At 41.7% G+C, this 272,729-nt stretch overlaps 3 protein-coding genes across 6 annotated transcripts; all 3 read right to left on the bottom strand.

Annotated features, from left to right (window-relative positions):
* Positions 1-28,778: 28,778 nt before the first annotated feature.
* On the bottom strand, positions 28,779-35,737 carry tent5c (terminal nucleotidyltransferase 5C). 2 transcript variants are annotated; one of them, XM_030429411.1, is made up of 2 exons: positions 35,622-35,737; positions 28,779-34,464 (listed from the first exon to the last, which is right to left on the bottom strand). In XM_030429411.1, exon 2 carries the CDS (start codon positions 34,440-34,442, stop codon positions 33,291-33,293), a length of 1,152 nt encoding a protein of 383 aa, XP_030285271.1. In that variant the 5' UTR covers positions 34,443-34,464; positions 35,622-35,737; the 3' UTR covers positions 28,779-33,290. The 2 variants fall into 2 exon arrangements, with proteins under 2 accessions (XP_030285271.1, XP_030285272.1); XM_030429412.1 differs by lacking the exon at positions 35,622-35,737 and adding an exon at positions 35,318-35,601.
* Positions 35,738-65,612: 29,875 nt separating this feature from the next.
* Positions 65,613-202,115, bottom strand: man1a2 (mannosidase, alpha, class 1A, member 2). Of its 3 annotated transcripts, none has more exons than XM_030427976.1 (14): positions 201,741-202,098; positions 199,692-200,217; positions 176,746-177,007; positions 155,342-155,438; positions 129,800-129,918; positions 118,264-118,344; positions 98,520-98,614; positions 95,111-95,234; positions 94,522-94,615; positions 84,307-84,422; positions 82,719-82,938; positions 81,232-81,404; positions 73,643-73,758; positions 65,613-71,023 (listed from the first exon to the last, which is right to left on the bottom strand). In XM_030427976.1, the coding sequence occupies exons 2-14, from the start codon at positions 200,003-200,005 to the stop codon at positions 70,888-70,890; spliced, it is 1,947 nt and encodes a 648-aa protein (XP_030283836.1). In that variant the 5' UTR covers positions 200,006-200,217; positions 201,741-202,098; the 3' UTR covers positions 65,613-70,887. The 3 variants fall into 3 exon arrangements, with proteins under 3 accessions (XP_030283836.1, XP_030283837.1, XP_030283838.1); XM_030427977.1 differs by lacking the exon at positions 201,741-202,098 and adding an exon at positions 201,580-201,720; XM_030427978.1 differs by lacking the exons at positions 65,613-71,023; positions 73,643-73,758; positions 81,232-81,404 and adding an exon at positions 81,424-82,272 and having other exon boundaries at positions 201,741-202,115.
* A 16,188-nt stretch (positions 202,116-218,303) lies between these two features.
* On the bottom strand, positions 218,304-233,148 carry trim45 (tripartite motif containing 45). Its single transcript, XM_030427263.1, has 8 exons — positions 232,341-233,148; positions 230,026-230,314; positions 229,619-229,764; positions 228,352-228,668; positions 224,802-224,931; positions 222,912-223,026; positions 222,433-222,559; positions 218,304-220,898 (listed from the first exon to the last, which is right to left on the bottom strand). The coding sequence occupies exons 1-8, from the start codon at positions 232,823-232,825 to the stop codon at positions 220,744-220,746; spliced, it is 1,764 nt and encodes a 587-aa protein (XP_030283123.1). The 5' UTR covers positions 232,826-233,148; the 3' UTR covers positions 218,304-220,743.
* Between the last annotated feature and the right edge of the window lie 39,581 nt (positions 233,149-272,729).

Raw genomic sequence — 272,729 nt, 5'->3', positions numbered from 1 at the left:
TGGCAACCCTTGAATTCTCAGCACGGATAATATTATCAAGAGAAATGAAAAGTCATATGTGACAGATTTTAGAAATATGTAGTGTTGGTGCGTCCAGTTCTTGGAGCACTGTTCTCAGTAACTACTGAATTTAGGCCATCCACATGACAATCAACCTGAAGACTCCCAAGTTTAAGACAGGCAGACATCACTTGTTGGAGAGCTCAAGCCTGTACTGCAGGCAGACTTCCGTGAAGTGAACATATTTCCTTTTAAACAAAGTTTACTTGTAAGACATTCAGTGGGTAAATTCAAAGAACCTCCTCTGCTTTGAATTCAAGCATTTAACATGTCTGGACAGGTGAGAAGATAAGGAAGTAAGGAAGTAACAGGTCAGGAGGAGGGGAGATGGGACTAATGCTCGGGGTTGTACTTTGACTTATCTTCATTGACCAAAATGGAGTAGATAAAATCCCAAACTTGTTTTCATGAATCAAGATTTGATAGAGCATGTTAAACAAACAAGGGCTTTTCTTTAATTCACTTTCAAAAGAAAGTAAAGAAACATCAGTTTTTTGCATCCTGTTTCAGTGATCCTATCCGTTTAAAATCCAGGAGTCCACCAGGATGAAGACTCCAATGTCGAATCAACATTATGATGGTCGACAGGGGCAGTGTGATGTGGGTGTTCCTCACTGAACAAAGCCATAAACATTTTAATCTAATATGACGACAGACTTTTTCCAGTGGCAGAAGTGTTAAGATCATTCTTTGAGGGACAAGTAATGCAGAGTGAAAGTGCGGCAGTACAAGAAAATGCAGCATTCCAGAGTTTACTTCAGCAACTTTCAGCAAAATGTCCCTAAAGTAGAAGTAGTCATACAGGAGGATTACCTCAGACAGTTTTATATTATGTTACATACTGTTACTGCCACGTGTAATCATCATTTAATGTTGTAACTGGTCAAAAAGGAACAAATTGCACAATATTATAAATATTTACTATATTTCCTCCTGAAATGCAGCTATTAGTTCATCATGGTACCTCATTAAATGTCCATTAATCTTTTGACTGGTGCTAGTCTTGTTGCACACTACTTCAATAAATGAGGACAAGAAAGCATCAGGTGTAGGACAGAGAATACAGTAAAGATTTGTGAATGTGAGCCTGAATGGCTGTTTGTCCCTATATGAAAGTCATGTGGTGAACTGCAGACTCATCCAGGGTGTACCCCACCACTCACCCAGTGTCAGCTGGGATCGGCTCCAGCTCAACCAGCTCCCCCCTGAACCTAGAGATGGATAAGTGTTTACAGACGATGGATGGATGGTGATGTTCACATTGTATACTTATTAAGTCTACTTCTTTATCATAACGAAATCCCCCAAAAGGTGTCAGTCTCTCAAGCCCATTCTGTCGTATTGAAGACATATATCTTTTTTTTTTTTAATACTGACAAATATATGCTTTCTATTTCTTTTTTTTAATAAAGCAAAGAAATTTTGTGAAACACCCATTAGCAAAGGTTACTCAAACACAACAGTTTGTGTGTTGTCAAAAGTACCCAAAAGTCATACTTGAATAAAAGTAAAGTTGTTGGGTTAAGGTTATTACTTTGGTAAAATTGAAAGTCACCCATAGAAATAGTACTTTAACTGTTAAGTTAACTTAAGTATTGAAAGTCATTTTTCAGGCAAGAGATGTACTTTATCCATGTAATATCTGCATCTAAATGACTGAATAGGTTGATTGCCAGTGACTCCCAAAACGACATGTACCACCATTCCCACGTCATCAGCGAACTGGACCTTTATACACTTGCAGTTTGGTTGGGTTTAGGCAAGAAAACTACTTGGCAGGAAAAAAGTGGTTTGGGTCCATATTGCCTCTGTAACTTCAGTTGCAAATGTACCCAACACAATTATATTAAAGCGGACACAGACAGCTTTTCAACCGCCCTGCTAGTCAAACCCCTGAAAACTGTTCATTTACCATCATAAATGAAAAGAACAGTAGCAAAAAAATATATATATATACACTCAAATGTTTGACATTTTAGCTTGAATAATGACAGATGTCCTTGTACTGCTGCATCTAGTGATGTTACAAAATCCACCAGTCTGCTAAAAAAGTCCACATCTTCTAGGCGTACACTTTCATCACAGCTACGCAGGGCTAGTTCAAACACACCACAGAACTTTACAGTCTATTATTTTAGACATGATGTGCATGTTTCTGTATACCTCCTGCTTATCTTCTGATCCTTATCAGGTAGCCTTCTTCAAGGTGAGCTACAATATCTACCAAACATGCATAGCATTTTCCATGTGGCTCTTGTTCATGCCTTTTCACTTTTTCTGCAGTGTGCTTTTAATCGGTCACACCTGACTGGTTCCATGCTGGTTCAGTTCTTGCTATTTGAGAAAGGAGGCAGGGAAAGCAAAATAAAGTGCTGAACTCACTACATGCAGTTAGCCATGATTTCTTAGCAAACCAGCCTGATGAACAAGACGGGGTGTGCTGTCTTCCTCTGTCATGTGCTTGTTGTTTTATCACGTTTTTTTGGGACATGAGGGATGACCCCCACTGCCTGATTGTTTTAATAAGTAGCCAGGTTTTGTTTCTTACTGGTCTAGTTGAAAATCGCCAGTTTTGAACCGTTTCAAGGCTCGGTGGTAAGAGCAAAACACAAATCAGTGCTTGAACAGACTTTGATACACAACTAGCAAGCTATGTTCACACAGCTGATGGTATAGTTGGTAGAGAAGTAACATTGGCTAATAATATCCATGACTTGGGTTAACAGAGAGCAGCACTGTCTGGTTAAGGACATGACGCAGGTAATACCGGTTTTGATACTGTACTATTCTCAATTAGTGTATAATCACTTAAGCCACAGTATAATTAGCCAGCAAAGATGTTAACGCCCGCTCCTGCTAACGTGCGCACTAGCGTGTTGGCGCGCTAATCGCTATTAGTGCATTAGCATGCTAATGGCATTAGTGTAACTCTCAGTATGGTAGCACTCTGTTGGCAGTGTATTTTGGTGAAGTTAGCCAACACCTGAAGCTAAAATGACCTCGGTGTGATATAGTTTGAGGTTTTGGTTGATAACAGCTCTGCAGGAGACAACAGTAGCTGGTACTATTAGCAGATACCTGTTGGAAAACCCAGCGTAGACCATGTGAGAGTAAGATCAACTAGTGCAAGGTTATTTTCAAAATGTTGTATTTAGGGCAATTATTGGGAAATTGTGTGATTTTTTTTTGTGTTTAAAATATTTATTAAGGAAAAAAAAAAAGAACAAAAAAATTAGAACAGTACACTGTTTTCAATGTCCTATCCTACAGATAAAGACGTCGTCCTACCTGTTGAATCTACATGTAATTCACACCTAAATGGCTGCAGACCAAACTCAAAGGAGAAGTGACCAACATAGCAGGAGACAATTCAGATGAGGCAACAGCATGAGGCTAACTGGATCTTACTTAAACTTTTTAATTTGTTTTTTGTTTTACGAATAAGGTTTGTTTTTTGTTTTTTTGTGAAGGGATTTCAAACAAAACTTGCCCCTTAATGAGATCTACTGGTGCAATGTTCTCTTTTGTACCCTCCCTGTAGCTAACATAAGATATAAATGTGTGCGAAAAGAAAATTCAGCCCAAACAGCAACCTTTTTCACCCAACAGCAGTGACGACAGCAGCATCACTGACCTGGCCCAAGGCTGTCCAGTCCAGGGCTATTGACTGGCTGTGTCCCCACCAATGTCAAAATCAAACCTACACCCTTGGTTCAGAGGAACAGGAAAATGCAGATTAACGTGACAACAGGTTAACACCTAATACATGTGCTGGAGTACTTCAGCTGGGTACAGTTTGGAGGTAAAAGTACCTCAGTTTGAAGTTACGGACAAAGAGATGAAAGTAATCAGATATGAGCCTCAGATATGTGGTCTACTGAATGAAAGTCCTGTGCGTTTGACCTGGCCCTCCATCCCCGACCTCCTCCTTGTGTGAAATGTTCGCCCTTTATGCTACTTTTCCTCACTTACTCCTATGCAGCAGAATACTGCTGCAATACTGGAGTGCTATGACAGATGAGTAAGACATATCAGGCTTTGATTACACAGACAAAACTCATTAGTATGATGAATGTGTTGTTGGTGTTGGTCTATTTATGCGCTTTTTGGGCAGAATGAAAGTATTGAATATCACCAGCATCATCCTTTCAATGATAAACACATTTCTACTATTTGAGGAATCAAACAGGATATCAAACTAACATGGTCATGCCATGAGTGATTTATTACACAAATTATAAAGACTGAGAATTTGTTACAGCTGTCGTGCTTATTTGATTAAAAAAAAAAAAAATCGCCATGTTGTTGTATTCTTTCACTCATTATGAATCTTTGTCTTCATGCCAAACACAAAACACATCCAGTATGGTTAAATACTTTTTACAGACAGAATCACAAGTATTCTGAATTAATGTGTTTAAACTAGTTTGAGCAACTTCCGTGCGGAGATAAGGCGGATATCAAATCTAGAGCCCTCGTGTGTGTTTTCCCTTTAAGAACAGAGGATAGATGGAAACACATAAGTGGCTCAATAAGAAGGATAAACAGCAGGTGTTGCACTCAGAGTGTTTTCCCTCCACAGAATACAGCATCATGTTCCAGGAAGTGAAGAAGTGGCCGTGTGCTGATTAAAAAGCCTCTAACCTGCACATCTGCCCTCTGCTGTCCTCTGCACCTGCCCATATCCTGCGGCCCGCTGTGACCCGCTTTCATCAGATCTCATCTTCAGTTTTTTAATCTCTCTATTCGTTCCGGCTGGATTAAAGAGCCGAGCAGGGGATGAGCATGGAGGGATGCTGCTGTAAATGAAAAGCTGTGGTGAGTGGAGGAGCAAATCCATCTTTTATGGACCTCCCTCCACGGCAGGTAGGGATTAGCAGGTCACACAACACGGAGACGAGAACATCGGTCGCCTTTGGCCAGCGTTCAAGTTACACTCTGAGAGGTAACATCTGTTATTTTGATCTGCACTGCAATATACAGATTGCAGATACAACATAACTTTTTCTGTCTCCGAAGAAGACAAACGAGTAAAGTGCTACACCTCCGTGAGGTTGTTGCAGCCTACAGCTGCCCGACATGCAACATGCAAAGGTCGATACGCTGGCTGCAAATTGCTATGAGGGATTTCCCCCTCTCTGCTTTTGGTATACCCGCCGTAGTCATTCTTTTTTTATCCCGAGTGGGATAACTCGTTCGATAGTTTCACGTGTCTGAATTAAATGCAGACCAACTTGAAAGCACATAGCGAATACCCTGGTTTCTAAGCAGCCTATCATATTGCTTGATAATGGAGCGAACAGCCAATCATTGATCAGGTTGATTTTCATGTGACTGAGATCAGCCGTGCCCCGCCTTTTAAATATATTAGTAGTAATGTCAGCTTTTCTTGCAGTCTGACCACACCGTTGACCACAAACTGAGCCTCTGTCCAGGTCTTCTGCTGCTCCTCTCGGTGTCACTCATCTGCAAGAGCCGATCGCAGCCGCCGGCTGTACACTTTACATAAAGTGTTTCCAAAGAGGCAATTTGTAGGATATGAACAGAATTTTAGTTTGACACATAAAAAATCTGAACTGACAAATAAACTTAACCAAAATGATCAACAGTTGTTTGTTTTAATGTTTAAAATAGCTACCGAAGTCAACAAGCCCCTGCCATCCTGTCTCATAATTAACAAAAAAGAGGTTTGTTACTTAGTGTACTCACAACAGTACACCTTCTGAATTCAAGGTGCCCTATTTTCATCATAAAACACACATTCAAACTGGATGCAGTCTGACTGTATTTTATAATATTTTTAATTCTCTGCCCTCACCTGGGCTAACTGAACCGATAAGGTAAAACCAAACCCCACCACACATTCTTGGTGCCTGTGCGGAGCCTCATGGCTCATCTCAGCTTCTGGGCTGGCTGTTACTTGGGCTGGTGTGCAGCTGTTTTACATGATAATGCTTTCCATAATCCACTCTTAAGTTAACACCAGCATGGGCAGTATGACAGAAAGAGAAAGGCTGTGAATCAGAATGGTTCACCTGCAGAAGGTTTGGATTTTCAGCCCCTATGTGAAGTACAGATGAACAAGCGAATGACAAATTACCTAAGATGCAACATCAAGTGAAATGCAGAATTCCAGAGTGCAATGAATGTGAAAATTATTCAGACGGTGACCACACAATCAGCGCCCATGTGTGGATGCAACTGGGAGTTTTATGACTAACACAGTTCGTAGTTTTTAGGTCTCAGTGTCTCCTTTGAAGCTCACTTTTTGGCTGTACTGACCATTTGATAAACAAAACCTGCTCCGACCTCCGGATGATAGATAATTAAAAAAACGATCCATATAAGTAATTACGAGCAGAACACACAGCAAAATGGGGAACAGTGAAGAGCATATGGAGGCTGTGTGACAATGTGACCTGTTTGTGTTCGGTCAAGATCGGGGTGACACCTATAAAAAAGGTGTGTGGCCGCACTAACAAACCTCCTGGGGAATGCTGGGCAGCTGAATAGTTTCCAGTGTCACTACCTCTTGTCCTGCTGATATTTTTCCCTCATTTATACTAAGACTTGAACAGCAATACAACTGTTGAGAATGAGTCACTTTCTTTGGTCGTGTTTTTTTTTTATTATTCACTGTCGCCCATCCAATGTTGTGGTTTGTCCCTATAAACCACTGGTAACCACACTCCAAACATTTGTGACCCCAAGTAAAGTCTGGATCAGTCTGCACTTCAATATAATGAAAGGGAAGAAGACAGACAGAGGTAGAGAAAAACTTGAATGTCTACAGAGGAAAAAAGCATAAAAACCAGCGGAAAATATGATGAATGGTACACTGATGTGACACTGTAGTCCAACAACTACCAAACCACACTGTTGGCTCTGTGAGGCTGCACTTCGGCACAGCATTGATTTAAGATAAATGTTCATCAGCACGCTCACAATGCTCTCAATGACAATTTTGCATGGAAGTCTATCCATAAAAAGGATATTTCACTTGGAAACCCACAAATGTCAGCCTCAACCCGGGTGAAAGTCAGGGGATCACCAAAGTCAGCAGGAGTCATCAGCAGGGGTCCTGAATGGCTACACCAAATTTGATCATAATCCGTCCAGTAGCTTGCAAAATATTTCAGTCCGGACCAAAGTGGTGGTCTCATATAAGCTGCACTCCCAAGAGAGGAGAAAGGTAGGGTAGCAAAAAATATCCCTTCAGTTCACCCTTACAGTACACCCCAGGTCAACATCGAAGTCTACAATCCAAACTCAACACTCCATAAAACACGAGCTAAGCGAGAACAGATGTGTTGGAGATGTGAAGGCATTTTATTTTAACAGATAATTATTTCATGGAACACATGAGTCGAGAGTACAACTGGCTCTGCACCATTAGCTCTGTATGTAAATACGTCTTGGTAAACTGAATTGTCCAGTCTGTAATATATCACAGCTCAGACATGTGGCCCGGTTTCAAACTGAGCGTGTGCTGACTTGATTAAAACTAAATGGTGACCTGGGTCTGCCTGTCTGAATTCTGTTAGATGCTGAGGTGGGGAGTACGGGATCTGAATACCATTAAGAAATGTGGCCACAAGCTGGTCTATAGAGTGGAATGGTTTCTATCCGTCAAAATCAAACACAGAAATAGTTCACTTTAAAGGAAACACGGATGTTCATTGTGCCTGTTTTATGTGTTATTTTGTATTTTACTCTCATTTTTGCATTTTCTTGGTTTTATTTCTTTGGTAAGGCACTACGTAGCTTGTGATTGTGCCACGTAAAAGTGCTTTTATCGCATTCAAAGATGTGATAGCCTGTGAAACAATTAGGATACCAGGATACCCAAGCATGTTGTATCTGAATACAGCACATACAGTAACAGTGTCAACAGTGCAGATAAGCTGTTGTTCTGACCATCAGAAGCTCCAGTGCATCTTTGGTTTGTAGATACCAGCTGAGACACTGAGGCATGTAAAGACATGATCACTGTTTGTCTGTTTACAAGGAACGTGACGAGGCTTCAATTATATTTGGTCAATTGAAATGATGTATTTGTTTGCAAACCTACATATTGTACGCAGGGTCATGAGCTTTTTTTCAAAATAACAAACACAGAATCGGATACAATCAAGTACAATACTGGTTACAGTCTATGGTCTTCTGCTTCTCAGTGCCCCCATGTTCATCAACATCCACCGGCTGCATTTTGAGTGCAGCACAGCACACAGCCGAACTAGAAGACTGGTATATCTGCCGCTGCAGGGTCCGGACTGTAGGAGCTGCAGCCGAGTAGATACGCAACGCAGCAGAGACAGTGGAAGTACACACAGAGGCTAGAGTGCAGCCCCACTGCTGTGGCAGATAGGAGATGGACTGAACACGGAGCTGGTGGAATTTGGGGGTTTCTTATTTTGACGTATTCCAGTGTTGCAATCACTCCCTTTGATGGGACTTACAAAATGTAAGTCAAAAGTCCAGCAGTGAAGCAGCCGCACTTGGTACTGCTCCTCTAACACCAGGACAGACTAGCAGGGACAGTCTGGATTATCACAATTGTTGTCCACAGCTGGCACTTGTTTCTTGGGCTGGATGGTGGACAAGAACTCCAGAGGAATCAGAAACACTTTCTCCTGCAGAAGAAACATCAGCAGATGGCTGATACTGGCTTTCTATTGACACCTGCATGCTGAGAAATATAATGCATCCCTGTTCTCCACCTGGGAATTTAACCAGCTGCTGAAATGTTCTTAATATTGGTATTGACATTGGGTTCAAACACAGGCGAAGTGCTGCTTCAGACTGAGGCTTAGTCAAGAGATCGGGTTTTAAATATTTCTGACTGTTACTAACCTAAAAGACCAGAAAAAATGAACATAAAGAAGTTGTTACAGGTCAAGAATTCCAACTGAGTTTAGCCAAGCTGAAACACTTGTACTCTTGAATATTTATAGCACGTGGGCCAAAAAGTTGAATATGTTTATGGTAAAAATGTGAATGATTTAAGATGAAATGAGCCAGGAAAAACTTTTATTTATGATTAGAAGAAGAATCTTAGTTTTGTCAGTTATATTTTACATGCAACATGCAAACACACCTGAAATTAGTCCTCTGCATTTAACCCATCGCTAGCTGCGCATTGTAAGTATAAACATACACACACACACACACACACACACACACACACACACACACACTGCAAGCTAGGAGCTGCCAAGTCAGCCCCCGGGGAGCATGGTGCCTTGCTCAAGGGCACCTCGGCAGTAACCCAGGAAGTGAACTGGCACCTCTTCAGCTACCAGTCCACTTTCCATATTGTGGTCTGTAGCTGGACTTGAAACTGCCTCCGGTCCCCAAGCCAAGTCTCTACCGACTGAGCTACTGCTGCCCACAGTAGCTGTGATGGTCCTGGACAGGCACAGGTTAAACCTGGGCATATACTGCTAGATATACATAAATAACTGTTTAGTTTTAAAACATAATTCCACACCCATTGGCCAGCTATATAAATTCACAGTAGTTATTTTCATTCTCTGAAGTAATCCACAACAGCAATGTCGGATTCCTGGATGTTGTGATGGCGACAGGTCTCTAAAAAGATGTCAGCTCAGCAATGTGTGATTCCCTGTTGCAGGGTTGGCTCGATTTTATTTCATCTGGCTAGGTAGAGTAATGGCCTTATGGCCAAGTCTGGTTAGCTTAACACTTACCCCGTCTTTCTTTCCACCTCATCTTGGGGCGGTTGTGCCTCTGTGCTTTCTTTTCCAATGTTGATGAATGTATATCATATGTCATAAATAAGGTGTGCTTCAGTAATTCAGTGCCTGCTTTAAAATGTGGACTGCAGCTCTACAGTCTTTTGGCCTTGCATGTTTTCTTTTGATGTGTACTAACAAGTTCCTTTTGTAGAGAACAACAGCTGTCATACATAAAGATGGCAATTGGCTGGGCACACTGAACGCACAAGTACTGCACGATAGCAGCGAGTTACACGAAAGAGCTACAAAACCAGACGGGGAAGAGAGGGAGCGAGGGAAAGGAAGTGAGAGACAGAATGCACAGGAAAGAAACTGCCTCTCACCTGTTCTATTCTCTTCATATTCTACAGGTACAGACATTAAAACTATAGTGAAACATATATGATATGACATTCTTGTGACTGTCTACAGGTTGATTGCTGCTAAGAGGCAGCAGCCTCTCTTGACTGGCTTGTCTCAGGCATCCAGTGTGAACTGTCTAACCTGTCGACGTGAACCCCAAAATGAGACATGAGAGGTAACTCCTTGCTGCAGCACTGCACACACATCCCCTGTGTCCAGCCTGTGAAGTTTGCAGCTACACTGACTGCTACCTCAGCCGAAAAAGGCTGGTTTCTTAATGTTATGGAGACATGGGGAGAGAAAAAGGATAAGTCTTTGGCATTCTCGCACAAAATGTTTAACCACCACCAAGTAGGTAGTGTCCTGTGTTGGTTGGTTTGTCAGCAGGACTACATAAAAACTACTGAATGCATCTCCACGAAACTTGGATGGAGTATTATTCCTCTGTTTTTGTTCCCCTGATCCCCTTTTAGTGCAGATTTCACATGGAGGTGTTAGCAGTCCTTCTGTGAGCTCCACAGGGCATGGGTGCATGCCTGAGCATCGCTTAAGCTCTGAAGCCGAAGAGAGTCTTGCTGCAGAATTTAATTAGTGAAAGGAGAATTTATTGAAAGATTAACTTGATCTCTAATGACTGGAGGAAATACAGATCTAATCAGTGGATCTCTTCCAACTATTGACAGAAAAGTAAATTGAGCCGGCTACTTGCACTGAGTGTGTGGCTCTCTAATGCCTGCGAAGACTCTCCAGGCCTGTGAGCTCTCAGGTTGACCTCTGCACTACACACAAGTCCATGAGGACACAAACTACAAAAGAGAGAAGTAGTGCAACCTTGTTTGTCATTCATTTAATCATTTCAATCATCTTGAAATTCTCAACTCACTGAGACTCTCCAAAAGGTCTGATTCACTTGTCTTACAGCAGCCTGCACTTCAGCTCATACCGTAGCTGGTTATTAAAGTCCATATTTAGGATTTGCACATTTTCCTGATATTGGACACTATGTGACACATATGATCTAAGTTGGGCATCAGGGACTGAATTAATATCACCATGATCAAAGATGCAATGATACAGTCAGCGCAGTATCTTTCTTTATTTGATTTTAGATGTTTTTATGATCACGGTTTCAGTTCGGTTCAGTACCAAGAGACAAGAGCTACAATATTACTATCCAAAATTCTCTCTTTATTTTGCTTATTAACATTGATAAAAAGCTTTTGACATGTCTGGTGTATTGTATAATGTCAAATGAATACACTTATATAGAAATAGAAAAAACACTTTCAAATGCCTCTTGAGCTTGACTACTGGTGTCATAAAAGGAAAAACAATGATCAACTGTCTGTGGTGAGTGCACAGCTGTGTTTTAGCCAAATGGTCTTCTCCAACTTTGCATTGTGTTTTCATAGCGGTCGGGAATAACTTGTCTCAAAACAGTCTTGTACAGCTCCTGTAGCGACAACTTAACTATAAAAACTCCCCATCTGGGAAACATTGTCCATCCACGCTGACTTTGTTGAGCACCAGTTGCACTTATTGTAAATGCCAGAGCTTTTTGGCAACGTATGTGTTGAAGGAAACACTGAACTCTCTTGGGAAGCACAGAGAACAATGACGTGGAAGGCCAAGATGGGCGATTTCAGCTCAAGGCGACACTGACGAGGGCAGTTTCAGAACAATATAGAGGTAGACATAATAACCTGTGTCCCGGTGTAACAAGCTGCATCTGCAGATGATTTTGACTGCAAGGGAAGAGGAATTTATCCTCAAAAACATTTGACATAATGGGCACAAAACATGCATTATACAATGTACAAACGCAAATGTGCACAAGTCATTACCATGTTACCATGTGTCATTACCTTACCAATGACAAAAAAGTAATTGAACGTTGAAATTAATATTTGCTTTCTTCCCAAAAAGATCTACTGACCCTAAATATCAGACAATGTCATTTAAGTCTGTAGTCAATGCAACAGGAAAGGGTGGCACTTCTAAAGGTTCATGAATTCCAAACTTTTTGGAAATTATGATAATTTTATTGGCAGATGCTTCCCAACAACTTACCTTAGAAATGCATTGCATTATTGATGTTAACATTCAGGTGGATAGGAAACAAAGATGTTTGCGTTCTCTGGCAAAAGTTTGACAGTTTCCCCCGTTTTTTTCCTCTGCCAAGTAGGTAACGTTTTCACTAGTGTCCGTCGGTTGGTTGTTTGGTTTGTCAGCAGGATTGCACAAAAACAGCCGGATATATTTCCAAGAAACTTTGATGGAGGATGGGTGTCGGTCAGGAATAAACCACAGATCTCACTTCTCAGGGGTTCGTTTTCTTCCATGAGATGGACTTGGCTCTATAGGGTTAAAACATATGCTGCAGCCATTTCGGCCGTCCTAAAGTCAAAGGACAGATCTGTCTGCTGGTTAAGGGCTTCTCATGCACAACACAGTGGGATTTACCCCTGGTTTTACGCACATTGGGGAACACAGTTTCAGGTCACTCTCACTGCTCTCATTCGTGTCACGAATGAGTAAAAAAAAAAAAAGAAGCTCTGATAAAACCAATTTACTCAACCTCATTTGCACAACCTACTCAGCACCAAGCAGCAGAGAAAACAGTGAACGCAGTGGAACATGAAAAAACAAAAATAGAGATAAAGTGAGTAATGAGCTTATCAGGGGGGCACAAACACGACCGCAAATAATGAAAATGTTGCTGGATGTGTAACCAAGCAACATTGTCATATGAAATTAAGTAAAGGTCAGTATGTCAGTGTTATGTTTATACAGGTGGCTGTGATTCATTCATTGTCTAAATGATTTGACATCCACGACAAATGTAAAATAAAAGCAACAATATGTAGAAATTGGCATCTGTGCGATTTGGTGCCACCTGCAGTTTCTGAGTGCTGTCTTAAATACAAATCCTAGGTCAATAACAAGCGGCAGCCTCTGGCTGCAGTTCCTGAAATGGGGACAAAAGTGAGTCAATCAGCACAAGAGTTACGTTACAAACTGTACACAGTGTTGCTTTAAGCTGCTGAGAAAGCAGCTTAATTGAGATAAAAACTTGAAGTAAAAATTTGAACATGAACCCTTTAAAGCCATTTGTTGAGTGTTGCATTCTATGGCAGTGAATGGTAGCTGGAATTATGGTTAAGGGCTGGCATTATTTTGGTTTTACATGTTTTATTAGAAATTCCCATGCTATCTGTGTTTGTACAGCTGCAGTCTGATAACGAGAGCATGCTGAACTATCCATTGGTGCAAACTCGGTCCCCGCTTGTTCAGGTTTTGTTTTCTGTTATGTAAATTCGTTGAGAGTTTTTTGGGGCTCAGGGGACGACAGCCGAGACTGAGAGCAGCGACAATGGTGTGCTGTCATTACCAGTCATGGCTGATCCAATAGACTTTCATTTTACCAGCTGTAGAACAGAGAGTCCCACAGTGAACTGATCAGCCAGCTCCAGAATGCTGCAGCGGTAAATGTCAGTGTAATTATTTCTGTCACTAATGGAGCTCTTCTCCTTTCAAGACCAACACACGGCCTGAGTGGTTGCTGAGACAGAGACCTTCACTCAGTCTTCAAACACATCTCCTACAGATAAACAAAGTACATTTACCATCACATCTTCATATCACAACTACAAGGACTTTTTTCACTGTTCCCAAAACAACATGGCAGTTGCAGTGAACCAGCGCTAGGCATACTGAGCCATCGCCGTACAATTGCAGTTTGATTACGTTGAGGTAGACATTGTGGTTAGGGTTAAAATCACTACATTCCTTCTGTAACTTCCAGAACGGTGCGTTCAGACCAAATGCGAATTATTCACACGTCTGGATTACACGCAAAGTCAATTAAAAGAACAAAGCCTGTCAGCGTTGGCATTCACACTGACGACGTGACATTAACGTCGCTGATGTCCGGACATTTCATGAACAGCAGTGGAGGGGAGGATAAAAATGAGTAATTGCGGCAGTTTGCGGACACCCAGAGCTGTACGATAACACATCCAGCTTGCCTGGACGAAAGTGAGCGAAGAAGTCAGACTTCCTGGTAAGTTATGGTAATATGTGTCAGCACAGCATAGACATAAAAGTTGTTTTCTTGTCATAAGGCATATATTCAGGCTTTTTACAAGGTGTTGTTATTTAGGCGTTCTTTTGATCCATTTCTTGTGTGGTAAAACAGATTTATTCAGTCTACGTCCACCTGCTGGTCTCAGGTTATTTATTTATTTTTAATTTTAACATACATTTTAAGGAACTGCCACTCACCGGAGACAGATGGACAGGTGTTCCCCAGAACTGGGCACCGGTCAGCCTCAGGTAGGCAGTGATCCAGATGCAACTCCAGATGATGAAATTCCCAGAGCTGGGCGCCATGTCAGTAATGCAAATAAAAATGAACAATGCAAAGCGCACATTTTCCTCGCAACATACCTATGTTTATAGTACGTTATGCATGTGACACATTTACATAAGGAATCATTTAAAAGGACTCGCAGTACACTTCTTGTACACAACAATCTCCTAGGTAAAAGTCCTGCATTACCCACAACGCAATTCAGTCACTGAGTGACATCACTTGAGGACATTTGTCAGATTACATGTAGCTTTCCTCTGGAACCATAAAAGGCTTTATAAACTTTTTTTCGCATATGCAGTAGACCTAAGACCAGTAAACACACTTCAATGTGTAAATTGGTGGAGTTACCCTATAAGTAAAGGATTATAGTACATTTCTTTATCACGCTGTCTCAACTGATGTCTCAGGAAGAGAAAAAACAAAAGTCTTCTTCAACGCGATCCCACCGAATTTTACAAGAAGACACACTTGTTACACTGACAGGTCAAACACAATGTTAGACTTTTGTTTACAATAGTTTGATCTCCGTATCTGCCCTCTGTTCCTCACTCCAGTCCAGGCTGGATGCGAAGAAATGGAAAAAGGCCTATTTTCTGACTTGTCTGGACGGAGATCGGACGCCCTGAGAGAGGAGGAATCTATATGAAAGGAACATAATGTGAACAGCATGTCGGAGCACACTGAAAAGCAAATTCTCAGCACAACTCTCTGCCAACAACCACTCTTAATGTTGAGCACACAAATGCAGTCAGACTCATGCTGCTGAGGTCCCTCAGCCTTTAAAGGCCAAACACGCTCTGAGCTGTCCTCACTGTGCTGGATATATGCCCGATGCAGTGCACACATATATTATATCACATGAATCTGCTGGTTAGCTACAGAAATCCTCAAGACACAGACACGCAGGCTCTCCCAGCCTGTGGGTGCTTCTTGCACATACATTGATGGGTAGAAGGTGTGCGTTGTTCGTGTGTATGTGTGTGTGTGTGTGTGCACTGATGGGGTTAATTGCAAATCTTTCTGGGAAACAAACCACCGGTGCTCGGAAAGGTGCATGAGGACATGCTGTTTTCGCTCTCTCTCTCTTTTTCTTTTCTCTGTTTCAGCCACATGTCGGCCGCCCCTCGCTCACCCTCCACACACCGCCCATCACCTGTTTCTCGGGACCATGATGTCCTCCTATATATGGCGCTCCTCTGGGGCTCTGCACGGTGGGGCAAGCGGCTGTTGCTGTTTGCTCAGCTTGCTCGGTTCCTGAGGAGAGTGGACAGTTTACACGAGCTGCTCAACTTCTCACACTTTTTCCGTTTTTTTTATGTTCATTTGTTTCCTCCGCAGGCTGAAGTCCAGGCAGCTCTTGTTGAGGAGGTTTAATGGGTCTAATGGACCTTCAGGCTGAGATGGATAGATCTTAGAAGCTGTTGCTTTAATGCACACAGACTGTCAGGTACTATCTGATCAGACTTTACAGGAGTTGGACACCCCTGTCCACATACCTTTGGTCTAAGGCTGTTTTTATTGTCCAGATAGGGCCCTTAGTTCCACATAATGGAAATCTTACAATAATGTGCTTTCAGCTTTGTTGCGACAGTGTGGTGGAAGATTTCCACCCAGTCACGTGGAGGCTGTAACTCCAGCATGGCCCAGGTTTGAGAATGAGGCACATTTGTGATTCCCAAATTGTTGTAATGTTTGGCTGTCCACATACTTTTAGGCATAGTGTAACAGTGAGTGTGGTAAATTGAGCTAAGTAGCTGTGTAAAGAACATCATACCTTCAGTTAAGACAAAGTTTAGATTGTTTTATCTAAAAGATTGATTATTTTTCCAATAAAATCAACATTAAGTGACTTTACAGGCAGGCGGAAACAGACAATAGATTCATCAACTGTCAACTTGAGTAATAGCTGGGGTCTTCTGATGTGGTGTTGTATAGGGGACTTATCTCCAGTCAGTGTATTATCTGCAGTAGATGACCGTCAGCTCTCCATCTGTGTGAAGCAGCACGTAGCACCGACAGGGAAGCAGAGCAATGTACTGCTGAACAGCACAGACAGCAAGACGTGTTTTCTAGCCACCTAAAAGAAAATATCTGTTTAAGTGTACACTATATTTTGCGTAACTGGATATATATGTATTTTTTAGTTGTGTCTTCTTAAATACATCTTGCTGTTGGTGCCCTTTAGCAGTTCATTTTCTGCTTCCCTGTCGGTGCTGTCTACTGCAGGTAATACACTGACTGGAGATAAATAACCTCATACAACACCACATCAGAAGACCCCAGCTATTACTCTGACACTTAGATGTCCTATTATGGCAGCAAACTGTACACTCATCTGTGCCCCACAGAAAAATTCAGTTTGTATCAACATTAATTTGTCGTGTCCTTTAACACCATAACTATATTTGGGCACACGCAGGGAATGAGTGACTGAGTAGTCATTTCAAGATGATCGCTGCTTTATTTGAAAAAGAAAAAAATCCATGAAACAAATCTAACGTAATTTGAAAGGCCATAAAAATGTTAATGATAATCGAAGTGTGTGTGTGGGTGGTGGGGATGATTGTGAAAGTAACACCGAGTAAATCAGTTTGTAGTTAACGAGCCGCAGTCACCAGCAGGGTCCTTTAAAGGATTTCTGCTCCTAACAGTGAAACAACATGAGATGATGTAGAGGTGATTAGGGGTGAAGTTGAGCCAACACTACAGTTGTTTTTTTTTTTTTTTTTTAAATATGTGACCAGCTGGAGCGGAGCCAAAGAGAAGAAAAAAAAAAAAAACTGTAATTAAATCCAGAAGCCTAATCAGCAGCGCAATGTTTCTCCCACTGACATCGCCACACGTTAACATTTCATGCATGAATGATCAGTGAATATATTCATGAATAAGCCAACTGCTCATGCTGCACTACAGCCTGACATATCACCATTTTTTGCGCTTCACCGTCTATAACACTCTCATATGTAAAGAAATACAATGAACCAAACGGCTGACAAGTGAAAGGAATAACTTGAATACAGTGCAGGAACAGAGCCAGTGCAGAACATGCACCGACTGCTTTGTTGAGAGTGAAAGTGATTTAAATGATTTACTGTGTCTGTGATCCCTCCAGTCAGCAGATCTCAGTCCAACCATTAAGACATCTGTCAGACTGTGCTCTCCTCTGCCAACATCTAAACACCAAATGAAAGCATAATTCTTGGAAGAACGGCGTCCATTCCTCCAAAGTCTCACAGATTTATTGGGAACGTGTGTCAGTACTGTGTATTGTAGTAGAGTACTGTAGCTGTTCTGGAGGTTCATGACGGCCGACTACTGGACTAACTCTTCTTTATGTGTGTTTTATCTTTCATTCGTCACCTAATTCAGATAATGATCATAACCAGGGCACTCATTTATCAACATTGTGTAGAAAAACGCCTAAATTCCGTCTTACAAATCAAATTTACAATGTGCTTACCGACAGAAAATGTGCATTTATCAAACATGCACATAGATGAGAGCAGCCCATCTGGGCACGTCGCCTTTGTTGACATGCCCCGTGGCCTTATGGGTGAAAACAGACCCTTCTTATTTACATGCAAATTCTTAATTCTGAGTGTTATAGCATAAAACAATCTGGCTCCGGCACTTTCACAGCTTTTGTTTTCAGCCAAAGAGGGGCGTGGCCGCTCTGGTGACGGGAAAAGTGACATTTGGCTGATCTCATCTGTGCCAGTCAAACGTCTACTATTATGTAATCAGTGTTGATACATCTCACATGTTCTAAACCACCATGTTTTTGAAAGTTCTAGATCATTTGCATTCAGAAACTACCCCCAGTTAACCATAAAGGGAATCAAAACATCCCTTTCCTGATCTGTTTCTAACTTAATGCTGTGCGTGCCGGTGGCCAAAAACCTCAGGGTGGACAGGACTGTGATGTGCACAGGTGCGGCTTGCGTGCATTTAGTTTCTCGCTCTAACATAAGTCTCAGATCATAGCATCATAGGTGCAGCAATATCTGCGTACTAAATCTTCCAGTAATGCAAGATGAGCCATGGTACATTTGAAATACCCGTCACAGATGATTTTTACAGATTGTGACAGGCTTCATGTCTGTTTCTCAAGAGACAACGTTACTAATTGAGTTATTATTAATCAGAGAAAATGCAGACCGTGTGTGTATGTTGGGGAGATGTTGAATCGTATCCGTGACACTGATAATGCTTTCTATTTGCAGTTTCCCTGGTCTAACACAGGATGTTGTGTATAAGCATGGTCACAGCTGTGCTTATACAGTATATACCAGAGGTGGGAGGTGACCAATGAAGTAGAAAAGTAGATTTTTCTGGTATCTTCAGGTGCGTTATTGAGATATTTCAAATTTCAAAACAGGCTTGTTACTTTAGTATGAGGGGAAATCGGGATTATTATTGTTATTTGGCGTCGTTGCACGGCACTTTCCCACCATCACAAGACTGATTTCAACCTATAACAGCACATCATGCACAACAGACTCAGCGAGATGAAACAAAGATGTAAAAGACGTATGAAGACGGAAACCAGCAGAGAGGGAGTTTTTAACTGGGAGAAAAGATGTGTTAATCCTACTCATTCTACCTTTAAGTTTAACAGTCTTTGAGTTATATTAATGTGACTTGTGCTTCAGTTAGCTTTGACTATAAATGTCACTCTTAAATTTGAGTACATTTCAGAGCCTGTACTTTATTACTTTCACTTGAGTAAAGAATCAGGATTTTTTTTATAAGAATCTTGCCAACTGTGATATTTACACAATTTTATGAATTCCACATTTTGCATAGTAATGACTGTACACTTCCATGATGCACACATCTGTGTGGAGGCACTGTCGATAACAGAGGGTACAGGATCTAAAATGACTGACTGATGGACAACTTGCTGATGGCAGGACCTGGAGTAGAAGTGTCATACTCCAACAATGCTTGTCTAATCACATTCACATTACATTTGCATAAGCTGACTTTTATGACAGGAGGAGTGATGGTGTGACAGCAAGCTGAGATGGCTGCCTTCAACATTTCATCAAACAAAACCGGATATTTTCAACGAGATGTCAGGACGATGTGCGGCCAAGTTTGTGACAACAGCAGCAGGTGAGCCAAAGCTTAAACCTCTTTTCCAAATCCTGACCTGAAATGTCTTTTGTCCCTCCACTTTACCAGATCACAAGCACGAATTGTCAGAACATGGGATTGAAAATGAAACATAAAGAAATGTGAAGTTTCAACATATCTGCGGTTTGCAGAAACAAACACGAGGCCAAAATGTGTTCTGGCGATTGGGTTGAAGTGAAGGATAGAATAAAATCAAACTAAGATATCGTGATTTTTTTTCAACTATGACCAAACCAAAGCCTTCAGGAGCACCAGTGGATGTCTGACTCAGGGCATCAGAACAGAGACAGCCTTGGTTCTGCGTCCATCAGCTCAGCACACCCGGCGGCAGAGCAGTTTCTCCTCTGCCGGGAGAATCAGACACGAGTTAGTCAACATGCCTCCCGTCTGCACTGCAATTTACTCACTCACTCACATGAACTAACAAACTCCACACAACACATAATCAGCAAAATCATCATCCCAGAAAACAGATGCTATCAGTGCCACAGCTCATTACTCTTGGATCGTTCGCATGGATGCTGATGAGGTTTCTCAGGCTTCATCAGCCTTAATCGAGCCAAGTCCTAATTAATCTGCCCTGACCCCTGAGGACCCCGCACAGTGGTTCTGCAGGCAGGAAGGAACTGAGAGGATATGAAAGCATTTTTTTCAACATTAATTACCACACAAATGAGCTCCATTAAACTGGTGGCAACGAAACTCCTCAGCTGCGAGGCCGGTGTGGCTGAGCAGCCGCTGTACACGCCTGTTTGAGTGTTTCTAAACACAACACCAGCTTAAATAGTTTATATGTTACGGTACACCGGCTCACAGTAGTATCACAGTGTGATGGTTCCTGGAACACAGTCGGTTCTGGTAATGACTAATCATGCTAATTTATTCTATCCCACACAGTCAGACAGCAGCGGGCGTTGTGAGGCTGAATAATCACCTCCCCTGTAAACATTGCCGGTACACAGTCAGATAGCTACGCCCTCAGTCGTGGGCTTCAGTGGCGTGCACCGATATCTATTGTTATACTACAGCTGGAGTCAAACATCCTACTGCATAACCTGGCTTAATCATCAGTTAAGCAGAAATCAATCTGACTGTGATGATAAATTAAAATGTCAATGTACCTCAATTGCCCCCCCAAAAAATATTATTCCCAATAGTTTTAGCAACACGCATTATACCACCCTGTCTCCTAGAAGTGCTGACGTACAACCAGTTTGTTTTTGCCGAATAGCTTTTGAGGGAAGATGGATTGATGAGTGTTGTTCTCTGGAAACGCTGCAGCAGGGCTGGTGGAGGTGGATGGTGAAAAGTGCAGACCTTGACTCCCGAGAGCGAAGGCTTACATCCGCCTCCTCAGGTTGAGGCGACACATTCTGTGTGGTTAGAGTGAGTAAAAAGGTTGTGGTTTTGTCGAAATAAGTAATGACTCTTTCAGTGTTTAGCCAAGATTTCGTAGATTGTTGGACAATCAAGAGGCGCAGCCAACAGTCCTGCAGTAGAACAGTCATCATGACAACTTCAAGAATGATGATCATGGGCATGAGACGACTCTGCCAGCTCATGGTTTCATCTGCTAATGGAAAATGGGAATCGGTCTTGTGTTAAGAATTTTACATGCTAACTTTTACCAAAGATGTATTTCAGCGGATATTTTGACTTTTGAACCCTCTGATGTAAGACGCATGAACTGTTCTCACACATACAGTGCCATCCCACTTCTCATTGTTTACCGCTGATATTGTGTAAGTTCAGCATGACTGTTGAGATAACCTGTTTCATTGTGAGCAAACAGGAAGTAAGTCATGCTCATCTGAATCAGTCTGTGCTCAGCCTGAGAACGGCAGAGCAAATGTCCAGTACTGATTAATAGCTACATCATGTTATGTAAGTCAGTGAGATTCTCCTCTGTGTAAAAAACTGTACGCAAAGGTGTGAGTCAAGATGCTGTGGGTCTGGGTCCTTCCTCACCTATTCTTAAAACTGGAACAGTTTTTTTTGGGGGGGGAAACCTGTACCTGTAGCTGCACCGTCTCACAATCTGTCCATGAGAATATAGCAATATAAGGTGTAGAGAGCAGCTTAAGTTGCAGCGAGCACAACGCAGCAGTCAGATACTGTGGTGCAGGATAGATAGTGCTGGTGTGAGTCAGTTGGTGGGGTGTGGCGGTCATTTGCTTTAATGCACGTTGAGAATTGATGAAGGCGACACTGTACATCACAAAACTACGGAAGCCCTGAAAGGTCATGGTCTGATGAATTTCTTCCTCTGCTGTCCTGTAATTACAAGTTCAATTTAGTTTTCTCGATATTGTAACTTATTTATGTCATTATGACAGAATAACATGATAATGGGCTCATGTTCTTCTTGAGAGCTTGAGAAAATGAGTTATAATGAGATATATTAACCAGCGATCGTGAGAATATAATGTTTGTTCCCTCTTATTACTTAGAGCTGAATGTTCATTTGATCAGCGGTGCCGTGCCAGCATGCCTCCATGGCGTCTTGACACAACATGCCATCAAAGGGTACTCATTATTGATCAAAGCACGACTGTCCTTCAATCTTACCCATTCTTAAACACACTTCTTCAGCCTAGAACACCCACCAATGGGTGGGCTTCTCTTCCCTCAACCGGCAGGTAGTGGCCCACTTGACAGACCCATGTGCTTTGTGTTGATCACTGTATGTAAGCCTGTTGTTACACTGATGATTTCACACTGTTATTAAAACAATAACAGACTTACATACATAGTAAAACAAACACTCGGGCCCGCTACTCCTCGTGTGTCTCACTCCAAAAAGTCAGTGTGGAAACAAGCACTACATAATGATAGTACAGTTACACCTATCACTCACAGCAGGCACAATGTAAATACCCTCATATCAAATGAATAGGTAAAACATTCAAATGGCAAACGCTCATATAAAGTTCATACGGTGCAGCAGTGTGTGTACGCCGCGGTCCACTCTCATGACTCTTACTAAGAGGGTTTCTCATTATATATCTTGATGTTCTTGGGAAAACAGCAGCCGTAGACTCATGCTAATGACATGAATAACCTGTGGTCTCAGGAAAACAAATACAAAACTGCGTTGGAGTCTTTTTGCGACATGTGTTTTAAAAAGTGTTGATGATGAGTTCTCACAGCCTCTGTAGTCTGGAGGTACGTCGGCAGGTACTTCTGTATCTGTTGTCAGATGGCAGCAGGGTGAACACACTGTGGCTGGGTAGGTGTTTCTGTGTACACATCTCACTCCCCTGATGTCACTGATGCTCTATAAATGGTACCGGTGATGTTCTGGGTGATGTTAATCACCCTCTGTAGACCTAAAAAGAACACAATGTGTTAACCACGAGTGGTTAGGGCTCGATACAAAACGTTATTTCTGGCTTGATGTAAAAAAATAAAAAATTGTGGACCTCTCTCCTCAACATTTACTATCAACTGATTTCATGTGCACTACCTCTTTAATGGAAAATGATGATGAGTCTGAGCGAGAAAATACTGAAATGGCTTCTACATAACTGAAAACATCTTGTTTTATTGTGGGTAGGAGGAACATTTTGTCCTTGAACACACTTACAGAGAGTGGTATTCTCATGTTTCTGTTAGCTTCAGTTCCATCCTCTGCCATCCTGTCCAGTTCTTCCTGACGTCTTCCCCTCTGTCCTGCGAGCATCCCCACCGTGGCTTTAACCGGAGATGTTTTCCGTCTCCATCACCGGGGAAGCGGTTTGTGGGGAGATCCGTCAGCTCAGCATTCAGAAACTTTTAATCCCGTTGTTGCTGATCTGAGTGCAGTGGAAAGCACTGCCCTCCTGCCAGAGGTTTTATTGTGTAATAAAAGCCTGGACATTGCTTCTGTGAACATGGTGCTTTAGGAGCACTTCAAAGCATTTAAGCCTGTCGCCCCTCAGCCTCACCACACACCAACATCTCCACACTCTGCAGGGCTGGCTACTGAGCAAGAAAAAAGGACGTTTTAGTTGAAAATGTACATGTCGTGTGTGTTTTTGTTAATTATTAATGTCTTCTGTGTGTGTGTGCGTGGTTGTCTGCTTTGTAATTTTCCACTTAGACAGGACGCCCCCCTCCAGCCCTGAGCCACATGCTGCCATTCATAAAACACACTGGCTTATCTGCAGCGGATGACTCACTGTGTAGATTTATGTGACGCAGCCATCTGCCCTCACCAACCATGTTTTTTCCATTCCCGCCCGTCCTCATGCTGAGGCTGCTTCTCAGACCGTATTAACCTTTAATTTCTTCATCCAGCCCTCACTTCCTCTACCTCCTCTGTGGTTTGTGGTTTCATGTGAATGAAGCTGCAATTTCATATTATCTTCCATCCGGCTGAGTTCCCTTTTTGTTGTGAAATGCAGTGAATTACGGCTTTGTTGTGAATTTTGAATTTCATCCTTGAACTGTGGTGCACTGAGCCAGTGCTGCAGCTGGTCCGTACACCTGAAAACAATCTTTTCCCAACCAGAAGCTATTTTCATAACTTGCAAAGCAGCACCTGCCCGCTCAGCACTTCTAACTGGAGGCTAAAGCTGCAGCCGTTCAAGCAGACCGACCAGCCATCAAAGTGTTTTTTAAAAAAATTTGCCACAACCTGGAACTTTGTTCTTTGTCACAAATCAGTTTTTCCTGTTCACGCTCCACGTGAGGGGGGGCCTCTTGGGAGCCAAAACGCACGCTAAAGTGCCCTCTTCAGTGGCAAGAACGCGCTGTATGTGCCCTTTTTTTTACTTTTCGCCCCTGCCCTTCAAATAGTCTGTGCACGCCACTGTTCTGGTGAGCTCTGGAATAATGTCTGTCTTCTTGTTCCCAGATGTGTCGACTGTCTGGTAACATTCAACAGAAGAAGAAGAGGCAGATGATCGGATATTTCAGGATGAATCCGGATGGCTTTGTATGCTTCTAGAGAGCCTTTATAAGAGAAGATTTAGCAGGATTTTCGTGTATAGAAGTAGTTCAGTGAAAGTTTACCACTGTGAATTGTAGTTTTCTGTATACTGAGGGTTATAAATGACGCAAAGAGCCAACTTTAACACTTCAAAGTAACAATCTTGAAGATTTTCATTTAAATAAATATCTCTTAAGTCACTGTCTATTGCTGAATGAGGTCACACAATGATGAATGAGCCCATGGCCCACTGATGAAAACCTTTGCATTAGCTGTAACACCAAACATGTACACTGGGTGTTGATTTTCACGGGAAACATCACAAGCGCTGCACACAACAAACAAAACAAGAACACTTCTAAACTGTGTCACTGGTGAGTGTGTCAGAGTTTAAATCTAGGTAACAAAGCACAGGGGTCGCTTTTACCTTGAAGCTTTTTGGACCTGGTGTCCAAATGTGTCCTCAGTGAGCCAATCACAAGTGGGCAGCTCCAAGTACAGGTGTCAGGGCAGCCACGCTGTGAGGATGCATTTGAGATCGGATCAGTCAGACCACATTCAGAGGTGGTCTGGGCCTCACATCGTTGAACACATTGTTTAAGCCGTTTGTAAAAAGTTCTCAGAGTGTCAGTTTGCGGCAGCGTCACTGTACCAGCCTGTCTGCTTCTGTGTCGGAAGTGTGTTTTACCTGCCAGCATTTAGCAGCTGTTTAAACACACTGTTTACACTGATTTCACCAGTGACACTAAATCTATGAAATATAACATTTTATGGACGTAAACATGTCACATAGTAAATCTTCAAATACAGTAAACAGTTACCAATATAGGCTACTTCTTTGATGCCTGTGGAGAAAGTCCCCATACATAAAAAAATTGCTCAATTTTGTGTTCGGAGGAACTTTATAAATGTTGCAGAATGCTGCCTCTGAGGAATTCTTCCTGTGAATTAAGACACATTAAGTTCTTTGTGTCTCTGTGTAAAAAACTTGCGAGCTGTTTGTTCCGGTCATGTGTCTTTTTGCATTTCAACCAGGAGAGACTCGTACTGTAATTGTTTGAGTGGACATGAAGATGTATTGCCTTGTGTATAAAAGAGAATGAGAGTCTTTTGGCAGTTAGACTCAGTCGTGACGAAGTAATATTTGAGGAGGTGATAAGGCTGTGTGAAGAATAGGGACACCCCCCGATTGGAATCTAGACACTAGTGGTGGTGATGGAGGACGAGGGATCCTGGAGATCTGACAACAGGAGAGTTGATTCTGGTGAGTAGAACCTAGCCACTGGTCAAAGAGCTGAAGGATCACAAGGTTGCCATTTTTTTTATCATACTATTTGTGATTAGTTAGATTTAGTATTCAGTGTAGTATCACTCTAAGCATTTCTGGAATTTTTCTCTCCACACTGTGTAAATATTTATGTGGAATGTTCAGTTTCTATAAGATGGCTGCAGGCTTGTGCATAATTATGTTATGGATCAAGGTGCAATATGTAAGGACTGGCCACCTTCATGTCATTCATACTCTAAAAAAATACTCAAAAAAACACGGGGGCAGCATATCACCAGAGTAAGCACTAGCTAGTTAGTTCAGTTAGCAGTGCAGCTAGTGATCCTATTTGCTGCCTCGAGTCTGGGAGCTCAGAGCACTGGGGCACGGTTGGCGTTGTACCCCTGACGCAGGAGCTTTGGACGACTGGAAGGAGCTGGTTAGCATCTGTACTTCAAAGACTTCTTTGAAATACCATCAACCTTCACCAGGCTTTTAGATAATCTGTTTCAATGTTCCAGCATTTTGTCCTAACTGACCCAGTACTGACTGGGAAGGGCTCTCTGCTTGGTCGATCCACAGCATGTGATGTTTAGCATTTCATTTGTTAGGATTTGTATGAGATTCAAATATAAAACACACGACCTCAGACTGAAGCTGTCAGAGCGAACTTTAAATCTTTCTCATGTTTGGAAGGTCATGTTCTTGGGATCCATAGTCTTGATGACATGGCATACTGAGCGGTCCAAAGACCTACAGATTGCCTGGCTCAGACCCCCTTCTCTTTTTTGCTAAATCCTCTCCTTCCTTTACGTCTTTCCTCTGTCCCTTCTTCAACTGATCATAAAGCTTTGGTCTGCCAAATGATATAAAAGCCACGCAGATACATTTGGTTTAACTGGCCCAGGTTTTGAGAATTCTGCCACGTCACAACGATGGAGTTTTTATTGTGATGCTAACAGCTTTGTCCTGGTCACTCTGGAATAACCCACAAAACACACTTTCAACAGTTTTCGTTGGACGAACGTTTTATGGAAGGAGAAGAGGAAGTGGAGGGAATCACCCCCTCGCCTGCTGCACATGGCAGTTTGCAAATTGGCAGACACATCCCATCACCGTACATCTCCTTTAAACAATGTGGTCGTGTTGCCTCATGAACATATTTTAACCATCAGTCCAAGTTTGGTAAGCGTGATTTGCAAAAAATTCTTACTCTGCCTCTGAACCTGTAGGACTACTGAAACCAATCAACCTGCCGTAATTGTTAAAGCTTTCCTGTGTGTTTGAACATTCACAGTGACAGACGGATGAACCCTTTCATTCATTTGCTCAAATATCAGTCCTGATATTACAGTATTTACTGTATGCACATTTTTACGCAACTCGTTTCCTGTTGTTTCTGTTGAGCTGTCATCTTCTCTCAGGCACAGCTGATGATCTCGTTTCCTGAGTTTCAGAGACACGAACACAGAGCGAGGTGACAACTGGTCTCCATGAGGGAGTTTCAGAGCTTCAACAAAACCACACCACCCCCTCCTCCGTACGTGGAAACACAACTACGCTTGCCCCCCCCCCACACACACACACGCACACATAGGCACAAAAACCCCTCCGGCAGTGTTTGACCTGGTCAAACAATGCATGATTTCTGGAAAAATACTCATACAAGTACACAGAGGAGAGAGAGACAATAGGCAGTGAACACAGGTTAGAGAGTGTGTGGGGGTGGAGGTGGAGGTGGAGGTGGGTCCCCATCCTCTCTGTGATACCAGCATCTGAATGTATTCTTATTTTCTCAGTGTATACTGTTTGTTTGACTGTGGTCATTTCACTATCAGTACTTGCTTCATGTCTTCTGTGTCTATTCTTGAACATGAATGACTTTGACTAATGACACGACAACTGAGTGGCTCTTTGTCGAGTACCTTGTAAACCTTTTTTAAAAACTGTTTTTGACGATGGACGCCAGAATTCCAGATTGATCCAGAGATGTAGAGTGCGACTACACGTCAAAATGTCAACGTGTCCTCGGGCAAGATACTGTAAAGGTAAATGTGTAAATCTGAACTTGAATGGCTGTTCCATCAGTGTGTGAGTGTGTGTGGATAGCTAAATGTAGAAATACAGTGGGGCGCCATTGCTCCTGGTGAGCAGCCTCTGCTATCTGTTAATGAATGTGTGTGTAGATGAGTGAATGTGACACGTAAATACTCAGAGTACTTACATGACACATTCGCCCATTCCACAATAAAGTCCATTTACCATACCAACATACTGAGGAAATGTTTTTTTAATGAACTTATCTGCAGTTTCAAAATGTTCTGAATGGATCTGTGGACTCACAAACGGTTTCATTTGTTTTCCAGACAATACCTGCACACAGCAAGAGCAGTCAGCTTATGCAAACTGTGGTTCCACATTCAGGATATCCTGCTGCTCTGTGTTCAACTGGGTCTGTATCGTACTAGCCATTCCTTCATCAGCTGCTTTACTGCATCATATTGTATTGTTTTGCATTATTGCATGGCATATTGGCGTTTCATACTTGTTTCTAACTGATGTAGCGCTCCTCATTGTTGTTGCACTGTGGTCCTACACGGACAGCAAAAAAATGGGTTCCGATTAAAATCAAATTGACTTAAATACACAATATTTCCTCGTCCGTCTTTCAAATCCTGCTTTAAAAAAGAAAGAATCTGCAGGCCAGTGCAGACTCACTTTAAAAACATGGTGGCCACATAAGCAGGACTGCCTCTGCAGTTGTGCAAGTTTAAGGTGAAATGCAGTACGAAAATTTAATGCAGTATTACCTGATGGACAAGAATATTACACACAAATGTCTTGACATGCTAGTTTATAATAAATCTAAGACACAGCCTGTGAGATATGTCAGATTTCGGTCAAGAGAAACAGCAGAAACAGATGTTTGCATTTAATACTCTTTATTCATTATTTCCTCTTCAAACACATTTTCCTGATGTACATCAACATTTCCATTCAAAGGGAAAACTCAAGTGAGGTAAAAGTGCTGAAAAATGAAATAGTATAATGGATGTAACCATCTTACTCATCGTCACAATCACAAAGCTGACAAAAAAGCTCTTTTGCATTAACTATTTCAAAAAAAAATATATAGTGCGACAAATTTCATGTTTTTCCCCACTTTTTTTTAACTTGTGTAGCCACAGGCGTCCCTTCATACACACATGCAAACAAGCACACACACCTCCACGCGTTAACGTAAACACAAATCTGCTGCAAAAGAAAATTCACAACTCTTCATATAGAAACTTTAGGAGAGCTTCCACAGGGCCTCCATCACATCCCTATGGTGTAAGACTTGTACTTCAGACAAGCGTAACCACTAAATATCTGATCCACAGCTTGCTCTGCCCCACCTCCAGCAAAGAATACATCTACAGGTGTCAAAAAAAAAAAAAAAAAAAAAAAAAAAAAAAAAGAAAAAAACCAAAAAACACGCTGTACTAAGAAACAAAGGCCCAAACATGTTGGACAACCAAAGGCGAGGTGAGTGAGAGAAGCAACAGGATCAATAACACTGACAAGTTTACAGCAGAAAAAACAAAGCGTGGCCAGAAAATAACAAAGGCAAAGTACACTTCATCCTCTTTTTTTTGTTTTTGTTTCCACATCGACATACATATAGATACAGACATCAACCCTGACAAAGAAAGATTTGAGCCCTGCTGCACCCCACTCTCAGCTACTGGGGAGGCTAAAGCTTTCATTAAACGGGCACATATTTTCAGCTGTCAGGAAAAAAAAAAAAGAAAAAAAAAGAAAAAATAACCGTACACACACAGGAAAGTGGAGCGGACTCAAACATGCAGAGGATTCACATTCCAGGCTGCATTCACCATCGACCATCTAGAAAATACTTTTTGTTGCATTTTCTTTGACCTCGCTCACAGCCATTTTTTTTGTGAGCAACGTCAACAAGAAGCCCAAGAAGAGACTAGTCCTCTCCCCACTCACCAGACTTCAACCTGCAGCTGTGAGCAGCAGCATAGCTGAGTGGCATGTTTAGAATGTGGCTCTCATTAAACCAAATCATCATCACTCAGAGGACATGAATACACCGGGGAATGATTGAAAGGGATTTTAGCATGAGATCAATGTTTTGTCTCCTGGCTTTCACACAAGGCAGAGATCATCTTAGTGTTAACAGTGTGGTGATACATCTGCTTGTTAACACTACAGTAGGAGAGGACCATCCACCGAGTGATGGTAAGGTTTCAGAGCAAATGGATGCACAGATAAAACACAATGCTGCTGTCAGACTGCAGCAGGCTGAAGTCTGCAGGCTACCTCCACCTTCAACTGATCTACTCTACAGAGAACATGCAGTTTGGGTAAGAAGAGGAGAGTCAGAGTTACAATTAATACAGATGGAAGAAAAAAAACACAGAATGAAGGAGAGTATCAGAGGGGGGCGTCTCAATGTCAAGGGCAGATTAAACCAGTTTGTCCTCCAAAAAATAATAATTTAAGAAGAAAAAAAAAAAAGGGACGAAACAAAAAGGTCTCAAAAACACATCATGTCCCTGAGAACCAGCTCAACTCCCTCCAGCAATTGACCACATTAGCTTATTTACATTCCTGTCAGGTGGCTGGGTTCGGAGTAAAACAAGGCCTCTTTAAAGTGCTTGTTAGTATGGGGTCTCTGCTGGGTGACCTCCAGCTACTGTGCCACAGCATGGCCTGTCAGGGCACTTAAGGTATTGCTTTGGTTTGGCTGGGGACAAAGCTGTCAGCAAAACATTATAGCCATGTTGCTCTGGAGCAGGTGGAGCTACAATACCACGCAGCTTTAGACTATCAGAAGTTGGATTTCAAAAAGGGCAGAAATCAACATGGCTGCCAGTGACAAGGCTGAAACTCGGAGGGAAAGACAAAGAAGTGAATAACATCAAATGGCTGAGAAGACTGAGACAGGAATGACTAGACATGGGTTTTAAAGATCAGTTGAGCCCACAATGATGATTCTGTCATTATCTACTCACCCGTCATTCCAATAGAAAGCTGGGTCAAGCTTTGTTGCCCTCTAAACATTTCTGGAGCATCACAGTAAAACAGAGTTGCAGCATCCTTAACAACTGGAGTAGCTGGAGACTTGTTAGTGGTGTTGTTTAAGGATTTCATGTGAAATCCTGAAAAAAGTCCTTGTGTGCTTCAGTTGTCAAGGAGAATGTAGAAACGCCGTTTTGCTGTGAAGCTCCAGAAATGTTTAGTGGACAATGAAACTTTCCATCTGCATGGGGGTTGAACAGATAATAACTCAATTTCATTTGTGAAAGAACATCTTCTTTTTAAGAGAAGTACAGTCTGAGACAGAAACTAAAAAAGAAACAAAAGAAAAGAAAAAAAAACACGGTAAAAGAAAAATAAAATACCAAAAACTCAAATTCAAACCAAAGTTATTATCCTCCCCAATCAAAGATGTATGTATTCCCCCATTAACTGGTATTTAATACAGAGATGACAGTATTGTATTGTTTCACAGGGTTTAAAGGGGATGATTTTCTCTCTCTGTCTAACCCTTCCCCTCCACATCACCATTAAAAAAAACCTTTAAAAAGTTCAATCACTCTCCAAAAAGTCAAAAGGCACTTGAATGCTTCAGATGCTGGTTGAAAAGTACTTTGGTCCAGAGCGAGACAGTGTATGGCACCTCTATTGTTGTTAAAAAAACTATGGCAGTTCCCATACCAAAGTTCAGCAGCAGAGCCAGCAGAGCATGCCCTGTGGGTGTGACCTGCAGCTTAGACCAAGTGCTAGTAATGCCACGCTGCAAGTGTTCAAAATTAACAGCTAATAATAGGATTACTGTGAATAGAAATTCATAAATAGCGGGGGCAACTCCGTCACAACTGGTGGCGGGTTGGTTGTAGTTTCCAGGATAAATCAAAATCCAAGTCTGAAAGGGGAGAGGTATCTCACCGACAGGCTGACATACCAGGCGCACTCCACGGTGTCTGTCTGCCCATGACCACAAAAGGGGTTCAAACACTGCGTGGTCCCAGCAGGCACCGGATAGAAGAGGACAGGAAGTGACTCAGCTCCCACACATGTAAGGTGGCAGGCCTGCCGCTGCTGCTCGCACACCCATCCCCAGATCCCTGCTCTGGAGGTACCTCCCCCGGGGAAAAAAAAGAAAAAGAGGATAATTATAGATGGCCTGCAGTTTGAGAGCCAGTCGCCGAGCTGCATCAGAGGAGGATCCCATTTCAGGGCTGCCGTCGAGCCTGCAATGGTTGTGAGGGACGACCCTGGAGGCCCACCATGTGCTGCTCCTTTTAAGGGAAGGGACAGCCAGTCGTCCTGTCACTCCGAGACTCCCCAGCCAGCTCTCGCTCCAGGCAAAGAGGCTGGCTGCATTCTCTCAACGTGCCCGTGTCCACTCCGTCCTGCAAGTCAGCCTCCCACAATAACCAGAGGACTGTGACATCTGGAGGTCACTGCTGAGGCTTTGGAAGGGACTTCAAAAACAGGGGAAAACAAAATCCTCGGACACGCAGGAGCCCGTCTATCTGAGGCCAAAGCCGTCTCACTGCATGTGTCTACTCATGGCTGGTCGTGACTGAAAAATACTGGGCTGAGTGTAACGGATAACGGGGGAGAAGGGTCCTACACCGAAATTCACAGTGGAAAATAAACATAATTGTCTTGCATTGTATACAAATCACAGGCACTGCTGGCATATGACGGGGAGCACCAATGTCTGCGAGAAATATTCAACTGTCAAAATAAATTAAAACAAAATTGGCGCTTCCCCTTCATTTTTGATGTGAACAAAGTTATTAGTGTACCACATTTTTCCCTCCACAGTGAACTAAACTTTCAACACTGGTGCTCAGCTTTTTTTGGGGGGTCATCACCTATTATATTACCCTTCCCCAATAATACTATTTTTCCAAATATTTTGTTTTTTTTCAGCCTTTTCTCATTATTATTATTTTTTTTACATCACAGGAGAAAACCTAATTGAAGGCCATTGCATTTTCTACTTCCTTTACTTCAAAGAATAGCCCATACTTTAGTTATTGGGGGGGTAAACCTGGAGGTTAAGGCACAAAACACAACTCCATTAAGAATAAGGTTGATAAACAGGGAAACAACCAAACATCAGAAAAAAAAACAAAAAACATCTAAACACTTAAAAATATCACTTTCTATTCAATAACCTTGACAACTCTATAGATAAGGAATGAGAAAGGATTCCAAAAAAACAAAGCAAAACACTTGTCCACTTAAACATAACTGTGCCTTGGGAGGAACATAGCATTTATTGCCTCGAAAATACATTTTTTGGGAGTTTTCTTTTCTTTTTTTTTTTTAATTCCTCCTCTCTTCTCCACTTAAGCAGCAGCAGCAGCAGCAGTGCCCTCTTGTACACCCTTCCCCTGACTTCTTTTGTCAGTTACATGGCAGCCATGTTGGAATGTTCTGGTTAGCCACATAGTAGTTGCTGAAGTTGTGGTCTCGAACATAGGGTGCTGGCTGGTAGTAGCAGGTGACGCAGGACGCGTCTGGGATAGCATTCTGCTCCGCCAGCACTCGGAAGGCCATCAGCGAGATGAGGTGGAGGGTCTGCCGCCGCTCGTGGCCCATGAGGCACACCGTGCTCTCGTTGACCACTCGCCGCAGGATCATGAGGTAGTCGTACTTGCTCTTCTCCTCACCTATGAAGTGGCTCTGGAGGTAGGACTCCACCTTGCGCTGCTGCTCACCGATGTCGGGGAAGTCAATAAAGAACCGTGAACACATGTACCGCTCCAGGCCCTTGAACTCCTCCTCACTAGCAGGCCGGAAGTCCCGCACCAGCAGATTGCAGTATTTCAGCAGGCCGCCACCTCGGATCTCCTCTGGCCGCTTGGTGGCGATGAGCTTGTTCCGCAGGTGGCTCAGTGCCATGCTGAAGTCCCCATACACGCTCTCCCCGCTCACCGTCGGGTGAAAGGCCTGTGACATGGGCGTCTGTGCCAGCTCGTAGTAGGCAAGCATGGAGTCCAGCACAATCTGAAAGGAGTCCACACTGAACTCAAACTGCCGGCGTATGGAGTCCACAAACTTCAGCTCCACATTGCGGCCGTTATTGTTGGAGAGAGAGATGAGGCTCCAGCGGTCCTGCTCTGTGTTGACCTTCACCAGCTTCTGGACGTAAGCCTCTTTGAGAGTCATGGGTGTAATTTTCTCTTTGTTCACACCCTCAGGCAGAAAGTCCAGCAGGGTACCCAGCACCACGTCCTTGCTGAGACGGAAGTCAGCCTCGTGCGGCAGGTCCACCCGGAAGATGACATCCAGGTCCTTGTAGCTCCAGCCGATGTCCTGCACCAGTACATGGCTGGCCGTGGAGCCATTGAGCCGGATGTCCTTCACTCTGATGCCGCTCAGCTCCAGGCGGGAGCGGACCCGCGCCATAATGTCTTTCAGACGCACCTCCAAGGTTGGGAAGTTCCCACGTCCATGTACAGGCACAACCTCGGTCAGGACTTCATTCAGGCGGCTCACCTGCTCCCAGTTCAGGACGCTGACGGAACAACTCTTTGATTCCTCCTTGTTCTCCATCGTCTCACAATGTTCAGATTAACTAAGATGGCAGGAGAGGGAAAAGGAGGTCAGTAAACCAAGGGGAAAAAAAAAAAAAAAAAAAAAAACAGTATTAAAATACTACACAGGAAGTTTTGAAAAGTTGTATCTGTGAATATTAAACAATTCCATTATCAACAAAACCGAGGATAAATCTGATAAACTGATGAAACAGGAGCAGCAGCATCACCATTCAGCACGAGCACAGCAGAATGCGAGCACGAGACAACCTGCTCGCTCTCCGATACACACACACACACACACACACTAGGTGTAAGGACAGAGCTCGTGAGGCTTCTAGAACCGCTCACCACGAGCCTGCCATTGATTCCAGAACCGCAGGGACAAAAACATGAGGCTAGCTTCAGTCCCCACAGTGACCGTCACAACATCGCCACTGATTAATGTTGAGCTCATTAACACATCAGCTCCCCGTGACGATGATGTGCGGCTAACGTTAACCGCTAACTTGACCCGGCACTAACAAGCGTTACTTACCTTAGATAACCTTTTCAAACGTGGACCACACTGGGCTTTAAAGCGAATGCTAACCTGCGTTGATAGATAATGTTAGCTTAAAATAAGTCTGACTCGATATTATTCCATATGGCGACGGACCACTCGGGAAATTCAGCAAAGTCACGTCCAGTAAGTTTGGAACGATCGACAAAAAAACCCAATCATCGTCCTTTGTTGTAATCTCCTCACTGATATCACGTTTCTGAAACGTTGCTACGGCGGAGTGAACTCCGCTCCAGCCTGTCTAACTTCACCCTGCATTACTGTGCGTAGTGCCGAGTTAAAACACAGCTTTAGCCCGACAGAGGTGAATGAGAGATGAGAGCAGTACATACGTTTCCAGAAAGCGTGTTCGGGAGCATTCAAAGTCAGATACAGATGATGTTAACTTCGTGCAGACACCTCCACATAGTCCACAGCATGAGACACACATGTAACGTTACCGCTGATAAGTTGATATTTGAACCATTCCCCTCGCCGAAGACACGCCTGTTTTATATAGCCCAAGTACAACCCACTGAAACAGATGCACAGCCGTGCCACGACACAGTCCCTCTGCCGAATCCAGCGTGGCGTTTACGATTTAAAACTACGAGAAGACTAATACATGACAGTGTGAGGTCAAAGAGAAGCACTAACTTTATATTGAGCCCAGAGTCAGACTTGCATCAGCGGCAGCTTACAGACAGAAGATCGTTGCGTTTGATTGTACCAATGCGCCGAGCGACGCCTCTGATTGGTCAACGAGGTTTTTGTGTTGCCAAGTAACCAGGACGGTCTCCAGGCAGGCTGCTGTGTCACGGCTCAGGTCAGCAGCTGCCTGTGGAGCGCTGGGAGGTCTGTGTGCTGTAACACTAATGATGACATCAAAACTGAGCGGGGGGATGTCAGCAATCAACTGGCACTGACTCTTTTACTAACTTATGAATTATGTATGGTCAATGTCATACACACAAATGTTAATCTAACCAAATTTCCTCCAGCTTCATAGATTTCCTGTGAGAATTTAAAGAATATATTAAAACTCTGGCACTTGACACCAAATGTAAAATATCAATACTGTTAAGCTGTACAAATATCTTTTCAAAGAGAAATGATGTGCTGTTTTGTACCTTTAAATTATTTCCTTGCATTATATGTAGTACATGTCTGATATATTTGTACATTTTTGATTGTTTTTCAGTAAAGTTCATCAAAGAAAAGTTCAGTTCAAAAGCAGCAGCTATCTGTTGAATGATTATCAAAGCCCATTGAAGACTCTATTTTAAAATGCAAATAAACCTTAATAATCTTAATAATTTTGCTGCCCCAAAATTGAGTAAATGTTGATAAATGCACCATTGTATTGTAGATAGCAATTCTAATTATAAATATACATACATATATAGTTGTCACATTTGATGAGCATTTTAGTTATTTTAAATTTTACCATTTGTATATATTTTTTTTAATTGTACTTACTCCCATACTCAGTAGGCCTTCTAAGACACTTAACATTAATTTGTTAAAAAAATTATCAGCCAAAACTGAACATTCTAACCTGTATAGACAGCCTTAATTTTTTGCTAGGTATACCAAATATACTGGCGACTGATAAAAGATACAGTATTCATGTACCCTCCATCTGTAAGACACTACAAAAAAACATCCAAGCTGTGAAAAAGTGGATTAACAGTGGAGTTCATGTCTTCAGTTACATCTTGTGTTGATGTTTCTATAAGTATTGTTCAAGTTATAGGCATAATAGACCAACTTATTCAACATATTTCATGAGCATACAATGTTGTCACATGATATCTCCAAATGTCTCCCTGAGACAGTTCAAATGAAAGCCATGAGTGTTGTCTCAGTCATGCACTGTACGCTGGTCACAACATATCTGAGCCTGCTGTTTATGTTATCACCAGACAACAGTGAGCATATGTCCATAGGCAGTCAGTTGTTCAGTGTTCAGACATGGTGCTGTTGTTTAATAGTAGAAGTGGGAGACTCGGCTCTGATTTCAACTTTGATTTCCCTCAAATTTCTATGGAAGCAAGCTTATTTCATGAGAACACATTAAAACATTCCTCTGTAGATATCCTTCTGTTGTACACACACATACGCTACATAAATTGCACAGCACGGCTGCAGTGTAGAACTCCCCTGAGACACTCTGTGGAAGTTACTGAGCCAGAAATGGGGTGTTGTGAATGATGTGAGGAAACCACAGAACGAATGTGAGTAAATGATTCCTTGGAAAGTTAAACACAGAAGAAAAGCACATGAGTGTGGAACATTTAGCCCAATGAAAACTGTCCAGAACTGAGCCTAAAGTAATATCATTATAAATAATATTGGCTATTCAGTGATGATTTAATAATATTTTTTGGTCAAACCTTAGAAAATGTTAATCTTATGCATAGGAACATCTCACTGAAAGCTGTAGAAATGAGAAACGAACCCTCTGCTGCAGCCTCTCACTGAGTTTGTTAATTTTACTGTACATCTATCAGTCACAATGTCCTTTATGTCGATATAAATGGAAAATAAATATTTATCATATCATTTCATATCAGAATAGAACTTTTTTTTGACATAGCACTTAAATCTCTTGTTTTTCTGTGTCTAAAGCAAAAGATAAGAAACTGTAAACTTTATGTGTCATCGGTGGAATTCACAATGAAAGAGGTCTGTGTCAACTGGTCCTTCCCTGCAGTGATAAGATACATGTGACATACTAGACATGCATGTCAAATATAACTAACAGCGTCACCACAGACAAGATATATTGAGTTAGAGTTGGATTGTCAGTATTGTTTTTTTAATCTGTGTAACTGCCTTCAGATGTTGAAGCGTGCTCAACTGGAAAACGTGATGAGATGTGCTTAGATAGCTGCAGGAACACACACACACACACACACACACACACACACACACACACACACACACACACACACACACACACACACACACACACACACACACGCATCAATGAAGAGGAGAGCCTGGACTTGAGATGCAGTTTCTTGCAAAAAAGCTTTTTTCCTTTCTCTGCAGCATCGGTGATGGGAGAAAGAGTGGGTGAGGTGAAACCGCTGATGGAATGGACAGTGTGGAATTTGAACGATGTCAGCTGTGCAGTGGTGTGCATGTGTGTGTTGCAGGGGATCCCCTGAGAGATTGGGTTGTACATCACCTCAGTGGCTTTGAGTCAGCAGCCGCACTGATAGGAAACTAGTAAACCACAGAGGGGCTTTCCTCCCCGTGTGTGCGGGAGTGCATCATACTTTCATTCAAAATGAACAATGAAGAGATGTGCAGCATTTATTCTGTCATCCTAGCAAAGTGACGTAGAAATACCTGTGGAGGATGTGAGTAAGATTCTTCTTGAACTTTTACGTTTAAGTTTTCATTTCAGCAAACAGGAGGAAGTTGAGGTGTGGGGAGCACATATGTGTGAAGAAGGCTGATGAGACAGCAAGATTTGTAAATATACACCTCTCTCATATTAGCTGGCATGATCTTAGAGCTGTACCATCATTATCAAACTCTTCAAACTATATAAAGGTTGGCATCAGCTTCACAGTATGGAGTATGGAGCAGGCTCCAGTTTTAGGAGAGTAAAACAGACTCAAAGGATAAGATTAAGTAGGACTGCACAACGTTTGTGGTGATAGTACAGGTTTATGATCATTTTCTGGCCAGCAGACAGAACATTGCTAAGATCAGACTTTTTGTTAGACTGATGTTAGCCGTCAGCTCATGGTTTATATGATATCGCCATATTGGTTTACCTACAACTGATTAATATTTATCCATGACTGTCATTCCAACTGACCGACAAACTGCAACGTCCACAGTACTTGACCCATTCATCCATCAACATTTGGTGGATGAATGGGTCAAGTACAGAACTTTGACCCAGGAGAGCTGTCCATGTCCTGACTGGGACTTATTTTTGACTATTATCATTCAAGGTATAGTTTTTTATACCAGTTTGGTTAGGTTAAGGCAAAAAACCCCATTGGTTTGTGTTTAGGCCACAAAAATACTTAGTTAGCTTCAGGAAAAGGTCATGGTTTGGGTTCAAAAAGATACTTTCAGAACCATAACTATGTGTGAGAAAGGATACCCCGTCCCACAAATTTTTCCAAGCTTCCTCCTGAATCGCAAAGCATCACAAAAACTAGATTGGTCGGTTGCAATGATGGTCCTGACATTAATTATGAAGAAACAACTCCAACATGGGGCTATTAGATTGTGCACCACTGCAGGGCCTTAGGGTGTTTGGCAAACTGTCTGGATTAAATGTGTTTTTGATAACATTCATGTCTTCCATACCACTGCATTCACATCACAACACCGCTGTTGTTTGAACCATCTGCCAGTCATTGCCAGTTTTGTGTCAGCTAATGTTGCCAATGTTAACGTCGCTAACATTAGGACATTGCATTATGCTGGGCACATCACATACGGGAGAAATGAGTTTTGACCTCTGACCCACCGAGGAGTTTTTCTTTATTCAAATAGAGGGTCCAAGGACTAAGAGTGAGGTACATCATACAGATTGTAAAGCCCACTGAGGCAATGTGATCTATGATTTCGTGCTGTATAAATAAAATTGACTTGAAGCCTGGCTGACTTGAGTGAGATGACAAACACGGAAAGCAGAACCAATATTCTGTTGGTTCTTCTGATTTGCATAGTTACCACATGTGAATGGCCCAGTGTGAGTGACCCCCCCATCAAATATACTACACCCATGACACTTGGCCTCTGCTTAATTCCTCTTACAAAACAACACATATTACCCAATCTGCGTGACTTTTTTGCCATCAAAGGAAAACGGCTTATTTTCACAAATTTTGAACCATGGGTTCAATTGAGGAAGCTGGGTGGTTTTAGTACCGTCTTACCTGTGGGACTGAGGAACTCAGTGTGGATGCAGAAAACATATGGATCTAGAGTCCAAGCATTATAAATAAGGAACTGCATGACTTTAATATACATTGCCTGATGCGCAACAGCTGCGGTTGAGGTCGGGTCTCTGTGCAGGCCAGCCAAGTTCTTCCACACCAAACCACTTCTTTATGGCTTTGTGTGCGGGGACATTGTCATGATGGAACAGGAAACGTGTTCATCAAACTGTAACCACAGAGCTGGAAGCACACACTTGTCCAAAATATCATTGCATGTAGTAGCAATAGGATTTCCCTTTAGGGAGCGGGGCGCAAACCTAAAACAGACCCTGACTGAAATCAGACAGAAGTACGTGGACAGTAGCAGCACTGAGGGCATGATGTAAATTTGTTTTTTTACATCAAATCATACTTGGGAGAAAAAAACAACATTTGAAACAGAAACTAGAAATAAAACTTTCTTCTTCTTCTTTGCAAGCAGAATGTATCGCAGTCTCTGCAGATGATACTGTAAATGTACAGCGACAGTTAAAAGACCCAAAGGTAGGGTTGTTACTTTAATGGCTAAAGTGCACTGAGCAGGTAGATATGGGCAGCTCAACAGCACTAAAACTAGGGGATCCCCCAGTAATAATAATAGGCCACAACTGCCCTGGCCATGAAATATGGAGGAAGCACTTTCCCTACATAAAAGGATGAGATGAAGTAAGCACAAGAGGATGCAGACAGATGATCTGACTCAGAGTCAGTGTGGCAGAACATTGTGGTCATTGTTATCAACAGCAACTCAGCTTGCTTTACAACTCTTACCGAAATTTCAAGTGTTTTTTGTGCCTAAACCTACCCAGAGCACAAGTACAGTGTTCAATTTATCCATTCAAGTATCTGGAGCCAAACCCAGCTGACATTTGGCGATGGACTGGCCAAGTGGCGAGTTCATCACAGGGCTGACAACCATTCACTCCTATAGCCAAGTTAGAGTAACCAAGTAACCCATCCTGCATGTCTCTGGACTGTGGGAATATGCCCGAGTACATGGAAGAAACAGGAATCAGACCAAAGACCTTCTTGCTGTGAGGCAACAGAGCACAGTGTTGTCCCAACATTACATTGAAAATGACACCTACAGCAAACTACATTTGCAAGAATGAAGAAACATTAAGTTTCAACATATCTGTGTTTTCCAGGAATGTATACTGCCATCACTGACTCCGGTGATTGGGTTGGTTGGTTCTGTTAGTCCAGGAGGAGAGGGGATTTTGTTGGTGCTGTTCAAAGTGACATCTAAAAAATTCAAGAGCAGAGTGTCTGTCAGCGGGTAATCAAGAGAACATGGTGCAGTTTTCACAGGGACTATTTCTCCTGTAGAAAGATGTTCTATTCACAGAGTGATCTGCTGTATATCTACACAAACACAGAACTGGAAAAAAAAAACTATCGATCCATTATCTAAAACTGCTTATCCTGTGCAGAGTTGTGGGGGGTTGGAGCCAATCCCTGCTGCGATCATCGAGGTGCACCCTGGACAGGTTGCCAGGCCAACAAAAGGCTGACATATAGAGACAACCAATCATTCACATTCACCCTTCAATGGGCAACTTAGAGTCAACCTATCCTATCCTGATCTCAAACCTCATTAGAAGAAAATGCAAATACCTGCATGGCTATATGCCACTGGAGTTTTAGTCAGGACATGTGTCTTTTTTTTTGTCATTTGGGTGAACTGATCCTTTAATGGTCTGGCGACTGTATAGTGAGGGGCAGTGCAGTAGCAGAGCGGGGATGGATGGGTCTGAGGACACAAAGATAGAGATTGCAGCTGAGGACGTGGCGGGTTGTGTAGTTTGTTACTGCTGACAGGAAAACACCTACACAGAAATTACAGTGCGGCGACAGTTCATTATGTGTTTGTGAGGAGCCACTCCTCTGCCACTGGGAGAGACCTGCTATCTGGGAAATGGGCTCCACTCTGAGTTATTACGTGCTCACTGTACTCGGCGAAAGACGGCATCCAGGCGGGAGCTCCAGTAAAACTGCAGCACTTCCTCTCTCCACGGGGAATTTTCCTTGGGAAAGAAACCGGCTGGACTGCAATAATCACTGGAATTTTACTTAGTTAACTGTTTTTTCTCTGCTTGCGAGGAATGTTTTTTTTTTTTTTTGCAGTTATTCCTAAGAGGGTCTGAAATGCATCCTGCAAGAAGCTGTAAACACATTATTATCACCTAATAGAGTTGATATTGCCAATGTGTTCGCAAACAATTGTTTATGTACACAAGACGAGTCACAGAGCAACATACGCATTCGTTTGGAGCCGTGTTCTGCCCACCTGGTTATGTCGTTAAAGCCCCCCTCCTGTCAGAACTGTGCTTTTCTTCTTGTTCCGCCGGTTGGATGTTTGAGCTTCACTTTGAAGAATGATGTACGTGCACAGTTTGACTTTAGGAGGATGGTTTCCTATTCACTGCTTAAAGTGTAAATTTTCACTGAGTCCGAGCGGGGCAAGCAGAGAGACAGGAAGTCAGCCAAATAAGGGGAACTTGGGAAGCTAGTGCTAAGGAATCCTTGAGAGTCAAGTGTAAAGAACAAACCTCTCTCGCCTGTTTTCAAGTCTTCAATACGGGAGAGAAAACACTTCAGATTAAACTTAGGAAATTGATCACCAGAAATAGTTTTCCTCATTTGCCTCCCAAAGCTTCCAAGTATAGTAGTTACCATTTTGCATCTTAAAACAAAAACAATACAATGCGTGCTGAGTTTTGGCCTGTGGTCCAACATTATATTTTAGTTTTGGCCCTCAGAAGGAAAAGTTGGGGCACCTATAGCTGGTTCAAAATGCAGCTACGACACTTCTACCTGGTTCCAGAATAAGAGACCGTGTCCTCCCTGCAGTGGCCTTCACTGGCTATCAGCGAAGTTCGGGGATGATTTTAGGATTCTTGTTTGTGTTCTTAAAGGCACTGCATGGCACTGGGTCACATTTCAGAACTGCTCATCACCTACCCCACTCCCCGACCCCACAGATCTGCTGAGAAAATTCCACTCACCTAGCTATAAACCAGGGCAATATTCCAGGGTGGAATAATTAAATCATGCCCCTCCACTGATACTTTCAAAACCTGGATTAAAAACCCATCTCATTTCCTTAGCCTATGAACTTTCATCATCAAGATGCCTCACCACTCGTAGTTTTTTTGGCTTGTTTTTTTCGTTGTTTGTGTAATAATTTTACATATTTGTCTTACTTTGATTCTGTTTTTTGTTTTTTTTTAATTCCCTCTTTGATTCCTGCCTATTCTGCAGTTAGCAATCCCCTCTCTCCTCTGTACGTCATCACATGAACCTGCAGCTGTTCCCTGGAGACAGAGCTGCAGACAGGGCGATCCTGCGCTCTGGACCTCCCCAAGCAGACAGGACCGGGCACATAGAACTAACTGACATATATTTTAACAAAACAACATTACTCACAACTTTATTTGTATGTATCTTACACAAAACAGGTATCTCAGGTCTCTGGGCTGGCCACAGGCTGGTGAGCACAACAAAAACAGTTCATCACTGGACCTGGAACAAGGTGTGTTTTCTGGTAGATTCTCCTTTTCAAAGGCAAGGCGTGTGTTTACAGAACAAAATATCCCTGTGTCTGTGCATTAGTTGTTGTTTTTTTAGTTGTTTGTGCCAGGCCATCTGCCTCCTGGCTGTGGAAATATACAGTATGTATGCCACTACACCCTCTGGCACATAGAGACACCCTGAATTATCTCTCAGGTGACGCCAGAGTGTTATCATGATGCTGTTGTCTAAGGATGAACGGAAGCAGGTTTAAGAGGTGTGCTGTTACTGTGGTTGGGTACATGGCTCAGTCTATCTGAATCATGTGTGTGTGTGTGTGTGTGTGTGTGTGTGTTTATCCCGTTGTACAGCTGGAGCTCCGCCACCTGCTTCTCCTCAACACCGTGCCACCTGAGAAGTGACTCAGTGTGTCCAGGCCACGGGTGGGTAAGCAGCCCTGGCCAATAACACATTAAACACACACTGAGATATACACACCCACACACACAATTGATTTGCATGTTCCTGAATGCACATATTGTACCCATGTGAGCAAACACACGCACGAGTGCCATTAAAGGTTCCACTACGTCTGCTGATGAGAACATGTGCTAATCATTTCAGAATGACTCAGTTGGAGGGTTAAAAGCCCTGTGCTTCCTCTGACATCATTCAATTATTGTTGGATAACAGGCACATCAAGTCGTCCCCCCCCCCCCCCCACACACACACACACATTATTACATGATTGAGGCTCATCTAAAGGTCAAATTCTGTATCTAGCTGGTGGATTTTCCTAATGCTTTAGTTAGCAGTCAAAAGGAAAAAGTTTCCCCTTCTTCCTCTCCTCAACTTTGATTTATGTCACCCTTCAGAGTCCCTTCCAATATAATTTATAATGTGCATAAATGAATATAAAAAATGTTTTATACTGTGAGCAGACAGATCTTAACGGTCTGGAAGGAAACCCCGTCTGGCTGCTGAGAGCGGTCATTGACAAAGAGATTGTTTTCTGCTGAAACTAAAGTAAGCTGGAGAGAGACAGAGAGATTTAATGGCTTGGGATACAATTGGCAAAGACAGCGTGCATGACAGAGAGAGGAGCATTTGCAGCGGATGAAATTTGTGGAGTGACAGACTGAAAGTCTGAGAAAAAGTGACACACAAGAGAGATGACATAGCTTTTAATAGTCTTGGTGCAATGTTACCAGCGTCCAGAGGAATCTGCATGTGTCTTGGCAGACTTGCTGTATTTACTTCGGTGACCCCCAAACAATCTGTTTCTCCAATAGACTCCCTCTGTCTGCTTGGCAGAGGGATAGAACTCCCTCAGTAACTCCAGTTTCTCTCTTCTGTTTTTAAAGGTCGTACTGATAATAACATTGTAATGTGGGAAAATCATTAAAAAAAAATAATCTACAGAGCTTATAGAAAGGCGCAGAATAATGGTATCTCGTTATTACGATTTTAGAATAAGAATAAGAAATGTTGTTGGGGTCCAAAATGATGGCATCAGGATTCTGACAGTTGGTTCCTGCTTCTTACAAGGTTTGTGAGCCAGTAGTATAACACTGTTGGCATCAAGGTTATTATAGTTTTGAAATTTTCATTAGTTTTTATTTTTATTTAGTTTTTCAGTTTGCTTTTTTATTTCAGTTTAGTTTTAGTTAGATCAACAAATGATTTAGTAGTTTTAGTTTACTTTTTATTTTGAGGAAATGACTAGTTTCAGTTTAGTTTTTATTTAGTTTTAGTCTTAGTCTTAGTTTTTCAGGTATTAAGAGAAAGCCTTGAAATGTAGATGCTGAAAAGGATGGAAGAATGTGTGACACCAAATATAGATGATCAAATCCTTTAATTTAATTCCTGAACCACTATTAGTCCAATGATTTCTGAATGTAAATCAAACTTTTGTTTCAACTTTTATTTAACAGGCCCTCATCCAAAGGCAAACTATATAATCAGCCCACATACCGCTCTCACCACATATCTTTAGTGCAATAACTTCTTGTTAATCTTGAGGAACACTCGTTGTTCAAGAGAAGTCATAGTCCGATTTCTCAGACCCGACGATAGAAGTCCACACATAGAGAAAATGAGCTCCACAAATGCTTGGGAGGCAGGGGCACTGACTAAATCTAAAGCCACTGGGGCAAGTCTTGAATAAATGGCTTCCCTTGGCCTCCAGAAATCCAGTGGGTTGTCACAGACAATCCCTTGCTTGATCTCATCCATGTACTTTGTCATCTCACTTGATGTAGAGTTCATGACATTAGTGGCTGACCTGCTCCCTTCCAGGCTGGATGCCAGATAGGAGTATCTCTTGAGGGCTTTGGCCACTGGTGAGGCATTTTCCGTGGTCCTTGAGGCATTGTCATCTGTGGTCAAATGAGACTGTCCTGCCAGGGCCTGCACAAAGGACTCTGCTGCCTTCTGCAAGGATTTCAGGTCTGGTGACTGCAGAACAAATGAAGCACTGGGGTCCAGGAGGCAGGCTCCTGCTGCAGTGGCATCAAAGGTGCCATCTCTCAGAGACTTCAACAACAGTTGAGCAACAGCCTTCAGATTAACAGTGCTGGAAAGTAGGTGTGCCTCCAGGTTTAAAAGGCATGGCACAACATGAGACATGGACTGGCTTTCATTCTGGAGTTGGTCAGTGTGCACAGAAAAAAGCTCAAACAGTTTGAGTAACTTTTAAAGCTTTGCCCAGTCTCTTGTGAGGAGAGCGTCCATATCCAAGTCCTCAAGCACCTGATTGAGTTCTCCTTTCGTCTCCAGCAGTCGTTTGATCATGTCTAGGGTGCTATTCCAGCGTGTGCTGCAGTCCTGTATGAGAGTTTTGCCAGATCTTCTCACCATTTGTTCGTTTGCAACGGATGACTTCCATACAGCATGAACCAGCTTTCTTGCCTTCATTATGGTGGAGTAGACACCCGAGTGCTTCATTGCATCTTTTAATGCGAGCTGTTAGGTGTGGGCCAGGCAGGGCATCCTCTGGAATTTGTTGTTGTCCCCATTGTCCAAAAGGTTGACCAGTTCTATAAAAATCACAAAAAATAAAATAAATCCAAAAACACTGACTTATGGAATCAATCAAATATGTAGATGTCTTAAATACAAAGCCTTTAACCATTAAACAAGCAGGAATGAAAATAAAGAGTTGTGAAAAATAATTTGATGCTACTACTTATTGAATGTTTAGGATTTTATGACTTGTATCTCCCAGGATACATTGCCCTACAGGATGCAGTTACCGGCCACTTCATTAGGAACAACTCTGCAATCTACTTCAATCCAGTACAACAGGTCTTTAAATTCTACTTTTTTAAATTAATACATTTACTGTTTTGTAAAAATTGCCAAAAAAATGGATCATTCCAGTTATGTTAATTACTGAGGTTGTACTAAGTTAGTGCAACCTCAGTAAAACATTAACTGGAATTATGAATTCATAATTTTTACTGGTGTTCCTATTATTTTGCCTACCTCATGTATGTTAATGTTATGTTGATTAAGAACACCATTCAATATATAATGCACACCAGCACACCACCATCACCCACTGTGACCTTAATAATACTGAACTTTTATTTACAGTTAAAACACGTGGTGTGCGTTTCAGCTTCTGTCAAACTAACAGAGCTGTGGCAGCTTCCACTTTAAGCTTTCAAATTAAAACCTTTGTTATTGTGCGCTTCTCATTATTATTAATAAACAAATTGGGGGGTGGTAAAATTACGGGAGATTCCCGAGAGACAAGACAAAACGGGAGGGCTTTTTTTTTTTTTTTTTAATAACAACTTGAGGAAAACATTCAATCATGCCACTAACAGGTATTAAGGAGTGTCTATCTCCGGATGAACTTTGCCTGTTTAAGGTTAACTAAATACATATGCTTACCAGATTCATTTTCCTCGATCTCTGTATCTGGTGTCTCGGTGTCTGTGTCCATTGAATGGTCTGTGCCATGAGGATCTTCCACCTGTCCTCCTCGCTCTCTTAGCTCTCGGTTATGACTAGAAGCACTTTGTCTTCACTTATGCCCCATGTTTCCAATGTCAGGTCTATGCAGCAGGCAATCGACTCACCAGTGTGTGGATGATCTAAATGATGTAAATTTAATAACACATGCTGTGCCTTGCAGGTTGGAGGGTGATAAAAGCAAGCAGAAATCCCAAGAAATGCCGCTGTCAGTCCTTGTTTGCGCCATCCATCGACACACAAAGTCAATCTTCTAACCTCTCTGACAATGTCTTTAAGTTTTTCAGTGGCTGTTTTCATTTTTGCACCGATTAAGCTGTTAACTCGGGCAGACCCCGGAGCTTTGAATCTGTGCTCCAGCATCCTGCAGAATTCTTTGAATGAACTGTTGTCGCACAGTCTTGTGGAAAGCCCGGTGACAATAAACATTTCAACCATTGCCTGCTCACGTTTATGGTGCTCTTGTGTGGTAGCACACCATGTGCTTTCTTGTGCAAGGCACTGAGGTAAGGTTTGCTGGGTTTGTGGAGCTCTTGATACGTGGCAGCTGTCTGACTGTGGGCTAGCCGCCTTCTTCTCCCCCGCCGTGAACTTTTCATGAGCGTCTCTGTGAGAGCTTCGAAGAAGAACTTTCAAATTTGTGGGATTTTTCCCTTTTAGTTGCATCCCACAGATGTTCCCATCAGTCCTCATCACGATACACTTACTCTTATCTATCAGTGGGTCGTACTCAAAATAGTCCCATATTGGGCTGTGGCGTTTTCGTCCTGCTGCAACTTTAGCCATTTCTAGCTAATCATAAATTGCCCGCTAAGCACCTTCTTCTTCAGGTATGCCGCAGATGACAGCCGCTATACTGCCACCCTCTGGAGGAAGAGTGGCAGCACAGCAGCTGCCGCAGGACAGGCATCTCGTGTCTAATCAAGGGAGAAAACGAAACAACAATGAAAACGAAGCTGAATTTATCTACAATTCAGTTTAGTTTTAGTTAGTTTTGCATTGTTCATTGTAGTTTTTATTTCGTTTTCGTTTTTTTTTTAATTGTCGTTTTTATTTTTATTTCAGTTAGCTAAATTATTTTTTCACTGCTAGTTGTAGTTTTAGTCTCAGTTTTCGTTAACTATAATAACCCTGGCTGGCATCACATGGTACTGTGTCTGTGTTTGTCATTGATTTAAAAATGTTAATCTGGTGCAGCTTCGGGGACCAAGCACCACTCATTCAGTCCACTGTGACAATCCAAAAATGTATCCGCTGTTTTATAGCAACTTCTTTCATAATGTAAGAGTACGGTTAAAAGTCTTCTTGGGCCACAGTGTGCAATGTGATATTGCAGTAACACAGTTTGGCCACCGAAAGTGATCAAGAGTCCTGGTAGTTGCCAGTTTGTGGAAAAGAATGAAAATTTGTTATACAATATGCACCCAGCATATCAGCTAGCTAGTGTTAGCAAATCTAATGATGGCTAGTGTTAGCAAAGTAAACATTAGCTAGCATTAGCAACGTGTGAAATACGTGCAACAAGCTGACAACCACTTGGATGTGCAGATGATTCAAACTACACTGGTGATTGAATGGTGCGTTGAATGCTACCAATAACACCTTTAAGTTGTGTTATTACAGTGTGTTTCTAATCATCACTTAAACCTCCCAGCTGGAGTGCAGAGCCAGCATGCATGGCAGTTTTTGTCTACTGCAGTAGGTAAGTGTGATCAGGTGTTGCTGTCTGTGAAGCGCGTCTGCTACATCTTGTGAGTGGTGATGTGTACTGTGTGGTTCCATTTTAGAGATTTGATTTGCAAGAATCCACCGCTCCCGGTTCAATGCAACCAATCAGAGCCAAGGCGAGTCTCTAGGAAGTGTCAATCACTCTCGTGCATAGGCTGCTAGAACACCCCTCCCTCACGCAGCAGGTACTGGGCAGTGCCCCTCCCCCGCGCATGAGCAGTGTCTGCTCTCACCTGGTCAGATATGTTCAAGCTCAAACTGTAAACAATGGCGGAGAACAGACAACAACAACAGAGCTGAAGAATGCCCCACCACTGCTTTTCTGCAAGTAACGACCACTGCCTGATGTATGTTTCATTCTATGTTTTAACCACAAGCCTAAGGTGGCGGTGGTTACAGTAATACTTACAATAGCGCATATGGCCGTACTATGTTGCAGACGAGCTGCATAACTTGTTGCTAAATCTAGCTTGTTAGCTGTCTTTATCACTACTGGTTAGCAAAAGTGTCTTCCAAGTGACCGAGCAGATATAACGTCAGTTTGTGTTCAGGACACTCTAAAATGGTTGAGTTGGTTTAGAGAAATAACATTACTTATGCATGGGGTTGCACCAGGTAATAATTACGTGGTAACTCTGTCTACCGCGATGTGAGGAATATTGTTTGTAACTTGGGATATCTACAGTGTTCTGCATGAGACACTCATCATTGAAATTTAGTTGTATTGGCCAGAAATAGAACAATCAGGGCGTATGTTGTTATTTTGAATGCGCCGTCTGGGTTATCTGGCGTTCCCTGTTACTGTGGTTACAAGCCTGTCTCCTCTGTGGGAGGGGCTTTGAAGGCAGGGCTGCAGGCAGCAGAGACCTGGGAGCTGTATCATTCAAATATTCTTTCTAAGTCCACTTTTTTCTCAAAAGTCCAGACTGCAGCTTTAAATGCCTGAAATAAGGTGTGTGCCACAGGCTGAGGATATTTACACATTTTGATCTATGACATAAAATACATCATTAGATGTCCAACAGTTTAATGACAAAGAGCTTACATGTGTTAAAAAAAGTGTCTAAATAAGAACTACAGAGGTTGTTGGAACATTAAATGTCATTACAGCGAACACGAAGACTCATCTACTCACAAGTCCGTCTTTACAGGCCCACTTTAGTTACAAACTATTCTAACTCTAACCTCACAACTTGTACATTGATCAATTTATTGAAAACCTGTATAGTAATTGTGTGTAGTAAGACACTTAGTGGGGGTGACATTTAAGTCATGTGACCGTGATGTAGTCTGATTATAGTCTAAGATAAGATTTATGGAAATGATCAGAGATTTATTGGTAAGACAGAGTTGAAGTTGTGAAAGTTAGAGTCAGTTTGAGCAGAGGGGTAAGATATAGTGTATGTTGAAGTAGGTCAAAGTTCATGAGAGAGCTTCCAGGAAAAGATGCCCCAGCTGGTTGCTCCTCTCTGTTTCAAAGTAATGAAGCTGAAGGGTTCCTTATTGATTTTAAACATTGGGTCGAGCCAGATAAGTAGTGGAATAAGTTTAAGGTTAAATATGTTGTTTGCTTTCCACCTAGCCGTGACAGCAGTGTTTACAGTGTTAAATTTGAAGCAGCTCAAGTTTTGACATATTTATCAATAAATTCCATACGGTGGAAGGGAACATCCTTAGGGTCCATGTGAATAAGAAGCTTGGCTGAATTTGAGTTGTTAGTTAAGTGTCGGGTGATCTGAAGACATGGAAAAAAGTTGTTGCATCAAGCTGACCATGCTGTTTTCTGTGTAGTGTAGTCATTTTGGTCCTTTGAACTTTCACTTATCTCAACTACACACCTGTTGAGTTTCATGATTGTATCATGCCTGGTTGTGACATCATTGTGTTGACAAAACCTGTCCACCAACAGACAGAAAGACAGACAGACAGACATATAAACACCTGGAAAAATTCAGTTAATTCCTTTTTCACATTCCACATTTTCCCATGACCACACACGCACACAAAGCAACACACTGAAAACATTACCAGCTGACACTATATTGGCTGGTAGTAACAAAGTGCAGATGAGTTTTGTATAACACAACACAATAGAGACACAGTGCATCAGAGGCGACGCTGATGCTACGAGCCATAGTTGCCCCGGTAAACACACCACCTCGACTAGCTGTTGCAGCAGAAGTGTCTCTGGGCTCTTTAAGTAGGGCCAACAGGCTGGGTGGTTCAGCTGATGAGCCTAGAGACAGTCTTGCCTGTAAGAGCGGCACCGGAGGATGATTGACCCCGACATATAAACCACAGAAAAGACACAGTACCAGAGCCCCTGCATTTGTTAACAGTACGATTCAAGCATAAAAAAGGGAACTAAAAAAGCCAACAAATCAGAGGGAGAGTAGGATGGGTCAATTGCAACATGTATCTTCAGTTACCTCTATATATGAGTGGCCTGCACCTCAAAGCTATTAGACCATAAATTAGTCATCTGATACGTTTCTGTACTTTTAGATTTTTAAGATCTTGTTGACATGTTATCTCGATAAAATTACAAATGTACCCATCATTTTTCTGATGCTAGTTTATCCAGACAACTGTCACGGTTCGGTGTCTTGTTTTATCGTATGTTTTGATTTCCATGCCCACTTGCGTCCTTTCAGTGTCTCCTGTGTTCTTCCCTCTGGTTGCATGTTTGTCTCCCTCTGTCTGTCAGTGTGCTGCTCATCAGACACACTCCAATCTCACCTGCTGCTCCACCTCACCTGTCCTTCTTCTTGTCTTTAGTGTCTGTGTATATAGTCTCTGTCTTCCCTCTTGTGTTTGTCAGTTTGTTGTGTATGTGTTGGTGTGATGTCCCTCGGGAAGTTCCCGGTGTTTCCTCTCACATCTCTAGTCTACCGTTTTGATTTCTTTGTTGCATTTTAATTTGAACTTTGCTTTTGGTTGTGCTTTGTCTTACCACTATTATCTTCCGGTTTTAGTCCTGGTGACTCCATTTTGAACGAAAATGGATGAACGAACTGACCATAATTATGGAGACAGAGGACCTGATAGTTTTATTTAATTAATCATGCAAGATCATCATTCAACCTAACAAAGACCAAAAAGAGGCCTTATATAGTTTGCTTAGTTAGTTAGTTAGTTGACAAAAGCACACAAGGGGGCAGCTTCATCCAATTCAAAGTCAATAAAGAGCAATCCAATGTTTATGTGTTCCCCTTTAGTGTGGGCGGGACTTAATCGCCCTGTTGGCATGTTCCAAATCCCACTGTTTTCACTCTGACTGGATGTTGGATGTCAATCAAACTGCAATTTGGTAATGAATCAGAAAATGGTCAAACAGATCATTTTTGTCAGCCTCGTTTTCAAAGAATATTTTCCTGCCAACAGGGCATCAGATGAGAAAAACACTCACGTGTTAATAGTGAAGATCATAAGGAGCTATCTATTTTGTTTCAGCTTAGATGACTTGTTGGCATCAAGGCGAGGCAGTGCAGAATCACCACAGCTAAATAAAACCCCAAACATCCCAATTTAATCCAGACTTTTGGGAGGCTTCTCTGACTCACCACCACATCGCTGAGCCGCTGATTGTTCTCTCCCTGCTCTCCTCCTTCATGTAAACGGTTCAACTAATCCAGGATTACGACCAACCGCTGTCTTCCCCCAGTCTCCTCTATTCTCTCTTTGTCCAAACATACTGAGGCCATTCACCATTAGCTGCTGCGGGGCCAAATAAAACAAGGCAATGAGTGATTTAATAAACACAGCAGCTCTGCTTCAGCTGGTTTAAATCTCTGGAAATCAGCCACGTGATACTTTAACAAAGTGAACATGTGTTGAAAGGACACACAAGGAACGGAGAGGATTACTGATGATACTGATCACAAAAATGCCCTGCTAGCATCACCACGACACAGCTCTCATTTGTGGTATAAATAAAGAGAAGCTAACCATCATGGAGTGAATTACTAATTGTGATTTGTTGACATTTAGCAAATTGTGGTTAGTTTAAGACATTTCCCGTGAGTGATGGAAACGGTGCAGTGTTTTTTGTGATGTAAGTGCGAACATGTCATACAGTGACGCTACACTACCTTTGCTGTGGCAGTACACTGCACGCCTTGTCACAATGTAGTGCAAGAGGTGTTTCCCTAAAAAGAATAGGAAGCTGTACAGAAACTAACTTTGAAAGCTGAAAGCTGTCTGCTGACAGAAATACATTAGAACCTATGATGCACATGTTTCCTTTTTCACATTAATGTAAATAGAACACCGCAATGAGATGAAGCAGCTGTTTCCTGGTTTACTTTTGGAATATATGCAGCATTTCAACATCTTGAATGTGTGATGTAATAATCATACGGTGTGACTAAACAAAACTGTTGAAATGATTACAGTGTAATGTACAGTAAAGAGTGCACAGTCCTCTGAGCCACAGTAGTGGGAAACACTGTATCCACACCTGTATGAGCCCTGAATGAGAAGCAAACTTGCAATTGAAGTGCAAGTATTATATGTATTATATGTGAGTATATAATAAAAAGTTATAATCCCAATAATCTTTTCATGCACAGATTCTACAATATTTCTGTCTTGTTGGTCACTTAAAGAACTGAAAGTGTCACATCAGCACCCAGGCCGATCTCCTCAGGTTACAGCAGCAGCAGCAGAAAAGGTTCAAAGAACAGTTCTTCCTTAAAATTAAAATGTATATATTATCCACTCACTCCCATGATGTGGTGAAGTCTGGTGAAGTTTCCCAGCCTAAAACATAAAACATTTCTGGAGCTTCAAAGCGAAACAGCGTTGCAGCATTCTCCTGAACCGCTGGGGACTTGTTTGAAAATGATATAAAACAACCGAAAAACACCAATAAAATACAAAAATGGCTCCATACAGCTTGTCCGGTGTAATCCGAGTCTCTGGAAACCCCGAGATCCCAAACTGATTTGAAAAGATGTTATTTACATCCTCGACGCAGGGGTGAGCTTGTGCATGGGATATACGCTAATTTGGCAGCTACAGTGAAGATTTTTTCTTAAAAAGCGCATAAGTAACATATTTTCAAATCAGTTTAGGATCTCAGTGCCTCTGCAGGCTCATATTAAGCTCTACGGAGTCATCTTACATTTTTTTTTTTTTTTTAAATCAAGTCTTCCAGCTACATCAGTTTTGGAGGAGAATGCTGCAACGCTGTTTTGCTGTGAAGCTCCAGAGATGTTTTGCAGACTACGAAACATCACCTAAGCTTCCATCAGCACGGTGGTGAGGAGATAATGACTGCATTTAAATTTTTGGGTGAACTTTTTTCGTTTCGTTTTCTTCCGCTTTATCCATGCGGGTCGCAGGTGATGTTACCGCTTTTATACCACCTTTTTTCAAGGTGGAGCGGGGGTACTGGGGCCAAATCCAGTGACTCTATGGGCGAAGGCCAGGGTACTCCCTGGGTGAGTCGCCAGCTCATCCCAGGGCCCTTACTGATGGCAGTGGCTGCCACGAAGGTGCCAACTGCACATCAGGAGCAGTGTTGGGGTTGGGGTTCAGCATCTTGCTCAAGGATGCTTCTCGAGATGCTTTTTGGGTGAACTGTTCCGTTAAATTCAGCAGAGAATAGATAAAGTAAAAAGTAAACATGGGAAGCAGTAAAATAATTTGATGTAATATGCACAATAAAACAAAATGAGGCGATCGGAGATAATGTCAACACACTGTAATGTGGCTGTTTAAACGTGTGCTGGTGACAGCTGCACACAGGTTGTGATAGTGGGCAGTGAACAAGCGCGACACAGAGATTACTACCAGTTTTAATTTCTCACTCAGTTGTGGATGTGCTGCAAATATGCACATGCTCCTAACATTGTCATGATGTCATGAAAATATCAATGAAAACAGTGGAACATGTGTAAAATGTTACATCAGGCTGAATATAAACTATGAGAGAGGCAGGTGGGAAATACCTCTGCAAAGACTTACATGGATAGAATACTTGAGCTTGTAGGTTTCTTCTGTTTCATCAACATTCATGATGTGTGAAGTGTTCAGATGGAACTATCCTTACCTCAGAGTGAGACATCATGAAATATTGTTTGGGGGCAGAAAAGCTTAAATTGGAACAAGTATAGAAATATTTCATACATCACACAGCTCTACTTAAAACTGCAAGTTTAGTTCTAAAGCAACATACTACTCCCCGTCTGAACTGTAAGCTCCATCACAGTACTGGTGGAACTGGCTCAACTGGTGGCCTGCGGGTGGAAATCACACCAAACCCACCGATCAGTTCTGTCGACAAATACATACAATTTAAAAGCTGAAATAAAACGTTTTGAATGGCTGTCATTTTTGCCACAGTAAGTCCATCAAACTCATGAGGCTCTCTTGACATATAGAAGACCTGTGGGTCCTGTGCTGTAAGCAGCAGCCTGTCAAGAATGAGCATTGTTGATGACAAAAGACCGCCTTTGTGCGTGGCGCTATTGTTGCAGACTTGTAGCTAGCTTGCTAGCAAGACTCTCCAGAAAACTGATAGGTCACAATGGCCCTCATTTATCAATCTTGCGTGAAAATGGGTGCAGATCTGAGCGCAGAATTGGTCTTACGACAGGACACACGTGTGATTTATGAAACATTCGTATCTGACGAATTCCAGCGTACGAATGATCGGGTCTTGATAAATGCGGCGGCTGAATTCGATCGACATTAACATGTTACGCCCTTAAATATTCCTGGTTCGGAGGCCTCGCCCACTGAGGTCGAACATGGAGAAAAGAAACATTGGCAAGAAAATAAACTTTTCCGAGATGGAGATTGGCATCCTGGCAGCGCCGGCACACCAAAGGCTCCATTCACTAATGCAATGTTGTGCAAAACTGAACAGGCCACAATAATATCGCACACTTTCTCTGGGGTATACAGCAGCGTTCCGCCTGCTGGTCCAAGACGGAGCCACCTGCCCTTCAGTAAACCGAATAGAAGCAACCTCCACTGTGACCCGTGTGCGCGTGTGCACACTATTGAATCTGCGTTCCTGCTCTGTAGCAGGTTTTGCCAGCGGGGTTATTAGCTATTCCGGTAATTAGTTGTCATATTTTATTTTACAAAAAAGTGGTATCAGTAAAAACGTGGGCTTTTTTTAAAAATTAAAATGTTTTTATTTTGTTATATTCGTTTTAAGAATCCGTTTTGATCTGTTCTAAATATGTGACTGCTTATGCTTAATGACAGCTGAGGTTTGTTAAATAATTATTTTCAGACTCAGACAGATTTTGCTGTGCTGCATCACAAATCCACAGACTCAGATTTGCGTACACGAGCTCAGACCTGACGTGAGATCTGATCGTAGCTTCTGCTCAACGTCCAAATTGATAAATGCCGAAGTTTGCGTGGAAATTGTCGAACGCGCGGTTTTCTGTACGTTCGTTTGATAAGTGAGGGCCAATGTCACTGTCACTGCAGAGTGACATCGCTACTGAGAAATGTGTACATCGAAACTGCAGAGGGCGAGCTAATGTGTTGTCTCTGCACTTAGTGCGTCTCTGTTGCAAAGGATTACACCCTGTGGAGGCACTTCAACACCCAAGCTTTGATGAAATTAAGCTGGCGGGTTCATAAGTGCGCCTGCAGAAAATCTCTATCCTCTCTATTGATCCAAACTCTTATCTGAAAATGTGCCCTCATGAACAATAAAGCTGAACAGCCCAGGTGTACAGCATTGATCTGGAGATAAACGTGTGGCAAATTGATTGATCTAAGTCACATATAATGATATTTTAATCGTCTAACCTTTCAACAGCCCTACGATGTGTAATCATGTTCACACAAGGCTACAGGCAGCCATGTAGATGTATTACTCATGTTTGCTAGCATCCTGACACTCCCATTAACTCCTGTTTATCTGTGTAATACTCATATAACCTGCAAAAACACAGTGAGCGTTAGTCTCTGCTGTCTGTGACTGCAGAGTGTCTAACCGGCAACAAGCAACACAAAGAGCCTCATACACTGATATAACGATCAGGATGGCGTCAGTCTTTCCTCCAATTTACTCTGATGTTCTCAACTCCACGGGGGAACACAATGAATACTGGATCCCAGAGGGCTGATGTGGATGAGAACTTCAGGCAAGCTGCACGAGGACAGGACTGACTGACATATCTGTGGCTAAGTATACAGGCAAGTCTGTACAGTAAACATGTGTAGTATCAGGCCTGTGGTGCACTGGGATCACAGCTTTCCAGTCACAGCCATCTCTGTAACAGGAAGCACCTGTTCACTTTCCCTCTGACTATCTCAGACAAACACACACACACACACACACACACACACACACACACACACACACACACACACACACAATGTTCCACGTGCCAGCAAAGATTTCTATGGCAAATAATCCAACGGTGTCCTTGACTTTGGAACATCTAAACTTTTTTGTTCCACAGGTTGGTGAGTTTCTAACACACACACACACACACACACAGACACACACACAGTCACACACACACACACACTCACACAGACACAGACACAGACACACACACACTCCCACAGACACAGACACACACGCCTCTAGTGTGCACTGAAAGTATGAAACTTAACGACACTGGCAGGTGTTTAAACTGAAGATTTGGACGCTGAACCAGCCCTGTTAGGCTTCATGCATGCACAGATGAGCACAGATGGTCATTTACTGTGCATGACGCTGTACTTGGACTTTTGTTTAACTCTGAATCTTTTTTCAGGCAGCATGTTGACTTTTAAGTTCAAGTTTTTATTAAAGACTTTCAGCCACTGAATGTGTCATTTCTTCTTCCACTACCACTGCATTCACACTACAACAGCACTGTTGTTTGAATCATCTGCCCCCTCAAGTGTTCCCTGTCTGTTGCACTAGCTTAAATTGCTAACATGAGCTAAAGCTGCTAATGGGACTCCCTGATAACATGCCCTGTATTTTGCCTGGAGGCGGTGTCTTACGTCCTGCCTCGGGTGTTATGCGCCTGATGCGCACTCTGGACGACCTCCAGGGTCAAATAATTGATTTGGTGAACACTTATCACCCAGAATGGTAACACAGTGAATGTGCTGCCTGGACACAGCAATGTTGCACAGTGAGCGACAGGTAAAGGTGGTTCTTGACATCACTCGCACCTTTAAAAACCTAGCGGGGCTGCAGTGTGAAGGGCAGGTGGACGGTGTTCAAAGTGCAGCAGTGCGTGCGTTACTGTTGGCAGAGGTCAACATCACATCAAGCTCTCTCAGTGCTCTGTTAGTGTGCTGCTGATCTGTGTTTGTATGTCTGACAGGACCAACAGACACTAACAAGCTTCTCTACGGTGAGGTTAGTCCACTAGGATGGAAAAAGGGACTGACAGGACACATACAAGTTTTCAACAAACATTGGGCCTCATTCATGAACCGTTCTTACGAACAAATTTGTTCTTAAGTCCCACTTACGAAGATTTTATGAAGATTGTGGCATTCATGAATTTTTTCTTATCTAGGATTTTTTCTTAGGCAAGAACAAATCCTACGAACACTCAGGAGTACTCTTACGCACATTTCAGTGCCGAAATGTTGGCATGGTTGTGTTTTCTTCTCTTGTGTAGATCAATAAAATGCAATATTACTAGTGATAATCTGTCATATTTATTCATTATTATTATTAATATTTTTGGTAATTTACAAATAATTCAAATTCTAAAATAAATTAAATGTGCCAATGATTTAAGATAAATCAAGTAAATTGGAAACATGCCATCAATTAGTGTCCCCCCCACCCTATTTATACGTGGCATTTCTCTATCCAAGGCCCGCAAAACAATGGCATATATATTGCTCCTGCGGCTTTCATCAATGTAAGAACACAGCTGCGAACAATTCTGAGGCTTAAGAAGGAGTTGGTGAATCTGACGTAGGGTTTTCTTAAGGAACCTCTTAAGAACAACTTAAGAAAGAATCTAAGAAGATTCTTAAGAAGATATTGGTGAATGAGGCCCATTGTTATGATGTAATGAGTTTTGTTTGTATTTAGCACCTACATTATGTCTGACAAATTGCATTTACCACAATGGTGTTGCACTCAGAGACTGCGGGGGGCGCCGAATCGCAAAACAACCATAAAAGCCAAAAGAAAGCAGCTTATTACGAACATGTATTTATGTTTCATGCAAGGTGACGACCTCTAGTGGCTGTAGTCATTATTATAGCTGTAAAGTGAGGACGTCAACATTTACATTTAGGGTATTTAGCAGATGCTTTTGTCCAAAGTGATTTACAGTAATTCATACATACATTCATACACTGATGGCGGTGGCTGCCATGCGAGGTGCCGACCAGCACATCAGGAGCAGTTTGGGGTTCAGTATCTTGCCCGAGGACACTTCAACATGCAGACCAAGGGAATCGAACCGGTGACCTTCTGATAACAAGACGCTGGCTCTACCCCTGCCGCTCCAACAAGGCAGGAAGCATAGGGAGGAGGCTGACGATGGACCTGTTCAGTCGTTCAGCCATGAAGACGTGTTGCTTCAACACCTCATTTTGTACGAAGGCCAACAACAGCTGTAGGTGCAGTTCTTTTATCATGCTGTTATCTTCAGACCACAGCATGTATTACAGTAAGAAACCCTAATGTAAATACCCTCACACCAAACTACGTGCTTAAATGTATAGAAAATGCCGAAAGTTCATAACAAGTTCATATCACATCCTTTTGTTTTGAATCTCCATAATTTGTCATCTCCAGAAATTGTCCATCCTCTGGAGATAATGAAATAGATTAACCCGAAAGCAGGTGTGTGAGTGTGGTATTTGCGGGGGGAACTAACAGTCACAAACACACGTCACTTTGGTTTCAGTTATGGTCGTGTTTTTGAGAAGAAAAAAATCCCCGCGGTGCATTTACACTCATTCATCGTCTCATGAATACGAAATTACACACTCAGCAGAACAAACACTCATTCACACCGACTTACAGGATGTAGGCTCACAGCAGTAATACGTGACAGAACTACCTGTCTAGCCAAATATTTCCCTTCATTAATGAAGAAACTCAGAGTGTTTCCAGGCATCAGACAGGGATTCATTTATTTCCCTCAGTCAGTCTGTGCTCGGTGGAGTGAAACGCACCGCCGGCCTGTCACACTGCTGTGGAGGTTCAGTATGTACACAGTGATAAACTCAACATGCAGACTACAATGATTCTCTCTGGATTAGTGTCAGCTTTAGGTGATAAGAGAGTTGAGCTGTTCTTTCCTGAGCATATCAGTTAGTTTTCTTTTTTATTTCAGAAAACTGATGTCATTGATAATCTGTTGCTGGGGTCTTCCAGCACTCTGTGGGGTGGGAGAGACAGCACACTGTGTCAGATTTCCCCTGATGTCCTTAAGTTGACCTGCATGCTAATTATTATCAGATTCCACCTCCAGGCCCCCACATTTACATAAAACTCCAAAATTCAAAGGAGGTGACATATGGAGCCAGCACAAAAGGGAAAACAAAACAAGAAGCAGAACACATGTGTGTGTAGTATTACACCCTTCATTTTCCAAATTAATTTCAATTTGAACTTTTCAATTTCCACTGAAGCTCCTCAACTCCCATTTAATATTGCTCAGCTTCACTTAATATTTAATATGCAATTTCTTGATACCAATTAATCATTTCAGTACCAAATTTAATTGAAAGTAATCAGAATAAGGTGTGAATTAGGGTGATTTTATGTTTAGAGCTGTTTTTTCCCGCTAAATTGTGTTACAGGATTACATCTGTAGTCGATGTATAATTTGGGAATGAGAATCCTTCAGGTGTTACTAACTCTATAATGGCTGGAGCCGCGTGTAATGGTCATGCCACATGACACAACACTGCCAATGTGCAATTTAAGCTAGAGCGAGTTTTTTAAAGGATCGTGCTGATGTTCTGGCCCACGATATAACCGCTCATCAAGCGGAGGGAGCACGGGGATTCCCTCTCCTCTTCCAGGAGCAAACACACTCTCACTGTGAGCAGAGATGAATCTCAAGCCTCTCACTTGAAATCAGACCACTTTCAACTCGTCCAATATCTGTGGCTCTGAAGTTGCGGCGTTCACCGCTTTGGTCACTTTCCGCTGTTTCACCTGCTTCATCTCATTGCTGAAGCCAGAACTGAAGCACCCAAATAATACTCTTTTTCCTCTGTAGGTTTGATCAATCACTGAATCAAGTTCGTGGTCCGCAAAATTACGCTTCCTGTTCTTCAACTGCTTCTGTGCTTCTAACATTTCTCCTCATCACTACACTAAATTCTTGCCCTATATACGCAAACCAGGTAATTGGGGGCATGTAAAGAGCCAAATATAGTAAACTGTGGCGATGGTCGGACAGCTCGCGGTCGGGCTTGTGCGTAAAATATCAGGATGATTGAGATGTATGAGAAAAGACAAGTAAGCATAGACCTCCAGGCAGGGAGTTCCACAGCAGAGGGGACGGAGCAGCCAAGGCCCGGTATTTAATGACAAGTTGAGACATTTCGGAACCATTAGTAAAGCCCTGCTGCAAGATCTCAGGCAGCCATTAGGGTCGTGGGGAGTTAGCACATCATAGATATAGGCAGGAGTCTGACCATTCAACGCTTTAAAATCAATTCTAAAACTCACAGGTGGTTAAAAGCCTGGCAACAGGGTTTCGGATCAACTGCTGTGTTTGGATGAATACAAGAATTAAGTGCATTACAACAGTCCAGGCTGGAGGAGATACAAACATAGAAGACCTTTTCTAAGTCTGCAGAGGAAAGGAAGGAACTGATTGTTTAATGTCTCTGTCGGGCAGAGCTGGACTGTCACACTTTGATTAGCAATTAGGGCTGGGTGATATGGCTGAAAAATGTATCACGATACAAGTGTTTCATATCAGTCGATATCGATAATTATTGATTTTTTTTTACCCATTTGAAATAACAAAAAAAAAATTTAAATGTGACTACAGGTGAGATTTAAAAAAAAAAAAATAAAAAATCATTTTCAAGATTTCAAAATCAGAATCAAGGACATGAGACAAAATAGTGTAGAAGCTGACATTGCTGCTTGACAATATGCTAATGGGATAGTTTGTGTTTTTTGAAGTGGGGTCATATAAAGTACATATCTATAATCGATCTGTTTCCTACCGTAATCACCAATCAGCGCAGCCTCAGTTTGGAGAAGCAGAGAGCCGCTCCAGCCCAGACGCTCAGCTTTGTCCAGATGTAAAGTGAATTTTAACCACCTAAAACAAGGCCCACCTAAAAAAATCTATATTATTGCAAGTGTACGTTGTATAGAGAAAATTCACACCGCTTTACATCGCCGTCAGACTTCCCTTTCTTTTGGCACTACATTTTCTCAACCGTAGAACCTCCTGCATTAGGGCAACTGGGCCGTTGCTCTAATGCGTAGGGATACGGAGGTTCTACGTACTGTGTCTGTCTGAAATTGTCAAGTTTCGTTTTGATCGAAAGTAAACAGTTGTGTGCATAAACCTCTCGTCCAGCAACTGGGCCTCGCACTGTATTTCGCCGCCCGCAGATCACCTGTTTCTAACGGAGTTCAGTGAAATTATCGAACATTCTATCAAACGTATTTTCTATTGATATTGATCATGTGTCTATCGCGATAGATATCGTTATTGTTTTATTGCCCAGCCCTATTAACAATGCATTAAAAGACAGCTCAGAGTCAAAGATCACACCTTTGTTGCGGGCCTCTTTGCCAATATTATTTGACAATTCACCCAGGGTAGACCTCTCAGCAGGGCAGGACATAATGCATGAAACAACAGTGATACCAGGCTTAATGGGACATACAGTTGGGTGTCATCTGCGTAGCAGTGGTAGTCAATGTCATATCTTTGCGGGGTTTGCCCCAGGAGAACAATTCGTACAGTGGGTTACAATTCGTGCAAGATGAAAAGTTCAGGGGCCACCACAGTAATTAGAAATGAATCATATGGATTTATGGTTTATGAACGTCTGAAACAAAGTTAATGGCAATCTGTCCAGCAGTTGAGATATTTAGGTCTGCACTAAAGTGGCGGACTGCCCACCTGACATTACTAATCCGAACATTCTGTTAGCAAAACTAAAATTACCTCATTCACCCTCAGTCTTCAGGTGTGTAATCATCCTCCACAGATGCAAATCCAGTGCAACTTATTGGACAGCACGGAAGACACATTTGAGACTTTATGCAACAATCAGGTAACCATATGGAACACACTTTGATCCTGAGGTGCTGGTGTCAACATGGTTGCACTCTGAGCAACAACAAAAAGAGGTACTGTTTTTTTATTTATAGACTCTGATCCTCATGTAATCGTTCATTTTAAAATCGACCATGAAGCAAATTTTGATAAACTTCCTGTGAAGGCGGATTCCTTTGTGTATCTAATGTTTATAGTATCTAAGCACAATTAATTGTCAAGTACTGACCTAATGCCAGTTGATTTATAGCCCATCAGGTGTAGGGAATTACTTATCACAAATTCAATGTAATGAGTATTTTTTACATCAGTGATATAAACAGTTTAAAAAGCAACCATAGTCTCTCAACAGTGACAGTGACCACGTACTGTTTGTCTCTCTCTCTGGGGTGTGCGCTGTCATACCTTTTCTTACTCAGATTAGTTAAACTGTTTACTGTGATCTACATGATTGTTACAAGAGGTGGGCTGCTGTGTGTGTTCGTGTGTATGCATGTAAGACATTGACATGGACTAAGAAATTAAATTCTTACTTGTGACTTTTGTTTTACAAAGTCACGAGTAACTTTGTAAAACAGATTTCAGCAAAATTTTTACATTGGTGCCTTCTTGTAAAATCACCATTAAATACAAGACATTAAGGTGTTTCTTCCCTTGTAAAAAGTGTCAGTTGCTGCATCAGAGTAAAAGCCTTTTTGCTTCTCTATCTTAAGTGTATCTTACCTCCCAGCAGCTGTTTGAACACACTGCTCTTACATTAGTCAGGGTTTGTTATTCAGAGGCCCCCACGAAGCTCAGATTATGACCCGAGCCCTGATAAAAAGGCTAAATGTGGAGGAAATCTCTACGTGGTGACTCACATTTTCCTAAGATAACAGCACTGGTCTGGAGACAAAACCAATGTATCAAACAAATTCTACATGTGATGTTAATTCCAAAATGCATGCTTGAACAGTAATATGATACCTCGTGCTGACTCAGCATCAAGACATCGGGAGTTCAGGGGGAACTGTGATGAACATGAGCGGATGCAGTCTCAGCATAGAAGCGTATCCTGTGAATAAACAAAAGCTGCCACAATGAAAGGTGCTTATTAGTACATGAGCTGCCAACTTGGAAGAAGCTGCTGTGCGTTTGTCCAAATTGTTGGGCGGCTCTCTGCCAGCATCCTGGAGGGATGTGACAGCAGGCCGAGCAGCAGAAACCAGAACATGTTTGTACTTTCAAACACGTCTGAGCGGCGCTGACAGAGGAAGGCTTTCATTTCAAATGCCGTAAATCAATATCTTCATTCACAGGTCAGTGTTTATTCAAAATTTTCAGAGTAGCCTTCAGTGTTGCTTCATTTGTTACTTGTTAATCCACTGTTTGAACTGAGCAGTTTCAGTCGGACCTCAGTGACGGCACTGTGGCTCTCACTGACGACTCACTGATAACTGTCAAATCAGGCCAATTTTACGACTGACCTGAAAAAGTTCTATTCAGTAAGTTGACCTCATTTAACTGATGAGCTGCTGCTGTCCGCCAATCAGCACTTCAATTTTCACATTTGAAATCAAAACATATGATACTATAACAGGAATTCAGTAAGTTGACCTCATTTAACTGATGAGCTGCTGCTGTCCGCCAATCAGCACTTCAATTTTCACATTTGAAATCAAAACATATGATACTATAACAGGAATTCAGACATGCGAGCAGCTAGGTGAGGCTGCACTTCAGTGCAGTTGCATTGTTAGCTAAACGCTAATGTTGGCATGCTAACATGATTCCATTTACAGCGCTTACAGTGTCCTGGCATTATGCCTCACCCAAGCTACATGCAAAACAAGCCATTCGCTCCCTCGTAGTATCGCATCCTGGCGGTCATGACCCAAAGTTCATGGCCATCCTGGTGCGCGCTGGAAAATTGTCGGATCCTCTTCATCCAGATGGGAAGCAGTTGTGTTACGTATATTAGTTTAAACTTCAATTTACCTAAATCTGCAGCAAAAACAAGATATGTAGGCCCTATATTAAGCTAATTTTCAGGTTCATACTAGAAAATGTTTACAGGCTTTAATGCTCAAAACACTTTCTACAATATGAGAACTTCAAAGCAAACCTCTTTTTTTTTTTACATAAACCAGATTTATGCTCAACATTTTGAGTTTTGACACAGCAACAAATATGTCCACTGTCAAAGCAGCCACGACACAAAGCATTACACGACGAAGTTAAAAACCGACAAAACAGAACACACTCTTCATATCTGACCACTTTTCATAACATCTTTATTGAATTTGTGTCTCAGTTTTAAACATATTTACAGATACTTTAATTGTATTTTTTAGTTCAGTAAAAATACAAATACAGAACACTCAATTTTTCAAAATCAGCGTTGCTCCCAGCGACTCGATGGCCGCCCAGGTTTCGCCTGGGCTTCCTCCCTATCAGAAATAGGTGGCGATGATGACAGAGTGAAGTCAGAAGGGTTAGGGGTTGGGCGGGGTGCAGTTTGCTTCGATGACAGACAGAGGTGGAGATGGAGCGGGTTAATGACGCAGGGATTAAAAAGTGCTGACTGGGCAGACAATCTCCTGTACGTACCACCAATCTGATCGGTGCTGAGGAGGATCGTTGTGGGACGTTGTTGGTGAAAAGATTTTATATGAACTAAACATCAAAGTAATTTCACCTCCTTCAATCCAATTAACACTTTGATATTAGGACATCTTTCTGCAATGTCCCTATGCTGGTTTGTGAAATCCAGATCTACATATTCTAAAAGAAGAAGGCAGATTTTATTAAGTATGTTATTCTATATAATTGTCGTCCAATTCCATCAAAAGACCAAAGCCAACTTGTGACTTCCCTCCCGTCTGTGGCTCTCAGCTCCAAGCTCATTCACTGAAGAGGAAAACATTTAAAAACAGCTCTCAAATATGTAGTTACTTTTTTAAAGTAATTCATTTGGCTAGTAGTGGAGTATCTCTGGAAGCAACACGGTGTTTGGACTGACTCAAAATAAACTACAATGTGTGTGCCCATGAAAAACAAGGCGCCAGAATAAATAGTTGGCAGTTAATGATAAATTTGTTGTTTTATATGATAGATGTCGGATCATGTTCACGTTACACATATGTACATACGGTGACTGTCGTATCAAGAGGATGGTGTTGGAGCTACAGGAAGGCGAGGCGGCTGCCGTGTCAATATTTGTCAGCGTGAAACTACCAGATGTTTTCAAGGAGCACCGGGATCTTCTCCTGCTGTGTGTTTCTATCCAGACTTCAGGGAATCTTTGACTGTGTTTATGGCGACCAAAACAGGCAAGTGTTTTTGTGCCTAAACCTAACCAGAGCATTTGCACAACGTTGTCAACTGGACACTGAGCTGAAGATACATAAAATTGCAACATGAAGAAAGTTAAGGTAACATATCTGTGGTTTGCTGAAATGTGCACTGCCAACACCTATTCTCGTGGTTCATGGATGTTGTTTTGAACAGGAGCTCTGAGGCCCAGAGGAAGAGGAGATATATCAGGCTTAGTCTGAACACACAATACTTTCCAGTAGGATCGATTCCTTGTTTGGTCTTTTAATGAAATATGTGACAATTAGAAAAGAATTCCTTCAGCCTTGTTCTTGAAATCTGAACTTTCTGTAGATCTTTCTTTTAGAACCTCACTCGAGGTGAACAGCATGCGGAGCCAAACGGCTGCAGCTTCAAACTTCTCAATTACTCGATTTGATCCCTGTTGCCTTTTTCCACTTCTACAGTCAGTCGTGTTAATAATCACCTGCAGATGAGAATATGACCTATTGCCGGACAGGGACAACTTTTTTTTTTTTGTGCCGATATAGGAAGCTGTTAGTAAGTCAGCATAGTGATACATTTCAACAACTTTTAGTCACGTGGCAGCAAACAAAACAGCCATGCCTTTTTCTGTCATCCGACGATCCGAGCAGTTCAACGTTAGCCATCGTGGCCCGGTCACAAGTCTGCTGTCAACTTCCCGTCACAGTTTCAACCTATCTGCACGTCAGACAGAAAGGAAAACGACGGACGATGTTTGTGCAAACAAAAGAAACAAATCAAGAGGGATTCATCTCATAATGATGTATTACAAAACACAAAGCAAAGAGAGTGAGAAAAGCACAGTCATGGCCAAGGCGTCACATCTGACAATAAGGCTTGAAAAGAATCTCACACACACACACACACACACTCTCACTCTCACACACACACACTCTCTCACATACACACACACACTACTTCGTTCAACTCCCGCTCTTCAGTCAGGTGATATACGGAGTTGGTCGCATTGTAGCATAAACTGGTAACCCAACAACATTTTGAAACTCTCTTACACACAAACACACACATTATACAGGTCTAATGAGCCCATCATTTATCCTGCTTTCTGCTTGGAGACTTTCTTCTTCAGAACAGATAATCATGGTTGAATCCCTACAAACATGGATGGTGAGTCAGACAGGTGGAGGATGGCGTGTTTGACACTGGTGTTAGCAGTGGTGCGTAAATCTTCATTGTAGTGTCGGAATATCAAACCAGCAGGTGTCAGTCATTAAAGCAGGACAGTACGGCGAGCAGTTTCATTAATGGTTTTGCCTTCACTTAACATCCCGACGCCTCTCGGCTGCCATTTTGTCTCCCTGCTGGTGAACATTTCTTGCGGTTAAGCTACAAACGTCACGTCACAATTCTTTGGGCCCCTCGTGATTTGATTCAGAGGGCTATGATGTGATTATAAAGAGATTAAAGACGGATCAAAATGGTGGATTTTTATACAAGATGCATCTTTTCTCCCTGTGTGACTACTTCCTACTTGTAATGATTTATAATGAAAAGACGGATGAATATACTTCTGTTATCTTTGCTCACCGTTACACATCCACGTTTTGACCACTTATGTTTCACCATCTGATTGGTTCAGCCGTACAAATTTGCTACAGGTGATCATGTCTCGATACATGTTGAATTTTTTTTCTGCATCAAAGCATGATCTCTGAGAGGATCATGGCGCATCGGTAGAGCGATTGAAAATGGCTGTCGCGTGTGATGCTGCGGTCAGATTTGATTTCTCCAATGACAAATTTCACTTCGAATTTATTAACGTCAAACAGAAATAGGAGCAAGTGTTGGTCACTGGAGAAACAGTTGCAGTAAAATTATATTCAATGAATGCGTTGAGTTTTGTGTTTGAGTTGGACTGAACCCGCAGCATCTAATTCACATGAATGACGGCAGCTGCTCTCTTATTGGCCGCGAGTCAGTTTGGATTGGAGCATAAAAGTCTCGATGGGGCAGGTCGGGCACATTGAGATGCGTGAATCCCGTCTGTCACCAAGGAGGATAGTTTCAGAATTGAGTTGTTTTGGTCGTTTGCTAAGAAAATGTTTTTTTAACAGACTGCAATTGATATAACGTGAGCGGTACATCCCTCGCATCGCGCTGCTTTGGATGTAACAGAGAGTGTTGTCACAGGAGCGATAAGTGGAGGCAGAAACATGCTGGCGAGTGAGCAGACAGCACGTCGTGCCGGCCCCGACTTCTCTCAACAGGGCCAAGCTCTCGATAAACGGCACCAAGCGGAGTGAATAAAATATTCTGACTGTCAAACTCTTACAGCGAGGAGGAAATATAACAACTCAGCAAAGGTTACGTCATTCAAATTGTATAAACCAGCCAACATTTTTTCTTGATTTGTGCCGTTTCTGACTTTGCCCAGACCTCAATTTCATCAGATAATAAGATTTCAATGATTGACTGATGATATGATATGATGAGGACATTAGGCAGTTTTGAAAAAAAAAACAAAAAAAACCTAACAGGGTCAAATCAATGTACAGTAGCTGGTTATGATTGGTCACTGAACAACACAACACCAAGGGAACCAGTTGCAGCTTTCTGAATCTGAAACTGAAAAAACACATTTCTATCCAAAATAGCTTTGTGATTTCCAAGCAAAACTTTTATGAGACTATCCAACGGGTGGACATAAAAGTTAAGGTTTCATAAATGAGCAGATATGTCAGAGTCATGTGGGAACACTGACATTTCACTGCGGACAGGAGAGGTAGAGGCAAACATGGAGGAGAGAGGAGACGGTAACATAATTCAAGATAAAAAGCCGGTAATGAAAGAGTAATCGTAGAAAATGATGGTGAATTTCAACACCAGGAAGAGTTCTGGTCATGTGGGGTCAAACAGAGAGCATGTGGCATCGGAGCTCAGCAGGGACACACAGCAGACTCTTCATTTATTCAGCTCTCTCAGTGCTACACCTCCACTGTCTTCTTCTTCATAGTCTTTCCATACAAAGTGCACAAATGAATGATTTACAGCAGAGGTTATTTTAACAACACACGCACGCGCGCACACACACTCACATGCACACATACATTAGCGCAGTTGGGTTCTTGCCTCATCTCACATTGTACGAGCTGAAATGGTTTTGGAGTGATTTATGAAAAGGTGGCAAATGAGAGAACAGAGGAGATGAGAGGAGGGCGGAGAAGCTGGGGATGAGAGTCTGCGACGGTGCGGACAGAGAGGAAGGAGCGGGAGAGAGAACTTGTAGCAGCGGGATGTTTCGGGGAGAGTTTTGTGACCCGACGACCGACTGGGGGAAGAAAACTTAAAAAAGGTGTGGGTGAGGGGAGGAGTGGAGATGGGGAGGCCTGCTGCTGTCCCTGTGTCATTACTGTTCCACTTACAATGGTCCACTTTTCTGAAAGAGGAGGATTAGAGGAGGAGGTGGAGACTGCTGACACAACCCACCCTCGCACTGATGATGTGACGAGCTGCTAACAGTTCCAGGGCAAAGTTCATCTGATGAAGATTAAACAGGAAGTGGACTGGGGAGGGGTTGGATCAGGGAGAAGCGGAGGGCTCTGATTCAACCCTGTGTCCCCATTAAACGATTTGTCCAAACAACAAAAAAAAAAAAAACACCTCATCAACAGACCCTGTAGAGTCCTCAAAGTCTGTCTGCCTGGAAAGAAAAGACACTTCCGTCAGTGCAGTGTCAAACTGACTGATCCTTCACAGAAGCCCATACGCACTCTCAGTGCCTCAGCTCGAGTCAGTATGGGAGCAAAGTTTGGTCAAATCTCAAATAACCACTAAAAATAATAACAAAAAAACTAAGTTAGGCTTCCGGTTTTGGAGCTCGGTCCTTCAGAGAAAAGAGTCGATTCAAGCCAATCGTGAGGCTGAGCAGCAAACCCACCGTCTGTCTGATATAAGCAGAGAAGACAGAGAGATCCACAGAGAGTCGTAGAGTAAAACGCAGAAGAAAGAGAGGGAGACTCAGCGACCCCTCCACGCTGCAGTGGTCTGTGCCCGAGGCTCTCTCTCCATCTCCTCTGGTTGACGCCTGCAGTCCAAAAGCAGTTGAGTTTGTAGAGCTGAATATAAGTTTGTCCAGTGTTCAGGTGGGTGGGTTTTTGGGTGGAGCCCCCTGGTGCTGTGGAGGAGGAGGAAGAGGAGGAGGAGGAGGAGGAGGTGGTCCTGTCCCGTCTACCGCTGAGCCGGCTCGCTGCCGGGCAGGGTGATGTTGCCCAGGTGGAGGACAGGAAGCGGGTGAGCCTCCGTGTTGAAGACCCAACTCTCAAACGGCATCAGGTCGTCGCTGGAGAACAACAGGTACAGATACCTGAGGGGGGGGCGGGTGGTGGGAGGGATGGATGTGGGGAAGAGGGGGGTTCATGGGGGGAGGAAGGTGGTGAGAATGAGAGGGGTGGGGTAAGGAAGGTGAAGAAGAAGAGAGAAGTGAATGACATCACTGCCACCAAAAACTCAAATACTTTCTGCAGATTTGTTAAAGAGCAGAGTGTCAGCTTCAAAGGTCCCTCAGTTAAAACACTCAAGACAAAAGATGCAGTTTGATGACATCATGAAGTAGCTAGGGATCATGGGAGTTGTTGTCTTCATTGTTAAATAACCGCTACTGCTGTTGAAAATCAGGCAAGTATTCACGTAGGAGGAAATGTTTGAAAGTGTTATTCACGTTTATGTTTAGTCCCATTTGTCGACGTCTTTCCTTCCTCACTCTCTGACGGATCATCTGATGTTTCTCCTGAGCTTATAATGTCAGGCGACCAAATTAAATGCAAAGTTCGGTCTAATATTAGTGGACAGTGCACGACTATTATAGGTGAAACAGTTACTTTAGGCTGATTTTCTGTCCGCAGAGCTCATCCCAGGATACAGAAAAAGGAGATTTGTGTGCAGCACGAATTTCAGATACAAGTGTAAATAAAACTGTGTGATTTTGTGAACAGTTTGCTGTGAAGGGCGGCTCAGTCTTCTGCTCACTGAGGGATCGTCACGGTCAAACATACAGTTTATGAATGTGGGAGTCCTATCATCTTTACACTGGTTGCTATGTTCCTGTGTTGCCATAACAACCTAAACCACAATTGTTCATATTCATTTCATTTTCTTTCACGTTTCTAGTTTTCTAAAAAAGAACTGATTTTCACATCAGATATCAAGAGTGTCTCATGTATCCACACACAAACTGTAAATATGGAATAAAGGTAATTCTAACTCAAGTTAATAAACCTTTCATCTTTACTGGCTACAACTACAGACAACAATCTGCCGGTGTGATGCATTTTTGTGCGCAGACTGCAAAGAAAGGAAGGGTTAATTAAGGATTCAGAGCTTTGATTTACAACCTGCTCACTCGGTCTGTAATTCCTCATAAATCTCAGTAACATTAAAATAAATCTAACAACCGCATGGCTGTAATTACATTTCCCATTTTAACAAATATCATTAAACGATAAAAGTCGAACAGCAGTTCAACAGGAGTTTGGACACTACACCGTCATGCTGGTTAGTGTGACTGGCAGCCAATCAGCAGCCTGTTTTGCACAGAGTTGCTGCATTGCTTTGATGTGACTGGCTGGCAGCCAGCAGGGATAAAGGCTGACAACAGATACACACCAAAGGCTGCAGAACACTGAGGCTTTCAAATGTCATCGTCTCACAAAAGTTAGCAGCCAGTGTGGCGGCTGACCTTTCACAACTTTTACAGCAGAGACTCATTTTACTGCTGTTTGATGCTTTGTGAGTCTTCATTTGAAACACGGCGAAGATAAAGATGGAGGCCTCCCACTCACACAGAGCAGCTAATAAAACCCAGTTTTCTCTGGTTTATGGTCTCCGTCGTCCTCATCTCTCACACAGTTTGACTGACAGTAACAGCTGTGCATACTGAATCACATCAGCTCAGTTCACATGTGCAGTACTGTCAGGACGGGATAACATGCAAAGAGCTGCCAGCAGGGGGAATCAGAGAGCCGCATTAGGCTTCATTTGGGTCAAAGTGTGCATTCAGAGCCTCCCCTCTTCCTCCATCAGTGATGATGATGATGATGACATCAGAGCTGCCTTTTACATTATCGCCTCATAAATTCTCTGAGACAAGAATTTCATTATCTTGCAAGTATAAGACGGTTGTTAACATGCAGCTCTTGTTCAAAAAGTAAGGTTCTGTGGTCATGTGACCGGCTCTGTAACAACCACAAAGTTAACAAAAGATGGAGATTAATTTGCCGGTAATATGAATCATTAAGCTTCTTTTCAAAGGCCCTAAATCTCAGTAATTTAAGAAGTCGTCAGTCTATGTTGGACCTTTTGTCCCAATACAAAGGTTCCATTTATGTCACTACGTAGTTCTGCTACGGTAAAATGAAAGGGAGTATGGAGGAGTCAGGAGCACACAGCGAGCGCTTCGATGAAGAGCTGCAGGTGACGGGGCTGCTCAGCAACACAACCAGCTCCTCTCACCGCAGGCTGGAAAACTGAAAGCACATCGCAGCTCATCATGTCATGATGGAAAAAGAATCACTATTGACTGACTTCTCTGTTTAAAAACATCACACTACAACTGTTTTTCCTCTCAAACCGTGTTTGTTTGTATGAACCCCTCACAGTAATCAGAGTATTTCAATTCTAACTTCAATCTGATTTTTAGTTATTTGTTTAAATAAACTTAAAGGATCCCTGTCGAAGGTCTCTGACTGACATAATGCTGCTTTTATGTTCGGAAAGATATCTATTTTTTGCTCATTCATTCTAAACTAAATCTGAACAACATATGAGAGTAATTGTTGCAATCACTTTTCACTGACAAGTCCTTCAATCAGCCACTCCCCCACCCACCCACCAAATCATTATAGTAATCACAAAAGTGATTAATTCATCAACAAAAGTACTGATGATTGATAAATCAAGGCAGCTGATTAACGTATTAGCGACTTACTTGAGCGTCTCAGCCAGAAAGAAGCTCTGTTGCACGTCATCGTAGGTCGGGTTGGAGGAGTAGACGTCCTTCACCCCGGAGAAACCTCCGCTCACCCTGCAGTACTTATCAATGGCCTGGAGGAGAGGAGAGAGGGAAGGAAAGAACAGAGGGAGCGGAATGAATTGGAGAAGACGAAAGTAAGGGGGAACAGAAGACGATTTAAGAAAATGGGAAAGGGGTGAAAGGAAAAGGGAGTTAAAGAGAAAAGAAAGAGGGTGGGAGGAAAAGTGAAAGGGGTGGGGTAGAAAGGGGCAGAAATAGAAAAGGAAGGATGGTAAAAGCATGGTTGAAAAAAGGTAAAAGAATGATGAAGTGATCACACGAAGAAAGACAACAACAAGGGGAAAGCCAAAGAAAAAGGGCAAAGAGAAAAGGTGGGGGGATGGAGAGCACAGTTTTAATAAGCTTTCAAAAGCATGCTCTAATTAATTTCTTTGCTCGTGACAGATTAGTGCGAGTCCTGGGGAGACGCATACAGGAAACAGCGGCTGTAGAGAATGGGGAGGAAAAGAAGATTACCACAAATGCCTCGCCCTGCCTCGCCTGCATTTACATTTTATTCTACAACATTTCCTCTTCGCCCCTCATCAACCAGAAGCAGCTTCATGATGCATGTGAGGGAGCTGCTGAGTAATGGTCAAGTTCAAGTTTTTATTTGAGCGAGGCAGAGTCTGCAGCGCTCCCTCAGGGGTCATTTTTACAATCTCATCAGGCTGCCTTTCAGCCTTCGTCTGCAGCTTCACAATGACTGGCAAAATGAGGGCTGATTGGAGACTGTTATATGTTTCTTTCTGAAAAAGGTGTTTTGACCTCTGTGTTTAGGATGTTCTCGCTCCTTTTTTAATTATTATTATTTTTTTTACATTTACTAGCGGTTGTGTTATTTGGGTGGATATTGTTTGCATTTTTTGGAGTCACACCAAAAGACACATGACGTTTGGTCTTTTCACCACAAGTTTAAGAACATTTTGTAGGTGGTTTGAACTGTGATGTCTGGATTTCTGGGGTCTTATCTCCCATCCTCCAAACACAACAAATTTAATGTCAATGACAACAAAACCAACAAGCAGCCAGATAGATAACGGCAGAGCCTTGACCACTTATATGGCTGATGTCTGCAGTTTCTTCACTGTGACTCATAAGAACATCCAGAATAAACAACCCTTAAACAAACACAAATCAAGTAATAAACGCTCACCTCTGTGTTCCTATGACAACAAATTCTGTGGGTAAAAATATAGATAATAAATCCAGTATGTGTATACACCCACCAGCCGAACATTAAATCCACTGACAGGTGAAGTGGATGTTATTGATCATTTTGTTACAGTAAATTGATCTGGAGCGGAACATTTGGTTCCACACATCACCAACACAGTCACTGTTGCTGGTGTACACGTACGCCCCCTCATGGCAGCAGCGCTCCCTGACGGCAGTATGCACCCAGCAGGACACTGTGACCCGCCACACCACAACAACTGAGAATGTTTGAGGATTTGGCACTCGGCTTCACGGCGAAGCACAGCGGTGTTATAAGAGGGGGGGACAAACTGCTTAAGACCTTTTGAATATAACGTTTGATGGAAGTATAACCTGTGGGGAAAAAAAAATGTTTTAAACCTTATTTTGGGGCAAAGTCCCCAAACTTTTAAGCAGTTTTATCAGATTCGACTGCTGATTCTACACACGTTTTAATCCCAGTGATGGTTAAAGGTGAAGTTGTGGCGATCCCTCCTCAATCATTTAAATGGGGTCATGTTAGCCTGAAATAACTGCCAAGGGGTGTTGCCGGGATGACTTCTGGGTGGCAAGGCTTGCATAAAAGAAATTTGACTGTGGTAATCATGCTCCCAGGTATTCCTGTCAGCCCAAATGAGAAATCAGTGAGCCAAAGAAACCCAGAAAAGGTCTTTAGATTTAGAGTTATGGCTATCCCCCCCCTCCCCACAGAGCACATCTCAACGATGCCCTGCTGTAAATGTCAGGTGCAACAAACAACACAAGTCCAATTTTTGAGCAGGCACTTTCCTTGTCTACACACACACACAAACATACACACACAAGTAAGCAATGCCTCATCAAAAATGCAGCAAAGGTCCAGCTGGTGATACTGACAGTGTGCAATTACCTGTGTGCTCTATTGATTTACAATGAAGACTGGCCACAGTGAAATTGGTGGCGCCATAAAAATTCGGGCTGCATAACACTCCTGCTCATACCTTATCGGCTTTCACTATTAACGCATGTAATTGAAAGCATTATCTCTGTCCTTGTCTTTCAGTTTCTCAAACACACACAAGCACACACACGTACACAAGCGCACACGCACACTTCTTCTCCCTCCATCCTGTCCTCAAGCGTCCATTTTGCTGTCAGCACATTTCAGTCTTGAAGAGTTGGGGCCGTAATTTCTGTTATTAATGGGCTGCTGCGCCCAACACGTGTTTGCCCTTCTGGATCGGCTCTGCAGTATCCCACAACAGCCTGTTCCGCACACACACACAGACCTCACGCACGCTCACACACCAATACCTAGCAGCATATTGGTGATTTTGTGTGGGTGCTTAAATGACATGAGTCTCTTCTCACTCAACCAAACAATCAACAGTCTGGGATCTTCTTACTGGGTAACAAAATACGCAGTATATCTGTAACTGTCCTATAAATGCAGAGCTAACACACACACAGACACACTCGCCGACCATCTGTGGTCTGATATAAAGTCTACCTGTAGGAGGAGGAGGAGGAGGAGGAGGAGGAGGAGGAGCGGTGTGTCTGCAGCTACTAAGTGAGGACACATTTCACATTACAGGAGCTGGCTTCACCTTCACACACTCTGACACACATGAGTAATCCTGCATACACAAACAAAAACACACATGACAGGGGGATAATACAAAAACAATTTTATGGCCCATCTGTCATTGCTTTCTTCTGCAACTTCATGCTGAAGTGTAGAAGCACAGTGAACCTCAGACAAACTGGCTTGCAGCGGCACCTTTCAAAAGAAATCGTGGCTGAAACAAAATGCGAGTACGTGGCGGTGAGCACCGCTCCCCAAAGTTTCTGTGCCTGGCCCCTGGGGTGGAAACACACCTTCTTGAAAGGCTCCTAGTCCCTGGGGAAAGTTCCTGCCGTGGAAACGCGGATATACAGAGACGATCACAGGTGTTTGTGAGTATTGGGTGTATGTGTGTTTGTGAGCCCAACAGAAGTGAGAGAAGGATGCTGAGCTTCGTGTGGACACGGAGAGAGCCTCAGGTGGTGCATGAGAAAGTTACTGTATATGTACTGTAACACAGATGACAGGAAATAAAATGGTACAGAAAGGACAAAGAAAAAGAATTAAAAGAGAGAAGAGAAAAGGCAGGAAGGTTAAAGAGAGTGGAGCGTCCAAAATGCCCCCAAATCTATAATAAAGACTGATTCTAGGCAGGTCTCAAGAGGTTAAGTCTGTTAGGATAAGGTCAATGTGTTTACAATAAACACTTTCATTTTGAGCGCTGATATACACTGTCCATTGGAAAATGGAAATAGACAAGCTACTTACAGCTGGAAAATGGTACAAATGGTGTGAAAGCTCCAGAAAACAAAAAAAACAAACACACATCTATCTTTTTAATTGCATTGCACTATTAAATTTACAGCGACGTTCTTCAGCCACAGTATTATCGATGTGAGGCAGAGCCATAGTGTCTTCCCGTCAGTATAAAATGTTAAAGTTTCTTACACAAACTTTACTCGACAAAAAGAGAAACGCAGAGAGAAACTTCTTTACAAGTCGTAGTTGAATATTTGAGACTTTTCAGATGATTCAGGGTTACAGCTTCCAGAATCTTTTTTCAAAAATGTGTAATTAAAGCAAAGAAGTTCATGCTCGGAAGGTAGTCAGCACATCTACAGCATGTTCTGTACAAAACAGTTTAAAAGCGGTAATTTTGAACCTGGAAATACATGGCAAGGTGAAGTATTTTTTTTTTCTTTTTGCCTTTTCACAAAAAAAGAAGAAAAAGAAAATCCTAAATCTGCAGAAAGTAAAGGGAGTTTTACTGCCTGACATTATTTTTTGTTTCTCTAACTAAAATAAAATTAAAAAAAACATCATTAAATGGAAACAATTCACAGTCAGACAAGTTAGACGTCATCTTTGTCTTCAATTCAAATAATGTCTTCAAAACTCAGACTTTGTGTTTTCTGAATATCCATATGCCAGAAATACGGAAATAAAACTAAGCAGCTAACCTGAATAAGATCAGTACATCATACAGGACCCATCAGCTGCATTAGTATGTATGTATGTTGCATATGCCGAACTGAATAATGCAAGAGAGGCAAAGATGAGCCCTTCAGCAACAGCTCTCTTTAGTGTCACTCAAACACGGTACAATCACACATCATAAACACACTTGCCAAGCGTTTGTTTGGCACATTAGCGGGTATGCACTTACTCCCACTCTGAAAAACAAAGGCGAGTAGTTTCACTGCTTAAAAATGGAGGAAAAAGGTGACAAGAAGATTGGCAGGAGAAAGGGAAAAAGAGTGTGAAAAGAGTCGGAGAAGGGAAAAAAAGAAAAAAAGAAAAGAGGATGACGAGCGGGCCGGCTGAGATGCAGACAGAGAAAACACATCAACTGCTGCATAGAAGACAAGCTCTTTAATCCTCTGTCAGAAGGAGTGGAGCAGGGGAGAGAAAGGGATAGAGAGGGCTTTCATTTCTGTTCTACTTTCATAAAGCTTTTCATATCCAAACACAAAAGGAGGAATAAATAACTAATAACACCTGAAAGGTTCGCTGGAGTTCTCACATCCACCTACAGGCGCAGGTTTCTAACCCATGGAAACACGCACACACGTAGCAGAGTCATTCTCCACATGAAGTGCGAGTATTATGAAGGAAATCCATATGTGCCGTATGTACTCCAAGATCAAAACCTGAAGAAGAACCTGGGAGATACATACAGCACCACTTTGAGTCTATTCATTCTGCAGTCTGGAGCTGGCGCTACTGCTCTCGCCTACTCTGGTGGTTTCACAAACTCAAATAAAGCCGTAAAACAACTCCCTGTCATAGGTTGTCATAGGCACGGGAGGAATATCATGAAAACAGCTCTTCTCTTCTCCTTCACATACTTTCAGCAGAGAGACAAATGAAGACAACACTGCACAGTCTGACCTTCTCAATCTAAAAACTCTTCTAGAGACTCAAAAGTCAATATTAAATCAGTTTCACCAGCTCAGCTCACTGTTTAACTACTTAAATCTGACACGGAGCAGTGAATATAATATACAGTATATTGAGGAGTTTTGACATTTGCCGATCAGCACCCAAACCAAATAAAGAAGGGCATGTTTAATGTTTCAATCGTCATTCGTGCTAGAGGGAACGTTTGCAGGAATACGAACCTGCCGATCATCTCTGATCACATGACTGTGATGCATCAGGTCGTGCCACAAAGGAAGCTGAATGTTCTCATATATCTAAGTGCCTTCAAGATCAGTGCCAAATTCACCCACAGCTCTTCTTGGCTGCCTGTACTTTCCTACCCCATTTATCAAGGTAGTCACCCATAATGTATGTTCTGCTGTGGACCTCCAAAAACTAGACCAAAACTGTATCTTCCTACTTTGGAAAATGTATTTTGGATAGGGATGCACCGATCCGACTTTTTCAGTCCCGATACCGTTACCGTTGCCTGGGCTTCTTGTATCTGTCGATACCCGATACCAATCCGATACCGATCCAATACCATTGTTGAATTAATAATACACTGTATACCGGTATCGTAAAAAATACTTGCGTGATGGAAGAGAGTACCTTGGCATTCCAGTAGGCGACAGAAGCCCTCATCTTCAACAACTGACATTGGTTGAGCATCTAAAACTATGAATTCTAAAACTTTATTGCCGATGCTTTCAAGCTTTCCGTCGGAAACTTTTCGCGTCGTTGAAGTGCATCTGCCAAAGTTAGTTGCCGGGCTGTATTGTCTCCTGCTCTTTTGGTTTTGTTGAGCTGTGGGAATTCGGCGTGCTCCTTAGCATGGTGCTTTTGGATGTGCTTGATTAAATTGGTAGTATTGTACTTTGTAGTACTACCACCACCCCTTGAAACATTTAATTTGCAGACATTGCAAACAGCCGTCGAACTAGTTGGCGTGGCAAGTGTGAAATATCTCCACGTCCTCGAATCTTTGGCTCGCTCCATGTTGCTTAAAGGTTAACTCAACTCTTCCAGCATGCGACACACGTGACGAATGACGTTGGTGCACCCCTAACTTTGGATAGGTAGAATGGCTCTGAAGAAGTCTGGGCTTAGTGATCTTCAAATGTTTCTTTGAACAAATGTTTATAGATGAAGAAAATACATGCTTTTAAACTGCTCAGCATCTTACCTCCAGACTTTTATTCTTTCTTATAAGTGGGACTAAGTAAAACTCCTGTTTACCTGACTAAGATTTCTAACTCAATATCAGGTTGATTTCTTATATGTATTAGATAACACTTCCCATAAACCCCACTGAGTTGAGCTATGTGTGACCCAATGTCCTGACCTGTCTGCAACTTTTGTCAAGAGTAAGAGTCCATGATTGACGGAGTGAAGTTTTCCATCAATCTTTCCCTGCCTTATATGGCTGCCCTCCATGTAACAATGAATTAATTTAAATGCACACTAACATTCATCTATCATTTCCAATTTGGTAAAATGACGAATGTTATATGGGTCACGTAAACAGCATATTCAGTTTGGATATTCTGAGTTTAGTATTTTCCATTAAAGTATGTATGACATGCCTATATTATTTTTTAGAAGTGTTCTTTGGTCATGTACAGCACATTCAGAATATGCATCTCAATTAGGATTTTTAGGGAAGTTTCTGACACACACCCTCTTGCCATTTTAAGGTCAGCTCTGTGAGTTACATGGATGCATTGTATACAGCACATACAAATTAGCCTAGAGTTAGTAAGGCTGGGGTAGAGATGGATGCCCCAAAGAAAAGCCCAGATTTCTGGTGAGAAGGAGGAACTCGCATAGCTTCATAAATTATGAAAGACTTGATATCACCCAGATTTGCAGTGCTGACCTTCAAGAAACTAGAAACGAGTGCATCAACACGGTCGAAAAAGTTAAACTGATGGCTCCAGCCATTCCAATTATATTCTCACCTGATAGACAACATGTTAATGCACGTTAGCCGGAGCGTGCATGGCTGAATGTTAACAGAGGCTTTAGTGGAATATTGATTTCATTGGTTCAATTTGAGCTGCTGAGTAGGAATACTGTTTTTTTCAGAATAAACGGCAGAAAACGAAATATTTTGTCCATGTAAACATATGCAATGAGAGTTTGAGCTTCTTTTTGTTTGGGAGAACGGGCTCTCATACTGTACTTGCTCAGTGCTGCAAAGCAAATCCAACAGATGTCTTATCACATCCTCCCTGGTGGTTCACAATATGCACAGAAATGCAGACGTCCGTACAAACTGCTCAAGTCATTCAAATCAAAATGAACATGGGGCACAATGCAGTCGTTTATACACGTTATTTACCTGTGCTGCCTCCCAGCCCCACTGCCGATATTTAGGATCGTGGGTGAACCTCCACATGTACCAGTACGTCTCGATCACCTCAGGCCGCAGTATGTAGTACTTCTCATTCTGACGTACAGCCACTGCCTCCAGGCCGCTGTCGAACTTAAAGGCCTCCGGGCCGAGCTTCAACACTTGAGGGAGAAGAGAAAGGTGGAGGTGGAGAATAGTGCAGGAGGAAAGATTAAAACGGAGGGGAGAAGAGGCAACAAGAAAGACAAGAGGGATAGAGGGAGGGGGGAGAACAGAAAAAAATAAATGTGATTAGGAGAGATAAAGAAAGAAAGTAAGGAAGGTAGAAAGGCAGAACATGATTAAGAGAAGAGAACAGGAGAGACAAGATAAACATTATCTTTTGCTCTTTGTTTGTCTTTATGGTTCAGTTAATACTGATTACAGGTCAGAGCTGATAAGAATTAGGGCCTGTGTGCGTGTGTGCGTGTGTGTAAGACAAAGCAATAGAAAGCCTCAGACAGCACTGAGTTTATTCAGTGTTCGTGTTCTTACAAAAACTGTTTTTTGCCAATCAAATGTGATAAGCATTAAGAGTCTTACTGTCAGAGATTACTGAAAATCTGAAGAAGCACTAACATGACTGTATGAGGGATTTACACACACTCACACTCTCTCACACATACGCACACACACTCAACGGTTGGTGTGAATGAGCGCTCATTAAGAACTAAGAGGCCAACTTCAGACAGTCTGACCGTTGCTATCAAACTCTCGACCAACTAACCAGAAAGTTCTCTCTCCTCTCCCTCTTTCTCCGGCTTCTCTGCACTATCTCCATCTTCATTTGTTGCCACAGCAACCTCTCGTCTTTCTCAGAGCAACCTCACACAGCGATGCACATGCAATCATGATGCAGGATCACACAATGCTGTTTCCTTGCTTCCAAATATCGATTCTCCTCTGAAAACATCCCAGGCAGGTATTTTGAAAGGTCTCCTTCGAATAGCAGTGATGCATTTAAGCTTCCAGCAACTGAAAGTGTAATACCTGCAAAGAAAATGTGACCAATCGATCTACCAGCCTCTAAAAAATACCACCGCTCCCAAGTGAGATTCAGTGAATTTATTGTCCTTTAGGTTATTAACAGTGTTTTATAGCTTGTGATCCAACAAATCACCGTGCTGCTTCACAGATCGTGTTCAGGGTATAAAATAAAATCAAATTAAAATGAAAGTCTGGTTTGACATTGAAGCACTAGTTAATTTTGAGGTCAAAGGAGTGCAATTACTGAGCATGATAGCAATGAGTGGCTTTCATGGCTTAAACAAAAGAAACACTGTTGTAGTCAAATTACGCTTAATACTTATTTCAAACGTATTACTTCTGAACTCTGATATCATACCAACTTTAATCACGCTATAAGTATGTGTATGTGTGTGTGTGTGTGTGTGTGTGTGTGTGTGTGTGTACACAGCCCCCCTCGCCCTCCTCACCCGTTCGGTCGTAGGACTCGTGGCAGGTGTGTGCGATCTCGGCTCCCAGCTGCAGGTAGTGTCCTGCCTTGTCGTCGGGCGAGCCGTCAGCACCCAACGCGAACATGCCGCCGGCGAAGCAGGCCAGGTGGCCCATCTTCCTCTCCAGGTGGCCATTCTTCCACTCACCAATGAATGTCAGACCGCCGTTGGATTTGCGTATCAGGTGGCGCTCAATGGCCTGGAGAAAGGGAGTGTGTGTGAAGAAGTGGAAAAAAGCAGTTTGTTTTAGGTGAGAATGTGTATTGAGGTTGCACATGGAATACAAAGTGCAAAAATGAATGTGTGAGTGAATTTGTATGCAGGTGGTGATTGAAACGGTACAGGAGGATGTGTGAAATGGGTGTGTCCGGGTGAGAATGTGCACATTTGAAGATACAGGGTCAGAAAAGGGCGACCGGCAGAATTTATTATTGCAGGGATGATGATGGAGGTTACGAATGCATTATTAAGTGCGTGTGTGTGTGTGTGTGTGTGTGTGTGTGTGTGTATGTGTGTGTGAGAATATATTAACAGGGTTAAGTTGTGTGACATTGAGTGCATGTGTATAAGGGGGGGCAGGGTCGAACATTAGAAAACAATACAAAGTGGTGAGAGCAGAATTTTAAATCCAGCCACATCCCTCAGCCTTCGCTCTGTAGCATCTGTTCTGCTCCCTCTCTGACACTTTAATGACATCTTCATCAGCTGTACACCACTGACATCTGCTTCCTGCTAAATCCAACTTGAAGAAACTAAACAAAAAACCAAATCTGTCTTTTATAAAGCTGGGTGTCGAAAACAGGGAGAGTGGTTAATGTTTGTCTTTGGGACCTAGAAAAGGATAACTGGTAACAATTACAATGGGAGCTGTTACTCTTCTTGTGGATAAGTGGTGCATGTTGGACTGGGACTACAGATGTGTGGCTATGCAGTTCAAAGATAGTAGCAGGGCCTGGTAATATGTCTTTATCTAATTTGAAAAAATCGCTAAAAACAACAAACTAAATGTTTGAAGTGGGATTCAACCTCGACCAACCTGAGTAAAAAGCTGTTAATAAAAGGCTGGTGATGGTTTATTTCTCTCTGCAGCAGTCTTTTAAATTCAGCGCAAGAATTAGTTATGCATTCTGATATTGGGAAAAGTTTATTCGATTTTTATCTGGTAAAGAACCCAATATGAAGCCAAATTGCTTTCATTGAAAAAAACAAAACAAAAAACAGCAGTATGAAGCTTTTGTGGCTCCAGAGGATGCTGCATGTAATCTGATAAATTGCCTCCAGTGATGCCACTGAATGGCTAGGTTGCATTATGAGTAATATAGGCACCAGGTATTGAAAAGCTACTTATTGGTTATCTTTTCGTATCGGTCATTAGAAGCTGGTGAGAAGCTGTGGAACGTTCCAAACAGGCGTTTTGGAGAATTACACAATTTACCCAATTTTGTTGCTGCCATCAAATTCACAAAAAGCAAATACTTACAAAAATGAATGAAGTTGACGATGTAAAACATTCATTTCTGGGGAATCGGTGTTGTAACTACAACATAAACTAATGATGTCAGCATACCTCGATGGCGTCATCATAGGTCTTGCGGGCTTCTGTATCCGTCTTGTCTGACATGAGCCATGCCTTCAGCAGGTACTCGTAAAAACTGTCCCCAAGTCCACCCACTGAGGTGTGATCTGGAGAGGGAGAAAAGAAGAGTTCAAAAGAAAGGAATGGAGGAACCAAGACCAAGATAAAGAGGAAAAACAGTGAGACACACACAAATGAGGGCGTCAAAAGGAATTATTCATTTTTTGACTTGCCACTGACTCCCTCGCAGAGCGCAACATATGGCTTCAAAGGTGCCTATCGATGCTCTAGGCGGTTTTACTTCTCTTCCCCCACAATATACTGGCATATCTTCTCATTTCCCGTTTTGTTTACCCATTCCCTGATGTGCTCACATTTCAGTGTCCCCAGTCGCCCTCATGAAAGTTTACACAGCTTTCATCCTGTCCTAATTTGTAGGACACCACAGAGAGAGGATGGGACGGAGCCAGAACTCATTCTGATCAGACTAAGAAAATAACTTATTTTCTCCGGGGGATGTTTGGGGCCCACTCAATCTCTTTTTTAATAGCACTTTAGTGTATTTCAGGGGCAATTCACTGACCTCTAAAATATGATTTACAACATTGGCAAAAAAAAACTAAAAAACATTTGTGCATCCAAAAGTTGCCAATATGACGGTACAAATTCAAGTCCCTACGGTCAATCCTGACCTTTTCTGAAAATGATTGGAATAACAGGTTCACTTTATAATTCTGCAGATAAACTCCACACAAGAGGATATGTTTCACCCGTGTCTGTTCGTTTCTTGGTTGGTTGGTTTGTCAAAAAACAACAGAACGGATTTCCAGGAGACTTGGATGGAGGATGGGTTTTTGATATAGAATAGACCCTATTAACCATCCAGCACCTATTCTTACTTAAAATGCAATTTGGGACGTTTTTCAAATTTTTTGTTGATTTCTCTGGTAATAATGTCGGCATATTGACAAAAACAATCGAGCGTATTTAGGTGTCTGGTATTTGTTGGTTTTGCAGAGATATAGGTTACTATAGACTGAATAAATTAAATGGATTGGTGGTAAAAATTCACCAATATCAGGAAGGACATTTTGAGTCTTTCCTTTTCCTCTAGCACATTATGATCTCAAAAGTCCAGTATGGGAAGCAATTTCAGGTGAGAATGGGTATATTCAGCTCTGATTTCACCGGGTGGAACTGAGATATTCCTCATCCTCGGCGTATAACTATCACTTCGGCTCTGTGTAATCATATGGGATATCTGAGCAGATTGCTTTGTGTCTCATCTAAAGAGATTCTTTTCTGTACGTGATTAACATGCCCGAAGGTAAATGGAGAGATACGCAAAGACGGGGAACGAGGAAGATGAAGAAGCAATGAGAGCAATGAATTATTCATCTTTTGTTACAGAGAGAGTGAAACCTCACAAACAGGATCCATGAGGGCAGAGTGTGCTGGGGTGTGTGTTCGTGTCTGTGAATATACATGTGAGTGGCTGAGTTTGTATGACTAGTGGCTGAGCACCAGTATGAATGAAACACATTTAGAGATAGTCTGTTCAGTCGTTGGTTCAGTTTTACTCACAATTGGGAATAAAATGAATTAATAAATGACTTGAAATCCACTTAAAGTTATGTAAATGATTCCATTTGGTGGAATAAAACATTTGCTGTTGTGAGCCAACCCTAGACAGCCTTGCATAATTATGAAGGTAATAACAAGTCTGTGTGTGCTGGCATTTTGCTGCAATAACGCTGTACTTTCCACATGTTTTATGATATCCATAATAACATTAGCAGGTGCTCCTGCAGCATCAGCAGCACTAAAGCACTTTCAATGACACAGACTTTCTCTGGGGTGTTATGGCTTTTATTTGGCAGTTAATGGCGCGTGTGTTCAGAATGAATGTTATTTCAATAATTCCCCTGTTCCAAATACCACATTCACACTGTTCTATCCTGGGTGGAAAAAAAGACACCAGACCTAGATGAATGCTGTTATGTTTTGTATTCATCTTGAGTATTTCTGCTCTGCCAGCCTCTGGCAGGTCACCAGCCCTCTTCTGGAGGCTCTGTTCCATGTCAAATTATCATACTTGGTTGGAGAGGTACTGAAAGTGGCATGTGGGTATTTCTGAATCTGGTAGCTCAAAGAAAACTACTTTCAAACCCAGCAATGCACCTTGGTCACCTTAGCTGACAAGATGTGTTTGTAGATGTCCTATCGTGTCTAATCTGCTTCTAAAGTCAGTCTATTCACATTACAGAGGTATTCATTCATGGTCAGGTACACAATTTATTTGTCTACCTTAATTTCTGTTAGGGTTAACACGCAGAGGGGAAATTGTATATCAGGATGATGGAAAAGAGATTCTGAGCCTCACATTCAGGATGCCCATTATGATTCAGTTCTGGTAGCCAAACAGTGGACCAACTCTTTAATCTTATAAACTGGATTGTTTTCATATTCCATTCTAACATGTGAATCCAGAATAAAGCTGAAGTATGTGGCTGGGGAAAAAATACACATAATCTACCTTATTGAGCCTGCAGCCACTGTGTACGAGTGCTGATAAACAGAAGAAAATAGATGGATGGAGCCATGTGTAGTATAGATGATAGATTTACAAAAGTTTGAAAAGTTTACTTATTTTTGCAGTAATGAAGCTCTTGTACTCGACGAAAGTGTTGGAGAGGACAGAGGTCCTTTAAATTGGAAGTCAATAGCCTTCTGTTCATGCACAGAATAAGGAATTAGTAGTAGATCGACTGTAAATCCCCTACATTACAGCAGGAATTATTTCACCATCATACAGCACAATTTAACTGATTTTTCATCATAAGGACCTTGACAAGGGGGATTAAGTACAGCCTGATTATTGGATTAGGGCGCACATTTCGTAAATAAATAAAAAGGTCAGATCAAGTTAAAATTCATCACCAGCTGCTTTCACTCTTCAACCAGACAGTGATAGACGACTGGAGGCTCTTTTCCGAGGCACATCTTAAAAGTTTAATTTGTGTCTTCGGTTTTGGATTTCCTTCTTTTTTGTTTTGGGAATATTTGAACCAGTGTGATAAAATGTCAGTGGTTGACTTTGTTTAAATTATTATGTTGTTATTACTATGATATCATTTTGACAAATACTCATTGTTTTTGTCAATATAAGCAACGTACACTTTCCTCCACTCGCTGCCTCATTGTCCACCATTGGACAGGGTAATTTTATATCAAAGCCTCTAAAAAACTTTCATCTAGTTTAGAGGCTCTGAATAATCTCATGCTGTTCTCACAGTGCATTGTCTCACTATCTCCGTTTGTCAGTCCCCTGAATGACTGAGCCATTGTTTGATTTTTCCAATAGATACGTGAAAACACATCTGAAGCAATGGCACATGAAAGAAAAAAACACTTGTTCCAAACATGGACCCTGATGTATCACACGGAGCAAAGCACAAATAACAAGTAGAGTGAAATCACAGAAATTGGAAAACACAGCATCAGACCAGGATAAAGATAATACATCACCTACAGCACCAACTGCCCTTTTACACAAGACAGTTGATGAATGTAAAGAGGAAAATAACAAGGCAACACATTAAAATACAAGCTGGAGCGGGAAGTGCTCGTTTCGTTTTATTTTTCCCTCAACCTTTCCCGGTTTCACAATCACTCCCATGCTCTTTCAACTTAGCATCCACCCACACACACTCCCCTCAACTCCTCTCCTCTCCATTATTTTTCTGCCAATCAAAGGATCAGGGTCATGCAGGGAGCACCTGTCAATCAAAGGCGAGGTCTGCTGAAGAGGCTTCAAACGCACAGAGAGATGCATGTACACAGGGAGACGTCTTCACAAAGCTTCAAACACACTCTGATTCAAAACACAGGTCACAGGCACAGGCTGCTGAGCTAATACTAATAGCTACTGTCTATGTTATCAAGTGCAGCAGTACAGTTCGTTTCTATGCATTAATCATCCCAATGAGGAGCACAACAGCAAAGGTCATCCAAGTTCTAGTTTCAACTTGCTGGATCAAGTAAGACACTAGTCATTCTGACTGACAAAGTAATTATTTACAAATCCTGTACAGCTGTCAAATCTAGTGCAGCTGATATTTCTGAAGAAAGTTGATTGTTGAGTCCCAGGATGTCAAATACCAGCGCTGTGGGTTGGCCAACATCCCCATGGCTTGGCTTGAATACCAACCCATACTCATACTGCAGTCACCAGTTTGGCAGCCTTGTGTTTGTAACCTCACCAACATCAAGTCATTTAATACGCATGTAATGTGAATGTGATATAGCACCTATTCTTTTACAAATGTAAGTATGAACCATAACCTATGCCATCTAAAACTCGGACATATCTGTGCTTTGCATAGACCTTAACTTCTAACATTTCATCCTGGCGACCAGACTGAGACTTAACAATCACCTCTATTTCTCCAGAATTGTTTAATTTCAACTAAAATTAACAGCCAATATGTCAAGAAATTAGATGCCTTTTTTTCCCCCTCTTCAATCCACGATTCAAACTTGTTGAAGAGCACAGAAAAAGGTTTATACCAACTTGAAATGGCATGAACAGGAAAAAAAGAAAAAGTGACTGTTCAGATGTCTAGTGTTGTGCGTACTGACCACCAAACAACTGGGATTTAAAATGATCCTTTGTGTACAAGAGTTTATCATTGTCAAGTAGGAGTTTATGTTAGTCTAGTAGGAGTTTATGTTAGTCAAGTAGGAGTTTATGTTAGTCAAGTAGGAGTTTGTTAGTCAAGTAGACATGTTAGTCAAATAGACATCATTTCAGTTTGACAGAGCCAGAAAACTGGCAACAGAGAAGTTGCCACAAAGATGGTGACAAGTGTGGTGGAATTTAACACTACTACTGTTTTGTGTACAAGTTGTATCAGGTTTACTAACAAAACCAAGTACTCTTGAAACTTACTAATAACCCCTCCCATGCACCAATTTTAACTTTATCAAGTTGAACCTCTGTAGAACGTTACAGTTAAGATTGAATCCTGTTTCAATACTAATTAATTTGACTATATAATAACCCAGTAATGAAGAAAGGAGCGTTTGACAGACTGTTGTGTGTGTGTTTGACAGAGAGCAAAGAAGAGTGTTGGTGAGTAGGTTAAAAGGAGGGAGTGGGTGGTGTGTGTGGAGGCAGCGCGGTGTTATAGTAAGACAGAGGAGTGTGTGGTAATAAGGCTGTCACTCACAGCAGGATCTCATTAAGACAGGAGCTCAGCCCTGTTCTCATTAGTCTGGCTTAACTACTGTCTACACACCTACAATCCACAACAGAAGACATGCACACGCACACACGCGCACACACACACACACACACACACACACACACACACACACACACACACAAAACACACGCTTCCACCCTTCAAACACGTCACACATTGTCTCAAACACAAGCACACATTTACAATTTCTCACCCAAATATTCAAAACAGACAGACAGACACACACACACACACACACAGAGACACACACACACACACACACACACACACACACACACACACACACACACACACACACACACACACACACACACCATAGCCAATGTGACCGACAATGTGACAGACAGGGTGGAAAAATGCAGTCTAAATTTTAAAAAGCAATTAGACTGTTTAAGAACATAACAAAAGCTCCAACTGGTGGTTGTTTACTTGCCACAGCGGCTGAGACACACAGAAACATTCCAGCCGTGGGCAGATTGCGGCTCGTGGTCTGTGTTCATTTAGTGCTTAATATCAGCACACATTAATCTTTGTAGCTGTGCCGCCTCTGTTCACTCCTGACAACTCAGTCTAAATGCTCCAGTAATTAATTTAAATGAAGTGTTGTCCCCTGACTGAGCAGTAGTTACAGGTGTACAGAAATATGTAAATAACAATCATGGTTAGAAAACAACATGTTTCACACGCTGTGTGTTTGTCTGAAGAGGGACTTTTAATGTTCTTCCATTTTATGCCTTCCTGACTGTGAACGATAATTGTGGTATTGTGACATCACTGTGAGCGGTGACTGCAGAGGATCTTTGCTGCTGGTTTATTGATATGTGAATTGTTGATTAAAAACATGTTTAACAAGACAAATGGTACAGCTATGTTTGTCTTTATATGTTGGAAACTCCAACCCATTATTTCTAATTCTAACGTTGAACATGTAAGCTGATTCCACCGTAACACTTTTAAAGTCAATCTCAAATAAAAAAAATCTTTCCACAAGATATCAGCACATACATTATATCCTTGGTGTTGGATTCAACTTGAATTCTTAAAGGTTAATCATTAACCAAAAAGATGACATTTATATTTTATTTATTTTTCTGCCATGATACCATCCACTATTTTAGTACTGACCAGGGGGATTTTCAACTTTCTGAGTACAACAAACTTAACAGAGGCAGATGTCTTCAATCCCTGTCTGGTACTTAACCAGCACTATACGGGTTTAAATAGTTGTGTCTGGTCATTGTTGTGTAAGCTGTACAGGGCTATGACTTGCTCCAGTCAGAAGCGCATCACAAAAGTTGACAGCGTGTCCCGCAGGATCACCGGCTATCAGATGCTAGGCAGCTCCTGCTGTGGGAAATGCCCACCCAGTGGCTTGAAAGCTTTCAGCGTCTGCACAAATATGTCCAAACATGTTTTCTCCTCTTTTGGAAAACAGAAACATGTTGACAGTAACTGCAGTATCATTATCTTTGACCGTAGTCCATACACCAAAAAAGTCTCCTTCTGTGAACAAGAGAGAAAACATGCTCCTGACTGTTGAACAATTTGACTCTAAATATCACAGTAATGCCTGAAATCAAAACAAACGAGAAACAGGCCGATCTCTGGCTGTTAGTTTCATTTTCAACATGTCAACAAGACAAGATTAGATTAAATGTTTGGATGCTGCTCAGCCTGTGTGAACACGCTGTGACGTCCAGTAATGTTTTTGGTCTGAACCAACCCTTGAAGGCACTGGCAGGCACATCAACTCCCATTTCTTTCTTTTTTTGGTCCATTTTTTTGGCTGATGCGGCAGTTTGTAAAGAGTCTACATTTTCTGCTGCGTGTAGAGTGGTGCCAACATTATCTACCCTTTCTTTCTTGTGATGGGGGTTCCTCAATCCAATCAAAACAAAAGACATATGTAGTGTTGGATCGTGGGAGTTGAAGTCTTTATTGTTAAGTAACCAATATTGCTAACAGAAATCTTTCTAAGTGACTCAAACAGAAGTGCTGTTTTATTCTTTTTCTTTCTTTATTCTTGTATTTTATTCACTTAATGTTAAGTCCCTTTCTGACTTTCTTCCTCTCTCTTAAACATGTCATCAGAGGTTTCCCCAAAATGTTGGTGACATGCGACTAACTTAAGTCCATAATTGGCTTGACGAAACCTTTGAATTTTCTCTGTGTTGGAACACTGTTGGAGTGAGTTAGGATAATGTAAGTACATGACTGATCAAAATAGTCTTACATTTTTAAAGCTAATCATCTTACCCAGGATGTGATGCAAAGAGTCAACCAGCTACAGACAAATATTCTGCAGTTGTTGTATGATTGTTGGGACATGATTACTTCACATCTCAACAAATAAACTGGAAATGTTATGAAATGAAGAATATAAAAAGACGGATTTTAAACCTTCAGTGGCACCTTAACCCAATATATTTCCTAATTTTATTTTTTGCAACAATTATTTACATTCAAGGGCATTTTTGCTCTGATCCCCTATTTTTTCGTTTAGTTGTTGCATTCCTCTCTCTCTTGACTTTCACTCCTAACTATATCAACTAGCCTCTCCATACAGTGCTCAGGGGGCACTACAGTAGTTCAGGTTGGTTTTGGGGCAGCAATGAGCTTTAACTTTTAACAAAAAGGTGAAATGGCAGCTAATAAACGGTCCAGGTTTAAGACCAGATACACACATCAACATGCATCAGATCAATAAATATGTCAGGTGGTCTGGTGTGTATGTGCAAAGAGACAGTGTTTGTTTGTGTGCTCATGAAGACACACGCAGATGCACTCACACTCAAAACTATATGTCATGACTCAAACACAAAAACAAAAGACTCACTCCCCGACTCGCACACACGAAGAGAAACAAACAGAAAACATCCTTCATCACCTGCCCAGTCGTGCAGCTCGCCAGCTAACCATCCATCTGTTAATGTACTTATCCATCAATCAATCAATCCGCCCTCCCTCCATCTTCCATCCATTTATTATTCCGTGCTTTTGGCCCAAAGTCTGTGCACTTACAAGTACATCAGTCTGACTGCCAAGCCACTGCCAAGCCACATATCCATCCATTAATGAGCCCCACCATTTATCCAACCATTCATGAGTGCTCACCATTTGTTTTGTCGACAAGTAAGACCAATAAAACAGAGATTTCATCTTGCCAGATCACAGCAGTTGTTGAAGTCAGTATTTTGCTTTAAGAGTGGCACCATCTCCTGTTTTTTTTTTTTTTTGTCTGAGTAAAGTCTATTGCCTGTTTCCCATTAACTTGGCAGTGTTGTGAGATTGAACAGACTTAATATGGCACTCTCTTCGGCAGCAACTCATTCCCATGGACAAACAAAAACAACACTATATATGCAATTGTAAACAGATTTCATCTTTTCATTTCCTTTCACCAAACTTATGAATAAAGCTAAGCAGATAGTAATTTCCGATCGATGGGAACAAAAATTCAGCGCTTAGTTTAAAAAATACTTCTAAGGCAAGTGTGCCCACAAAAAGGAATGTTCTTTATATCCACAGTATTTTAATATTCTGTTGGAATGTTGTGATAACGAACTGCAGTCCTCTCCATATCTGTCACCCAGCATCTGAGTCTCTGTTAAACGCTTCTCAGGTTCAAAACTCTCCCTGCTGAAATGCTGAAAAATAAATAAAAAGGAATATCTAATATTCCCTTGTGAGCACTAGGATGATATCTTGAGATATCCTGAGTAATATTAAAAGGGAAGTACACACATCCAGACTGCACGTATGAAAGAAAATGTTGATTATTCTGATGCAGTATTTGAACGATGACTCAAAGGATTGATATGAAGCTGTAGGTGAGGCCAAACTCAGCAAAATCTGTGACATCAGTTTATCAATTATCATATCAGGAGGCCTATACCTGATCCCCAAAAGATCTGTGTGTACTCAGAATCTGTATTTTTCCTCTCCAATATACTTTTAACTGCTCCTCCTGTCATTACTAACCATCAAGAAATTCCTGGGGTGGCTCAAGGTTCAAACCCTGAGCTGCTGCAGCGACGATAGAGTCTCTTTAGATGAGGTGCAAGCTCTACATACTGAGCTACTGGGGCACCCCTAAATTGCACTTTTGCACAGAACCAAGGCTGCTAATTTTGTCCTCTATCACTTTTATTCAAAACCCCAAAGAAAGGAATCCTTTACCAGCTACCTAAAAACTCTTCATATGTACATAAACATTCTTTAGGCAGAAAGGAAACTGTGATCCTTTAACAAAAGTTAAATGGAGAGAAATACAAAATGAATGCAAGTGTAGCCAAATGACACATGCGGTGTCTCACCTACTTTCCATATTAATTTGGTCAAGATGGCTTTAAGTGGGAAAGGCACGTTTCAGAGCAAGAATAGTGTGCCACCTCACATCTAACTCCACTCAGTGAGCTGTTCATTTCCCCGGGCACACTGCCGAAATGTAATCAATATAACCGGGAATACTGTGTTACCCCTCTTCTATCTTCCTCTACTCGTTTCAATTTGTTCTCATTAAAGAAGATCATTCTACTCCTTTCTCTTCCACTCAGTGCTGATTCCTCGTGTTTCTCTTCATAGCACTTAGATTACATGATCTTCTGAAGCCCACAAGAATATTCTGACACTTCTCCTAAGTGGCTGCTTGCAGAGCATTGATCCAGTGTGTTCTTTAAATTAAATCTAGAAAACAAAAATGCATTTAAAACAACTCAATCGTTTACTTTTTTTTCTCTGTTAAATGTTTGAAAAGGTCTTTAAAAACTTAAAAGGAATTAAAGGGCAAACTCTTATTTATTAACCACTTATATGTACTTGTGTCAGCACTTTAATGTGAGGTTGTGATTAAATGCCAATGTGACTGCTGAATAAAACACTTTGATGCAAACCGTGCTGTTTGCCGCTCTTGTCCATCTAAACCAAACTGTGTACTTACGTTGACCCCAGCGGCCCGTGCGAGGATTCAGGTAGTTTGGGTAGAGCCCGTTGGGTCTGTCCATTTTGGCAAGCAGCTTCCGGATGTGCATCACCTGGGATCACAAAAGAAACAAATATTTACCTTTTCAGCAAAGGCTTATATTTGGTATCACATAACAAAGGAAGCACGAGGACTAGTGTTTCCAAAAGTATCCAAATATCGAATAAATATTGTTACTGAACACTTGAAATGGTTTCTCATTTTTTGCAGTACCCACACTCCAGTACTAGCATTTTTTTTGCCCTCCTCTCTGACAGCAAAGTTGACACATGTACCACCTTAGTGCCAACACAGTCCCACCTCCTGCAGAGGCAAATTAACAAAGATGTTGCTGTTCCTAACTGTCTTTTAATAAACATCAGACATTTTCTGCCTGTGATGTTGGGTCAAATTTTCCCCTTGGTATTGAATTTAGTACCGAGTATTGCTATTTTTCAAGGTATATAGAAGTTAGAAATTCTAATATCGTGACAACACTAATGCAGACACACTGCAGCAGTGAGCATGTAGGCAAAGCCAGATACAACATACAAACAGACAATAATACCTTCTGGTAGTAGGCAGGGTTCCCCGTCAGGTAGGTGAGGTGAACAAACTCCATGTGGAGAGTCCCAAACTCAGCCAGGATGCTGCTGCCAGCTGACGCCCAGCCCCAGTTACGACCAACACCGCTGGAGGAGGAGAAGCGAGGAGAGGTGGAGAGATGGAGAAGACAGAGAGAGCAGACAAGAGGAAAGAGAAGAAAGTTGATTATGGAGGGTGAGGGATTGATGTGATGGACAGAGTTGGATGGGAGGGAGAGAATAGGTTGGACAAAAAAAAGCAAAGATTATAATTCTGTTCAGCTGATGTGAAAGATAGTAGTCATCTATAGGACAAAGTAACAATGGGCCACCAGGGTTTTTAACACGGACGATGACGCAACACTTGCATTTTAAAATGTGTGCCTGCTAACACCCTATTTTTAGTCTAAATTTGAATAAAATATGCATAACTTACATGTATCAATCACTTTTTTTGGCCATATGTGAGCAGACTGTAACAGGACATTTACTTTTTATCAACAATCATACAGCTTCCAACACAACACAGAAGCTCCGCAGAGCGCCTATAAATAAAGAAAAAATAAAATGCAGTAATCATGGTGATTACATCTAAAAGTCATCTTTGGCGTGGCTTTCTGGACATGATGTAAAGATAATTAAATCTCTGTAAGTAACAGCCTTAATATGCCCTGAAATGCGAAAGGAATTCTCTTCATATGGAAGACATTTTCAAGTAAGACACTGGTTGGATTGATTGCAGCCAGTGCAACAGGTTCACTACGTGCACTCACAGCAGGTAAAATGACATTTACACACGACCAGATGTGACACAGGAGGCATCCTGCACTGCTTCAATTTTACATGAGCGCATTATAGGTGTGTATTTGTGTGCGAGGAGGAGGTGTGTGTCTGAAGCACCTTGTTTGCCTGATCAAGCATAAAAAGACAGATGTGTTTTCTGTTTAGATTAAATTCCTGTGTGTACTATTACTCCTAGGGGTGTCTGTGATGTAGGAACATGTGCAGCTGCATTTTCCCCGCTCTGCGTTTGTCTAGAGGTAGGTAAGACAAAACACAAAGTGTTCACTCTCTAACAAATTACAATTATCTTGTGAAAGGAGGCTCTGGCTTATTCAACACAAATCTCAAACAGCCTGGCAACACATATAACGGGACACTGATCTCACACACACACCAAGCCAGGGTGCTCAACAACAAAGTATCCCGCAGGTCGATATAGCCATTTTCTTTCATTTCATTGCTTCATTCAAAGTAAATTGATAACTCAGAGAAGCGAGGAACAGTGGAAGTGGACAGTATAAAAGGGCACACATACATGCAGGCAAACACAGACACACGCGCACACACACACGCGCACACACGGACACACACGGACACACTCTATTCACAAATACAATGAAATGACAAAAAGGTAGTAGAAAGCAATAAGTGGAACAGAAAGGGTTGGAAATGTGAAAATGTAAGGGTAATGTTACACTTCAGGCCGAGGTTACAACGGAGAGTGGAGCACTGTCACAAGCTGCAGGCTAACAGGGTGACTACAGCCTTATAAAAGTTCAATTTAACACTTTGTTAAGACTTTTTTGAGCGTGTTCACAGAGGTTCCAAAAACTACCATGAAAAAAGCCCTGCTCCTACAGCCGTATTCAAACTGATGAGACTCCTTTTCAGGTTGAAGTCGAGTCCGGTGACAGTGGGCATAGGTGACCAAATTATGTGTTAGTGAGAATGATGGAGGTGTTTGTTGTCCTGGCCTCACTGTGCAGTTTGTACATGCCCACACAGTCCTGTGGAGAGGGCAAATCAGGCAGCAAAAGTGAACGACACCTGTGTGGGTAGACTGTATGCCAGGGTCACCTGGGAGTACTGCAGTTTTGAATTAATTCAGGACTCAAACATAACATTTAACAACATTAAAAGTTCCAGGTCTCGCTGATAAAATGATCAAATGAAGGATGTGAGGGACCTGTATAAACCCTTGTTAACACTGTGGATCCCTGCTATAACTCCACTGCGTGTTTAATTGCAAAGGCCAGGGTATTCTTGATCACCGCTGAGAGCAAACGAGTGAGTGTGAGGGTTTTTTCATTGTTGCTGTTGTGTAGGAGACTCAGGTCTAAAACTTTTAAGTGAAATTAACGTCGTGGAGATTTTGATCTCTAGTAACTCTGTTGAGTTGCTTCTCTCACGGCACTTCCTGTTTTGTTCGTCTCATGCGAGCACAAGAGGACGCACATGATGAGGAGACATGATACATTGTCGTGCCGATGATTTCACACTATTCTATCTACTGCAGGTTGCTGTAAACGTGCCAAGAAAACACAACAATGTGCCCGCAAAGGCAGGAAAGAATAAGACTGAGAGTTAGTAAACAGGGATGTAAACAATGGCGGATTAAAAATACTTTCGAATATCATATCTTGTTTACAAGAGGACTCCACAGGTAAGGCTCGACAAGATTTCAATCAGAGTCCATCAAGATGTAAAAGGATCAAGAACACAGTCCAGATAACAGGACAAATGACTCCTCAATAGCTCTCTATGGAACTTGTGCGTTGTGCTAGAAGCCAGTCGTAAGTTTATGTCAGCCGACTTACTAAACTGACGTTAGCTACTGTTGCTATATGCTGGCAAAGCAGAGAGAGGCACTGAGATGAGGCACTTGAGAACGTGAAAACAGGTCACATCATTTGGACTGTCAGAGAAAACTCTTCACAAAGGAATCCACAGTCTGGCAGCATTAAACAACTTAAACACATTGTCCACAGGCTGTATAGACAACTGAGATTTTGCATATGTGAAAGCGGTTTTGAATTGATGGACCGACAAAGAATTATTAAATGAGATTCTCTCATGTCTACCAAGCTACTTAGCGAGTTCAAGTTCGTGACTAGCTGGTGAACGTGGTGGAACATTAAGCAGCTAACAAGCCAGATACTTCCCCAGGAGTTGGTAGATACTAAACATGACCCAGGTACTTTAAAACACAGCTACTTAATAACAATGTTGCTCTGTATCTGCTGGGTGTGTAAATCAACTGTTTTCTAACAAGTTCACCACATCAAAACGAGGAGACTTCAGTGTAGCGTTCACAGCTAGTTTCCACTGCCTTTAAGTGGACAAAAAATCTGCTACTGTGGGTTTAAAATTTGACATCCATCTTCTATGATAGATAGAAAGATAAAGATAAAAGAGTAAAGATAAAAAAAAAAAATCTAAAACAGACACAGCATTTGTGCAAGGAACAATCTGTCAATCAAGTCCCACCAGAGCTTCTTTCGAGGTTGCTCGGTCAACTGTAAGTGATATTGAGTGGCACATCTCACTTTATATTCATGTCAGGCCAGCTACTGGATGAAGGGGGTGGTTTTCACCGGCAGTGTCACTGACCTCTTAAGGTTGACCATGGCCCAGGGGATTCCTGTGGGGGTGTTAAAGGCAGGAAGCAGCTTCTCAGCTAGCTGGACCGCCTTCAGCTTGAATACCTAGAGAGAAAGGGCGAATGGGAGAAAGAGAGAGGTTTAATTTTTAAGATTAATTACCTTTTATCATGATAACTTGGCATTCTCTGCAGTCCACCAACTTTCCCTGCTTAATATTCATCTCAAACAGCTGACAGGTACCATCATAAAACAAGCTGACAAGCAAAACAAATGCCGTATGAAGGGAAATAATGCAGAGCGAGATGTTGGGAGACAAACGATTGCTAAACGATGGCCACAAAGTGTCGGAGCCGTACAGATTTATAGAGGAGACTGGCGGGGTAATATATGCAAAACCTCCCTTCAAACTGCGCTGCAGTAATATGAAATGTTGCAGAATACCGCTGAGATGTCTACGAGAGAAGCTTGGAGGTCAAACGGCACTGACTGAGCAGAGTGAGATACCAAAGCACACAGTCAGAGTTGAATTTTCATTATCACGACTGGCGTCTAATTTACACCGACTGATGGAGAGAACCGGACATGTGTTCGTTTAGAGATTACACAAGTTCCTGCACTCGTCTGACAGATGAAGGTCCGGAAATATCCGCTGCAGTCTTTGTTCTTTTCTCAGCGTGCCAATCAACGCGATAAAAGGAACATAAGGTTATTCTGCAGCTGAACTCGCTGTATATGAGCATCACGCTAGGAGATGTAACTGTGGATTGGTGTATTCTGTGCAGACAACTCACCATTACATTCAAAGCAAACGGCAAATAAACAAAATAAACACAGTTTACGAGTGAGAGACTATGCTTTACTTATTTTAATGCAGCCCTACCAGAGAACAAGAGTTCAGATATCATGACAGGTCTTTGGTACCACAACAGATTTTCTTCCATTCTCTCACATGACTATCAAAGAACACTTATGTAACAGGCATGACTCAGGGCTCCAGATGAACTGTTTCCACTAGTATCACTGGTGCTCCCTACAGAACACAGAGTCCCAGTCCCAGCACAAAGTTTACAAGGACCACTTAAAACACACTCATTTTCCATCTTACTGGTAAATGCTTTGGTCACAAATAGACAATTTACAGGCACAACAGTGTTTTGCTTCATCTTAAAGGAAGGAAGTGAAGTCGAGCTTTAAGGAAGTCATTTTCCATGACTTTTAAAAATCAGATATTATAAAAACCATCAACTGATGACAAATAGTTTCAACTACAAATAAACAACAAGAGGAAGGTTTTTGTATCCATTTATTATCACATGTATGAGTTCATTATTAGCTTCCTTGTGATGTGGAAGTTTTTCTAAGCGTCACACTGAAACCATATAACAGACATCAGGGTCATACACAGCCCTGGAGCTAACTGCTATTACCGCTGTCTACAGTAACACTTTGTATATGTATAATAAGACGTGTGATTAAAGCCATTTATTGTAAAATAGATCAGACAACTGCAGATGAAAGTTTTGCAGAGTATTAATGTAATCTTTAAACGGGAAAGCGAGAGAGGCGAAAGAGAGAGGCAGGACTCTCTCTCGCTTGCTGTGGATGAGAGGGAGTGAGCATGTACCATAATGTAAACACTCTTTAAGCCTAATGTTACTCTACAGCTGGAGTAATGTTACTCTACAGCTTTTAGAAGGGCCGGAAAGAGACTGAAATGCCAAGGGGCCAAATGTTTAAATCCTTGAACTGTCAATCTATGAATTAAAAATGTGTCAAAAAATCCACTTTAACTGTTCTTCACTCCAACAAGTTATGTAGACAAAAACATCTTTTTCATCGTAAAAGTAGGTCGGCAGGTGGATTTCCCCCGGCTTAAACAGATTACATGAGAAAATGAAATATGAAAATGTTTGTGCTTGACAACAGACGAAACTAATGAATAGGAAAATAGCCAACTAATACAATGATCAAAGGGCCAGAATGAGGTTGTCGCAGGTCGGCTATACAGCAATCTGTTTTATGAGTTGAGTGTGTGAACTGCAGACTGGATTCAGAGACAGAGTGACAACTACCTCAGGTGAACAGGTCCAATTTTAGTTGAATATGTATCCGTAGACCTCTTTTAAACTGAATCTCGCATATCTGCAAGTCGAACTGGTGATCTTAGTTTATAAAATGCAGTTGCATTGTTGCATAATGTGACTACATGGTCGCAGTCTGGAGCACTGACAATTATTACCACCAAGTTCATACACAGAGAGCAGAGAGGTATCCCTTTATTTTTCTCTGCACTGTTTTTTTTACTTTACTTAATTAGTGAATTTATCAACAATTTGTGTTACTGAATCTGAATTTTTATTTGAGGGACACATTTAGTTAAATGTATTGGCCTCATGAGGTCGTCACATTTATTCCCGTCAACAAACCAATTATTCACAGCATGAACTGCAAAACATTAATGAAAGTTAACTGAACGTGCACAGCAGGACATGGATTGAAAGCTGCATTGTGGTTTCTGAGAGGCGACAGGTAAACACCAGTCACACACACGCAGACATGGTAGTCATGAACCGTGTGGGGAAGAAAATCATAATCCAATGTTATCAATTAACACAAGTGATGCAGAGACCAAACCATTGTTTACTCATGGAGCAGAAAATAAGATATGGTGTACCAATCTTCCAAAATGACAAAAATGTACAGTGTTTGACCAGACTACCAGAAGCTGCCGGATTAGCTATCAAAGGTGCTCGGTGTACTTCCTCATAATGTCATTGCATGGCTAGCTATACTTGATCCACGTTATCAGAAAAGTCCCGAAATAACGCTAAAAAGCAAATGGCTCAAGACTGTCGGCAGAAGGACAGATAAAAGCTGGAGTTGTACGACTTGCAGACAGCAGTCAGGCAAAGCAGCGCCGAAGAGACGAGCATTTGAACACGGGGCAGACGGACGCTGATTCATCAACACAATCTGTCAGGGCTGAGCAGTTTTATAGAGAGACCAGATCTATGGAAAATTCCTGCTGTCTCGCTAAGTAAGAGGGAGCAGTAACACATGCTGGTGTTTGCAGAACACTTAAGCAGCCTGTGGGAGATCTTACAGAGGACTCGGAGGTTAAACTGTGGAGTTTCACATGGACACATCCAGACACAGACAAGAGGAGGGAGGGAGGGAGAGAGAGAACAATGCAGTCCAACAGATGTGTAGACTGGCCTGCATGTGAGGAGGAAATGAAGCACAGGAATGGCAAAAGGGAACATAAGACAGGATCGAAGATACGGAGAGTGACTATGGCTGGGCAATATGGTGACAAAATAGGGATGATTTTCACATTTTTTTTAAGCACAATTGAAAAAAAACAAAACATTATTGATTTTGAAATCGTGATCACTTGCAAGACTATCATTGTTAAGCAACCTTTAAAATATTCAAGTCAATCCTTTACAGTAATGCAACGTCCAGCTGGAATTAGAGGCCAGGCATCCATTTTTAATAATGAGTATATGTACAAGCAGGGCAGACCCACAAAGGCCCCTCATTAATTCATCTGCTCTTGCTTCCCTGTAGAGCTTAAGAAGACATCAATATGTCTGCAGACCTCTACCTTACTAATGGTAGCTACCTGGCTATAGATAGGAACAGAACAACAGTGGAGACCGTTTGGTCCTCTCTCACGTCTTCACCTCGGACATACAATGCACATGTAGAGTTTTGAAGAAGGCATCTGTTTGTTATTACTGTGTGTGTGTGTGTGTGTGTGTGTGTGCGTGTGTCCCTCCAGTCATCATAAACCCCTCCACTGATTCGTAGCCTGTCTGCTCGCCACACCGAGGCCCTTAACAAACTCCATTGCATTGTATTGGCAATCCTGCCGCCGATGTCATCAAGCAGGGACCAGGTCCAAACCACCCGTCAGAGGACGCAACCAGTCGCCTTGACAGATAAAACTCCACAGCTTACGATAATAATCTTTCTCCACTGCTTTCATCTACAGGGAGGGATGGAAAAGCAAACAGGCCCTCTAACGAAACAAGAGTGGTATTGTTTGTGGCCAAAGGAAGTGAGCCTGCTGAGAGGAGGACAGCAGGCGAAACAGTCTGATTAATTAGTGCCTGTACATTTTCCTTTTTTATGTATATGACCATGGAGCATTTCCCACTTGAGACAAATTGTGTTCTGCCTGTTTTAATTTGCGTGGCCAAACTTAGTGTTCAGCATCTGGTGTGAACAGACTCTGAGGACATGCAGCCACATGCTGCCAACTACACCACAAAAATGTAGGTACATTTTGGCTGCTGACCATCTACCAAGCAGCCACTCTTGCTACTAATTGGTATTAGGAAGAGGTATTCTTTTCCAGAAACTACAATACTATGGCACTCACTGAATGTTGTGCATCATAATTTGACATCCTTTAAATGTATACAATGTTCAGTGTTAGAAGTATTATGTATAGCTATGGGTATCAAACATGAATCATTATTTCCGTAGCACTGAGTGACTGTCAAGTAACAATCTGAAACAGACAATCTGGTTAGATTTTAAATCTTGTTTACAGGAAGGAGCTACAGCAGCTGATTAAAACCACCCAGAACATCACTGGTAGCATCTACAGAGTGACACCAGTGAAGTGAGATGTCTGCACAGAGCCCAAAGATACTACAAGACAACACCACCGGGGTACAGAGCAGCTTCTTAACTCATCCACCACACTCAAACATAAATTCAGATTATTTCTAGTATTCATTATTTATCATTTATTCATCTATAGAATTTATTAATTAACTTTTGTGCAAAGCATCTCTTCATTCTATCCTGATTTAAAATCATTAAATAAATTCATCTTGAATCTTTATTCTTTGTTCAGATAGTTTCTGATTTAAACAAAATGTTTCATTCTTTTCCCCCCATTTTTGACTATATAATTGAGGGCGGTTTCTTGTATTTCTGTTTGTGTTTTGACAAGATTTTTTCATCTGGGAACTTGTATAGTATGTGTCCTGGTATAGAAAGACATTTTTTTTGAGAGCTTGCACAAACACAAACATCACATGGATGAAACTTTTCGTTTTATCGTAGGTTGACAACTTTAAACCTGGCCAGGGACTATAGTAGAAAACAAGCCTCTTGGTATATTCTGGTATATTTACAACACTGTTTATTAATATGCACTGCTCCTTAATTGAATAAATGAAATGAAATAAAATGCTGGGATGACATTATCAGCCAATTTATCACAGATACCAGTATGAGCATATACAGAGTGTTGGCGGATAGCGTAAGACATTGCAATACTGAAATTAATGTAAGTTTGCGTTAACTGTTTCACCGTTACACAATTTTTCCTTCAACTTATTTTTTTTTGTACATGCAAATGTTATTTAAACATCCAGTATCTGTTGGGCGCTTGTAACTACATACATACATACAAACAGAGAGAACTACTGAACACACATTTCTCTTTCATCCTCTTTTCCGTTTCCACTTACAGTTTCTCTGTTTCCTTTATTGACCCATTAGTAGTGTCCTCTCCCCCCATCTTTCAAGACTCTGCCGATTCCATCTCTCTTTTCCTATTACTCTTTTCTGCATTCTCCTCCTAATTCAGGATTAGTGGTGGTCCGGGGCCGCTGGGTTGTTTGTTTCGATGGGCCAAATTCCCAGACAGCAGATTTGGAGTATGGCAGGAGGAATGAGGAGAGCAGAGGGGGACACAGGCTGGTTTTCTGTCCCTCATGGTAGAGAATGACGTTAACACTGCCTCCGCTGACTCCTACTGGGACCAGCCACGCTGAAAATGTGAGCAGTGGTCCTGTAAGGAGCTTTGGATGAAATCGTCTGCCAAATGGTGCGTTGATGTTACGTCCCAGGGACAGGGAGAGCTGTAATCCGCCACTCAAACACATCCTAAACTCGGCCAATGATCCAGTTATTACACATGAGGATATAATTTGTAAGCTGTGAACAGCTGAGAGAGACTGGAATCTCTGTACAGCAGAGCAAGCTCTGACAGATACCACACAAACACAAACACCAAAGCGTGTACAAGTGCAGAAAGTCATTTACAGAAGTGAAACACACAAGCAGCCAGTTGAAACCTGCAATCAAAGTGTAAGTGTAGCTGACAGGAGCCGACGTGGGAGAGCTGCTGACAACGACATGAACTAAGCTCAATCACTAATGCTCCAGCTGAAGTTCCATCCGGTCCATCCTCTTTAACACAGGCTCATTATGTTAATGCACCAACATCCTTCTATTCAACTTTGTATCATCAGATCTAATCAAAGCTGTGGTTTAACAAATCATCTCCCTTCAATTTGATTTTAAATGTCTTCGTCTGCTCTGTGCTGATAGATAGATAGATAGATATACTTTATTGATCCCAAGCTGGGAAATTACAGTGTAGCAGCAGCATGACACGGAGACAATATGTTTAAAACCCCAGCTTAACCTCACCATTAGAGGGTTAGGGTTAGTGGTGCAACGACACCTTGAACTAGGACTACACTGATGATCGGTCTGGCTGATTTTCAGGGCTAACATTCAGGATCTTTCTGATTATCGGTATCTGTGATTTGTTTGTGAGATTGCCGGTAAAATAAACTGACTTAAAATGTGCTACTTTGGCTCTCATGCAGCACCCTCTTAGACAATGCCCTGCTCATAACAATATCTGATTGGTAACATATCACAATTAATAGCCTATAAACACTTAATAATCTGAAAAGTAACAGGTAACTACATTTATCAAATAAATGTAGTGGAGAGGAAGTATAAAGCAGCAGAAAATGGAAATACTCAAGTAAAGTACCTTAAAATTGTACCTAAGAACCATATTTAGGTAAACTGTTCAAAGGTTAATTCCATCACTGGTTGTTCAGAATTCTGACACAAAGATTTTAATTTATAGCCACATCAGTCGACCTGTACTTTGAACTCTTTGTTGGGTTCTTTTGCCAAATGAATCAGTCTCTTTCTATAATGATATGTGTAGACGGAATCATTTGTAGTACAGGTAATATCAATTATTCTAATCCCTGACTTAGTCTATCTGGACTGATAAGTCTCCAGAACAAATGTGTGAATAAGACTAATTCTACATAATTTATTAAATGACTTAAGATGAGCATTTTTTTACACTGCATATACACACACACACACACTCGCACTACTATACAACTGTACATAGCAGACACACACAGTCTCTGGTGTAAGCAGTGGGCCACTGTTGACATGTAATGGAGGCTCATAAATGGATTAAGGGGTAGACTGTGAAATGTGCTGAATGTGCCTGCTTGGTAAGAAGGGCCCCGAGGGCCAGCAGGAGAGACAGGATTAAGTCACCCGTTGTGTGTGTGTGTGTGTGTGGTTACTGTGCGTCATTTCCATACTTTGTCATGCCACTTCACCATCAGCTGATCCGTTTGTTCACACTGTTCAGCATGCATCAAAGGCAGGAGGCACAAAGATGAGCTGCCATGGAGGACACCCGAGGACCATCGTCAAATTAGCTCCAGGATCGCTTCATTTGTTGCCCTCACACCGTTTGTGACTGCTGTCAGATATTTGCATTGAGCATTAATGCAAATGCACTTGTGAGGCCTTGAAAAGGATCTGAGTGATGTGCTATTCTGCCCTCAGCATCTGCTGGGGAAGTCCCACCTGATGTTTTCATACTGCCTCTTCTGCATTTGGCATTGCACGTCTAGACTTTCCTTTCTTGAATGTTAACATCTTTTCCCCTAAGGACAGCTGAAAATAGAACTGAGCCGAGTTATTCTCCGAGCATGAAAACATTATGAAATTAAAATGTGGGATATCCACAAAAGTAAAATGGAGGGTGTCTAGGATTCTCGCAATTGGATGTGAAGCTGAAGTTTATCTGTGTAATTCTGTCATGCTTTATCATCAGTGCATAGTCTTCAGGTAAAGACCAAGTGCTCAGGTAATTCTTTAGCACTTGAAAAGCAGAACTTGACCATGAACTACAACTGTACACATCTGCATTTAGTTCAACTTGGCTATTAATTCTTAAGGAGATATCTCTTCCTTCATTTCCCACTCTGCATTAGTCTCTTCCTTCCCTCATTAATTTAATTATCTTAACCTCTCTCCCTTCTCTTTTCCTGTGTTCAGTGCATGGTCCATTTCCCCACATCTTTCTGCTTGTCATCTCCGGTACAAAAATCTCTCACTCTTTTCCTGCCCTCGTCCCTCTCTGCATCCATTTCACCCTCGTCTTCTCACCTCTCTGACTTATTCTCGTTTGGACTATCTTTTAACCTCTGTGTCTTTCCAACTCTCCTCCCTGTGTGACTTTGTACTTTTTCTATGTGGTTGAATTAAATTATTACATTTTAAGTAAGGAGTAAGTATAGTTTGTACGGGCATGGTAAGTCACTTGTTTGCAAGTGGAATTCATAGAGCAGCGAAGAAATTAAAAATTCTTTCCTGTTTGTTACACCATCTTGGTTTTCTTCATTCTCTCAGTTAGTGTGTGTGTGTGGCTGCCTGCTGGCACAGCAGCAGCTAGTTACTGAGCATGTCATCACAGCAATATCTGCCAAAAGGGAAAAGGACTCCCAAGGGAAGCTAGACGGCTGCTGCTAGAAACATCTGGGGTGGCCTCAATATGGGCTGCTCTCATCCTGGCAAGAATGTATCAACATTATGGATGGCTGTCTCATGACTTATGTATTGTATTTACATTACAACTTCACCTTTTGAACCATCTCTACCACTGACTGCCTATTTCAGACGTCATTCTCCTTCCTTTTCTGATATCTGTGCATTGGCGTTCAAAGTCAAAGTCATTACAGGAAATCAGACCAACCTTGAAGCTGGAAACACACGCGCTGAAAATGGCAGGTTTTGATGGAGATATTGACCGTGCTATAAGGCAAGATATAGCAATTTTAATGACTGGGCTTATCTCCCCATGTGCAAATGTTCAGCCAGAGCTTTTTGTTAATTGAAAATGTTGGAAATATTACATTACGCTTTTTCATTCAACTTAATTATCCACCTTATACATTTTGTTTACTGTTCTATAAATGTGTTCATGGAACACACCTCAAGTATTGGATTTTTCAGCAGGTGAGCACTGTGTGGTGGCAGCTTGTTGAAAAAATCCAAACTAACGTGGTACCAAACCAGGGGAACATACACGCTTTGGCTAAACAATGACATAAGTAGTTCCCAGTATACAACATTTTTTCATTTTTGCCCAAGTAAAAGTGCAAAATCTTAAAACAGATCACCTAATACTGTAAACTTTGGTAGTCCTAATACATGAGTGCAGCCCACCCAAGTAAAGTCATGCAAGCAGCCCGTGGTGACACTGTGTTACTCATGTGATATCACATGAGTTAGGGTTAGTTATTGCACATGAGGATATAACACAGACCCAACATTAACCCTAACCCCTAGCCCTACATGTGAAGGAAGTTGCCCCAGATGCCACAGTGTACAGCAGAAGTCCCAAGCTCATGGGGACATTAATGTGTGGGCAGCAGGAGGACTAGTGATTGTAGAAACCAGAGAACATGAGGCTAAAAGATTTTAACATGCTAAAGGTAGGAAGTTAGTTTGTGCATTCTTAGTAAAAAAAAAAAAAAAAACAACAACATTTTAACTAAAATATGACCCTGTGATTGACCCATACATGTATTTACTTATTTTTCTTATACGAATGGAAAAAATCATAGTGCCTTGTACAATCCTTAAAACTTTTCTTCACACTGCATCCTAACAGCAAGCCAAGCCAGTGAGTGTTGACAAACCACAAAACTGTTATTATGTTCAATAAGGCTGAGTAATGCAGAGGCATTATCCTGAACATTAACAGACATCCTCTTTCTAATTTTACCATGTGCTTCAGCTACTCTTACCCTCTACCTGCAAGGTCTGGAGTGAAAGTCCTAAAATTGCTGTTTGATTTTTGTTGTTGCGTCAATTTTATACTTATTCTACATTTCTTTAACTTTCTTTGTTTTCCCCAGGGAATACATGTTCCCGTCCTCACAAGTTGGACGTCCTAGTGTCGAGTAGCATTTTGGACCTAAAGCTGGCTCATTCATAGTGATCACAAAGCTAGCCAATGCCACTCGTGTGTCTCTCTGCCTTCCTGCTGGGCAGTGGTGTAATGGCAGTCAGTCAGAGAGAGTGTAAGATGCTCTGAATTTGTTTGACGGCTTGAATGTTTGACAAAAAAACGAGAGGGAATCAAACGCTCCCTGGTGAGATCAAACAGACGTCTGCGTGTCTATGTACTGCAGTCTGCAGTCACCAACCCCTGGACAGCAGGCAGCTAAAGCTCCATCACAGAGAGTGAGAGGAAGAAAAGTAGTGTGCGGGGTAACGAAAGACATTTACGGTGAGAATCGAGAGGGTGAAGGAGCAACACTGATAGGAATCTGAGGAAAGGATTGAGGGAAAAATACAGGATGTTTTCAGAGGCAGGCTTCAAATGTATCCTTGGTGGCAGAGACAAAGACATGTGTTATGTTGTTGCCATTCTTCACAACACTTTTTGTTTCACCATGTATCTTCCGTCATCACGCCTCTCCCTTAACCTCTGTCTCTTTGCCTTCCTTTTCTCTGTTTTGCATCCATCTCATGTCTTTCCCAAACTAACTTTTTCTCTACATCTGTCCTCCTCCCTCCCCCTGTTCTACCCGCTCTCCCTCTAATTTTGCCCCTTCCCCTCTGGTTTTGCTTCTATCACTATCATTATCTCTGTCCCACTGTCTCCCTTCCTCCTTCCCTTCATTTGCTGTTCCATTTCTGTCATTTTCCATCTCTTTATCTCCTTCCATCCCTTCTCGTTTTGCGTTCACAGGGTGCTCGTGGTGTGGTATTTATGCCTGCAGAGTCTACAGCTTTTCTTCTAGACGTTCTCATCTCATTATCCTACCTTACAGGGCTCGGCTTGTTCCCCTGACCCTCTCCCTACTTTGTGCAATCTGCTGTTTTTTAAAATCATCCCCGTCTTTCAGTCCCTCTCCTTTGTTTGTTTGAAGGAACAAGGACAAGATGTCCAGCAGTTTCTTTTCTCTTTACATGCATACTGTGCGTTAGCCAGAAAGAAAAAAAACCTTAAACCTAGGGTGTGCAAACTTGGGGCCATACAGAGAAAAAAAAGAATAAAGTCCTGAGGGATAAACCCAATATAAGACACCATCTTAATGAGCAGGTTTAAAGCAAATTGTGCTGTACACTTGAAGTAAAGACAATTGTATCACTACTGTCAGGTCAGGTATAAGTCTTTCAAAGTACACCACAGAGCTCCCCAGTGTCCTCTTGTTAAGTTTCATAAGAGAAAATGTTTGGTCACATGTATTTAAGTATATTATATGCAAGTACAGCCAAATATCATCATCTCATTGCATTTCAATAACATCCAACTGCACATCCTCCTGTATTCCTTCCACATCAGCAGAGAAAGGCTTTGAGAACACGTTAATGCAGCAAATCCTTGACCTTGTGGTGCTGGTTAAATTCCCTGATCAATGATGTGAGTACAGACACAAAATCTAATTTTTTACGGAAATGTTGGCATTTGGGAGACTGGACATCATTTCCTGAAGAGTTAGGAAATTTGCAACACAAGCCCATTTTTTCCTTGCAAGCTTATTTTCAATGTGTTCAGGCGGCCGGTGGGATGAACCAAAAAAGCAAGGTCTGCCAACCCTTCAGGATGGCTCAGTTCAGCCGAGCTGTGACATTTAGAAGCAGTTTAGGGCATTCTGCCAGGAGGGGAAATGTATCCCTCTATAAATAGTTCATTATTTTAGGTAGTAAAAATCTGTCAGGATGGACTACTACTTTAGAAATATGTTTTTTTAAAGCTCATTTTCAATAATTATCTAGCATTATGTATTGCCTCTATGAATGTAGGTAAAAGTAGGGTTGGTCATTCTTTTAGGCAGTAAATATCTATCATGATGGCATTCTACATTTAGATATAAAGGTAAAAGAAGGGCAGCTAATTTTGTCAAGAAGGAAATAGGTTTCATAATGGACTACAACCTTCATAAATGTAGTTAAAGGTAGGGTGGGTAATTCTGTCAGGGAATAGGAAAGATCTATCCAAATGGACCGCTAATTATACAGCAAAGGCTGCATTCAAAACAAGACCCTTTAGCATATAACAATACCAGTGTCACTGATAATAGAGATTTGCTGGTGCCGCTTTCTTACCAGTGCACCTTTGACCCATACATGACGTAAACAGTAAAATGTTTTCTGCTGCCATGCTTAGTCTCCCTGCTCCTGTCTGTACCAAGGGCTTAGACAGAGCCTGGTAATGAGACGTTCCTGTAGGCAGCTCCTCCTTTAAGGAATAAACTATGGAGTTCTAAAGAAAGACCTGTTATAAAGTTACCATGTATAAGAGCCACTTGGGTGCTGTTAAGATTTCAATACCAAGTGTCAAAAGCTGGCAACTGAAATAGGTAACAAAGGATTATGACAACTCGTAGTCTCAACAGGTTTCAGTAAAGAAATTGTTTTGGCGTTGAAGATAACAGTTGTCAAAACACTACCTCTAATTTTATGTTACCAAACACTTTAAAATATGAAGGACAATTCATTCCGTAAACAAACAATTGTTTGAGTCGTAAGGTGTACATCTTAAGCTTGAATGACAACAAATTGCTTCCAGTTTTGTGCTAAGCCAAGCTAGGTTTGGGTCGCATGATGGTTTAAATCATGATCAATCTTGAAGATGTCCACAATATTTTGGTAGAGATTTTGGTATTAAATATCCTCTTCTGCTTCCACCTCTGTGTCCTTCACGTAGCCTCACTGACCAGCAGATCTTCCCAACCTTTACAAACCAATAGAGTGATGAATCCAACTAGATGGCCATGATGATTGGATGAATTACTTCCGGCAGCACTTCCTTGAGTGCCTTGTTGTAAACGATGCAATGTGAGCACGCAATCTGGTGGAGGAGGAGCCTGAACTTTCTTTAATGCAATACTGTGTTTTAATGGTGCAAAGGGAGACATGTATAGGCATGTTTCAAGTCTGGCTATAGTCTACAGGACTTTTCAAAACCAAAAAAAAAAAGATTACAATTTCGGTGGCAATTTAGATAATGATTGTGGCTTAATCGAAGGTAACATTATTTCTTGGTGAGATTGCCCAGCCCTAAGCTAAGCTAAGCTAAACATTCACGTATGATCTTCACAGAAATTAAAATGATTATCTACCCTCTCATGTAACTGCTGGTCTGACAGTAAAAAGCATATGGTCTAAATATTGGCCTGTCCCTGTAAGATATTATTGCTATTGTAGTTCTCAGTTGGTTAACAGTTAAAGTACCATCTACTAAATTGGCTGATGCATGAATAAAACAATGCCTGTAGTAGCACTGGGAGACAAATGCAGTACAAATAGAGAGAGGGAGGCTTCTATACCACTGTTCCTCCAGCACCACAACGTACAGTACTATATAATCCACTTAACTGGCATTGGTGGCCAACATAGCTTCCTGTACTCTGCATACTCTGCTGCAGCCCACAGTCCTCTGAGCTTTACCATCACATTTGGTGCAACAACAAGAGAACAATGTGTCAGGTTGGAAGGATATTACCCATCAAATGGGGATGGACTTGTAAAGGAAGCTAAACACAACGTTCTGCTAATGAGGTGCAGATATTGGCAGAACAAACTCAACAGAAGAGAGAGAAAAAACTCCACTCACTAAAATAGCAGCAAGAAGCAAAAACAATGGAGAAAACACTGTGTTTGATTAAGAAGTTTTGTCGCGTTGCGGCTGTTTCTCTTTTCTTTTCACTCAAGTTTTTTCATCTGCCAGCGAAAGAAGCTGATGACTTTATAGATTCGTTCATCACTGTACACAGCTGATGAACATTATCCTGAGCTCTCCTGTTGTTCCCCCCGCTATGAAAGTAATTGGAAAGCTTCCTAGAACAAGGGTGTAGTTAAAGACACAGAAATCACTCCAAATGTCTGTGAATTATCCGAAGCAGGGTATATGCAGGAATCCTGAAGTTAAATCTAATATATTTTAAGACCTTTTTTAAGATCCTTCGCAAATATTTAGATACCTCGTCGCCACTTTGAGTTCTAACCGGTTACATCAGCAACGCACATTACCTTAGATTGACTATATATTAATTGTTAGACAGCATAACTAAATCTTAGTTTGTGGTAACTCTTTATCGATACAACATCATTAAAATAGGCATGGTGGGAACAAAGCACACGAGAAAAAACTGAGTGACTAACCCAATGCAAGGTGTATTAGACAGAAACCATTATAATACAGTATTTTGACAATAAACAAAACAATGGACAAAGCTAAAAATGAAACGCATTGAAATTGGCCCTGTGACTGATACATGAGTAGATAATTAATATTGCATCAATTCTGTTGTAGCTGTAATTAGTTTGTATACTATTAGTAGTTTCATCAAGTGGTTCCAATCCTATGAGTCAGGGCCCCTCCAAAGGTTCATAAAAAAAATCTGAGGGGTGTTGAGGTTTTTTTAATGTAGTAGAAAATAAGTTCTGCTACTCAAATATGTATTATTTTAGTCTTTAATCTTGTCTTTTATGTGAAATATTTCACAGTGTTACCTCTAAGAGCCTCCGATATCTATTTAAATTAAACCAAATGAGGTGTTAAGAGTGAAATGTCTGTTAACAGCTCATAGTCATGCAATGATTAAATTCAGGCAAACTTTACCTATTTGGATAAATATACATATTGAAAACAAGTCATAAGATTTAATAACTTGAAAACAGCATCTTAGACCTTTTATACTTTTTAAGGGCCTTTGTTTTCGCTAAACTGATTTATCAACTATTAATACACCCTGCATAGACCTAGAAAGAAATGTGCCCTACAATAATGTATCACTATTTTTGTATTTTCAACACAAAAAAAAATTACTGGAAAATACAAAGTGTGCGGTAATTATTCATAAGACATATGAAATATGGACTGTGAGTTCCAGAATTTGTACAGATTCCCCGCTCAACATTTTTCTACCAGGCATTAATCATTTGTTTTACTGTCTACATAGAGTAAACATGCAGCAGTATTTTGTCCAAAATAATCAATTGTGAGATACAAACAAGTGGACAGAAGGGAAAAGGATGGACAGTGATAGAGATCTCAAAGAAGAAGGGAAGAGCTGAAGAGGAGATCAGTGAGATGAGAGGAGAAGCTGGAAATAGAGAAGATTAAAGAGGGTAAAATGATTAAAAAATTGTCGGAGCAGGGATGCACTGGACTGATCAGATAATGAAAAAGAGGAAAGAGAAACAAGATGAGTGAAGAACATAGGTAGAGGAGAGTGGAGAGGAAGTGAAAGGAGAACAGATGAAAGCAGGGGGTAAAAGAGAAAGTTGGGCAAGAATGAATTTTATAAAGGGGCAGGATAAAAACTTATTGCAGCATTTAGGGGAGAAAGGGAGAAATTTAACGTGTGGAGGGAGGAGGACAAAAGACAGAAATTAGAGGAGGAGATGGAGCAAGGAACCAAGTCAGGAACATAGGCGAAAGTCTTAAAAAGCCTCGGAGATAAAGGCGAAGAGAGGGGAAAGTAGAGAAAGGAGGAGAGTATAAAGGAAGGACGGCAAGGATAAGAAAGAGAAGGAGAAGAAAATGACTAAAAAGGACAGATAACAATGGGGAATAGATTGAGGAGAAAGCAGAATGGAAATATGGTCCAACTTGACAAAGGAGTAGAGTAGAAAAAAGAACAAAGAAAAAGACTAAAAACGAAAAGCTCAGTGAAGAAAAGGGGAGAAAAGAGGGGACGATGAGAGGAGAGCTGAGAGACATAAGGACAGGACAAGATGAACAAATCAGGATGGAGGAACATAAGGGCAGAAAAACGTGAGAAAAAGACGGAGAGAAGAGTCGAATGGAAGAGCATTAGCAGCATGGAGATGAGAGAAAAACAGGTGATGATCCTATTAGATCAGTGCAGACAGGTGGCCGGGAGAGGAGCAAACAGAAGACGGAGCGTTAAGAGAGAGGGAGAAGGTGGTGAGGACATTAGAGCGAGAGGTGGAAACAGAAGGAGAGACAAAAGTATAAAGCAGGGGACAGACAGAGGAGTAAACACAATCCATCACTGCTGCTTTGTTTCCACTCTCAGACCAACACCTCCTCCTCCAGAATGCTGATTTCCAACTCTTAAGTTAACAGCCTCTTTTTCTCTTCCTTCGTCCATGTTTATCTGTTGCTGAGTCTGTGGCTGCAGTCCAGTACCCATACTGCCATACTTTTAAGTCTGCCAGAATGAGATTTTTATGTCCCAATACTTGTGCAGTATGCCAAAAACACCAGGATGTCCTAATGCAGCCGTTCGCATTTGGCACAATGAAAGCCAGCATGCTTTTCTGGTAATTCTGACCCACAATCCTTTGTTCATATTTGGACTACATGTTTTTGGCAACTTGTGTGTTTAATTAATACATTGATATAATATTGCTGCACGAAGCAAAGTGAAGTGTCAAAGTTCATGGCAAGATAATGAAGTAGTGTGTCCAAACAGCACGCGCAGGTATGTACTTTTTCTTTCTCCTCGTATTTGGTCTTAAACCGTTCTTCTCCCGCTCTTTCTCTTTTATTCAGTTTCCCTGAGTGTTATCTCTCGTGTTCATTGATCTCTCTTTATTTCCCCATTTCCACTGCGCTGATGACGATCGACAGACAGCAAAAGACATTCACTGACTTCTAATTCTCATTTAGTGAGGTTGTCCTCGACTTTGACTCGACTTTCTTGCCCACCCCAAATCAATACCTTCCATCGCTTTCCTTGTTTTGTCATTTACAGCAGCTTTCTTCTTTAAGAAAAAAATTGTGCCTAACCTGACAGAAGCCCGTCAGCCTTTTTAATGCATGTTTTAACATTTTTGTATCGCTGCTGCATAGCCTCCATTATTTATCTAAGTCTCCATAAAGAGCCTGTCTTTGTTATTCAAATCTGAACCGACAGGGAAATCCGATAACACTTACCCAAATTGGTCCGACATTCAAAAGTTCCATTTCCCAGTTCACTTTGATGTTTGAGGAAGAATACTGTGGCAATTTAGTGACTCAACTTGATTTTATTCCATTTCAAAAGTAATTAAGCACAGAGGGAGAACAGAAGTATGAATAAAGATGCCAGTAGTGAAATTGGCAGACTAACTCGGGGAAGAGGCTCCGGTGTGGGTCACTCCAGGATCATTTTAATGCACTCTAAGTGACAGGAGCCATCTCGAGGACAACAAATCAAAACTCTGCTGGCCAGTGATTACTTACTCTGATTGTTATTCTGGTTCAAACTAATGCCACAACACATTGGATGATAAACTGTTTGATGATAATGAAAAAGAGGTCTAATAGCAGAGAAATGATTTACAGAAGCAGGTGAAAATAACTTAATTCATTAAAGTTCAGATATGAGGGCTATCACCAGAGGATTCTCTAGTCACCGCTGATACACCTGATTGTCTAATAGTTTGGGCTGAGGGCAACAAATATGTACAGTAGCTCCATTAGCTTTTTTTCCGCTTGCTCACTTTTTGTTCTCTTGTGTTGGCTGTCATTCTTCACTTTCTACTTTTAGCCGGCATCCCATCTATTCACATCTGTTTTATTCAGTTTTTGTATCTTTCAATCTTACTTCCTCTTTCAACTTGTTTCACTTCTCCCTTCAGTGTTTAATTCCTTTTCATGTTGTCTGTCTCATCACCCCTTCCCCGTCTCCTGTTCTCTTTCAGTCATCTTAAATTATAAAGTCTTAATTTAGCTCTGCTTCTACTCTTCTCGTCTCTCTCAACCACTCCCTTCCCCTCTTTCCTCCAAAACATACCTCGCCCTCCTTTTACAACTCAGTCCCTCCGTCTGACAAACATGGCTTCATCCCCAACAACGTGCAAACATCCAACTGGGGAAGACGCTGCTCAACTCTGAAACATCACCCTCACCCCTAACTCCTTCACCCTTCAGTCTCTCACATGATTTCTCCGTCTCTTTACTTTCCTCATAACCTCCATCTCTGCAGGGAGTGGGCACTGTCTTGCAGTTGCACACATATTCGCCCCGGGGAGCTGCCCAGTAGCAACCATTCATCCCGCTGCTGGTTGACAGGGGTAGTTGAGGGGTTAAGTGCCTTGCTCAAGGACATGTCCAATGAGAGTGAAGAATGGCTCTCGCTTGCTTTTCTCCCCCCTCGGCCATTCATCATCCTCATTCTCCACTCCCATCTCTTTATCTGTACCCATCACCTTCACACACCCTCCACTCATCCTCGCTGTCCTGCTGCAGTTGTTCCTCCACCCTCTCCTCCGTTCCCTCCATCACTGTCTCTCCTCGGAGCCCTCTCATGCTCCATCTCCCTCCTTTTCCCACCACCCACTGCTTCTATTATCGCTCTAGTGGGCTCTGATGAATGGCTGAGTTTGATTTCGGGGGAGGAGGTGGAATCGAGCAGGGGGGATAGGAGGAAAAGAGTTGTAGAATAAGAGTGGCGTTAAGTTTTGCTTGGAAGGCATTTTAGCTGGTGTTATTCAGAGTGATTTAGCGGAATCCTCTTTCATCGGTTTAAAGAAAGCCAGCTCACGATCGCTGCTGCCTTCCTTGTGGTCAGTCTGATAGATATTTCCAGTGTAGGAATGTTATTCGTGGGAGGAAGTCAAACTTGTTTTGGAGGCGATTACATCATCTTTAACTGATTTAGCTTGTTATGTGCATGTTTTTCCTACTTTACAGACACTGTCTTTTTTTAAAATCAACATCACTGATGCCATCTCTTCAATAACCTTACTTACAAATATGAGAAATATATCATTCCCTCCCCCACACAGGTACAAGTTCAGTTCAGCTCAGCTCACTCGATACAACTCTGCATTGTTTCAGAGGTTTCCGGGTGAATTTTTGACAGCTGTGGTTTGAAGAATAAAGAAGCAAAGAATAGCAAAGTTTCAGACGTTTTCAGACAGGGTTTTAAGTAAAATGTCTGGCTATGAAAAAAAAAAAAAAGTTTCCTCAGCAATATATTGGCCAGTACTTGCCAAAAAACATTATAAAAAAGAGCACAGTGGATGTGGGCGTTGAACTGAACACATATTTAATGTATTTGTTCCCATTACAGTGAGAGCACTGCTTGGCTGGGTTTGAAAGCTGGGGTGGACAGGGAGAAAGAAATAGAGAAGAAAAAGTTACATGGCTGGATTCAACTGGATTCAAGGACTGGATAGATAAGAGGTGTAGACGATAAGAACAGAGGTAGAAGAAAGATGCTTCCATTCTTTCTTAGTCCCTTCTGTCTTCTACCCAAAATGTTCAGGTCATAAAAACACAAATGCCACCTCTCCACTGGTCAAAAATGCCACTTAATCTACTAAGATCAGGCAGGCAGGTGTGCAACGGGAAACTCTGTAAAAGGTAAATTCTGCATTTAAACGCAGGTCAGTTGACTCTGCAGTAGGCACAGGTTTTTATCACCTCGGCTCGGCTTTGATCGAAATGTAAGACCCGGGTAGACACTCTTAATTCCAATGTGCAAGGAGATGAAGGAGAGGTGTCGCCAAGGTCTGGCGGTGGCGCTTAAATAAAGAAGGAATTTGGGATGTGGTCTATTCAAGGACGTTATATTACTGGACACAGTGTTGGAGCTGGAGCCCCCTCGGCTGTTCAGGATTTATAAATGAGGTTCATCAAGTCCCTGCCAATTGCAGACACCTCTCATTCACAGTCTCAGGTGAGCACTTACTTCCTGTCCGGAGAGGTAGTAGGCAGCCAGGAGTCCTCCAATGAAACGAATGTTGACTTCAAATACAGACACCTCGGCATTCTGGGAAAACAAGATAGCACAAAAAACAAACATTAGATATCATAAACAATTTATTTGACTTGAAAAATCTGTTGACTGGTTTCTACCATTCTCATATTTTGGACATTCGGATCTAATTTGTGTAACTGTCAATCATCTTTGGATAGTTGCTCTGTTGTAAGTTTTACTGCTTTTTAAATCTTACTTTCTTTTGGAATAAGGGCTTTTCTGCTTCTATACTGCAACTACAGATTGTGTTTCATTAAATCTATTTTCTACAACAGTGTTTGCATCAAGCGGTTTGCTAAACCCTCAAATAAAATATAAAATACACATTTACAGAAAGGAGGGACAAGCTATCCCAACGAAATACGATTGATACGAGGTAACAATTCACAAACCTTTGCAGCTTATTTTTTATAACTCGGGTTCCTTGACTGTCTTTCCATTCCAATTAAAATAAAGATGGCGACCACAAGCAACATCTCATGCTCTCTCTATACCTCCTAAAGTACCTGTTCAGGCAAACAAAATGGTTCATCTGTCATATCCGAAGTACCTAAAATCAGCACCTTTTGTGCACACGCACTCAGTGCTCTATATTTTAAGTCATTGTGTATAATTCTGACTTTGGCACTGACCAGTGGGGATACCAAATAAGACACAAGAGCAGACGGCAATAAATGCCAACACGCCTGTGTGACAGGACTTCAATGCTGATATACACTTGTATCTCTATCACAGTGAAGCTGAAAATGTGTAGGCCAATGGATGAAACGCCAGTTGGAGAATTTATATTCCTAACAAACAGACAAGTGACAGACCGTTACTGTCACTGGTGTTGATCGACAGTTCTGTAATCAGCCTACAGATGGATGTGGAACTGCACAAAATTGCAACTGAAGACCTTCAAAGCTCCAAAGAAATAAAGAAGTTGAAATTAAAAAGTGACATTTACTACAACACTCCACACAAGGTTTATACACCTTTCTCACACTTTTTAAGCCCACAGCTGTCACTGCTATTATTTTGCAGCTTACGGTTCTACGAGGAGAGAGTATGCAGGTGTTCGACCTAATTTCTTTGTTTACAAACCACGGCTCAAAGGGGGCTAAATCTCGACAGAGTCTACCCAAAAGAAAAATCACCCTCCCGCTTGTCCTGCAGCTTTCTGAGGGACCACAGCAGTCTTGCTGGAGTACTTCAGTGTGAGTACTCCAGCCTATCACTGTGATTCCATGGCAACATGACAACGCAAACACCTTGCAGCCCGGTGCATTCAAATGGTGGGAGCTACTTGCAAATTACAATGTGACCTTGTTCTGATATTTTCACAGAGGAAATAAAATTATACAAGAGATGAGGACTTTACCTGCACATCCTTCTAAATAGCAGTCTGAATGACCCCCACTTACAATAACTGCACTCCAGAGGGAATACAGAGATATAGAACTAGTTGAGGAGAACAGGAACAATGTCGGAATTTTAAACATGTTAAACTGTCTGCAAGGTTGGATAAAAGATGATCATGATGGTGGGTTGCACACCGATTGCTCCACTGAGACCTGCTGAGGTAAAAGTAGTTTCAATCACAGGTTTCTGCAGACAGCGTTCATAAATTGGTTCGATCCTCAACTGTAACCATCCTTCAGTTTTGGAATCAGCGGTGGTGGCCAAATTCCATTTGCCCTCAGCTTCCAGCTATCCTTCAGTAACCTACTCCATCCAATCTCTGCCTGTTGCCCAATCTGACATCATCTATAGCTGTCATCACTTCATATTATGTTGCTAGGAAGCCTTTGCAATAAATCTATATGGGGAACTGCCAGTCTCCTTGGCATCCCTCCTCCCACAGGACTATTTCCAGCAGAATATGTTCCTTATCTCCTGGGGACAACAGCATTAAGTCTGGGCATAGAGCGGTGTGGATCATGTGTGGAAATTTGAGCTTCCATTCACATCGATCCTCTTATCTTTATTGTCTGCAAGCCATATGTAGTAAAAGTTGTATTTCAGCATCCTGAACAAAACAGATCGACTCCCTCCTCCTCTGCATCTTTACAAACTGATCACTTCCATTCTGAGGCCAGCAGAAGAAGACAAAGCAGCAGCTCCTACAATCGACCTTGAGTGAAAATGGTTTTGCACATCGTCATGATGTGTGACAATTTCCCAGTGTCACTTGCAGCTGGGTCCCCCACTCAGATCCCATGTGTGCAGTTGTGCTGGCCATGAGAGAGCGCTGAATACCGACTGTGAAAGGAGTAAGGTGAGGGATGGCTTTCATCTCCACCTACTTGATTTTCTTCTTTAAATTCGTCCACTTTGTCAAAAAGCCCCTGAGTGCGGACCTCAACCACTCTTTTTTTTCCTGAAGGTCGTCCTTCCCTTGCTTTCATTATCTATCTTTTATTTGCATTCTTACTTTGCATGCATTTGTTATACAGTCAATACAGCTTGCATTTGTCTTGTAAATGTCTCCACTTCAAACAAGTTTTCTCTCAAAATTGAAAAGGTTGAGCACATTAGCAAAAGTACCATCATATTGCCTGCATTATGACCCCATTAAAAAAAAAAACACTATATCATAGTGGGCAAATAATCATCAATCATCATTCCAAGCATCATTTTGAAATGTTGATTGTAAGTGGGGAATGTGACCTTGTTGGATTCTCCCCTGATCAGCACCTGATTATTTAAAGACACACCTGTTAGCAATGAAGCACGGAGCAGATCTGATGAAGCTAGACATAGACGAATAGTTTGTTCCCCTTTGTTTTAATCTAATTGTTATCCGGGTGTGCGCTTTTGATCTACTGCACCCAGAAGAGAGGCACTGCACAGGATATCTTATATTTGTTGCCTATTTGTGTGTTTATTGGTCTAAAGAAACGAAAGCAAACTGGTGGAATGCAGTGAATGAACCGCTCACACACATCTTCCTGTTATAAAGTGAGAGCCGCGGGGCTGTCAGTGTTGCAGTCAGGCAGTTGGCGTTCATGTGTTTTGGAGGACTGAGGTTTTTTTGTTTGTTTGTACAATCTTACCGATCCAAGCTTAGATATAAAATGATGTCAAAATAAACAAAACAAAACTTTTAAGTAACCAATAATCTCAAGAATGACGCTGTAGTACATCAGGAAACACACCACAAAATAACAGAGGCTGCTATAGTTATGGGTTTTATGCAGCCCTGCAGTGGAAGTGTTGTTGAACTGAGTGATGAAGGGATGGCAAGCTTTCACAAAGCTCAAGGCCAACTATGTTTGGCAGCATCCATCTATCCAACTCCCTGTCTGTCAGTCAGCCTCACTAGCTACGCATTTACAATTGTAGTTTAAGAGGCAAGACCCCAATGAGCAGGAGCGCTATAAAACAGCCCTGATTTAAAAATGCCTGCAGTGGACAAGGATAAGATGGAGAGGAATCACAAAGGTTGTGCAGTAACGCATTAGAGCAGCACAAAAATACAAGATTTGATTTGATTTAAAGGACTGGTTTTGCTCTGAACCTATGAAACAGGGCAGCAGTCAGTTCTTGCCATTATCTTCTATCATAAGATAGCTTTTAATGACATATCTTTCTCACTCTCTCCTAAACCTTACCTCCACGTTGCAGCCTTCTATACTTTCTTTCTATTAATATCCACCAAACAACAGTACAAACGGAGATCTGTCAACCCATCATATGAGTCTTTTCTTTTTGTGCCGTTTGCTCTCATGGATCATCATTGTTTATTTAGCTGGATCTTATCACTGCTGTAAAAAAGTTCCACTCTTTTGGGAATATTCTGATTTATGTCTGGTCAGCTGTGGCTCTGAGTCTTGCTCCTTTAACTACTACAGCAGTTACTACATTTGCTGATTAGTTGAAGTGTATCATCCTAATATCAATTAGTCAAGTCGCCAGAAATCAGCAGCGATATGTCGAAGCTGCTGTATACATATAACATGATTTATTTTTCCCATTCACAGTGTGTTGTGCATCTGTGAGTTTCACTACGTAGCCTAACCCAAGGTTCAACTCAAACCTTTCACTTGAGCATGAGAAAATGTGGTGATGGTCCTTTAAGTCTGAAGGCGAACAATAGAAAAACATGTCATCCAGGCGTCTCAGCTAAAATATTTAATACTGCGGTGAATTGTCATTCCAGGCTACAAGTAAGAGAAACACAGAGTCGGGGAAGTCACTGTCAAATGTCTTTCACCTTTAGCAAAAGGATAAGGTGATGGATAAGGGATGGGAGAGGGGGCGTCTAATCCTGACATGACAGCATTCACCATGTAGGACTATAAAAGCTCAGAAATGTCATGAAAGTAAGCAGCATAACTTATGAGCACATTTTGCCCCGTGGAAGACATCTCTGCCTTTCTTCGCGTCAGAAAGAAGTGCCGCACGTAAGATTTAAGTGCCAACATTTTCAACACACAAACCGCAATAGAGAAATTGGAAGAAGGAACTCTTGCTCCTTTATTATTAAATCATGTTAGTCAAACTGGGCGGAGATGTACTCCTTGACAGCCAGCATTAATTTATCTCTCCATCTTTGCCGCATCGTCTCTGATCAAATCCTCAATTTAACCAGGGTTATTAAAGCGTCAGTTAACAGAGTCCATTAATTTGGTGGATCTTTGAGCCTGGCAGTGGATGCAGACCTCACACCGACACATCCATCATCTGAGGGCAAGCTGCAGTGCGGGGGCCTCACCAGGACACTGGAGACTCCAACAATGACTCACGACTTGGCTCAATCTGACATGGCAGCTATTTAATCATTCATTAGTGGTGGAGCTGGTGCTAGCAGGTGGGTGGCTGAATTGAGAGGTGGTGGAGGGAGGGTGTGACACACACAAAATAAAAATGTGCATACATTTGTTAAAAACATACGAGAGGCATAAATGTTTAATTTTACGCGATAACTATTTGACACACACACACAAATAGCACATCAAAGACGACATGCACTTAATTGCATTTATATAAAATCGAGTAGCAAATTATTAGCAGGACAATGTAGCGGATTTTTACACCTTTTCACTTAAGTTGAAATGTCTCACAACAGCGGTCATTTGCTTATGTACAGTAAAGGTCCTAAATTTCCCTCGAAAATGACGCCAAATTTGGTTAAAGTGTAGTTCCAGTGTATTAAAACAATAAGCTTTGTTTCCATTGGTCATGGTAACATTTGGGCCGTGGAAACGACTCATCAACACTAAAGAGATGTCAGTCGGGTCAAAAAAGAAAAGTGGTCACACAACCGTACAAGTTGGAACAAAGTTGAGCAGTGAGTGATATTCGGGGTCTACTTTGATCTACTGTATTTACCTTAGATTTGCACCAAAAAGAATTATTAACAATATTGCTTGCATTCACTTTAAGTGATCTGGGTGATAAGATGAGCTGGGCTGTATGTACGACAGTCACATTTCTTTTCCCATCAGTTTTTATTGGTGAAACGCTGCTGTGCTCACAAATCTCAGTAATTGAGGCAAGTACAATATTCACTTGACAAAGAGGAATCAAAACTATGTTAATGAAGAATCATTACTGAAAGGAAGTGGGACAGTATGAATCTCACACTATCATTAAAAGATGGGCTAACGTATACATAACCTAACCAGTACTGATCTTAAGATATACTTCTTTAGTATATGTGCTGCTCAAGGATGTTACATTAAATCTGAACACAGTCTTGGAGGTAGAGTCCCATTCATTCCTTTGAAAGCTGCTCTGTGGCGCTTTGCTTCCCGCTTATGAAAAAATCCAGATCTTCCGTGTTGTGCAGCCTTTAGAGCCTATGCACAAGAGACTGGCTTTCTTCCAGTTCCAGTTTAAAATAATTTAATTGGGTAGCCCTAGACTTGATGACAAAATGGCTCAAACAATGATAGTACTGAAGGGTCACTGACGGGGTTGTGAAGGCTCAAATCATTTTTCCCAGCATTTTACATCTGCTTCTTTCACAATTTAACTATTTTAAATTTGCAATTTTTTTAACGGAAAATTTTATTTTGGGCCACAGTGGGTGACGTATGTAACCCGTATGTAATTACTAAGTATGGCAAGTTCAAAAACTGGCTTCAAAGCCTGGAGCTCTTCCTGGGGGCTTGGTGCTGCTTCTCGACAGGCTTCCATACCTTCGTCTAATCAGAAGAAAGTGGGCTTTAAGGGAGAAGGGCCTTAAAGACACAGAAGCTAAGGCGGCTTGTCACATACAGAGGATGAACTAAGAGGCTGCTTAAAGAGCCAGTTTAGGATAAATGAAATATTTTTCTAACATGCAAAGCTACTCTTGTGGTGTCCCAGAATAAAAATACAGGGATGGAAATGAGTGTAATAGGTCTCCTTAAAACTTGACTAAGAGTGATGTCCTTAATCTCTAAAATGTAAATGCAGACCGTGTCCTTATTTCTGCCTATGAGCGCTGGCTGGTGAGACTGGGTATGGCTGCACACTTTAGGTTGAACAAATCTTTGAATTGGCCAAGCTTATTAACACTCTTGCTGCCAATAATACTGCCAGTTCCACTGCAAGCTGAAAAAGTCACTCACTATGAGCCAGGCAACATACCTGTTTTGTTAAAGGCCTGAGTAAAAGCCAGAGTAACGCTGTGGTCATACATTGTTCAGATATCATCTAAGCTAGCTTAACCTTTCATGAGCATTACAATAACTAGAAGCTAATGTCTGAATCATTTGCCTAATGCCTGCAGGTATAAGAGCATCAAACCAAGCTGTTAATGAAAACATGGCAACACACCTCCCTCCTCCTCTTGCTCGTTAACAGGCGCTTCAAGCCTCATCCTCTCGTCTCTTCTCCTCCCTCTCCACCCTCTAATCTCGTCTCTCCACTCCCCTCCTGTGTAACTAAAGGGCTTCTCCGATTATCGCCTGCCTCTGATTCTTATTACTCAATTCAAACACATCTGCATTTTTTTCTCATTGTCTCATATTCCTGTCACTGTTGGAACATTTGTTATATATTTCATAATTCCACACCTTCTTCACAAGGCACGATCCTCATATTGTTTGCTTTGTTTTATCACTGTGGCTGCTCCTGCAGGTGTTTTAGACGTCACTGTGTGAGAAATCAAACAGTTCTTTAAGTTACATTTTCACACTATTTAATGAATTCCATCTAAGAAATCCAATTAAATTGTCAGGTGAATGTGTTTAGTCGATATTACTTTACGCATTACATAACTATTTTGCAGGGTTTGACAATAAGAAAATGACCACATCTAATCTACTTTCCTTTGTTCCATCCCACAAACATCTTATCGTCAGATTTTTCTGAATCATGTCCTTAACATATTTTCCACTCTACTGACCTCCACAGAGAAGAACCATATGGAAAATCCTAACCTGATGAGACACTAAGGTAATCTGATATAAAAGACATAATGGATATTATTTCAAAACTATATAAAGCTCCACAGATAACCTCTTAACACACCCAGGAAACAACATTTGCATCAAGAATCACACTTCCTATTCTCAGACACTGACATCAGGGTTCGAAAAACCCATGGCCCGATGGCCCAGGGTCACCAAAAACGTACACAGGGCAAGCTGATTGGCTAGCAAATGGCCAATCTGGGCCAGCGAGTGCATATGAGAAGATCATGTTTTCCTTACCATTAGCCTATAATTTGGCAGCATGGCATAAGCATTTTCCTACAGTGCCTATAGGTCAATGAACAGAAAAAAAAAATTGTTGAGACACATTTCTAGTCGCGCTGTGCTGCTTCTGTCCTCCCATCTGCTCTCTGTGTCAGAGTTTCATCATCCGTGAACTGGACAGACACACACACAGCGACAGTGACAGTGACCCAGGTGAAGTGCAGATAAAATGTTACTCTAGGCTAATGAGTGTTGTGTAGTGAAAACTTTGAATAATAATCAAATGGGTGTCATTCACAGACTTAACATTTAACTTGCAAATATGCTATTCATACACCACATGCATTTACTGATCCAATATGTGCCTAATTTGATATTTTGTACATTTGTGTAATATGACAACATTAATATGTTATGTATACTAAATCACCCAAAGAGTAGAAAAAAATGTTATTTAATTTTTTTTTTTGCCACCGGACTAGTTAAAATGTACAAGGGGTCAGTAAAACTCTGATCTACTGGCCAAGTAGGTCATTGGGGAATTTTATTTACGTTGAATGACCTGATGACATACATATTTTTTAGATTCAGTTGTTTTTTTTCGGGCAGGAAAGCACTGTGCTCCAGAGAGGCAAAAGGCTGCATTGGAACACTGAAGAAAGGAGGCTACACAAAAAAAGCTTGGAAAAAGGATGTGCCTTTTCTCAAGGTGGCTGACTGCTGCCGCAGACACTCGTTCCTGCGTGGGAACACTTGAAAAACACTTACTTGACACAGGACCTTACACTTCCTAACGTACATCAAATATGCTCATTATGACTGCACATCTAGCCTGTTAATCATTATCTTTAGAAATATTGGTGTCAATGATGACCAATATTTACAATAACTGCGATATTCAAAAATTTGATTATTGATGTTGTGGTGATTATAGACATATGATCATATCATCTAAATAATCAAGCACCTTTTAAATTGTTTTTTTTTTCTGCTCTTGCCTTGTTGTAGCAGGTGGTGGTAATGCCCCTTCACATTGGTTGCCAGCTGCCATACAACAGAAATAAATAAGAAATAGCTGCAGTAACAGTTACCTGTTAGCTAGCTGGCGTGTGGCTGCTACTCATTAATTTACTACTGCTGTGAAAAATCATGTGAAAACGACAGACATTTATGGTTATATAGACTCTTCACCTCCATACACTGGTATAAAGGATTTAATAATTTGACATAAAGTGTTCTTTACTATAACAAGTAACCCAGTAGCTGTATAATAGCAACACATACACAGACCAATGACATGTGAAGTAAATGACATTGATCCTCTCGTTCGAATCGAATCTCAATTGAGTGTCCTGATTCCTGGCATTCATTTAGATGCCACCTGACACACACCACCCTCCTCCCCAAACACCATTGTGGACCAAGTACACCCCAAGCTCTATCCATGGAGGCCCTACCACGGATCAGACTTGGGTCCGACCCACCGAGGCATGGACACAGGACCTCTGGGGGTGACCTGTGGTGTCTGGCAACAAGGCTTTGGCGACAGATCTTTTGAGTCCAGTGAGTTGCGAGGTGGGGCATGCATAGGCTTTGTTCCAGCACGGCCCACGGATCAGTAGGACTGGGAATTTGCTGACCAGGTTACGGACTTGTAGTTCTTGTCACATTTCTCAGGCCATTCTTGAGCAGCTTTTGCAATGTGGCAGGGCACACTGTCCTCCTGCAGGAGCTACTGTCACTGGGGAATGTCATTGCCATCAGGGCCTGCAATTCCAGCAGAACACTTGATTGTAACAAGATTATAATGTCATTCGCCACACCTATCAGTGGCGTTGACGTTTTGGCTGATTTGTGTATAGTTTAATTCAGACACCAGCGCTGTTTGGAGCGTTTCTTCCTGCTCAATCCAAACCCCGTCCTCCTCAAACTGAGATTGATCCTCACTAGTCTTTCTTTTTCCAACTCTCCCTCTTTCTCTTTCTATGCCAGATGCTTCATCCTCCACATTTCTCTTGCTACCTCCTCTGTTCTCTACTCACCCTCCATCTCTCCCTCATCCTCCATTAAACATACATTTTTTCTCTTTCTCCATCCCCAAGTCCTCCCTGTATCTCTCTTTCCACTGCCTGACCACAGTGATTCTGAGGTTAATTAGCCCTCCAAGAGTTAGACTGTTAGATCCCCCCTGTCTACCTGCTAGCTGCCCTGTGATTGCCTCAGTAGGGGGACTAACAAGCTCATGTGTTAGACATTGGAACAGGCAGAAAGTAAGAATAGAAAAAAAAGGGAAGACGGAGAGCAAGGGGGGAGGCTTGTTCAGAATAATGATTTTGAGGGAAATTTGGGGGAGACAGATTCGAGAAAGGGGAGGCAAAGAAGGGATGACAGCTTGGCTATAATGAGAAAGCAAAGAAAAGGGGGAATATTTTGATAAGTGGTCAAGCAGTACAAAGGAAAAAGGGAGAGCAATGACAGGTGGACTGATATATGACAAGAGACTGTGAATAAATGTGGGTAGAAGGATTAAAAAAATGACAAGAGAATTGGTGAAAAGGGATATAATTTGGTTAAGTAGACAAAGGGATAAAACAGGCCGGGGAATGATGGAGGGGTGGACAAAGAGCAATTAAAGATAAACCCATAAATGAATTGCAGGAGAATGAGAATTATGGAGACAAAAGGAAAGGATGAGGAAAAACTGAGGAACTAGGAAGATGGAGAAAAGGTCAGCTGAACAAAAAGAATTGATAGACATATCAGATGATGTATAGAGGGACAGATAAAAATGGTGATTGTTAAATGCAATGAAAAACAGGTCCCTATGTAACAGGTTGTTACATAGGGAGAGAGAGAAAGAGAGGGAGATGTTTTCCAGTACTGCATCCCTCCTGCAAACGCACTGATTGACATATTTAATGGAGGCCTTCCTATGCAGTTGTTCGTAAAAGCTTGTATGTGCATCTGTTTGTTGCGATGTCATTCAGTACCGTGTCAGTTTGTATTTTTCAATATGCTGAATCATTAACAACAAGCTTCCTCCACACGCAGCTCACCTGCTGTTGTGAGATTGGAATGTTGGATGTAAAGGTTGACATTTAAAAACTTCACTATGTAGGCAAAGATCTTAAGCAGATCTGATCTGAGGTAAGACAGTTGGGATTGGTCTGATAATAAAAAAGGTAAGGCAGTATGCAAGGAACAACAAAAATTACAGAAGGGAAAAAGGGTGGATGGAGGTGACTGACAGGCGAGGAGAGGAGAGGGAAGCTGGTAATGGGAGCGGCCCACTGAAACGAAAGAAATAAATGAGGAGAGCTGCTGGTCTGATGGACGAAAGAGATTGAAAGGGGAGGATGTTAGCAGAAGAGTGGTAGAAGAAGGAAGAGGAAATGTAAAATAGACATGGACTGAAAGATTTGGATTTGAACCCAACTTGAGCAACACCTGCATTGCATCTATGGTTCAATGGTGCTGATGGCAAGTTTAAAACCATGTCAAGAAAACTGCAGAAACTGAATTTAAATTGCACAAACTCTTGGTTTCTGTTACATTATTATTTCTCTCTCATTGACTGCTCAGTGCTGATTTACCAGTTATGGCTCTCGCTGGAGAGGGCAGGCTATCAAAGTGATGGTCAAAATTATGCAATTTGCAATTGACATTGATAAGCACCTGAAGTGTGTACCACAGCGAGGTTTATTCTGCCCATCAGCAACACTAGCACTCCAGTTAGACTGGGATACAGTATATAGATTATCAGATCTAAAGAATCCCTGAGCATGTTGTCATTTTTCAGACATTGTTTTATACGATACTCATGAGTGTAAAATGAAGGTAGGTACTGTACACACCACACCAAAGTCCAAATTCTGTTCAATCCACTCCTGGCCGTCCTTGAACTCCTCGTGCAGACCCATGATGTAGAGGGTGTCTAACGCATCCACAATGGTCGCCCCTAGTTGGGAGTTGCCTGTGAAAGACACATGGTAAAACAAATACAAAAAATGAGATTCATTTGTCCAGTCACGCACTAAGCAATTTACTTAATAAAAAAGCCTGCACCTCTGGGATTTATGAGTGGAAAACTAATCAAAACCACAATGGGCCTAATTTGTGAAGGAGAAAATAAGACATTTACTGCATTGAAACATTAGGAAATGCTCAGATGAATTTTAATATATGCCATTAAAACTTAAAACCATCAGAGACACACTCATGCAAACACAGAAAGAAAAGGAGCACTCCATATAGAAATAGCTTCACTTTGATGCTGTGAGAAGACAGTCACTAACTGAATCAGTTGATTTGTTCAATCAATGCAAAGATGACTTAAATGAGGCACAGTATTTGACCGGCGATGAAGCTACATATAAGCCTCTGTGCAGCGAAATCAGTGCAATGTTATCGCCCAACCATCGTAAGGCATGTGGTGACCACATGAACACACACTGTAATTAGTTTGTTCAGTCCCTTCTGTACCAGCCATCTTTTGTTTTTCTTACACACTCATTCTCTTTCAATACTTGATTCTTCCACTCTCTTAAATAGTTTTGTATATTCTTTCTTCTGTTGCAACCTGGCGGCACAAAGGAGGAGAAAGACACACTGGTGTGTTCAGATGCTTCATTAGATTAGAGCTGACCAGAAAATCACTCCTCTCCTCCTCCCAACCTTTCATCCGATGCTCTCAGCGTCCCTGAGGGCCAGCGCAGAGCTGGTGCACGGAGAGACCACTGAAGTTTGTGGCAAGAACCAGAAAGAAATATTGATACATGAAAGTAAAAATAAGAATAAGAGAAATATGAAAGTTGCAGAGAACAAAAGGAAGTTGTAGACAGAGGGCGAACAAGAGGGAGGACAAAAACAAAAGAAATGTGAGAAACGAGTTAGCAGAGAGACAAAGACGCTATAGAAATATAGGGAAGACTTACAACAGTACTGTCAACTGTATTGTAGTCATTCACCGGGCAATACAAAAGCCTCTCTCTTTCCTTAAAGGATGCAGATATTGATTAAAATGCAAGAAAAAAATACTAAGACAGTCAAAGAACTATTGACTACTATCATATCATCAATACATTTCTACCTGCTGAGTTAATCCTTCACATCTAAAAAGACAGAAGGGTTTGAACTAGGGCTGCACGATTTTGGAAAAAAACTGACATTGCGATTTTTTTTTGACCCTGCGATATATATTGCGATATAAAAAATACAGGAATTTTCATCAGATGACCTGAACAGCACTTTATGTGATGCTGCACTGCTGCTACCTTGTGGACAATTAACCTGCATTGATGTTACCCGTTTTTATCGTACTGAGCTGTGTGGTACCAGTGTAAATGGTCAAACTAATTAGGTGTGTTACCTCTCATTGTGGCAACAGATGCAAGGCACTGTTGACACAGAACACGTGTTTGGTCAATATCATCCTTCTTGTAGCCGAAATAATTCACAGCATCAAAGTGAAGCTAATAAGTCTTTGTCTCTCTATATATATATGTATATATATATATATATATATATATATATATATATATATATTATATATATATATATATATATATATATATATATATATATATATATATTATATATATTATATATATTATATATAATATAATATAACACCAACTCCTTCTACTGTGCTGTGACACTGTCAGCTCATCCTGTCAGAGCACTTGAGCAAAGGCAAGTTTAACGCCTAATCTTTCAATAATTTCACCTTTCTCTACCAAATTAATTGAAACTGACATCTCAACCATGCCACTTTTGGTATTGCAACAACAAGATTGGCGGATGTGTCTTAGCTGGTTTGGTTATGATAAAGCAGACAATTTGGCTTTTAGGGATAATTGGCCTGATATGTGTCATGCAACTGTTAACTCCAGTGTTACATACTTTTCTATTTAAATGCTTTAAGTGGTTTGTCTCCTCTCAAATAACATCTCTGGTGCTGCCCAGCAGCTGGTTAAGTGAATACAGTGAATATGAATCATTGCATCTCACTGCTTTAACAGATTTATCAAATGTATTACTTTGGACAAATGATCACTCTTTCTCTTGCTAGTGATGGATATATTTCACTGCTGTGGCAGACAGTCATGCCATCATTTACTAATGATTGAAGATGTGAAGTTATGCTAATGGGCACAATGATAAAGAGAGTTACTCATTACTGCAGATGTAGTGACAATAACTTCTGACCGGCATCTCAGAGAATGATCAATTGTACTACACCAAGCTGCAATAGTTAATTACTAACAACATGTTCACTTTCATGATGGTGCAAGCACTTTGTCTGGCAAATGGTTCTATTCTATTAATAGAACCATTTGTTTCTACTAATTCTACTACGGCATTAGCACAACATTCATAATGTTGACTAATGCTCAGCAGTACTGCTTTAAAATTGTTTGAACATTTTGAAACACCCTTTATAACTCGTCATAACGCTAAGACTTTGCAACAAAAACAAACATTGCAACATTTTTGACCAAATACCTCAATATCAATATTGTGACAATATTGTAGGGATGACTGTTGATGCTTTTACATAATACTAACACAATGACATTTCTGATAAACCATCTCATCAGTACGATTGATATAATGACACAATGGGTAAAGAGTAGACAGTCTGCTAAGTTCACACAATGACCTCAGCCTTTAAAACCAGGAAAAGACATCACATATGCCTTAACATGAATTAACGATACCCAAAATCTAAGATGATATATCGGTCCCATATCAAGATAAAATCAAATATCCATATATTGCCCAGCCCCTGATGTAGACATACAGCTGTTGAGTAGACATGTTTCCCCCTTTTTAATAAAAATCATGTAATGTCAACATATCTATCTTTACTTAAAACAAATCCAACAATAATCTTTGAAGTATTAAGGAGTGACACCAGTCTCAAGATTAAGTATAACAGTGTAACAAAATGTTCCATGATCTCATCAGATCATCTTGATCTCCGTCTGCTAGAGCTGACTGTGTTCAGTTCCGTTCAATGGACAATATATTTCTGTGGCTAAAGTCAGTGGCACTGCCCTTTACACTCTTCCTCATTTTATGTCAGCCACAGCGTGTTCTGCTAGAATTCCTGAGCCTGCTGCTGTCCCTCCTTATCTATGACTCAATTCAAAAGGAGAGTGTCTGGCTTCATGCAGGAGCTGCGGTGTTATTATCATTATAGACAGGGACCCCTAAATCACTCTAAAAATACACTGCAGTCAGGCCAGCAGGGCCGATAGCAAGATGCCCTGGCCGCCTGCCGGATCTTCACAGATTGGCCTGACTGTTGGTAGAGCAGAGCCCCTCTGCTGCACGGCTCAACCCCCATCCCCCTCCCTTCTGTCACTTTCATCACCTACAGGTACGCTTTAGGCACTCATAGCAGTGACACCATTGAGGCAAAGATAGAGGCCTGTCAAAGTTCTTAAGCTAGAGAATATTGCTTTGAAGTCAAGGTTTTGTGTAACAGCTTGTGGATGCAGCGCTCCCTGTGTTCACATCAGTGACACACCATCGTCACTGATGTGAAGAGAATAACATTACGTGATTTAGCCACGTTTTTTTCCCCAAAAGGTGCAGTCCTAATTGTTTTAAGACACCCTTCTCATCACTTCATTATTACAATTTTGCCAGCAGGCAACCTCAGATGTAACTGCTCTTTGCATTAAAAGTTATTCAGTTAAATCCCAAATAAAGCTTTGTAGCTGTGTTAAATTGTCTTGTATTTGCTACTTCCAATTACAGTGTTAGATGATTGATTACAATCTGTAATGTGTGAAATAGAGACCTGTTCTGTTTACTGAATGGTAAGAAAAGATTTCTTTATGTCCAATATTATGTCTAACAGTCATACAAAGATTATTTGTATTACTATTATTGGTGTGCAGTGATGGAATTCAACAATTGAACCTCAACAGTGATCAATTATTAGGTCATTAATGTGAACATAAATGACGGGGCTGTAAACGGCAATTTCATTATTGATTAATCTTTGGATTAAAATATTGATTAAATTTATCAAAGAAATATCAAAAACCTGAAAAAAACCAACTCTAAAGAGACTAAGGGGAAGTCTTCAAATGTCCCAATTCAAATCGTACTTAAACCCAATTTACAAGTGGTTTGAGATTATATTTAATTTAATATTGTGAAAGTTAAGCAATGTTCTTCAATAATTTATGATTGTGGTTTAGCTCCTTTTACCATTTGTCTTATCTATCTATAACAACTTATTCACTGTCACTCATTCTCATTAATCAAATTTATCTCCCCTCCAAATTTCTTACATCATCATAAACTTCAAACCTAACTAGAATGTAAATTAGCAGTTTATTTATGTTTCTATGACTTGCTTGCTTACTTGTAACCTGACTCAAGCAAAAATACGGACAATCATTCTTCTTTTTTTGTTTGTTTGCACTTTTTGCACATTATTTAAACATTGATCTTTTATATATTGTTAAATATATATATCTTTATATATATATTTATATATATTGCTTGTATAATATATGTTGTTTGTATATCTGGAGTGTGTAACAGAAATAATTTCCCCCTGGGATTATTAAAGTATTTCTGATTCTGATTCTGATTCTGTATGTGTGGTTTGTTTTGACAACCTTGAAAAGTTCTACTCACTTTAATGTTTGGATATAACCTTGTGAGCAGTCTCCCCTCTCCATTTCCTTTCTGCTCCATCACATGCTCCGTCTTTTCATCTGCCCCTCCTTCTTCTACCCTACCATCTGTTTGTTCTCATTCATCACCATCTTGGTGTGGTTTTTCTAATCTATTCCTGATCACTACATTCAAAACCTGATGCACAAAATCTCCTTTCACCCTTCAGTCGGGTGCATTGCTGTCGCGAATCCACTCTCCTTGAGAATTCTCCCGCTAAAACTCCCCTTTGCCTTGTTAATCTGTCTCGATGCTGCTTTTACCTGTGGTCAGTCCTCATTTCCGGACTGGTATTGTTTCACTATCTTTCTTGTCGACACAGCACTGTCTGTTGCTGTCAGTCTGCACCATCCTCTGTATATCTGAGTGCTGTGCAGCCTTTCATACCTCGCCAACTGCATCAAATGAAACGGAATTGGCACTTCCAAAAGGTGGATCTAGGGTTGCCAGGCACTGCTTATCTGAGACAAATTGGCCAGGATGATGTTTATTTATTTGGGGAATTATCGCCATAGCCTCCTGCATACACAGTCACTCTACTCTGAAAGCTTAAACACACTTAATCTAACTCGCTCACTCTCTGAACATAGACACATGTATGCCCCTTTTATGCTGACTTAAATTACACCACACACTTCCTGATGAACTCTCTCACACTCTCCAATTTACTACTCTCCATCTATTACAATCTCACTCTACCCTCTCTGCCTCGCCTCATCCACCATCTTTCTGTCTCCAAAATCCGCGCCCCCGGTCTGAGACCCTGTAGCAGTTTCATTAGTCGGCAGGTTTCAGAGCTCTCCGGTATGAATTCACACGAGGCAGGAAAACGTGATGTCATTATTCAGTCTGCATTCCCTCTGTCTTGTAAACTGTCAGCTCTGGGAGAATGGGAGATGATGGAGAGCTAAGGTAATAAAGTTGATAGGTGTGTGTGTCTGGTGTGTGAGGGAGGTGGAGGCGCAGATGGCTTCGGACTCAGTACAGCAGATTCAAATGCCAGACTAGAGGTAAAGGTTTAACTTGAGCTCCAAAGTTGATGCATTGCTAGGACTCCCTCTTGTTTTCACTTTACATCTTGCTAGTGCCCTTTCAGATTTTTGCTTTCGCCTACCTCCTCTAACCTATTTAGGCCGTAGTCTTAACTGTTGAGCTCCTTCTGATGTCCTCAACAAGAGATGCACATTTTAAGTAATTTCTTTATCGATAATTGGCTGCCTCAACAATCGATTAATCATTACGATTATATGAAATATGTTGGAAATGTTTTCTTTCGCAAACAGTTTTAACCACTCACATCATCAACGTTCGATGTCAAAATCAGAGTTGGCTATATTAGGGGATAAAGAACTGATAAAGTTAACGTAAAGTTATTTAGTTTAATAAACGCGTTTTATTGTATTTGTTCCTGCCTATGATTGTCGATAATTAAATTTTAAGTCAGTTAAAATTTTAAAGCTGATTAATATATTAATGATAAATCATTAACATCCTTACCAACCTTACAACCTCACTCACGGTCTCTTCACATCTGCTTTTTTTCCCTCTGTGTACATTCCCTCAGTGTAACATCCAACACAACTGCATCCCAAGGCTGAGCAGAGATAAGTGAGAAAATACAACTGGAATTACAGTGAAGTGGTCTTTTTTAATGATAATATACCACTGTTTAAGAAAACAAAGTCAGCTGACAATACCAACCACTGAATATATCAGCTGGGCTCCAATATAAACGACTTCACTCTCAAAATCGCAAAGATTGATTATGCTTACATCACCCTAAATAAATAAAGTAATTCTAATAAATAAATACATTTTAATTAAATTTGTAATTTTAATAAATAAATAAAGTAATTTTCTTGCATTTAGCACCAACCTTTTAGCTTCCATTTACACTCACAGTCTGCTACACAATTTGATACAAGCTGTATTGCAAGCTTGAACCCTATCTCCACCTTCACATTTGCTTCAGGTCCACCGTGGCATGTCAGCCGGTTATCTAATGAGCCCAGCGGCAATAAAACGAATCCAACTCCAGGCCAATTTAGACCAGTCTAGCTGGCTGTGGACAACTGGTTACCAACTTATTTGGCACAAGACTGAAACATCTGCTATGTTCTGTTTTCTGCCTCAGAGGGTTACTGGTCAGACTGGGCCTTTCGCTCAACATGAACTGCCTGCCTAAACCCCCGCCTGAATGCCTGTCTCCAGGCTGGGTGCCAAACGGCCTCAGTCTGGACTGGTTTTACTGTGGAGTCATTTTATGGCACGTTGTTCACTCTGTTCTTTCTAAGAAATGGAGATAAATAACTTCTCAGCAAACTGTGACCTGTGTTGCTTCTGGTAAAACTAAGTTCAAAGAATATACAGTGAGGTCCATAAACCTCATCACAGATACAGAATTTGCAATGAATGAGAGACTTCGATCAGCAAAAGTATGGTCAAAGAAGGCTGTCTCATCTGAAGGACCAGTAGCGGTATCCAAATCACTTTTGGGGGTTGAAACAAGGACAAACACTTGAGATGGGCTAAGAAATAGGAGAATTTCAGAGTGGATGATGAAAAAAGTCCTATTTACTGATGAATCCAGGTGATAGATTAGTGTCAGTAAAAGAAGGGTGTATGTAAGGAGACTGACAGGAGAGAGAATGATACCAGTGTTTCAGACCCACAGTGAAACATGGTGGTGAAAGATTCAAAGCTTTGACACAACTACTTACAGAGCAAAGAAGACCAAGGAGCCCAGACTGTCATGGACTTGCCTCCACAGTCACCTGACCTCAACTACACTGAACATGTATGGGGCACTTGAAGACAGAGAAAGCCAACAATCTGTGACATCACAAGTAGCTCTTTGAAATAGTGTCAAATCATACTGTCATAACATGAGTCAGCAGGTTTTACACTAACTTAATCCATGCAGCTTAAGTTCACGTTGTCATTAAAGCAAAAGGGGGACAAACAAAATACTGAGATATTCTGAAATTCATGGATGTTCTTTGGAGATTCAACTTTTCACTCAAATTATTAACATGTTATTATCATCTGTAATGAAAAACATAGTATTAAGTTCGAAACAAATGCAAAATAGAAGCATTATGACTAACGATTTGAGTTCTGAATTTCACTGCACATTTGGTAGACCAACATTATATACGGTACAATATGTCCAACTAAGTGCCAGCGCTTCAAGCAGAGATTAGACTGAATCATTCAGCATGAATCCACAGACAGCATGGAATGTGGGTAAATCCCTATAATTCTTCTACAGCGATATAATTATGTCATTCACTGCAGAGTCTACGTTGAATACATAACTGTAGTAAACCTGATGGCTCTGTAAACTTCTGTGATTCGGCCTCCATGCTCAAAATTTTAGGTAGTAACATTAAGAGTCAATGAGCGCATATTTCAGCTTTTGAATAGTTCATCTTGGTGAAAATTAAAGCCTGACCAATTTATTGGTTGTATGGTATGGGTATGGGCTTATGTTGTCCGATATCTGCCAGAAAGAAATCTTTTTTGCTTTTACAGAAAAACATACCTGAGATGATTTTAAATGTTTACATTTACAGTAAAGTCTACTGTTTCAGTGAACTGATTACAATTCAGACAGTAAATATTGCAAATCTGTAAAATATCCTGCATCTATCAAATGTCTTTGTCACATTGCTAAGTGTTTGTTAACCACATTTGAAGGATCACTGCAAAAAAAGTGTGTTTAACTGCCAATAAATATCAATATCGGAATTTCTTTTAAACACTGGTCTATGTGGCAACATCCAGGAAAGACTTAATAGCAACACTCTCTTTCAAGGATACAGGGGAAGTAGAATTCTACAAAGAATATTTATTCATAATTGACACCATCTTAACAAAAAAGGAAAGAACTGTGACAGAGGACATGTGGCTTTGAGGTGCTGCACTCACCAGCATAGCCAGAGAAAGGTCAGCAAATCCTTTAAACTGCGACAATATATACACAAGGTGGTCTGACTGGCAAATTCTGATTACATCAAACAGCAGAGCCAAATAAATATGTAGATGTCAAAAAGATGCTGTCAGGTGTAAAATGGGTCCCTGTTATAATCTACAAATGTGATTAACTTCATCCCTTCTAATGTTTAATCTACCAATAAGCTCCTTCTTTCTCTCTTCACAATGGTTTGTTACCTTTCCCTCACTCTCAAGTTCTCAGCTGTCTGTGTTTGGGATCATATTCTTCTCTCTCTAAGTTTACGTCAGAACCTCCACCATTACTCAATTTATCTAGAGTGGATCTTGAACCACAATGTTAAACACATTAATGGCAAATATAGTTACAACTAATTTTATTTACAGATTATTAAAAACTAATTGACTTCAATGATATTGATCAATATTGTAAAACATATAGTATGATATTGATCTCAATAATGTCAGCTCATTTAGAATAGAATTACTTTAATGATCCCAGACTGGGAAATTATTTAAATGTGAAATTTAATTTCACGGCTCTTGTAAACCACACCATCCAGATATTGCCACACTGATTGAAGACAACATAAAAATAACTGCTGTGGTTAATATTACTTATCTGAGGCCCGTTCAAAAGGGTGTTCGTTCAGAAACGGCAAGGCAACCCAAGTTACTTGTTGGTTTGTTTATTCAAAGTTCATTCAAATCTAGCATGACCAACAAACATCACCTTTAACACTGTACTTTCTTGTATGGAGCCAGAATGGTGACTTTAAAATTTGGCATCCAAAAAAAAAAATTGGCATTGAAAACAAAACCAGTACTGAAAAGAGAAACATTGTCATTGAAACATTTGTATTGAAAACAGTTGTATTGGCATTAAAACAAGTATTGGCACTGAAAAAAGAAAGTAATTCAAATAATTCAAATCCGAAAATCTTATCATTTTATTTTATTGGGATTTTTTTGTATTTTTCAATGACAATTTTCAGATTTTTTCTGCATGTCACTTTTTTTTCAGTGACAGATTTTTTTACAATGTCACTTTTTTTTCAGTGTCACTGATTTTCAGTTTCAACTTTCTGTCACTGTTTTGGCGTCGAGAGGGAGGGGCCTGAGGGGAGGGGCAAGTAGAGCGTGGTTTGCATATCATTTGAGAAGGTAATGGCAGCAGCCTGCGGGAAGGCGGGGCTGGACGGTCCAGCCATAATACCGTTGTAGCCGGCCGTCTCTGGGCAACACAGAGTCCAACTACCTCGCTGACTTTTCTTCAAGCTCTCTCCTGATGAGCCCAAGTCTCTGTGTATCTGGTTCTGTCCCGGAGCTCCCGAGCTCCGGTCTCTATATGCGTATGGAGTGTAGTAGTAGTACCGGGGCGCCGAGCACGGAGCATTAGCCACAGTTAGCAAAACAGTAGAACAGCCTGTTGCTCCGAGCCGGGGCTGCATGCAGCGCCGACTGCAGCGCTTTGGTCTGCTCCCCGAGCTCTGTGCCACCGCACCGCTACCGGAGACTGGAGCTCCCTACACTCCATACGCATATAGGTATATAGGTATATGCGTATGGAGTGTGGTAGTCGCACGGAGCTAACAAGCATTAGCCCCAGCTGTGTCGCTCCGAGCCGGGGCTGCCTCGCCAACAGCAGCGTTCCGTCTGCTCCCCGAGCTCTGTGCCACCGCACCGCTGCACACGCATACAGAGACCGGACAATAAAAGAGAGTGCTTGAAGAAAAGTCAGTCAGTTATGAAAATATGTGTCTGTTACTTGATTACAGCCGTCTGTTGTACTTTACTATGAACCACAGTAGCACAATCACAGCTGACTTTACCCGCATACTGACTTGTTGAGTTTATTCGCTTCGACTCAAAGGAGTCATTGTAGGAATAGTGATATTATTCACATGAACTGAGTTTATAGGAGAGCTCTGGTCTCCGGTAGCGGTGCGGTGTTACAGAGCTCGGGGAGCAGACAGAGCGCTGCTGTCGGCGCTGCAGCCCCGGCTCAGAGCGACAGGCTGTACGGGGCGCCGAGCACGGAGCAATAGCCACAGTTAGCACAACAGTTTGTGTTAACTGTGGCTATTGCTCCGTGCTCGGCGCCCTGGTACTACTACCACACTCCATATGCATATAGAGATCGGAGCTCGGGAGCTCCGGGACAGAACCAGATACACAGAGACTTGGACACATCAGGAGAGAGCTTGAAGAAAAGTCCGCGAGGTAGTTGGACTCTGTGTTGCCCAGAGACGGCCGGCACACGGATAATTTTAAAGTCACCGTTCTGGCTCCATATTCTTGGGTCCTCAACAAACCAACCGCCAAGTCCCTCGGATGAATGGTTGTTGAGAAACAATAGGATACCTGATTGGCTGCTGTATGTTGCAGCTGTGTCTTTGTGGCTACAATATCAGAGAGGCTAAATGTTTTTCTTTGGATATCTTAACATTTCTCATCCAAACACTTTCGTACTTGACAGTGCACTTTCTGTGGTCCTCAACACTACAACCGCCCAGTGTGAAGTAGATGGGAATAACAGTTCTCAAGACAGAAGGACAGACCTTACTTTATGTTAGGATAAAGAGTAATAACTCGGTCTCACAATGTACTGTGATAGCAATATACTGTATATTCATGTATGTAACATATATAGCAACCATAACATGCCATTAGAAAAAAAGTTCTTGAATTCCCACAGTGGTGACACAAACATGCAACAGGTAGGACAACTAACCTGGTGAAAAAGGGAACTTCTCTGTCACAGCTTTCCATTGTCATCAGCTCCCTTGAGTCTGTAACCTGGATAGTTATATCAATACTAGTAGAAACCCATACAGCACCCAAAGCAATGTAAAGCTGCATTGTGTGTAATTCATTCAATTACTCAGTGGCACAACTTTGAAAATGTACAGTTTAATTGTCATCTCGTCACATATAATAAAAAAACTAAAGCCTGCAGGTACGAGCTTACAAGGTAATGCGTTTCATGAAACTTCCCCCCTTTCCTTTTCTGTTTGAAGGGCTTATGCACATTCCTGCTGGACTCAGCAGCAGGCAAATCCTCCTGTTTCCTGCTGTCCAATTTGGCACCAGCAGCCCTGCTGAAAGTTTAATCTGAAAGGAAAGAGGGGAGTAAGGGAGGGCCAAGTCGAAGACTTCTGAAGGAAATTTGACGTCTTATAGGGAGCAGAATTCAATTCTCTCCTCAGTCTCTTTTCGCACTGCAAATGTGTCAAACAAAGGTCTACAAAGCTAGAAATAATGGGGTGGGCTGGTATATCCAAATTGAAAGTATACAAAATACTGCAAAACAGGAGGAGATGGGGACTGAATAAGAGACATGTTCCTACCATCCGAATGCAAACCAACACCTTAGGTGGAAACACCAGCAACATGCTGAAACATCTTCTGTTCAACATGGGCTTCAACTCCAGGAATGACATGTATGTTGTACCACTGTCCCCAGCAGCAGCACGTCTATTATAGGGGGTAAATATCATATGTTATAATATTTGCACCACACAGGCAGACTTTTTCTTTATTATTCTTGCATTTCATCTCTTTTACAGTCCTGCTCACCATTATTGGCACCCTTTCATTTTTTGCATAACCTCTACAATATCTTCAGAAATATGGAAATATAACAAATATATATCAGGATCTTTTAATTGAAGGCCCAAAGTAATTTAACAAAGAAAATAGCTTTTTCAACTTACGTATTGTAATTTCAAAGAAGAAAGAGAAAAAACAGCATGTGCAGCTATAATGGCACCATGCTTTAATATTTGGTTGCACACCGTTTGGCAGTGATGACAGCCTCCAAATGTTTCTTGTAGCCATCTATAAGCTTCTTGCACTTCTCAGCTGGTATTTTCTCCCACTCTTTCTTTGCAAATTGTTCAAGCTCTGGAATGTTTACAGGTTTCTTTCCCCCAATGGCAGACATCAGCCCATACCAAAGATTTTCACCAGCACTGAGATCAGGACTCAATGCTGGCCATTTTAAAACAGTTCATTTTTTTTCTTTTTCAACCATTCCTGCATACTTTTCCGATGTGTGCTTTAGGTCTTTGTCTTGCTGGTGGACCCATGATTCTCGACTCAAACCAAGTTTTCTTACACTGGGTAAGACATTTCGCTCTAAAATCTCTCGATAATTCTCTGATTTCATGATTCCTGTGATACGGTCAAGGCCTCCAGTACCAGATTCAGCAAAGCAGCCCCACAGCATTATGGATCCTACACCATGCTTAACTGTTGGTAGGGTGTTCTTTTCCTTGTAGGCTTCATCTGTAAACAAACTCTTGGTGTGCATTGCCAAAAAGCTCTATTTTATTTTCCTTTGTCCACAGAACATTTTCCCAGAAGGATTGTTGTTTGTCCAGGTACTCTTTTGGAAAGATTAGTTGTTCCTTTCTATGCCTTTTCCACAGTCTTCCTTGGCCTTTGCCTTGCCCATGAAGCCCTGTTTGGTTTAGTGTGCAGTGTATGGTACTTGTAGAAACCATAACCCAGACTGTTCCAGGTTGGCCTTCAGTTTTTTGGATGTTTAACGTGGTGTTTTTGTCCACCATTCGCACCAACCTTTGAAGAATTCTCTCGTCAGTTGTTCTCTTCCCCCCACATCCAGGGAGGTTCTTGACAGTTCCATGCTTGGCAGACTTCTTAAAAACATTCCGCACTGTTGAAACACGGATACCAAGGTCTTTGGAGATGGCCTTATACCCTTTGGAGGTCTTCTGTTTGCTAATTATCACACTTTTGATGTCCTCCAACAGCTCCTTTGTCTTCACCATTGTGACAAAGCAACAGAGGATAACAGATGGCTTTTTAAAACAAGGCAGTCATCATTCATTGGCTAATTTATGTCATATGGGCACAGACAATTTATCACAGGCGATTCTCATTTGTGATTTACCACAGGTGAGTCACAATGTGTTTCCATACTGATTCACAGCAAAGGGTGCCAATACCAGTGACGCAGCAAGCCTTGAGTTTTTCTATTTTTTCCTCCCGTTTTTTATTGTCTTAAATTGTTGTTTATCATTTGCTCTTTTGCATCAAACACAAGTTCTCTATGGCAAAAAATGTTTCACTTGATTAATTTCTTTCAGAAGATATTCCACATTATGTACTTAAACTTCATGGGTGCCAATAATGGTGAGCAGGACTGTAGATGACAGATGGACAGACGGTTGCTACAGCCCGCTCTTGTAAAGATTGCTTTTTTTTTTTCGCCCTGATATTTTCAAATTCTTCTATAAAGAGATTGGAAGATATCAAGTGTGGCATAACTGCCACAATTTGATTAGGAAACTAACACACTAAAGACATATGGTCAATCTAAATAATTTACTCAAACAATAAATACCACTAATCCTGCTTTTAACTGTGATAATTGAAATGTAATTCTAATTTCAATTGAATTTGAATTGAAATGGTATCAACCCTAATAAACACTCATCACACATCATCTCTGAGGCTCCATGAGTGCAGTGGTAGTTTGGCTACACTAACTGAGGGGGGTGGGGCTTAGCAAAAGGTGCATTTAATACCAGCTTTGTATACAAACAAGTATATCACTCTGCTCCTCCAGCACCTCCCTCAATAAACATGATCTCTGCTTCCCTCTCTCCCTCCCTCTCCTTCTGTCATAGAGAAAGCCACTTTGGACCCTCAGGCAGTCATTTGAAAGCGATCGTCAGTGAAACCTCTCATCCAACTCCCCCCTCCTACTGCCACATCAGTTCTTGAAAGGGGAAAAAAAAGCGTTCAAAGCTTGATGTGTGGTCCTTTCAAGCATGTTATTGTTTTCAGTTCAGTAGCATGTTGCACTGCCTCTCATCCAACGAGGGAAATTACCAGTAGAACACAATTCTGCCATCAGTGCCTCTGATGCTACCTCGAGAGGCGTATCAGGGCTGGAGTAAAATTTCACCCCTCGCCTCTCCGAGAGATTCACACAGAGGCGAAGGCGGAGAATTGGCGCAGGATCTCCACATCCAAACAGCATTGTGAATGGGGCTAATGTGTCTGATCCAGTGGCATTAAAATAAACACTGTATAACAGTGAACTGCTTCCTGGTTCAGTCAGGTGACAGCCACAGTAGCTCTTGACAATGATTTGGAGACAAATGTCTAGAATATGGATTGTAAAACTTCTTTTGTGCAAGATCTTTCTCCACTCCATTTGTGTAAAAACCACATTAGGAGCGTAGCCTTTACTGGAATCAGTCGTGATAAAAAATGTATACATTAGAGGAAACGGAGGGTGCTTTGGATAAAAGCTTTCAGCTGACATCCTGCTGTGTTCATAGACTTTAAGATAATCACTGAAGTAGTACTTAAGGATCACCGTCTAAAGGCTATTCAATATCTTGCCCTGCAATCCATCTATTGTGACAGTGCACACATTGAGCACCAATATACTAGAGCTGGAGACGAGTGTCTTATGGTTGATCACTGCACTGCTGATTTACAAATAAGTAGATCGACACCACAGTATCTCAGCACATGCCACATTTTTCTCAAGGGTCATTTCCCTCGTTTCTTTTTGCTCACACTCCTAAATTGTCTTCCCATCGAACACCACCTCACTCAGCCTTCCACAAACTGTTAATTCACTTGCCTTAAGAATTGTGTCTGATCTCTTATGCCTGATTACTAATTGAATGGGCCACATTGCAGACCTTAAAGTGAGGATGCGTTTAAATGCGTTGGGTGTGTAAGTACAGTAGATCGTCTCAGTTGGCAGCAGAAACGCTGCTGCACTGACTGCAACATAATCCTTTGGGGCAACTATGACTATCAAAGTTATGGCAATGACAGATGAGATTTTTTTTGTGAAATCGGACATCACAACAGAAATAATTCCCAAAGAGAGAGACCCTTTTGATGAATAATAAGATCCTTTATGTAACCAGAAAACACAAGCCTCGTCCAAGGAAAAGTCCCGCTCTGATACCTCGAGAAAGGGGAGTTGTTGGAGTTGTTACCACATAGTATCTCAATTGTTAGTGAAATACTAAACCATGGAAAAAAGTTTGGGAAAAAAAAAATCCTGCTGGTTCTTCAGTGTTATCTCCAAACGCCTCTCTCCAACTCTGGCTCACCTGTCCACTTTCATCTTCCTGCAACAACTCATCTCTTGCAGGATTTCAGTCTGAGCCAATCTCAGGGCGCCCCAGTAGCTCAGTTGGTAGAGCATGGGAACCATGTACAGAGGCTTTGTCCTCGCTGCAGTGAGTCCTTGCTGTAGCCCTTTGCTGCATGTCATCCCACCTCTCTCTCATTCCATTTGCTGTCATCTCTCAAGCTGCCCTGTCAATAAAGCCACAAAATCCTTAAAAAACAACAACTATAATGATGTTGGCACCTTAGCCTGTCACTTTCAGTAGATGTAACTTTAATAGTCAGAGTTGCCCCAAAGGACGACAGTGTTGCCATTTTAGCCATGTTGTTGTTGCTGGGACAAGAGATCTACTGAACCAATTCAAAAGCTTTTGCCATCTCTGCATTGACACATTTACACACCAAAACAAGTCAATAAGATACACAAATTCTCCTAAAGAAGAGGGTTACCAACAGACCATGTGCAACAACAAATCAACACTACACAACTTCGGCCACAAAATCACAAAGACATGACTAAACAGGGAGGCAGTTGTGGGACTTCAAGTTCCGTATATCCTGTTGGGATACTGTCCAGCTAAGCAGCAGAGAAATGAACTTAATGAGCCAAAATCAAACTAAATTTGGCAAACATCCAGTTGACAGAAGACATTTTGTCACTGATATAGCCATCTTTCCAGTAGTGTAACTGATTTGGCCATGTATAAGGTATTCAAATTGCATTGATTTCTTGTATAAAGGCCCCCCATACCACTGAAGTTTTGTGTACATGGTGGTATAAGACCATCCTGAATTTTGGACTGCCTTACTGTATAACTACACACAAATATGTCATCCGTTTCTGTATCATTGGTCTTCACCCATGGGTGCATTGCCCTGGTGCTGCTATGCAACCTCGTTCCAGGATGCAATGCACAGTGTCGCCCTGGGAGCCAATCACGTGAAGACATGACCTAGTTGCTGTGGGGGGAAAAAGCAAAACAACATAGCTGTGAGCATGAGCAGACCCCTGTCTTCACAGTTACCACTGTATCCACATGAACCCTGCAGAAGTATTGTAAGAGGGAACGACTATCCAGTAGCTCTACAGTAGATTACAGCCCTCAGTGTCTATTGATTAGAAAGGCTGGAAATCAAAGCAGTATTTGATCTAGCATTGTGGTTTTATGGGACTCTGTATGAGGCATTATCCCAAACACAATCTATATTGAGCTGCCTCATTGATCACCGATGAGACAAGTTTCGTGGATTATCAGAAAGAGGTAAATTCTTGGGCAAAAAATATTGATGCGTGGCAATAATAACAGAATATTTCTGCTCTGGTCCAACATGGTGACTTTTAGAGTGTGTTCCACTGAGAAAAGATGCTGAAACAAGTAAAGACATTGACTGAAAATTGCTCAGCTGTATTCCGAAAAGTATGTGTACATTACTTGAGTTAAAGTTGTTGGGTCGGCTCTTTGAACAAAAAGCCACAGTAATCTTATATGGGAAAAACAGATGCCAGTACTCCAGTACTGAACTGAGAGGATGTCCAAACTTCATCGCCTCCAACCTTGATAGGCCGAGCAACTGCATGCCTGAGGCAGTCTGTGATATCATTTACTGTGAGCATGTCAAACTGCCATGTGGCTGAGAGGTGAGAGAATCTTCACTTGCAAGTTCAGATTAAAATCATGAGTCTTCCATCTCTCGAGGAAACCAATAAAGCAGTAACAGTCAGTAGGTCGAGCATTCAGGGCAGGCCCAGACTCACCAGTGGATTCCCTCGTGTTCAAACACGATTAAATCCACTGCAGTGACTCCAATGAGGTCACAGAGAGCCACAAATTAAATCCTTAGAGAGAAGCAACTTGGGAAACTAACACCCCTGAACCTACACTGCTGGCTGAAAAAAATGTTTTAAGCAGAATCTCAAGATATCCTCCAACCAAGAAATAATATTGTTGAGAAAAACCCTGATTGTGTACTTGAGTACCCTGCAAGCTTCTGTCTCTGCTATCATTTAAATCATATTTTTGTTTGTTTGTTTGCTATCAAGTCTGGTTACATTCCAGTGTTTCCTCTACATTCATTGTAGCCGCCGCTCCTTCAAATGTCTTTTTTTTTTTTTAATTGTCGCAAATACACCACCGCCGCATCATATCTCCACCTTCACAGCAGAGTCCTGCACTGGGTCGGGTGTCGCGAGTGCTGAGGTAAACTAGATAACTATCTTGCTCAGTATCTACTCTTTGGACTAGATTCCCCCCCCCAAGAACTTACCGGTGCCATCAACGTTAATTACTTGCAAGAGCGCGGCCTTGAAAGTGACATCATGTCAAGCACCCAGGCACCAGGTCGGAGAGTCAGAGGAGTGTCATCTTGAAAACAGGGCAACGACTCACCGGAGAAAAGGTAGACTTATTAGCTTAAGAAAACTTACAATAAGTTTTATAAGTTCAATAGACATTCGCAAAATATTGATGGCCAGCTGAGGTTACGTAACATATCGGTAGCTTAATTAACTGGGCCCGGTGCCAACTCAACTCAGTGTCGCTAACGTGAGTAGACTAATTGATAGGATTAAGCGAATATATACACGCCATGATGTAACTGCTGACTGCATTTTCAGATGAGCTTGTTCAAATATTTCTTAAAGAAGAGAATGACACCTGATGAAGATGACGCTAGTCAGGTATAATTAGCCTTTTACTGACTCAAATGATGATGGTTAGGTAAAAAATTGTGTTCACACTTGTAATCAGATGTGATGTGAGTGTAAATTATCTAATGTTAATGTTTTATGTAATCGTATAAGACAAGTTACATTAGACAGGGAGGAGCAGTTGAACAAAGTGAAGGAGAGCAGAGTACAGCAGGGGGAGAGCCGAGTGAAGGAGCAGGAGAGCAAAGTGATGGTGCAGGAGAGCGAGATGAGAGTAGAGGAGAAAAACCTAAAGGGAAGCCCAGGCTATCAGGCTGGGACCCTAAATTAAATTACATTAAAATTAAATAAAAGATTTTTTATTTTATTTTATGTTATTATTTTTCATTTTTACATTCAGCCTTTAAAAAGCCATTTTCCACGCCAGCCATTCAATAAAAAGAGGGATTATGCTGGGCATAAAAGTAAAATCTGCAGTCAAGTGTCATTTGTTTATGCTGCCACGGCTCCCCGGAGAGCCTGCCCCTGCTGCTGAAAAAAATCCTAGAGGAAACACCGCATTCAGTGCGTTTACATGCACAGCTTAGTCAGATTACAGCCATAGTTCGACTATGCTACTCAATCAGACAACTGCAATTGCCCGAGTATACATGCCGGTGAGAAAATCGGATTATTGGCTGGAGCATGTCATACCCCGGTACAATAGGTGGCGCTGTACCCATTTCAACTAGTGGTAATAGAGCCACCTCCAGCTGACCTCTTTACGTCACAAGCAACAAGAAAACTGCCTCGGCATTCAAGAAAGCTGGTGTACGAAGAGCAAGACGAAGCTAAATCTTTCTACATTTCATATATGGTGTACATGATAAATACACAAACTAGATGCACAATGGCGCTCTTTTTTGCGGTGATTTCGGAGGAAAGATGCCACCGTCGCCATCCTTCTACTTCCGGCTCACAGGCCCGGGAAAGAAATCTCGCGCCTGCGCAGAATGCAAAATCCGATCCGATCTGATAGAACGTATACATGCAGGAGTAATGCGACTATCAGTTGAATAATCTGGGTGTTTTAATTCTACTATGAGAAATCCGATCCGGTCCGATTTTAGTCAGACTAAGGTGTATACATGCATCTTAAAAATCCGACCATAGTTGGACTAACACATTAATTCGGTTTTCTTGAGTGTCATGTAAACGCACTGATTGAGACGTGCAAATGATCACTGTCCAATTGTCCAGCAAGATTCACACCTCTATTAATTAGTAGCATGATGTTAACAGAACGAGACAGACGTAACTTAACTGTGAGAGTAGACAATTCACAGTGCGCTCGAGTTATTTTGAAGTTTAAAGAATTTCTTTTATCTAATGACTGGATAAATACCTTTGCAAGATGAGCATAACAAAGGCTAAATGTCTAAATAGACCAGCAAGACCAGCTACAAGCACACACCGCAGCATTCAACACATTAAAACAAACTCTGTGGTGAAGAAATTAACTGATCAAAAACTCTGCTTCTGCTCAGCGTCTTGCACAACAATGGACCCCTCTGGAGCTAACAGTGCAACAGAGAGGCTGCTCTCACTGCTGGACTCATAATGTTAATAACACAGCAGAGCACACACCCTTATTTTGTTATACAGATAAACGCATGCATGCTTTCAAATGAATTATTTCATTAATCAGTGCTGTCAATGTTTTAAATTAAAAAGGCTGCAGATGATCTCAGTGACCTCTTTCTTTCCATCCATTGCTTATCAATTTTGAATTGAAAACTGCCCTGAATAAAGAATCAAAATTGAATCGTAAGATTTCCCAAGATTCACATCTGTATTTGGTTTGTGACAGAGAGACGGTGGTGTGGACTCACACTGAAGTCCTGATCAATGTAAAGTGATCTGCGTCCCTGGAGAGCATTTTTCAGCAAACAATGAGGATTGTGTTTAACGATCAGAGCTGGTGCTGTCAATCTACAACAAACAGGGCCACTTCAGCCGCTGGTGAAGCCGACCATAGCTTTGACTGACCCACAACCTTAACAAGGGTCAAACTCTTTCAGGCTGAATCAATGGGGGCTGATGTTCCTCATAAAATTACCCATGAGTATTATTATCCTGTGTGTGTGTGTGTGTGTGTGTGTGTGTGTGTGTGTGTGTGTGGGGGGGGGGGGGGGGCATACAGAGAGATGAATAAAGTTGTCAGTCATCTGAACAGCCAGGACTGAGTTACTGAGGACTGAGTTACTGTGATCAAAGCCACAAGACACACAATGCAACAGTCACACAACTGGCAGTGTGTGCTGATGTTAATGGCTGCAACTTACGATTATTTTCATTTAATTTTAGTCACATGATCATTTTCTCCATTATAATATTATTCTTTTAGTCTATAAAATGTCAGAATGTAGTGAAAAACAGCTATTAGTGATCAATCATTTCATATTATTAAGAAGATATCAGATACATTTGGTTTAACAGAGAAAACTTCAAATTTCTAGCTGAAAAATCTGAGATAATAAAGATAATAAAAGTGATGATTAGAACAGGTTGCCAATTCATTTTCCAAATTATTTTTTTCCTACATGAATAATCATGTAGCTCTTTAGTTTATACAGCAGCATATACAGTAGACCTGTAGTGGCATGCCAGTATGTTGTGGGACTTACAAATAACTCAAATGTGCTGAAGCATGAAGAAAGTTTGAGACACATATTTATAGATTTTATTTACGTGGTGCTTTATTTATTTTTTTACCTTAACTATTTATAGCATCGGTATATAATGATAATGGTTTAGGGTGGGACAAAAGTGTAGACAGCAACATATCACATTATCTTAACTTTTGATATATTAAATACATAATAAAAAATGTTTTTCTTTTAAACATGGGAGCTGACCACTGAATCGATTCCGTGACTTTGAATCGAACGGTCAGACAGACGAGGAAATGCAAGCAAAATGATCAACAATGAGCGGCTGCTGTCAGACTCTCCATGTTCAGACTAGAGGACAAAACTCTGATTCCACCTTCTTAAATATGAGTGTTTTCTGGTTTCTTTGTTCCTCTATGAAAGAATCATGAGTATCTTTAGGTTGTAGACAATATATCATATTCTGGCTTTTGAAAAACCGAACAACTTACCGATTTTAAAAAACAATGGATAAATAAATCTGCAATTAAATCTGATCTTTTGCAGCCTCAGTCCCTAAAGTTAAAGAATATCTATGTCACTTTGTAAACGTTTGTGTCCATTCTTTTCTGTGAAACTAATGTTCATGACCAATTAATGATAATTTACTGCTCTTTAAAATACATTTTTGGTACATCAGTTACGAACACTGTGATATATTGTAGATTATTTCTTTGTGATATACTGAGTACCATAGGATCACCTTTGTTGGGATACATCCTTGTCATCGGAAGAATATCGTGATAGTATTGCATCACACCTATAAATGATTATGATGTGGTACGAAACCAGCTACTCCATCTTGATGACATCGATGCAGCCTCCTCTGAAACTGACAACACCTGGAGAACAATATGCAACACCTATTTTTGACTTTCCAAAGGTTGAAAATGAGCCTCGGTCTTCGCCAGACCTTGGTTAACATCGACTTTTTGCCATTACCTCTGCGTGTGTGAATGTGTGTCTGAGTGAGTTTAAGGTAGTTTGCTGGCTGTGTCTGACACCGTTTGAACCGTGCCTTTCTTAACTAATCCTGAACTGTGTTTCCTTTACAAAGCCATGTGTTATCCCTGCTTGAACTGCATGCTCTCGAGACAAAGGCTGTGTTTGTATCTGTGCTCAAAATCAGCTCTGCTCTTTCTCCACAAAGCAGCAGAAAAAAGAAAAAAAAAGACAAACCAGGACCAGGCAGTGAACCCAAGGTTATCCGAGCCTGATGCCACAATAAGAGTCACAGTCCTCTTGTTACCATTCTGGCCTCCTCTTCTCTGGACAGATTAAGGCTGAGCTGTAAGGTAACCCTTTGACTCCTTTAACAACTAAAAGAGGTATTCCTATAAAACTGCTGCATACACTGTTTGTAAAGTTTGTGTCAGGCAAGAAAAATGCTCAGTTCCAGTTTGATGCAGGAAAACACTGTGCCTGCTTGGTCAGCAAAGGGAATATTTTACTATTTTACATTTTCTGTCAATCCCTGAGGTCAGTTTTGAAATGTTAAAAGTTAAAATTACAATTACAATGTTCTTAGATTTACCATCAAAGTAGACTGCAGCAGGGTTTAATTTAAAACATCAAAGTGATTTATATCCACAATTCACAGGCGAGCAGCAATTTCCTTCTAATCACACAGCCTCTGTGCATGTGTGTGTCCCTTTGGTACAAGCTGTCAATGCTCCTAATTGTTAGAGCAACAAGAGTCTGCTGAATCTCCGATATATTGCTTTCTCTCTTTTGTGCCACTCTGTCTTTCAACACACACACACACACACAAATCAATCAATATAGCCTAGTTCTGTAGGAGGACAGGATACGCGTCATCAATAATGGAAGCGTGTGTTGTGAAGAGTGTGAGGGCTGATTCTTTGCTTCATGTCTCGCTTGTGTTTTAGTGGCCACCCTGTGACTAATAGCCCACAGATACCCAGACTCAACCATTACAAGAAGGAGAAAACACACACACACACACACACACACACCATTCGGCAGCAGCTCATAAAATAACAGTGCGCCTCTGGCCAATTTATCACAGACGAAACATTCCAATTTGACACAAAGCCTCATAAGCATGCATCTTTTTACCATACTATACTAGCGCACACTCTCACTGATGCAATGCATTCCTAAGCCCCTTACCTTAACCCTAATCATCACAACTAATTGCACAACCCTCATTTAATCCTAATTATAACCATAGCCTTTAAACCAAGTCTGATCACTCATACAGACTTTAATAGGTCCGTCTGAAAGTGAGGACAGGTTGGAATGTCCTCACTCTCCAAAACTGTCGTCACTCCAAAGGTTTAAAACTCAATTAGTTCTCACAAATTCAGAAGTGCATGTACACACACAAACACGAAAACAGATCTAGGAACTAAAGGCACAAAGACACAAGCAGACACAGTATAACTGGCAACTCATGAGCATTAAGACAGACAAGCTATAAATATTATATATATTTATTATATATATATTATATACACATATGTACGTACATACATATATACATACAATTTCAATAACCAATGCACTTATTCTTATGCATATTTTGATACCAACAAGTTGGAAGTTTTAAATAATATCTCAATCATGAAGAGAGAAGAACATACATGACCAAGCTGAGTGCAGACAGTGAGCAATAATCCACAGTAAGTGAAACCTCATATGATGGACATCATTCAATGTCTGCACACACACCCACAGCTGTTCTATCTATCCAGCTATCAGTCACCAGGAGAAGTGTTAACAAAATAGAGGGTGTGGATCTCCAGATGATTACACAATTTATCGGCTGTGCTATTGCCTGATTAGAGAAGAAGGTAGACTGTGCCAAAAGGTCTTTTATGATGTGTTATGTTGGGAATAATAGGGAGTTGATGAGAAACAAAAGTCATGTTTACACACAGTGTTACTAACCAAAACACACTGGGTATATCCTCAAGCTCTTAAAAACATGTCAAGTACACTCTCTTCATGTAGCCAAGCCAATTTTTTAAACATTCTAAATCCAGCATGGTAACATCCATTGTTTACTAGCTTGCAGTCTTCTTCATCCCTGCTTCTGCTGGTTCATTGCCGAATAGCTTAGCGTGTTACCGCTAGCTGTTGATCAGTTGATTTATTTTCACACCACTGACACTACTGTGTATCGCATCACGCTTATGCATTTGTATGCATGTTCGTTCTCATTCACATGCATGAGATAAAACAAAACAGACATCTAAATCTCCACAGAGAACTTATAAAACTGCCATTTTGCTTTCAGTGTCAACTAAATATTGCACCTTGCGGCTGAAATTACTTTCCACTTAGCTACTTCTTGAGTGACGATTTGAAACATCAATGTCAAAGCCCTGGTCTACACTAACAACAATAATTTCATCATTGTAAAGATTTTGATATATGAAATCTGTGTTTCTGTGAAAAATATTTACTTTGAGCACAATGTCAAATCATACGCATTGTTTAAATTAACCACAAGAGCCATTGATAAGTCACTAACACTGTTAGTGTTCTGTTCAACAACTAGTGCAATCTAAGTTGTGTCTGTGGTATCACAGATGGTAGCTGCAGAGGTGGATACCAACAAACAGTCCAAAGCACAAATCACAGATGATGAAAGGCTGCGCTGGATTGCCCTCTCTGCTAGAAAAATAATCACTGCCAGTGGCAAAGTTTCTCTCACTGCAAACAGGAAATTCCCTCATGACTGGATCCTGACAAAGTGTTTGTACATCGCTGTTTAATGCAAAATCCAGCATCCAACGTTTAACTGAGTGATAGAATTCAGGTTGGAATATTAGAGTGTTAACTTGTTTTAATTATAGGCATTAATGTTTTTGACAGTGTACTATAGGGACTTTTTCATGAAGAGCAACAGCAACATTGTGTGCTTACAACACCGCTGTATAGCTTATCAAAATAACTGCCACATAGATTTATACACTGGATGAAGTATTGTGAAATATTATCAGTGCTTCAAATATACATTCTTCTTTACTTTATCTCACATCTCCATGATGCCTGTGGTTTCAGTGATCTTGTGTTTCTGTTTGCAAACACTGATGCACATCCTGTCGAAGGCACTATCGTGTCACCTACTCCACAGGACAAAAGACAGGGTGTGTGTGGGTTTGTGTGTCTGTGTGTATACTTGTCTGAGTGTGAGCAAGAGTGCGTGTGCATTCATGCATGCACCTATGTGTGATTTACAATTGTGTGAGCAAACTGCCAATGGGCACCGACAGCAGTGGGACAGAGGGGTTTGTCTGGCTTACCAAAGATATTTGTGGAATGTCCTTTCTTTGCGAGGGGCTTCAGCTCGTTGTGACCCCAGCCGTACTGTCTGTAGCTGTCCCAGGCATGCTTCATCATCTGGAAAAAAAAAAGACAACAAAACAGATCATTAGAAGCTGTTAATTCAGCTGACTTGGCAAGGCAATAGCAGGATGTACAGGGGAATCAGACACATGCATTTAATGCTATCAAGACCTCTGAAATGTAATTTTAACAAAAATGTAAGACTGATTATTGGACAAATCATTTCATTGCAGATATGTACAGACAGTGGTGATTCTAGAGCTTGTTGGGACCCAAGGCAAAAGTTCCCAGGGGGCCACTTCAACCAGCGATCATCACCATGTCTTATAAATAATCAACGAAAAATGTACAAACCTTATTTTTAATATAAATAACCTATAAACCAGAACAATTCAACCCTAAATAATAACTACACAACTTCAACATTTTCAGATTGTAAAGAATGCACATTATAATCTACAAAGGTATGTAGTTTAAATATGTTCCTGTGCAGAGGTGGGGATTTATAGGGATATAGTTATTAGAGTGAGTTTAGGTTCATGTGCATATTTCCAACAGGGTGGTTGCAAATATGAGCTAAGAAGACAGGATTAGGCACAGAGGTAGGTTTGATCAGAAATGTGGACTGTATAGATAAATACAATTAGATTAAATGTTTGTGGCAATCAAGTCCTCACACAATCTCATTTAAACAATCGAATGATATTCAAAGCCTCATATTTATAAGACTAAATTTAAGACATTTTAAGCCTTTTCAAAGACACACGCCAAAGGACACCAGGGCCAATAAATAGACGACACATCCACAAATCCTGCCATTCACATGACAGTCGCTCCAAATAATGGCTCAGAAACAATGGCTGGATAAAGATGTTTAAATCTGCATCTTAATTTCACTCTACATTGATATAATTACAATTATGGAATAATGCAGTTACAACAGCTGTCAGTCTGTCACTAAAACTAGGCACCATAAAAATTCTTTAAAAATAAAAATGAAGGAAAGTGTAACTGTATGTGATGACAGATTATTTCCATATACGGCAAATTAAACATTTAAGCATAATCATTATACCGTGCTGGTGAGAGAGACATTTCCTTTCCTGTTAAAAACCCATTCACCTTTTCTTAGTCCTTTGCCTTTTTCCAATCCTCAGTCACATCAGGACAGAGCTGTTAATGAATCGATCAATCAACTGCTACATGTCCTTTATACATGATAATGTAAAACGAGACTCCTCCTGCCTCAAACAGCCGGGGAATAGACCCAAATAATGGTAGCAAATTAAGAAAAGCATTAACACAATGTGAATTCCTCGAAGACCCAACCCACACACACACACACACACACACACACACACACACACACACACACACACACACACACACACACACACACACACACACACACACACACACACACACACACTTTGGCACAGCTGAAAGGGAGGCATGACCCCAAAGACTTTAATCTGGAAGATGATGCTGCTGAATCAAAGTTCACTGTTTTGCCCCCAGTGTGACGTAATGACAAGTCTGCCTTCTACACTAAACATCCAATCCCTCCAGACACACGCACGCACACACACACACACACACACACACACACACACACATGCACGCAGGCAAACGAATGTGCACCTGTTCACACACACACGTTGAACACGCAGGTTCGATAATAAACACATTCAACACAAAGTGCAGACATCTTGAAGCTCACTCTTTGTATTTTTCTTCAGTGCATTACTTCCGCCCCCTTCTCGTTTGTGTAGACATTTGTCTACTAGATAGAACAAAATGAGATTATATTCTTCATATGACCTTTGAAAGGAGACTGAAAGAGATCAGCTCGGGGAGGGGGATGAGGATAAAAAGTGCAAAAGATTGTGAGATGAGCACTGACATGGAGGCTGATGCTGAGAAGAGGCGCTCCAGGGCAAACAGAGGAGATGACACAGCCAAGGAAGGAAAAAGGGCCAGCTTTTACTGAAGCTGCTCTCTTTCAATCGCAAACTAAAGCCCTACACAAGTGGCATCGACAACCTCCGTAAAAGTATTTCTGAGTGCTGTATCATAGGCAACTGGGTGTGTTTCAGTTTCTTGAAGATGTTTCACCTCTCATTGGAGAGGCTTTCTCTGGAGGGTAGCTGCAGGCTTTTAAACTATGTGTGGGAGTGTCCTTACAAGGTCATTCAGGACACTTGTGGGCTCCCAGTTTCAGGGTTGTTAGGGCCACCTATGGGTCGTTGACCAAACCAGCTTTCATATGGCCACAAGTGGCCCTAATGACTCTGAAACTCAATGCTCAAAAGTGTCCTTGTAGGGACACTCCCCATCAGAGTTTAAAAGCCTGCACCTACCCTCCAGTTGTAAGAACTGAACAAGCCTCTTGGATGAGAGTTGAAACGTCTTCAAGAAACTGAAACACGTCCACGATTGCCAACGGCTGGGAACCTTCATCAACACTCTGAAAAGTATATTTACTGTCCTTGTGGTGGTGTCAGTCTCATTCTGGGTCTGTGGACATCTGTTGATTATGTTCTCTATAGTGTCTGTATATCTGGCAGCTTTAGTATCCCTCCATCTGCCAGCCTCGCTGTCTCTACATGTCTGTCAGCTTGTCACGTCATTACGATGACGACCTTGATAATAAGTTGGCACTGATGCCCTGCATCCTGGATCACACAACTGTTCTTAGTGTGTTAATCTTGTTTCATTTAAGCTATACTGGTATCGATTCATTATCATAATGAATTTGGCCCCTGCTTTTCATGCCTGACAGTCCTGAAAAGGATCTTTCTCAATGACAGTCCTGCTGATTTTTTCCCTCATATAAAAGTATTTATCTTACCTATAGTAAGCGTCTGATATTGAGGGATGTCACTATGATAACCTTAGAGGTGCAATATGTTAAAGTTTTAATTTAAAACATTAAAAATATATGAGCATTACCAATAGAATGGGAAGAAATCATTTTTGAAGATATGTCAAAGACATCTGTGTATTGTGTTGCAGGGATATCTACTGGAGATATCATGCTAACCAGCTAGCCCAGGGCCTGACAGTCTCTCCCAGCAGTCCAAAAGTCCTGTGCTGGTGGTATTAACACCAACACTCTAGCTAACAGCGTGACTATCTGAGCTACCAAGCTAACAGTAGCCACAGCAAAAACCTGCAATGTGTGAAGTAGATGGAATGAACAGTGCTCTGTGTGTGTCTGTGCATGTGTTTCTGTGTCATTTTTGTAAATTCTGCAAGATGGCGAGAGGTCTCTCAGAGCTCTGTATAGGAGGAATCCCTTGCTAATGCGTAAGACAGGACTGGTAGAAATTAAACAAGCCATCAGTTACACTCACAGGGACCCATTGTATCACATTCCAGGAAGTAGCGTGGTCTACTGCACAGCCACCTTGTATGTCTCTCCAACCAAGCTATGTCTGTTCCCCTACCTGCCTGCCTCTTTATGTCACTATGTGAGAATGAGTATCCAGATCATCCTCCATCACTCCCTCCCTCTCTCTCCTTGGAGCAGGCAGGCAGCCAAGCTAATAAAGACAAGGGCCAGGAGTTTCATTGTGTTCTTGGCCTCATGGCTTTCCATGACGCACTCCATGCACACGCCGAGGATTATAAATCAAATTAATACACACCGTGACATGGACACACACATTGGCTGGCTCCCTGTGATCTGTGTTGATTGGATGCTTCATCAAATTTTGATTGGCCCATATGCCAAGGACAAGCACAACAGTGCAGGGTGTTGACAATGTTGACAAACTGCTTATTTAAAGGACCTTGGAATACTAATTGGACATTAAGCTACAAAATTCTGTGACTGATTTTGACAGCTACCTCTTGCCATCACGGCATCTTGACAGCCAAAAGGAAAAGAGGAGAAAAATTGGTTTGCATTGGCCAAAGAGGATGGTTCATTTCATAATTAGAGCTGAACCTCATCAACAGTGGCTGCAACATTGGCTGCAAGGCGGCTCAGAAAAAACCCAACATTTTGTAATCTCTGACATGGAAAGTTACATCTGAATAACTCACTATTTTAATATCATCACTAATTCTCAGGGCTTCTCTGCTTGATGTAAAAAGGTCACTAATAGCGAAATTCACAGACAATTACCACCCCACTGTGTTTTAGACAACTGTCTACTGTGTGGTTTTATGGCCATTGTGAAATTCTGAAAAGGATGCACCTTCTTGTTCAGTACTTTGATAGCGTTTTCACATATTGTTGTAATTCAGAATTACCATTGTAAAAAAATTCAAATAAATAAAAAATAAACAAGAGTTAAGCAGTAGGCCAAAGCAATGACAATGAGGTGATGGTTCATGGGTCACTAGAAAATCTCAAAACGTTAAACCAACACAGCAAGACTAACATTCAAATAACATTCAGCTCAAAACACAAATCACTGTGGCCAGGATTTTCTTTTCAAAGGGATTATGTTACCATGACTGTCATGATGACAGCATACCAGACCACTATATTACAGTGGAAATAGAAACATATTAAACTTCCCCCTCTTCTAGCCACTGTCAGAAAGACAGTATTAACAATGTGGCTACCACCAGCAGCCTGGCTACTATCCGAAGCAAAAAGCAAGCATTTACCAAAGCAAGCCATTACACTGTGCAGTCAATATTTACTTAAGTTATGATAAGTTAAAGTAAAAGTTAAAGTTAAAGCAAAAAAAAGGTGGATGCTGAGATCTAGACCTATTGCGTGTTTTCTCTTAGCAAAAAATGTAAGTATCTGGATTCAGGGCAATTACTGTCAGGGATGTTGTATTACTGTTAAACCAACCTAACTGGTGCAATGTTTTGATGTATTAAGGCAAACCATTGTACAGAGTGTTCACAGCATAAGGATAACTTAAAACCTATTTGTTTTGTGTGTGTGAGTCTGTCAAATGCCTTAAAGCGTGTTTATTGAACATTTCGATAACAGATATGCTCGCACTCACCTGCCCCTTTATCAAACCAAAATCTTGTTTCTACATTAGTGCAGACCCAAAAAGCTCAACTCAAGGTTCCCTACTCAGTGGGAAGTTACTCTCTTTTGAGCATTTTCCAACTCGCTGTGGAACATTTCTTTGGCAAATATTGCAGTCCCCATGAGACAGTGCAGCCATCACTGTACCCAGTTTCATCCAAGAAGAATAACTCATGCTACCTCTTCAAACTAAACTGAAAACACATCCCTTGCCCCAAACAAAGCAAGTGCAGTGTGGATATTTGCATTTAATAAAGCATGTTCTATGCACATCATGTCTGAAGTTCCCATCCTGCATCTGCGCACCAGCTCCCCTGTCACACTCAGCTGTTACTCCTAGTGAGTCCTAGTGGTGGTATGTCCTGTCGTCAGTTAGTACCCACTGTGAATTACTACATCTGGGACTGTGGAGCATGACGACAACCAGCAGCTTGTGGTGTAGGATGAAGAGAGCCTGTTCAACCCTGACAGCTCTCCAAAGTAACACAGACAGACAAACACAGTCTGTTCCTTTGCATGATTCATCATCTTTTCTGTGGCAGCTGCTTGGAAAGGCTGGTAGTCACTGTAATCCTTTCCACAAATATATACTTTATAAACTATTGAAATTATATTTCTATACTATTCACATCATTTGAATGCCTTTGTGTTTTTTTTACATTTATTTTAAGAGCAACAGAAAAAATCCCATTTTTTACTTTCAAATCAGGATTCAACATTCTGTGATAGTATGGTCTCCTGTTGGCAAATTAATAGGTATGCAAATTATTTCATACTGGGCTAAGGTGGCTTCGCCGAAATGCTACAAAATTCTATACCTAACCCCCATTTCAATAGTAATTATATGTCTCACAAGATATTACAGTAACTTAAGGCCACCATCAGCGCCACACGGAAATATTCTTGGAGTTTAGTTTAGTTTAATTTAGTTTAGAAGCAATAACAGAGGTTTCTTGGATCATCACCTCTGGCTAAATCTGCCACCCTGCCAAGTATGCAGATATCTGCAGTGTTGGGGCTCGTTACTCAAAAAAGTAAGATATTGCACATTACACATTACTCTCAAAAATAGTAATGACTTACATTACATGATTACTGCCTGAAGAAAGTAATTAGTTACATTACTCGTTACATTCATGTTGCTCCACAGTTCCTTAGCAACAAGCTTTGTGTGTGCGTCCCGTCTCTGTAGGTGCTTCGTTAAGTTTGAGGTGGTGTTAGCAGTGGTGGAGAGAAGTTTCCAACACGGGCAAAGTGTGCACCTTACAGTCAAGTTATTTTCCTTACGTTCAACAAATTCAAAGTAATGTTTGTATCTCCAACCGTCAAAAGTGACTTTACGCAGCAGGGGGTCTTCAGGCAAGTCGCAGCAGCATGTTCCGCTTGTGTTGTTGATGCTGCCATTGTTATCCCATCTCCCCTTGAGGGTGGCGACTAACCAGTCGGTGATGGTGAAAGATACCTCGTGCCAAACCCCAACCAATCACTGCTCCATTATTGACGGATATTGACTGGATGAAGCACACCTTTCCTGCACATTTTGGAGCTTTTGGCCCACTTGTGTTTAGTTTCGTTGGAAAGGGAAGTGTACACTCTAACATGTATTTGTTTACCTTCACAATTTATGTTCATGATAATTACTACCCCTTTAGAGAGCTAAAAATGTTATAGACAAGTCACGGGTATTGCTTCTAGTTTGACATTCATATCAGTTACAATATTGTATACCTGATATCCATGACTACTGCATTTAGGCGGGCATCAGAGATACTGTTTGACTGCAGTAACAAACAACTGCTTTCCTGTAGTAATACTTAAAATCCCTTTTATTCAATATGGAATAATGCGGAAATTATATAATGATAAAGGTTCACCAACTAAAGTTATGTCCACCCACAGTTGTTAGATGGCCACCTCAAAAGCTCTGAATACCCAACTATGATGCATTATGATGCAACTTATGACAAATCTCTAGTGTCTAGTCTACATTATCGGTTTGGCCGATTATTGAGGCCTACATTAAGTATTTCTCTAATTATTGGTATCGGTAATTTTTCTGTCAGATTAACAATAAAATAACCTAATTTAAAATATGCAACTTAAGCAACTTTATGTCTCAATCACAACAACATCCCATTGTTATAACAACAAAATCAATAGCTATTAAACAGTTAATAATATAAATCTGCAAAGTAACTAGTAATTGAATGTGTAAAAAAATGTAGTGGCAAGGAAGTATAAAGAAGCAGAAAATAGAAATACTCAAGTAAAGTACCTCAAAATTTGAGTAACTTGAGTAAAATGTACTTCGGTTCATTCGGTCAGTTGTTGTTCTAAATTTTTTACTGCAAATGAATATCGGTTTCCAAATGTCTCTATTGGGTATCAGCGTCCTTGACCTTTAATCACCTGTATCAGTGTCTGCCCTGAAAGAGTCATATGGGTCAACCCCCCCTCATCTGTGTTTCAAAGGTCAAGCTGTCTTTGGTATCTGGAGGTGACCTCAGTGTGGATTGTATCATCTTCAGTACACTTACGTCAGTTGGTCCAACACACACAATAAAACACTCACAATCACATGTGTCTGAGGACAATAGAACCACTCACTTAATGATACCCTGTCTTACTCTGTGCCTGAAAGGATTGGGAAGACTGTCGCCGTAGAATCTCTTTCCGTGGTGATCTGCTTATTTCTATGTGGCCCAGTCTCCATATCGCCACCGTAATATTTATTAATCATGCCACATTATACGCTCGAGCTCGCTTTGGAACGAACAGGCAGCCCAGGAGTGGCCCTGTGTTATTAAGGTCAGAGTCGGAGGGAGATTAAAAACCGCTCTTCCCCTCCCTTTCCCTATCGACCGACGAACTGGAAAGTGAAAAGTGAAGCATACAGTATGGTGCTGGTCTTGATGAGAAAGGCAGTCGCATTTCTTCTCTGATGAATTCATGTGGCCGGCCCACCCAGAAACCATTTCTATATTTCCATTTCATTGGTTTAGAAATTTCCAAATGCAGTCCAAAGTGCAGACTGATTTAAACGCCTGCTAGAGTGATGCAATTATGTGCCAGTGTGAGATAGGTCATATATTTCCTGCTGCTTTGCTCTTGATGCTTAAAGAGGCCCCAGGGTCAAACACAACAATTAAACAACCTGTGGTAAACTCTTAAGACAGGTTTCATTATATCAGGAAAAAGGTCCCACACAGATGTGCTTAAGTGACTTGTAGGGCCAGCAATGCAGTTTTGCATCACCTTTAAAAGGGCCAGCATTCACAACTGTAATCTCTTCACAATTGCCTTCAGCTTTTGAAATTGTGCTAAAATCACATTCATTATTATATTCTCAACGATCCTGTGGTTGGTCCGCTTAGTTCCACAAAACAAACCAACTGCACCCAAGCCCATTTGGAAGTGGACCAAGGCATACCTTGAGGGGACTCTGGCTGTTTAGTCTGCACCGGGGTTCAATTGACAGTCTTCATACCAACCCATTTGAACCATACTAACTAGGAAAACCCACCAGGGTCCGCTTAACTAAAGCAAAGAGGTTTGATGCGAGAGCACTGTTAAGACTACTACTTATTGACATGCATAACATATCATCTTCTCATACACAAGATGATGCTGTGACTAAAAATGCACATTAATGCTGATTAAATCAAACAGTCCATTCTTGCAAATCTTTTATGCAAAGCACTCCAATCTTTACTATGACTTTAGAGAAAGTCTGCTGACTTTTTCAGACAAGGCAGGTTGCCCTCCGTCTTGATGTCCATCAAGATTGCACAGTCTATTAGGAGCTGTGACCTTCACAGTGGCAGCCAATTGCCTGCCTGCTGCCTGCTCTAGAAAAGAGGCACACTTTGCCCGCAGCCATCTCTTTTCCCAAAGGACCAACAGCCATGATTCATGCACCCTTATCCCAGATGTGTCTGAAACACACACATGTACAGACACAACTACGATGTACGGACACAGACAACCACAGGGCAGGGAAATATTCATGAATCCCGTTTGAGCCAGTGGCTGAAAGCAAGGCCATTACTTTTGCTATTGTTTGAAAAAAAAAGTGTAAAAAATCAGCTTAGCTCCCACAGAGGAGGCATACAGTGACAAGCTTTCGGAGGTTTGGGGAGCTGGAGAGCGGAGCTGGAGTTATGTGCTGCTCTGAGTGACCTCCAGAGTCAGTTTGACTGATTTAAAGCACCCGTCGGCCCGCCCTCGTCTTTCTCATCTCCTTCCAACTCACCCCATGGAGGCTTCCTATCCGGCTTAGCGGAAGGTCTTTCAGAAGATGCACGAGGGTGGCGAGACTATGACATCTGAATTGCTTTCTGCAGTAAATACATTCATGGCACTTAGGCAGAGGGTGGCGATAAATTCCCTGTGAAATCGAGACTGTAAAAGAGTCTAGATAGGCTGTTTTTATACAGCTCCCATGCCAAGAGTTCAAACAGATAATTGCTTAAGATACAGTTACGTCAGTGTAATGTTTAGAAGCTACATACAAGTTCAACATATCACTGGTCTCATTATTATGTCTGTTTTATCTATTTCTGGACAGTGGTAAACTGTTATCAGGAGATGATGATATCCTCATAATCAAAGACATTTGACAACTAGTTGACATTTTGCTGAACGGTTTATATATTTAATACTGGTATCACTGCTATGGGAATCAGTGAGCAGGACCACCTCAATTTACTGTTGTTTTGTGTAAATTACCTTTATTTGTTAGGTATTTTTTCTCTAAACCTTGCTTTACATGCACAACATGTTAATCCTTTTCTAATTAATGCCTTCCAATAAAGCCTGCCTGGAGAAGCGATTTATTCTTCAAATGCATAAATCATTTCTCCATTATATAAATAATTACTGATGAATAGTGACCTATGACTGATGAGAAAAATTACAGCGCCCACAGTTTTGACGATATCAAAGGAAGGTTTTCAAAGACAGTGCAGATCCGTTGATGACAACAGAATATTAATATTTTGTGTTAAAATAATACAAACAGATTCCTCTGTTCTGTTTGTCTGGGGCTGAAAAAGGTATAAATGAGTCATCCAATTCCAATCCAGACTCAACCTAAAATAACATCTTCAAAGTAAGACAATTTGAAGGGTAAATGATGAGTCATGTATTAAGTGCAGAATAATTTAATATTCACAGATATTCAGTGCCTACTCCGCTGATGTGCATCACAGCTAGCAGTTAATGTGCACCGTGACGCTTAGTGTGGTTTCATCTATGAATTGTGTTTCAAATAGATCGAAGATCTCAACTAGTACCCACTAGCTGAGGTGGATAAATAGTGATGATGGTGAGTGGAAAATTTAATCGCAAAGAAGCAGCATGGAAGAATCACATTTTCACTGGCTTAACTGCAGACTTGATTTTTAGAGCTACCATCAGAGTGATTGCTGATAGAGATTTACTCCTGTTTGGTTATGCTATGATAAAAGAAGCACTGAGGATTCACATGATGTGCTTTATTATTGCTGAAAAAATTTAGTGTTAAAAAAATTAGTTTTCTTCTGTGGCAGCTACTGGGCCTGCCCAAACAAGTTACGACAACGAGAACTCCGACCTTATTTTTGTTAGTTCAATTTAGTTTTCAATCCAGTGTTCACCACTGATTACACTAAATATATGTTCTCACCACATGAATAAAAAAAAAAGCTTAAAATTAAAGCATTCCATATAAGCAACATTTCGGTAGCGTCCCTGAGGACTTGCAGGAACTCCACATTGCAGCCCTCCACCTTGCTCTTTGGCAGCCAATTCTGAAATGTCAGACAGAGTTATTGAAAGCATAAAGTGTCTTCCGCCCTGCCTGTTTGCTCTTAAGGGAAAAAAATGTAGCTTGATCTATGATGCCCTTGCATTCAGGTTGCTTCTTCTTTATCTATTGCAGTGTTGCACACTTTACATGACAAAAGCTGTCAGGCAGGCCATCCTATTAATTCATGATATAAAGACAAAGAGACACACACACGTGCTCTCACTCAGACGCAAGCACACATCATACACGGGTAGACATTTTCCAAACAGAAAGGTGAGGGGAAAGCACTCATTCTCCCCGTCAGTCCTGTGATCTTGAGTGCTGATCCAGGAGGAGAAATGACGACCTTGAGTTCATTTAGCCTCTTTGTTGTACTGCTAGTTGAAAAAGACAAAAAGACAGAGAGATAGAGCTGCTGTTCTTCTGCAGAAGCAGAAAGCCCAGAGGGACAGAGAGTCATTGTAGGGTGATCCTGTCCTCTGCCAGCTTCACTGTCACTCTCGCTCCATCACCTGAGCTCTAATTGATGAGGCCTCTCCTGTACTTAAAACGTTTGGGATGCTCTCTCTGCCTTACACCTAATAGAGGAATTTACTACAAGCTCTCTAGTCAAACACAGTTAAGGTCTTCTGTTTGGCTCTTACTCCAGATCTAGCCCACAATACTTTTGACCTTTCAAGAGGCATTAAAAAAATTAAAAATGAAAAAAAAAAAACAGTAAACAAACATTCACGAGGGTTTAAAGAGAAATTCCAAACAGAATCGGCACAGGGATGTGTGAATATACATTATTAGGTCTGCCACTAATATTTTCCTTTTACTATTAACATTACATTACTATTTCCCAGAGCCCAAGGTAACGTCTTCAGACAGCTCCTTTTGTCCATTCAATAGTCCAAAACCCAGAGACTCTTTATTTACTGTCATAAATGACATTAAAAAACAAAACAGAAACAAATCACATGAAATCTTTATATTTTTCGCTTGAAAAATAACTGAAACTAGCGACCCAATTATCAGCACAGTTGGCAATTAATTTTCTTTTGATCAATTAATTGATTATTCAAAAGCTCTATACAAGCTCTAGCTCTGTGCAATATGTATACTAAAAAATATACACTGTGCACATGTTCTGTGGGATAGAATGGATACTTAACACCAGCAACATGTTTTTGGTTTGGATCCTCCTTAAAAATATTTATTGGGCGACTTCGTGATACTATCAAAAACATTTAATTACATATGTCTGCGATTGTGACCAATTCTATTCCAAACCGAGGATCCATGCAGCTGTCTGCAAACAGCTTTGACACATTGACAGGTCCTAGAAGGGATCTGGCATTGGCCCTGACTCGAGGCAGCGACTGTAGCTCCTTCACTGCTGTTTGCATTCATCCACAGCACAGTCTCATCCCAAAATTAATTGCTGTAACCAATCAATCAACTTGGATAACACAACTTTTCACAAGGGGTCCATGATGTTATCGTGGCTCCATTCAATGCAGGTGTTCCAGTGAGCTATATCACTTATTATTAACGGTGGGTCAGTCTAGTGTTGACTGCAGTCTATGCTAATTTTAGAAGCCAATTCGTGGTGCATTATACTGTCAGGTGAGCCAAGAGTCAGAGTGGCAGGACCTTGGTAAAAGTTGTAACTAAATATAATGGATTGGATTGGATTGGAAATACTACGAAATGAGTTGAGAAAGGAAGCAGGACTTTTTTTTTATCTAGATACAACTTTTTAAGCATGGAGTGGCTAAAGATACAGCGGACGGAAGAGGATATGATGCGGTAAAGCAAACAATGAAATGAATCAGTGGTTTCTGTATAGAAAAGGGAATTCTGATAAATTCTGAAAAAAGTAACAACAGGTGAGGCAGATTCATTTTAATTTGAAAAGAAAAAAGGCACATGAAGATCAGCACTGACATGTTCTCCAAGAAAATAAAATGTGATGCAGCCAAAGTCGAAGAATGTACAAAAAAAAATTATAAATTATGCAAAGTTACAAGAGTATCTAGCTTTTCAGTTGTATCCCAGTGTTATTTTTGTAAATGGAATAAGAGAAGAGGAAAAAAATGTGTGATTCAAAAACAGTGCTATGTGCTCAGTCCTTGGAATCACTTTCACAAGAAGTGAAAACCTCAGGACAGCCTCCCAAAATCTCCACTTCAGTTTGGTAACTTGAGTTTTATTAATTTCATACTGTTCTCTGAACGACCACAAAAGCTGTGCTTAGAATTGTCCAACAATTTTTAGTATGAAAGACTTTTGGTAAATGTTTTTGGTTTCTGCAGCGACTCTTCATCGTTTTCCCAAGGCAGGGCAGACACAATCTGTTGGGCTTTTCATTTCACTTAAGATCAGGTTCAGCTTACTTTATTTGTACCTGTAGATACCCTACAGTGGACAGTGTTGTTCTCAGCTCCTTGACTGCCCCTTACACTCATGAACACACTTTCAACAAGACTTCTGGAAAAGTTCTCTAAAATGGTCTCTCACTTATTTGCATGAATTCAATTTCATGATTGGGTACAACCACTTGCTCAATCAAGTAAAGTTTCTAAATATTTAAAATTCCTGTACTGCTTCAACAGGCTGATCACTAATCAAACCAGGTGAAAAATAGTAAAAGTATTATGGTCACTCATAACTGAAGAAATGAGAGAGCTGCGGTTATTCCAGCCAGGGAGTGTTCATGCACAGCTCCCTTGAAATGATCTATATTTTTGTGTTAACATCTGATCTTACTTAGATGTAACAGTCAGGTTTTGCTGCCAATTTGCCACAGGTTTGCTTACATAGTTACGTAGTTCTTCCCTCATATCTCCAAAATGGACAATGAACATTTTTTCCCACTGGGCTGCTCGTAAATAAAGTCTGAACAATATACATGAACATGCCTTACTGGTTGGACTGACATAAAGGTTAATGCGAGCAGTCTGGAATACATCTATCAGCTGGGAGCCCTGCTGGCATATAGAACCATACATAATGTATAGATGTACATATTGTCTTGGGAATGGGTTATCAAATGTCACCTCCCTTCCATATGCTACATAAGGTTGGCTTACATGAGAGCATCAATCATTACATAATGTTACCTCACAAAGTAATTTGTAGGCCATACACAACACATGTACAAAAGGAAGTAAATCTAAACAACAACCTTACAAAGCTGGGGAATGGATGCAACCCCTTCACACTGTCTTTCGCTAGCTTCTTGTACCCCTGCTCATTCTGCTGGATTCACACAATATACTGTGTTTCTTGTGGATGAGCAGCGCTCATCGTTCAGCCGTCAATCCCTTATGTATGAACACAGAGGATTTTATGGGCCTTAGAAGAGTGGCTGGATAAGAGAGATTCCTTCGAGGAGTCTGCCAAATGACACTGAGCTGAGTTACAAGTTGAGACAGAGGGGAAGAAAGTGTTGCAAAGAACAGGCAAAGGAAGTGTTATGGTCAGAAGGTGATACTGTGGTAAAGTAAAGAGTGATTAGAAAAAGGCAAGCGAGTAGGAGAAAAGTGTAAAGAGAAATTAAGAGAGGGGGAAGAAAGGGACAGGTTGGTTTTGCAACACAAACACACACACACACGCACACACAGTATAGGCCTGGTGCGTAATAAACATACAAGGCCATCTGCCAAAAACTGCCACGGCTTTGCAGAGGGTGAGCAAGAGAGACGATGAAGAAGGACGCTCGAGAGAAAAGGAGAGGGTTAAGTACAAGAGATGGAGCAGGTGACTCGCTGCCATGTCTCCAGATATTCCTCCATCAGAAACCTCTGCTGTCTATTTATGGGCCAATACATCTACAGAGCAGCACCATTTAGATGTATCTGGCATTTACAGCCACAGTCCATGGCTCTGCAGGGAAACACGGCGCTCCCTCCAATGCCAGTCACAAATCTGCAATCGTTTGCTTATCACTCAAAAGTCGCAGCTGAGTGACTGGGGAGCCAAGTACGCAGTCAGATCTCCGGCCTTAAAACGCTGCTCTGCCTCCCAACTGGCGAAAGTAGGCCATGAGACTTCGATATGAGATGCCTCTTTTCTTTTCAAGGCTGTGGTGATTCTGCGATGCAATTACTAGCAATCAGCTGTCACTGGAGGGCAGTCTGCATCATTACCCTAAGATACGTCATTAACTACGACTGAGTTTATGAAGGTCTTGCTACTAGGCAGCACAAAATGTACATAGTCTGCTATGTACTGGACAATTGTGTGAGTACTAATATTGCCATCATTTTACACACTAGATTTACAGTTTGTTTCAGTATGGCATGGCTTTCATGTCATCTTTTTTTAATGTGATCTCTACTCCACCAGTGGGAAAATGTAGCCAACAACTCCAAGCTTCCATTTCTGTGGGCATTAAAACGTTCACCACTTGCTCTCACCTGGTTGTTGCTAGAATTTCGTCAGAGGACATTTTTATAAAATTAAGATTTTCTCCACATTTCCCTTTGGTGCCGCTGGGCTGCTTTTAAATCTCTGTAGCTCAGCAGGTGGCACCACCAGGCCTAATTCACATTGAATAGTGGCCTATAGCTCTCTCAGCCCAGAGTGGATCTGTGTGAAGGCTGTGGCTGCTCTTGCTTACTACACATGCTGAATGAGAACTACATATGATCACCTGATGTAAAAAAAAAACAAAAAAAAACAAGATGGACTTTTAAAAAGGTGGCACATTTTAACATTTATCATCTTGTTCTTGTGTTTTGTTTGTTTTTTAAATTATTTCACTACTTTAATGACAAAAAAAATAAAGACAAGGGCTTACTTATAAGTTATTTTAAACAGTTTCATAGATCTCAATAACACATTTTCTGATCGAGGTGTCGAAAATAGTCCATGCAAGTCAAATACAAGAGGCAGATTAGGAGTCAAGGTCTCACCATCACTGTGATCAAAACACTCAGCAAATAACCTACATAGCTTATCATTCGCCATCAGCAGCAAGAGGACATTGATTGATGATGAGCAATAATGTATGACCGCTTTTCACCTCAAGAAAATAAAAGTTTTCCTTTTTGCCAAGATAATTTCACAAATTGTGTCCTGACAGACATTAAACTTGATGATCTCCAGTGTTTATACCACAGTATACCTTGGCAATAGTATAACTGCAATCCTAGTGTAGGCCAAAGATGGGTCTAATTATCATGGAGACATTGACAAAAATGTGTCAATAGCACTGCACAGTCAAAATAACTGAAAACACTACATTTGTACCCATTCAAAAATTATATTTACTCTGCCGAGTATGATAAATATGAGAAACGTTGAAAATATCTGTCATCTCCGTGCAGGTGAGTGTGTTTATTAATGGTCTTCTGTGTGATAAAGGCAGGAAATGTGGTAGAAACGCATGATGCACTGAGACCCCTGTGGACTCATATGTAAGGATACATAGAACTACACAGCTTAATAATTCTGGGAAAACATCAATACTGTGTGTGTGTGTGTGTGTGTGTGTGTGTGTGTGTGTGTGTGTGTGTGTGTGTGTGTCTTCAACTCAGATGGCACCCATTAATGCCTGTCTATGTGACCCTCTGCCCTCTTCCAAGAGAACAGCAGTGGAGAGTTGTAAGGGGAATGAATGCTATACAGTCCAATGAAAGAACAATAACAATATGGCTCTGTTGTTCAGTCTATTACTCTTGATTTTTGTTCATGTCTTCTGCACTGGTATGTAGACAAGAGAAACAAAACCTAGTACATTTTACTTCTGGGGTGTGGCAAGACCAAAGAAAACAGATGCAGGTGCAATCACACACAGGTGTTAGGGTTACGGCGTGTGTGTGTGCAGAATAATGTGGATCCATCCGTTTGAATTTACATCATATTTATAGTTGTTCACCGTTTTGTGTGAATTCTATTCTTTGTTACAAAATTAAAAAAATATTCTTAACTACTGTGAAAAGCACCAGTATAACCCAAAACATACAGATTATAATGTTAGTATGCCCTTTAAAGGTTGATCAACCATCATTGACATCCAGAACAAATGTTTTCACTGTTTATGCAAAATCTAAGAGACTGAAGCATCTGAGAGCAAACTACCAAGCGATCCAAGATCTAATTTCAAGAAGTTTAGCTTTTATCCTCAAGCAAGAGCAACATTAACTAAATTCAAATCATTAGAAAGGATTGAACATAACGTTAGATTTAAATAAGGTTAAATTAAGAATTATTCACTGAAAAGAACTGCAAACCAGGGGGGGATATTACCTTCTACTATTAGATTTAACATTCTTCTGATTTCTGCATTTGAGACTCGCCAAATTATCTAGACTAACTAGTGTTTTTTCAACATTATTGATGTACTAAACTTATTGAAAGTGTGCTTTTGCACCATGGCCCATTAACTGCAACACCCAGCTTATTTCAACAGCTTTGGGCCAACAATATCTCATGATGTGACAGGTGAATCGTATTGAAACAGTTAATAGTCATTCTCCATTCCTTTTGTTTTATTGGCCTAAAGCTCTTTTCATCTCCAGACAAAGGCTTAATGGCCACTAATGTCCGGGTGGTGTAATTAGTAGAATAGCAAAAGAGCACAGAGATCTGAGCTAATGGACATGGTGGAAAAGGAGGGTTTTTGTGTTCTGTACAGTCAATGAAATATGTATTTTGGAAGCCTAAAAAGGAGATTCATTTCTATTTCTGGAGGAACAAAGAGGCTGAGTGGCATGACTGAACAACTGAAGAGAAAGTACCCTGCTGGTCGTACTGCTTTCCCTGATTTATCACACCAGTTTCTGAGAATCACACATTGGAATATACTTTAAAAAAGATAAGAATCTTGGTTTAACATTCAAAAAATAATGAAAATGATCAGCAAAATGTGAAGCAATAACAATTTTGATGCCATGTCGAATATTGCTTTGTATTAGGGGTGTCAACGTCTACACGTGTAAACGGGTACACGGATAACAAATCATAACCGTTTAGAAAAATCAATAACCGTTTAAACGTCTTTTTTTTCCCTCCTCCTCCTCCTCGTTCATTTCTCATCAATACATATACTATTCAGGGTTTCCTCTACATGTAATTTACTGTGGCGCACCGCCACGGCAAAATAAAAGCCGCCACACTTTAAAAATTCAGGCATAAATAAATCTAGTGGAAATATTTTACCGTCGTCTTCCACCGCAGTCTTTGACGTTAACTAGCATGTTGGATATTTAGCTTGATAATTGGCTAGAGGATTAAAATGGTCACTTAGAGCAGAGTCCTGCACGGGTCACCGCATCCGACCCGTTTTCCGACAGTAGCACAGATTACATTCCGTACCAGAGCCGACCCGCTATAAATTGATACCGACGGCCGAAGGAAAATTGGACGGACGCAATTTTTTAAAAGTGAAAGTAAGATAATGTTGCCTGAAAGCTTCAGATAATAACATTAACTAACTATACAAGTAAATGTTCCCACTAGCGCAGTTATCCGCATACATAATAGATGAATGGGGCACAATGTTACGTTGATATAAACAAAAAAAAAAACCCGCAGCCACAGCCAATGTCGCGTCACGTCACGTCACTTCAAGTTGACTGGGGGACACAATGGTGGCGGTCAACAAGCGGAGCACTGTGTGTTTTTTGAACAAACTGCCAGTGGAAATCAAGTTGAGTGTAGGCTATGTCAGGCAAAGTTGGCTTACAACAACAGCACGGGATCCATGCTTAACCACCTGTGATGGAAACACCCGAACAAGTTGGAGGGAGAGACTGCTGCTGGCATCGGTGCTACCGCAAATGCGATAGAAAGAGATCATAAATCTCCGACGTGTAACCGGTTACACGTCGGTTAGAAGCCCCGTTTACACGTGTAGAAAAAATTGTAAACGTTGACACCCCTACTTTGTATTGTGTTGCACATACATCTACTGGGTTAGCAGGCTTACAAGTTTCAAGAGGTGGTGGTCCAACAGAAAACAACACAGATACCCCGTAATTAATCTACTAGTTGTCAACTATTTGAATTCAACTATTTTGATAGATATTTTCTGGTTTCTTTCCTCCTCCATAATAGTAAATTGAACCCTTTTTGGACAAGACAAGATATTTGAGGACGTCATCTTAGGCCTCGAGAAACACCAATTACCTTTCACCTTTTTCTGACATTCTACATAGCAAAAAGATTGTGCATTAATCTTGATCAACAGAATAATCAACAATTTTAAACACATTTTTTAAAAGTTACATGCAGTGCAGGCCTGCTAATTACAACTAATGGAGAAGTGAAAATGTATATTTAAAGAAACAGCAACAGTTAATAGCTTGTATGAAAGGTTTATTTTGAGTTGGCTGATTTTTAAAACATGTTCTTAAAAAAGAACATTTGTTTCATCCTTTTGCCAGTGGTTTGCTTAATTAAAGGGCAACAGCACCACATGTTACAAAACTGCCTTCACTCCAATCATTTTAACAGAAGCAAAGACTGCAAACATTGATGCTTCACAGTCATGAAATGTGCACCTAATTTGAATTTGGAACCAAACCAAAATAGCCCCAAAAGCAGCAGAGACAGTGTCAGGCAGTGTCAGACCCCAGGTCAAACAGATGGTATAATCCAAAGTAAGTACTGTCGTAACAGACTGGCTCAACAGCTACCACTGCCTGAATTACTATTTACTGTCGACATGAAATAGAAACGAAGACAAGAGGACGGATGCTGATATTGCTCCCTGGACTTGACTGTACAACATCAAAACACGGGCCAAATGTCTGCCTGCAGACAGGATTTTAAAAAAGAGCTCCAGTCTTTTAGTCACGATTGTATGGCAGAGTGCAGTTGTGATTTCTCCTCGGAATCACAAGGCAATCAGGGAAGGGGGGAGTGTGCTGTTCTGTGCTGTAGCCTATACAGCTGCTACTTTCTCGCTCACTGGGGAGTGTATGGCATTCTCTGTGAATGGTAATTATGAAGGGAACAAAAGGGGCATTTAGAGACAAAGGCGGGTTTGGAGTGAATGGGCCAGCTCCCATGCGCAGCGAGTGTTCTGACTCCAAGTGCAGTTTCAAGAGAGACGATATGAGGTAATTATGCAGGAGAACTTGCAGGGGGGGAGAAAGGAAGGAGAGGAGCAGAGACGGGGCGATCGGCTGGGGTTGGCTTCATGTCTATAGAGAGCACGACCAGATAGCACCATCTGCATTCTGCACAGACACTGTCCGTCTGGCTCGCTGTTGCCTTCAATAAAAGCTGGCGCCGAGACAGACATTAGGCTACAGAAATGGATTCAGACGTACAGTACAGTCAAGCACAAACTGGCACTCGCACACACACATACTGGGATTTAAATTTCAACTAACACCAGCACATGTTTTCACCCCAGTCTACTGCAAGATGATCTTCACAGGATTCAATGTGAATGGGAAGCTGACGGCGGTAATTTAGGGATCACTGCCAAACTATCACAGTGGACTTATACCCAGAATCCTTTAGGCTCCTCATGTCTCAGGCTGGACCACATACACTTAATAGACAATATAACACTGGCTCTTCCTTTTTTCATGAAATCCAAAGTATAAGTGGCACTTTCTCTCTAATGATTTCCATTAATTCTCATCAGTTTCCCACATTAGATCTTATGCTGAACCTGCAGATATGTAAATAAGGACTCACAATTATCTCTGAGAGGGAGTTTAAATATATAAAGGCTTTGATGAAGGGTTCAAAGGAGGAGGTCATCATATGGCAAAATAGGGGATTTAAATATATTGATATTAAGATATTGCCACAGTTTTTGCTGCTGTTACAGGTGCAGTTGTAACACAGTGTTGATTGCTTTTTCTGCACTCCTACTTAATACAACCCTGATTCCAAAAAAGTTGGGATGCTGTGTAAAATGTAAATAAAAACAGAATGCCAACAAACAGTTACCGACAACACTTTTACATTGTGCCTGAATCCATGTAGTAACATCCTTTATACAATCATGTGTTTCACAAAGTGGTGAACCTCACCCCATCCTTGCTTTTTAACGACTGAGCCTTTCAAGGATGCCCCTTTCTATCACCTGTAACCAATGAAGCTGATTACCTGTGGAATGTTCTAAACAGTTGTTTTTGGACCATTACACAACTTTCAGTCTTTTGTTGCCCCTGTCCTAACATCTCAAATGTCTTGTTTTGCCCCCAACCCAAAGATATTCAGTTTACCGAGTACAGAAGATAAAAGAAGCTGGAAAATAGTCACAATTAAGAAGGTAGAACCAGGGAATGTTGACTTTTTTCTTAACATATTATTGAATTAATAGATTATCAAAATAGTTGGGGATTCATTTAATGTTGACAGCTACCAGATTAATCGTTGCAGCTCCAGTTCTCCCTTGACTTTTGATCAAAATGTTGTTTTTTTACATAGCATCAAAACCTCTCTGAATCTGGGTGTCTGAGTCCAGCTTGTCCACTCCATCAGTCAGAAGCAGTGACATAACTTATATCATGATTCAAAATGTCTTCATTGAAGTAAATCCCAATAAAAATGTAATAAGACGTATCAACTGGATATTTGAAAAAAGCGTCAGTGGTCAAAGGTCATCTTACCTCTCTGATCTTGTCGCGTTTCTCTTTGACGTCAGGTTCTGGTGGCTCGCCATCACTGACGCCCACCACTTTGGGCATGGGGACGGGTGGCAAGGGTTTAGGCCCTGCATCCTTCTTTTTCAGGTCCTCCATCACTTTGCTCTTCTCTGTCTGAATCTCAGCCTGCAGCTCCACACGTGACTTTCTCAGCTTCTCCTTTGCCTCTTGCAGCGCTCGCTCGTGATCTGCCCGAATCTTGTCCCGCAGGCTCTCCTCCTCCTCCCTGTAGGAAGCAGGAAAAGGGCAAGAGGTTAAGTTTGTTTTTATCATTTGTCTGGTTCACCTTACATTCCACAAAGCGGTTGCTCGTCTTCCAGGGATAAACAAAAGACTTACTTTAACCAAGTCTGACACAAAAAATGTGTCACAGACTAAGTGGAAAAGTTAACGGGGAAAAGTTGTGTGTTCTCTGTGTGAATTAGCACCTCTGTCCATCTTTCACCCGGACAGTTTTTATTTAATAAAGACAGATGAAACTATTAGGATGATTATAGAAGTGGTGACCAACACATCAGGTGCCTCTGCAAAATTTATAGAAGTAACACTAAAGCAGTATAAAACTCACCTGCCTCTAATTGCAATCATTATGGGAAAGACAAAACCATTAGTCTCTACTGGGGAACCAACCCCCCACCTCACTGCTCTGCAGCTACATGAGCTCCAGGAAATAGGCCAGGTGTAGAGGAACACAATGAGGAGGCAGGCGGTGTCGAAATGAGAAACATCATCTTTGGTTTCATATGGTGGTACAAGCCCCGAAGTGTTGACACAACTTGAGCCCATGAGGATATGGGTCAGTAATGAAAAACAAACACAGCGGGGTGCTGAGGCAAAGGTGACAGCAGGACGACGACACTGAACTCTTCTCCTGATGGTATTGAGGGAAAAAAAATCTTAAAAACCATCTTTGAATCTGGCTTGGCTATTGCGTGGGCTAACACAAATACAGCCAGATAATAGGCAATGTCAGCTCTGCTCCAGGTTGATGAGTGGCAGCATGCTGTAGGCAAGTAGCCAGCTTTTTGCCTCATCCCATGTCTGTTGCATGAAGACACAAACATAAAGGTTACAAATGATGCTGAGCTGAGCAATTTTTAACAATCATCATTGCACTTGTAGGTAGGGGTGTGCCAAAATATCGATACTACGATATATCGCGATATTTTGTCCTGAGGTACGTCATCGATACACTGGTGCCAAATATGGTGGTGGGCCCAAAAAAAAAATGTGGGGCCCACCACCACCACCCCTCTTCAGAGGACAGCTTTATCTTTTTTCAAACATAGGTATACAACCAAATAAAATTTAAAAAATGGTAGCTCTGAAACCCACACATATAGATGTTTAATGATAGTTGTAGTCAGTGTGTGTGTTAAGAAGAGACACTGTGCAATATACTCTTTGTTTACTTGGCTGTCATTCATGTGAAATTGATTGACAATGTTTTGTAATTCCTGTGAAATGGATTCAGTGCAGTCAATAAATTCTGAATTTCTTCAGTGACACAGATATCGTGATGTATCGTGGATGACATTTCTTGCAATATATCGATTATCGCAGAATCGCTGTATCGTGATATTATCGTTATCGAGGGCAAAATATTGTGATGGTATTGTATCGCGAGGTACCTGGTGATACCCAGCCCTATATTAATTCAATGGTTGTATTGTCGTATTCACTCACAAGATGTCAACAAAATCACACTGTCCCTTTTTAAAATCTTTCAGAAAATGATGTAAGTGTATCGAATCGTATCGTTGGCTGAATATCGTGATATACATCCTATCGTGAGCTGAATACTGTGCATCGTATCGTGAGCTGAATATCGTGTATCGTATCGTGAGATTAGTGTATCGCTACAGCCCTACTTGTAGGTCATACCCTTTGTTTTACAACACCATATTCTGGAGATGGGTGCAGTGTGGGAGGAATTTAAAACCAGGATTTCATTTGTTCAAAATAGAAGCTGTTTTACATTTGAAATGATCATTTTAGTCTAAGCAATAAACTGTGAAAATTGCAATTCTGTGTAGGCTTTAAATTCATTTTAAATCAACGAGGACATTTTGTTGCTCCTTAGTGTGTGGCTCTATTTGATGTCTCACACAAGGTAATATACTTTATTACCAAACATCGACACGATAGGAGCGAAACAGGGAAGACGGAAACTAAAAGAAAGAGAACCCAAACAGATTATTAATTTCTCTTGACACTTGAGTCAGTCCCTAATGTTTTCATCAACCATGCTGTACTGCTGAAGTTGTCAGTTCTAAAATTACCTTTACTCTGAAGTATCAAGGATCAATAAGTCTATGTGACAGTCTGTGCCATCGTTGACCTTAGAAGTATTGTGATAGATGCGAGTTGCTGGGTATAATAGATATGAGTCATGTGAAAATAACTGTCGTCTCAGTGCATGCAAGTGTGTTCATTAATGACCTTCGGTGTGATAAATGCAGAACATGTAGGAGGAACCGACGACCTGCTGTGATCTGTGTGGACACAGCTGCAAGCCTCCACAGAGCTACACAGCTCCACATCTCGGAGAAAATGAGAAAACAATACTGAGAATGTGTGTGTGGGTGTCCACGTGTGTGTCAACAATGTCACTTTAATGGGTTTGAGATGTCAGCAGGATGTGACCCCCTGTCCTCTTCGAAGAGAACATGTATGTATGTATAAGTTGTTTGGAGTACAAACGCAATCTATTCCAATTCAAAATAAATACATAAAAATAGAGCTTCTGCTGCTTCACAGCAATTTCATAACATGACACACGCCCCGAGATCCATTTAAAACAATCCTTGGTGAGTTCTTACTATCACTCTCAGATGATCTCTGCCTCCCTCTGACATAACTCCTACACAAGTGACATTAGCCTCATGTACGCCCACAATTCAAAGCATGGGAGCAACTTCACACCCCAACTTTATTGTCCAGTTGACAATAATCTGTCTCTGCATCGATGCAGAATCTTCCACGTCCACATTACGATGCATCTTAATTTCCACACCTCTAGTTCACATGTACACAGGTATTACTGGAAACTGGGTATTAAAACAAGAGCACTCGCATTTTAGCACATTCTCAGTAAAAATCTCAGACTATATCAACACACCTGAAAACCCTTATTTGCCGGTCAGTTTTTGGTTACCTAAAACACAGTTTACATGTGAATGAAAGGCCAAACAGCTAGAAAAGCTTTGTTTTAGGAAATACCCATCAATGTGTGGACAGGGCCTCAACCTGTGTAGATACTCGATTTAATCTCAATGGATTTCCCGTACATGTACAATGTACTTGGACAATTCAAGGTCAGGATTTGTATATTTATGTATTTTATCCCTCTGGTCAGGTATTTTACTTGCAGACCTGTACATCCATACGAAGCATGTGACTGCAGTTACTGTGGGTCAGGAAAAAAAAAGTACAAGCGAGAAAAAGAGTGAGGTGTGAGTCAGCCCCAAGAGAGTAGGTGTCTTTATTGTAGCCCTGGCTGATAAGACTATATGGTCACACCTGAGCCAACTTCAGAACAAAAACAGAGCACTTACAGACCCAGCAGGCCGCTATAAAGAGCAAATCTGAAAGAAAAAGAGCGTTTGGGAGCATTTTGTCGAATAGCAGAGGCACATGGTGCATATGACTTCACATACCTGCCACCTTCAGATGGCTGTAAAGGGAGTTTATCACCATGGATGCACTTTACACAGTCTACTGTAGACCTACTTCAAGCAGGCAAACAGAGAAACAAGCATACATTTATTCAACAAGTACTGCCATTTTAAATGTATTTACTTTATTATTATTATTTATTCATGTATTTATCTATTTAATCTGCAATCAGGCACAACAAAAAAAACCAATACCAATAATCTGTCAGACTGATAATCAGTTGGTCTGCACTTTGGGAAGAAGACTATTAAGTTTAATTTTAAAAAAGTATAGTATGGTAGTATTTCAGGCTGACTGCAAAAGAGCTTCATCAAATGATGCAACGACTATCACCTGAAGAGTGAGCTTGTGCTGGACAACACATTTTTATTTTATTTTTTAAATACCGTTTAAATGGAGGCTTTACACACATGTTCAATTAGCACAGAAGATCTCAGTTCTGTTTCTGAGTTACGGTGTTGAAAATTCGCCAAACATTTTTGCGGAACATTATGATGTCACAGTGAAGTTCGATAAAACTTCATTTTATTCTGTTAGACATTTCTGTTAAATTTCCTGCCAAGTGGCAAAGCATCATGACTAAACCCTGCAAGAGACAGAGAGTATAGCCTGCAAAGAACTCGCAATATGTAAAAAGCAAGAGAGGAGATGGGACAAAGAATGGGCGACAAAAGGGAGAAAGCCAGAAAAGACTGCGTGTGATCAGCATGCATTAACCATCCATTTTCTATAACTGCTCATCCTCCTCAGGTTCAACTGAGGCTGCGGCATTTCCCAGAACACACTGAGCAAGACACAGTGTAAACCAAGGCCAATCCGACGGTCTCTGACAAGTGTGTGAGAAAGAAAAAAACGTGTTAAAAAGATATGTAGAAGAATAAGAAGGAAATGGATTGTGAAAGAAAGCGATGAGATAAAGAACTGGGGCTGTGACACGAAGTCAATGAGAAAGAGAAACGAATGTGCAAGACAAACAGGGAAGAGACAGACGTTTTACACTAATTACCCTTCACACAACAGAATGTGCATCCATTTTATAATTCTATCATGACACTGAATGTGGGACCAACAGAGACTGAGTTACGCAACATCGCCCTGGAAACCACTCATAAATATTCAAATCACAACTCAGCGTGTCTGACTTTAATTGATAGAAAACATATTTTGTACGACTAAGGTGATCATTTCTGTGTGTACTGTATGCTGGAGTTGGCGAGTGCCTGTATTTGTAAGAATGTGTCAAATGTGATTTATTGTGGGGATTTCATGTTTATGCGTAGGACATGTGTGTGTATTGTTCTTTAAGAAAACATCTTGTGCTTGGATGCGTGCGTGCGTGCCTGTGTTTGATCCATCTTTCCACTCCGGGTTGAATGTGAGCGCACGCAAATGTGTGTTTTCTATTTTGAGGGCCGTGATGAGGTTTCTGTGTGCTAGTGACTGCAATCTGCAATTTGTGTGTGCATGAGTGTGTGTGTCTACACCCGGGGGGTATCACGCCTCCTCTGTATTCCATCCTCCGTGCCTCTGTGAGGGAGTGTGCCCTCAGCAACATGCATTTAAATGTGATATTTAGACGGCGCCGATGTTGGATGACTGGCTAATGTCTGTGTGAGTGTTCACATGTGTGCGTTTATGAGATGCAAGAGAGCATGACTAAAGAAAATGAGGAGGTTAAGCCGTCGTCATCATCTCTAATGAATGTTGATTCTGCTCCATACATGTGTATGTATACAGAGAGTCGGCGTGTTGCCGCGGAAACAAAACACCATCATACAAATAACATGAATGTAAATAATACACACCAGCAATTCTGGTGCACTCATTCCCACACAAACATGCATTAGCCTCCTGCACCCTCTTGTCTCTCCTTGTACATGCCCCTCCCACCTCCCCTCCTCCAACTTTAATCTCACGTCACTCATTTCTCTTCCTCCGAGCCATTATCACACTCACTCTACCATTGCCAAGGATTCCCTTAGAGTCTCATATAATGTCAAACATGCAATTAAGAGCACATCAACCAACGCCTGACTCAATTACCTTGACAAAGACAAGCGTGGGCCACAGCTACGGAGCACCCAGGTGACCACACCGAGCCTTGACTACACCCATCTCCTCATGTCCCCAAAATCTGACAGAACCCCATCTCCCTAATTAATTGTTTCGGTCGTGTCAAGCCTCCAGTAACTACTTCCTCATTCTATCAGCCTCCCTGCCTGTCACTGGGATTTCTTCTTTAGTGGCATCATGAAATCTGCCGCCCAGCAAAAGCCGGCCCTTTCCATGGCAACTGGAGAGAAGCAGCAGTTGTCTGACTGCCCGCTGAGCTATCTAAGAGATGGTTTTTTTTGAAGCTGTGGAAACACAAGGCTTGAGGGTGAGCAGCACAGGCGACATGCCATGTAACCATAGCAACAAACAGAGACACGCGCACGCACAGAGGTCATCGACAGCGAGTCAAGTCATTTAGGCAAGGGAATAAGACCACTGGGCTCGGGCTGGGCAATTAATCAAATTCTATTTTCAATTATGACTCTGGCTTCCGACGATTATGCAAACAAGATAATTGAGATAAAACGGTGCCGCATTTAGCTTCGTATTAACGCTCTCGGTCGACGTTTCCCTTACAGCGTTGTGCTTTTGCCTCGTTCTCCAGGTCCTTCTCCATTTCGCTTTTTATGGAAGACTTGGTCCCCTTTGTGCTTGTGACATATTTTCTCTTTCAAACCATCTCACAAGGCGAAGTGGAAGAGTGCACTCAGTATAGGTAGATCACAGGGAGCGCAGGACAGGCTGTGTGTCCAGTGGGGGGAGTAGTGGGATGAAGGAGAGACAATAAGCAGGTTTCAAAACCCCCTTTGTAACATGTCATTTCAGGGTAAAAATGTTAATAAAAGAAGCCGTCCACATAAAAGTCACTGCCATGCACAGCATGTTGTCATTGGTGGAAACAAGATGCCAAATTATAGTAGTTGCTGATCATTTGTGGCTCGAACCAGCCAGTTAACAAATTTGAGGTTTCAGCTTTCAATGGCAATAAAACAGGCTTTTCAAAAGTAGTTACTGACTGTTTATTCAGCCATTTTAGGGGTATTGTTTCTTCTTCAGTTAGAATGCATCAGATCAAATCAAGTCAAAAACAAAGTCAATTCATGACTCGCCGCTTGTACTATGATAAAGTAATTTACATGTATTTTTATTCATTCATTCCATTAATCCACGTCATCCTGGCAATACATGATCCTTACTGAAGTACGCAGAATATTCCTGGAGGGTCAGCCAAGGCCCCTGCTGAATAATTTAAGTCAACAAACCGCTTCACCGGAACACGAGCGTTTATCTCCTTGACAAGCATATGAAAAAATAAATCAACCACACATTGCTGAAAGCTCATTAGAGGTTTTGCAATTGTAGCACTTCACTCTTCTGTCTTTGGTGAGCAACAGTGGAGAATATTGGACTAAAACGCTGAGAGATACTGTGTAGGCTTATCATTTCTCACTTCTCCACGGACGGAAATTAGGATGAAGTCCTGCAAGATACTGCAAACACATAGTTATGAATAACATATTTCACTTCTGTCTCCTCTCATAATGAACCTGTGTAGCTAATGCAAACTGACTTCTCTGCCAGTCTGTTTAAACATGAGATCTGTCGAAAACCAATACATTTTTTAGATGTTTGGTTTATTTTTTCTTTAGGTTTCTGCCTGAAAATGCCGACTGCACCAATAACCCCCAGTCACAACTCACAAACAAATACTTTACTGAGATTTCCCTTCACAGCCCTACAGATATCTGCTGTGGATATGGAGTTAACAGATACTTGAAAAAGTGCAGAAGAAAGCCTGGTTAAATTTGTATTGACATTATCAAATATTATCATCAATAAACAAGATATTTCCCTGTAGCTAGCATAACAATGTTAGCTGAAACATACAGGGCAAACTCCAAGCACACCCAGCCACGCATGCCCTGCCTGGATTATCCACCGACCGACTAACTTACACCGACAAATACAACAACATGCACGTTTAATAAACTGGCACCACAAACAATGATTAGCTACACAGCGTGACTGGTTATGATGAATGGCCACCTGTAGATCACTGCAACGCACAGCAGGCTGATGATCAATCTGCGTAGGACTGCCAAACGCATCGTAATAACAAGTCAATTTGTTCAGAAGCAGGTGAGACAAATTGTGCTCCTTCTTAGTAGACAACAGAGTATGCAGCGCTAATGCTGAACAGATGGAGAGAGTCTCACAGTATACCGTATCCAGTCTGTAGGATAAATACATGAGTGAATGAAGGCGGGCTTAGATGAAGGTGATCCATGTGGGTGGACATTTAAAGTCAAGAATCTCCGAGCACCTTTGGAGCTGAAATGGTATGCTTCCCACAACATTAAATTCCATCTGTGGTGGTACCTGAAAAGGACAAGTTTGTATGTGTGTGCACAGAGAGGCACACCTATGCTTTCTTCATTTAAATTATATCATATTTAAGGTGTGCCATTGCAGATATTTAAATTGCCAAGTACCTTGTGACAAAAACATTTAAACAACTTTTAATGCTCTCAATCTCACCTGTAGCTTTGCTCTAGCTGGCTCTCACACAGCAGCATGTTGGCTGCTGTCCTCCTCCTCTGCCATACCTCTCTCTTCATTGCTACAGTGGGCCCTTCCCGACCCTGTTCAGCTGCCACAGCAGCAGCGTCAATAAAATAAACTAATTTAAAAATGTGTTACTTTGGCTCTGAGGCAGCATCCTCTCACACAATGTTCTGGAGAAGAAGTATAAAGTAGCAGAAAAACAAAGGTCTCTGGTAAAGTACCTGAAAATTGTACCGAAGAACATTACTTGAGGAAATTGTACTTCACGACACATGGCTGGTTGAAATGTTCAGACAAAGCTTCATTTTCACTGCAAAGCAGTCAACCCCTTCTCTGTTTTGGTAATACTTCTAGTCCAGACCATCTTTGCACCTCCTCAGGACAGGAGTCTCCGAAAACATTTTTCAATATTCAACTGGACTGAGAACATTAGGCGTCAGAGTTAGGAAATTAGTGTTAATGTTATCCACTTGCTCAAGCTGCTCAATATTGAGTAGCATGCTAATCACAACAACCAAGCTCACTTATATTTATGCCTACAAGCCAGGCACACATGATCTTGATTTGATTCAAAGTGTGTGTGTGGTATGGAGGGGCTATTCACAGACCCTCTCACACACACAAATTGACAAGAGACTGAGTGTGGGGCACGGAGGGCTGAATCAATGCACAAGTAGCTCTTCAATAAAGTAAGATTGCACCATTTTGAATAGTAAAAAAAAAAAGAAGGAAATCAATATGTGGCGATCAATCTGGATGTTGTGGAGAGCCACCACAAATGAATCAATGTATAGGAGACCCCGCCTAATGGTTACAGTGCATGCCACATAGCTTCGTGCTTGCAAACGTTGTCAGTTCAATTCAGGCTGGCTCTCTGTTGCATGTCACACACGTCCCTCTCCCCACTTCCTGTTTGGCTCTTCATCGGTCACTGTCCAATAAAAGATCAAAAAAATTCCCGCCAAAAAAACTGTCAAGAATCTCCTTTTCCTGTGAAGTGTCTTCATAGTTCATCTCTGACACATGAGAAACACAAGCTCTCATAGGAACACTCCCAGAGCTTCAAGAGACATGGACAAGCCTGCTTACTGCTAATTCACACACACACACCATTAACGGCGATAAGAGGCCCGCAGATTTTGTTTCTTATAAACTGTAGTTTTTGGGATTCCCTTCAACATGAACTATAAGACATTTTCCATGTCCTGTTTCTTCCCATGACCCACTTGGACAGCTGCATTGCTGTATGTGTAACGGCTCTTCCAAGCTTAACCGTGGGTGTGCAATTGCATCCTTTCTTTCAATTCTCTCTCTGCCCTAACAACCTCCTCCCACTAACTACAACCTCACACACCTTTCTCTGAAGTCTCTTCACAGCTTCTTTCTCCTTTTCTTGCTCAGATCCGTCTCATCCATATGCATTATCTTGACACCCCCGATTTTTCTTTTTCTAATTATTTGTCCGAAACTTCTTCCTCCCACTTGTCAAGTCTTGTGTGTATCACTTAGCAATCATTTACTTTCCTGTTATGGCTGCCGATCAGTCTGAATGCTGTCAACGCAGTTTACAGAAATCAAATCATCACGCCGCAATGTAAACAATACCAAGATGAATCACTTGCCATGAAAACATGAACTACAGCACCGTACACAATCCTGAGTAACTTTAATAGTGGGGTGTGTTGTGTGAATGTTCTCCAACACAGAGATGTCAATTTCCCCCGTATCACCTTTTTCTCACATACGTGTACAAACACATACATAATACATTCCTTTGTCTCTCTGTATGTTCCGGGTGAACACCTGATCCCTGACAAGACTCGCTCTGAACCCGTGGTCACATCAAGCCCTTCTGACCCAAATCATGGCTGGCTGACTAATGCTTTCATACCAAGCACAGGAGTCCATCTCCTGCAGCTAGAACAGGCTGGCCATAAAACAAATACGCACCAAGCCTGGTTGGTTGCTGCCCAGATAGATAAGGTTTTCCCAAGTGTGAAAAGCAGCCTGATGACAGAGAGCTTCGATCACCAAACCTTCAGAGTAAAACATTACAGATGCTCTCATTTTCCCATTTTTGCTCTGACAAAAAGAAGCAAAGAAAGGAAAGCAATTTTGTCAACAATAAAAGACAATGTTCTGCCACAATAACTGACAGGATATCACGACAAAAACACATCAGTTAGTCAAGTCTTTAACTCTCATTGACCCTGTCCTAGTACGATCTCCACCAGGCAGGCTGCAGATCTTTAATGTCTCAAAAGGTTTCCCAAGAGTAATGACACCGAGAGAAGAACAGAGATCCCACTTCCCATCCCCAGGCCGATCATAAATCCAACATACGCCGTGTTACAGCTCTAGTACGAGGCACATTCAATCTCAGGCTCATATGTGCCCTGATTCAGTCGGTGTGGTTGTGCCAGTTCTGGAGAAGGAGGGCTGAATTCTCCTGTGAATTCAAAAAGGTTTATTTGAAATGAAAAACCTCTGAAACCTGACAGCCAATTTTTAATTTGGCAATGAGCAATCTCACTTTGATCCCATTGCTTTAACTGACAGAGAGCCATTGTGGAGCGAGGCTGCAGCACCAGTGTTTGGCAGAGATGGGATTTGGTGAGAAGCTTTCTAGTTAACCAGGGTCACACATCCTCCCTGAGGACTGAGAGCCTCTCTCACTCAGTCTCTCTCTCCCTCGCCCTGATTCGCTCACCACTTTCCTGTTGATTTTGTCTTTCTTACGCAGCGTCTCGTCTCGTCCTTCCATGACTAAAAACCTACCATCCTGCGTTTATGCAAAACAATTCAAACAAGTAGCTCTTATTTTCCGCTGGCTTTAAAGAGGTCTTGTCACCACTCCTGCTCTCCAGAGAAATGGCCAATGGGAGACAGTGAGTGAGGCACACTCCCAATGGGCTCTACTGATTGTTCACACACACACCATCTCTCTTACTCACAAACACACACACACACACACACACACACACACACACACACACACAGCACACAGGCACACACACAAGGGGTGGGCAAAGAGTGGCAAAGAGGAGACTTGCTCGTGTCGTATTGTCAGATAGCAAATAATGGTTCAGCACTACTTTCAGGCACCATAGTCCTTTCCCTATTTCGTCTATTCTCCTTTCCATTCATCCATTCATCATCCAATCTTCGCTCTTTTCTTCACTTCTTTCCAACAGGTTGAAGGGCAATCACAGGCCAGAAACCAATCCGATTTCAAGAGCTGCAGTGATTAGAGGATGCTGGTTTTAGGATGGCTACCAATCACTAGTCTGGATTTGTTCTGACACAGTTTTTGGAGTTTCCACATAAGAGAATGTGTAGAAAGCTAACATTTTTGACTAATGTCTAGGGGGTCTCACTTAAATCTTTGCCTCTTGGGACACGAATTGCCATTATGACATTTAAAAATAAAATCTCTTAGGCTACAATGTCATGGTGCTACACTAACACTACAGTAGTGGTTCACAAAGTGGGTTCCAGAAGGTTTCTAGGGATTATTGAGGAACTTCTCTAGCAAAAAGCAGAATAACCGATTTTTATTCCATCTACAAGTAACACAACGACTAAATGTATGACTACTTTGGTTTTCATACACGTTCTGTAATAAAACATCTAAAAGCTAAATTCTTACAAAGTGAAGGAGCCTGGGACAACATTCAGCCAAATTGGGGTCTGTGGTGTAATTCCAGTCAGTAAGGGGTCCTTGACATGAAAACGTTTGTAAATCACTGCTCTATATCTGCTGCAAGTGATTTCTAAAGTAATTTCACCAGGAGTAGTGATTCATTACATCTTGTTCTATCTTATTCGGTAATCTGCAATTACCTACAGAATTCTCTCTCCACTGAATGTGTCTTTGAGCGATCACGGAGGAGCTTCAAAGATCAAATTATATCTCAAACACATGTTTCTATATCTCTTTCCCATGCAGTGACGCTGTCAACCAGGAGATTACACCGTAGTCGCTGCTGTCACAACAGTAAAATAGCATCAACCTTATTTTTTGTTCAGTTGCACATGCAAGCGTCATAGCCCGTTTTCATTTTAAAATGTTCTGTTAGCTCTGCCTGACTTTCAGTGGAGTACCGCCATTGTCAACCACAACAACCAACTCATGGGTTAGGCATTGTGTTATTCAGGGTCTTCCATCCAAAACTCCTATTTTTCTCTTCATCCCAAATAGTGCTGCAGTTTTCTATGCATAACTGAGTGACAGTAAGGACACTGTTAGGGACACTGCATTGGTAAAAATCATCTTATTGGTCTGGAGAGATCATTTATTGTGTGAAGTCTAGACATGACAATGATCATGAAAGTAGACTCATTTTTTAAATCATTACCTATATAAGTCAGGATTTTGTGACACAATCACATTGAGGGATGTCCTCTGTGTTGATGAGTGTCATGCGAGTCATTGCTTTTGGACGGTCCTGTTCTTACATTCATTATGTTAAACTCTTGAGTCCTGAAAACCTGGGTTCAAAAATGTCCCAATTTAATCTTTTTTGGGAAAAGAATCCAAGTCTTTATGTTTGCCATTTTCAAACACATTCCTGGTTTAATAAAACAAAAAAAACTGTTTCATGACACAAAACAAATAAAACTGATAACAAATTATGTATTCCTCAGCTATATTCGGAAATTCTTTGATCTTTTGCTGCACGTCGTTATGACTGCTCAGCAATATGGGTGTTCGAAGATGACTTCAATGTGATCAGGAAAAAAAAAAACAGCCGTTTGCCTTTCAACACCATTAAAAGTACAAAAAAAAGCCAGTCTAGACATGATTTCAATCAATCTTTCTATAAAAACTAAATCCAGCACAGCAGTATCTTTTGTGTTTTTGAATCATGTGTCTACAGTTACAACAGGGCTTTTGAATTTCCCTCTTAACTGACAAACATCTGATATCCTCTGTGGTGTGTGGAAAATATGGCACGACCTTGTGACTAACCGCAGATAATGAACTGTGACACGCTCACACAACAACAAGAAGTTATCAGAAAGGCTGACCTTATAAAGATCTAATGATACGGTGGTGACATTTCTCTGTTCTGGGTCACATTCTGCCTCATTATTTCCATAAATTAAATTCACTAATGAAGCTAAATATAAAAGCTGTGTTTCAATTTTTGAGAACAAAGTAAAATGCAAAAATCAATATTGCTTTATTCCTCATTTGTGTGTTTATAGAATTCAAGAATAATCCTAAAATATGCTCTACTTTTCAATACCACAACAATGATATTAACATGAGATTTCATTACATAATCTTTGTTTTTCCCCCAATCTCAGTATCTCTGGGAATTTTATGCTAACTCCCAGGAGTTTTGTGTAGTCTGTTAGAATTCACTGCCATTGTAGTCATGCTCAGGAGGAGATATTCTCAAAGGCATTGCTGTTCTGTTGAAAGCAGGCCCGACTTTTGCAGCCACACACGACACACAAAAGCCCACGGACACCTACACTCACAGGCAGATGCATAACGCACGAGTTAGGATCATGAATTATTTTAGTTAAATTATTGTATCGTAGTTAGCAAATAGGATTATATTGGCATTTATCATGTTAAATGCTCAGCTGACAAAAAAAAACAAAACATACTTTTAGCCAGATGTTTGTTTCAGAGAGGAGCAGGCTCACCTCATAATGTGTGATAAGCCATGACCAGATACACATGTTATCCCCACTGATGTGAACAGATTTCTTTGGTCATCTGGTAACTCTGTCTGATAAATATCAAAATGTTTTTGGTGCTTTTATTATTTGAGGCAACAGGGAGAATTTCTCTCCAACCGATCATGACCTCCAAATGACAGCTGGTCGTTTGCCAAAGTGACTGGGGAGCTCATTTGAACCCTGACAAAGGATGCAGGAGCCCAGACATGTTTGCTTTGTCAATCACTCTTCACAGAGATTCCTCTACAAGGTTTTTCCATTTTATTTTTTTATACACCTCAGTGGGACAACATGAAGTGATTAACATTCAGTTTACACCGCAACTACTCTGTCCTTGAACAAGGTTAAGAGCCTTGTTCTGGCAAGCTGAGGCCTGTTCGAGGTTTGAGTGATAGGTTTTCTGTGTGTGTGCATGTGGTCTCTTCCTCCAGTGACATAATTATCTAATGACTCTGGCTGGTTACATTTCAGAAAGTACATTTTATGATAAATAATCACTACGGCCATTGTCCTTACAGGTGGATAACAACAACTGAGTGACGGCTGGAAGCTTGATGACATCAGCACACCCTTACTTGTATAAAAGGGTTGGTATAGTTGGTTTAAGTCAAGATATATAAAACTATGTTTTTGAAGAACACAAAAAATGAAAACCTGCACTGCAGCACAGCCTCTGAACCGTATGCATGTGTAAAATCCCTGGTCCAAGAAAAATCAGGGTTCCACCAGAGTTCTCTTTCTCTCTCTATTTCTCCCTCTCTCGTCCTTCTTCTCTTCCTCATCTCCCCCCCCCCCCAATCTGAGAGGCGGCAGCTGTGTTCTACAGAGACAACAACATTATGATCACATGAAAAAGATGGAAACAAAACAAAAGAAAGAAAGACAGGGAATGAAACAGAGAGCGGATCTGATAAAAAGCAGCAGTGTTAATGAGGAGATTAGGCTTGATGGAAGTCCACTTCTCAGTCTGCAGGCTGTTCGCTCTAATACCAACTGTAACAGATGAAATCTCCTGACAACAGACAAATTAATTAGGATGAGTCTTGGTGAAATTACTATAAGCATGGATCTGAAAGATGAATTTATACTGATATCTTAATCTGCATGCAGCGATATCTTTTCTGAAACCAAAAGAGCATGGGTATAGTGATGAGGTCTGTTAGAATTACAAAAGGGAATTGTGGTTAGTGTTTTTTCTTTTGCTTTTTATACTTGATCTTTAAACTCAGCCATGTTTTCTTATTGTATCTTGTAATGTTTTGTTTCTTTCTTATTGTATATCTGTTTTTCGATGGTCATATCTAAAATGAACTATTTCTTCAATGACTTAAATCTTCTCTTGTAAGTTTCTGGGGGATTTTGGAAATCAACACACTGGAAGTAAGTCAGAAACTACTGCAGTGAACATTACTTCTGAAAAATTAAGTAGAACAGCGGAACGAGAGAAAAAAAATACTCCCATGCCAAGTCCTTTACATAGCTCTAAATGTAGAGTGTGCTGCCCACCACTTGGGCAGGCAACCAGACATCATTTGGAGGGCCTTTACTCCAAACTCTAGCTGGCAGGTCAAACTGAAAAAGGACAATGCACCTCATAAGTTACCAGCCAAGTGCAGAACGGATTCAAGTCCCAGCCAATGAACTACAGTGAAAATGTGAAAGGGTGTGGAGATGCTCTTTGCAATGCTGTGCTAATCAAACAGCATTTATATCCTGTCTAATATGAAACAGGTCAACATGATGTGTTCAGACTCATGTATGATGTTTGTGGGGGGTAAACAACTGGTGCTTTTGATTTTTAGAATGGGAGGCAAACCTGCAGTTAAACTGCACTAGACTTTTTAAAGGAAATCGAGGTGATCAAACAAGGCTAAAATTGCAGTGATGTTATCCGTTTAAGCCTAATTTTAGGTTCCAAAAGATCCAAACCCAAGCTTGATAGATTCAGCCACAGCCTGGCTATAAATGCAAGATTGAGCTCAACTGTGGTGATGGGCGTGTGAAAAGCCTCTTTTATTTAGGTGAGGTAAATTTGTTCCTCCATTTAGTCTGAACAACCTATAATAATTACTCCTGTTGAGTCTGCAAACCAGTAGATGAGCACTCTCCACCGACAGCAGCATCTTAGTATTCTTTTCAGATTGAGCAAGCTTGACTGTGTGTGTGAGTGTGTTGGGGTGAGGTGCACATATAAGCTGGATCTCCTTTATTAGCATAGAGGTTTTTACACATGGGTAAATACACACAGCAGGACCCGAGATTTACTTTGCAGCTGACAGGCAAATGAAGCGTGAAGACACAGAAATGATACCTAAGATCACACTAAATATGACAAATAAGTGTACTTTGATGTTGGCCAGGGCCTTAAATATCATCTGTGGGGCTCCGATGGTGATTTATGGCCTTATCGGAGCGCGAAAGCAAAGCTACGGCCCTGCAACACTAACAATAAGTGGCAAGGCAATAAATGGTGAAAGCAGATTACTTGCAGCAACAGCATTCAATTCTATTACGAGAGGGATGCAGTGTGAAAGGGTTGTACATTTTCCTCTACGTTTGGCTGCGTTTCAACATTACATGATTCACTTTACAAATGCCTCTAATCAGTTGTGGGGTAAAAAAGGCAACACACACCATAGTGCACACCCTGGACACATTGGTCACAAGGGTTGCCACGGTGACTGAATTTTCCCAAGACTAACAATCTTGTGACAACACCAGTAATACCCGGTACCCCCGCTTTTTTACAAGAAAAGACGCTCTCTATGTGTAGAGCGTTAATGCAAACTAAACATTTCCTATTGCTGTGACTTCACATTAAAAGCATTTAACTAGTGAAACACAAGGTGACTTTCATTTTGAAATAGGCTAGACACAGGAAAGCAATTGGTCAGTGAGTTTAACAACTTACATCAATCATCAAAAATGCATCTACCAGGTAAAAGAACCGTCATTTTCGGCATTTGTTGACAGCCCATCAATTTCAAGTATGACAGGAAAACATTTTATTCCTCCTTTCCTTCATTTACACCCTCATTTAGTAACGTAAAAGGGTAATGTTGCCAAATAGGTGCTTTAGCTTTTCACTCTGACTACAAATCCTCTGCCATCTTCTCGACAGCCAACAGTCCTTACTCTCGTCACCCTACAAGTGAAATGTGACTGCAGGGGCTGCTGCTGCACAGAGTAGACAGCTATGGAATTTCGTAAATGTAGTATTCATCATCACATAATGATGGTGGGGCGGTGGGCAAGTAACGTGATTGGTGTACGCTCCACCACCATGAAACACTGAGAACAGTGACTACTAAAAGAGTGGCGTCACGATTTGATCATGATTCAGCTGTCAAATGCAAAACGATTCTCGATACTTTGCGATGCATCTCTGTGTATGGCATCTTCAATGATTTATGTTACTGCAGCTGGCTACTTTTTATCATATAAATTCTCCTTTTATTCATAAAGTCCTTTCAATAATCAGACTACAGCAGCCAACAACAAAAAAGCTGCATCTTTTCAATACATAAACATTAGGAAAACAAAACATTTATCCATCCGCTTGTTGTAATCTACAATAATATCGTTTTCACATGGCAGCTTTAAGATAAGGTGTCTATTGACTCTGCTGCACACACCTCTTTCAGAGTTTGGTAAAGTTGAGAGCACCTCCTCATATCTTGGCTGATTAGCTGAGCTTGCCATTCTCTATGGCTGCAGATGTTAGCTTCAGGTGAGAATGGCTAATGTGAAACAGTAATTGTTTTGAGACAGAAGTCACACTCAGTACAGGTCTCATCCAGTTCGTGCTTTCTAGCAAGTTTCCATCAGCATCTTATCATTTTTCAGACAGTATATCATGAAAGACAACAAGAAGGAGCAGAGAGGGAACTATTGCGTCTTGCATGCACAATTGATACTCATGAGGATGCTCAAGCCAGTTCATTCAGCCACTGGAAGAGCCATTGGTAGATCATCTGATATTTACTGGACCATGGGGCCAAATAATCGTTCAGAAAATGGAAATATTTCAGTATAGATTTTAATCATACAGATACTGCAGCTGCTATATCCACCTCAGTTTTGAAGATGACCCAGACAGAATACTAAACCTGGTACATTGCTGTATTAAATATCTGGCTTCCAAATGAAGCTGTACAGCAAAATTAAATGTTCATCACAAGGAACTTCATATGTCCTTGTGCTTGTAAAGTGGGCTATGTGCCATCCTGAAAAACACACGTGCATCATTATGTCCGCACTAACTGATAACTGAATATTCAATAAAAATCACTATCACACAGGCATGGTTAATTTTGGTGGTAGATGGCAAACCTGTTAAAGCTGCAGGAAACTTTTGCAAGAACCCAGCATGAATTCTCACGTTGTAATTTCCAAACCTGGACAGAATAACACAATTCAGAGATTTCCACTTGGCTGCTCTAAATGCTCTGGTATCTGTTCACACAGAAAATACTAGAAACAACGTGTGATGGATTTGTAAATTTCGGCCTTCAACTGCAATTTCAGGCTGAGTGATATGGTTTAAATGTATGTCATTATATATTTGTTATTCAATTCTGATCTGGACACATCACATTATGGCAAATGTAGGGTTGCATGTAACAATTCTTTTCATCACATTAATTGGACAATTTTTGATCAATTGTTAAGTCTATCAAATATCACCATTTTTTTTTTCACAATTTCTCACATCCCAAGATGATGTCTGCAAACAGTTGTGTTGTCCTACTAGCACTTCAAAATTAAAAATGTTAGTTTACAATGACACAGAATAATCCAGTAAATCCCCACAAAATATCTGAAACGGACAATCAGTTATCAAAATAGTTTAATCAAGCGATCTTTTCAGCTCTAGCTCAGTGTAATGAGGTAATTCATGATTAGGTTTTATTGTTTTATGTCAGAAAAAAACCTCACCTGGCCAATATCAATACCTGTAAAACCTCTGTCACTCACATAGTCCTGAATTACTGTTTGTAGAATGAAAAATTCTAATTAATTTGGTGACACGTGAAAGTTATAAAAGAATAATGATATATGATCAGGTTGTCACAACACAATTTCACAAGTCACTTAATATCCGGACGACCTCTGCAGTCTCAATAAGACACTTATTCACAACGGCCGTTTTTAAGACACATAAGAGCTTAATAATTTAATTGTGGGACATTTAATGTTAATATAGCACAAACGTGTCCCTTTCTTCTGCCTGTGTTTTAGGACTCGTTACTAAAGTACTCTATTTATGTTCTGTTCTTCAAAAAAAACTGTAGTCAGCCACAACTATAAAATGTTCCTGCCAATAAATTATTACTAGCCAAAAGTTGATGAGCCAAAACATTAAATATATTGTCTTTTACTGATAATACTCTATTGTTTTCAATTGAGTATTTTTCTAAAATAATTAGCCAATTATCACAATCTGTTTAATTAATGTTTTACACAGCATCCCAAATTTATTGGAACTGGTGTTGTACCTTCCTTATTATTGCTTAACCCCCCCCTTGTTGCTAGTCTGCTGCAGAAATACCAGTGTCAACTTGACCCCTCTCAGACTAAGAGCACTGCTCCTGGCTATTCCTATATGGTTTAGTCAGACCAAAACAGAGCCAAGCAGAATTAATGGCCTCACAGTATGTTCAGCTTGACAGACTTTTCAAGCCAAATGACTGCTGGCACTCCATCCAAAGGTGTTCCATTTTAATTCACAATGCAAGTGGTCGCCTATAGGATCATGGCTCTGGAGCCAGAGAATAATCATGTGTAGCCAAGGTTCAAGTCCCTCTAAACACACACACGCACACATATATATACTCTATACATTATACTTCTCCCTCAGTATTGTTTAAAACAATCACCTATAACACAAAATGATGGTCAGCTTCCAAAATGAGTATACAGTACTACCAAACATCACAGGCCAGATGTGCAAAATGCCCTTCAACTATATTCTCATGCTTTCAAGTGATGTCAATATCTCAAACGTAGAACAGATGGATTACCCCATGGCAAATAGAATAACCTTTTCTCTATCAAAAGCTTTTTAGGACTATTAACAGGATGAACTTGTGAACACAGATCTGGTTCTGTGGGGTTTTCAGTGGCCAAATAAAGTAAAGGTGAAATTATTATGAGTCTGCCTGTGCTCCTGAGGGTCTCTTTAAATGCTAGCGCGCCTCATTTTCCAGAGGCTGTTTGAACCCTGCTCTTGTGGAGCACACAATGATGATTTTAAGAACAGCTGAGGCAGTCATACAGAAAAGCTAATTGAACACATTTCCATAAGCTGCTGTAAGCAGTGAAAAAATTACAACATATCGCATCACATATGTCCTTGTGTCAGACTGAATTCACAGAGAGCATTTATAGACTTAAAGTTTGCGTTAAATTAATTCAAAAGACATCTCAAAGGTGTTATTCTCCCTTTCACAAAACCTTAAATTGTAATCCTATGGACATCTCAACGGCCTCTTCCTTTTCTGACATTAAAAAGCCACTCTGGACTCAGATATTTGTTATGTCTCATTGAATCCCTGAAACCTGAACATATCTGTAATGTACATCATTTAAATAAAGCCAAATGCATTTATTTTTAATTCTGAAGCCTGTCATGCCAATGTTTATCAATGTCATAAACTCCAACGAGAAGAGCTTTGTCCAAATTATGCAATAGAAAATACATGAAGTACATTAGAAAGCTAAAAAAAGGCTGCTATAAAATGAGTCAGCTCCAGCTAATTTAAAATTATTCTGTTTATTACAGTGGAAGAAATACCCCCTTCATTCTGTTCATTACACCCTGAGGAACACCTCTGTGCCAAAACCTTTTGGCACATCATACAAATTTGGATGCATTAGCCCTGAACAATGACAGCTCTGCTTATCTTCAGGAATCGCGTGAGCCATTTCAGCATCACGCTACCCAACACAGAAAGTGCCCAGACATGCAACCTAGTCACGTTTTGCACCAAATGCTCCTGTATCCCATCACTGAGTTGCCTCTCATCCCTACTATAAACTTCCAGCTCTGGAGAAGCACAAATGTCTCCAAGAGTTCCAGTTTTATGTTTCAAAAACCCTTGTGGTTATGACTATGACACACCACACTACTTGAGTCCAGTACAGTGTGCTCCTTCCAAGTCACCGGACAACAATAATTACGTTATTTCCAGCAGGTGGAATCCCGAGCTCTAGAGGGCTTTCAGGAGGAAAAAAATGAAAAAGGCAGGCACCGCAGGGAGCGAGGAGGCAACACTCAACGGTCCCCACTGTGAAACTGCTTGAGAAATTGCTTTTAACACCTTGCCCAGCACTCTGTAAAACTAATGACCTCCTACACTAGCATGGAGGAGACCTTCCTTATAAAATTACCCTTTACACCTACTGCTTGGTGCTTTGTGCATTTGCTTCAGCCATAAGATCGTCAACACAAAATAGTACACACAGGTATGTTACTGTAAATGTGCACATTTCATATATGAATGGGATGTGCCGATCAAATAGGTAGATAGGTAAGTTGGTGGTTGGTGAACCATCTTGAAATAAAGGCTGTGAAAATCTCCTAAACCTGACATTAAAAATACAACTGATATTTTTCTGAGTGTTCAAGTTCAACAGTTCAACCTCACAGGTCAAAAACAAATAATCTCAATTCAAAAAACATTATGACTGCCAAATATCCCATTTTGTTTGAGCATCACAAAAATTAAATGAGGCTTTTACTTTCCAAAATAGCCTCCAGTACTGTTATGCTAGCTCACATTAAGTAATTAAAAATGCACTGAAATGTAAATATGATAGAAATCCTTTTAACATATCTCGAGTCAGTTGGGAATAACACTTAGTAGCTGGGCATGAAACTTGTCCAGTGCAGTGGATTTCAAAAAGCACAAGTAGCCAAATGTGAATTGGATTTAGGAGGGGGAAAAGAGCCTCAAAACGACGGCTGGCGACGAGCCCAAGAGGCTGGACAAACCAAATGACAAATGTAAAAGCTGCAGCCAAATTTTACCAGCATTTGGCTCTTGGTGAGCAGCAATTTCCGAGCCTGTTTAAGCAGTTACTAAAGCTTTTCAAACAGCCTGCGTGTTCTAGCTCATCAAGTTCAACCATGTCTGCCTGTGGGACACTCAACACTGTGGCCAAGGTGATAAAATTTCTGTTGTACAAGAACTTAAACAATTACACCCAATGGAGACAGAAAGGGTGAGATGATCCAGAGCGACTTAAGCTGCACAAAAGGAAGAGAGGAAAAGAGGGATACAGAAACACCTGTGCTGATGTGTATTTAAACATTAAGGGGGCGTGTGTATCACTTTACAAACTCTGCAACGACCATGGGTGTCACATGCTGAAGAAGTAGTCTAACTCAGCGGCTTTCGACAGCTGAAATAAGCGTGCCGCTGGGTGCTTATTGCAGGCCACGTTCTTCTCCTTTCCCCTATCTGCGTCTTACTTTTTTCAAATCCTCATCGCTACAGGAGACAACAACCTTCCAGCTAGTCACCTACTCCCCAACACTAACCTGATCGCTAACAGTAAAAAACAAAACAAGCTACCTTTTGCTGGGATTCAATCATTATAATGCCAGGGCTCACCTCCCTATGTGCAAAAGAAGTTCCCTGTGACACTATTTTCCAGTGGGGCACCATCACTGCACCCGAGTTTAGTGCTGCCCAAGACAGTGATTGGTTTAAAGAAACTCAAAAAAGCCAGAGAGTTTCTTCCCCCCATACCAGAATGATAATAGGAGCAGCCAGGCTTTTCAGGAGCGCTGACACAGCTCTATGGAGATACGTCTGTAAATGCAAGATTACTGTACACCTGCTTCCACGGCCTTCAGGAAATATCAGTGTGATGTAACTTGAGTAAACTGTCGTGCTGTTGGTCCTTACCTGTGTCTGTGCTCATCATGTCCTCCCTGTCCATGTATGACCACCTGTCCAGAGGCGTGCTTCCCCTCTTTGGGCGAGTCAATATGGGGGATGAGCACATCCTCCAAGCCCAGGTCAAAGCGCTTGTGCTTGGAATTGTCCGGGAGAAAGAAGAAGGCCCCGAAGCATAAGGTGATGAAGGCACTGAGAATAAGGAGGAGGATGAACTTCTCGGAGAGCCTCAACGTGGCCCTGTGGTGCGGGAAAGAGGAGGCGCCCGGCGACAGAGTGGGTATCCTCCGGCCCGACAGTGGCAGGAGAGCCGGTGTCGTCATGTTGCGACTGTCGAAATGTAGTTAGCGTGGGGGAGGAGTCAGGAGGGCGGGTGGGGGTGGGTTAACAAGTGCCACAGATGTTGTTGTAGCGGCATGCACTAGGTGGTCCACTTTATTATCTCATCCCTGCATTGATAAGTCCAGAAACCAAAAAGGGCCGAGGTCCCTCAGTGAAGGAGTGGCTGGCCTGTAGGAAAATGGTCATGACGGTCCTGAAAAGAAAAAAAAAAAAGGACATCAGAGGCAAGAAGTTAGAAGAGTTGGCATCTAATTGAAGTCACAGAATCCCTTTAACAGTGTAGTTGCCACCATTTTGGATACATCGGATATTTTCCTCCCTTCACTTTAACCATCCTGCCTCACCACCGTCTGTAATCTGCCTATACCCTTTCTATTATATTTCTTTAGTTGTCATTTCTCCACTTTGGCTGCTCGTAACCAAACGTATCATCTCCTGAAGCGTTCTCTGGCAGCCTTGAATTTAGTTGAACGGCGCTGAATTACGATCAAATACGTGGTGACCCCTCTAGAAGCGGATATGTCCTATATCAATGATGAAGCTGAAATCCTAGAGTAATAAGCAATCCTATCACATGCTTTGGTGAATTCAGCAACATGCCTTCTCAATAATATATACCTCTGAATCTCTCTCTCTCACACACACACACACACACACACCAAACAGTTGATCTTTTAGCCAAGAGAAAAATATGACTAACATATTTTCCAGAAGGTATCAAGAGACTGTGCACTATCTGTGAGACCATCACCACACAGCTGCCCTCCTGCGCATACTGGCGTCTCTGATTAACATGGCAGAGTGAACACCAGCTTTGTGTTTTTACTGTGCGATTACGTTGCGGTGCCGGATAACTCTCTGTCACGCATATATCGCAATGAAGTGACAAACACCGGCGGAGATGAAGAGCAAGATCAGCCCACATACAAATCCTCCTGCCATTCGTATCCATCGGAGTCGACTGGAATGATAATTCACAGTTGTGCGGCGATCAACAGGGGCAGGACATGCAAACTAAACACACTGAATGTACGCATCCTGTGCTGCATCGCATCTCAACTTCAATAATCAGCAAACACTCATGTGGTTGTGTGTTAAAAGGCACCGGCGTGATCCCCCTCTGACCGAGGGCGTTGAGAAGATGTGGAGCAAATGTTTGATTCCGCAACCGCTCCAAGCGCCACTGTGAAGGATGGATGGAAATCAAGCGACTTGCCCCTTTAAACACCAACATAGGCAGTCGTATTAATGCCCGATGGGTCGAGCCAGCTAACGTTAACACAAACGTTTCACCCGAGTTGATTTATGTCATCCAGTTGTTTTCCATCTATTCCGTATAGAGCTACGACGTCTCGGCGTCTCCTCGCAGAATACCAAGTTCATTCCTGACAGTGCCAGTCTGTGCGAGCTCATTAGCCGATACGAAATGCTAGCTAACGAGCGGCTAACTTGTCGAGCTAACACTGGCTAGCAGAAAGAAAAACGAACAGCGGGTAAACAGCTACGCAATGCTCAGTTAGAGACATGGACAGGACATAAAAGTAGTCCGACATACGCGTTTGGGCTCGCTGACATTTTAGCTATCCTCGCGTGGTAAACACTGAGCTTCGAGAGCCCGCTGAGGCGCTAGCTATTTGGCTGGGCTGCCGCCGCTAGCTAGCTGATTATCCACTGACAGAGGCAGTGTCTTGTGTGGACGCTGTGCTGCATCACCACCTTTCTCATTTGCTCGGTGAAAATCGATGCCAGTCAGGATTCCCGGTCCGCCGTTTGGAAGAAGTCTCTGTAGCAGGTGTCCTCGTGTCCATGAATGCAGTATTGTCGCAACCAGCTCCGGGTGAACCGTCCACCGTCAGCTCAGAGTCACATAGCGTTGTAGCTCCGCGGACGCAGGAAGGATGTTGATGACTGGCCGCTCTGTCGGACTGCAGCGACGGACTGACAGACTGAGCTGCTGCCGCTACTGCTGCTGCTGCTGCCGCTGCTCGGCGATCCAGCATCAACTACTCAGCCTGCCCGAGTTAGGGACCGTCTGACAATTTGGTCAGGCAGAATCACTGTATAATTGGATTTAGAACAAGGCAGCTGGTAAAATGTCACATCCCCAACGACTGCTGTGGGACAAACAGTAACCTACTTCCCCCCGCATCAGCGATAGAAGGCCTAATTTGCAATGCTGGATTACAGCTCAGCTGATGCATAAGCATTTCACTTGCTCAATAAATGTAGGCCTGCCACCTAGAAAACTGACAGGGATTTAGTCACGGATCAAGGATTGAGATATTTGAGTTCAGTAAAAAGTACCCAGTTTCAAATAAAAGCACGCCATTCAGGATTTAAGTTAATAAGCAGCAAAATAAAAGCAGTGACCCCTGCCAGTATCATATGGCTTTATACTGTATGGACTGATCAGTGTTGCTGATGTATTCAGTGTTGTTCTAATAGTGGAGCAACTGTAGTAAATCAGTAAGGTACTAAAGTAAAGTATGGCCTACCTCAAAACTACCAAGTGATAGTACTCCAGCAGACCATATATATATTATTTTTCAAGTCTGTAATTTTACTCAAACTTAAGTATCCATTACGTTACGCAATCTACTTTGTTACTTTGAGAAGTGTAATGGAGTACTGAGAACGATTTGAATTACTATCTAAACCCTTAATCTGTATTTTGGCAGCCAGTCAGGCTGTCCGATCACAAACAAGCGGTGATCATGACCACTGAGCAGAACACAGCAGGAGTCCATTTAGACTGAAGATGTGGATAAACAAACTCCTTTGATTGAACTACTACTATTAATAATGTAATAAACATAAACAATAAAAAAAAATAAAAAAGTAACTAATATTCTGAGTTTGACTGAGTATAATACTACTTTTACAGAGGTGTTATTTTAATATCAGTAGTTTTTCTTGTGATTAAGTAATATGTCAGTAATGTAACTGTTCTTTTCAGTACTCTTACTACCACTGCCTTCATTAACATATAACACTTGTTAAAGGGATATTCCGGTGTAAATTTACTCCATGGTCTAAATCACCGTGAAACTGTGTTAGACTCCCTCTCGAGAGATCAAGTTAGCAGACCGCTAAATGGAGTTTTATCAACCTCAGAAACGACCGCACGACAACAATACACTGCAGTAAATGGGTTCAAATATAAACCACCACCAAAAAGCCACAAATAATGCTCAGAACAGCACCAAACTTCAGCAACAGTACAAATAGGGTCTCAGCACATAGTCCGGGGCATCTAACCTCCGCTAGCTTAGCTGGATTTCTACTGAAAAATTGACAAAATTTACCACTCTTCTGCAGCAGCTTCCTGTTGACAGGAAGTCCTGACGACTCGATTACTGAGTGCAGTAGAGTTCCGCGGCTCATGGATGAAAATGTATGATTATGACTCCATGGAAAAGCAATCAAAGTTCATATGTGTCTTACCTGCCAGTTTATAACAGTTATTATCGAGAGTGGACAGGGAAAAGAACGGAATTGAGCATTTCTAATCTCACTCGGTAATCGTCGAGTTGGGACTTCCCCGAGCCGGAAGCTCATGGAGGAGAGTTGAAGTCTGTTTTTAGCATCCCAATAGCTTCCCAAGCTAAGCTTGAGGAGGTTAGATGCCCCAGACTATGTGCTGAGACCCTATTTGTACTGTTGCTGAAGTTTGGTGCTGTTCTGAGCATTATTTGTGGCTTTTTGGTGGCGGTTTATATTTGGATCCATTTACTGCAGTGTATTGTTGTCGTGCGGTTGTTTCTGAGGTTGATAAAACTCCGCAAATTAGCGGTCTGCTAACTTGATCTCTCGAGAGGGAGTGTAACACAGTTTCACGGTGATCTAGACCATGGATTAAATTTACACCGGAATATCCCTTTAATATATGTCACAGAGCGACTCTGATGAAGCTTCATGTGAAAAGCGTAGTTGGCTCCTTATTGTTTTAATGTGACTGTTAATTAAATAGTATAATTGTGTCCCAGTGTGCGCTGGAATACTGATCCAATATAAAGTCCAACAGTTTGGAAGTAAGTGGTAAAGCAAGGACTATCAGTGACAGCAGTCTGTTTGTGTCGACCTGCATTTTTCTCCTTTCTGTAACAAATGGTGTAATCATTCTGCCAAGATTTGTCAAAGATTCACATTTGCTGATTTAAGATGATGTACTGTGTGTGATCACGTCTGAGCAAACACACAGAGAAGATGGGATTCATAGTCTCTTATAGGCCTCTTACTTACCTGAGTGATGTTATAGGACATACACCTGGAGGTGTCGAGATACTGCCAAGGCGCGTTATTGGAAATGTAGGCTCCAGTGTCTTCGGAGCTTAACAAGCACCAGGAGCTCCACGGTCACTACAGCTTGGCCTCTCCTGCTTTGATTTTGCCTGTTTTTTTAAAAAAAAACTTGGTCTCTTCCGAGTCCTTCAACATCATGAAAGTGCAATATTGAATAACTGTAAAGTCTCATACTGTGTTTTGTGATCTCTTCTCTGTGTTTTGACATGAGCAGAGAGTAACTGGCTGGACACACCGCCTATGTGAGCGGCGCGTGACCATGCGGAACGTCTTGCTTTTAATCTCAGAGTCCATGTAATGACAATTTTCAAGAGGAGCCTCAGTAAATGATGTTCAGTGCAATTTCCTTCATGGTTAACCTCACCTTTGCATACAAGAAACATTGAGGATCTAACCACCATGTTGAAGTGGAAGTCAGTCATAACATCTCAAAATGGCCGTCAGACTTGCATACATATATCCATTTTAACACAAAATAACAATCAGACAAATGACTGGAAGTCTTAAGAAAGAGAGACGTCAGAGAGAAAAATCCAGCTCGTCCTAGTTGTGATTTGGCAGCTATGCGCAGCACCGCACTGCTATATTTACTACACTGCCTGGATCTATGCATCACAAGTGGTTGACGCACAAAATTGAATAATCTTATCAAACACACTCTACTTTATCAAATGCAGTGTGAGCTGTGTTGCCAGGGAGGGCACAGTTAGTCATATTAATCCCCTGGTGCACGGAGAGAACTTTTCTTTGGCCCTCACAACGTGTACTCTGTCTTCTTCCTCAGCAGAGAGACACTGTGCAGTATGAGACAGGTGTCGCTTTGCTTTCAAGAGCGTTTCCTTCAATCTCGGGGCAGGTTTTACCTTCACCCTGGCCAAAAACACACTCTCAGCCAAGAGCTCGCTCTGTGCTCTCCACGAGCGAAGGCTGTAATTTGTCAGAAGCCTCAGTGATGACACTTCTCCTGTGGCTGAATAGTTGGCTTTCCTGCGGTGTGATTTGGGTGAGGGCCACAAACCTGGCTGAACCACAAACTCTCAAAGACATGCCACCGACAAAAGTGGCCATGATTTGCTCAACCGTGTCGAGCGAGAGAGCACTGAACTTCACTCTCTCACTCTGGTAGAGCAAGAGTAGAGTACAAGGCGACTGCATAAACTAAAACCCACCGTTTAAGCATAAATACATATTACGTGGAAATGGATGAGAGGGTCTGTGGGCCTGTATGAACTGTGGTAGCACCACTGACATCAGCTTTGAGCAGTTTTCAAAGGGACTGTTTCTCTGGTAGAAAGTGATTCTTATGAAACGGGACTCACAGTGAGGCCTTTGGATTATCCAGTGTAGCCGGGAAGCTGTTTCTTGGTCGGACGTGTTGCCGCTGAGTTTACTTAGCCACAATATCATCGCAGCACTGGAAACGGCCATGTTAGTCAGTTTACCACCTCAGTCTAGACAAGGGGTGTCCAAACCTTTTCCATTGGGGACGAGAACTGAAAATGGTCGGCAATGGGCCAAGAGCAAATAATGTTATGGTGCAAAACTGGTACTAGAATCCAAAGTTCCCTTGGCTGGCTTCCTGCACTAAGTGTCATTTTGCCTGCCGTGCATATAAATAGCACAAACAGTTATTACTATTATTATTATTTTTCTTATTTCTTTTATTTATTTATTTATTTATTTTTCTAGGAAAAACTCAATTACATTTTTATTTTCACTAGAAACATCTTGTTGGCCATATCAAACAATATGGTGGGACCAATCTGGCCCGTGGGCCCCACTTTGGGTAACCCTGGTCTGGTATATGTATTGAAATTCTGTACAGATAATCACAGATGAAAGGACAGATGAATCCTAGTGACATCTTTGATACAGGCAGCCATGAGCTTGAGTCATAAAAACACTGGTGCCAATGAGCAGCCGGTAGCATGCTAACACACTAAACCTGAACATCACTAGGTCAGTATTGTCAATGTGAACCTGTAAGCATGCTGTTGTTAGCATCTAGCTCAAAGGACTGTTGTGCCCAGGTTCAGTCCTATTACAGAGCAGCATGGCTGTAGTCTCATGCACCATCTTTACACCAAAGCTAGCTTCAAATATAGCAATAATAAAAAATAAACAAGTTTGCCTTTCTGTTTGTGTGTGTGTGTGTGTGTGTGTGTGTTTGTGTGTGTGTGTGTGTGTGTGTGTGTGTCATCATGAGCAAGGCAGAAAAAGGGAACAGCAGAAAGCACTGGATCACACACCTGATCAGACTACATCCAGAGGACATTCAACCTGTTCTAAGTTTTAATCAATAGCATTCTGAATTAGACAATCTGTTTTTCCAAAGCTTGTGATTGAAGTGGCTCAGGAGTGAGACATCTCGCTTCGTTTTGCTTTCCATTTTGCTCTCTCGTCTCTCCTCAGAGATGAACATGTGCACGTAAGTGTTTTATAATTCAAATGTGGGATGATGTATTATATGTCATAGTCGCAAAATGCGCAACTATCTTCAGCCTGTGGTAACCACACACCTTAATTTCAGGCATTTAACTGAAAACCAATTAAAAAAAGACCCACATAGACGTTGAGGCGAGGGAACCGGATGTTGCTAAAATGCTAACTGATTTCTGTGTTTTAGGACTCATTACTACAACATTCTATTTCAGTCTCTCATTCAAACTCAGCGCCGACTGAACGTTGTTTGAGCGCTGCTTTAACAGATGGATAGAAAAGTACCAACAAGTCAACGTCCTTAACTTCAACACACGTCATAGCATCGGGCTAACAAAGGGCGAAAACTGGATGTCCTATCCAGGTGTTGTGTTTCCAACACAGCTGATCGGAGCAAATACCCATGGCTGCTGGAGATACATAAAGCGCTGGAGTGAATGCTGACTGTACACAGGGTTTTATGTCCAGTGCTAGAGCCCATTGTTTGCTGCAGCACCTCTATTCAGCCTTCTGTCTGAACGCTCAGTGACTGTATAGGTGTGACATCACAACCTTACATAAGTCCTCAAGGCTGTTTTTAAGACATATGTTTTGTTGGAGAAATGAGGCAGTGTCTAGGAAGTACATTTTCTTTCTATTTGTCCTCAATGTTATGGAAGCAAAATGAAATCTAAAAAGTGAGTAGTGCATGAAAAAAAACCAATGGTTTCACCAGTAGAAGACCATAAAGAGACATAGATAGATAGATAGATAGATAGATAGATAGATAGATAGACTTTACCAGCAGAGTGTTAGAAAAGGAGGAGAGTGGTTCTGCTCCCTTTGTCTTTCACTGTGAATGCTCCATATTGAAGCAGAGCTTATAGGCAGTTAGTCTGCACTGTGACACTGCCTGCCCACATACCAAAGTGAGCTTTTCCCTGACAGGTAATCCATCCATGTACAAAGTTCAACCATAAAAACAGTCCCAGCGTTTTGCTGAGTGTGGAGACAGTCGGCCGCGGAGTCCATCAGCTGGTCCTTGAGCTGCCACCGGCTGCAGCCTCGCTCTCAGGAGCAACAACAGGGCCACTGGGACGACTGATTTACAGGACATCCCTCACTGAGTGAATTAGTGGCAGTGCTGCGGCGCACAGTGTCGTAATCATGTGAAGTCCTCCCTTTGGAGAGGCATCACCATGAGTCACCCTCTCTGCTCAGCGACGAGGGCTGGTTGGGTTTGACGCCAGGGCCGGTGTGGGTGTAGGGAGACACACAAAAAGCCAAAAAGAGCTGAGCAGACACGAAAAGGCTGACAGTTTCCAAATCACGGCCAAGTTGCAGAGACGGAGGGTGTGTGGTAGCGAGAGAAGGGAGGGTGTCCTTTGCTTCAATGCATCTTTGATTATCATTGTCAGAGGGATGGATTGCTGGACTGCAAAGGATTTATCACACATTTCACACCCACAACGAACAATGCTGCAAAGACAAAACAATCATTATTTGCGGAAGGGAAGAATAAGCAAAAGAACAAAACACAGAATGTTCGCAGGAGGCTTCGGAATGACATGAGATGCTGCGTTCCAGCTGCCAAACACAACCAAAAGCCGTCTGTCCTTCGACAGGGAGAACTGGTGAATTATGGCAGTTTCTGTGAATGATGCGCTGCACCAGAGCACCTGAGGGAACCTGTATGTCAGGGCTCAGGCAAGGTCAACCACGACCTCTGACTCAGGTGGACAGCAGCATGTGTATGTGCGTCTGTCTATACAGCAAATGTGTGTCTGAATCTGAAGTGTCAATCCCACGCTCTGGTGGCGATAACTGCATATAGTGCTGAGCAGGGGCTCTATGACACACTCTTGATTTTTGACATTCCAGTTAATGGTGCGACGCGGCGCCTTCCAACACTGCAAAGAGCGGTGATCATGAGTCCCTGCAGAGACTGTGGCATGATGGGAAGATAAACAGAGCTCTGTCCACATGGCTGTGTAAAACACATCTCCTTTAGTGTATGGATGCTTACCTGTCTAACAAATGGTACCAGCGGATGGTGAGCCCATCTCAGGAACTGTGGAAACACATACCTCATACCTAACCTGCAGTCAAGTTATAACAATTGTAGGTCCAAACATATAATATGTAACATTTCTGCATTTAAGCTGTTTTTTATAAGAAAAGTCTATATTGAGGCACATTCCCAACTCGTCTAAAACAGACACAAAAAGATGGCGGTAGGCCCGACCCACAATCCCATTGAGTCGGTATTTGACAAGTTGGGAAATAGATTCAAAAATCAACTTTTCTGACAAATGGCGCCTTTAAAAGGTCTTAAAACAACTGAACTTTTGTTATATACGCTGTTGAGTTGTGTACTTACATTAGCATAAACGTTTCCAACAATGTTCAAACCCAGAAAAAATTTGTAATGTGGCTGTTGAGTGAGAAAGGAACTCAATGAACATAATTGTACAAAACCAGAAAGGCTCTTAAACATTACCTGGTCCGTGATCATGTCTACCTGAATCATGCTGGACAGATTTTTCCTCAGCAGCGGTGGTGGTTGGACTGCTTGGACTTTGTCCACTCAAACTCAGTGACTCATGACGTCTACATGTCTGTATGCCTGAACTTATTTAAAGATGTAATTTGTTTGAAATGGCCAGAATTGAAAGGTAGCTCCAAAATTATAGGAAGGAGAATAACCGCTTCCCGCTGCTCACTGAGCTCCCTGCGGTAGCTATCTTTGGAGTGACTAGCTGCAGTTAGCAATTAGCTCAGCTAGGTACTCGCGGCATGAAGCATCGGGGGAAATAGAGGTATTATCAGCAGGAGCATGTGACTCTGTGAATTGAGCATTTATGTAGACCACATAAAGGAACGGACTGTGGAAAGACCAATTAAGAGTGTTTTGGTGAGTTTTATTTCATAGCTGCCCGGTTTGAATGAATTGTGTTTCATGATGAAGTGAAGAGGCGATTAAGCTCGTCTTAGCTCAGTGAGAGAGAAACTTGAGTTCGGAAGATGTACAGTTGCATTTTTCTGTGTAGTCAGAAAAAATTCCTTCGCTTTTTTTGGTGTTTATTTTGTTCACTTTTTAGATTAAGCAGCGAACTTAATGCTTTTACATCATCCAGGCGAAATAACTGAAAAACTGCAGACTATCAGCTCTTGACGAACGAGGTGCGATCACGGAACTCACCAGATCTCACGCCAACAGTCGACATCTGTATCACAGAACACAGATGTCTTGAAAACAACTGAAGGAATTGTTTCTTCACATTGTGTTGATGATGTTAGCTCATATTTTGAATGTTTTAAACTAAAATTCTGGCCACGTCTCACAAAATCACTATTTCAAATGGATCATTTTTCACGCCTTGTGCTTCAGCTTGTGCATAAGCCCTTTTAATCGTTTCTTAAATGTTTGGGAAAACTTGAGTTGAAATTCAAGTTCAGAAGTCTGTAAAAGTGATTACTCTATAAATAAAACCTATATCATTATACAGTGTATCAACATAAGCTTGACAAAAAGGTAAAAAAAAACAAAAAAAACAAAAAAAAAACATGTACATTTGCTGTAATTAGCTCACAGCTCCAGAAAGACAATGTCTCAAGTAATATTCAGAGATGAATTTTACCAACATACGAGCATTTTGTCAGAGTGGACAGCAAATAAAACTCCTCAAATGCAATCAACCAATATTGGACAAGACAAAAAAAACCCAGTGACCCTCCAGTGTACCTCACACTAAAACAGGGAAGCATTTTATATACGTGACAATGTTTAGAAGAAGCAAAATGAATTTGAACAGCTCTGCCACAGTGCCAGTGAGCATGTTGCCTCTTCACTTTCTCAACTGCTGCACAGGCTAGACTCTAAAGTTCCATTTTTACTGTGAAGTAGTGGGCCACATGCCCCGTCAGTTTGTTATTACTTCATAATAAGAGAAGCTCGTGCCATTACTTTGTCGTATCAGGAGAGAAGTGCAACATCGAATCAGTCAGTAACACAGATGTCTTCTGCCAATAAACCTCCACACTGTATTTATAGGTATTGGATCTCGTATTGATCGGACGCCAGCTCCTCACCACACTCGACTCGTCTCTCTGCCCTGTCACTGTCCATTGAGTGGTTCTGTCCGTTAAAGCGGCTCGGGTCTGCAGCCGTTCTCTGACTCTGCATCCTGTTTGTGCGGCGCTGAGAGCGTGTGATCAGTCATTTCTGCTGATCCAGAGCTCTATTGGAAAACGATACATAACCATTTGAAAACACATCCTCGTCCATGATATCTTCATTCAATATCTTTAGAATACAGAGGGTCCGGTTTGAGATAAGGTTATCATGCTGTCAGTGATTTATGGCTTTAAAGGCCGGCAAAGGTGGAATGACAAATTACAGCCGATCTCCTTCGGCTGAGTGGAGTTCTGTTTACTTGCACTTTTTGGAGTTGTTTTATCTCAATTCACTGAGTTTACTTTGCATGCAATGAAAGATTCACACTCATTACTTTGCAGACGGTCTGTAATTATTGCTGCGGCGACGAGTCAATAAGATTTATGTCATTTTTTTTCACAGAAATGTGGAAGACAGCTTCTCTTACATTAAAAAAAGATGTAACATGAAACAATTAACCTCCAAGTTTAACTCACCAAGACGAGAAGTCATGACGCAGCTGCAGTGGCTACGTAGCTGCAGTGCTCAGTTAGAAAACAGTGATGTTACAGGGATTTGTTTTTATCGAAGAGTGAATAATGTTACCGTTCATTAAAATGATAATATGAAAGGAGTGTCGCCGTCGACATTCTCGCTGTAACAGTCAGAACAGTGTCTGTTTCAGTTTGAGATTCTTTGCTTTTCAAAACCCTCCGGATATATTTCGGACTCGCAGACTGCTCGGGTCTGGCACCTCGAATGCTGTTAAAAGCTCCGTGGCTCGGGACAAAGGCATATGGTGACTGTTAGCTTCAACACTGTGAAACTAGGTCAGTGCCACTCAGGCTGACTCAGTGCCACATTTTAGAAAAGCTTTGTAAAAACCCCTTCACCTGTACCAAATGGTATTTTTATGCCTGATTGCTAAAGTGGTTTTATGCTGCTCGTAGCTTGTTTTGAGTGAATCATTTATATCTGACTGTAGATATTTGACTGTATATTGTGTGTTTCATTGTATTGTATTTTTTTTTGTGTAATTGTGAGGCACTTTGTCGATGGGTTTGAACCTTGCAGAGGAAATTAGTTCACGTTGCGTCACTGTGTCCTCACCTCCATGCTGACGGAAAGCAGGGTGAAGCTCGCAGACAGGACCTGTTTTAAAATATTAAAACAACATCGACTGTAAAACAAATATAAAATGGCTCATCGGGTGTAATCCAAGTCCCTGGAAGTCCAGAGAACCCAAATCAATTTGAAAAGCCTCATTTACACCCTTTTTAAGCTGAAACCTGCTCTGTAGCTGCTAAGGCTAAGCTAAAAGCGTAAGCGTGCACCCCGTCTGAAGTGGGTGCACAAACTCAACAGCTAGGGTGTAAGTATAATCTTTTCAAATCAATTTGGGACGGCAGGGCTTCTGGAGACATGGCGCATGAGGCTGAGTAGAAAATGACTGAATATTAATTTTGGGGTGAACTGTTCCTTTAGGACATTAAATCCATAGAAGAGATGATTGAAGAACATCAAGCTAAATAAACTATAACATCCATGTAAAACCTCATTGTCACTATCTGTTATTCATTAAAAAAAAAGTCAAATACAACAAAAGTCCCCGCAGCACCAGTAAAGCCAACACATCAATTTACACTCATGGCCACAGTGAAGGTTGTTTCTGAGGCTGTATCTGTTGGATTGTCGTATTTTCTCAGTAGCTTTATGTAGGAGATACTTTATCTAAAGTTTTAGATGTGCTTCTGTTTTCCTGGGTAGCGCATCCTAGTCGTGCAGATTTGGACCGCGCTGAGTGCTCGTCCCGGTCTCGTCTCAGAAAGCCTCTTTAATGATTTCAATTTAGCTGTAATCTTTTTGAAAAAATGGTGGACGTCCAATTCAAAAAACAACCAAATCATCCCCATATCGCTCCATCAGCAGTGTGTCCGTGATCTCAGACAGCAGTATCTCAGAGCAAACAAGCTTCATTGGCTTTTAACAACTCCACTACTTTCCAGTGGGAGCTGGTTAGGCCCCATTTAGAGCCCGGTAAGTATATTAGTGTTGTGACTATGTCCTAACCTCTCTGCCTATAATCAAGTTACAATGTTCAACCTCAACGACCCGCAGCCTGTCAGCCTCCGACACACATGCGTGTACACACACACACACACACACACACACGAGAGGTCCCTCAGACTCACACACTGCTGCCTCTCTGATTTGAGAAGCATCTCTGTGTCAGCAGCACTGAGGCCCGGGCCACAGAGCAGCAGCCGGATGGCCTTTTGTCAGAGCCTCATTGTCTTTGGTGAGCTGGTCTCAAGTGACGGTGTGTTTTGCTTCATTTGTTACATAACTGGCTCTGGTTACTAGATTCTGTGACGCCTATGAATTATTGACAGCACACTAATTTTAACAAATCAAGATGAATTATTCACAACTTCACACACACACACACACACACACACACACAGGGACTCTCCAGCAGGGAGCTCGCTGACAGTGTGTTCATATTCTAGGAGCGGCTTTTGCCACGGTGCATTACAGATGACCTTCAATGTACAGTGTGTGTGCGTGTGTGTGCGTGTGTGTTGATGACAGAAGCCAGTGTCACTCTTGCAGCCCAGAGATAAAGTGTCTCTCTCAGAAGGACGCTAGGTGCTGTCACAACATTGGATTTGAGGAGGCGTGATGCTGTGGTAGGTTCTCCACACCTCTGTCATCTACTCAGTCCTCTGTAGGCTCTGTGTCTTTGTCCCATTTTGGAAGTTAAAGGGCAACTCCACCAGTTCAACACATTAAAAGGGGTGTTTCCAGATCTCGGGGAGCACTGCTGCACGTGTGAACAAAGAAGTCTGAAAGCTTTTGTGGCTCCAGAGGAAGCTGCAAATGAGAAATGACCTCCAGCAATGTTACTCAGTGGCTAAGTTGCATTGTTGGTAATGTAGGCGTGAGGTTTTGGAAAATAGCGCACTGGTCTCACATTGCGCTCCTGTGTTGGACTCATTATGGACGGTTTGAAAAATAAATCAAATCAATACAGCAGAATCAGAGATATCACCTTTTATTATTCCGCACATTCTTCTTCCTTTTCTAAACGTTGTGCCTACATTACCCACAATGCAACTCGGATGCAATGGACGCAGTTAGTTACCATTTAAGTGAAACAATTTTTTTGGGATTTTATAATGCTGTGGTTTTACATTTTGACCACTGATAGAACTTTTTCAGGGATCATTTTACATAAGAATCAGCTGAATCGTTGAACAAACACTCACCAACTGCTGTCAATCTGCAATCAGTGAGGTCATCAACAAGGTAAAGGAACACCTGACCCACTTTGTAGAAAAAATCTGAACAGAGAGAGATAAAAACACAGTCATCACTTGTCATGTTCTGACACTAGAAGACATGTCACAGCTCAGTGACTTCAGGCCTCAATGAAAAAAACAAAGCAAAAGGAAAATTAAAGCCGGTCTGAAAACTCTTGAAATGATGTTTCAAGAGTTTTCATCATTAATTCAGTTGTGCCCTTCTCAACAACAGAAAATTGCTTTTCTGTCACTCAGAAAAAAGATACTGAAAGCATCAGCCGCCTCCTTCAGCATAAAGATATGGAGAGAGTCATCCATGCTCATCACCTCACACCAGGACTATGGTAACATCTGCACCACCTGCCACAGCAGATCTCCTTTACCTGAGCTCTAACTGTTCCACAGCTCGGCAGCAACCAGAAGTGAACACAACTCCTACATTACAACATGTGTGTCTCTTTTACCACTCCCGTAAGGCAGTGTGATATAAAGTATGTTTGACTTGCTCGTGAGAGATGATGAATAACACATTAACACATGTGGAACGTAAATATTCAAAATCATCCATAAATCATCTAAAGTGTCCTACAGCCTCATGAATTCGCCATATGTGTCAAGTTGCTGTCATGTTGCTTTCAGTGCATGTCTGTTTTCTAGGTTGGTATTTAGTTTTTTCCACCCTTCTGTTTTCTTCTCGAGCCTGATTTTCACCTCCTACCGCTCTTGTATGAGATGAATCAGCCCGGCCCTGTTACCTGAGCGTTGACCGGTCCGCCTTCCCTCCACACCTGCACTGCATCTCCCTCATTAGCACTTCCCTGTTTCCCAGTGTTTTTTGCTGTTCATTGCTCTCACCTGTGTTTCTCTGCCTCACTCTACCTGCACCTCACCCCCTCATTAGTTTAGTTTGTAATTTAGTTCCATCCTTTGTTCAGTCATTTGCTGCGTTTCTGAGCTCCTGCTGTTCCTGTTCCCGTTGTTTAGCGTCTGTTATTCTGCTCCTGTGATCCTGATGCTTCCCTGTGTTTGCCGGTCCCCGGCATTGCCGAGATGCCCATTAAACATCATCCACTGCATTTCCTGCCTGATGTCTCGTGCATTTGGGTTCACCTGCCATGCTCCCGCCTGACGACATGAAATACTTGTACTATTACTTTTTTTTTTTTAAAATGGACAGCGTACATTGCACAAGAGTAAGCTGAATGACAGTTCCTTCACCCGATGTTATTGTGCATCCCAGAATAAATAAAAAATAATTTAACTTGTAGAATAGTCGTTTTGTGCATATGTATGTACGTATGCTCGTTTGTCATTTTTCCACATGTCAGATGGTGTTCTACATGATTAATCCATGTTTGCAGTGGCATGATTATGGTGATTCTTAATATGAAATGTTGTCACACTCTTTGTATCGTTGCTGTGCCTGCTGCCGGCTGCCTGTCAGGGTGATCAGAGCTCCTCCGCACCTGAACTTTCCCCCTCTAACTCTTTCTGCGGAACAGGAAGCATAAAAGGCACCAAATGTGAAAGATTAAACACGGAGAAAGATGTCTCTCGTCGGTGAGACAATATTGTATCGTGATCGTTGGTCCTCTCAATTACAAGGTACATTAGCTGAGAGCTCAATGGCGGGTGAAGGAGGTTTATGAGGTCTGGCATGAGTCCTTCTCTCTGGGGTTCACAGCCGCGGCGAGCATCCTGCCATTTGCAGTGCACTGTCATTGTTCAATTTAGTGTGTGTGTGTGTGTGTGTGTGTGTGTGTGTGTGTGTGTGTGTGTGTGTGTGTGTGTGTGTGTGTTAGCAAGCTCACTTCCTACTGGATTGACTTCACGGAAAGAAGGGAGAGAGTGGGGGAAGTGAGAAATCAATGAAAAAAAGGCAGGTTTGAACCCCTCCATCATCTTTAACCCACACCTGCCTGCACCTAATGGAAGTGTTGTGATTGTGTGTGTGTGTGTGTAGACATGTGTGTATGTGTGACCTCCAATTCCCGGATGCAACCCCTCTCCTCCCACCGTTCACCGCCGTCCGAATGGTCTCATCAGTTAATCACTCATTTCTAATTTGCTGTAAGTGAACAGTTGCTGCGTTTGATTAAGCAGTGTCGCCGCCGACTCTGCCGACGCAACTTCCTCTGCGATGGGGTTTCAGCGGAGCAGGTCCCCATTCATCAAACATTCATATTAAGAGAGTCAATCCTAAACCGCTTAAGACATTTTTCACGATAATGCAGTATTCATCAGGAGCCTCTCACAAGGAGTGGCTGCGGTAAAGGCGGCTTCTGAGAGCGCTGATTATGAATGATTTGTAGGAACAGGCTGGGAAAAGTTAATGTCACAGGCAGAGGGACATGATCAGGATGGTGCAGGAAGAGCAGTGAACGGGTGGCTCTCTACTGCCACCTGGTGGTTTGGAGAGGGACTATTAAACACAATGACCTGTGCAAAGCTTTTCATGATGTGCTGAAAGATCCAGTCGCTGAGGGCATGACAACAGCTCATCATGTTTTCTGTGAATAACTACAAAAAGTGCCGAATGACTACATTTATATTATTATATTTATAGGATAACCCCACTAAATATTTTTCCTGCTAAATTCCGCTCCCTGAAAGCCAGCAGATGAAGAAATCCAAAAATCAGGACAATTCAGAACCAGCACGGCACCAAAAGAGCTTCCAGTGACTGACCGCTTTGGTGCCAGACTGTGGGGACAGCTGTGTTGACGCCAATGGGAGATGACGGAGAAACACACTAAGACCAACTTATCAACACGTTGTTCCTTTCTTTAAATTTGTGTAGGAACTGCGGTTACACCGTGAACAGCAGCCTCATCAGTTTCATCAGACCTGCTTTATCATACTATTATCAGCCCTGACAATCTTTTTTGGGGAAAAATCAGGAGTTAACCTGCTTCTTTCTGCACCAGAAGTCATATAACGTACAGTCCCTCTTCGACTTCAACACAGCTGTCACCACAGGCCGGCCCAGAAGCAAGATTCTGTGACATAATGACCCTTTCTTACTTTTTTAGGTTCCTTGCCTCAAAACAGGATCGGGAAAAATGCAAAAGCCACAGAGTGGGAGGGGCCGTCACAGGTAGAAACACAAGTTGGCTGTGGAAACTGTCAAAACATGTCTTAATTGGTGGGCAAAGCTGATTGGTTGCCCCAGTGGCTCAGTGGTTGAGGCTGTGTCGCCCAGGGTTTGAATCTGACCTGCGGCCCTTCGCTGCATGTCATACAATGCTCACCCCACCCTCTACCCCATGTCCTTTCACTCTTCAGCTGTTTTAAGAATAAATCTATGAAAAGGCAAAAAAGAGAAAAAAAAAACATAAAAAAGGTGTTTAAACATCTGCTGGAAAGTTTAGTAAAAATGTTTAGAAAAAAACATGCCTCATGCCTGATGCTCTAACAAATTTGAGAAATTTCAGTGGATGTGTGGTAAACTCAGCTGTATTACAAAAAAAAAGACATCAACAGGCATGCTTGTAAGTTTCATAATGTCGGGGTGTAATCGTCCTCCTCACTTTTCAAAGTCCACCCGGCTGTTTATATTTACATATTCATAAAAAAAATGTCGAAAAGCTGCTACATTCAGCTGATAAAATCAGCTGCAGACTGCACTGTTGTAGACATGGAACAAAGGGTTACACTGGCTTAAAGGGGAACTCAAATGCCACTTAAAAAAATAAAATAAATAATAATAATAATTGGCTTCAACCTGACATTCATACATTCTTCTAATCTAATCTGATTCTATCAATATTCATCTATTTTCAGCTCTTTTGGGCAGAAATGAGTTTACACAAGGAAGCTGATTTTTTGTTCTCTCTTACATAACATTTTTTTTATAAAAGATCCCTCCAAGAGAAGAAAATGAGCTCATGTGTTATGTGATTGTGACACGGAGGAAACTATGGCTGCATTTTGGTTTTGTTCTCATGTTGGTGCCCTCTGGTTGGACAACAAGGGATGGAAAAAATCCATTTCAATGTGGAGACAAAAGCAAGTCTTCAGTGGATATTGTTTTCTTTGCTTGTCAGGCACCATTTTATCTTAGAAGGTCATGAACACAAAAAAGCAAGACTCACCTCATACTGAGAAAATGGATGTGTTTATTTTGATTGCACAGGCTGACATGTTTGAACGCAGAGTTCTGAAGCAGAAAAAAAGCACTGCATGGTTCTCACATGAACGCACACAATGTGAACAGCAGAGACAGACTCAGTGTGGTCTGAACATCTTGGACCACACATCAGAAAGACTAGTCCTCATGGTAACTATTTGCATAGGTCTGTTTAAGTAGTCATCAACAGCAGATCCTCAGTGAGACATCATATCTATATGCCCTCGCACTGGAGACAAGTCACATTCACAATACCGAAAGCAAACAAAGGCGTTAAATGGCTCGTTGTGAGTTCCAGGTCGGTGGTTTTAAGTCAGCCAGTGTCGTCAAGCAGCCTCTGGAGGAAACAGCTTAGTATTCTTAGAGGAGGCTGACTGCACCTTCTAGGTCACAGTGCTTCCCAGATAAAGCCCTCGTCCCCAGGAGGCGCGGTGGACTGGGATGGCTAATGAAGGCAAAACGCAATTTTGTGCAGATCTGATGAACTTTCTGCTCATTAAAGACAGCAACAGGCACTCAGGGTCGGCGTCGAGTCAAACATCGCGGTTTACATGAAAACGGCAACAACAATGTGTTTCACATTATGAACAGTCTCAGAATGATCTGGCTGATTTAACAGGCACGGTTTGTTCCACCTCAGTGCTCAGGTCATAACCAGGAGGAGCTGTTTGTGCTCCTTCCTAATGTGACTCAGAAACACAATCTGCACAAACAAACAACAAATGTACCCACCAATAGTTAGCACCATGGAATAATCTTAAAACAGGTGCTGTGGATATGTAGTATTCATTGTATAGTATATGGTTATATTTGGTGGCTAATTATTTATTTGTTAATACTACTACATATGCACAAAAAAGTAGCTCTTATCAGATCTTCCATGACACACAATGAACACACAGCTCTACTTGTGAATATGCTGTGACTTTTGTTCCACAAAGGAATTACCTGACGTGAGCATGAGGACATATTGAGTAATAACAGTGCAGTAATATTTTCTTAGTATTTATTGGGAAAATACGCTCATGGAAACTGGCTTAGTGTGTGTACAAATAACCTTCAGCAAGTTGATGAAGTCAATAGCGAATGTTTTTCTCGATACTCAAAAGAGATATAATCAAACAGTCTTTAAAATGCTTTCAGAAAAAAAGAAAAAGACAAAAAGGAAAAAAGTTGAGTCATTATGTGGATGGGGTGTTGGGTTAGCACGCTTCAGGGGTTAGACTAGCTCGACTGCTTGTCAAGGTAGTAAATAATGTCTTGTCATATCAGTCTGGGATCTCTGAGCTTCTGCAGACGAGCTGTATGGAGCCATTTGATGTTTTTTTTTTTGGTTGTTTTAAAACAAGTCCCCAGCTAATTCAGTTGTTTAGGAGAATGCTGCAGTGCTGTTGATGTGAAGCTCCTGAAGTGTTTCGAGGACTACGAAGCTTCACCTGACTTTTCATCAGCATGGGGGGAGGAGATAAAGACCGAATTGACATTTTTGGGTGAACTGTTCCTTTAAGCTTTTCTTAAACATACCGCAGAATTTTTTGACTGACTGTTGGACAAAACAAGCGTTTTTCAGTGCACTATCAATACAATATAACATAATTAATCTTGACACTGATCTGCAGATGTGTTGATGATTTCAGCCCAACAACACAACTTCTTCTAACCGTACCACGACTATTATGTTTCTAAAACATACATTTTGTTCCCTTGAATTTGATTTGTTGATTTATTCTGCACTAATAATGACTTCAGATTAACTGACTTGAACTGTAATTACTGTACTTTATCATCCAAAATAAAATCATCCCTCATAACAGTAACATTTCTAATCACAGATTTGGGTTGTTGGGATCACAGCCTTTGTCCTCTGTGTTCAGAGATCAATGCACGTCAGTAAGAATTATTGTTCATATTTTCCAGCATCAGAGGTGTTTTTGAGGCACTATGTTTAAAAAGATTATTTCCTTGATTGAAGGATACAAAAGATATAAAACACTGAATTCGACAGCAGCGGGGCAAGTGTGCCCAAGATGTAAGAGAACAGGCAAGGTGCCCTTCAGAAAGGCTTTCAACACATTTGATTAAGGAGGAGACGTCTCTTTTTTGTCATAGGCAGGCAGAGCTCACATAGAAAAAAGGCACTTTACATCATAGACTCAGATCCTTTAGCCCACACTTTGGTGTGTTTCTTGTCTTAACTGGTAAGCTGGCTGCTGTTTCTCTCTGCAGACACACAGACTTTGATGTCCTGCCTCAGTCACTGTGTCTTTAGAGCTTCACTTTCCTTGTCTGACCTTATCAGGGATTTACACCAACAACCCTGAGCTTTCTCCCGCAGCTGCTCTAACCTTTTGGTTGCTGCCATCCGTTATTAACTTGCATCATCTTGACACGTCTCATCTGTGCGGCACCTCAGAGCTCCACAGTTCGCAGGTGGCCGCGGGGGGAAACTGCAGCCAGCACGCTCTGAGGCAAACACTCCGACTGCTCCGCGGTGCTGCCACAACAAGACCAGTGAGGCTTCCCGGGGTGTCCTTTATGACTGTGGCCGCAACCTTTAAATCCTCCTGCAGTCACACACACACACACACACAGGTAGGAAGACAGCAGACATGAGATCAGGAACAACTGGGGAGTCCTTCCAAGGCAGGACAATGTTGATGATATAAAACCTGAGTAATCTGTTTTAGACTTTAGACTTTTTTTTTATTTTATCCCACATCGGGGAAATTTACTTGTCACAATAGCAAGGTGGACAGACATACAGACATACAATAAGTACAATACTGAAGAAATATTAAAAAAGATTTGAATAAGAGAGAAAAGTAAATAAATTAAAATAGAAATAAAATATAGAACGGACAATACGTTATGTGCATTGTATATACAGGAAGCGAAATATGCATTATATACATATAGATAAAGTGTCGAAATTAAATACAGTGTTTAAGAATAAACAGACTCAGTGTATTTGTATAAATATGAATATATACAAAAAAACAGATTATTATTATAGTATTATTGCACAGGATGGCGGAGGTAGAAATGTGAAATAGTGCAAGAGAAGCAGGTGCTTATTGTGGTACATTAAGAGTTACTGGTGTTAAACAGTCTGACAGCAGTTGGAATAAATTTTAGTTTATAGAATATAATATAATAATAATAATAATAATAATAATAATAATAATAATAGAAGTTTATAGAATACGTTTTATATCAGAGTCATGCATGTCTTGTTTTATATTAAGTGAAATCAGCATGGGTCAGTATAGAAGACTAGTAGTCATGTTTAGTCACACAGAACAACACAAAGACATTAGCTGTGTTTCCATCAACACTGTGAATGTACATTTTCACAAAATGAATAGAAAGTAAATATCTTTTATATCAAAAACAAATTGATAAAACCTTTAGACTTTGAGACAAGCAAACTGGAGGTGTAAAAATACATACTGTTGCAACCCTAGCGACAGGTTTTGTTTCTTCTTCTTTGAGGTTTATTGGCTGTTGTCTGTCAACTAGACTGATTGAAACAAAGCTAACAAAGTAAATATTAAGCAAAGTTGATCATCGTGATATGCTCAACTCCTCAAGAAGTACAGCTCGTGTTTTCATCGTGTTTTTTTAATTTTCTTCCAGAGGTGGAAGGTAACAAAATGAAGGCAGGCGTGAAGAGATTTACTTCTCCAGTCAACCTGAACGGAAACATCTCTTTAAAATATTCTTGGTGGTATATCATCATTAATCTCTGAGGAGCTCTTTAAATTATGTTCAGCTTGGACGGAGAGAGCCTGATGTTTGTGATGGTGAAAGTAGGAATTTCTTATATTTCCTATATAACTGCACATGGACAGGAAAGACATCAGATAATGGCATCACATACCCCGTTTTTCTCAGAAAACAGAAGTCAACTCAAAAAGCACAGACAGTCTTGTCTAATAACGCGATAAGAGCTCCGGTTCCAAACAGCTCCTCCATCTGTTCTCTCTCCATGTCCAACTCGGAAAACAAAGCCTGCCATTCCTATTGTTTCTGTTGATCGTGAAAAGATGAACGAAAAGTGTCGCCCGACCAGACATTTTAATTATGTCTTCTGTGTACCTGGCATGGTTCCTGGGCAGCCACAGCGAGCCTCTTTGTCTCCTCCACTGGAGCAGAAGGAGCAGCAGTGAAACGTCCCAGTGTGACGCCGCAGCTTCCTCTTCACGTTCAGAATAAACGGAGAGCCCTGCAGGGAGAGACAGGTAGAGTCAGTTGGTCTGCGCTGACGGAACGCAACATTAAATGAAAGCATTGGGATAACTCTTCTTTCACTTATCGGGCATCCCAGTGGGTAAACGTTTGACATCAGAGCTGTCACAGGCGGCCTGTTTCATTTGTTTCTGCCTGAAGAGAATTTTGTCCGCGTTGATTGAATTTGTCAGGATGATGTCGGCAGCCCTGAGGCGGTACGATGAGAGCTACAGGCAACGCCACGGCTCATGATCACATTTAACCATTTAAACGTGAAAATCTCAGCTGCAAACACGATGAATGAAGATAACAAATGTTGCCAAATGAACTCTGCGTTGGCGTCGTACCTTGATGTGTTGGGCTTTGACACAAACCCACACTGAGTAGGCTCCTGGCTCTTTAGGCGTGTATGAAACGCTGTAGGATCCATCGCTATTGTCAACCACTGACGCCTCCACTGTGCTGAGGGAGGAGAAACAAAATCATTCTGTTAATACTATACAATGTTACAGGAAAGACACAACTGACAGCAAATTCTATCCAGGGTTCGTACACATTTTTCAAGGTCAAATTCAAGCACTTTTCAAGCACTTATAAGGGTAATTTTCAAGATTTTCCAGCACCTTACTGCTGGGGTAAAATACGTATATCTACAGGAATATATATACTCGTGATTTTTTTCTTCACTTTTTATCACAATTATGTACATTGTATTATGCTGTAAACATCTAAAATTATGTTTCATAATAGTAAAAACTTCAGAAATCAATTATCCAGTCTGATCCCAATTTTGTGAAAGACACAGAGTTATGTCAAGCACTTTCAAGCACTTAAACTAAAATCCAAGCACTTTTCAGACCTTGAAAACGCAACATTGAAATTCAAGGATTTCAAGCACCCGTACGAACCCTGTCTATCACACAGATGACAGAAACCGTATCTTGTAATATCCACACTCACTCAGCAGAGCGCAGAAACAAATCACTACTTCAACTTTTAAGGGCTTGTTTCTTTTTTATATTCAAATCACCACCAATATCTGTGAATCAGCTGATAATTAGATCAAGGGTGATTGGTCCACCAAGCCTTGGCGAAATTCTTCTCAGTCAGATAATCAGACATGGAACGCCATTAGCAGAGGAACAAATTGATAACCTCTCGATCTCTGCACAGTGATTCAAGTTCTAAAATGTACTCAACTTGACTTGATTATGATTCTTCCCCAGCACATTTTGTTGTTAATAAGCAACACGTCGACCCTTTTCATGCATCAACCAGGTTGCCACCATCCAACAGTATCGATCCATCAGCTGTGTGCTGATAACTGAAGTGGAACCAGGTTTGATGTATATGAGGGTCAGAGGTTTATGTGGTCGTCCTGGTGCTGGTTGAATAGGTTGTATCAAGGTAATAGAAAGATATCTTGCTATTGAGCCTTGAGTAACTGTGGCAGCAAGCCACTCAAATAACGGACTGCATAGGGAACACACGTGGAGTAAATAAACTGTATAAGCTGCTGTGGATAATGGACAATGGTGAGAATCAGGTATTAGTCTCATACGCGTCTTCCTGGCATTGCCATCAATGTAACTAGAATCTGATTGGATCTTTCCTACAACCATGCACAATATACAGTGTGTAAGACTTGAAGCTATCTTCACTACATCATTAATGGAATAAAACAACTTTTTCTGGTTGAAGCAGGAGAAGGAGAAGGAGACGGTGCTGCTCCTCCTACCACAGTGACAGAAATAGCACAGTACACAGGTGCACTGCTCTCTTTCGACCCGCTCCGAGCAGACGGAGGGCAGACAGAGAAAAACTTGATCTCGACTCTCTGTTGCTGGGTTTCTAATGACAATCACCACTTGAGAGAATAAAACCTCACTGCACCTATGTGTAACAGGGTTTGTTAGGGAATGTCATCCCACTTGCCATATCGCCGTATTCTGATAAGGATGTATCTGTGTAGAAATGTTGGCTCCGTGGCGACCTCGCTCAGAGGTGGTAGACTAACGCCACAGGCAGGAAACGTTGCCAGTTAGTGAGAGACGTGCCCTAGGTGAGTTGTTGAGTGCAGCCCGGTATGTCATTCTTCACACGACGCAGAGTCGAAGGGTTGCTTCAACCAGCCAGTTACAGTGAGGTACAGCTGAGTGTGGTTACACAGGAAAATGACAGAGGTCCCGCTAAAAGCTGAAATGTTGGAACAGTAGACCATACTCGCTGACACTCACCAGTTTTTCTTCTCCCGGTTGACGATGCTGACCACCACATGCTCTCCGCCTCGTGTCAGCTGCTCCCCAGCTGAGTCTCGGCACATCAGGGTGAAGTGACCCTGCTGCCCCTCCCTGCACCTCTGTAGACCTGGGATCAGGGGTTAAAGGTCACAGTGATGCTCTGATTAACACACAAACACACATGTGCGTTACATACGTCAGTGCACAGTGTCAATTTATAGACTAACATCACACGGCATTTTAACTTATGATTATATCCATTGACACCTCAGTTGGAAATGTCAGAAAATGGGGAAAAATGTTGATTAGTGTTTCCCAAAGCCCAAGGTAAAAAAGTCAATAAGGAACTTGACAAGTACCGCATCACACTCCGATAAAGTAGATGGGGTAAGCGCCTTCACAGTTGGTTTGTGATTTGCTGATTAACACAGAGAAGAAGAAGGAGAAGTCTCACCCTCACCCCACCTTTTCTCCCCCTCAGGTGTGCATAAACTACAGGTAAGCAACTTCTTTTTAAAATACAAAAATGTGAATTGATGTGTTACAACAGAGAGACATTCACTTTCTCTCTCACTCTCTCTCACACACACACTTAGAAGGACTTGTCTCTCCAAGTTGTAGAAGTGGTCCTGCACGGGCACATCACAGTAAAAGAGGCACTCCATCATTCAGACACGCCATAAAAATGGAGACGCGTGGACATTTGTCTTGTGTCTCCAGTCATACTGACACACACACACACACACACACCCACAGATAAACCCCCTATGGGTGCGTATGTAAGACACTTTCCCCCTGAACATATGTTTTTTACAGCCAGTTGAAGTGTGGCTCTGGCATAGCTGGGCTTCAGTCGTGCTGACCAGACTTTTCCACACCCTCACGCCATTATTTAGAGTTTCATTAACTTGTCCTGCCGTGCTCTGGCTCAACATATTCATCAGCTCTTGGGGCGTTGTCGCCGTGTTAAAGCGAACATCATCTGTGTTCATATGGATGATCGATGTTGCTTTGCATTTTGGTGTCAGACTCTATTAGCCGCTCGGTAACTAATGATCCTACTCCGTGTATTCATCTGATAATACACAGTGTTTCCAGTAGCTGCGGGGGGGATCTGTTTGGATAGTGTTGGAGTTTTTAGTTAATTAAACTACTTCTGCTAATATATTTTCTGCTCTACCTACTGCAATAGGCCTACTTCTACCACTATAAATATCATTCACACTGTTACTGAAGCTGCTAATGAAAACACTTTATTGTAACTACTGCTGGCATCACCGCTTCTTCTACTGCCATGACTGCTAACGCATGATTAAAGAAACCTTTAAGCCAGATCCTTCTGAGACTGATCCAATTTCAGCTCTGTACATATAACACATAACACAAAGATACTTTGATAACAAAGCTAGCTGGCTTAGCAGGGGAAGCAGCTAGCTGAGCTTAGTCCAACGTTCAAAAATAAGGCTTAATAACACCTGTAGAGCTTATAATTACCACATGTGTTTGTATCTGCACACAGACAGTACAGCAATGTGGATCTTTTTTTCTTATAGACTAACTGACCACTTTATATAATTCTCAGACCTGGATGTTGAAAGCATGTAGCCATAATTTTAGTTGGTGCAGTCACATATCATTCTTCAATCTCATCCTACCTGTCTCTACTCACCCCACTCTCGGCCAAAAAGATTCACATAGATGATTTTGAGTATTTGGCATCTTAAAGCTCTTCTCGGGGCTTCATGGAGGTGTAAAGGCTGTCCTTTTCTTTGTCTTTCTTAATACCTTTATCATTTTAATTGGTAATATACATGTAGAATTGAGTGCCATAAGTACTATGTCTTCCTACTATTACCATTATTTGGACCACTAGTTCTATTACTACTATCACTGCCGCCGCGCTTGCTAATGGGTGAGAATTATCTGTGAATTTATATGTATGCTTGCTAAGCCGAGTACCCAGCAGCTGTCAGCAACACAGCTGCAGCTGTTCTGGTCCACATTTCACCTGTGCTGTACAGCTGCGAGGTCTAAATCCACCACTTGAGCCTCCCTTATCACACAGTGAGGGGATAATCGTCAGTAAGCCACTGTGATTTGTGCTTCCAAATAGTCAACAAAGAATCTGGCCTTTATCTGCCCCCTTAAATTAGAGTCTCACACTTCGAGGAGCTGATGTGGCTTAAGAATGTGGAGTTGAAGTCAAAGGTAGAAAAAGCTGGTTTAGCCGATGTAGTGATACTGTGGATTTATAGCACTCAATCCTTCATAGAGACGAGAAAACCACACTTATCAAGAAGTCAATAAGAAAAGGAAGTCGGTGTGGATATATGGTCCTAAACCAAAAAAAAATGTACACACAGACACACACACACAAGCAAACACCCAAACAAAGCCTCTCACCTGATACATGGACTGACCTTTTGGCAAACATTACAACAATACACTTGTCTCTGACACAGAGTGAACCCAGCACAGAAGTCTTTGTTTGCTGAGGTTTTCCATTTCCCACACAGGTAAACACCACTTATAGCTGAGCCTTTCATGGAGACAAGCTGCTACAAATCTCTGCTGACTCTGTGTGTTCGAGTGTGTGCGTGTGTTTGTGTGCATTTCTGTCACCAACTGAGGACCATTTCTGGTAACAACACTGACCTTGTCAGGACCAGTGGTCCTTAAGGGGACCAAAGACAGTCCTAATGCAACACAACATGACTTATACAGCAGTTTAGAGGTAATGTGTGACTTAAGGTTAGGGTTAGACTGTCCACAGTGAATGGAGGTCAATGTAAAGTCCTAACACGGATAGTTAAGCTGACATGCTTGTGTGTGTTGGAAGGGTGTCATATGTGGAAAGATAACAGAGGACGACTACACCACTTACGTGGGACAATATAACTATATCTTTATGTGGTCTTGTAAGTCATTTCTCAGGGCTTAAACTTTCCCTATCAAAAAATATGTCAACTCCTATCATCTTTAAATACTCAATTTAGATATTCAATTAAATGGAATTAATGGAAAAAGCACTGCTTGCACTGAAAAGCTGAGAATATCTTAACTTTTGAAAAACTCTTACAAAACACGGAGACAGGAACACGCTAGGCTGGTGGTGCGTTTCTATTGATGTTACCCTAAAATTAGCAAATGTTTAAGATTAATCAGCTATCAACATTGTTGTTGATTTCCTTTTTTCATCTGTGTGTGTGTGTGTGTGTGTGTGTGTGCTATGTCTGTTTTGTGTAAACACCCCCTCAATGGACCGCCTGCAGGCCTGTTAAGTCACCTCAACATTCCTTTAGCCCCACAGGAATGTCTGTCTTAGAGCCAAAGCACCCAGGAAGGTAACAATAGTCTTTAACTGCTCCAGGCAAACTCAGTGTGCGCTGACCCCATCCCCTCCACATCGCCACTAGCCAGCCAGCAACTATTCATGCTAAACTAAAACATAACTAAACAGGTGAAACATGTATTACAGACGAAGATTCTATAATGACTGACATCACTCTGACTTATTACTGAACATAGTTGCGCCAGGAGGGATTACCTTCCCCTTCAATGGTGCACTTGCTGAGGTCCACTGTCTTAGAGTTGATGGCCCCAACCACTGGGTAGCCCTCCACCTCCCCTGCTGGCTCTCTGGGCAGGAAGCTGATGCTGCTGCCATCGTCGGGGGCGACAGCTGCTGGGTTAGGGTCGTAGCTGTTCTCTGCCAGGCTGGTCAGTCTCCTCAGGGTTACACCTTTCGCACTGAGGATCTCAGTGTCTGAGCCGCAGCTCAGCAGCCGCTCTGCAAACTCTACACTGCCTCCGATGTCCAGCAGAGCCTGGTGCAACTGCGCCCTCTGCAGGTGGAGCTGGTTCCTGTTGGACAAAGACGTTGGACAATGTGCACTCAGTGAGAGAGGTTTCTCTGCTGTAAAGTTGGCCTGTTTACCTATTAAAGAGTAATATGTAGTATCTTTTTCAGGTAATCCTCAATGCAGAGAGTGTGGTAACTGTCTTTCCATGTACTCTCTCACATGTATATGTTTAAACTGCCAACTACACAATTTTATCTCTAAAAATAGCATTTTTACCATAGACCACTAATTTCTTGACTCAATTATTAGGTTTCATATTAATATTTTGAAATATTAATGCTTAAAGGGTTGGAAAGAAGAGAAAAAAGGTTGAGCATTTGATTGATTGCAATTTTTAGTGATCCTAGTTAGAGAACTGATAGAATAAGATGTTGTCGTTTTATCTTTCTCAGAGAGGATTCCATAAGACACAATTCTCTCAATCTAGGGGTCCTTGGTCAAATGTGCATCTATTGTGTGGAGGATAACATCTATCTCAAACATACTGTCATCAAATGCAGTGCTCAGCTTTCTGCTGTACATAATAGCACAAATCACAGCTGACTATTGATATGACACTTGGAGCTAGTAAACATAAAGAAAACAATTATTAGTATGTTGAACTTAACCACAGCTGTTCCACAACTTCTCTGACTCTACAAGTTCTACAGATTTGTTCCTTTCCTTCACCCACAGAGGTCAGACGTTGGGAAGATCCCAGAATTGATGAGGAGCCAGAATCTAAATCAATAAGAACTCCCCAATCCTAGAAGCTGTCAGTCACAGAGCGAGTTGGGAGCTTTACGAACAACCCTGTGGTCCTTCTTTGAGGTATTATTTTTTGGTCTTCTTTAACATTCAGCAAGATTCCTTGGAGTGATTCTGAGGTGTGGTTAATATTGGTCCCTGCTTACATCTAAAGCTCTTACACTTTTGATAACATCACACAGGAGCTGTGTTGGTTGTCCATACCTGCGCTGGACACGGAGCTCTTCCAGGCGATGCAGCAGAGACAGACAGTGGGCTTCCACAGCGTTGGCGTAGCCTCGTGCAAATGACCTCACCTCATTTGCTGTTGCGTCCACTCGTGCCTGCAAAGCCTCCTGGGATACTTCCACCTGTTACAGAATAGTAAGTAGAAAAAAAGGGTTGTTTTTTGAAGAAAAAATGAGGTATGACCAACTTTCAGAATGCTCAGCATTAGGCCAAACATCAGCAGGAGGAAAGAAATGTGTTGAAACATGGATGTAGGGGTACATTTCTGAGGGATGTTATGAAGCCTTAGTTGGAACTGAAAGGCTGAAGCGGGCACTTGAGTGTGAACTGAAGTCTTAATTTATTCTCAACAAAACAATTATTTGCGAAACACTCTGTTGCACCTTCTGCAGTGAGTCCTTTAGACGCTCCAGGCGAGGTCGCAGCTGCACTGTGACCAGCTCTCGGATGCGGTCTCCATGGCGATCGATAACATCACGGGTGGGGCAGCAGCGGTGGTCGCGGTGTAGTGTGGCGGCACACTCCAGGCAGATGGGCAGGTCGCAGGGCTGACAGAACAGCCGGAGCTCCTGGCCGGGATGGAGGGAGCAGAGGACGGGGCGGCTCAGACGGCCGCGAGACTTCAGCTCCTCCAGACGCTGAACAGAGTGAGATGCTGTTCGCTTCTGCCGCCTGCAGACAAGAGAGGGAATAGATACAGATACATGTGTGTCAGAATAAAGATCAAGACCTCGGATCTTGTGACCAAAAAAATACAACTGAAGAGAAAACAGCTTAAAAAACACAATTTCAATACAACAATATATTGTATCGTGAACTTTAGTAAAACTAACTTACACAGATTGGAAAGAATTTAGTGAAGCATAGTACAATTCCTTTCAACATTTTAACCTCAGAACTTTTCTTTTTACTTCTTGAAGTTTGACCTGTTGCCAGTGTTTAGCTATTTTACACTGCAATGATGTCACATGTGGACAAGGACAAGCTGCACTCACTGTGTGTCTGTTAAAAAAGCATTAAACTAAGACTCCATGCACTTCTTCATATATAATTTCTTCTCAGTTCATGTCGACTTCTGTGAAACTGGCAATGTAATGCAGCAATGCATGCAATTTTCAGTTAGACAGATATTGTGAGCTTTTGCTAGATGATTGTCTTGTAATGAAGTGCTGTGTCGTGATAATATCATCATCATGAGTGATTCCCGCCCCTACAAAATAGAATAGAAAATATGGAGTAGAAACCTGACACAAAATAGCATAGAAATAGAATAAAATACTCCTCAACAGTTCACCCAAAGATAATAATGTATGTCCTAATCTACTCAGCCTCATGCTGATGGGAAGTCGGGTGAAGTTGCATAGTTCACAAAACATTTCTGGAGTGTCACAGCAAAACAGAGTGGCAGAATTCTTCTACACAACTGAAGATGTAAAATGACTCTGTACAGAGCAACCGGCAAGTCCAAGTCTCTGGAAGACTGGAGATGTCTTATGTACACCATGGACCCACAGCAACACTCATGCACCCACTTCAGACCATAGAATTATAAAGAAGAACAAAATACCAGATGAAAAGAAGGCGCCCATACTAACCAATAATAACTGCTTGCACAGCACACAATGCTTAAGAAGTTTTCTAGCTTCCACATTTCCTTGGTTTTTTTGGTCACAGTAAAGTTTCACCCACTGGTCCAATCTCAGCCCATAGACTTTACATTGTGATGACATCACAGACTTTTACAAATATTAAAACTTCATGGAGCAACAATTATTGAATAGAGTCATCATTCACATTGTTTGCAGTTAAGGTGTCCTGTCAACAGTGTCACAGATATCCAGGCAAACTGCTTTTTGGGCCATAGGGGAATTTTTCATTGCAATATTGTGAGTGGACACTGAAGTGTAGACTTCTATTAAGATCTACCCTCAGACAGGGTGTGCTAACACGTTCAGCTAAGCAAGTACAGTGAAGATTTCAACTTGAGAGACAGCTGGCTGTATGGAGCCATTTTTGTGTACTTTTAGTAGTTTTTTCTATGTTTTAAAACAAGTCCCCATCTACTTCAGTTGTTTTGGAGAGTGATGCAGTGCTTCACTTAATTTTCATTTTTCTGTGAGCTTTTCGTTGAATCTTTTCGTTGTCATATGTGATAGTAAACAAAACCCTGGATTTTGAGCTGATGGCTGGACAAGACAAGCTGTTTCAGCACACTAACTATTTTGTAGACCTGTGTGTCTGGCAGTAGAATAGTGTAGAGTAGAATAGATAAGACTACATGTGTGCCTAGTAGAACAGAATACAATAGATCAGACTCTACCTGTGTGTCTGGTAGAACAGAATAGAATAGATCAGACTCTACCTGTGTGTCTGGTAGAACAGAATAGAATAGATCAGACTCTACCTGTGTGTCTGGTAGAACAGAATAGAATAGATCAGACTCTACCTGTGTGCCTGATAGAACAGAATACAATAGATCAGACTCTACCTGTGTGCCTGATAGAACAGAATAGAATAGATCAGACTCTACCTGTGTGCCTGGTAGAACAGAATAGAATAGATCAGACTCTACCTGTGTGCCTGGTAGAACAGAATAGAATAGATCAGACTCTACCTGCGTGTCTGGTAGAACAGAATAGAATAGATCAGACTCTACCTGTGTGTCTGGTAGAACAGAATAGAATAGATCAGACTCTACCTGTGTGCCTGGCAGCAGAACTCGCACAGGTTGAGGCAGCACACCTCGCAGCGGCTCTCGGCGCCTCCTTCCCCGCACAGGTCGCATCCCAGCGGGCCGTCCGTCACCAGGGTCTCCAGGAAGACTTCGTCCAGCGCCAGGTGGTCCGTGCTCAGCCCTGCCGGTCCAGACGGAGGAATGTCGACCTCGGAGTCACAGTCGGGACAGAGCACCGTGACGGTGACGGCGGGTCGGTCCCCATCCACCGTTTCGACCCTATGGCTCTCCCCCGGACGGTCCGGGCGGCAGCGTGAGGACACCGAGAAGGGCTCCAGCTGGCCGATACAGTCCGAGCAGAAGGTGTGCAGACAGGGCAGGATCTTCGGGTCCCGGTACAGACGTTTACACGCGTTACACACCGCTCTCGGGTTCACTAAGGTCCCGTTCCGTTCTTGTTCAGAGCAGAACTCTGGCTGCTGCTTCTCTTCCTCTTCACACTGCGACATTTTGTGGGATTTTTGAGAAAAGTGAATTCCACCGTGAACCCACCGAGCTCCACAGACCTGTCAGGACGGGAAGAACACTTCTCCTGAACCTTTCTTCTGCATAATTACCAGTCACACGAGACTAAACCATCACTTATCTTCACTGCGGTAACAAACAGACTGTAGTTCGGCTACTTCAGTTGATAATAATAAAACCCCTCTGGGAAGTCCCACTCTACTCCGGGATAGTATGCTGCCTTCATGCTCCATGGGACACCCGACACCTCACCCACCACCAGGCCAATAGGAAGCCTCTCGAGGGCTATCGGGGGTGGTCCAAATACTTGAGGACTCTGCAGAGCAGTCAGACTGTCCCCATCTACTGGCGATAGAGCATCACGTCAGCGCGAGAGTGGAAGGACACATTTTATTGTGTGAAAAGACTAAATAGTTCTCACCCTGCTGAAAAAAGTCAGGAGAAACCATTAGGCATATTCTATTGGTTTCTAATGGTTCCTAATGTTTTTTTTCTAATGGAATTCTTCTGGATTTTTCAGCAGGGCATTGCCTGAGTTTTCTAGAATTCATACTGAACTGGGAATGGGTTTCCATGGCCGAGCAGCCGCATCCATTCCATACATCCGCAAGTGCAATGCAAAGCGTTGGATGCAGTGGTGTAAAGCAGGCCGCCACTGGACTCTAGAGCAGTGGAGATGCGTTCTCTGGAGTGATGAATCGTGCTTCTCTATCTGGCAATCTGATGGACGAGTCTGGGTTTGGCGGTTGCCAGGAGAACACTACTTGTCTGACTGCATTGTGCCAAGTGTAAAGTTTGGTGGAGGGATGCTTATGGTGTGGGGCTGTTTTCCAGGAGCTGGGCATGGCCCTGACAGTGAAAGAAGCTCTGAATGCTTCAGCATGCCAACAGCTGTTGGACAATTCCACGCTCCCAACTTTGTGGGAACAGTTTGGCCGCGTGGACGCGTGTGCAAAAGCAGAAGCTTTCGCCCACAAGTCCCATCCCCACCGTGGGCATCCCCATCTGGGTTTCACCTGCTTTTAGGGGACAATCACTTGAGGCTACCTGGGCATGGTGGAGCAGTACTCCTTACAGCGTGGAGATGTAAGACACGACTCAGTGCCTAGCTGGACCATCAGATAAAGTACACTTTGTGGAAATTCCAGACATCCACATACAGACACACTATTCCAAAGAATTCTCTTCGACTATCTGTACCCCTCCTTTGGAAAAAAAAAAAAGAAGTTTATAGTAGGATAGTGTAGGACATATTTGATAAGCTCAGTAGTAATAAGTTCAGATGTTCAGTGTAAGATATTGGTCAGTGATGAGTTTAGTTTTGGTTAAGTATGTATAAGGCATAACATCTTTTTTTTAAAAACACATTAAACTTTAGTTTGTAGAAGTATTGATAAGTTTAAGTTGTATTTTAGAATTTAGAAAGTCATAGTGTAAGAAAGGGGAGTCAAAATAAATACATGCACAACAACAGGCTACTACAGAATAATTTGACAGACTCTGTCAATACAGTTTTGGACGGACTCTGCCTTCATAGGAAATGTTTCATTGTTCAGTAACAGAATGAGATAATAAATTTCATGTTCGTATATCAAGTTTTCAAGAACACACTTTCCTCATAAAAATCAATGGGTGAAAAACCAAGACATTCCACAAAATACTTACTCCACAACATTGCCTGAGATTCATTTTCACAAAAGTGCCAATTAGGAATAAAGCTCCATCCTAAGGAGGAGAACATACTCCCGATTCTTCTTTTATGCTTTTTAATAGTATAATATGACCTAATTTCCCAACTTACCATTGAGGATTGAGCAAGCAGGCAGATGAAGCCATTGTGTTGCTATTTAAAAGACTACACTGCCATCTGCTGGTGGTAGAGAGTTGAACACTGTAGAGTATCTGTTGGTCAGGGCCCGTATTCACAAAGAATCTTAAGGCTAAAAGTAGCTCCTAACAGGCGAAATTAGGAGCAACTCCTAAAAATAATGGGCGTGTCAGTCATAACTTTAGGACTCCTAATTTTTTAAACTAAGAGTATTGACAAAACATTTTAGGCCCAAAAGTAGCACCTAAGTCTGGGAGACCAGAGGACTCCTAACTCGCTAAGACCTAGTCACAAAAACTCCCAAAATGGCTGAAGTCAATCCACGACTGAATATTTTGGAGACGCTAAATGACGGGGAATTATTAAAACGATATTGGATGGACCGCGAAGGGATCGAAGTTGTGGTTGAGTTAGTGAGGGACGCAATTACTTCCCCAACGAACCGAAACAATCCAATAAAGCCAGAGTTAAAATGCTTGGCAACACTCCGGTATTTGGCTACGTGGAAAATGCAGCTCTGCAACGCGGATAATTTAGGAATATCACAGCCATCAGTAAGCCGCTCTATTTACCAAACCATCATCGTGCTCTGTAGACCCCATATAATCCGTCAGTTTATCCGGTTTCCTTTGGACAATCGCCAGCAACAAAAAATCAAAGCCAAAGTCATGGAAATTGCAGGTATACCCGGTGTAATCGGTGCCATTGATGGGACGCATATTAAAATAATTGCACCTTCTCAGGATGAAGACGTCTTTGTCAGTCGGAAAAAGTTTCATTCCATCAACACACAAATTGTCTTTGACGCACATTACAATATACTGGACATTGTTGCGAAATGGCCCGGATTAACACACTATTCTCGAATTTTAATGGGGAGTGGATTGATACAGCTTTTCGAGAGGCATCATGTACCAGCTGGATGTCACTTGCTGGGGGACAGTGGGTATCCATGCAAAAGGTGGCTCCTGACACCATACCTCAATCCACAGCCGGGACCACATTTCAGCTATGACAGTTAGGTTGTGATGACTGAACAGCATTTAGGCTATTTACTAGTCATACAATTCTTTACCGGGCGGCTGTAGCTCAGTGGGTAGAGCTGAGGACTAGTGACCGGAAGGTCGCTGATTCGAATCCCTGGCTCCCCAGGGCGGGGCTGAGTTACAAGCCGAAGCATCCTTGAGCAAGATGCCGAACCCCAACACTGCTCCTGATGTGCACTTGGCACCTTCGTGGTAGCCACTGCCATCAGTAAGGGCCCTGCGATGAGCTGGCGACTCATCCAGGGAGTACCCTGGCCTTCGCCCATAGAGTCACTGGATTTGGCCCCAGTACCCCCGCTCCACCTTGAAAAAAAAAGGTGGTATAAAAGCGGTAACATCACCCGCGACCCGCATGGATAAAGCGGAAGAAAACGAAACAATTCTTTACCCTGACTTAAAGACTACATACACAATTAACAATGTTTTGGGTTTCTTGGTGTATTTTAGAGCACACAAGAGGACACGCAGTGTTGTGGAGAGAGGAATTGGCCAAATGAAACGCAGATTTAATGTGCTACACAGTGAAATCAGACTAAGACCAGAGAGAGCCAGCAGAGTTATCACTGTGTGTGGTATTCTTCACAACATTTGCCAACAAAGGAATATCCCACAGCCAGAGGATGATAGTGATGATGATAATGGCAATGTGTTCCACTTGGATGAAGTGGAACAAAGTGGACTAGCATACAGGGATCACTTGGTACACAATGGTAAGAAAAAAATATATAAAATGCAGCAAACCACATTTAATCCAAAGCCATTTATTCATTTTTTATTTTCTCTATTAGTAAACTGTAATATTCACTCTTCAATTTCACGAGCTTCTCTTTTTCTTTCAATATCATCTAAGCACACGCATTTCCAGCTTAATTTTTTTCTCCATCAGGGGTGAGGAAGTGGCACCTGCAGCAGAAAGGAGAGGGGAGGCTGGAGGTGACAGAGGCCCACAGCCACTGGAGGGAGGTGCTGCAGCTGGAAGAGGAGCTGCAAGAAGAGGAAGAGCACGTGGAGCCTGCAGCTTCTGGGTGTTGATCCTCCCTGGGGAGAGATATTGTAATTAGGATCCTTTTTTGTGAACAAGTTTTTGGGAGCCGGGTGTAATTTCATTAAATATCACTATGCATACATTTTAGTGTCTGATTATTGCATCATGCTTACCCCTCTATCTCTGACAATAACAGCATAGCTGAGTCAGCTGCACCCTCAACACCAGTTATACCGATGTCTGACCCCAGCACGCTGTACACCACTGACGCGACTGGGGACAAAGGCTTTGGTGCTGAACCTGCTCCTGTGCATATAACATTTCAATGATATGTAAAACATAGTCTACCTTACTTTTAAACATCTTCATATCAAAATAGCACTTTGGATAAAACAAGACTGTAAACATAAAGATTATTTTGTATTTGGCTTTTGTAAATTGCATTGTAAATTACCAATGTTAATTCCCACCTGTTTTCTTGATGGCTCGTTTGTAGGCTGCAATCTCAGCCCTCGAATGAGATCGCAGCGAATACCACTGTTTCTCGCAGTCGTCTGCTGAACGCGATACTGCTGGGAGCGCAGCATTGATGTTGAAGCTGATGCTTTCCCATGCATCCCGCTTTGCTTTGCTCGTAATTCTCCTCATAAATACATTTCTTTATCCAATATCTTTTCATAGGGTTTGTCATGGGCTTGTAGGCAACTTCCTTATTTTCACCTCATGCATTGCGTAGCCTAAATTACTTCTCAATGGGCTGCCCTGTCACTCAACAACCAATCACCGTTGTCACCGCTTCTAAGTGCGTCCAGCGAGTTACTTCTAGTTTAGTAGTTCACTGTTTTCATAACTAAAAGTAGGTCTCAGCGGCTTTGTGAACTGCTTTTGAGAAACGACGTAAAAAGTCCGATTTAGGAGTACTCCTAACGTTAAGATAAGTCTTTGTGAATACGGGTTAGTTATGAAAACAGGGGGAACGCATCCTGACAGCTTGGAATATTACTGTCAGATACTGTTCCCCCTCTGTTCAGTATGAAAGGAGGCTCAGACAACCATTAAAGAATTTAATAACATAAAACAAAAAATAAATAGTGTATACTTACTTTTTAGAACATAGAATTATTATTCAAATTCAATAAATATAAAAATTAAATGGGAAAATGTGCGATATTTAACACATCAACAAAAACATTAAAATAATTTAACATATGAAACATTCAAAATCAAGGAAAAATAAACTGTGAATAGAAAATTGCTTAGTGATACATGAACTTCCTAAGTTCCTTTGCCTCAGCATGCTGCACACACAAATTTGTCCTCAATCTTTGGCCTTCCAACACATGCATGGTGGAACCACCATCCACAGGCATCACAGGATATTTGTAGTGCAAAAACATTTTGACACTGCATGAAATATTTGAAGAAAACTTGGAAAATAGATACAAACACAGGACCACATTCTATACATAAAATATAATACCCATGTCAGCTCTGCCTCTTCACTGTCATCTGCATTTTCCTCCCCACAGTTGAGGCAAAGGTTTGTCAGATGGTCAGTCAGGAAAATAGTATTTCAAATAGGGCAACATTTGTGAGGACAAGATGATTTTTTTTGTATTTCTTCTGATTTTCAGAAATAATAACCTGAGTAGTGAAGGATGTTTTCATTGGCAACTTGTTGGGTAGGGTTTAATATATAAATTAGTTCCCCCTGTTTAAAATGTTCAAATTTAATGATATCAGCCTGAAAATCACAGAACTTGTCTGTTGTTGGGAAAGAAGTCAGGAGTATGAATTTGAAGGATGTGTGAGCCTACTTTCATACTGAACAGAGGGGGAACAGTATCTGACAGTAATATTCCAAGCTGTCAGGATGCGTTCCCCCTGTTTAAATGGCCAAATTTAATGATATCAGCCTGAAAATCACAGGACTTATCTGTTGTGGGGAAAGAAGTCAGGAGTATGAATTTGAAGGATGTGTGAGCCTCCTTTCATACTGAACAGAGGGGGAACAGTATCTGACAGTAATATTCCAAGCTGTCAGGATGCATTCCCCAAGTTTAAATGGTCCAATTTCATGATATCAGCCTGAAAATCACAGGACTTATCTGTTGTTGGGAAAGAAGTCAGGAGTATGAATTTGAAGGATGTGTGAGCCTCCTTTCATACTGAACAGAGGGGGAAAAGTATCTGACAGTAATATTCCAAGCTGTCAGGATGCATTCCCCCTGTTTAAATGGCCAAATTTAATGATATCAGCCTGAAAATCACAGGACTTGTCTGTTGTGGGGAAAGAAGTCAGGAGTATGAATTTGAAGGATGTGTGAGCCTCCTTTCATACTGAACAGAGGGGGAACAGTATCTGACAGTAATATTCCAAGCTGTCAGGATGCGTTCCCCCTGTTTAAATGGTCAAATTTATGATATCAGCCTGAAAATCACAGGACTTGTCTGTTGTTGGGAAAGAAGTCAGGAGTATGAATTTGAAGGATGTGTGAGCCTCCTTTCATACTGAACAGAGGGGGAACAGTATCTGACAGTAATATTCCAAGCTGTCAGGATGCGTTCCCCCTGTTTAAATGGTCCAATTTCATGATATCAGCCTGAAAATCACATGACTTGTCTGTTGTTGGGAAAGAAGTCAGGAGTATGAATTTGAAAGATGTGTGAGCCTCCTTTCATACTGAACAGAAGGGGAACAGTATCTGACAGTAATATTCCAAGCTGTCAGGATGCGTTCCCCCTGTTAAATGGTCAAATTTAATGATATCAGCCTGAAAATCACAGGACTTGTCTGTTGTTGGGAAAGAAGTCAGGAGTATGAATTTGAAGGATGTGTGAGCCTCCTTTCATACTGAACAGAGGGGGAACAGTATCTGACAGTAATATTCCAAGCTGTCAGGATGCGTTCCCCTGTTTAAATGGTAAAATTTAATGATATCAGCCTGAAAATCACAGGACTTGTCTGTTGTGGGGAAAGAAGTCAGGAGTATGAATTTGAAGGATGTGTGAGCCTCCTTTCATACTGAACAGAGGGGGAACAGTATCTGACAGTAATATTCCAAGCTGTCAGGATGCGTTCCCCTGTTTAAATGGTCAAATTTAATGATATCAGCCTGAAAATCACAGGACTTGTCTGTTGTTGGGAAAGAAGTCAGGAGTATGAATTTGAAGGATGTGTGAGCCTCCTTTCATACTGAACAGAGGGGGAACAGTATCTGACAGTAATATTCCAAGCTGTCAGGATGCGTTCCCCCTGTTTAAATGGTCAAATTTAATGATATCAGCCTGAAAATCACAGGACTTGTCTGTTGTTGGGAAAGAAGTCAGGAGTATGAATTTGAAGGATGTGTGAGCCTCCTTTCATACTGAACAGAGGGGGAACAGTATCTGACAGTAATATTCCAAGCTGTCAGGATGCGTTCCCCCTGTTTAAATGGTCAAATTTCATGATATCAGCCTGAAAATCACAGGACTTGTCTGTTGTTGGGAAAGAAGTCAGGAGTATGAATTTGAAGGATGTGTGAGCCTCCTTTCATACTGAACAGAGGGGGAACAGTATCTGACAGTAATATTCCAAGCTGTCAGGATGCGTTCCCCCTGTTTAAATGGTCAAATTTAATGATATCAGCCTGAAAATCACAGGACTTGTCTGTTGTTGGGAAAGAAGTCAGGAGTATGAATTTGAAAGATGTGTGAGCCTCCTTTCATACTGAACAGAAGGGGAACAGTATCTGACAGTAATATTCCAAGCTGTCAGGATGCGTTCCCCCTGTTTAAATGGTCAAATTTAATGATATCAGCCTGAAAATCACAGGACTTGTCTGTTGTTGGGAAAGAAGTCAGGAGTATGAATTTGAAGGATGTGTGAGCCTCCTTTCATACTGAACAGAGGGGGAACAGTATCTGACAGTAATATTCCAAGCTGTCAGGATGCGTTCCCCCTGTTTAAATGGTCAAATTTAATGATATCAGCCTGAAAATCACAGGACTTCTCTGTTGTTGGGAAAGAAGTCAGGAGTATGAATTTGAAGGATGTGTGAGCCTCCTTTCATACTGAACAGAGGGGGAACAGTATCTGACAGTAATATTCCAAGCTGTCAGGATGCGTTCCCCCTGTTTAAATGGTCCAATTTCATGATATCAGCCTGAAAATCACAGGACTTGTCTGTTGTGGGGAAAGAAGTCAGGAGTATGAATTTGAAGGATGTGTGAGCCTCCTTTCATACTGAACAGAGGGGGAACAGTATCTGACAGTAATATTCCAAGCTGTCAGGATGCGTTCCCCCTGTTTAAATGGTCAAATTTAATGATATCAGCCTGAAAATCACAGGACTTGTCTGTTGTTGGGAAATAAGTCAGGAGTATGAATTTGAAGGATGTGTGAGCCTCCTTTCATACTGAACAGAGGGGGAACAGTATCTGACAGTAATATTCCAAGCTGTCAGGATGCGTTCCCCCTGTTTAAATGGTCAAATTTAATGATATCAGCCTGAAAATCACAGGACTTGTCTGTTGTTGGGAAAGAAGTCAGGAGTATGAATTTGAAGGATGTGTGAGCCTCCTTTCATACTGAACAGAGGGGGAACAGTATCTGACAGTAATATTCCAAGCTGTCAGGATGCGTTCCCCCTGTTTAAATGGTCCAATTTCATGATATCAGCCTGGAAATCACAGGACTTGTCTCTTGTTGGGAAATAAGTCAGGAGTATGAATTTGAAGGATGTGTGAGCCTCCTTTCATACTGAACAGAGGGGGAACAGTATCTGACAGTAATATTCCAAGCTGTCAGGATGCGTTCCCCCTGTTTAAATGGTCAAATTTAATGATATCAGCCTGAAAATCACAGGACTTGTCTGTTGTTGGGAAAGAAGTCAGGAGTATGAATTTGAAGGATGTGTGAGCCTCCTTTCATACTGAACAGAGGGGGAACAGTATCTGACAGTAATATTCCAAGCTGTCAGGATGCGTTCCCCCTGTTTAAATGGTCAAATTTAATGATATCAGCCTGAAAATCACAGGACTTGTCTGTTGTGGGAAAGAAGTCAGGAGTATGAATTTGAAGGATGTGTGAGCCTCCTTTCATACTGAACAGAGGGGGAACAGTATCTGACAGTAATATTCCAAGCTGTCAGGATGCGTTCCCCCTGTTTAAATGGTCAAATTTAATGATATCAGCCTGAAAATCACAGGACTTGTCTGTTGTTGGGAAAGAAGTCAGGAGTATGAATTTGAAGGATGTGTGAGCCTCCTTTCATACTGAACAGAGGGGGGAACAGTATCTGACAGTAATATTCCAAGCTGTCAGGAATGCGTTCCCCCTGTTTAAATGGTCAAATTTAATGATATCAGCCTGAAAATCACAGGACTTGTCTGTTGTTGGGAAAGAAGTCAGGAGTATGAATTTGAAGGATGTGTGAGCCTCCTTTCATACTGAACAGAGGGGGAACAGTATCTGACAGTAATATTCCAAGCTGTCAGGATGCGTTCCCCCTGTTTAAATGGTCAAATTTAATGATATCCGCCTGAAAATCACAGGACTTCTCTGATGTTGGGAAAGAAGTCAGGAGTATGAATTTGAAGGATGTGTGAGCCTCCTTTCATTCTGAACAGAGGGGGAACAGTATCTGACAGTAATATTCCAAGCTGTCAGGATGCGTTCCCCCTGTTTAAATGGCCAAATTTAATGATATCAGCCTGAAAATCACAGGACTTGTCTGTTGTGGGGAAAGAAGGCAGGAATATGAATTTGAAGGATGTGTGAGCCTCCTTTCATACTGAACAGAGGGGGAACAGTATCTGACAGTAATATTCCAAGCTGTCAGGATGCGTTCCCCCTGTTTAAATGGTCAAATTTAATGATATCAGCCTGAAAATCACAGGACTTGTCTGTTGTTGGGAAAGAAGTCAGGAGTATGAATTTGAAGGATGTGTGAGCCTCCTTTCATACTGAACAGAGGGGGAACAGTATCTGACAGTAATATTCCAAGCTGTCAGGATGCGTTCCCCCTGTTTAAATGGTCAAATTTAATGATATTAGCCTGAAAATCACAGGACTTGTCTGTTGTTGGGAAAGAAGTCAGGAGTATGAATTTGAAGGATGTGTGAGCCTCCTTTCATACTGAACAGAGGGGGAACAGTATCTGACAGTAATATTCCAAGCTGTCAGGATGCGTTCCCCCTGTTTAAATGGTCAAATTTAATGATATCAGCCTGAAAATCACAGGACTTGTCTGTTGTTGGGAAAGAAGTCAGGAGTATGAATTTGAAGGATGTGTGAGCCTCCTTTCATACTGAACAGAGGGGGAACAGTATCTGACAGTAATATTCCAAGCTGTCAGGATGCGTTCCCCCTGTTTAAATGGCCAAATTTAATGATATCAGCCTGAAAATCACAGGACTTGTCTGTTGTTGGGAAAGAAGTCAGGAGTATGAATTTGAAGGATGTGTGAGCCTCCTTTCATACTGAACAGAGGGGGAACAGTATCTGACAGTAATATTCCAAGCTGTCAGGATGCGTTCCCCCTGTTTAAATGGTCAAATTTAATGATATCAGCCTGAAAATCACAGGACTTGTCTATTGTTGGGAAAGAAGTCAGGAGTATGAATTTGAAGGATGTGTGAGCCTCCTTTCATACTGAACAGAGGGGGAACAGTATCTGACAGTAATATTCCAAGCTGTCAGGATGCGTTCCCCCTGTTTAAATGGTCAAATTTAATGATATCAGCCTGAAAATCACAGGACTTGTCTGTTGTTGGGAAAGAAGTCAGGAGTATGAATTTGAAGGATGTGTGAGCCTCCTTTCATACTGAACAGAGGGGGAACAGTATCTGACAGTAATATTCCAAGCTGTCAGGATGCGTTCCCCCTGTTTAAATGGTCAAATTTAATGATATCAGCCTGAAAATCACAGGACTTGTCTGTTGTTGGGAAAGAAGTCAGGAGTATGAATTTGAAGGATGTGTGAGCCTCCTTTCATACTGAACAGAGGGGGAACAGTATCTGACAGTAATATTCCAAGCTGTCAGGATGCGTTCCCCCTGTTTAAATGGTCAAATTTAATGATATCAGCCTGAAAATCACAGGACTTGTCTATTGTTGGGAAAGAAGTCAGGAGTATGAATTTGAAGGATGTGTGAGCCTCCTTTCATACTGAACAGAGGGGGAACAGTATCTGACAGTAATATTCCAAGCTGTCAGGATGCGTTCCCCCTGTTTAAATGGTCAAATTTAATGATATCAGCCTGAAAATCACAGGACTTGTCTCTTGTTGGGAAATAAGTCAGGAGTATGAATTTGAAGGATGTGTGAGCCTCCTTTCATACTGAACAGAGGGGGAACAGTATCTGACAGTAATATTCCAAGCTGTCAGGATGCGTTCCCCCTGTTTAAATGGCCAAATTTAATGATATTAGCCTGAAAATCACAGGACTTGTCTGTTGTGGGGAAAGAAGGCAGGAATATGAATTTGAAGGATGTGTGAGCCTCCTTTCACACTTAACAGAGGGGGAACACTATCTGACAGTAATATTCCAAGCTGTCAGGATGCGTTCCCCCTGTTTAAATGGCCAAATTTAATGATATTAGCCTGAAAATCACAGGACTTGTCTGTTGTGGGGAAAGAAGGCAGGAATATGAATTTGAAGGATGTGTGAGCCTCCTTTCATACTGAACAGAAGGGGAACAGTATCTGACAGTAATATTCCAAGCTGTCAGGATGCGTTCCCCCTGTTTAAATGGTCAAATTTAATGATATCAGCCTGAAAATCACAGGAGTTGTCTGTTGTTGGGAAAGAAGTCAGGAGTATGAATTTGAAGGATGTGAAAGCCTCCTTTCATACTGAACAGAGGGGGAACAGTATCTGACAGTAATATTCCAAGCTGTCAGGATGCGTTCCCCCTGTTTAAATGGCCAAATTTAATGATATCAGCCTGAAAATCACAGGACTTATCTGTTGTTGGGAAAGAAGTCAGGAGTATGAATTTGAAGGATGTGTGAGCCTCCTTTCATACTGAACAGAGGGGGAACAGTATCTGACAGTAATATTCCAAGCTGCCAGGATGCGTTCCCCCTGTTTAAATGGCCAAATTTAATGATATTAGCCTGAAAATCACAGGACTTGTCTGTTGTGGGGAAAGAAGTCAGGAGTATGAATTTGAAGGATGTGAAAGCCTCCTTTCATACTGAACAGAGGGGGAACAGTATCTGACAGTAATATTCCAAGCTGTCAGGATGCGTTCCCCCTGTTTAAATGGCCAAATTTAATGATATTAGCCTGAAAATAACAGGACTTGTCTATTGTTGGGAAAGAAGTCAGGAGTATGAATTTGAAGGATGTGTGAGCCTCCTTTCATACTGAACAGAGGGGGAACAGTATCTGACAGTAATATTTCAAGCTGTCAGGATGCGTTCCCCCTGTTTAAATGGCCAAATTTAATGATATTAGCCTGAAAATCACAGGACTTGTCTGTTGTGGGGAAAGAAGGCAGGAATATGAATTTGAAGGATGTGTGAGCCTCCTTTCATACTGAACAGAAGGGGAATAGTATCTGACAGTAATATTCCAAGCTGTCAGGATGCGTTCCCCCTGTTTAAATGGTCAAATTTAATGATATCAGCCTGAAAATCACAGGAGTTGTCTGTTGTTGGGAAAGAAGTCAGGAGTATGAATTTGAAGGATGTGAAAGCCTCCTTTCATACTGAACAGAGGGGGAACAGTATCTGACAGTAATATTTCAAGCTGTCAGGATGCGTTCCCCCTGTTTAAATGGCCAAATTTAATGATATTAGCCTGAAAATCACAGGACTTGTCTATTGTTGGGAAAGAAGTCAGGAGTATGAATTTGAAGGATGTGTGAGCCTCCTTTCATACTGAACAGAGGGGGAACAGTATCTGACAGTAATATTTCAAGCTGTCAGGATGCGTTCCCCCTGTTTAAATGGCCAAATTTAATGATATTAGCCTGAAAATCACAGGACTTGTCTGTTGTGGGGAAAGAAGGCAGGAATATGAATTTGAAGGATGTGTGAGCCTCCTTTCATACTGAACAGAAGGGGAACAGTATCTGACAGTAATATTCCAAGCTGTCAGGATGCGTTCCCCCTGTTTAAATGGTCAAATTTAATGATATCAGCCTGAAAATCACAGGAGTTGTCTGTTGTTGGGAAAGAAGTCAGGAGTATGAATTTGAAGGATGTGTGAGCCTCCTTTCATACTGAACAGAGGGGGAACAGTATCTGACAGTAATATTCCAAGCTGCCAGGATGCGTTCCCCCTGTTTAAATGGTCAAATTTAATGATATCAGCCTGAAAATCACAGGACTTGTCTATTGTTGGGAAAGAAGTCAGGAGTATGAATTTGAAGGATGTGTGAGCCTCCTTTCATACTGAACAGAGGGGGAACAGTATCTGACAGTAATATTTCAAGCTGTCAGGATGCGTTCCCCCTGTTTAAATGGCCAAATTTAATGATATTAGCCTGAAAATCACAGGACTTGTCTGTTGTGGGGAAAGAAGGCAGGAATATGAATTTGAAGGATGTGTGAGCCTCCTTTCACACTTAACAGAGGGGGAACACTATCTGACAGTAATATTCCAAGCTGTCAGGATGCGTTCCCCCTGTTTAAATGGTCAAATTTAATGATATCCGCCTGAAAATCACATGACTTGTCTGTTGTTGGGAAAGAAGTCAGGAGTATGAATTTGAAGGATGTGTAAGCCTCTTTTCATACTGAACAGAGGGGGAACAGTATCTGACAGTAATATTCCAAGCTGTCAGGATGCGTTCCCCCTGTTTAAATGGCCAAATTTAATGATATTAGCCTGAAAATCACAGGACTTGTCTGTTGTGGGGAAAGAAGGCAGGAATATGAATTTGAAGGATGTGTGAGCCTCCTTTCACACTTAACAGAGGGGGAACAGTATTTGACAGTGATATTCCAAGCTGTCAGCATGCGTTCCCCCTGTTTAAATGGTCAAATTTATCGACATTCGCCTGAAAATCACAGGACTTGTCTGTTGTTGGGAAAGAAGTCAGGAGTATGAATTTGAAGGATGTGTGAGCCTCTTTTCATACTGAACAGAAGGGGAACAGTATCTGACAGTAATATTCCAAGCTGTCAGGATGCGTTCCCCCTGTTTAAATGGCCAAATTTGATATCGGCCTGAAAATCACAGGACTTGTCTGTTGTTGGGAAAGAAGTCAGGAGTATGAACTTGAAGGATGTGTGAACCTCCTTTCATACTGAACAGAGGGGGAACAGCATCTGACAGTAAAATTCAAAGGTGTCAGGATGTGCTTTACCTGCTATAATGGAACTGGATTTAAGACAAATATGATAAAATAGCGATTAATATTCGCCTATAAATGAATGGAGAGGTAAACCTGTTATTTGAACTCACAGTAATATTGTCATTGATCATTATTAACTAGCGAACAGTCAAGGTCAAACCACAGTCAAACCAGATTGAGAAGCCTAGCTGGATGATAAACAGATTCATCATCTATCAAAGTTTTAAAATGACCCGAAATGTGTCATTAACTAGAATTATGTAGCTAGTGTTTAATTAACCATTTTACTTCTCTTGTTCTTCCCCTTTCCCAATCCAGACCAGACCCCTGTACTGTAGGGTCAGGCTTTTTAATCATGAAGACAGCAGGCAGATCTTCAGGCTGAGCAGAGAGTCACTGGCAGTGCTGCTGAACCTTCTCCAACAGGATCGGAGACATGGACGGGGTGTCCCAATAGGGACCTTGGTGTTCCTTTTCTGGCTGGCGAGGCGGGCATCATACAGGGTGATCTCAAGGGTGTTTGGGATGCCTCACTCCACTGTCCAACGTATTGTCTACCGAGTTACTGGGGAGGTGGTGGCCATTCGCCACAAGGTCATCTACCTCCCACAGACCGCTGAAGACCTGGCAGCAGTAACTCGTGGGTTTGCTGGGCTGACAGGCCAGAGCTTTTTCAAAAGCTGCTGGATTGATCGACGGCTGACATGTCAGAATAAAGCCACCAAGCGGCCCTGATGGTCACTGCTACAAGAACAGGAAACTGTTCTCTTCCATTATCCTGCAAGCAGTTTGTGACCATCAGGGCCGCTTTGTGGACACGTACGTGGGCTGGCCGGGGTCGGTGCACGACTCCCGAGTACTCCGGCACAGCCCACTGTACAGGCGTGCCATCTACCCTCCTCCAGGGCACTTCATCCTCGCAGACGGCAGGTACCCGTGCCTCAAACATTCACTCCCCCTCTTCACTACCCACAAGTGGCCGGTGCGAGGTGTGGCACCCCAGCGCTTTAACCTTCATCATTCCAGGGCACGCATTATTATCAAGCGTGCCTTTGGAATGATGAAGACAAGGTTCAGGTCGATCTTCCTGAAAGCGCTGGAGCTTTGTGCCTCGAGTACATCATCACTCAACAGGAGTCTTTTGTTTGTTTTTTTGAAGCAGAGTAAATCAAACTTAATAACTATTGTTTTTCATTTCAGGTCATAACAGCATGTGCCGTCCTGCACAACATCTGACTGGGGGCAGGTGATATCATGCCCCCAGAGGATGAGCTGCAGGACGGCATGCCGGAGGATGAGGGGGAGGACGGGTTGGAGGCTGCCAGTGGCGCATCCCATCCAGCCCAGCAGCACTGCCAGGGACTCCTGCTCAGCCTGTTACTGTACACTTTAATTTCAGTACATTTTGAAAGACTGTAAATATTAATTTCCGTACATTTTGAAAGACTGGTGTAATTATTTATTTCAGTACATTTTGAAAAACAATCTCTTCTTGTCCCTGACTAGCTCTTGATGCCGTTTGCTAAACCTGTTCTAAATTGTGCTTAAGTTGTATATATGAAATGGAACAGACAACATGTAACAATAGCATATTTTAGTGTGAAAAATGAAATCATATTAACAATCATTTACAATAAGTAACAGAAAGACAAATTAAAATGAAACTCAAAATAATATAACGGTAAAGAAAGTCAGCGTTCTGACATTTTCTCCAGCAGGGAAACCAGCCTCTCCATGCAGGCTGCGCTCTCCCGCTCCCGCCTCTCCTCCGCCTCTCTCTGGAGCCTCATGTCCTCCCTGATGAGGGAGATGAGGTCGTCCTCCCTCTTTCGCTTTCTGGAGCACCCTGGCCAGCTCTCGTCCTCCTCCTCCTCCTCCTCCACCACCACCACCGCCTGGTCAGCTGCAGTGGCACTTGGCCCTGGTGTGTCCTCAGGGATGGAGGCAATTAGGACAGGGGGGGCAATGGAAGGCCTCTGCCCTAATACCTCATCCATGAGGACAAACCAGGGCCAAGTAGCAGCGCTGGGCTTCCCGCTGGTCCCCTCACGTCAGCTATTTTCAGCTAATTATTTATTAACTTGCATGGGTAAAACACATAAAAATTGTGTCCACATCATCATTCAAACCTGCACCTACTCTGTATTTTTTTTTTTTAGGTTGTCCCACTTTTTTCTGGCCTGGTGGGTCTCGACTTTGCCTTGCGGGCCCATCTTTTCCAGAATTGTTCTAAACACAGAAAAGCAAGAGACAAGATCACATTGATACAGGGATGCAAAGATTTACAAAAAGTGACATCAGGACTAACAGATGGCTGATTTATTATTTTTTTGTTTATTAATTATTACTGCCTTACTTCCATCCAGCCGCGGCTGAATGTTTCTCCCCGGTGAACAGGTGATCATACTCCGCCCGGAGTTTTATGAAACGCTCCGTTTGCTCCTTGCTCCCTGAAACAAAATGATATGTAAAAGACGTTTTGTGTTATGTCACTAGAAAAAAATGGTTATAATATAGCAAAAATATGATGATCCTACACATCGCTTGGAACAAAATACATATATATGTGTATATACAAAGAGGGAAGGAAGAACTTTTTGAGAAGGTTTGGGGACCATTGGATTTGTTTGTGAAAGGTGTGGAGCGAGCCGACAAAGAGGAGGTTTGAGTAGTGGTCAATGCAAACCTCTTAATAAGGCTAATGAGAGTGACCTTTAAATAAGATTGATTAGACAATTGGTTGAATTACTTGTGTAATATAAGTGTTACTATCTAAGAGGTTTATTTTAATTTTTTATCATCTTTTCTTTCTTTCTTTCTTTAATTTATCCCTTTTGTCTTTTGACTTAGAATTGCTTGTTTAAAATGTTGTGTATGTCACCTGTGTCTCAGTGAAGTGGATGCACACTTCTGTGAGTTTGGGATTGTACACACGTGTTTTGAGTAACATGTCAATGAACATATCTATACCTGCAGGTGAACTTTCCCTTATGCTTAAACTGTGAGGCTTTGGCTTTTCCTCATGGATCTGTAGCACTCATATCTTATCTATTTCCCCTGTTGAATCCTTGTTTGGAACTGAGATTGACAATGGGGTTAGTAAAACTGTTACAGCGATTGACTCGCAGACACATTGCGTTAGCAGTAACTTATCATGCTAGCACTGGCTAGTACAAAAACATGCTAAGTTTACACGTCCAGATCTTACCTTCGTAATTGTTGGTATAGCTTGAAACGTAAAGTTTGAAGTCCTTCTCCTTTTTGGTGACCAAGGTACGGCACGCTTCTTGTATGATGCGACCAACGTCATTGACAGTTATTTTAGGAAGATCTTGTAGAGATTGGGTGAAGAACGCCATTGCTTCGCTGTTTGTGTCTGTTTTCAGTAGCAATGGCGCTGGCTGGAAGTGGTCGAGCTGGCTGAGTTGGAATGCGGAAGTGAGTGTCCACATAGTCTATTGAGATGAATATTCTGTGTTTGAATGTAGTGAATCTGTTGAAAAATGATGAAGGAGTTAAGGGCCAAACTTTCTGACCTGGAAGATGTAATAATATGAAGAAAACACGCCCTAAGTAACCAAAAGGGCAAACATAAAAGAAAAGAGGCAATACAACCTAATAGAGATAGAAACAGTAATGGCAGACAATCAGTTCTCAAACACATCACTGATCACATTCTCATGACCTATTGTCTTTTCCCTCAGGTGACTGAGCCTCTTGAGCTTGTAGGGATGGACTTGGTGGGTAAACTTACACTTACAGGCCCCGTACCTTCAGTCAACTATGTTCGACCTGTGAACCAGAAGCAATCAACCACAAAGTGCAGCCCATACTTTTTTGATGTTTTGGAGGTAGGTGTTTTTCATGAGATTTCAATCAAAGAGGTAATAATAACAATAATAATAATAATAATAATAATAATAATAATAATAATAATAATAATAATAAACTTTATTTGTGTTCACCTTTCAAAACACTGTCACAAATTACTTAACAAGAGTGAATACAATAAAAAACTGACTACACATAAGACGGTAGAACATGCAATAATGAAGCAGATAAAATCACTGCAATGCAATTCTAAACAAGTGGGTTTTCTTAAGTGATTCATAAATTGAGACTGATTTTGCAGCCCTGAGGCCTGTACTGCGAAGGGGGCTCAACATAGCCAGGCTTTGTGCTCATGATGCAGCTCAACAAAGCCCCAAGTCCCCAATCAGAGTTAAACGGTACTGCGACGGTGGTTATCAACTTAATTTGTCAAGTCCGGTTCTCTGCTTTGTGCTCTGCGCGCGTTCACATAAAAGGGGGCGTTTGACGTCATATTATTCCACTTCCGTGCGAAAATAGATCTATCCCGGGCCACATATTTCACACAAAACGAGCAGCTTCTCATTATGCAAGGCTATGAGGAATTCAAGGAAACCATCACCGCGAAAAGTAACACTGTTGCCGCCAATAGAGCGAGGGAGGGCTGCTGGCAGAAAATTGCTGACCGTGTAAATGCGCAAGTTAACAATGATTAATATTATGATCAATATTATATTAAGCCCTTAGTGTTTTAATTTCTGAAAGCTCAACATTGTGCAACTTTTACATATTAACCCTCATCCATTTAAAAAACAAATAAACTTAAGCAACAACTATCTTTTTCATTTTTGAATGATGTCTATATTGTTTTCACATATTACTGATCTCAGTTATAGAATGCGCGTGTGTGTTTTATTGAAAGCGAGGCTGAGTGTGCGCAGGCTATAAATGTTCAGTGTTTTTTTTTTGTATTACTGTCGGGATGAACAAGCAAATGTAGCTACTGTCCCTGTACAATGACAAAAAGACCTTTTTGACAGTGAAAATAGCTCAAGCCTGTAAGATTTGTGTTTGGGCGTGCACTGTCCTACAACAGGTGAAACATTGATCAGTTCATCAGTTTATTCATGGCCACATCAAAGAAATAATTAACTTTACTCATTATCTGTGACAAATAAATACTAGGTTGGCCTAATTAATATGTCATATTGCATTTTATTAAGATGTGGAAGCAGCAGTCGGACATGGCAGCAGGTCAGAGCCAAATACAAAAACATCATTCAAAGTGGTATGTAGCCAAGCTGCCCCATCATTTTGTCAGTGTGTGGATAATATACTGTATCCCATTTTACTGTAATATCATCACTATCTTAAGCCAACAGGAAGAAGAATGAAAAGAGGAAGACTGGAGGGGGGCCAGCTCCACCAGAATTCACAGTACCTGAGGAGCTGGCCCTCTTCAACAATGAGGGTCGTCCAATAATGGAGGGCATCGAAGGGGGGCTCAGGTCGGACCTGAACTGAATCTCGACATCGAACTATAAAATCCACCTCTACTCTCCTCTGCTCACGGATTTTTCTTGTGTATCAACACTGTCAACCAATAGAAGGCCGGCTACTGTTGACCAATCAGATTATACCCGCTTCTTTGCGGATGCGTTCGCTGTACTTCAAGGAGCGTCGCATACGGACGGGCACTGTTTCTACCGGGTTTATCTATTTCCGTCCTCCAGGCTGTTAAATGTGGTGGTTCCCTTTATTTTATGACGACTTTTGGAATAAAATATCAGTTAATCAATACACGAGCGCCCGTGCTTTTCATTACAATAGCTACATACATCAACATAAAGTAGAACAATAGCGGCTCTACTTTCACCATATTAGCCAATAGCCAGTTACCCAGGCAGCGGGATATGTTATATAGTATAAATAGTGAGAAGTAAGTATGATTGTGATAATAGTACAGCGGTTAAGAACTCCTCCTCATATTATTTTTTGCATCATGGGACGCTGGTTCGCATCCCGACCCGGCCGGCACCCTCGCTCGTGTAATGAATGAAAGATACTCTATCATCATAGCGTATTTTTCATTACACCTTTTTAATCACCTATGTTTACCCACCATCTCTTGTTAAGCGTTTGTCAGGGGGCCCATGAAGGAAGAAGAAGAAAAAAAGAAGAAAAAAAAAACAGCTGTCCAGAATTGCCACAGGCCCTGTTTTTGTGAATGAAATATCTGGGGGCGGGTCAGTAAGGTAACGCTGAGTGGCCTTGATGCCTGTCAGTCATGATGAGTCGCGTCTCGTCACCTCTCTGATGTGTCTGCAGCTGAGCACTGTGATCCATGTCTCTCTCCCCGGCCGAACGAGCTATTATACCATAAAATACCAAATAATAGCCGCGGCATTTATTTGTTTCAATCACTTAACAGACCAGGCGTTTATTTGGGACAGGCGTTTAATTCCTTCCTCTCAAAATCCGGCATGAAAATGTCACAAACTTCGCCAGCTTCTCGGTGAATTCTCTGGCATCCTCCTGCAAGTTGCAGCTGAGGAAACGATTCATCCAACTAGCACTCGCTGCAAACTCCTCATCTCTGCTGTCTGTCACTCACGGTTTTCCCGAGTTTACCTCTGCATATCTTACGACAGAAAGTTTGAATTTCAAGTCATACTTTTTATTTTGTTGCTGCACCGGAGCCATGGCGATCATCATGTGATACTGACTGACAGAAAGCAGCACTACGCGTGATGCAAAAAGCATCATAAATTGATGTTCTTAACCGCTGTACTATCGTCTCAAACATACTACCCCTTTAGTGTTTATACTATATAAGATATCCCGCTGCCTGGGTAGCTGGCTATTGGCTAATATGGCGAAAGTAGAGTCGCTATTGTTCTACTTTATGTTGATGTAGCTACTGTAATGAAAAGCACGGGCACTCGTGTATTGATTAACTGATATTTTATTCCAAAAGTCGTCATAAAATAAAGGGAACCACCACATTTAACAGCCTGGAGGACGGAAGTAGATAAACCCGGTAGAAACAGTGCCCGTCCGTATGCGACGCTCCTTGAAGTACAGCGAACGCATCCACAAAGAAGCGGGTATAATCTGATTGGTCAACAGTAGCCGGCCTTCTATTGGTTGACAGTGTTGATACACAAGAAAAATCCGTGAGCAGAGGAGAGATCCGAGAGCAGAACTTGACTTGTGAGCAGGTGTGTGTTCTGAGCGCGTGCACTTAGATCTGAGCGCGCAGAGGGCACATTTGAATGCGAGCGACATTTTTGTTTGCAAGAAGAAGAAATGTGAACACAGGCATGTGATTTTTTACTTTAAGCAGACATTTTGAAAGAAAGCAGAAGAAATTTAAATGCAAGCACAAAATGTGAGCATGAGGAGAAAAAATCTGAGCACGCGAAGGAGCTGTGTCACTGAAAAGGAATGAAATCATGCTCTCAAACTGAAAATCTATGCTCTTGATTTAACTTCCATGCAGTTTCTAGTTGTTTGTTTGAAAGGAATTATCGGATCCTAGAAATATATGAGATGGTGGAAGTCCGATTGGACTACTGAATTTACATTTTTGTCTAAACTGAGGATTTAGATTTAGGTGGACAAAAAAGTTAATTTTCATCCCTGGTTTATAGCAGTTTTTATGGATATACAGGTTCTTTGGGAAAAAATAAGTCACAGCCAGAGCAAAAAGACGTGGAGAGTGAGACATCATCTCCCCCAGCCTCTCATAATACTTGAATTAAATGGAATTGTGGTGGTGGGTGTAGTTGGGGTGTGTAGTCTCTGTTAAATGACAATGTTTTTCTCTTAATACCTCAAACCCTCCTAAAGGCCTAATGCAGATAGACAATAAAGCCAAGACATTATGATAGGGAATGTTCTACCTGCTTTAATAGCCTATGCACACAGCACAGGTCTTATTAAAGGCTATAATATTGTAAACGTAAACATTACTCAGTAGGCCTATAGTGACAGAAAAAAAGCTTTATTTGTGGTTAATATATGACGATGAGGACCCCAACAATTGGCCTTCCTTTCCTTCTCAAACTATGCTGAAATTGCTTCTTTAAACAGCCCAATTTTCAAAGTTATTAAAAACTGGGGAGGGGCCACAGCAGCACCTGCTGCTCGCTGGGAAGTGGAAGAATGATGTGTAAAGCTGCGTTCAGACCAAACGCGACAGACGCGAATACAATCGCTTGAGACGCTTGTATCGCGCCGCTTGATCATTTCGGTCTATTCGCGTCATTCGCGCTTGACGCTCAGAGGAAAAAAAGACGACGCGCTTGCCCGCTAGTTTTTGAACCGGTATTTCTCAACCCGCTCTATCCACGTCGATCGTGGCTGATATCACCACCGTTGCTGCACTGTACCTGCTGTACAAGTCCCAGAAATGCCGGAAAACCACCTGCCGGCGTGTCGGGGTTCATGAAGTCCTCCGGAGACGCACGGAGCTGGGGGAATTTCACTGTCTCCTCCAGGAGCTCCGTCTGGATGGCGACCGGTTCCAGCGGTACCTCAGGCTGACTAGAGCCCAGTTCGAGGACCTGTTAGCTCGGATTGGTGCCCACACACAGCTACAATCAGCCTCTCCTCCATGTTAGTCTGAGCGTAAACAACCATGCGTGAGAGACGTTGTCGGCTTGAACATCGTCGCTGATCGGGTGTCGCGGCGCGATGCTGCCTGAATAGTAGATATTTTCAACTTTATTCGCGATGCTCCAGACGTTCCATTTGCACCGCCGCCGCCTGAATTGTGTGTCATTGCACCATTTACATTGATTTTCAATGTATAGTTGCCGCTCAATTCGTGTCTATCGCGTTCAGTCTGAACGCCCCTTTAATGTTGGAGACCCAACCGTTACGTAAACATGCGATTGCTAGTAATGGGTAACTAAGTGACTAGTTGTAAATACGTTAAAAATGCGGATGGGTTGTCGAGATGTGGATTTTGCTGAGGTGTGAATTACTTTCGTATAATTAAAAAAAAGTTCTGTGCTCTGATTATTTTTGTGTTTTTGGATGCTATGTTACTGGTAGTGAAAAAAAAAAAATCCTGTGCTTTACTTTTAAAAAAAATAAAATAATTATCTTGAGTTTCTTCAAGGTGTTTCACCTCACGCAAGAGGCTGATTCAGTTCAGAACTGAAAGGTGCCACTGAAATGTGCCAAACATTTATGCAACTGCAGTGCCTTACACATTTGTTGGAATCTACAATAATATTGTTATCACATGGCAATAATATCACAGGAGGGACAAGTAGTGAGTTAAAAACACCCTTAATATGTTTAGAGCTACAAATAAACTTACTAGTGCAGTGATTTATTTTAGGCACAGAAAGCAATGGCTTCACGCATGCGCGAATGGACGCGAAGGGCTGAACATCTGATCTGACTGCAGCTGGGACAGACAGCTGCACACGAGGACTGGGCTGTCTGTGAGGGCTTCCGGATGGGGGAGGGGCCACGGCAGCACCTGCTGCTTGCTGCTTGGAAAGCCCATGAAAGAGCGATACGCGCTTTCATGGGCTTTCCAAGTCTCCAATAACACCAGAAAAGGTTGCTAGTCGCTTTTTCAAAAAAAAAAAAAAAAAAAAATTCGCTGGAGAGGTCTTAAAACTCGCTACATATTAGCGACAAAATCGCTAAGTTGACAACACTGTCCAGCAGAATTAGAAGTCCCGTGTATCTGCTACAGAAGGGTCAGCATTGCTGGAGCTGCAACGGAGGAGATACGGAGCCAGTGGAAGTAAAGACACAGACTAAAATGAAGCATTTCAACTTGGCTGCCCTAGTGGAGACAGACCGAACACGGAACTGGTGTAATTTAGGGGTCAGAGTTGGATGGCAAAGTTAACAACACCTCCTGGATTCTTGGCTTATTAGCTTGTCTTGCTGTCAGTTATTATTTATGGCTGCGTACGTAAGCTTTAGGCAAAAATTGCTAACTTAATTTGTAATTGTTTTGAGGCACAAGTCACTGGATCAATGAATTATAAAAAACACTTTAAGCCATTACTTTTTCAATGATCTGACACCAGATAGCACCATTTTACATTGCTGTTTAATGTAGAAAACCTGCTTCATAAAGTCTGCTCTGTTTTCATGTTGTGATGCTGTGTAGACATGCAAAATTAAGGTTGCATTATTTGATATGATACATCAGCATGGATGAAAATAAAAGCAGACACAATGTGTTCGGGAATATGAAAATGATTTGATGACCTGAGGCCTGTACTGCGAAGGGGGCTCAACATAGCCAGGCTTTGTGCTCATGATGCAGCTCAACAAAGCCCCAAGTCCCCAAATAGAGTTAAACGGTACTGCAACGGTGGTTATCAAATTAATTTGTCAAGTCCGGTTCTCTGCTTTGTGCTCTGCGCGCGTTCACATAAAAGGGGGCGTTTGACGTCATTTTATTCTACTTCCGTGCGAAAATGGATCAATCCCGGGCCACATATTTTACTCAAGATGAGCAGATTCTTATTATGCAGGACTATGAAGAATTCAAGGAAACCATCACGGTAAAAAGTAACACTGTCGCCGCCAACAGAGCAAGGGAGGGCTGCTGGCAGAAAACTGCTGCCCGAATTATTCTTGCTCCCAGGTCCACCGGGTTCTCAATGAATGGTGACGCCATCTCCGAATGAGTTACACAGTGAAACAGCGGCGCTTTTATAGCTGATTTTAAGCTGAAACTCTGAACATAACCTGGTCGGGACCAGGTTATGAGCTAAGCATAAGTTACCATGGTGATCTAGCCAGGTTAAAATTGAGTCACCTTTGTAGTACAGGACTGGCTTTAGACTCAACATACCTCGCTAACCCACTAAACTGGATTCGCAGTACACGCCTCTGCCATGCACACACTGTTATGTTTCCCCAGAAAACAAAACCAGGGACAGGGGGTCGCAGCTTTAAAAACTAACAAAGCACTGCACAAATCACAAAAGGGTCAAAGCAAACTGGTCCTTTCATGTCTAAAAGGTGGCGCTGGGAATAAAACTCTCAGCCACCCACTGATTCTATCAAAATGATCGACAAACAAAAAACATTGGACCCCCCCAAAAAAAACAAAGGAAAAGTGGGAGTCGCTGATCAGAGGGGAAACAAAATGTATAGAAACCAGCCAGAAGAAATAAATCTCAAACACAGAGAAAACGTAGAGAGCCAACTGATGGTGTTGACTCCCTGAAGACACAACCAACTGAGCAGGGGAACTGCAACCCCCCTGATTGCAGCCAGCTGAGGTAGAACATCACAGGTGCACCCAATAGCTTTTGATTACCTGTGACCTCGAGCTTGAAAAATCCCTGTTCACATCAGGACTTTGGGGAGTTTCTGATCTGTCCATACCAACCCACGTGCATAATCAGCGCCACATGCTTGAGGGGCGGCGCTAATTAAAAATCTGCCATGAAAATAAAAACGGAAAGAATAACACACTCTGCCTCCCTGTTGTTCCTCATCAACTCATAGTTTTCACGTGACGTCCGACCCTGGGCTATGCTTCTACAGAATTAGGTCCAAAAAAGAAAACCCAGGAGAGGAGAAGATTGTGGATTTGTGCCGTAAGACGCACCTAAATAATGGCAGTCATCCAAATACACACGTATTTGCAGCGCTTCATCAAAGTTAAACTCAAGTGAACAGAAATATATACTTTAATTAACTGTCGTATTTTGGGCCACAAGTCACATCTATTTGTAATCATTTTGACTTGGCTTGTTGTTGTGTATCGACGCGACCAACTGGCTAGTTGAGTAAGGAGACGGTTGACAACTTCCGGTTTGAGGACGGTGGGCACAAGCATTTCCGGTTTCCAGCACCGGTCATTGTGTCGAGATATAAACATGACTTTCTACACTCGCTGTCTTCAGGATCTTCCAAAATTGACAATAAACGATGTTCACCGCATCATTCAAGCTGCGACATTAGCAACAAGGAGTAAGCGAGAGAAGGGCTTAAAAATGTACTCATCGACTTACATTGACAATTACGAAGGTAAGCTCACTTACTAGCTTAATAGCTAACGTTACCTAACATAAACAGTACTGAGGATTAGCTATCTTGCTAACAGGCTAACTGTGCTATCTAACGTGAGCATCCGAGCAACCTGCCACAGGTCTATGAGGAAACATGAGAAACCTCACAACCTCAGAGTAGGAAGATGGAAGATAGTTCAATTGTTCGACAGTTCTGCTCCAACCTTTTCTGGTGATTTGAAGTGGCTAGGATAGGTTCTGTAACTCTATAACATTAACGTCTGAAGTAGGTAAGATAAGATAGACACCGCACCTGTCTTGTTGGGGTAGCATTCAAATATTTAGCCTTCATGAAAACCCCAGAAACTGGTTGTGGTGGCTGTTTTTCTTTGTATGTTCAGTTTCATTTATCTGCATGCTGTTCAGTCCTGTTGTACAAACTATATTTGAACGTAGGTTTGAGTGAATTAAGATGCTAACATTATAGACTACTCAGACTTATATATTCCAAAAACAAAAGAGAAATATGCTATTTTATTCTTTTTTTGTGGTGATATTGATCATTTGATGAGCCTACTACTACAGCTACTCAAAACAATCTGATCAGGTTTCTCATTTCTCTTTTTCTGTGTAATATTTAAGCTGATGTGTTAGTATCTGCTTTATGACTGTAACATGATAAAGCTTTTTTGCCCAAGATTGTCCTTGAGGACCCCTTCCCCTGTGCAGATGATTGATGGAGAGTGTTCATGTGTGGCTGGAACAGCACTGTGCAACCATAATGTTGCACTGCTGTACCAGACCACACACTACTCTCAGCTGAACACTGCTGCTGTTCCCCCAGTCCTGAGTTGTACAGAGACGGAACAACGCTGGCACAAGCCAAGAATTATGGCAAGTCTGTGAGCACTATAAAACCACGTTTAAAGTGAAACTCTCGCCCAAAAGCAACCGAGGCTTTAGTTGTGTTTGAATATGAGTTAAACCTTCGTGTAAATGCATAATTACGTCGAAAGAGGCACTTTTGAGATTTACCGTAGTTTCGTTTTCGGGCAAGCTGATTTTCAATGGGGTGCAGGGGCACTTTTACGCTAGCATCAAAATCACTATTTTTAAAACACTAAGAAGGCTCAACACAACATGAAACTTTGCACGTAGTATCACCAGGTCTCTACACATGAACACGAGCATTGAGAACATTGTTTGTGTACACAGAGTTTACAAAAAAGAAGGTTTTTGGACCTTCCCACCTTGCTGAGCGAATAAAAAAGGGTGTGGCTCAAACAGAACCAATGAAGATGGGCCTGGCATTCGGGCCTGTTGCCATTCATGAGTATTGTTGGGTAAAGAACACCAGTTACCGGCCTTGTGGCTTTGTCATTCACCCTGATGCTCCCTGGTTAGGGTCATCTTCTGACGGGGTTGTGTTTGATCCAACTGAAAATCCACCCTTTGGCTTGCTGGAGATCAAATGTCAAAAGGTACGTTGACTGTACAAACTTTAAACTACAAAGCGGCACCATGAAATTAAAAACAGCAGCACAGCTACTACTTGCAGGTCCAAGGCCAGCTCCTTATTACAGGAATGGAGTGGTGTGACTTTGTTGTGTTTACAGAAGAGGACGTGGTAGTCCAGAGGATCTACAAAGATGCAGCAGTCACAAGGGAGAAGGGAGATTACTTATTTTTTTTACTTTTACATGGCAGGTTGCTTGAAAATCTGAAGTCAACCTATCGCAGTTTAAGCTAACATTAGCAGCTGTCCTGCTCTCTAATTGACGTGTGAAAGTTTACACTGTAGCTCCAACAGTTCCCGCGATAAGTTAGCACTATGTTCAACACATTGGTTTCCTCTTATCCCAAAAGCCCCATTAAAAGTGGAAATATACAAAAGGTTTGTGAGCTACGCAGTGAAACGCAGTTTAAGCCTCAGTCTTTTAGAACAATGTCATATATGAGCCATTTAGACCATTTTACAGGGTTTTCATTTTACATGAATACCCATGCTAGAATAAAAAGCTTGATCCGACATTAAAATGGCTGACTTTTGAGGTGTCTTCCACTTTCCTGTTCTGTGATCTATGAGCATGTTTTTCTGCAGTGCTTCGTTCTCGCATGCCAACTCATCTGACGTTACCATCAGAGTAACGCAGTAACCATGCTCAGCCGCCACCGGCACTTCCATCTTGGAGTCGGAATCAGACGCTGCTATGCCCGGGGAAGGGCATCTCGGCCGGCGGTCCCAAACGTTAAGCCTCGGTGCGGGTACGGTGTAATCATTCCAGGCAAACAGAGAAGGTACAGCTCCTTTGTTTAGTCTTCTCTGTCCCCCAGCTGTCACAGCGAAGTCACCAGTCTGGAAATTCCAACTACTGAGGCGAGTATTTAGGGTGGGACTGAAGTTGCCTCTACGGATCTTAATGAGCCACTGAGCCCGTACCTCAGGATCGATTGGAAACCGATGAAAACTAATTTCAGAGTTGTATCTCTACGAATTAGCACATCAAGGCACACAACAATGTAGAGACGTTTTCTTTTCTTGCCGTTGATATGTTAGTCTCTTCTCCTTAATCTTAAAAACACTCATGTTCGCTATCAATTTTCCAGTTCTTCCTGCTTCTCCACGGAAACAGTAATGCCCACCCCAAAGAACCCGGAAGTGAAGAGACGCCTTCTTGTGCAACTGCAGCGGTCTTAATGAATTAAAAATAGCTAGTTAGCTGAGGAGTTGAAATTCTCTGTTAGCCGCAAATAAATTCATATGCAATTCTTTGGAAATCACTTTAAACCTTCGTGCTTGGGTTTAGACTGAAAAACTCTGTTGGTGATTTTTTTGGAGATGTCTAGTGTACATTATATCACTACAACAACGTTCAGCATCTAGTATTAGTTAAATAGTACTCGCCTTTACAATGAAGAACTTCTTGTTCTTCACCTCCCAAACGGCAGCATTTTTCACCCGTCGAGATCGAAAATACATATAACCATATATCCATCAGGTCAGAGGAGAGAGCGGAAGGTCTGGCTGACAGAGTTTAAGAGGCAGCTTATGGCTTTCTTTTTTCACATTTCAACATCTGAGCCTTCAGGTGCGCAATTTAGAAAATGAAGAGAAGAGGAAAAGAAATCCCAATATAGAGGTATGTCGTCTCTGATATTATTAAACAATAGAAAGATGTTGCATTTGTACTAGCTAGCTTAAATTAAGAAAGAGTAGAACTAGTTAATAATGCTACATAATGACTCAGATAGCAGTGGACTCTGGGGACTGGAACACAGTAAGTATTTGTACTACAGTTGACCAGAGCCAGTAAAATTATAATGTTATCGTCCAGAAGGTCATAATGCTGCCAAGCATGCCAGGGATCAAGTCGTCTGTATTTACCCGCCGCATCGTGGCATACCATGAAACATTTGCCTCTGTGAGAAAGAGAAAAAATCAGCACACCATCTCTGTCTTGAGGCATGGGCGAAGTGCAGCAGAAATAACATCGGCATACATAACAGCTTTGGAGAAGGAGAGGGATGTATGCCACAGCATATTCTGGGTGGACAATTGCAGTGCGCAAAATAAAAACTGGTGCCTGCTATCCTCACTCGTCACTCTTGTCAATTATAGTGACACCACTTCACGGGAGGACATCACCCTGAAGTTCTTTGAGCGGGGGACACACTTTTATGAGCGCCGACAGTTTCCACCATGGGTCGAGCTGCAAAGTGGTGTGGTGTATGACCAGGGCCGCCTTAACCTATTGTTAGGCGGCTGAGAGGTTTTGTAGGCCCCCCATCCCCTCGATTTATAGACATTTAAAAAAAGTGTAATATCTAGGTAATCTACATCACAAAATGCATTAGTTTTTTTCGAGACATACAACATTGAGTTTTCCCTCTTTGAGCCAGAAAATACCATGATATTGTTATTAACATATCACTGAGCCTACTTGAGCATAAACACAATGCACTTTATTTAACAACCACACGCACAGCAACTTATGGTGATAATACAACCAAAATGTGTGAAAGTATGATTTAAAACGATATTATAAAAATCGTCACCAACCATCACCTGTCTGCACAAACACTGATAATAACTAAGAACAGCAACAGATCAAAGAAGGAGCCTCTTCTCTGGCCTCAGTGGGCCCTGTGAACCAATCACATGCACCTGCACAGACACACAAACACACTCCATTCAGCCCCATGGAGAGCAACAAGGCCTAATGCCAGGTACCAAAAGGATGAAACTGAGCAACATTTATAGAAGGTTTGCAGTATAATCTAGACAAACATCTAAGCAAATGTGCATTTCTCTTAAAACAATGCACAACCACAACCATTTAAAACCTGCACAAGCTAGAAATACAGCACTTTCTTACCTTTTTAGAAATGCTTTTGTCTGGTCTTCTTTATAGAAAACGCCCTAATTATGTCCTTAAAATCCAAATCACCAAAGATGTCATGCTCAATAGACATACGTGTGAGATGACTGACTCTGTCTTGCTCCATGCTTATATTGGCGTTCCGATGCCAACATGTTAGCATCTTTACTTTGACAGGAGTCCGGTCCCATTTTCGCCCAATAAGCGCGCACTTTTGCATCAATATTGTTTCCCCAGCGGCCCGGGTCACTGTTATATGGGTCATCTGACTCGTCTCCCCCTGACTGCTTTGCAGCCTGGTCCTCTCTCTGGGGCTCGTGTGCTCCCCCCTCCTCCTCCCCTCCACTGTTGCGGGTGGTGCTCTGCTCCTCTCCAGCTACATCCACCTGCACGGCCTGTGCCTCCTCCGCTCCCTCCGGTGTGTGAGATAGCGAGCTTCTGCTGGTGCTGGGTCCATCTTCAGCAGCAGCTGCAAAAATCTGGTGAGCTTTGGGATGCTCTTCAGTAATTCCTTTTCGCACAACTCTTTCTTAATACGTTTTTTTTTTTTTCTGGGCACCACTCTCAAACGTCCTCCCCAACATTTTCCACTTAATGTCACTCAATCATAGAGGGACCCACCCCAAAACTAACTATAGACATTCTGATAGGTAAGCCCACGGGCCATAGACTATGGGGCCATGTATGTCACTCCTAATTTGGATCAATTAGCAGCCACGTAACGTGCCATTACAGTGAATGACAGAAAACCTGACAAGTTACAAAAAAATATGATCTTTTCAGCTCATCATGAACCTGAACTTGGGAGGCCCCTGGGCTTCAGCCCAGGTAAGCCCGTGCATTAAAGTGGCCTTGTGTATGACTTTGAGGACTTTGTCAGTGTTGTGGCAATTTTCCAACTCCAGGAAGGTGGATGTTGTCCAACTGCAGAATGCCAATGTGCTGGACTGGAGGGATGGCCATTCCACTACCAAGGTGAAGAAGGCACAAGCACCAAAGCATGGGGAGATGGCGGAGATCCAGGTGCGGCGTGGCTCCAAGAGTCTGTTTTTCAAGCTATCCCATACGGAGACCGAATTCACAGAAGTGGACCTCCTCATGAAGAGATCCACTCTGAAGGTGCCCACTCTTTTGTGACCACAGGATATAGAGGGGTTGAGGGGGTCAAGAAGAGCGACATTATCAACAATCTTTATCCTCTCATGCCACCAAACAGGAGGGTGTTCTGGTATTCCCTGCCTGTGAGCAATGTTGTGGATGATTAGGAGTAGTAACCATATGAAATGCTTTCAGTTACATGTAAATACAAATTGACATATGTCTACATAAAAAGGGATAATAATTGCATATATTTGCAGATATATGTTGATTGTTGACAAGATATTTAGTTGTTTAAGATAGGCACTACAAATTCAATTAAGGTGTTCACCAATTTATTCAATCAATTATGGTGTTCATCAAATTGTATTATAATAATAATAATAATAATGATAATAATAATGTATTTCTTTTTTCTTGTATTATATATTTATATTAAATTATATATTTTTTTATATATTTGTGTATATATCCTTGCTTTCTTATTATGGACCCCACAATTTTTCTTTTTATTTCTATTCTCATTTAAATACAATTATAAAGTATTATTAAGTAAGTTAAATAAGTAGGCTATAATTTTATTTTCCTTTATTTTTTTGTTTTGCTTTGATTTACAGCACGTTGGTCAACTGCTGTTTGTAAAGTGCTTTACAAATAAATTGACATTATTATTATTATCATTATTATTATTAATATTTTACTACCTTACCAATGATTTCTGTGGAGTTGTCTTTTTAATCCATGACTAATAAGCAATCTATTATTAAATGTTTACTAATTTGAAATATCTGTCCCATGTATTCATTTCATTCAGTACTTAGTATCTTAGTTTTCACAAGAGTTTTAAAAGCCTTAGAAACACTAAGGCAAAGTGATTTTGTTTTGCTCTGTTGAATTGGAGTTAAACTTGGCTATATTGCTTCAAAGAGAAGTTGTTTTGCAGTGCTTTAACAATAATGTGATTTGTAGGTATAGCAGATACTACATTACAGATACAGAAGCAAATGTTTCCAATCATATCAAATACAGTGTATCTAACACACCCAGAGCCCAAGTTGTGGCAAAATAGTTTTTGGAGAATCTGTAGTTACTGCCTTTTTCCTTGGTATGGTGCCACGTTTTTGGTAAGTAATACAAAGCAAGAATACAGTAACTGCAAAATAAGGGTAAAATATCAAATTATATATGAGGATTGATATATAATGCTGATGCAGTATCCCCAGAAGGAAGATGGTCGGACTCTTTGACTAATGTGTCATGAATTTATTCATGAAGTCATTTGACAGTTTTCTGTCGTTTTCTGCATAAGAGGCCTTTTCAGCTTCCGACATGTGTATTTCCGTTCCAGATTGTCTGCGTCATTTATTAGGACGTCTGAGTTAGGCAGGAGAAGATCTGGAGAGTCCTGGAAGATCCTCCACATTGCCAGTGTATATGGAAATTAACACCAATCATTTTGAGTATCGCATATCACCATAAAATATGGGGTGTACTGTGTCCACTCCATTCTCTAAGGCAGGGGTTCTCAACCTTTTGCAAGCTGGGCCCCCCAAAGCTGGTTCATTGCAGTTGGGGCCCCCCCTCCTCCCTCCCTTTTGAGAATCCTGCCTCACACAAATATGTCGACGCGAAAGGGAGGAGAATCTTAAAGGCGACGTCACAGAGTTGAGGGTATTCCTGCATCTATGCTGCCCAGAATGACGAAAGAGGGCAGGAGGTGAAGAGTTCCTTCAGCCTACTGTCACTCTTCAGCTCAATAAGCTGTTCCTGCATATCAATTGACAGCTCGTTTGCTGCGCACACAAATGGGTCTTGAACCCACGCAAAAGAGCGATAATCCTATTTAAATTACGTCGCAAATTGTGTTGTCATTGCTGACAGGTGCTCAGACGCTGATCGAAATAGAGAGGAGAAATCGTGTGACGTGCCTGCATCAGTGATAAAGTCTGCAAGGCTGGGGAACATTTCGCAGTTCCCTCGACTGATGCGGCCATGCCAGAGGTCAAGTTTTTGTGTGAAGGCGTCCACTCTGTTTGCGAGGAGCAAAATATGAGTTTCGCGGCCCTTCCAAAGACAGGTTGAGGCCATTCAAGCGGTCAAATATATTGACCAAATAGGACAGAGATGCAAGCCACATAGTATCATCCAGATGCTTCGCCAGATCTGAGTTGATTTCTGTCAAAAACAACTTCACCTCCTCTCGCAGCTCATACAACAATTGTAACACCTGCCCCCTGGAGAGCCAGCGAACTTCAGTGTGCAGAATCAGCTGTTCGTGCCCTGACCCCATCTCCTGGCAGAGGAGTCCAAACAAGCGAGAGTTTAGCGACCGTGATTTGATGAGATTTATGATTTTCACGGATTGGTTCAGCATTGAGTCAAAGAAAACCGGCATGTTTTTAGCAGCTAGTGCTTCGCGATGGACCATGCAATGTGTCCATTTCACAAGTGGAGCTACTTGCTGAACCCGAGCAGCTATGCTGCGCTCACGGCCCGTTATGCCTGCGCACCATCCGTGCATAGGCCCATGCATCGGTCCCAAGCCAAACCATTTTCAAGGATAAAAATATCAAGGACATTGAAGAGGGCTTCTTCTGTAGTGTGCGACTGAAGAGGCCGGCAAAACAGGACATCCTCCTCAATCGCCTTGTCTCGCAGATACCTGACATAAGTGAGGAGCTGTGCCTGCCCAGCAATATCAGTGGATTCGTCCAACTGCAGCGCGTAGTAAGGACTCTTTTTTTATTAACTCTATCAGTACTATCTCCTATCATTATTCTGCACATGTCTTGCACGGCTGGCAAAATGAGAGTCTCGGCAATTATATGCCGTTTACCCAGTTGACCTATTCTTTTGGCCACTACATACGATGCCTCCAAACACTGTTTAGACACAGTGCTGTGCACTGAAATGGTTGCCTGTTGCTGATGGAGGCCATCAAGCTTTCTTTAAAAATATTCAGCTGGTTTATCCTTAATGCCAGCATGCTTTGTTTTGAGGCGCTTTTTTAGTTTGGAGGGCTTCATGCTGTCATTTGCCAGCACCTCGGCACACACGACACACTGAGGTCTCAGATCAGCCGTGACTGTAAACCCAAACTGCAGGTATGCTTCATCGTTCCTTTGAAGCTTTTTTGCTGCTGGTGGTGTGTCGGATGCCTTGTTGGTCCTCACTAGAAATCTCGTTCCTATCAGAATTGGTTTTGAAATAATTTGGATGTGGATTAGTTGTGTTTTCAATAAAGTTATGCTATGATCTAGCGATGTGTGCGTGTGTGTGGCTATGTTGAGAGACTAGTATCGGGGGCCAATCAGTCGGGACTTAGGCACGATCTTTAATAAAACGAACAAAATAACAGGCTGGCAATGCAGATTTATTTTAAGACTTAACAATTGTAGTCCTTTGTCAGTGAGTGAGTGAGTGAGTGAGTGTGTGTGTTTGTGTCTTACTGGGCGCTCACACCAAAAGCAACTTGAGCGACCAGCTGCCATTCATTTTCAATGTACGCTGGCGACGAGGAGCGACCGGCGACGCGAGCGACGAAAGTTGACAGATGCTCAACTTTATGCAAATGAGAAAAAAAATGAGGCTTGGAGGAAGGTTGCAGACGTTGTGGGACTGTCTGGTGAGTTGTAGGTTACTGTAGGAAGGCTACATGTAAATAAATGCAAACCATAGGTGACATGCTGTGTCTGTATGCAGATAGGGTGACCAGATGTTCCGCGGGACTGCACAGCATTTTCATCACTTTTTCCGTGTCCCGCATATTGAGATGATGTCCCGCAATTTGATTGGCAGCTGTAGTTTTTTTTTATTTACGTCTGGCTTTTATCCAATGGCTGCGTAGAAAACAGAGAAGGCTGTCATTACCGTCATTACGGGGCTGTTTGTTTGATGCTGATGCTGTCAATCAAACTGGGCACATGTTGGGTCAAGTGTGGTAAGCGTGTTGTTGCTACGCACGCGCAACGTTGCTATGCTGAAAACAGTCTCGACTCACTACTCGATCGGAGCACAAACAGGCATGGATTTTGGTGGAAAATGATGGAAACTACAACAAAAAAGAGGAGATGCAGCTACAACAAAGACTGGGAAACTATATATCACTGGGTGAAACCGATGCAAGGCGATTCACAGCGAGTTTTCTGTGAACTTTGCCAGAGTTATTTTTCTGTTTCACATGGCGGGGAATACGATGTCAAGCGACACAGTATATGCGATACTCACAAGAAACGTGTGGCTCAGAAGGAGAAAACCCGATCTATGGATGTATTCCTGCTGAAATCCAAAGACGACTGCCAGACAGATAAGGTAACAGCAGTGGAAATAACCAACGTTTACCACACCGTGCAGCACTCTCAGTCATACAGATCAAAAGACTGTGGTAATAAGCTAGCACCGGTCATTTTTCCAGACTCAGAGATTGCAAAAAAAATGTCCTGTGGTCGCTCAAAAGTGGTGTCCATAGTTACAGATGTGCTTGCACCTGCCTCTGTAGAGACTTGTTTGAGAGAATTAAAAACACCAATAGTTCAGCTCCAAAGTGACAAAAACACACACATGCCATTTTTTTTTCAGTGGCCTCAGATGCTTCTAATCACGGCACTACAAAACTTTTCCCGCTGTCCCTCAGATATTGGACCCCAGAGTTGGGTTTAAAAAGCAAGATCCTTGACTTTTATGAGGACAGCGATGAGTCATCTGCTACCATACACCGCAAGATTACAAACAAGTTAAAAGACAACTACCTGCGACTGGACATGATTTCAGTGTATCAGTGTAAATTACGGCAAAAACAATTCCGTTTTCCAGAAGCTGAAAGCAGACAACAGTGGCATCATAAAGGCCAACTGTATGGCTCATGTAGTACACAACTGTGCAAAACATGCTGGAGACAGATTGGACATTGACATTGAGTCCATAGTGAACAAAATATTCAGTCACTTTTCAGTATCCTCAAAACGCACAGAGGAATTGAAGGCAGTGTTAGCATTTGTGGAAGAAGATTATTAGGTTGTACTGAGACACGTACCCACAAGATGGTTAAGTTTGTGGCCTGCTGTCAAGAGGCTACATGACAACTGGGCTGCTATCAAGAGCTATTTCTTGTCACTGGGAGAGGATCAGTGCCCAAAGGCACTGTGGCAGCTATTTAAGAAGGATCAGGATGGTGAAGGGCAACCCCTTGAGCTACAGGTCTACCTGTCCTTCCTCAATAATGTGCTGAAGATCTTCCATGATGCTGTGCTGCTGTTGGAGGGGAGGATGGGACCGTCTGTGAGCTATATGAGCTCATGTCCACTCTCAAGACAAAGCGCCAACAACGACAGAGGGATTCCTTCTTTGGCATGGAGACCAGTGCTATCCTCCAACAGCTTCCAGACCAAAAGGCAGCAGCAATCAAATATTATCTTTCCAGTTTCTACCAGGCTGCACTCAACTACCTTGAGAAGGGGTATGACTTCTCAGACAAAAACTACCAGAAGAATGTCGCAAGCTTGGCACTGAAGAGCAAGTTCACATTCTCCCATCTCTGTGATGCAGTGGAGGTCTTCCAGATAAGGGAGAAACTGGACATGGATGAACTGTATGAAGAGTACTGTTTGACTTTGCCACGCCAGCAGGAAATTGTGGAGAGAAGAGCTTCTGTTCTGGAGAAGTGGTCGATCTTGCTCCAAGGCACAAAGACCCCAAATATGACTGCTGTTGCATCCTTTCTCTTCAGCATCCCCATAACTAATGCTTCTGTAGAGAGAGTATTTTCGCTCATGACAGCAGCCTGGACTGACCAACGCAACAGGTGCTCTGTGGAGCTTATCAAGTCTGAAATTCAAGTTAAGAACAACTTTGGATACAGTTGTAAGGACTTTTATGCCTATGCACTCAAGGAGAAGGCCATGTTGGAAGCTGCACGCTCAAGCAAAAAGTATAAAGTCAAGAAGAGCAGGTAAGGTAATGAACTTTCTTTAGAATGTAGAATAGAATATTGTGGGCCTCCAATGTGGAGCTAGATTTTAATAAGGTGCTATTGTTGTGTTCCAGCCCTGCAGCTGTTCTCCGTGGTGTTGAAAGTGCAGTGGGCCTCCCTGCAGTTGTTGCTGTGATGGACAAAACTGAAAAGATTTACTGAAATTTATTTTTTGTTCCCTCCTGGCTGGTTATGATTTGTATTAATATGATTTTATTTTATCAGATATGTTTCATTGTGCCTAGCAGCGAGACGGAGCCTCAGTGAGTCTTGGTTCCGACTTGTGTCTTGGCGCAGCCTCAAACTATATACCAGTTTTTAAATTGTGTTGATAGGCCAAGTAAAACTGTATTTACTATAAATAATGTACGCCACGTTTTTTTCGCTAATGTTGCCGTCACATTTGCTGCACATTTGGTGCAGGAATAAACGATGAAAACGGGCTTTGTGTTCGCAAGCAGAAAGTGTTTGCAAGCGAAAAAAAACAAACAAAACTTTGTGACACTCCCTTTCCTATTGGAGGAAAAAGGCACCACACCAACCAATCACAAAATTATATAGCAAACCACGTGATTTGATTGCTGAGGGACAGAGGAAAGTTATGACAGTGACAGAGACAGCGATAGAGAGAGCGAGTTTTGAGAGTTGAGAGATTTATGACATATTATAGTGTGTTTGGAGTGTATAGTTAGTGTGTTATGTAGTGTTTAGTGTGTAGTGGAGTCGTTTTGTTTTTTTGTTTTTTTTGTGAGTGACTGAAAGTAATTTAGCTTTTGGGGGACTGATGAATCAGTCCTGTCAGGCATAATGTTAAACAGTTGGATTCCACCCCAAAAGGCAAAACCCCGCCCAACTTTACTTTAGACTCAATAAAAAACTGGAAATTGTTACATATAACTTTGTAAATTTCAGAAACTTATGCACACATTTAGCAAACAACAATTTATATTTGCAATATAAGTAATAGAAACATATTTGTGGTTTTCACTGTAAAAAATCTAACTTTTACCTACTCAGATTTTATGTTGTTTCTTTGGTGATTTCAGGTCCATAGTGTTAATATAGTATGTCAGAATGAAAAAATAACTGTACAGTCACACATGTGAGGTTGTGCTGAAAATAAAGACACCAAGCAAGGCAAGATAAACAGTTTTTTAAGGTGAAATATAATGGCAAAGTCAACAATATTCAAATTATACCCCAGACCCCAGAGGGTTAAATTCAGTCCATGCTTGCTAATAGTACCACTTTGTACAAATAACATAACACAGTTATGTATTGATGTATATATTTTTGTTTGTTTTTTACAGCTGGTGTAAGAAAGGGTTTGAGCACCAATCAACAGCAGCTGCCAGTGAATTCAGCACACCTGATGAGCTGTCTTCTCCATGTAGTTACTTTGCCCAATTTTTTGATGACGATCTGTTCCAACATATTGCTGAACAGACAAATCTCTACAGCTGTCAATTAATTGGAGCCAGCATTAACACCACTGTGGATGAGATAAAGTAATTTGTTGGCATTAAGCTAATGATGGGAGTTGTGAGAATGCCATCTATGGATGATTATTGGGCAGAAGACACACATTATGCCAAAATAGCCAATGTGATGTCAGTAAAAAGGTTTAAATACCTCTCACGATTCATTCACTTTCAAGACAATCAGAAATCAGACCAAACCCAAGATCGGCTCTACAAAGTGACACCAGTACTGGAGCTTATGTGCTCCAGTACTGGTGTCACTTTGTAGAGCTGAAAGAAGTGTCTGGAAATTGAGAGTGAGAACAAGTTCTCCATAGACGAAATGATGGTCCCTTACAAGGGAACAAAGGCTGGGTCTCTCCGACAGTACCTCCCGAGCAAACCTCACCATTAGGGCTTCAAGATCTTTGTTCGAGCAGGTGTTTCTGGGATAGTTTATGACTTCCTGACATACACTGGAAAAAGCACATTTGGCACAGACCAGGGTCCAGCCAAAGAATTTGGAGTTGGAGCCAATGTTGTCATTCAACTCTGCAAGACCATCAAGAACCCATTAGAGTGTGTTGTCTACTTTGACAATTTTTTCACCTACGTCCCACTCATTGTGCATCTGAAGGAGTCCCTTGGTTTGTGAAGTCTGGGAACCATCCGCAAGAACAGGCTTAAAGGATGCACACTTGAGGATGACCGTGCTCTGCTGAGGCAAGGAAGGGGCAGCTATGACTACAGGGTGGATAATGAGGCAGAAGTGGCTGTTGTAAAATGGTCAGACAATAAAGTTGTCACCTTAGCTAGCTCCTGTGCTGCAATCAGCCCTCTCAAGGAAGTCAGGCGTTTCTCCAGACAGGAGAGAAGAAGAGTTGCTGTTCCGTGTCCAAACATTGTGTCACAATACAATGTCCACATGGGAGGAGTTGACCTTGCTTACATGATGGTGGCCTTGTACTACACCCCTGCAAAGTCCCACTGGTGGTACCTGGGCCTCTTTTGGCA

Source organism: Sparus aurata, chromosome 9, assembly GCF_900880675.1.
Source record: "Sparus aurata chromosome 9, fSpaAur1.1, whole genome shotgun sequence".
In the NCBI taxonomy this organism is placed as follows: Eukaryota; Metazoa; Chordata; class Actinopteri; order Spariformes; family Sparidae; genus Sparus; species Sparus aurata.
The sequence above is the reverse complement of the archived record's forward strand: the minus strand, read 5'-3'. Positions and strand labels throughout refer to the sequence as shown.

Excerpts from the sequence above, each read along its gene's own strand:
- man1a2 (XM_030427976.1), bottom strand. The coding sequence starts at position 200,005 with ATGACGACACCGGCTCTCCTGCCACTGTCGGGCCGGAGGATACCCACT. Across the intron at positions 82,939-84,306 it reads CCTATGATGACGCCATCGAG|GCCATTGAGCGCCACCTGAT; the intron begins GTATGCTGACAT and ends CCCTTTCTCCAG. Across the intron at positions 73,759-81,231 it reads GGGGCTGGGAGGCAGCACAG|GCCATTGATAAGTACTGCAG; the intron begins GTAAATAACGTG and ends CCTCTCCTCCAG.
- tent5c (XM_030429411.1), bottom strand. The coding sequence starts at position 34,442 with ATGGAGAACAAGGAGGAATCAAAGAGTTGTTCCGTCAGCGTCCTGAAC.
- trim45 (XM_030427263.1), bottom strand. The coding sequence starts at position 232,825 with ATGTCGCAGTGTGAAGAGGAAGAGAAGCAGCAGCCAGAGTTCTGCTCT. Across the intron at positions 230,315-232,340 it reads TTCTGCTGCCAGGCACACAG|GCGGCAGAAGCGAACAGCAT; the intron begins GTAGAGTCTGAT and ends TCTTGTCTGCAG. Across the intron at positions 222,560-222,911 it reads TCAAAGCCCAACACATCAAG|GGCTCTCCGTTTATTCTGAA; the intron begins GTACGACGCCAA and ends CTCTCCCTGCAG.